Raw genomic sequence first — 288,358 nt, forward strand, 5'->3', positions numbered from 1 at the left:
GTTGTCTTGAGTTTCAGTTGCTGCAACAGGAACGTTCTAAATGAGCTTGCATGTGTAACTAGTCTTTTGCGTCTCTTCTGCGTTGTGTAAATAAATATTCACTCTGATATATCTTTTATCGATTTTATTATTGTGGAAACAGTTAGAACAGAAAAATGAGCGCAGATCTAATCTACCAGCCTCGTGCAATGGCTTCCTCCTTCATACTACAATAAATTTCCTTTCTTTTTAGGTAACAGAGGGGGCGCTCTACATATAAAACAATGAATAAATGTTAACCCCTTCCTTCTCATTAGTATTTTAATGTATGCAAGTGGAGAGATACAATATAACCCTGTTACATTCTCCCCCGCTGAACTCCACTTGCTCATTAAACAATTACAAATTCAAAGCAGCAAAGATCACTTATTACTAACAACAGTCAGATTCAACAACTTTAACAAAAAAAATAAATAATAAAATAAAATAAAATACATAGAAATGTATTCAAATTTATAACAAAATTACTCCAATCATCAAAACAAAACATAAAAACAAAACAAAAAAATAAATGCAAACCATGGAATGTTTATCTCAAAAATAAAATAATGCTGATGAGCATCTCAGTACATATACCATTCTTTTGAAGAATTAGAGAAAAGAAGGGTTAGCTAAGCCCTTTTAAACCCATAGAAAAACATGCCTGTTACATGTTCAATACCCTCAGTCAGCATACCACCATCCCATATTACCATTTCAAGTGGTCTAAATGTATTGTCCAATACATTCACAAATCCTAAATGCAATTAGAAATATACCCAAAATAGGGTAAAAAAAACAACAGCAAAAAAAAAAAATATCATCATATTAAACCCATACAGGCAACTTAACACAGTTATCTACACGTTGCAATTGCATAGTTTCTATAAGCCGCACCACCGGTTTAATGATTCTCCCAGCCTTCGATCTCACAGACGTCAACAACCCTAACCCTGGATCATATAGATCATTAGATTGAACTGAGGCCACAGTAACTACATCACTTAGACTGGCAGAATCTGTTAGCGGCTGAACATACTCAAACAAGTTTGAATTTGTGTCTATGACTCGATCAGTGTCCTCCGAAACCGGCTCTCCTAACCCAACTAATCTCACTGAATCACTGAGAGAGTCATAATTCTCGGTCATGTTTTGACAAGTCATTCTGTCCTCCATTGTGTTGGTTACCTCATCACAACCTTCTGAAGACTCGAGCCCTGAAACCCATACCACAGTTCTCTGATCAACTGCAGGTTGAGGCAAAAGTTCCAATGCTCGAGCTTCCACAGTCCCAACACACTCCTCCACACTTTCTGGTCCCTCTACCAAATCATTTGGAAGAGGCAGGAATTTTACAGGCATGATCAGGTTCCTATGAACAGTTTTCACTTGACCCGTGGAAGAATTCTCAATCTTAAAAGTATTGGTTTCTGAGTTCCTTCCAATCACAATGTATAGACTGCTCTCCCAACGGTCAGACAATTTACGTTTTCCTCGCTCACCTTTATTCGCTAACAGAACCCTGTCCCCAACATCCACCGGAGCACCCTTAAGTTTTCTGTTATACAAATCGGTGTGTCTTTTCAGTTGCTTACCAGCAGTCTCACTCGCAATTGTCACAGCATGTTTGAGGTCACTTAACAAAACCTTAACATACTCGTCATAATCCGTAACAGCACTGTCTCGCAAAACTGATCCAAAAACCACATCCACAGGAAGTCTCGGAGTTCTGCCGAACATCAGTTGAAAAGGTGCATATCCAGTGGTTTCATGTATTGTACAATTATATGCAAATGTCAAAGATTTCAACAAACTAGGCCACCGTCGTTTTGCTGCAATAGGAAGAGCCCGAATCATGTTCCCAAGAGTTCTATTAAATCGCTCCACAACCCCATTACCCATAGGGTGATATGGAGTTGTGTGCGACTTTTCCACTCCCGCAACAGACAATAACTCAGAAATCAACATGCTTTCAAAGTTTGCTCCCTGATCGGAGTGAATTCGTTTGGGGAATCCATATATACAAAAAAAGTTGTTCCATAGCTGTTTTGCAACAGATTTGGCTGACTGATTAGGGCAGGGAAAAGCATGCGCCATCTTCGTAAAATGATCAGTGACCACAAGAATGTCCACTGATTTGTTTTTACTGTCCTCAGCTGACCAAAAATCAACGCACACAAGCTCCAAAGGCTCAGACGTAACAATATTTTCAAGAGGAGCTCTCGCCTCTGGTTCTGGAGATTTGCCATAGACACACCTCTCGCAGCATTTGACATAATCTCTGACATCCCTCTCAAGTTTATGCCAAAAAAAAACGCTGTCTCACCAGATACAAAGTCCTCTGTTGACCTTGATGGCCAGCATCATCGTGCACACCTTTTAAGACTGTCCCCACCAATGATTTTGGAACTACATACTGAAATGACTTTTTCTTACATACAACCTCCCTCGCTACTCTATAAAGCACCCCAGCTCTCATCTCAAACTTTTTCCAGGATCTAAGTAGCCTCCTCACTTCTATAGGTTCCTGTTTACATTCACGGCTAGATGGCTTCTTACCCTTCTCCACAAACGAAATCACTCTGGCCAATACACTGTCAGTCTGCTGCATCTCTGCCAACTCCTCATGGGACAAACTCATCGATCCTGTCTGATTGGTGGGCATAATTTGCTGAATCAACTGAGGCAGCAAAAGGTCACAATGTGGTGTAACTGAGTCAAATCTCTTCGCTTCCATTACAGCAGACACTTCCAATGCTGAACATTCACCTGCCAACCTACTCACTGATGATTGAGAGTTCACAACCAGCATGCCAGGAGTTGACCCAATACCAAGCTCAGTACCAGGAACAAAAGGATGCGCAGACCATCTGAAAACATCCTGCACCCGTTCTCCCTGAACTGCCGATGCTTCTTTCAAAAGGGAGTCATAAGGCACTCTGGTAAGGCGATGCAAAGCACTCTGCTTCACAAACGGCTCCCTACTAAGAGCATCAGCTACGACATTCCTCGAACCAGGTATATACCTAATACTGAACTGATACGGAGCCAACCTAGCCACCCACCGGTGCTCACAAGCATCCAATTTCGGTTTTGTTAGTATATATGTAAGCGGGTTATTATCGGTCCAGACCGTAAAGGGCCGACCTCTCAACCAGTGACTAAATTTGTCACATATAGCCCACTTTAATGCAAAAAATTCCAGCCGATGTGCTGGGTATTTTGACTGAGCAAAGGAAAGTGACTTACTGGCGAAACAAACTGGCCTTGTGACTCCCCCATTTTCCGGAACCTGCGAAAGCACAGCTCCCAGGCCACCACTGGAAGCATCAACTGATACCAGAAATGGCCTGTTAAAATCTGGGTGAGCCAACAAAACACAATCAATCAAGGCCTGCTTGAGCTGACCAAATGCCCGTCTACAATCATCAGTCCAATCATCTGCAGTAAGCGTTCTCTTCCAAGCAATCTTCCCCTTACTCTTTTTGCTTTTATGACCCTTCGGACCAGCAGTCAACTGAAACAGAGGCCTCGCAATCACTGAACACTGCTCTATAAACTGCTGATAATACACTACCATCCCAAGAAAAGAACGTATCTTTTGTTGAGATGGTGCCCCAGTCCTATCATCCATGAGATCCGACTCAGTCATTTCCGTAATCACTTTTATTTTATCTGGATCTGAAGCTACACCTGCCTCACTAACTAGATGACCAAGGAACTTTACAGATCTTCGCATAAAGTGACATTTCTTTGGTGCCAATTTCAAGTTATGTGTTTTCAGACGCTCAAAAACCAACTCTAATCTCTTTAAGCCCAACTCTTCGTTCGGAGCAAAAACAAGCACATCATCCAAATAACAGAGAAGGCTTAAGAAATTTTGATCACCAAAAATTCTGAGCATCATTCGCATAAACGTCGCTGGGCTATTACAAAGTCCCTGAGGAAGACGGTTATACTCATAAAACCCAAAGGGAGATGTGAAAGCAGTGTACTTCCTGTCTTCCTCATGCACTTCAACATTGTAATACCCAGATGTCAAGTCCATAGTGGAGAAAAAAACATTCCCACCCAGTGCAGCTAAAGCATCAGCCTGATGTGGCAACGGATGTGCATCTTTAATCGTCCGAGCATTGAGGCACCTAAAATCGGTACAGAGTCTTAAATCTCCGTTTCTCTTCCAAACAATAACAAGCGGGGAGGCATACTCACTACACGACTTCCTAATAATCTCCCTGTCTTCCATCTCATTCAAAGCTTGCCTAAGCTTGTCGTACTGATTAGGCGGAAGCCTTCTACATGGTAGTCTAAATGGTCTCTCATCACTCAGTCTTATTCGATGCACATAACCCTCTGCTTTACCGCAATCGAGTCTGTGCTTCGAAAAGATACACTCATACCGTGCAATCAGATCAACGAGTTTTGCCTTCCAATCAGTAGACAACTGACAGGAGCCTAGATCAATATCTGCAAGACCCAATGCAGTTAACTTTTCTCCAAACTCACAGTCTTCCTCTGTCACATTGGTATCTGACAAACTGTTGACACTTGAATTGTCATGCCGCTTTGCATAGTTAACATTTTGTCCCACTGAGTATGACACTTCCTTATCAACCGTCAAATCATCCTCAAAATCCTCCAATGCCAAACAAGGATAAATGTCAGCCAACTTTGCATTACGTCTCAAAGTAATAGGAACAGTAGAGGGATTTATTACCTTAACAGGTACCCATCCATCTGCCCACAATGTTGCCACTGTGCGGCCAATCAGAACATTTCTAGGTCTTGAGCGGGCCCTGCAAGGCTCCGCTATAATCGCACTACCCGCTGACAGGTTTTTCAATTCAGTAAGTTTAGCCCACACTAAATGCTCCCGCAAAGGCTCAAGTGTTACTGACCTCTTCAGTCTGACTGTCCCAACCTTGTCCGGAACACTCGATCCCTTCCATCTCTCGACGTTTGAAAGCAACTGAATTAGTTTGTTATGGTCTGAATTGTTGCTCGCATCAAATGACAACTCTTCAACCATATTTCCTGTTTGTTTCAACTCACTGATCAGATATTTTATCACATTACTGCCCACAATGAGATCATCAATTTGGCCGTCTACAACTAAAGTCGGAACCAGAACCGTACATCCACAAACAGTCATTTTTATATCGACCATACTACTTGGTTGCGTTCTCAATCCACCACAGCCAACTAGTACTACATCTGACGGTTTGGTCACCCCACCTGACATCATTAAAACTATCCCAGCTTCCTGTAATTTAGACAAAGCGACGGGACTCAAAGTGCAGGCCATTGAGCCACAATCAATCATACCCCGAACAGTCAGTGTGTTTTCCAAGACGACATCTGTATAGAACAAGTCCTCATGCATTGATAGTTTGTGTGTATTTTGAAGTATTACAGTCACGTTTTGATCAGTATCCTCCCGGACAGCAGAATATAAGGATTCCAGATCCACATTGTCAATTGACTGGGGAATTTTATCAGGCCCTGCATCCCTCCCCACTGTATGCGGGCCACCTAGTTTCCCTGCTGACCAGAAGGATATGCTGTCGACTGTGATTTGACACGCCCCTTATCAACAGCAGTCGGGCACTCAAAACGTGTGTGATTTGGGGCATAGCATATAAAACAGAGTCCATCTGCTCGACAATGGTGGGAGGTTGTGTGATTAACGTCCCTACATACTTTACACTCCCCCCTCCCATCTGCTCTAGTTTTGACCCTCGTACGCACAGGTATCTCTGCAGATTTTGCCCCTTCACCAGGAACCTTTTCCAATACTCGTTCTAGACGTGAGATCAGGCGTTCTAAGGATTCAACCGAATTGTGAACAGAAGACTGCTGAACTTGTGGAATGCTGGCTTTAACGATTGACGATTCGAGACTACTTGCTTCATTATGATCATAATGCAAAGGTGGTCTGACAGCTTCCTGTTTCTGAGCCAAAAATAACAATTGATTTTGAGTATATTTGGCTTCTCTCTGAAATTCATCCAACCTTTCTTGAATTTCAGCAGCTGTCCAATGTTGTTGAGGTTTGCATTTGAACACAAGCTGTAATTGAGGGTCCGGGCAGTATCTAACAAACATTACTGATACCTCTTGAGACGAATTATCAAGTTTTTTTCCTTGAGCTTTCAAACAGTCTTCTGCAACATCCATTGCCCTATTTAGCCTGATCCAATAATCAAACGGGCTTTCTCCCTTTTGAGGCAATGTGGCGTAAAAATCAGCTAATGGCATAGCAGAGTATGCCGCTTCACTGAAATGCTGCTTCAAGATGTCATAAATAGGTCCTGGACCAGTACTCAAATCAGTTTTCAGGTAGTTGCGGAGAGCAATTTTAACAACATCACGTGCTCTCCCCATTAACCTACCCAAAACTTCCTCAGCCTGACATTCCTGACTATACTCACGCTTGCGCAAATATACAGACATTAATTCCACCCATTCATGTATAGTGCATTTATCTGAGCCGTCCCCACGATAGTATTCTGGCTCTTTTACATCAGATTGCAACATCAGTTTCAAATTTTGAGCATCAAATGACGCTCCAGTGCCAGTGTGTCCCACTCTTGATCCGTCCCCACAACCTGTTGTCCTCAATTCCAGACAAGAAACTATATTCTCACTTATAGATTTACCTATTTCTTTTACCACTGTAGTTAACAAATCAACAGGAATACTTCTCTCAACAGCTGGGGACCTCCATTCATTTTCATCAGGTCCATTAAGTGAATTTGCTTCACAAGAACTAGAGCGTACCCGCGGCGTGGAAGTTAAAGGGTGTGTAGGAAAACCCCTACCCATGGAAAACGTTGAATTTGTTTGAAACACCCCTCTCCCTCGCCCCAAACCAGTAGTATTAAATTTTTCCATCCCCTGTAAAAGTCAGTTGTTAAAGTAATGAAACCAAACCATGAAATATGAAAAAAATAATGTCAAAATCACCTTAAATGATATAGTAAATCAGTCTACACTCATTTAATCACATAACTCAGTTCAGTGTTCGTAATGTTAGCCTATAAAAATGCGTGCAAAATGTAAACAACCACCTTTCTCTTCTAAGCTTAGCGGCGAGTCTGCAGGGACCAAAACTCAAGTGTCCATGTCACTCCGAGCACCGCCACTCAAATGTCCGCGTCCCGCAGGGCCTCCGAAATCCGCCGAGCACCGCCACTCGATTGTCCGCGTCCCGCTGGGCCTCCGAAATCCGCCGAGCACCGCCACTCGATTGTCCGCGTCCCGCTGGGCCTCCGAAATCCGCCGAGCACCGCCACTCGATTGTCCGCGTCCCGCTGGGCCTCCGAAGTCCGCCGAGCACCGCCACTTGAATGTCCGCGTCCCGCTGGGCCTCCGAAATCCGCCGAGCACCGCCACTCGATTGTCCGCGTCCCGCTGGGCCTCCGAAATCCGCCGAGCACCGCCACTCGATTGTCCGCGTCCCGCTGGGCCTCCGAAATCCGCCGAGCACCGCCACTCGATTGTCCGCATCCCGCGGGGCCTCCGAAGTCCGCCGAGCACCGCCGCTCGAATGTCCGCGTCCCGCCGGGCCTCCGAAGCCGCCGAGCACCGCCACTCAATTGTCCGCGTCCCGCTGGGCCTCCGAAGTCCGCCGAGCACCGCCACTCAATTGTCCGCGTCCCGCTGGGCCTCCGAAGTCCGCCGAGCACCGCCACTCAATTGTCCGCATCCCGCTGGGCCACCGAAATCGCTTAGAAGACCGATCACGGCACCAATGTAACTAGTCTTTTGCGTCTCTTCTGCGTTGTGTAAATAAATATTCACTCTGATATATCTTTTATCGATTTTATTATTGTGGAAACAGTTAGAACAGAAAAATGAGCGCAGATCTAATCTACCAGCCTCGTGCAATGGCTTCCTCCTTCATACTACAATAAATTTCCTTTCTTTTTAGGTAACAGAGGGGGCGCTCTACATATAAAACAATGAATAAATGTTAACCCCTTCCTTCTCATTAGTATTTTAATGTATGCAAGTGGAGAGATACAATATAACCCTGTTACACATGCACTTACGAATTTTCTAAATACCACTATCGTTGCACTCCCCGCACTAATACAGCAGTAAATGCTTCTGCGGGAGCACAAGTTGCCTCCATACTGGCCCACTACACCAATGCAGCCGCAGAAATGCTCCGCAGAGTTGCACCCCCAAAGCACCACTGCTACCGCAGTGACCCTCTAGCATATGCCTTATTCACCTTCATCTTTACATATCACTAAAGGCAGTATTTAACGTCCCTGCAGGAGCACTCAAAACTTACTAATATCGACTGTTTAGGTGCTCCACTTAACTACACACCCCATTAACATCACTGCAACTGCAGTGACGCTCTAGCTGAGCCCCTTTTCACTTTCATCTCTAAATATCACTACTAATAGTACTTAGTATTTCCGTGTGAGGCTCTAATACTGAGTACCACTGCACCTCTGCTACTGCAGAGACGCTTTGCCGAGCCTTATTCTCCCTCTGCACCACTGCTGCAACAGTTAAGCTTTGCCTGAGCTGCAACTGCAGAGACGGCTGTTTAGCCTTAATTCTCTGCACCACTGATTTTATTGCACTTCTGTAACTGCAGAGAAGCTCTGCTGAGATAATTTTTTCCCCTGCACCAATGCTGCAGCAGTGACGCCCTGCCTGAACAGTCTTCCAACAACAGATATAAACTCTGTCATTGGTCCTCTAACACCTTTAAATCCTCAATTTGCCTCAGCCAATATTTCCTCAGAGAAGCCCAGCTGATTCTCGGTTGCAGACTTCAACCTAGTTTCCAAGCAGCACGACTCTGTCTGTTCTTCCTACTTTCTGTCTTAGTTGCATAGGACTCATTTTTACTAAACTTTCCTTTTTATTTTATTAAACTTCCCTTCTCTTCCTCTTCATAATTTTTCAATTTCACTTGCACTCATTCTCCGCAGCTCGGACTCCCACAGGGGTAGCCCCAAGCTCCCACTGCCACAGCAGTGAAGCTCTTTAAGAGCTCACATGTACACTTTTCAAAAAATTTAACCATTATCACACTCTGCCGCAATAATACAGCCGTAAAGGCGTAGCGGGAACTCGTATTGCTTCCATACTGACTACAATCACACCTCTACAGCAGCTCCACTTAATTACATTGCATTGTAGCATCAATTTATTCTCCATCACCACACTCCCCGCAACAATACAGCCATAAAGGCTTAGCGGGAACTCGTATTGCTTACATACTGACCACCATCACACCTTTACAGCAGCTCCACTTAATTACATTGCATTGTAGTATCAAATTATTTTCCATCACCACACTCCCCGCTATAATACAGCTGTAAAGGCTAAGCGGGAACATGTATTGCTTTCACACATATAATGCACCAGACTCTGAATACCTATGCACCCCTGCAGCCACAGAGTCACTCTACTGTGCCTGATTCCTATCTGCTACACAGCTGTTAATCAGCTCTCCAAAGCGCACTTCCCTTTAGATACTGACTTCCACCGCACCTCTGCAGCCGCAGAGACGCTCAGCCGAGCATCACTCCCCTCTACATCACTGCCGCAGCAGTAACGCTTAGCGAGCGCATATACACTTCCACTTAGCAATCCACTACTTATACACTCTCCAGCACTGCCAAAGCAGTTAAACGTCTCTGCGGAGGCGTATTTACCTTCCAGATACTGACTTCCATTGCACCTCTGCAGCAGCAGAGACGCTCAGCCGAGCATCATTTACATCCCCTGCACCACTGCTGCAGCAGTGACGCTCTGCTGGAGCTCATGCACACTTCCATTACACTTATACCACTTCTGTCACTCCCAGCACTGCTAAAGCAGTTAAAACGCTGCTGCAGAAGCGTATTCTTCCCCTTAGTACTGACTACCACCGCACCTCTGCAGTCGCAGAGACGCTCAGCCGAGCATCACTCGCCTCCACATCACTGCCGCAGCAGTGACGCTCAGCGAGCGCATATACACTTTCATTTAGTAACCCAATACTGATACACTCTCCAGCACTGCTAAAGCAGTTAAACGTCCCTGTGGAGGCGTATTTACCTTACAAATACTGACTTCCATTGCACCTCTGCAGCAGCAGAGACGCTCAGCCGAGCATCATTTACGTCCCCTGCACCACTGCTGCAGCAGTGACGCTCTGCTGGAGCTCATGCACACTTCCATTACACTTATACCACTTCTGTCACTCCCAGCACTGCTAAAGCAGTTAAAACGCTGCTGCAGAAGCGTATTCTTCCCCTTAGTACTGACTACCACCGCACCTCTGCAGTCGCAGAGACGCTCAGCCAAGCTTCATCCCCCCTGCACCACTGCTGCAGCAGTGTCGCTCCACCGGAGCTCACGCACACTACCATTTATCCATACCACTACTGACACACCCCCATTGGACTGCCAAAGCGGTTAATCAGTTAACCGCTTCTCATCTGCAGCTACAGCTCCGCAGAACCTTACAGCTTCATTTTCCATCACTACTATACTAAACCTTTACGAAACTCACCACATATGTTTTAAACCTTTACACTTACCCCACTCACTCTCCTGCTGGTCCTTACAATTAACAGGACCCGGGAGCACACATAGTCATACATAAGCACTTTCAGTTAATTTTTACACCCACACCAGTCTCTGTTGCTCCTCTAAGCTATTTCTGTATCACTTTTCAGCAGCCGGATATGGCATTAATCTCCTGTGCCTTTTGGGGGGTTCTTCAAATACGCGGCTGCTGTCCCGAGTGGAGCATTTTGGGGAGTTGTCGAGATCTACCTGAGCTCGAGGCTCCCCTCTCTTCCTCCAAACGGGAGGGAGCCCAGGGCTCAAGAACCTTCGAGCTCAGGGCTCTCTCCCGGGACAGCATGCCAAACTTGCTTATAATCAATCATCAGCTAAGTGTGAACTCTTGAAGTGAAGTTTATTCATAAACTAATTTCGAGAGGAGCACGTGATTATGATTGAACACGGCTGGTTTTGCATTAGCATGCTTGATCCACCAATCAGGCCATTCCTAACCACTATAAAGAGCCAGGGTTTTCTCACTACAGTCATCTTCGATTTGAAGAATCCCCCCTTCCACCCCTACCTTTTCACCTTTCCCTCCATAGGGCAGCACGGTGGCTCAGTGACTAGCACTGTTGCCTCACAGCAAGAACGTCACCGGTTCTAGTTCCTTAACAGGCCGGTGGTCGTTTCTGTGTGTAGTTTGCATGTTCTTCCCGTGCTTGCGTGGGTTTTCCCCGGGTTCTCCAGTTTCCTCCCACATTCCAAAAACATGTACAACAAGTTAATCGTTAAATCTAAATTTCAATACAGGTAATCTAATAATGCAGCATATCTTTTAATAGCCTTCAATCTTAATCTTTAGCTATTATAAAAGGGGAGTTGTCGAGATCTACCTGAGCCCGAGGCTCCCCTCTCTTCCTCCAAACGGGAGGGAGCCCAGGGCTCAAGAACCTTCGAGCTCAGGGCTCTCTCCCGGGACAGCATGCCAAACTTGCTTATAATCAATCATCAGCTAAGTGTGAACTCTTGAATGTGTCCGTATGTAATATATCATGTGTGTATATGTATAGAGTGAATTGTGTATTTTTTTCTGCCTTGCCTAACTCTGTCTCTTATTGCCTTTCGTTGTGTGAACCCATCAACTTCCATTGTGTGTGCATATGTATGTATCGTGTGTATATGTATGAAATATATCATGTACAGAATAGTATGGATATGTATAGAATGTATCATGTATGCATATGTAAGGAGTGTACATGTATAGTGTGCCTATTTAAAGAATGTTTCATGTGCATATGTATGGAGTATATAGAATGTATCATGTGTGCATATGTACATCATGTCCATATGTATGGAATATAAAATGTGTGTATATGTATATAATGTATCGTGTGTATATGTATAGAATGTGTGCATATATATAGAAAATGTATCGTGTGTATATATATATGAAATATTTCATGTACGGAGTATATAGTGTGGGCATGTATAGAATGTATCATGTATGCATATGTAATGAGTGTACATGTATAGTGTGCATATTTAAAGAATGTTTCATTTGCATATGTATAGATTGTGCGCATGAATATAGAATGTATCATATGTGTGTATATGTATAGAATGTGTCCATATGTATGGAATATATCATGTGTGTATGTGTATGGAGTGTATTATGTGTGTATATGTATAGAGTTTATTGTATGTAAAGAGTGAATAGTGTATTTTTTTCCGCCTTGCCTAACCCTGTGACCAATTGCCTTTCGTTGTGTGAACCCATAATCTTCCAGTGGCTCAGTTGTAAGTGACTCGTCTTCCAAGCCAGAGACCCAGGTTCTATCCCAGACAATGACAGGAGTGTATAGTGAGTGTTTGTAGAGAATGTATCATGTGTGTATATGTATGAAATGCATATGTATAGAGTGTGAATCCTATATGTTTATAAAGTATCATGTGTGCATATGTATGGAGTGTATTGTGTGCCAATATAAGAGGTGTATCATGTGTGTGCATATGTATGAAGTGTATAGAATGTATCATGTGTGCATATGTACAATGTGTCCGTATGTATGGAATATGAATTTGCCTAACTTTGTCTCTTATTGCCTTTCGTTGAGAGAACTCATCACCTTCCAGTGGCTAAGTTGTAAGTGACTCGCCTTCCAAGCCAGAGACCCGGGTTCTATCCCAGACACTGATAGGAGTGTATAGTGAGTATTTGTGGGGAATGTGTCATGTGTGTATATGTACATCCTGTACATATGTATGGAATATAAAATGTGTGTATATGTATAAATTTTATCATGTGTGCATATATAGATATAGAGTATAGATTGTGTGCATGAGTATAGAACATATCATATGTGTGTATATGTATAGAATGTGTCCATATGCATGGAATATATCATGTGTGTACACATTTTATTTGTATGGAGTGTATCATGTGTGTATATATATAGAGTGTATTGTATGTATAGAGTGAATTGTGTATTTTATTGCTTATTGCTTTTCGTTTTTATTTTCTATTTTTACCAATGAACTTACTTTGGTTTTAAGGCATGCAAAGGCAGTTGATACATCATCTACCAGCAGCATCGATTGAAAATGATCTACTGATTTAGATGAGGAGTTACAATTAGTGGTAAAGTGGATAAAGAATAATAAGATGGTTTTAAATTTGACAAAAACCAAAAGTATATTGTAATTGGATCAAACTTTCAATTTAAATTAGTTAGATTTGTCTGTAATGAGTGTGCCTATTGCACAGGTAGGAAATTAGGCTTCTTGAAGTTCTTCTTGACAGTAGGTTAAAGTAGTCAAAACAGATCAATAAAATGGTAATAGTTATAGGAAGAGGTTTATCAATTGAGAGATGTGTAAGTTTATTTATCACAGTTCTGTATCTCTCAAATTGTTTGGTGTTGCTGCTGAGAGTGAGGACCCTTTAGGGGAGGGAGGATGGAGTGTTGCGGATAAAAGAGGACCGAGAGGGTTGACTTCTGTCTGCTCTCACTAATCTGCTGCCTCCATGGACGCACTAGCACTGAGTGTATCATGTGTAAATGTATGGAGTGTATCGTGTGTGTTCATTCATTCATTCATTTTCTTTTCGGCTTAGTCCCTTTATTAGCCACAGCAGAATGAACCGCCAACATACCCAGCACGTTTTTACGCAGCGAATGCCCTTCCATTAGCAACCCATCACTGGGAAATGTATTGTGTGTGTGTATAGGCTATGTACAGAATGTATCTTGTGTGCATATGTATGGAGTGTATATGTTTAGAGTTTATGATGTGTTTATGTATAGAGTGTATCGTGAATTGTTTTTTGCCTTGCCTAACTTTGTCTCTTATTAAAGTGCAAATATATATTGTACCTCTCATTGAAATAAACTATTTAATCTATTTTCATCCATCAGGGTTTGATTGACAAAAACAGCATAACGAAAAAACGCCACTATTGAGTGGCATAGCTTGTAAAGCGCATGGCAACATATTTTAACGCGATCGATCATTAACCCGGAAATCCAGCGTCTGATGAACTCATTCTTCTTTCCCCCCCATTACATATCCGATTGGAAATACATTTATTTAAATAGGAAGGAAATATTTTTGTTTAAAAATGAAAATAATAAAAAAAGTCACAAGTGCCCTGTGGGTATTTAGTAAGGTTTAGCCTATTTCATATGTGTATAAACAGCATTTATTTATTAAAAGCAGTTATTTTAAATATTCTATAAACAGTTATCATTCACCTGTTGTTATATGTTAGCGACATCTTAATATAACTAATTTGTATTTACAATGTTAGTCACCCTTCTTCACCCATATTCTCGGACCTCATGGTTCCGTTCTAGAACATTTAATAAATGGCACATGCCTTAAAAAAGGTGCCTCCCTGTCTGTAAAAAAACACATATTGCTTAGACAACTCTAATTTCCTCTAACCAAATAGTCGCCACCTAATATTAGTATTATTATTATCATTATATTTAAATAGTCAGAAAAATGACAATCATTCAAAAGCACACAGATTAACAAACACAAAGTGAGCCTTTAATGTCCCAGTGAGCTTCCCATAAATACCCCTTTGTGTCCCTCAATGTATTTTTGAAAATGCTTTGCTAATGTTCTCATAACTTGGTCCAACTTACTTTGCAATAAAACTTCTGAAGGAGTCATTTAAAGCAACTCCTGTTTTGTCCACAAGGGGGGGCAATGCATCAACACTGGTGGTGAAAGCATACCGTTCTCTTTGTCTATAGATATTTTCTTTCTCTGTAGATTAGTTTTTTATTAGCATTATTATTGTAGATAAACTGCATGTTAAAAATAAAGTGTGACCTTTGTCTTCTTAATGCAAAATGAAATAGATTAATTTAGGGCCGGAGTGGGACTCCTTTTCAGCCCTGGAGTTTCAAGCCTCAGACCGGCCCACCTCAAATAAGGTCATTTCCAATTCAGTTTCTAATTACACTATTACGTCCTTTTTTGAGAAAACAGCTGCTTTAGAACTTCAAATGTTCCACAACCCTAACAGTATTATATGTCTTAACAATAAAAATGAAAAAAAAAAAAATTACTCAGACGAGGATCAAACCCGGATCAGTGGCGTCATAACTGAACGTGCTAACCACTGGAGCACAAGAGCTGAACATTCAGAGATGACTCATCTATCTCATCATCTAAGTCATATTATCGATAACCTGCAGGCTATATCATGCCCACGGGGCTGCGAGAAAATAGATAAAAAGAGCTGAGCTGGTAAAATAATGAATAAGAAGATGGTGGTCAAGTAAATAAATAAATTTATTTAAAAAGTGTGACTGCTGAGAGCAACAGATTCTGGAGCTAGGGACACCCTAGCAAAAACGGACCGGCCCACCGGCAATTCTCCTGGTCCTCCCGATTAGCCAATCCGGGCCTGAATTATTTTGTAACCATCGTCACTGAACATACTGGATCAGTTACTAAAGATTTGACAGCGAAAACACACAGCACTGTAATTTTTCACACTGTCACATGATCGGCTAATGTTTTCACCATTTTTCATAAAAATTGATAAATTGCTGTTTGTAAATCTGGAGTGGCCACTGTTCACTGGGAAATTTTCTTTTATTTGAACAGGCCAACAAGTTCAGAAACATTCCACTATTCATGGGGGAACCCTGTTTTGAAAATAAGTAATTATGTTAAAACCTTAATGGTATACACAGATTTTACAATATATGATTGAAAATTTATAAGAGCTAGGCTTCTTGACATTGGTCAAGGCCCCCTAATTCCCATAATCACATAAGGAAGAAGCAGCGCTGTTATCATAGTAAATACAGTTTAGGCTTTTGCTGTAATGCTGCATTGCACAGTCTAATAAATACAACATATAAAATCATCTTTGATTTCCCCCCGTTTTCTATAAAGCCAAACAGGAAATCATGGGTGTTTAGCATTGTTAGTTAAAATAGCTTTCTGCTTTGGACTTGAACATTCTTCGAAACATTTAGAATATTTGCCCCCTCCCCCATCATATTTAGCCGAACACAAGATTTCTTTAGAAACAAACTCTCATATACAGTCAGCGTGGATTCCCCTTGCATTCAGCAACAGCTGTTTAAAGATCTGACCTATATTTTAATAAGCTGTTACTAATAGTTTATTTAACTGTTTGATCTCTTAAACTGAAATTTTGCCTTAAAGTAATAAAATAATAACAGTAAAAGTTATTATTTATATTTATTATTTATTTATAATAGTTTTTATAATAATTACTTTACTACAGTAAATAGTTTTTACTGTATTAAAATCAAATAAAAAAAGCTTTTGTGACCCTGAAACTTCTTTCCTAAACGTACTGCCAAGGAAACTCTCAAATGCTTTCAGAGAAAGAAAATTAAGCTATAGAATGGCCCAGCCATTCACCTGACTCGAATGCAATAGAAAATACAAATTAAAGATCAGATCTCATAGATGAGACCCACAGATCCATCAAGATTTTTACACTCTGTTGAAGTCTGTTAAAAAAAAACTCACATCTGAGAAATGCATGTGACTTCATTATCCAGATGAGACTACTTTAAGCTGCCATTTTTAAAAACTCTTTATTTAAAGTATTAAATACATTTCAATAGTTCATTACTTTCTCATTGTGTCATTTCATTGTCATTACACATAACTCAGTTTTCAGATTTAGTTTTTGTTATATTTTTATGTTTGTATTGTTTTAGTTTTTACCAAAATCTGGTTCAATTTTATCTCAAGAGCTCCTTTAGAAATATTATTCCCAGGATAAAACATGATGTGTTCAATACTTATTTTTCCCACTGTATATTTGACACTTTTTCCAGGTCTCACAGAAATAGATGAAACATGATCAACCTTTTCAACACAAATGAACCAGGTAGCCATGCAAAAACACAAAGCAAACAATTGCAAAATTAAAAAAAAAAACGTCTTTTTGTTTTTAATCAATACTGGAACAAATACATAGAAATACTGATTTAATTATATTAAATAATTGCAAAGCACAAATGAGTTTAAGTGGTATTTGGACATCTACTCTATAGCATGCATTAGCTTTACAGCTTTACATTCGTTTTCACTTTTGCGCAACAATGAAATAGAAAATTACATTTAAGATGACTTTTTGATGATTAGGAACTTGACAGGAATTCCCTAAAAACTGAATAGGCAGAATTCTGTAAAAAAAAACCTGCTTGGTGTTCAGTACTTAGGGGGTGGAGTTTGACAATGGTCTGTTGATAGAGTTGAGCTCACACCCATCTTCAATAATGCATCACATTGTTGTAGTGGTGAGTAACTTTTTGCCTATTTGCTTGTTATTATTTACTTATTTACATCCAATGTGTTTAAAAGTTTGTGTTTTCACTTTTCAGCCTTCGTTTCAGTTTGATTGTTGTTCTCCACGTTTTGTTCTCCACGTGCAATTTGGTTTTGTGGGCTGATGGTGAGACAGAGAGGACATTATTGCAATGAAGTGTTTAGTTAATGATCTAATCTGGGTTTTATGACTCAGAAACCTTATCTAATAGTTGTTCATATGTGATCGATAAGTCATTAGTCATTGTGATTTGGATGAGACTGTGTTGTGTGATATGAAACGAGAGCATGTGAAAATGCTTTGCTTATCAAGAACAGGTTTGCTTTTGTTCTCAAAACTCCTTGTGTCAGAAAGTTATAGAATCTAAAATATTGTGTGAAAATATTTGTAAAAAAACAAAGATAGAAAGATAATTTGGATGATGGTTTCTTTGTTCTGTGGAACACAAAAGAGGAAGTCATAATTTTTCTGTTGTTGGAGTGCTGTATTATTTCGAGTGCAAAAAAAAACATTATCTATTGATTAGAAGATTAGCTAAGACTAGAAACACACACACGCACACACAGACATGACAAAGACCACAATTAATTCTACAATATTTATACCACGATCTGTGAGATGAACTGTGTTTAAAAATCCTTGTGTGACTGACATGCCCTGACATGCCCACCACGAAGTCTATAATGATGCTAATATAACTGTGTTGCAAAAATATCATAAACTAAACAGAAAAATAGGCATACCTTATTTTCTTAAACTTAAAATGCTTCACCTTCACTTGACCTTTGAAGATCAACTGTGTAGTCTCATGATTCATTTTATTTTTTACCCAAATTTCCATCCCTAATTTTACTCCAACTCTTGTCCCAGGCATAAACATTTCATTTTAATTTAATTTTATATTAATTTAAGTTTACATGTTTGAAAATATAATCAGTATATTATCATTGACTAAATGACCAACAATCTGATCAGATTTAGCAGATTATTTATGACAATAATCACAAATAATCAACAATTACATATTTACACCAGGGGTGCTCAACAATGTTCATGGTCTTCCTGCAGAGTTAAACAGCAAACTTGATCAAACACACTTCTCTTTAATTACCAAGTGCTCCTTCAGATCTTTAGATCAGTTGTTTTATTTGTGTTTTATCAAGGTTGTAGACACACTGCAGGAAGGTAGATTCACTCCAGGAACAGGGTTGAGCACCACTGTATTACACAATACTGTCCACCATTTTAGGTGAGAATCCATTTTGAATGGAAAAAACATGTTCAGCTAGAAGGGCGCTTCAAAAAGTATTTGGAATAAAAGAGAATCGAGAAGCAGAGATGTACCCATCAGCCATTGGACATCAAATAAGTTTTGTGTATGTGCATATAAAGTTTAAGTAGGCAGATGTATACAACTGTTTGCGGATATGAGAGTGTATGGGCTTTTTAAAATTAAAATAGCATGTTCATGCTTAAAAAATAAAAGATTTTTGTTTTTAAATACTTTTCATATAACCCCATTGCATATTTATAGCTATAAAACACCACAACATACATTTTTTGCTCAGTTTACGATGTTTGAACAGAATTTTATAAAAAATTAACGCATGTTAAAGCATGGTAAAGTCTCTGAGATGTACAGTATACACGGTTTAGAAGCTGGACTGAAGCTGTACTAAAGGCCTGTGAAAGTAAAGAAAAATAACCTCACAAATAAAATCATCTAAACTGCACAAAGTGAAGATGTTGAGCTCATCGCTATGTCAGAAGCATTGCATTTAGTCCTATCGAAAGTGCTGCAAAGCAGAAGCAGAAAGTGGGAAACTAACTCAAGCTCCAAGAACATTTTTTACATGCTCTTTCAAAAATGTAAAAGTTTATTAAAAAAAAAATACTTTTGTTAAATTGAGGGTGAAAATAAGTTTGTTTACTTTCATTAGATCTCATGCATAGCTTATTTGATGGTATTATAATTTACAAAATTATGATGTATAGATATGGCTACACAATGCCTTAACCAGATTTTTGGTGGCCATGATGGTCAAGATTGTTTGAATCTAAATTAAAGGTAGTACTTTATGTTTTTTCTGTGTTTGTTTTTCATTTTAAATGTTCTGGTACTCCTAATATTGCAAAGTACAAACTTTTAAGGACGTAAATCCAAGCTCTACACTTTTTGAGGTATTGGGGAACATATGTGTGTGTTTATAAACATGCTGTGTATGTAATCGTGTTTTCTTTTGCAGATTTTTATAATTCCTTGTTTCAATTGGTGCCTGCCAACTCCAGTTCCAAATGGTAACTATACATGTTTATTTCCATTTAACTGCTTCATGATATGAATTATATTTTCATTATAACACTACAGTAGCATCATGTACGCAAACTATTATTTAAAGGGTTAAAATCCTTTAAATAAGTAAATCTTTGTAATTGCCATGAGTATTGATGCTTGTAAAGATATGTCAGTGAAAACAGAAAAAGCTGACTTTTTTCAGACATTTGTACCATTTATGGATCTATACAGTATGTGTGTTTTAATTTATACACAAAGATTACTACTGTGTTGAGAGAAAAGTACAGTTGGATACGACGTATAAACATTATAACTGTAGTCTACGTGCACAAAAACAGATTCAGTGTCCTTCAGTACCTTTAAAAAGGATTAGAAACTTGTGAAATGCACATCGGGGATATTCAAATATGCATCCTTTTCTTCATGCATTACAGTAAGCTGCACTTCAATTATATACATAAGTGAATTTACATTTGGTTTAGCCTAAGGTGCATTCATGTAACATTTTACTTTTGTTTTAAAACAGCTTAACATGTTTCGAAAGTATACATTTCCAAGTTAAAACAAAACAAACAACAGTAAGATTGTCAGATATTATAATTTTAGTATCTTACAAGACTAATATACTACTTTTAAAATAAATTTTTTATTTTTTAAAAACTTTCTCCAAACTGCACTTAACATCTGCAAAACATTTTTGTGTTGGCCATAAACATTATTTAGGTGATTATTGAACTGATAATATTTGTAACTAATAAAAGTACAATTGCCAGTCAAATAATGAAACAGGTATGTGTTTAGATGTTTTTTAGAACTTAGTTGATAAGACTTCTTTCTGATGTTGCTTTTTTTGTTCATTTCTGTTCTTGGTCGATGTCTGTTGGAATTTTGTTTTTGTATTTGTAGAAAACTGCCGTTATCGAGTGGCATTGACTCCTGGTAAAGAAAATATTGATTGCTTTGGAAATAAGATGGAAAAATACCCAATCTGCAGCTCTGGCAACTCTACGCCATCATGCCAGATCAAAGAGGGAATTGGAGAGACTTGTATTCAGTGGAGAGCGGACATCAAACTAAGATGTGTAAAACACTCTACCCATGATTTTATTGACCTTAAGGGTAATACATGTCACAAACTTTCAACACTGGATGTTCTGGAATTATCAATGTCAAGTTCTAATGTTCATAAAAATAAATAAAACATCTCGTTCTCTATCACAGAATCAAAGTGTGCCCTTGACCAACAACGTAAGTAAAAAACAAAAATAAATAAAGAATTATAACAATAAATAATAATTATAATAATAAATATGTTTTTTTAGCTAACAGCTGCAATGGAGAGTACAGATCTGGTAAATTTATTTATTTAATCAAAGCATTTAAAATTCAAACAAAAGTTAAATGTTTTATATGAAAACATATTCTTCACCCTGATGTCAAAAGATTTTGTTTCCTCAGGACCTGTGGATTCAAATTCTGCATCAACCCTGTCAATTGGTAAGACTATAAAACTAAAAGGTAAATAGATGTTTGCATTCATCAAAAGAATATTTTCAGACATTTCATTCACACATTTCTGTTTTTTCAGGCCTTCCAATATGCCTTGGGACTGCTATATGGGTTACACTATTGGAACTAATTATTTAATTCATGTAACTTTAAGCTATTTTCCTTTTCTTCTTTTAACGTAATTAAACACTATAAGTGACCATTGCCAAGACAAGCCTATATTTTTTTTTAATAAATTGTATGGGCCAAATTAATCTATCTATCTATCTATCTATCTATCTATCTATCTATCTATCTATCTATCTATCTATCTATCTATCTATCTATCTATCTATCTATCTATCTATCTATCTATCTATCTATCTATCTATCTATCTATCCATCCATCCATCCATCCATCCATCCATCCATCCATCCATCCATCCACCCACCCATCCATCCACCATCCATCCATCCATCCATCCATCCATCCATCCATCCATCCATCCATCCATCCATCCATCCATCACTGGTTTTGTGGTCTGTAGTGTTATAAAATAAAAAAAGAGGTTCAGAGTTCTGAGGTTTGTATTTTGAATTTACACATACAAAATATACAGTAATGCATAACAGAATCAAAGAGCAAACAGACTAAACAATTTACATTTCAGACTACGAATGTCTGTATTCTAAATCCCCCTATTTACATCATTAGTTTTCATGAACACACTTATTTTATTTTGAAATAAGTAAAAAGTTTTTTGAATTAATTAACTGTTCATTCTGGCCTTCTTTTTAATCATACACTTAAGCCCTATTTGCAGGGATTATTATTAGTCTTTTGGTACTTGATGACATCTAATCGTTTGTAACTAATGCGGAGACGATCTTTGAACTTAATCTTGTGCAATAGGCCAGTAGTAACTGCAAGGATAAAATGCAACATTGCTCACTTTTCTCCACAAGGGGGCAATAAAGATAAGTTATTTTGTTGTTAAAAAATGACTGAACTGGAAAAACAGCGCTAATATTACCTATGCCCTTTAAATGTCTAGAATGGGCCCTGTATAGCAATATTAAACATGAACATTAGAAGGTATGTTGAATATACAGTACCACTTCATAAAATGTATCACATCTGAAATAATCATCAAATCAGTGGCATAGTGAAATCACATAACCCATACACTCACCAGCACTTTATTACGTATGCCTTACTATGGTAGGTTGGACCCCCTTTTTGCCATCTGAACTACCTTAATGCTTTATAGCATATATTCAACAAGGTACTGGAAATAATCCTGAGATATTGGTCCATATTGACATGATAGCATCACGCTGTTGCTGCAGATTTTTCAGCTGCACATCCATGATGTGAATCTCCCGTTTTACCACATTCCAAAGGTACTCTATTGGATTGAGATCTGGTGAATATGGAGGCCATTTGAGTACAGTGAACTCATCGTCATGTTCAAGAAACCACGCTGAAATGATTTGCGCTTTATGACATGATGCATTACCCTGCCAGAAGTAGCCATCAGAATATGGGTACAATGTGGTTATAAAGGGATAGACATGGTCAGTAACAATATTCAAGTAGGCTGTGGCATTGACTAAATGCTCAATGTGTGTGCCAAGAAAATATCCCCCACAAAAAACTTTGCCTTGTCTGATGAGACTCGATTTCTGCTGCAATATTCAGATGGTAGGGTCAGAATTTGGCATCAACAACATGAAAGCATGGATCCATCCTGCCCTGTATCAATGGTTCACGATGCTGGTGGTGGAGGTTTAATGGGGTGGGGGATATTTTCTTAGCACACTTTGGGCCCATTAGTACCAATTGAGCATTGTGTCAAAGACACAGCCTACCTGAATAGACTCCTCAGACCAGGCAACGTTTTTCCAATCTTCTATTGTCCAAGTTTGGTTAGCCTGTGCGAATTGTAGCCTCAGTTACTTGTTCTTCTTAGACAGGAGGGGCACCCGGTGTAGACTTCTGCTGCTGTAGCTCACCTGCCTCAAGGTTCGATGTGTTGTTTGTTCAGAGATGCTCTTCTGCAAACCTCTGTTGTAACGAGCGGTTATTTGAGTTACTGTTGCCTTTCTAATAGCTTGAACCAGCCTGGCCATTCTCCTCTGACCTCTGCCATCAACAGAGCATTTGCGCTCAAAGAACTGCCATTCACTGGATGTTTTCTTTTCAAACCATTCTCTGTAAACCCTAGAGATGGTTGTGTGTGAAAAAATCAGTAGATCAGAAGTTTCTAAAATACTCAGACCAGCCCATCTGGCACCAGCAGCCATGCCAAAATTCACTGAGTTGCAGCCATGTGATTGGCTGATTGGAAATTTGGGTTGATGAGCAGACGGACAAGTGTACCTTATAAAGCTGGTGTTTGTATGCTTACATTAGGAAAGCCATTCAACATTCAAAAGTAAGAAAAAACTATGAAGAGAAGTGCCTTTTGCTGAGGATATGCACTTTAATACAAATTATACACATATTCTGACTGTCCTGTATCCATTCAAAGAAATCTGGTCAACTTAGCTTTTCAGCAAATTTAACTAATTTATAATTAGTTAATAATAATAATAATTAATGATGATGATGATGATCTCTAATGCCCTGTTCCTGTCTGAATTTTAAAAATGTATGTTTTATATTTCAGTCTGAAGTCAAGTGGAATGTTTTTGACCATGTTTTGGGTCACATTGATTGTCACTTGATCGATGCTGTCTATGGAGGATCTCATCCTCATCGCTTTCAGATTTCAACCAAAATATTTAAATTTAGGGTGAGTAATTAATAATATAATTAACATTTTTGAGTGACATATCACTTTAAGTGCACTAATTTATAATAATCCCTGCACCATTCCTTAAAAAATAAAACTTAAACATTTTGATTTAGCGTTTACTGTTAAGCCAAATGGCTAGTTTGGCAACAGCAAGTGCTAGTCAGTAATGACTCAAGCACATGGGCAATTAACTAAACACCCTGCTTGTTTGGCCATTAAAACGGTGTTAAATTTCCATCACTAGTGCTATTGAAAACAGGCATAAGTTCAGTACCAAAGCAACAACTGCCTTACTTGCTTGCAGGCTATAGTGATTGTGACTGACAGCAGCTCCTGGGGTTTATAGTGGAGGTGATGGGAGGAGGGCCTCACGGGGCCAGCTCCACAGCGCTCATTCCAAACCTTTGGTCCCCCATGGTCTGTTTTCCCAGAATGCCCTGTAGAAACTCCAACCTCTCAGGCTCCGAGTGTGTGTTTATTCTGAGTTAATGAATGAGCTAGTGTTGGAGCGAAAGTGGGTGAGTAAATGCTAATCACATCCCTTTCCCTCCAAATAAAACCTCCATTTCGCCCCTTTCCTGTTTTCTTTTATTCCCCCTTTCTTAAATCATCAGCAATCATGCCTCAAAAAGACAAATCAAAGGTCAAGAAAGAAATGTTCTACTAGAAAAACACAAGAAAGGCGGGGATTTAGTGCATGAGGAATGTAAAGCCAAAGTTGAGGTGTCATTTGTGATGTCAACTCTCACTTCTCCAACAATGCCAATTGAGTAAACATGCACAAATGGTAGTGGAGAGAGAGATATAGAGAGAGAAAGGAGGGGCCGTCCTTACTTGCTCTTTTAAGTGGGAGTGAGAGGAGGTCCAGAGGGAGGAGGCAAACGGGGAGAGCAGGATCAAGAAGGAGAGAGAGTGAGGAAAAGAAGTGGCGCTCTGTTTTTGCAGAGCAGTCTGGGACCATGCTGTCAGGCAGCTCTCTCATCTGGATTGGGGCGCTGCTTCTGGGGCTCGAGGCTTCGCTGACCGGGGCATCTGACTTCCAGCACCATGGCTATGAGGAGATGGTGAGGGCTCTTTTTGCCGTCCAGAGCGAATGCCCCTACATCACTCGCATTTACAGCATCGGTCGCAGCACAGAGGGACGGCACCTATATGTCCTGGAGTTCAGTGATAATCCTGGCATCCATGAAACATGTGAGTCTTGTGTTTACTCTTTTACCAAGGTATTAAATTCCTCACCCATATAACTTGAGTTGAGTCTGCAGGGCAGCCAGAGGTAATCATTTAGGTCTGATTGCATAATTTGGGCTGTTTTCGGAGAACTGCACTTAACAGAAATAAAGCTTCGGCTGGCCAATTTTAAGCGGCAACTTGATTTATATTGTTGCCTCTCAAACAGTCTGTAAATTGTATTTAGAAATGGACAGTAATGAGTGTAAGGGGGGAGTGTGTGCCTGGAGATGTTGGTGGTGAGTGTTGCAAACATCAGTCTTATCACTGATCTAAATCAAGAACATTCCCAGAGGAAAGAAAATGTGTTTCTTTAATAGCGAAGTTGTTACTCTTGGAAACAAAGAACAAATGAATGTTTCTGATCGCACTGAAAACAAGACCTCATTAATCTTGCACGTGAGAAAAGAAAGGAGAATAATCTGTCAAATTGAGCCCAGACTGGGCAAAACATCAATGTTTGCAATCAAAAGTCTTGAAGAAACCAACTAATCTGTTCTATGCCACTCATACTGTCTAGCTATCCAAGGCATTTTAGAAAAACATCTGATGTCAATACAGTGTAACTAAGGGCTCTATTTGACATTACGAAATGTGACAGAACAACTGCTGAGCAGTAAAATTTCCTTGTTTATTTCAGTCTGCAGACCTTGTTTCTTTGTTCCCTCAAATTCAAAACACATTCAGCTCTCAGCTACTGGAAGCAACTAAGATATATCATCAAAAAAGTTAATTAATCAGCTTATGAAAGCAAATAATCTTTGTCATCAGATAAAGAAGATCTGCTTCTCTTGGCAATATGTGTACAAAGGTAAAGCCTCAGAGAGAATTGCAGGATGTATACATGTTCCACACAGAGTACAAAAACAGGAAAAGGTACAGCAGAGTGGGCAAAGTCAGTGTGACCTGACCCTTTAGATTGCAAACAATGTTTGTACTTCATGCATTAATGTCGAGGACACTCTTTGGTGACTCTTTGAGCAGTGCCATAGCACTGTTAATTTAATTACATGGTGATTAATGGGAAGACTATGATAAGTCTGCCTGCACACAGTGGCTAATTAGATTTGCGATCTCGCTGTCACTCACTTCTGCACCAAAAAAGAACAAACGGAAATCTGCTGGTACTTGTTAGAAGAGATAATTGTGAATAATGAGCTGACAACTGGCTGTGAGACAGGAATTTCGATGAGAGTGGCCTGCTGCGCTGCTAAACAGTCAAAAAGCCTTTGTATGGGATGAAAATGAAAAATATTAATTCAAATATTTGGACAGTTCACGTAAATTCTGTCATCAAATCTTTTTTTTTTTTTACAAATATATTGTAAGGCATCAGAATAATTGTAATGTAATGTATTGGTTTACTTTTTACTGCTTTTTGGAGGCTATTTATCAAAGCATTTCTTTTGCTTTGTAATAATTTCAACTTTACAAAATATATCACAAATATACATCAAAGTTAGGGAAATACAAACTCCGAATTACAAGAAATGAACTTACATTGTCTTAGAATTTTCAGTTTAAATCTTGTTTTTTTTCCTCACATTTGGAAATTAGAAATAGTTTATAGTGTAGGCCTTCTCACACTTTCTCTTCACAATCGGCACTTTATTTCTTGTAATCTGAAAGATTTCCATATATTCTGCATTTCAGAACTTTAAAAAATAGAAAATTGTAAGATATAAGCATGCAAATTCTGCAAAGGGAAGTCAGAACTGTGAGATTTTATATATGTATATATGAAGAGTTTAGATGCAAAAACCTCTAAATGCCATCTGAAATTTTGCTATAAAATAAGTATTTTTATCAGGTTTCTGTGTATGTTTAGTAATATAATTTGTATCGCAAAGAATAAGTCCTTTTCCTGGTTTTGAAATAACTCAACATAAACAATGCAGGCCGAGAAAAATTATTAAAACCTTTTTTAAATTTCGATGGAAATTTCAGACGGTGTTTGCATCTGAACTTTTCATATATATTTTCATTCCATAGCAGATATATGTTTCCATATCTCCATTCACACTCATTGCCTTTAAAAAATACCTTTCTCTTGTTGTCTTCCACAAAACAAAAGTCATGAAGATTTGGATCGCCATAAAGTTTAGTAAAGGATGAAAGAATCTCTTGACAAATTTTCAAACTTCATAATCGGTCAGAATTAGAGCAGTGGCTTTTTCTGAATTGTTTCATCTTCATGCATAGTGCTTGTTGCATGCTATTCACGGATGTGACCCTATGACCTCACAACTTCCTGACTGATGGTCACCTGACCTGTGTTTTTCAGTGGAGCCGGAGTTCAAGTACGTCGGGAACATGCATGGAAATGAGGTGCTCGGAAGGGAGCTGCTCATCTATTTATCCCAGTTCCTGTGTGAGGAATACCGGGCAGGAAACGAGCGAATCACGAGGCTCATCCACGACACACGAATCCACATTCTTCCTTCCATGAACCCTGATGGATATGAGGTGGCAGCCAGGCAGGTATACATCCTTTAGTAACTAATCTACAGTTTCAAATAAATATTCTACTACCCAAGTACTGTTTATAGAATATATCAAAAATATATAAACTCAGAATCACAAGAAATTTTACCTAAAATTCCATGTTTAAATCTTGTACTTCTACCGCTTTTCCTCAAAACCAGGCCCTGATTGGCTAATCGGGAGGACCGGGAGAAGTCCCGGTGGGCCGGTTCGTTTTTTGGCCGGTATCCCTAAGTCCAGAATCTGTTGCTATCAGCAGTCACACTTTTTAAATTAATTTATTTATTTAGTTGACCACAGCCTTTTTATTCAGTATTTTACCGCAGCTCTACTCTTTTTTTAGATGTCACTATTCAATGAACAGCTGTTGTGGTTCAGTGGATAGCACGTTAGTTTACGACGTCGCAGACTCGGGTTCGATCCTCGTCTGAGTAATTTATTTTTTTCAGTTTTATTGTTAAGACATATAATACTGTTAGGGTTGTTGAACATTTAAGTTCTAAAGCAGCTGTTTTCTCAACAAAAAAAAGACGTGATAGTGTCATTAGAAACTGAATTGGAAATTTTATTAATTTAATATAGTAATAGTGAACTGAGGTGGGCTGTTCTGAGGCTTGAAACTCCAGGGCTGAAAAGGAGTCCCACTCCGGCCCTGCTTAAAACTGACACTATTTCTAGCAATTCAGAGTTTGTATTTAGCATATCTGACCTAAATCTTTACTTTGTCAATTTTGTATTTTACAAATTGTTCCAACTTTTTTTTTTTTTTTACTTTTTGAGAGTTGAAAAGTTAGAATTATAAAATTGTGAGAGATTTTTTACTCTATTGTGAGTTTGTATCTTAACAAAGTAAACATTTTCAGAGTAAAAGTTTGTAAATATAAAGAAATTTTGATGGCAGCAATTACCGATAATGATAACCTTGGATAAAAATATCACGGTTTCACTATATTGTGATTACTGCTCTAAAATATATATTTTTTAAATATCTGGGTAAAAAACAAGAACTTTTTTCCACTCCAACACAATGGCTGCATCCGAAATTGCATACTTTAATACTATATAGTACGCTAAAAAAGTATGCGAGCTGAGTAGTATGACCAAATTCAACGTATTTGAAAAACAGTAGGTGAGAAGTACCTGGATGAACTATTACGCACGGCAAGATTCTGAAGTGTGCATCCGGTGGACGCTACGCTTTCCTATGATGCACCACAAGAGTATTCATGAATGGTAGTGAAGTGGGTGTGTCATGTGGTCATGGTAATTTGGAGGATGTAGTATGTCCGAGCTTTATTCATACTGATTAAATTCCTTTCGGATTTCGGAGACAGCCAATATATTTTATTTTGAGATATACATGTCAGGCTAAATAATTGAAATAAATCATTAGGTAGGTTTCTATCCAAAAATGCAAATTAAATGTATGCACAAAACTGGAATATTGAATAAAAGATGCGCAAATAAAGCAGCGTTTCTATCCAACGAGTGCAAAAAAAAAACAAAGTCATCAATAGTAAAAACGGAAATTGCTGCGGCAGGAGACGCTACGCTAGTCTTTTCTTCATTTAATGTTGACTTTTATCTCAGAAGACAATGGCGAAAAGCAAAAAACGCGTGGTGGCGTTTGAAGGCATGAGATGTGGAGCGCTGATGCTCTTGACAGTTCTGGAGGTCATTATTAAAATAATAACACTAATACTGAAATGGTTAAGGGTTTAAGAATGGCCAAATAACATTTCAGATGTTTTACAATGTGCTAAGCTGCTTATTTGTCTATTTACACACATTTTTTATTAACACATCATCTCTTATAATAAAATCACACAACCTTTTTTAATGCAAATACAAAATTTGTTCAGTAAAAAAAGTGTAGTTTATGCCCATCTTTTTTTATTGAATAAAATGCTTATCTTACTCAGTTATGTGCATACGTTTTTATGCGCATTTTCAAAATGTGCATAAAAATAGGTGGATGGAAACAGACCCCCCTTTCCCCTTAATGATTGTGAAGCACTTTGAGTTTATGGCCATACACGATAAATGCGCTATATAAATACACATTACATTACAAGAACCCCCCCTGAAAACAGTTATCGTCCCATGCCTAGCAGCAGCATGTCCAAAATGTCCAAATTAAGCAGTTTTTAAACAGTTTACTATAAAAAAGTAAACTAATATATGAGGATTTCATATTTGGCTATAAAAGGAACATCTCAGAATTCGCAAGCAAGCTAGATTTAAATTAAGATCTTTAACAAATAATATTGTGAGAAGATTCAGGGAACCCAGAGAAATCTCAGTCTATGTTAAGACAGGAAACCTCAACTAAAGTGCTCGACCTCTGAGCCTTTACACACGCACACACGCGCACACACACACACACACACACGCGCACACACACACACACACACACACACACACACACAACATGTAACCAACAGACCATGTTACGAACACGACCATGCATATGTAAACACTTTTTTTATTCTGTGTGGCAGCTTTGGTGTGGGAGTGTTGAAAATCTCTAGTGGGCACCAGTTTGTTATGTAGGAATCAGCCGTATCCCATAATGCATTGCTGGCTTTCTTCTGAGACTAATTACACATCTATATATAAAACAATGCACACAGAAATAGCATTTTGGGCAACGCATCCACACACCTACAACATTCACACATCTAAAATACAAAATTACAGTAATGCAGACTCTTTCTTGATCTTTCAGACTAATTATATGTCCAGCAGTAAATGGTGGTTGAAAGTGGCCGCGCAAACCCAGTTATCAAGCGTCTCGCTGGACCAGACAAGAAGTAGCAGAGGAAACCACCTCAGCATCAGACAGGGTTTATTTAACATGCTCGAACTCGCTTACACAACTCACACAAGCACAACCGACCGCTTGAGGTGTAAGTTTCACACCTGACATACTGAGAATGTTAAAAGGTAATAGCTCTCCTTAAGGGTTACTTAAGGGATAGGACGTTATGGGCTCTTCATCTGATTTTACAGGGTCCAGAGTTCAACGGCTACTTAGTCGGACGTGGAAACTCAAAGGAAGTGGACCTGAACCGCAACTTCCCAGACCTAAATGCTCTGATGTACTACTATGAAAAGCACAACGGACAAAACCACCATCTGCCACTGCCGGATAACTGGGAACTACAGGTGGGCATCAGTCAATGTTACTACTACTGGTAAGATACAGTGTCTGTTTAAAATGAGAGACTAGTCATTAGGTTTGTTATGGAGTTTGTGAAAGAGCTGAAAATCTAATAACCATCTAAAAATAGACCAAAACAAGACTAGTTATCAAATAGACAGATTAGATAGACTTTATTGTGTAGTCATTCATTTCTGTTTATTTGATGACTAGTTTTGGCCTATTCTTAGACGTCTATTAGATTTTTAACTAACAGCCCAAGTTTAGCTTTGTTTTAGACAAGACGGCTATGTTTAGACATCTATTAAACATTCATTAGACATCTTTTAAAAACGAAAAATGCTTGCTGTGTACCTTTTTAACAATTACATTACATTATTTTATATTGAAATCCTCTAATTTCCCCCCAAAATGTCGGACTTAATATGCTAAAATAATCATTGATAGGGCAGTTAAGGAAATTGAATAATTAAGAGGGACTGGCGCTGGTGTTATTATACAGTAATTTATTTAAGATTCCCATCCCCACCTATTATTATATGCATCCCCAGGTAATCAAGCCTTTGATCAGACTGATTTTAAAGGGAAAAAAGTGTAATAACAACTCTCAAAGATACACATTAATAATTATACAAACATGCCATAGTGAGGGATCTGTAGACGGGTTGTGTGTACGTTTCCATTGTACAATGTTTTAATGTACTATTAATCTCATATACAGTACATAATTCCTGTTGCAGTCTTAAGTGAAATTCAGGATAGTGCCAGTTTCCTGCATTGCGAAGAAAAACGTTTTTGTTTTTACAGTTGGACAGCACACTTAAGCTCTCCATTAGTCTGTCGGTAACCCACCCAACTCTCAAACTGCCGCTCTGCTCTCTATCAACCACCAACAGGCCCACCTTTCACAAGACAGGCTTGGTCTGTGTAAATGAACTTTTTTTTTAGCCAGTACTGCTGTTAGTCATCATTGCGTGCTCAGGATATTTTTTTAGTTAGTCTTTCAAAACTTGCTGAGTAATATAAAGTCAGTCTTATCTGCAAGGATCCATGCAATCCATCATTTCGATTTGCTACAAAGAACATCTTGTGCTTCTATGGAATCAAAAACACCTGACTTTTTATCCAAAGTATACCTTGCATGCTCACAAATATGCTTATCTGAAACTGATCCAGAAATAGTACAGAATAGGGCACATTTCTTCTTTATTTAACATAATAAATGAAAGAATTCCAGATTTTTGGACTCATCTCATTCTGGCAGCTCTTTCCAGGAACAACTCTCTATTTTTCTCAGTCTAAAATGAGATCTCCAGCTTTAGAGAAGTACATCCACTGGCTGCCAGACGTCCCTCGGGATAACAACAAAGAAAGAAGAGCAGCCGGAGGAGTAAGACATGTTCCAGTAACGTCTATGTGAGTCAGGAGTTGTCATTCTCATATCAAACTGTGCGCGTGACCCCCTGACCCGTAGTACTACACAAGCCTAAGCAGAGCGAAAACATCTGTGTGCGTTCACAGCACGAAACCTGACTCTTCAATGACAGCCGGGGCCAAAGGGACGCTTGGCTGTTTATATATACAGATCCATGCATAATAAATACAGAGTCTCCTCAAAACAGGGCATGGATGTGATCAATAGCCCAGCAGCCATCTCAAAGGAGCCAGACAGACTGATTTTAGGGTCAGGTGGAGGTTTATTATCCCTTCACCTCTGGTGGGATGCATTACCACATGTCAGATCTCTCAGATAGCACTGCTGAAGGAATATTCCAGAAAAGCTGCTTTTGGGAGTATCATGGCACATAAACTTAAACAACGGATGAAATAACGTACACTGTGTGCGTTTTTTAATCAGATTTTTTTGTTTGCTCTTGGTTCATACAGGTGGAGCCGGAGACCTTAGCTGTGATCAAATGGATGCAGAACTATAACTTTGTTCTGTCTGCTAATCTTCACGGTGGAGCTGTAGTTGCTAACTACCCCTTCGATAAGTCACGGGAGCCCCGGATAAGAGGCAAAACTACATATTCAGCCACTACTGATGATAAAATATTCAGAAAGGTAAGTTGTTGGCGTAATTTTCTACTTATACTTTACCTTGTTGTCCAGAAAATAAGCCACTAGTAAGTGTATTTCTCAAATCTGTGGCACTAACAAACCAATTCATAGGCATCACAGATTAAAATAAATAGTGTGAATTTGAGGGTATGGTTATTTGTTAGCTTGACCAATGGCGGACCGGTCGAGGGTTCAGGAAACCTGTTTGAAATCAGTCATTATTTCTGCAATACTGAATGGTGATGGTAAAAAAGCAACGGTTACTCTACTGAAAAAATAATAAAATCCTGTCTAGCCAACAGTTCAAAATCCTTCTGAAATCAACCAAATATTGGACAACTAAGATCAGCCTAGTATGGCAAACCAACTGGTTAAGTAAAGACATTTCTGCTTTAGAAAAAGTTACACTTTTAGAAACAATTGTAAGAAAGCCTTAAATATTGTAAACATTGTGAGTCTGTGGCATTATCAAGTCATTATATGGGTAACACTGATTCACCCCCCTAAAAAAAAAAATTGCCATCCTTGTGGTTTTAAAACTATTTGAGTTTCTTTCTTCTGTTGAACACAAAAGAAGATATTTTGAATAATGCTGTTAGCTGGCACCCATTGACTTCTATAGGTTTTTTTCCTTCTATGGAAGTCGATGGGCACCAGCAAAAAGCATTTTTCAAAATACTTCTTTTGCTTTCAACAGAATAAAAAAACTCAAAAAGGTTTAAAATCCACATAAAAAATGATGAGATAATTTTAATGTGTGAGTGAACTATCCCTTTAAGACTATGGTTTTGTGCTTTAAAAAATATACATGTTCAGAAACAATTGTAAGCAAGCCACTAATACGTTTATTTCCCCATATAATGTAAATACCATGAATCTGGTGGCTCAGTGGTTAGCACTGGTCCCTCACAGTAAGAAGATCGCTGGTTTGAGCCCCAACTGTGTCAGTTGGCGTTTTTGTGTGGAGTTCACCACACGTTCATGGTCTCCTTGTGTTCATGTGGCTTTCCTCCGGGTGCTCCGGTTTCCCCCACAGACCAAAGATATGCACTATAGGTGAATTGAATAAGCTAAATTGGCCGTAGTGTATGTTTGAGTAAATGCAAGAGTGTATGGGTGTTTCCCAGTACTGGGTTGCGGCTGGAAGGGCATCCGCTGCGTAAAACATATGCTGGATAAGTTGGTGGTTCACTCCGATGTGGTGACCCCTGATAAATCAAGGGACTAAACCGAATGAAAATGAATGAATAAATATAATCTGATGTACGTTTTTTCTCCCTGCAAAATCGTTTCACAGAAATCACAAGAATCAACTAATAAAGAGAGTTGGCGGTTGCTATTTCCCTAAATTTCCTTGTGATTATTTACAGATTTATGTGTTGTGTGTTGTATGTGTGTGTTTGTAGCTGGCAAAGACATACTCTTATGCCCACAGTTGGATGCACAAGGGCTGGAACTGTGGCGATTACTTTGATGAAGGAATCACAAACGGAGCCAGCTGGTACTCTCTGTCTAAGGGTGGGTTGTATTTTACATACCACAGCTCTCATTCAATTACTTCAACAAGGCTTGCGGTTTTGTCTCATCTAAAAGCCTTGTAATTTAGCTGAGATTTGGAAATTACGAGCACTTTTATCTTTAAAGAAATGAGATTGTGTGATAGTTTAGGGGTTTTCACTTATAAGCGTGCCACCGCCTACAGTATGTCAGAAATTAACTTATTTAACAGCAGTTCATTCAAGTGTATTGCATTTTTTTTAATGAGTCACGTTTTTTTTTGTTAAAGTCTAACTAGGGCTTAAATAAAAAAGTTACACTTGGGTACTTCAAAAACAAGTAACATTCAAAAACATTTTAAAAGTATAATATAATACCAAAGAATTCCTTACCAGTGTAACTTCTGATGAAAACTACAAAAAACTCACACATTTTAAGGATTTAACACTTTAAACTACACTTAGCTTGTATAAATAATATTGCTTTTTTTTGTCTATGAAAAATAATAAAAATTAGTTTTTTTCTACATAAATGTGAACCAGATTTTTTGTTATTAGTCTTAGATAAATTTTACATCATTTTAATTTATTTGGCAATGCCCTTCTGACAAAAACCACAGGATAAACTTAAAAAAAAGGTATGAAACCATTACAAAACAATTCATATTTTCAAAAAATAATTTAACCTTTTCAAAGTTGTCTCCAACAAAATTTGAACCAATAAACACAGTGTTAGATCATACTCTCCACGCCAGATAAATCAGTTCTAGCCCCAGATGCCAGATCCTATCAGGAAATGTCAGTTTCCCCAGGTATCTAGACAACAAGTCAGAAGAGTTTCCAATACCCAAACTAGTTAACACATAATCAAAAGAATTAAGAATCTCCTCCTAAAAAAAGTTTACTAAGAAAGCCAAAGAGGAGCAGAAGCAGGAGACGAAGTCATGATGATAAAGAAAGAGCAGAGTTTATTGAATCTTAGTTGCATATGATTCAATTCTCAGTCTTTGTCTGACCAGGATAGTGTTATTATACCACAAGCAACAGCAATGGAAAATTACTGCTTTACAACATTATCTAGTAACAATAAAGACCTTGGAATGGAGACATTCTCTTATGTCTTACTCATGAAAACAAGTGTCGCTTGAATCCACACAGTCATAAGATTATAACAATATGGAAAAATAAAATAATAATAAAGCAATAATTATAGGAAAATAGTAATAATAAAATATAAAACTATGACAAATAGTGATCAAATCATAATCATTAACTAATGATAATGATAATTAATGACTAATGATACCAAAAAAATGATATAATGCTAATGATATAAATGACTAATAATAATAATACGATCAAATAAAATAAATAAATGAAGAATAAATGAATATGACTAATGAAAATAAAACATAACATGTGTGTGTTGTTTCAAGAAAACAACCATTCATTTAAGTTTGCTACAACGATTCCCAGATTCTTAGTTAGATTATTCAATAGGAATACATTTTTGGCTAAATTTATGCTGTTTGCATTAACAAAGCCACAGTTATCAAAAACACAAATGAAAGTGATTAAAAAATCCAAAAAGACACTAAAACAAATCATTAATTTAACACTGTACACGCCAAGCAACTACAACAGACTTTATGACCGATAAATGTTATCATTATCTGCATCTGTTAACGTTGTTATTTTCTGGACATTTTTCCACATACACATAACTTAAGAGCTCCATATATATTTCTTCTAACAAAACATCATATACTATAACTGATCTCTTAAAGATTTAAATATGCAGGGAATATTTTTCCTTTTTTGTGCATTTTTCACTCTAACCCTATAGTTCTTTTCTGACCCTGGCCAATATTGTGCTCAACATTTACCAATTTAATGTGTGATTAAGAAGAATTATTGCTTACTGTCTCTGAAGGGATGCAGGATTTTAACTACCTCCACACGAACTGCTTTGAGATCACTCTGGAGCTCAGCTGTGATAAATTTCCTCCAGCGACGGCTCTCGCCAATGAATGGCTGGCCAACAGAGAGGCTCTAGTATCCTACATGGAGCAGGTGAGACGACATTTTAAGGCCAATTCATAGACGGCAACCAAAATGCACATTATATTACATACTCCAAAAAATAATGAGAAATAAATAAATTATTCAAGAAGATACAGACTAGAAACAAGTCAGTGCAATAACATAACTTACTTACCTAGGCTTTAGTACAAAAAAATAAGTCTTAAAATAAGTATTAACACGTATTCCAAGCAGTTTATTTAGTTTAATTATCTTAAAACTAGGTATGCTTTTCTTATTTTGTGTGCAATGGTCTTAAAACAAGAGACAACGTTTTGTCTTTAACTTTAACAAGATTATAGTATGAATTAAATCAATGTCGCACACATGCACATTATCCACAAATCTTTATTTAAATTAAGACTTGACAGTATCTAAAATGCAAATATATGACTTTTCTATACTGAAGCTTATTGCAGCAAAACATAACTTAATTATAATTGCATTTTTTCATTAAAGAACAAGCATAAGTGTGACTGAGCATATTTGGTGGCCTTAAAAGTACTTAAAACAAGTTATTTCATCTAAAACAAAGTCTTTAAAATACAAGGCCGATCTTTTATTATGTCTCTGATTGTAATTAAGCACAATTTGCAGGTAAATACCTAACTTTATGCTTTACTACCAAAGAAAACAGATAAATAATCTTAAATTAATTATAATAATCTTACACAATCTGATCTTGCATAGTATTTTATTCTTTAAAAAAGATCAATAAGATTTGTTTGGCTGGAAATAATTATATATATATGATAGAAATAAAAATAATGTCTTTTTTTTTAAGAAAATCCATAATCAACATATGGCGATTTGAATTTGTTCAATTGTACAGTTGGCTGAAAACAAGCAAGTCAACACGGTAGTCACAAAATGGAATAATTAATCCTGAAAACTTAACCAACTGTTGGTCGGCTGAAATGTGAAATGGCTTTTACTGCTACAGTTTCAGCTCTCTTAACTCGTAAAGAAACAAGTAGAAGTTCAAACTCTTCCATAAGTACATTTAGCAAACGGAGAGGGCCAGTATTATAGTGAACACAAGTAAGAAGGACAAATTGGTTCTCCATAACACCGGCCGGTAATGAACCTGTCCCCAGGTACTTATAATGTGAAACTGATATGAACCTTCAGGGGTCTCGTTGTGAGTTTAAGTAACTCTAGACTGTTCGCTAGCACATTTAAAGTAATGGATGGAATCGGTTTACCACTTTGAGTGCAGTGCCTGACCGTAACGAAAGCTTAATTGACATATCATGGCCCTATCCTGTATTCCAGGTGCACCATGGGATCAAAGGAATGGTTTATGATGAGAACAACAACGCAATTAGCAATGCAGTGATCTCTGTGGCAGGCATAAGCCATGATATCACCAGCGGTAAGTGTTGTTCTATGTCAAAAGCTGAGTTTGTCTGATGTCCATACTTGAACTCATTATTTTATGTGTCTGATGTGCTCTCAGGGACGCTTGGAGACTATTTCCGCCTACTTTTGCCGGGTACCTACACGGTGACGGCTTCTGCACCAGGTTACCAGCCCTCAACCAGCACGGTGACAGTGGGACCAGCTGAAGCGATACAGGTGATAAATAATATCACAAAAACACTATTTACTTCTTTTTACAAAGATTACCTTTCTCGGATATGCAGCTGCTTATAATTCTGTTATTTACTCACCCTTTCAATCCCTTGAGACCTTTGTTTATCTATGCAATATTGTAAATGAAATTTGAGAGCTCTCTCATCCTTCATAGACAGCAATGGTTCCAAGATGTTCAAAAAGAAAAAAAGGACCCAAAAACAGATTAGTCAGATTAGTGATTTGTCAGATTAGTTGTTCAACTGTAATCATATGAAGCTTCAAGAACACTTTTGTGCACCAACAAACTGTAAAAATGACTTTGTTCGCCAATGTGTTATTCATCAGATCAGGGTGTGTGTTTACAGTACGTGGAATATGGTGTTTGCATGTTGCGCTGCAGACTCTAAAGGCAACACAGTGTACTTCAAGAAGTAAACACCCTGATGACCTGATGAGCAAGAGAAAACATTGGTGAACAAAGTAGCAAGTGTTCTTGGAGCTTCATATTATTACAGTTTACCCACTGAAGTCACACAGAAAGGACTTTGAACATCTCAGGACTGTTGCTGTCTATGGAGGATAATAAACAAAATTTTCATTTTGGGTTAATTTTTGGTGAAATCACCTTTTAATTACTATGTTTTAAAGGAAAGAAATAGGTACCATTTGAACGAAATGGGTACAGTGTCAAAACAAATTATTTTTAAAGTGTCCTTTGATTGGCATAAGATCTATTTACAGTTTTGTATCAAGACACATACTGTACAAGGTGTTGGATAGTTCATACTAGTCTGACTAATGGAAATTTGCTGAATGGTGAAAAAGCATTAAAATGTCAGTACTGCCTCTCTAACATATGTAAAACTTTATTTAAAACTTTTATCAAAAACTTTTATTTTTTGGACTGCCTGACTTTTTTTTTTTTTAATTATGAGACGAACAATGAAGGATGCATTTTTGGACCCAAAAAACCTTTACGATTTTATTCTGAAAGTTAAAAAATATATATTTTATATCTTGTATTTATTTGGTTCTATTTCTTTTGCTTTCATGTTGTTAAATATGTATTGTTAATATCCTATGCAATAGTCAATTAAATATTTTTTTCTAACCTTTTTATTTTATTTTTTCTCATTCCAGTTGCATTTCACTTTAAGAGCTCAGCCAAAAGGAACGAACTTGAACGTGAAGCCCTATCTCAACAAGAAGGGCCTATCGACGGCTAAAATTCCTCCCACCAACCTTGGCCCAAGATAAAGAGCAAAAACTCTTCTCTCGATACAGACAAAACAAGTCTTTACAGTTTAAACTGAAGAACAACAAAGAGAAACATGGACTCTCACTGTGACAAACCTCATCTTCCTTGTTTGTATAGATGCATAAAAGCGGGTTTTTCATTAAGAAATCCATGTTTTGCTCATGTTCTTGTGGAGCTTAAATATATGTATGTCATATAATGGGAACAGGAAAAGTAGAAAATATAAGAAAAAAGATATTTCTCGTATGAGAAATCAGTCTTAGATTAATGGAGACATTGAGATGGACTGTTACTGGAAATTATGTCTGAATATGACAAGGTGTTGATCAGTTTGTCTCCCATTTGGATAATGATAATAAAATAAACATTTTATCATTTAAAATGAACTGAGATTGGTGTTTTATCCATTATTTGTGCAATTACTGTTTTAATTAAAATATGAAATTAAGTATTTAAAAAATTGAAGTATTTAAAATAGTCTCTTATTAGACTCATATTGGTGCATGTGATTTATTGTAAAAATGTAAAGAAATTTTCATGAAGGCACAATACACCCTTCAACTATTAATGTACATACATTTTGTTAATTTAATCTTTAAATTTACGTTTTCTTTTTGTATACAAAGTACAAATGCAAGGTATTTGCTGAAATAATTTGTGTATAAAATTATATATATATGATTAGTATAAAGTGAATTTCATAAAGCGGTTCAGCTGAAGATATTTGCTCATTATTTATTCTCCCCTCATGTTGCTTTAAACCTTTAGGAGTTTCTTTGTTCTGTTGACCAAAATAAAAGATATTTTGAAGAATGTTGGTTGCATCAACTTCTATAGGAAAAAAATACAATTGAAGTCAACTAGTTACCAGCTACAGTACTAGCATTTTTCAAAATATCTTCTTTTGTTTTTAAGGCGAGGCAGTGGCGCAGTAAGTAGTGCTGTCGCCTCACAGCAAGAAGGTCACTGGTTCGAATCTAAGCTCAGTTGGCGTTTCTGTGTGGAGTTTGCATGTCTCCCTGCCTTTGTGTGGGTTTCCTCCGGGTGCTCCCGTTTCCCCCACAGTCCAAAGACATGCAGTACAGGTGAATTGGGTAGGCTAAATTGTCCGTAGTGTGTGAATGTGTGTGTGGATGTTTCCCAGAGATGGGTTGCGGCTGGAAGGGCATCCGCTGCATAAAAACTTGCTGGATAAGTTGGTGGTTCATTCCGCTGTGGCAACCCCGGAAAAGGGACTAAACCGACAAGAAAATGAACTCAAATAGAAATTTTAAACAAGTGAAGGTTGATGATAAAATGATGGCATGTTAATTTTTGAGCAAACTATCTCTTTCAGATATGTTAACCAAGTACATGTAAAAATCAAGTAAAAAAGTAAAAAGCAAAGACTTGTTTTCTGCAAAATTGTTGATGTGGCAAAATGATTCATAAGCTCAGCAATTATTGTATGAATAATGCGCATTTGTATATATTTTATGATTTATTTTGCAGACTCCTTTCGTTCAGTGGAATATTAAAGAAAAAAAATTGTTTAAACCATGGTAGTGATTCATCAAACATTCAAAAAAGTCAAAGACTACCATTAATCTGATAGTGAAATAAGAACTAATGCAAGCAAGTTAACACTGTGCCTCCTGATGATACATTGAGGTCTTATGAAATTAAAGATCAGTCTGTGCAAAACACATAATTCACACAGCCTTCTTTTGCCAACTTATTTTTGGGTGAACTATCCAATAATGTTGAATTCCTTATTGCAAACCTGACTGAATTGCTGATGATATCATCTTCTTATGCACAAACATATGATTATGTCAAAAAAAACTATTCTACAAGCCTCAACTTCTCTCGATTATGCAAGTTTTCATACAGTAGCTTATACAGTGTTTTGAACTGTGTTTTCGAAGGTTTTTATTCTTAATAAATTCTCCTCTCAACTACGAAAGCTTAGATAAAATCATTTTTACCTAACTCTAAACAACACTAGGGGTCAGTGGTGTAGCGGTACATTCAAATCATTGCTATTACTAAGTGAAAAAAGCTTTGAATGTAGAAGAAGAGAATCCTAAAGACTGCAGAAAATGTAAAAGCAAATAACTTAAGAGCATTACAACATGACATACAACAAGTGTGACTAAAATTCTCTTTGAAACTAAATACATTAACAAAAAACTGTCATTAAAAAAGCAATAAAAAAGTACATTCACCCCAAAATGAACTGTTTTAGCATTATATTTGAATTCAAGAACATTCAAAGACAGACATGACTAAATATGTATAATAATCAAAGCTTTATGTTGCAAAAAAAATGTATGCAATCAGGGGCGCCTGCAGGATTTTATTCGAAGGTATGCACAAATCCAGCACCGCCCCGCCCCCTTCATATCAAGAAACACTGATGCTTACTGTCAAAGGCAACATAAGGATATTCGTTATGACATTCAACTATTTGTTTCCTTTTTAAAATTAATATATTTTCTTTGAGGGGTGAAGCAGTGGCACAGTAGGTAGTGCTGTCACCTCACAGCAAGAAGGTCGCTGGTTCGATCTTCGGCTCAGTTGGCGTTTCTGTGTGGAGTTTGCATGTTCTCTCTGCAATTGTGTGGGTTTCCTCCGGGTGCTACTGTTTCCCCCACAGTCCAAAGACATGCGGTACAGGTGAATCAGTTAGGGTAAATTGTCCGTAGTGTATAAGTGTGTTTGTGAATGTGGGTGTGGATGTTTCCCAGGGATGGGTTGCGCTGGAAGGGCATCCGCTGCGTAAAAATGTGCTGGATAAGTTGGCGGTTCATTTTGCTGTGGCCCCTGATTAATAAAGGAACTAAGCCGACAAGAAAATGAATCCATGAATAAATATTTTCTTTAAAATCTAAATGTAATAAAAGCACATCAGCACAAAGAAAAAATCCGATGCTCAAGACATAAACTTTAAAATTATGACATACTAAAAAAATACTAATAATATGATAATATGACAGAAGATTGTGATACAATCATATATAATAATATGACAGAAGATTGTGATACAATACAATTAGTGAAGCATTAATTAAATCCTTACTTTCAACAGACCGAAAATCATCCACCTTTACTGTTGAGTAGTGGACAGGCTCAAACGAAACTATATTTTTCTTAGAAAATATGTTTTTAAAACGAATTTTGTATATAGTTTGTCTCTTTGTTGTAATATTTTTCTTGGTCAGTTATCTTCTACATACAATAGAAGAACGAATAACATTTGAGGTGAACGTGCTTCAAAACAAAGTCGCTAACAATACCGAATCAATCAGGAACTGGATTGACAAATAAAACAATAATCTAGCCTAAATAAAATGAAAGTTAAACATTCTGTTTCAGAGAGGTCTGTATTTAATCGTTTTCCATGTTGTGCCGGTCAATTACAATTTAATTCATTCAATCAAGTGATTTGAATGAGCAGGACAGGTGTTTACAAAGTATTTGCGACAGCACTGAATATGTTCCCACATTACCTCGGTGGAACAAACTCGGTTAGAATTAAGGGTGAGAAAACTCAAACTCATTGTAAGAATGGAGATGTCTGCTTATTTATGCCAGTCTGTCAGATAAAAATAGTTTAAAACACCTTGAATGGTAGCTGTTCCATGCAAGGAGGCTACACAGCTAGATCTCATCTATATGATAAAAGATACAGTTCCCCCCCCGGCTTAGGTGCTAATGAGACAGCAGTCTCCACCTTGTGCTGGAGATCAGTATTTGTATCATCAGTTTTAGGCCTTTTGGCAAATGTCTACATTAGGTTTATCTGTTTTAAAGAGTGTTTACTCCTTTAACCTTGTTTTAAACAATAGCTATCTGAATTGTAATTTTTAGGTGGGGAAAACCGCCAGCAAAACTAAAGCCAAAGATTTCTTAACCCATCTCCCACCATGCAAGTACATGATACACACTTTAAAACACTCAAACACACACCTTTATTTATTATCATTCTTTCTTGCTTTGTCAATATATCATATTGTATACTGTTTAATAAGCAATTTAAATTATGTAATAAATAAATAAAAAGCTGCATTAAGTCCAGCCCTCTCATGGTACGTACGGCTGCAGACGCCACTGTATGCAATAATCATTTCGCCGGTGAGTGGGCTTGAAAAACCACCTGTAGAACACAGTCTCTTATCTCTGTGTGCACCAGACCCTTTCTTATCAACACGCATAAAATATATAGTAATAATAGCATTTAGACTTGTATATATAGTAACTTAAAGTTATTGTAACATTTACATACTGCAACTACCTGGTGATTTTTTTTATGCTTAATTTATCTTCACTTGTATGTCACATTGGATAAAAGCGCCTGCAAAAGGAGTAAATGTATCTACTTTAGATGCAAAGATTAAACTACAGTGCTAAAATGTCCTGTGTTCTTCCTGGGTATAACACAATACCCTTTGAATAACAGGAAAAAGGAAAATGTCATCCAGGAATGTCGTGCTTGAGGATTAAAAGCTCTGCCGCTGGAAAATCCGAGCACTACTTAATCTCTCAAAACCAAGAATTATGTTGTTTGGAGAGCCGTTCCATCAATAAAACAAAATTGAAAAAAAAAAATCCGCCAAGAAAAAAAGATTATTCATTCCAACTATTAGTGGTCTGTTTCCAATCAACAAGAAAAGATCAACAATCTGGCTTTTACAGTCTATATTAAAGTGTCTAAAAGAAAATGACAGGGCTTGCGTTGTATGAAAATGACACAAAGTTCATGAATAGAACAACAAGAATGAATAGCAACAAAGAGCATCAAGCTCACATCGGCTTTCTCAATGAAAATGTCACAGTGGGAACAGACAACAGAAGCTTTTCATGCTTCCAGGATATGACAGATCTGGCATTTTCCCATAGATGCTGTGGGCATGTTGTGTCAGAGCGGCTTACAACACAGAGCTCAATGTCACAATGAAACCCACGCGGCAGCTGTTATTATCTGCCCTCGCTCAATAGTGGATGCGCACACTTGGCTTGGGCTTTCAGAATCAAACAAAACTCCAAGTCAAGTAAATATTCTAAGTCAGATGACAGTTGTTGGAAATGAGTGGATTGTGCACAGAATGATGTGTCTGTGATGACGAAGACGTGATAAGTCTTGCTCTACATTACAAACAAGGGCCTCACATGCAGCTTCCTGACATTGTTTTTGAATATAAGGAAGTTTTAGGTAATGCAGACACAGCAGAAATATTCTAACCTCTGACAGTGGTTGAAACTGTGTCCTAAAACATTGTTCTCTTTCCTAGTGTAATTAATATTGAACTGATTCATTTTCATAAACCGATAAAATGCTTTATAACTTTATAGATGTTGTTGCCGATATTGTTGTTATTTTTTAAGCTTTGCAGTATTATTACCAAATGAAGGGTATTTGTATTCTCAATCTCTGAGAGTAAAATAATTTAATCAATCAATAAATCGTTAAATAAATAAGTTGCTATATAAGAATAATAAAGATTTCATCAGTTTTAAGTACTGTCTGTTGCAAAAACTTTATTAAATATTTTTTTAAGTAAATGATGCTGATATTTTTAGATGCATTTTGTCATAAAATGTTTAAAATTAAAGTAACAAAAATCTTAATATTAATCTTAATATTAATTATTTCATAAAAATAAAATTTCTTTGAAAATGCAATTTATATTGCAATAATTTGTTGCAATAATTATTTTGTGAAATTGATTTTTTAAAATATCATTTCCTTATTCCAATGCAAAATTTTGCAATGAAAGGTTTTTTTTCTACTATTTGTTTTAACACAGCAACTTTTGTGAAACCATTGAAAAAGTATAGCTGAACACAAGTATATTTAATAATTGATTATTCATTCATTCGTTTTCTTTTCAGCTTAGTACCTTTATTAATCTGGGGTCACCACAGCAGAATGAACCGCAAACTTATTCAGCAAATGTTTTACGCAGCGGATTCCCTTCCAGCTGCAGCCCATCACTGAGAAACACCCATACACTCTCATTCACACAGCTGCAGCCCATCACTGGGAAACACCCATACACTCTCATTCACACACATACACTACGGACAATTTAGCTTATCCAATTCACCTATACCGCATGTCTTTGGACTTTGGGGAAACCGGAGACCGGACAACATGCAAACACCACACAAAAATGGCAACTAAGCAATTCGAGGCTCGAACCAGCGACCTTCATGCTGTGAGACGACAGTGCTACCCACTGTGCCACTGCAGCGCCCTAATAATTGATTACATATTCCAAAATAACAATTCACAATTAAATTTGATTAAAAACTGTATAAATTATTCATTCATTCATTTTCTTGTCAGCTTAGTCCCTTTATTAATCCGGGGTCACCACAGTGGAATGAACCACCAACTTATCCAGCAAGTTTTTACGCAGCGGATGCCCTTCCAGCCACAACCCATCTCTGGGAAACATCCACACACACATTCACACACACACTCATACACTACGGACAATTTAGCCAACCCAATTCACCTGTACCGCATGTCTTTGGACTGTGGGGGAAACTGGAGCACCCGGAGGAAACCCACGCGAAAGCAGGGAGAACATGCAAACTCCACATAGAAACACCAACTGAGCCGAGGTTCGAACCAGCAACCTTCTTCCTGTGAGGCGACAGCACTACCTACTGCGCCACTGTGTGTGTGTGTGTGTGTGTGTGTGTGTGTGTGTGTGTGTGTGTGTGTGTGTATAACATATATATATATATATATATATATATATATATATATATATATATATATATATATATATATATATATATATATATATATATATATATACACACACACACACACACTGTACATAAAACATAATTTGTTAAAATGATTGTTTAATTCTAGTGTGAACATTTTATTATTTTAATGTATTTACTTTCAAACACAAAAATCAACAGCATTGTTATTAAAATAGACAAATACACAAAATTTGTACATTTTGGTAACTACTAACCTGCAAGACTTGAACTTAAAATGCACATATATCTATAAAATAAAAGTGAGATATATAACAACTGCAATGGAGTGAAATAAAGCACCAATCCAATAGTTTCACATAAGAAGAGTGATTTAAATGCCTACTTTGTTTAAACTCTATTAAAAACGGACACGTAATACCTCGTGTTAAAGCTCCTGCAGGATTTTTCTTCAGGCATGTGGAAGGCAGCCCTGCGCTTGCTGTCAGCAGAGGGTGGTGTGTGTGTGTTGATGTTGATGTCAGCATGGAGGCAGTTCAGGATCAGCCTGCTCATGCTGGCGCTTCCATTGGGATGACAGCTGATCCCGCCGTGGCATAGATGAGCATCGGGATCATCTGATCAACTGCAGAGAGCGAGCCTAGTCAATGACAGGCGGCTGAAACGCACGTTCGTCTCATCCGAGGTTTATATTTCACTCAACGATACAAACTTAATGGCAGAAGAGAAAACCCGAACGAGCATCAACTGGAAAGGAAAGTTCCCTTGCTGTCGATTTTTATAGTTTCCTGCAGCGCTGTCTGACCACACTCAGGACATTTGTGATCACACAGGTGAGTGAAATGTTTTATTTTACCAAGTTTAAGCGTATAAGTTAGTGTTTAGTGTTTTTAATGGTAACGTCGATTACGTCCAAACGAACCGCGAGTTCAGTTGAGCTATAACATTCTCTCTCTTGTTTAAATCTGTTTCACTGGTATTGTTTTGTATAAATAACAGTCTTGTGAGAGTTCCGTCAGTTATACTTGTGTTCAGCATCGGCCAACATGCAAATATGTACATTTGCTTGCCGTTTTCTTTAGAAAACACGATAAACCGTTAGCGGAGGGGGTTTGATTCTTTTTAGTGATTCGAATCTTTAGAATCGATTCTCGTTGCTTTTTCAACAGGTTGCGCTTTACACCGGCGAGTCTCATTGAGTCACTGATTGAATCTTCATTCTGCTGAGTCCGAAGAGCTTCCAAAACAAGTCTGAACGTGATAGTCAAAATATCGACTAATCACATGGGCGTACTTGTTTTGGAGAAATGCTTTATCAAACCAAATATGTGGAAAAACAGTCTTAAATAAGCCTAAGCTGGTTGCATGGTTTTAAATTAGCGTGTTCACAATCTAACCAGGCTGAATTTTAACTGGTTTTGTGGGTCCAGCTGGTTTAGAGCTTAGTTTCCCGAGTCCCGAATAACTTTAGTTTAAAATTGCTCAAATAAGAGAATACTCCTCCAACGTGACCAGACTGGTAAACCAGTAGACCAGCTTAGACAAGACTCTGGCGTTTTAAATATGTTGAATTTGCTGGAGAATATGAATCATTCATTCAAATCTGATGACTGTTGTAAATCATGAATATCCAGTCAAGCTGAACATACACAGTTTACATCTCATTAAACAACAACAAGTCTATTGAAACAGAATCTAAAGTTACGTTTGATTCCTGTCACCTGTTAGAAATGGCAACTGTTGTCAGTTGTCTCTCTTGCTGAGAAAGCAACAGCATGTCAGGCTTTAGGACACCATTCATTCACATAAAAACAAATTGTGCGCTATTCAATTGTGGTGAATAAACTTCTAAAGGTGTTGGCTTTTGTAACGGCGATTCATTCATCTGAAGATTAACGGAACTCTTATTTGTCTGTTCTGCAATCCAATATTCACAAACATTGTTGTGTTTGTCATTCAGTCCTCAGAGATGTAGTCAGTTCCTGTGCAACAGGTTTAGGCTGCTTTTCTGTGGAGATCTTAAGTATTAGATGGTTAAAACATGCTCTGATTTTTTTAGAACTGGAAAAAAATAGGCAACTTAGTGTTGACCAAATAACCATGTTTGCATATCACACAGGTTTTTATTTTACTTGGTGTTTCATGATTATGTTAGCTGTTGTACACATTATTTTTCAATACATGCAATTATGGAAAATGTGACAGACCACATGAATATTTTCTGTTTATGGTTGCATTTGAGTCTATTTTTAGTTTGCTAAATATTCTAAAGTGACAAAGTAAAAAACAAAAACAAATGACATGCCATGTCTTTAGACATTTACTGAGGACAACACCTATACTTAATACATAAATACACTTCATTTAACATTTACACGTAAACATCACCTATATGCTTTAAAAGTGCAGGGTTACTATGTCTTTAAATACTCACTTATATTTGATTGTAACTTTAAAGGTGCAGTAGGTGATCTGCTTAAATGCTAAACGGTTAGCATAATATCTTTCAAATACAGTCCTTCCCCTGTCATCCAAAGCCACTCGTCGTGGCTATCATAAACGCACATCTTAAAGATGACGAAGACCCACTAGCTCATGTCATTCGCCAGTTAGAAAACTTTATAGTACTTTATAATACCACAATTCCCAATGAAAAACTGTATTATATCTAGCACATTTTTAGTTGTGCAGTTAACAAGCAAAACTTGTCATCACTCTCTCATCAGTCTCACTCATCAGTCTCACTCTCTCACATGCTTTGTCCTAAAGCAACTACTGTATGCTTAGTCTTATGCCTTATGTAGAGTTCAGACTACTTTCTAAGTTGTCATGTCACAGTTGTTTTCACCCTGCATGACTATCAGGGGTGGCCTTTCGTCGCTGCTTTGTTTACTCTGCTAGATGGATTGGCGACAGAGGGTTTCACGCCGCATGACTTTACAATAGGAGAGTCACCGACAACTTTGTCCAAACTGTGTCTCTCAACCAAACATACGCGAGAAGTTACATTAGAACAACGCAACGTCACATAGTTTATCTTTTGTTATTAACTACATAATGAGAAAAGAAGCCTTTAGTGGGGTAGAAAATGATTTTGCTCACCTGGCCTTTAAAGGGAATTAGAAATTTCTCCTCAACTTTTTAGTTTCGACCCGGTTGTGAATTTGCTTAAGTGACACGTCAAACTGCTGCTGCCAAAATAGTTTTTTGACTATTTCTTGGGTCCAAATAGACTGAAAATAAACATTTTTAACTTTTCCTCCAACCTCCAGCTGGCCTGCAAGTACCCACACTGGTGGATGCTGCACTCTCATTGGCTGTAGGTAATCACCAATGTTATTTTCAGTCAGAACATATTTCACATGGCCTGATTTGAATCGCTGATAACTCCAGATATTTAGCATGCCAAATATCTCACGGGCGTCGGTGACTCATCGCCGATTCTCTTAGATTTTTTGTAGTTCACACTGTGTGATTGTCACTCATGTGAACGAGCACCGATTGGCTTGTGATTTCAGGTGTTTGCCTGCGATTTCTCAAAACATGTCGGCGAGTCAAAATCAGGGCTAAAATCATGCAATCTAAACTCTACATTACCCAGAACATAAAATACATATAAATACATTTAGATCATTTACTTTTATCATTACTATTGTAATGCGAAGAGACTTTCAACCAGCACAACAAAAAAAGTTTCTGAAAACAATCACCTACTGCACCTTTAAATTATTTTATTGTAATGCAATAATATGCACCTTTTGGAAAGCTGCTTTGAAACAAGAATTGTTGTAAAAGCACTATACAAATAAAATTGAAATTATATATGGATGTTTAGACTAAACAATATCAATGATCTAACTTATGACCAGTTTATAAGAAATAGGTGGATTAATCTGATTTTTATAAAAATATTTGTCAAGAAAATGCTCTAAATTAAAATGTTATATTTACATTTTTCTCAAAAATTCTTAGTAAATTAAATACAACCAGAAAAGCTGAGAATTAAACATAGAAAACTGTAGAAAGCCAACTCAAAGCAATGTTCCTGGTTCCACATGAAGCGTTTGAATTATTAATATAGCAGGGAGTAGAAGCATTACCTGTCCAAGTTTGTCATCCAAGCCTTGTTGTGTTGATATTATGAGACATGTCTGATATTTGAAACATGACTGCTAATTCAGTGATGTTTGATCATTACACCAGTTCTGCTAAATGACACCTGCTTCTCAAAATGATATCTGTCATTTTACACGTGCTGCTTTTACCCGTTCTCCATCAACAGATGTCATTTTGATTTGATTCACTGGAGAGTGCGGGTTGTGTTTATAACGTATAGAGACTTAGCTTCACAACACTTGTAGCCAAGAGAAAAAGTTGTGAACATTCCTGGCATTCTTTTCCAGCCACAACTGATGTTCACATAGCTTTGGAAAAAATGACTTCTTAAATCACTAGGGAATAGTGTTTTGGCATTGTCTGTGAGAGAGCAGTATTGTCCCCTGACACTCTCTGACTCGACAGTAAGCTTATAGTACATCTCTCAGCAAGTGTACACTATCACTGATATCAGATATCTGTTTGTTTTGTTTCATAATGTGCACCATTCAGATTTAACCACTACAACTGATGGCTGCCATTTGTTTACAGCACCAGCTGTGAGGCCTTGTGTTGCACATGATCTTTACTCATTTACTCTAAGAAGGACTGAACTCGTCAGATTAGGGTACAAAATGGAGGTCATGTGGAACCAGGTCATGTGACTACAAACTTGCAAAGGTGATACAAGCCAAGTGTCATGAAATGAGTCAGAGATTGATGACCGTTTCTGTCCACTGGATAATCTAAAAGAACTCCTATCCTTTTTGGTTTTCAAGATGACAATGAGTTTTTGGTCTATGGTGGATGATTTTGTGTGTTTGGAAGAGCTAGTTTTTTTGTTTTAGAAATTCTTTTATCTTTAGCCAGCTTCACGTGGGTCTAAATCACACCTCTTTTAGTGAATCAGGAAAAAAATGACTTTGTGTTGCCAAAATGACAAAGATAGAGCTATGTATGCTATATTCTAATGAACTGTAATGTTGCACATATTGAGCAGCTTTATTGTCAATGTTAAATCATGGCTTTTAAAATGATGCATTTCTATAGAACAGAAATTGTCTTAAGATGCTAAAATTTAATTGCAATTATGATTCAGTAAGGTAGCATTGCATATTTAAAATGTATATAAGCAAAATATTATTTAACACTAGAACTACTAAGTAGGGTTGGGTCGATAGATGATGCCATCGTCCATCGCGATGGGCGATAGCCATCACTATGCTCAGCCGGCATTGCTTCACAGCAGCAACCCACTCGTGAAAAATATACACCCCGTTTACGCTAATATGTCGTGGTTTTAAAATGGCATTTTAGAACAAAAACGATCTCCGTCCACATTATCTTTTCACCCAGCATTTCTGAAAAGCCCTCCTTCCACACTATACCGCTGAAAATGCACATTTGACCACACACATGCACACACATAAACACTCTGCATGCGCTGCAGCGTCTGAGCAGTCACCCAAAGAGCAGTGCACGTTGGACTGTTCAAGGATATTAAGGATGTACCGCTGGATTGTGTCTCACTAATTGTTAAATGTGACATTTAATTAATCTTGTCTCTATCTAACAGCTCTTCTGTCTTTTAAATCTTTAAGGTAACATGTCACAGCATCAGTACACTGCTTCAATTTTACGCTTTCCAGTGTTCCAGTGTTAAATCCCCAAATCAGTGGAGAGATCAATTTAATTCTGAATTGAATCGGATCATTATTCATTTGCAGAAGCATATTTGAATCAAATCTAAAACCTATGCATAATGAATTTAATTCATTTTCATGTCAGGCTTTTGCATCTGAACTCTTTATATATGAATCGTCTGAATTCCTAAAATTATATTTAAGTTCACTGTTTACACAAAGATTCACTCCTCTTAGAGCCACTAAAATTATTTATTAGCATAAATGTATTTTTATTCTATTAACCATTGATTTTAATCAGCTAGTAAGTAATAAAAATAACTTGTTTCACATCCTTATTTCACCAGTACAGAGACTTAAACAGTAACATATCATAAGCATTTCCTGTCTAGAGGGGTCTTGATGTGTTTTACTCCTTTCACATTCTCTGAAAGACAGGATGATGATTGTTTGATGTTTTTTTTTCTTGAACACCCTGTGTAAAAAAAAACAACAAAAAAAAAAACTTTATGTAAACCATTGTAAGTACTTTAAGCCTCAGCGGTGGGCTGTAGTCCAGTAGCCTTATTAGATGCTCTGTAGGAGAGTGTTGTCTGCGTAGACTGTAAATAAAGAACAGACTCTCAAGTTTGTGTTTGTGGGGGGAGGTGTTTGGAGAGAATGTGACATTTCAGAAAGGTCTGCAAACCTCTTGGTGTCCATAGCAACTGTGTCCATCTGGTTTGTGCTCCTGAAGACGCAATGTTTGTGCAGGGAAAGTTCCCCATGCATGGTCTCCTGCATTTTCCTCATAAAACTCCACTTGGACCTGCCAAAGATACACCTCCCATCCTCATATTTTTATGAGGTCAGCCTAGAAACATGGCATGTGGTGGAATGAGGAAGTTTGGGCGATCTGAAAAGTGAAGTAAGAGCCTTACACGAATGTTCAGAGAGAGAAAAAAGCTTTAACTCTGCTGTCTTAAATTACTGAGAGAAGCAAAGAAGCATTGAGCAACACAGAGAACGTATTGAACATCTGTGAATACTGATTTAAAGGCAGGTTTGTTCTAAAATCAAATCACTTAGGTCATTATTTGTTCACCCATGTCCTATCTGTATGTGATTAAACATTCTGTGGTGAAATAAAATGGCAAGCATTACTTCTTGTATGTCAAGTTTTTAGTCTCTAGCAACTTAAATTTCAGTCCATTTCTTACAAAAAAACAGTAACTTATGGAGTATGACTTCAAAATTGTTGGAATACATACAGAGTCTTAAAAGCTGAAGCAGTTTTATCAATCAATCAACCAATCAATCAACCAATCAATCAATCAATCAATCAATTAGTCAATCAAACTTATGGCACGATTCCACTGAATGCTACGGGTCACCTGTATCAGACTTGCGTTTCCATTGCCAAAAGGGTACCAATGGTGGGCATAGTGTATAAAGTTTCAGTTAACGTCATTCTCATTCAAAAAAAAAAAAAAAAAAAAAAAAAGATCATTTACATGCTAAATGAGAAGCACTTCTAACAACAGATGCTTTATACACATGAATATTTGTGTATGAATGTTCATTACTAACTTTTCTGTGAACACCATTTTATTATAACTGCAGATCAATGCGAAATAGTCTACTGTAATGTCTGCAATTATAAAAAATAAGTAAATAAATGCAATATATATAAACACATACAGACTATTACAGTCTCTGACCAGTTACAGAAAAACTACACACAGCATACATAGTCCTTACACAGCATATTAGTCCTTATTTGGGTTCAAAAACAACGTGCAACATCAGTCCAAACCTCTCATCTGTACCTTTAATCTTCACCAGCATGTAACCTCTTGTTGGACAGTATTTTCGCCATTCCGAGTTCATAATAGTCCAAAAGGTGATGATAATAATTATTTATGGCAGTTTGTTTATCTTTTAGGTGGCTGAAAGAATCTCTCTTTTTTTTTTTTTTAGACTTTTTATTTGCTTCTTTATGTGTCAGTCTCCTGTTTTTATCCATTTCTGAAAGGATCGGGTGTCAGAAGCACTTTAATAATCACGCGCACGTTATTATTATCAGCTCAAAAAGTTTGTTATTTTAAATATAGATGCTGAGCGAGCGCAAGCTAGAAAGTGAAACTGCTCAGACTTTAGATGGCCTTGTAAACAACTACAGGGTACGGGGTAAAAAAGGGTTCCAAAAGGGTACCTTAAAAGTGGTATGATACGATTTGCTTTTCGGTACCTTTTGACAGTGGAAACGGCTATAAAAGCGTAGCGAACCATACTGTACTGTACTGTACTCAGTGGAAACAGGCCATTAAAACACCCAAAGTGAACCAACGTGCTGTACAGAAAACTAAAACTCAACAGGATATTAAAGACATAAAATAAAATAAATAATCAAAATGTCAACAAGTGTCAAAGGTCATTGAGAAGAAGTGGATTTTAAAATATGATTTAGGTGTAAGATACTACTATTTCATATTACTACTGAGCATCAAATGAATAGTCCTTTTTTATGCATATGGGATTGGAATGCGAAAGAACTGTTAGTTGCTTAAAGCGGTTTCCGGTCAATGGCTGAAGCAACATCGAGGTGTCACTGTAGTGTCCTTTATTGCTCTAGCTCTAGTGGGTATATGTCATTCTACGCGATCAGTCTCTGACTTTAAACATCCTCAGAGGGAGGCACATATGTTTACAGCTGGCAATATGAGGCACCATGTAGGATTTAAATTAAACTTCACTTATCAACACACAAATAAAACATGTGCATATACCCCTATAAATTACTTGCATATACACCTAGACTATTGGATGTTCAAAACAACATATATGAAACTTGCGTATATACATACAGGCACACTCGCATATACATATAAACTTGATCTTTGCATTTACACCTACACAAACATGCGCACATACAAATAAACTCTCTGCATGCAAACACACTGGCATATAATGCCTATTACCCTTATTTTTATTAAGTGAAACACACTTTCCAGAGCCATGACGTGCTGAAACTCAACTGCATTTTCTCCTGTGCTGAGACAGAAGTGAGCCACATGCTTTTGAGCTCATCTAGAATGATCCTCATGCTAGGACTGTGTTAAAATGAATGCATTTAAACGGAGGCAACATTCACGTGCCCTACTGTGGGCACAAACAAAGCCAGGGCTGTAAACAACCAACAGTAATATAAAAAGCAGCAGAACAGTGTCACAAATGGAAGCTTCCAGTCCTGAATGTTTTGCAATAGTAAAGAGGGGCAGTGAGCGACCCACCTCCCCGCATATCCCCCCATTGTTGGCATGAAATCGGACCTGTTCAATAAATAAAAAGCAGACAGTCAGCAGATCGGGTTCCAGAGAGGCAATACTACGAGACAATCGGAAAAAAAGGAGTGTAATGGTTATAGTTTTGAGGGGAGAGTCTTGGATCGGAAAAAGGATGAGGAAGACTGCTGACGTGTAGCCAAGGGAAGGATGTTGTCACTTAAACTCAGCTTATGGGTTGGATCACAACTACTCATGACGGCGAAAGAGAAAAACAGAGAGTCAACAATATGTTATATCTGAGTTCGGAATAAACACTTATGATGTTTATTCTTGTATGTCACGGCAAAGCTAGATGTGTGGGTGGGTTTTGTCCTGCACTTAAAAATTATTCTTTTGATTTGCTAATTTTTTTTTAGGTAAGTGGTTGCAAACAATTGTTTTGGGCTTAATTCATTGTGACCTGAAATCATGCACCATGTTACCAGTTGTTGAATCAAAAATGCTTCCTCCACAACTTGACTTTTCAGCTTTAGTTTTAATCAGAAGTTCCTCTTTTCAATACATAAACTCTAAACTAAATCTTTTGAACTAAAGGGTCAGTTCATCCAATAAAGAAAATTCTGTTATTATTTACTCACCCTTATGTCGTTGCAATCTCCTGAGACCTTTGTTCATCTTTAGAACACAAATTTAGATATATTAGATGAAACTTTGTGTTTTTTAAATAAGGTTCATATTTACCAGGACTGGCGTTGCACAATATATCACAAATTACCTTTATTGTGATAATAGTATATGCTATATACGTATCATAGATGTGTGATAAATTACATTTATTTTATGCATTGGTTGTTTATCTAAATTTGACCAATCGGATGGGGTCTTATTTTCCTCTTGCCGCCTCCCCAATAGTTGCTTTTCTACTGTTAGCTAGAGCAGCTCAAAGGTAAACACAGAACTGATAATGAATATAGCTGGAGTCAAGACAAGAGAAAAAAATAACAACAGCCAATCAGAGTCAGAATATCTACTGAGGTTTATCATCCATAGTAGAGGTCTGCACGGGACTAATTTATAAGCTCTTGCCCTCTTTCACAAGGTTTTATTCCACGCCCGACCGCTCCCTCCATATATTTAGCTTTTGTTCACCCGCTGCCCGACCCACCCCCTTTTCTAACCTACTCGATCATTCCTGCTAAATTTATAACTGGTTTTTAAAATCTTACGTTTAAATTGAACTACCAAAAGAGACAGATAACAAATATGTTGTGCAAGGATTGTAGGTTAAATGACAGGTTTTGTTTGCCCCTTTGTGATGAAACCTGAGTGAGACCACCTTAAACCTGAGTTTCCAGTCTTGTGACTGCAAGAGGGTAAAACTTTGAAGTTTTAATAAGTTGCACAAAGGGTAATTTTTTTTTTATTTGTGTCAGTGACGCATGAAAAAGACTGACGAATATGAAAAAGAATGATGTGGGTTTCCTAACAGTAAACTGACCATTTTCTAATGCAAGCTGAAGGACAGTGCAACTTCACTTTGCTCTTCCATGTTGGTAAACCCAAAGGATCGTTATTCAGATGATGAGAAACAAATTAAAAAAAATCACGTGCAGAAAGCACTGGTCTATGCATTCTTCTTGAGCACTGGCTGTGCCAATGTTCAATAAAAATTAGGAAATCACAACTGTTTTGAAATAATGTCGGGACTTGGGAGCGCTATATTGTTAGACCACCTGCTCCCGTTCAAATTACACTAGAGTTACTGAGCGCTACCGCATTCTATTCAGAAATTTATTGTCACACCACAAGAAATCTGGTTGGATCCCACGTAGGGTTGGGACGATAAACGATGCCATCGTCCATCGCCGATCCAGCATCGCAATCCATCGCCTCGCCCCTGTCGCAAAGCTGCTCGCGAAAAATACACACTCAGGCCCTGTTTACACTAAGACGTCTTAGTGTTAAAATGGCATTTTAGAACGAAAATTATCCACATCCACATCCACATCGTTTTACCTAGCATTACCTCCGTCTGCTGAAAACGCACATCACGTGCCACACACACACACACACACACACACCGCCACATGCTGTCATGCACTCCTCTGAGCTCGAGGCAGGGTGCAGTGCATGTCGGAGAGTTATGAAGGATGTGCCACTGGATCGCGTCTCACTACAGTTGTTAAATGTGATATTTAGACATCCCAAGTCTCCCAGAAGATCCCTCCTCGCTCTTCAGGTACAGCCACAGGAATGCAGACCTCTTACCCATAGTGTATTAAAGACTAAATGTTTACATTTTGACAGTTGTTTTTCTAAATTAGAATTAATTAGATCTGAAAATATTTTTTACCTGTTTATTTTAATTGTATTACATAAATAATTTATAATAAAAATAGCATTTTTTTTCTAGGAAAATGTTATATATTAAGAAATATTTTTATTGCAGTACTCAACAGTATGGCATAGCTCTTATTGTCAAATTATCATGCACCCCTAATATTTTCCACAGATAATATTTAATGACAACATTGTAAAACACACACTCTTCTTGGAGCTTTGCAAAATCAGATCCTGACTTATATTTTTAATACAGTTGCATTGACTGAACAATTCGACAACTTTTATTCAATGTGAGGATTTTTACATAAGTAATTTGTAAAATGAATCACTGCATAATGATAATTTTCTCTCATTATGCCAGTGTCTGAAATACTCTAAAATTTAAGTATGGTTTGTTGTTTTTTACTCAGACATTTAAAAAGAATATATTTAGAGCAGTAATCATACCGTAAAACTGTGATATTTTTTTCCAAGGTTATCATACCTTCAGAAATTTATACCGGCCCATAGTCACAGCTGGTTAGACCAAAACCGTATCTTAAAAAAAAGAGGTTTTCTGCAACTGATATGTATTAACAGCAGTTCATTTGGTGATAAGCAGCATGGATAAATCTTTTGCAATGTAGTAGATGTGAAGGCAGCCTCTCTGTTACAAATACACATGACACAAACAAACATGGATATGCAACAGTGAAGATACGTCACATTAATCTTCAATGCTAAATTCATCATTTGATGCACAGTTGCTTCTTTGTCTTAATGCCAGCTGTTTGCGTATGTGTGTGAGAAAGTGTGTGACCTCTTTGTACGACTGTAGAGTGAGTGTTTACTAAGCTGTCTGTCGTTCTACCAGCACTGTCACTCCATTGCCAAGTGTCTCACTCACACACAAATGCAGACAGAAAGACTTTTCTAGGTTGCTTTGTTCATTCATCCATATTTATTAACTTGAGATTTGCTCATCCATTTTAGTTGTTCTCAGTCATGACTCACGCTGTCATTGACATCAAAACAATTTCAGCGTTGATTCAGCAGTATGATATAATATTACTACTTATGCTTTTAGAATTTGAATGAACTTTTATTGGTCGAATTGACTTGATGAATGGATTGATGAATAAATTGTATCATAAAATTGTGTTACATTTTCAAATTCATATTATTTACATTATATTTATGCTATAGTAAATTATTTATGGTTATCAGTTTTATGCTCTTTAATATAAGTCTTATTGAATATTGCCCATTACTGTTGTATACATGCTAACTTGTACATTTTTCCCCTATTATGAAAAAAAAGTGACATTCAATTGATATTAAAAAGCATAAATAAAACCTACTTTAGTAAAATTGCTAATAATAATCTTTAACAAATCTCAAAATGAGTATGAAGTTAATGTACATAATCTGGTGGATCCTAAAGGCTGATTTATACTTCTGCGTTAAGTTCATGCGTATGGTCCCATACCCCTGATGCGCACCTCTCAAAAAATGTAACTACACATCCCAATGACGCATAGTGCAAGATCTGTGATTGATCGACTTGGTAGCGGTGACAATTGCTGAGAGCCATGAGCCCGATGGAGTGAGTGTGAGTCCCGTGAAGGTGCTCCTTATGCAAAACTTTTGTTTTGTTTTAATCTTATGATTAAAGTTGCCGCATGTCTGCTGATTCACGCCTGCAGTATGTAATGTAGCATTTAAAATACCTGCGAAGAAACTCAAACATAAAAGCTTCACTGCAAGCTAACGTTTCAGACGTGTTATTGCAAAGCAACACATTCAGCATGCAAAAGTTTAGATGCATGACTACGCGCAAGCATGGATGTGCAGTATTTACGATACATGAATTTCAAATACATATTTTAAATATAAAATAATATTTAGTAATTTGTATGTGATAGGGTTTATAAAAATGAGGTAATATTTGTATTGAAATATTTCAGGGTCTTGTATTTTTGTATTTTTAAAATACTTGAAATACTTTGTGAGAAGTCTTCATGATGACATCATAAAAATGCTGCCTCAGATTGATGCTTTCTCAGTTATTTGCCTAGCCTTTAGATCAGAACAGAAAATTAATTAAGAAGGGGGTCAATGCTTGAAGTATGGATGGAAATTATGCAACACACATAAAGTAAATAACAGACAAATAGCAACAAAGGTCAACAATCATTGAAAATAGTATACTGCACAGTGCTAAGACCAGTAAAATGTAATGGCAGTCTAGTGTAATATTTGGCATCAGCATCTTTGCTTAAGAAATGAGGTGGAATAAAAAAATAGGTCTTTAAGAACAGCCTACAGCACATAATCATTCTCAGTCTCAGTACTGCCGGTGCAAATGCAGAAGAACTTTAGAAGTATCAAACAGCTAAAGATGGTATACAGGTGTTCACTAAGGGGCCAAACTGAAACTCTTCCAGTTAAAGAAGAACTTTAAAAAATCTTGGGAGAATGAGTAAACTGCACAAATAATAGTAGTTTAGGATGAATGCTGATGGGATGCCAAGAAAATAAGACAAACTATATACAAATAACTCATACAGTGGTGATTCCTACAATACTTCATTGCCAGTAGATGATCTTCAGATGCAGTGTACAGTCAATGAGGAGCTATAGTAATATATTCTAACTCATTATCTGCATTACATGTTTTTACAGTGATTAAATCTGTATGAAATTTGTACAAAATGTATGCTAAAATGAAAGAGAAATTCAGTTTAATGGTGAAGAGATTGATCGAATATGCCTTTTGTTTGAAGGTTTGTGAAGAAATGTCTTGCTCCCTTGTAAAAGTATTTTGTAGTATTTTCAAAATACAAAATACAGTATTTTATTTAGATACATTTGTGGCTGCTGTATTTTGTCACATAAAACTGAGAAGTTTTGTATTTTATTTTAAAATACATTTCAATGTATTTTTGCCCATCTCTGCGCGCAAGGCATGCACTATAGGTAACGGCGATCACTGTGCAGGAGTATAAATCAGCCTGAAATTAATTATTAAAATTGTATTATTTTTTTTAAAACGAATGTTTGTTTTATTAGACAAACAGGTATAGAATTGTAATAATGTTGGCCATTTATTAGAGCTGATAAAGGCCAGATCGATTTTTAGTATCAAGGCAGAGAAAAAAAAAAGTTTGTGACAAATTTTAGTTGTATTTTATAAAATAATGCCAAGATGAACATGCAACAATTGAATACCCATTTATGGAACCTGCTGATTTCTACTGAACATTTTTTTTATTTGGAGTTTTTGGACAATAGAAGAAAATAATTACGTAATTTTGGAGCTTTAGTTATGAACAGACGTGTTTCTCGCGTGATCAAGTGTAAGCATTTCTGTTGTATTGCGCCTGTCTTTGAAGTGTGTTTCACTAGAAACTCTTATTGTTGCTCCTGTCTGGTCAACGAGTGTTCTTTACTGGAGCAGTAATCTGGCTTAGTGACCTCCTCACCTCCCAGCAGGACCATATGTCTGCTTGTTTCTTTCCTGCTGAATTCTCTGTGTGACAAGGAAGGAGACTGTCCTTCAATCTTGGCTTCTGTTCTCAGGAAAATGGAATCCATGCATTGTTTAAAACACAAGTACTGTAAGAACAAAAGGTTTTTGTCCTGGGCAGAAGTAACTGAAGATTAAAGTGTCCCTATTATTGATTTTTGAAAATGACCTTCCATGCAGTGTTTATTACTACTCTTAGTGGAAATAAAAACATCCTGCAAATGATTTAAATCTCAAAGTGGATTATAGATAAAGTTATTTTCTCTCAAAAGAAAGAGTTCTAAAAACAAGTAATTTTCAAAACTGATCCAAAGCAGTTTAGTTCCTCAACGGACTCAGGCTTGAATTGATAAGGTAAAATTGATGCACAATTTGAAATCCTCAGCACTTAATGAGCAGTAATCTTGTAATTGTGATGGTTGTTCCCTTTCCAACTTGCGCTAACTGCAGTAGACCAATCAGAGTCTTGGTCATTGGGCCAATCATCAAAGAGTAACATTACAAAATGAGACCAGTTTGAAAGTCGTTGAGCAATTAAGGTAAAAAAAAATATATAAACGCATATTATAAGACAATAAAAGTGTTTTATGACCATGTAGACATGTCAACCTGATCTTGGGGTCTCCCACAACCAAAATTCGGGATTCAAATATGACATGATCCATAAAAGAGCACTTTTAAAATTAAATTTGACCATAACATTAAACATAATATAGCATTTTATATAATTTTAGTTTACGTAAAATTTAATTCAAGTTAAAAATTAAATCAAATGTTAACACATGGTAAATATGTTCCCTTGTTCATTGTAAATATAATGGCATTGTTTTTCTTTGAATGGTATTTTTAGTTTCATATAAATTGAATCATGGCTTTGAATTTTGGGCTTCATTTCTGCACTAGTTCTTGAAGATGATTGGGGTATTCTAACTTAATATGAAAGTGTTAAAAATATTTATATGAAAGATAAAAATATTAATGTCTGTGATGCAGCAAGTCCAGTGGTTCTTGTGTACACCATGATTTTATATAAAATCCACTTTAATGTGTGATATGACTAAAAAGTGGTCAAAAACAAATATTTTCTCAGTTCAAATAAGTAGCGACTTAGACCCGGAAACAGTATTTCATATAACTTAAGCGGATTGCTACATAAAATGCAGAAGGGCCATTTCCCCTTATCATCTGAGTTTTTTTTTTTTTTTTTTTTTTTTTTTTTTGAGTATTCTGGATTCCCTGTTAATGACGACAGTGTTGGGCAAGAAAAAAAGCTTGTTGTATTTACAGTTTGCTGAATGAATTGCACAAATGCTGGTCGCTGCTTTTATTAGACCATGACCACTTACGTTATCTGTACTACAGACATCATCCTTCTTTCCAGCTAAACTGAGTAAGCTGAAAAATTCAAAAAGATTTGATATTTTATACAAAATTTTTGAGAATGTGTTTCTGTTCTTTGACATGTAAACTGAACAATCTTTAAGATGATAAAACAAAGCTCCAAAGGAGCTATTCTTTACCTTGAAGTCATTTGTCATGCAAAAAAAGTGAATTAATGCAAACTATAGTCATAGCCAGACCTGTACTAGTTTGTGACATCAGTTATACTATATGAATGTCTGGAATTCGATACCAATCAGTACTGAAATTTTAAAAAACATCCATTTCTTGCAAAAATTTAAGCGATATAAAGCACATTCTTAAACAGATGCTTTCTGGCAGTTTGTTAATATTAGGCTTGGGCGGTATCCAAATTTTGATACCGTCAAACCTTCTCCCTATCTTACCCCAGCATCCGGTATTACCGTGCATAATAAAAAAAGAAAATTACATAAGGCTCAGATAGTATCCACCAAACTGTTGGCATAACATGGCATCGACTTCACATCTTACCTCACCTTTCTCTCTCTTCTCCACACTGTCCTGTGAAGACAATCATGCATACGCATTTGTAAGCATTATATAAATAATATTTATTATTTAATGCTTGTCTCCTATTTAAGTGCATTGTTTTTTATGACAAGATAACAGTATTGAAACCGACACTGTTGCTATTTTTAGATCCTGCGGTATACCATATTACCGTATTACCGCCCAAGCCTATATTACATTGTTGTAAATGTTTTTTTCTAAGGCAAATATGGAAATGAAACTACAAGGCATGTTCTTAGATGCTTATTTTCACTCTATCTGATATGGCCGTTCCATATAAAATCACACTATAATATTTTATAGTAACTGCAGGTAGTTAACTGTAAGTACTTGCAGGTTTTCTGCGTGACGTTCAGACATGGGGACTTGCATGAGCTGACATCACTTGTTAGCTAGAAAAAAATTCAACACTCATACAGATATTTCTCTGGAATCTCCCATTTCTCGTAACCTCAGAAAAAAAGCAAAGAAACATGCATGATACACACACATAACTAAACCGTTTCTGCAGCTTTACCCTTGCGTCTTACCATGTTTGTATGGGTTTTTTTAATGCAATGCGGATGCAATGCAATGCGGATGCAATGCTACGATGACTGGAATCCATTTCTGAGTCATCAAGTCTGTAATTTTCCATTGTTTCAGAGGATTTCCCCGTGTGCTGTTCAGAACAAAATGACTGGAATCGTTTAACCCTATTAATCTTCTAGTTTCACTTATTTTCCAATGTGAAGACAACAAATCATCAACAGTACAGCCATGTTTGTGTAACCCAAGAGTTCTCAGTTGGAAATAATGGTCATTTAAACACCTTTACTTTTGTCAAAGGTTATTTTAAGTTTTACTCCCACTTATGAGGCATACAGCTTTGATACTTCGTCTTATTCTTGAGTTGCGTCAGTGCATTCTTTCTGTAACTGACACACATCGGCTGTGTCCCAAATCAAAAGCAGCTGCCTCTGCATTTTAGTGTGAAGACTGCTTTTAATTTTTCAGATTATCATCCAGAGCACCATTACATAACATTTGATTATCATATTCAGTGAGCTTTAGAGAACCATGCATCTGATAAGTAGCCTAATTAATTCATCACTTTCATCTTATGATTGAAAACAAAATTAGGCATGCACTGATTCTTTTTTTCCATAAGAGTAACAATTATTTCATTTTAGTACCCACCAATACGGTTTAGTGCTGTTTATTTTATTCATATTAATATTATTGTTTTAATTATTTTGAATATCCAAAAATAATGTGAATTATGTTAGTTTATTAATGAAACAAATAAATGTTTTCTTGGATAGAAATTTAAAAGATGTTAAGTTTATTTAAAGCAAGTTTTTTTTTTTTTTTTTTTTTTTTTTGCTTCCTTGCAGATTTCTTGCAGATGTAGTGGATTTGTACCCACTTCACAGTCAGAAAATCTTGATTTCTCTGCCACAGGGGAAGAGCAGGGGTGAGGGTTAACACTAGCCCTTTGTATAGGATTTAGAGTTTCTGCAAAACCCTTCTACCTCCTTAGTCACACCACCTTCTCTCAAACCAGTCATCTAAGTGCAGTGTTGCTCCTCTTTTGGCCTGGTTTAAAGGGTTTCTTTATTCTGCTGAACACAAAAGAAGATGTTTTTAGAAGGCTAAAAACCTGTTTCGATTGACCTCTATAGTATTTGTTTTTCCTTTTATAAATGCCAGTGGTTACTGGTTTTGAACTTTCTTCCAAAATATATTCTTTATTGTTCAACGGGATAAAGAATTGTATAAAGGTTTGGAAATACTTAAGAGTGAGTAAACAGTGAGCAATTTTTCATTTTTGGGTGAACTCTACCTTTAACATATTTTCAGTCATCTGAGCACAAGTGATCAGTTGAGTTAGCTTTCATCTTTTCATCTGGGATTAACATCTGCTCAAATTCATCACTTGGTCGATTACAACACATCTCACTTTAAGAACCACTATAATTGGGGTTTTGTTTGAACACATTTAACCACACAAGCATTTACAATATCAAAACACAATCTGTTGTGTTTGTTTTCTATAGTACCTGGAAGTGGTCTAAAGCTTACAAGCTCAAAACACTTTAGACTAGGGCTACACAATATATTGTTTCAGCATCGATATTGCAATGTGTGCATCTGCAATAGTCACATCAGAGGATTTGCAAGTTTTACAGTTGACCGGGAGCCACATTTTAGATTTGTTGAGCCACTGTAGTGTTTCATCAAAATAGAGTGAAAGTTTACCATTTGTATGTATCTTTAAAGGGCACCTATGGTGAAGATCATCTTTTGTAAGCTGTTTGGACAAAACTGTGTATAGGTATAATGTCCACTATCATATTGAAGTGATATAAACACAATAATTCTTGTTTTTTAGATTTCCTCATATTAAAATAGGATCCAAATCCTTGCAATTCTGAGATCCACCTCAACGTGACATTGGAGTGCGTTTTCCCCACCAAGTGAATTGATTGACAGATGCATATTAACTTGTATCCGTAGTAACACATACTGTGTAAACATAACCACAAGACAGGACTTGCTCAAAGCACATGGGATTAACAGATCTGTTCAGCTCTCTGTGATCATCTGCATCACAAGAATTTTCTCATTCCAGAAAGGTGTTTATTAACTCCACAACAAATACATCAAATAACCATAAATTTTTTTGTCTATATCTTTGCTTGTAATTTGCTTATTAAATTTTATGCATATTTTAGTCCCCAACAAAATGATCCTAATCAAATCTAAATGAGTACATTCTTTACACATAGAGCTATTCAAGTTATTTAATGAAATTGTATTCGTATTGCAGAATAACTGTTTATCGCAATGTGCAAATTTTTTATTTTATTTTTTTCAATATAATGCAGGTCTATTTCAGACCCTGTTTACACCTTTAATTAGCATTGTCTATTTGTGATTGTATCGACAAAAATGCATTTTAATATCCATTGTAAAAGTAGCTAAAATGTCACCTGGCATCCACACAAGTCCTGCTGTGACCCTTGTCACCTCCCCATTGGGTCACCTGTTACCCCTCACCCTGACACTTGAGAAGTCCCGAGAGACACAGTCGCGCAGCAGACAGAGAGCTCTTTGAGTTTCTGAAACATGTGCATTTCAGCTCTCCTTTCCTCTCTTTATCATTCTGTCTGTCTCCTGTATTCACATTCACACATTGGTACTTAAACCTCTATTGAGTTAGGATTGGCTTCATTAGTGGGCTAGATCAATCTGCATTTATTTGTCATGGAGGACTGTGATGCTCCAACTTTTAATTCTGGCAGAAGCATGCTCTTCTATAAATATTTCTTTATGTGCTCGCCACTGCTCGGACAAATTCACATTGTTTCACAAACAATTATTTAGTTCTTGCACACAGAACTTTATGACTCATCATTGGCCCCAAGTATCCCTCTAAAGGCCTCCACCCCATTATTGCTCTCATGTGAATGGCTCAATGTGTTTTAGAGGGTGGATATAAACATTTGAGCAAAAATTGTTGTCCAGAGAGAAATTAAGTCGGTGTCCCCATTTCATCACGGTCTAAATTATAGGCTGCTCATTTACAGTATTAGCCAGTTTCATCAGTGGAAAAAAAACTGTTGCAAGTCTAACCCAACTATTAGTAGGATTAGTTTCAGCTCAGCAAGTAAGTCAGATGCTCATTTAGTTGTTTGCCGCTCTGAATCATTCATTGAAGTCAATCAGGGGTTCATCAGATCGGTACATATTGTTAATCCCGAGTTTGAATCTTTTTAAGTGATAATTTTTAAGACTTGTTTGTTCATGAATTGGATTACACTTATTAGTGTAATTACTAGTATATTGACGGGTGTTTTCGTACCATTATGCTATAGAGTGTTAGTTTGTCATTTTAAATTCTTAAAAGATCAAACTCCTATTTAACACTCAAGCAAAATGTGGTTTGTTTTGCTACGTCACTGAAGATTTATCAGTAGTGGTACTGGAAACCCTGGGACTCTTAAAGTCAATGACATTTCCAGATATTTCTCATTCTTTTCTAAGTTAAACAAAATATTTAATAAATTAAACTCTGTCTAACTAATTATTAACTCAGTTATTACAACAAATCTCTGTAGCACTTAAATATCACTTTCCTTCACTTTCGTCAAATGGTGAAGTTTGTTCCTTGCCACTGTCGCCACTGGCTTGCTTGGTTTGTGACTTGTAGAGCTGCGCATCGATGGTTTTACTCTTCAGTGTTTGGACTTTCAGCAGTGAAAATCAAACCACACTGGACTAAACTAAACTGAACTTCAACTCTGAAAACTGAACTGACACAGTTTCAATTTACTAGAACTTCTATGTTAAGCTGCTTTGACACAATCTACATTGTAAAAGCACTACAGAAATAAAGATGAATTGAATTGAATTAAATATGGTGACCAACTGTCTATTTTCTTATAAGTTAACATATTAGCCGTTTATATTAGTGATGGGAAGTTCAGATTATTTTACTGACTTGGACCTTTGAGTCTCGTTCATAGAAATTAACAAATCTTTTTTCGAGTCATTTCGTTTAATTTGCTAAAATAACATTTAAATGTTACAAGATGCTTCCAAACACATCTATAACTAGCCCAAACGTTGATCACACTACAAACAAGTCATAACTAGAATGCTACTGTACTAAAAAAGAAAAAATAATCCTTTATTGTTTACCTGGTGTTTTGTCTATAATTAGCTCCGCTCACCTCTTCTGACATGTCTTCCAAGTCATTGCTTCACCTGACACTGACAGTTACATATAAGCTTAACCAATGCACACAGTCTGAGCTGAAAGGAGGCATGATTAGTTCACCTTTTGAGTCTTCAGGTTTTGAGTCGTTCTTTTATCAAGTGACTGCATGGAAAGAGAGGACTCAAAACTGAAGACTTAAGAAATGAACAGATCAAATCTTTTTCCGGCTCTAAATGCAAATGATTGGCTTTTGTCTTTGACGTCCTAAACGAATGACTCCAACCGAGAACTCGAGAGATGAATGGATCAAATCTTTTACTGGCTCTAAATGCAAATGATTGGCTTTTGTCTTTCATGTGATGAAGTAACGACTCAAACGAGAACTTGAGAGATTAGACATTAGACCAGAGAATTTTGTTTCTTATGGTCAGAGAGTCCTTCAGATGCCTTTTGGCAAATTCCAGGTGGGGTTATTGATCACCTCCCTGACTCTTCTCCTCTGATCACTCAGCTTAGGTTGCCGGCCAGCTCTAGGAAGAACCCTGGTGGTTCCAAACATCTTCCACTTACGGAGGCCACTGTGCTTATTGGAACTTTCAGAGCAGCAGAAATTTTTCTGTAACCTTCCCCAGCCTTGTGCCTCAAGACAATCCTGTATTGGAGGTCTACAGGCAATTCCTTTTTCTTCATGCTTGGTTTGTGCTTTGATTTGCACTGTCAACCCTGGGCCCTTATATAGACAGGTGTATGCCTTTTCAAATCATGTCCAATCAACTGATTTTACCACAGGTGAACTCCAATTAAGCTGCTGAAACATCTCAAGAATGATCAGTGGAAACAGAATGTACCTGAGCTCAATAGAGCTTCACGGCAAAGGCTGTGAATACTGATGTACATGAGATTTTTTTTTTTTTTTCTGTTTTTTTTTTCTCACATTTTCATTGACCATTGACATTGGTCTTGTTTGTAGAATTTTGAAGAAATAAATAAATGTAATCCCTTTTGGAGTAAGACTAACATAAAAAAATTTGGAAAAAGTAAAGCGCTATGAATACTTTCCAGATGCACTATAGTGTATATACACCATGACCATATTTTACATTAACATTCCTGTAGCTAAACTAAACAGTCACAACAACTGCCTTACTAACTAGTAATAACCATCAAAGTAAGAGGTATTCAAGGGAAAAAGTCAAATTAGTTATAAGGAAACCAGCTGGAGCAATAGAAAAGGGCCTTATTTCAAAGTATGCATTTTAGGAAGCAGATACTACAAAACCAAACCGTATATGGTTTTCCCTAGATACTCATAATGGATGATGCTTCATTTCCAAACACTGCTCTGACGTCATCATGTTTAAAGCGAATCTACTCAGATTGTGAAAGGACGGTGTGTTCAGCCTTCTAGCTGACAAACACATTGAGAAACTGACAACATGTTTGCAGTCCACTTGTTAATGTCTCTCTGTTTTTCTTGCGATCTTCAGGTAATGAGTGAACATGGAGGCTGGCTCGGTGGTGCGTGCAGTGTTTGAGTTCCTCCCGAGCGTCTCTGAAGAGCTTCCTCTGTTCACCGGAGATGTCATTGAAGTGCTCAGTGTTGTTGATGAATTCTGGCTTCTTGGAAACAAAGATGGAGTCACAGGTAAACTCATGAGTGGGTACAAACTGCATTTAATTTGCTTTTCATATTGGTGTTGATTTTTTTTTCCCCTGTCCTTTCTTCCCCCAGGCCAGTTTCCTACCACTTTTGTGGAGTCTGTTACAATCCCAGGCACCAAGGCAGGAGAAAATCTGTATGTGTGCATTAATGACTTCAACTCTGCGGAGGCTGGAAACCTACCACTAAAGAGAGGTATATATAGTGTTTTATTCGTATTAAACATGCCTAATTTCCATTTTTTAAACGGATGTCACTTAGAGAAGTCGTAATCATACATTACTGATTGCTTATCATTTTAAAAGAAGGAAGCTGATTAAGTTAAAAGCATTTCTGTTGCGATTTTCTCTTCTCTTCAGCATAAGTCCTGCTTGCTCCGAGAGGTGTAATGTCGTATATGAGAGGTACAGCTTGATTGTATAGTAGACTGTAGAGCTCTAGATTGTACATCTTATTCTGTATGCACATACATAAGCTTACTGTTAAGGGGGTTTATAAGGTTTTTTTCTTTGTTTTCTGTATTTGCTAGTAGAAATATGGATCAAAAATGGAAACTCTGAATTGTAAATAATTTTTATTTCTTCTTTATCTAATATATGGTAAATTTTCGAGTGATATCAGAATTTCCAGATTTTGAGCCGTTAAAAAAAAAAGCCTTATCCCAGTTCACCACTAGATGTCAGTAGTTGTATGTTTATGTTGTGCAGAGTAAAATAGAATCCACAATCCCTACAGGTAGTGAAATAAATCATGATAATGTTTTACCTGTGTTTTATTTCTGTAATGTTTTCTACTTCTTTCTTTTCATTGATTTTTATTCGTTTTTAGACATTAGTTTGTATTTGGTGTTTGCATAATACACGTCTGTTTATGTTGTATTACTTTAGATGTTTGCTGTATTCATTTTTGATCTAATGTGGAAACTGTGATTTGTCCAGCACACACTTCCTTTATTTTGTGTGAAAAACACAACTGGATGGATTTTTGTTTCCCCTATCATGTCAGTGGGGATCATGTATGCTGCTCTGGTTTATGAGTTGAACACAATGGGAGGCGGAGCACACGTCTGTGTGGAATGTGGCCCCTGTGACCCCAAGGGACATTCTGGCTCCTGTTGGTGTGTGTGTGTGTGTGTGTGTGTGTGTGTGTGTGTGTGTGTGTGTGTGTGTGTGTGTGTGTGTGTGTGTTTTCTCTATGTGTTTTCTGTGACACTGACCACACCAGTGACTTTACTGCCATGCAAACTGACTTGAGGTCAGAGCTAAACACACAGCTCTAATCCTGTTCAGTTGAACAGCGTAAATTGCCCTGGCTGTGAATTTATGTGCTGACACAGTTGAGTACCCGCTAAATATATTTGTATTCACAATTTGGCTCTAAAGCAGCTTTTAAAAGAATGACTTGTCAAAAATACTTCAGCATGGATGCAAATATGTCAGTAATAAAAAGAAGAATTAACTCACACAAACATCACTAATACAAAACATTATCCAGCTAACACCATATGGAACTGAGTCTTCAGAAGGGAACAGTTCGCTTGTTGGTCTCTGTGCATATGCATATGGACATTTCACTTCTTGCTCTTTTTTTTGTAGAATTAGATGTCATCAGCGTTAAATTTAAATAAAATACTTAAAAAGGCAACTTTAAAAGAAAATGGCTTAATGTATTGTCTACCTCTATACAAAATCTTGTGACATGTCAAGACCTGTGTGTTATAAATACTAAAGAATATGTCCTGTCACTTTTGAAGTGCTTATATTGCTTATTTTAGAACAAATTTTACAGAGCTGTCTTGCCATAATAGTCAGATTCTAACATTGCATGAATGTAAAGTCTATTAAGCTAAGTCATGGTTTCCGCAACATTCATTCTTTCATGGCAGGGCGCCACACCAAAATTCATCCTGCCATAAATACATTGTAGCATCTCATTCAAAACATTCAGTCTTTTTTTCTTTTTTTTTTTTTTATAGCGGGTCATAATCGCACCAAAACTTATTAAAAGATAAGTGAATTATAACAGCGCAAACTTGTCTATAACTGTAGTAGTGCTGTGCGTTCTTCATTTAACACTTTAAGGTTACGTGCTGACTGAATGACTGACATGTGCATGATGCGTGAGGCCAGCAAACACGACGTAGCTTTAGATGATTCATTTGATGAACAGTTTCCATAAGTATACTTTACAAATAAAAGTACTGGTACTGCATGTAAATGACTTTATCTTGCTGAAGTTTATTGCCATTTCACTTTACTTCAGGATGCACAAATGCCACTCTGTAGGTCCTATTGGAGCATTTATAAATATTCCTAGCCAATCTAATAAAAGTTGGTCACATACTCGTTACATAAAAGCACTAAATCACACTTCAGCAGCCTTTATTAGAGATTGCACAAGGAAATTTGCACTCGAGCAGTGTATATTTGAGGGCATGCAAGAAGTTTTGTGTACGAACAGAGAAAATCGACGCACAAGCAGAGGTTCACATGCTCGTATTACATTAATGCGATCTCGACTTGTAATACTGCGCTCACAACATTTGTCATTGAAACAATGCCATAGGTAGTTGGTAGATCTGTGTAAAAAAGGCCTGCCGCCACAGCTGGAAAAAATCCTAAAGGAAACACTGTAAGTAAACTTTGTCATGCCCAAAAAAAACTAATGAAAAACCTAGTCCCTCAACAGGTTTTGCAGTACATCACTAAATAAATGTCAGGGATGCTACTATATTCTAAATAAGCTCCAGAAACTTCATTACATATACTGGGAAGTCAGCCAGGACAGTTTTTCAGTAATACTTACTGAACGATGCAAGATATTGTCACCAGAATGTTTTTATGTAAATTGTTCCAAGTATTTTTATTCAGGTTATCACTTTGTGATAGTTCAACCTTTTTTGTCAAGATGCTTATCTTCTCTCTCTCCCTCTCTCTCTCTCTCTCTCTCTCTCTCTCTCTCCTGTTGTAGGTGATGTAGTTGCTGCTGAAAGTAGTATGGATTCTGTATGGATGAGAGGGCATAATGCATGGGGCTCGCGTGGACTCTTCCCTGTCTCCTGCATTAAAGAGCTAGAGCTTTCTGGACGATCCAGGCAACTATCCGAGCGCAGTGCAGCTGTCCAGGCCTCTGAGCTCCCACCACATGCACTGGGCCAGGCTCGTGCCCTCATGAACCTTCATGCCCAGTTGGACGAGGAGCTGGACTTTCGAGAGGGTGATGTCATCACCATAATAGGCCTGCCAGAACCTGGCTGGTTCCAGGGAGAGCTGGACAACAGGACAGGACTTTTCCCAGAAGGTTTTGTGGAGTTGCTTGGACCTCTGCGCTCACCTCTGGAAGAGCCTGAACCTCAGACCTTGGAACAGTATCCAGATTACAGCAATGAGGATGAAGAGAGGAGAGCGGAAGAAGAGAAGGATGAGGAACCTCCAGAAATGGAGATTCAACAATGTCAAGAGGATGAAGAGGAGGAGGAGGGAGCCATTTACGGTATTGCACTTTATGAATTTCGAGCCCTTGAACCTGGTGAGCTGGACTTTGATGTCGGTGATAGGATCCGCATTCTTGCCTCTATGGATGACGGGTGGTTAGAGGGGCAAATACACAGCAGGAGAGGAGTTTTCCCACATCGATTTGTCAAGATTGAAGGGCAGCTGCAGACTGTCCCACAAACTGAGACTTTAATCAATGAAATTAGTGTACCTAAAAGAGAAGAAGAGTGTTACACCCCAGACTATACCTCAGCTGAGGAAGATCACACAGTTCCAGAATATGGACAGGAGTTGTCTATCCAGCAAGACCACACAGTGTGGGACCTGGATTACTTTGAGCGCCGGGAAGAGGAGCAAAAGGAAAACAATGGTCACAACGTGCACTCTGATCAGAGCTCTCAAGAGAGAAGAATGACTCAAAATCAATCACAGGTTCAGCCCCAAGAACGAAGGCGAGATAGACCCCCACCTCCTCAGACACAACCCAACAGAGGAAGCAGCTCAGCCCACAGAAGTGTTCAAATTAACAGAAGAAGCAGCCCCAATATGGGTCGACCTCAGCTGCCCCCTAGACCAAGTCTACATGCTCTTAGCAACCGAAAATATAGCACTGGTTCTCACGCTAGCTTACGACAACCCCCTCCAGCACCCATCACAATGAACCAGAGTCTCAATCCACCTAACAAAACATCTCCGAATTCCACGTGGACAAGGAACAATGGTAAATATGCCTCTTACAACAGCAGAAACCCCTTAAGCAGTAAAAGTTCTGGTGAGAAGAACAGGCAGAAGAAGCTAACTCGACATGCAAGCGTTAATGATGCAGACATAATATCTGGTGGAAGCAGCGAACAACAGGCATGGCCTCAAGTACAGGGTTCGAATGGGTTTCCGACATCTCAAACTATGGGGACTTTGGCTTTGTCAGCTAAGGATCTTGAAGCCAAGCTTTCTCAGCAGCTGATAGAGTTCGAAAAGAGCTTGCCCAGTCATAGCAATGAAGCAACAGAGCAGAGCCGATGGGAGGAAGTTAGTGGCAGATTAGGCAATAAAGTTTCCCGCCACTTCTCTATTATGGACTACAGTGATGAGAATGACATAATCCGTGGCTCCTCTCACTCCTCGATAGAACGTTTATTACCTTCCACTTCCTCGCCTTCTGGCTCTGCCTCCTCCTCTTTGGAGAGACGAAAAAATCTGCGTCCACCTCCTCCTCGACCTCGAGTCCTTAGGCCTCCGGCACCTACAAATACGCATTGGTCTCAGACCAATGGTCGTATTACTCCTCAGCCTTACCGACCTGCACGTCCAGCACCACGTCCACCTCCTCCATGTCCACACACCAATGCAGTGACACCTCCAACCACATCCAACCCATTTTATAATTCTCCAGATGAAGAGGAGATTGTTGAAGAGATGGAAGAACCAGAGGATGTTCTGGAAGCCGAAAAAGAGATGGAAAGGGAACAGGAGCAATACAGGCTACTCCTGAGGCTGGAGGAGGTGGAAAGAGAAATTGATATGTACTCTAATACAGCCCAGGAACTGCAAGCCATGCTGGATGAGGAGCAGGATGAGACTTCAAGGCAACAAGCTCTGGAGAATCTGGAATTTTGCTCTTACACCATGGAGACACTGACCTTGGAACAGCAGCAACTACAAGGTAGTCTTTATTCCCTTTCTATACTCCTAGTTTGGAACAGATGCTCTTTTTTACGACCTTCATAGATATTGTTGTATTATGCCAGTCATTCATTTGTTCATTCTGAATTAGGAAATGCTCAGCAATTTTATGACAGATAACATGTTGTCATCATTTAATCTCCACTATCTGAGATTCTTTTTATCCAGATGAACATAGCCGTTGACTTTGATTTTATTTGTTTTGCATACTATTTATTTCAGTGACTAATGCTTTCCAACATTCTTTAAAATATCTTATTTTGTGGTTAACAGAAAAATTTACTTTTTCAAAGTTGGAAACAAAATTTACATTTATTCATTTAGCACCGAGATGCCCAAAGTAGGGCCCGCAGGCCAAAGTTGGCTCATGGTAACCTTTGATTTGGCCTACCATCCCGATTGAAAGAGAGGAAGAACATTGGGAAGGTGGTTGGGGCGGATGCTTTTGACAGAGATTGTTATATTTCAATGTTACTGTCTGTTTCTTTTATTGCTGAGCTACAAAAAAAGCCAACTGAAATTAAATGATTCAATTAAATTTTAGAAATGAATTCGATTTTTAAAATGTAAAAACTGTCACAAAAAGCAATGCACAAGACATCGTCAAGCAAATCAGGGCAAGGGCAGGAGCAAGTTTTTACTGTAACAAGTTCATAATAAAATGTAAAAAACATATACTGCATTCGTTAATATGATTTAAAGCAACATTTTTCAAGTTATTTTTAAATATTTGCAAATAAATTAGGAAATTACCCATGGCAAATTTGGTGTGATATATTCGGCTTTGAATATATTTGGTACACATCTCTCAGTCAAGTTTGGTTTTTGACCCTTTAAGAGAAAAGGTTTGGACACCGCTGATTAAGCGAATGCTTTTATCCAAAGTGACTTACAAGTGAGAATAAAAGAAGCACTTCAAATCATCAAAGAGTATCTATATAAATGCTATTACAAGCCTTAAGTTATTATGTCTACAAGGCTCATTTTAGTCTCATTCTATCTGTTTGTTATTGTTGAAATTTGTTATGAAAACAATGACTTTTTTATTATTATCAGCATCTCATTTTTGTTTTGTAAAAATAAAATAGAACAAGTAGAAGGAAATTGTCAAGAAATAAGACTTCACTAAGGGTTATTTGACAGACATGATGAAATGATTATTTCCACATGAGCAATTTATATTTGTTTTATGCTGTTCTTTCTGATGAACATGAACTGTAGAAAAAAACGTATCATGAGTTACATTTAAATATGTGAATTTGCAGAACAGCATTTTGCTTGTGCCAGTAATCTGAACTACACTTCAAATACCAATATTTACAATAATCCATCATGATCCTCTGTTAAGTTCAAATTTACTTTTAGCATGCATGCTATATGTGTGTTTCAGAAGAATGCTTTTGATAACTGCCATCTGAGACAAAGTTCACTGTACTGGGTGTGTCGTACACACAACTTTTATTTATGTTGAAATTCTCTACACCATGTGTGTCAACATCACTTCTTTTCTGCTAAGCCATGTATATCAATATGTTCTGAATGATTTGCCTCATTTTCTCATAATTGTCAACTATATAACAGTCTGAAAGAGGAATTTATAAACCTCTTCAATCATTATGTGATATGCAGCACTTTCTTATAGATGGTCATTGCTTGACCTTCACACCTAACCAGGGAATAGAACACACCTAGACATAGGGAATAATAACACATAGGAAAGAAACCACTTTGTGTCTTTGAGTGGAATACTTCAGTAGACAGTGGCAATGGGAGTATCATCTCTTTTACAGCAGTTATTCAAGTCTGATGTGAGCTGTTGTGGCCATGATTCACTGTAAAGTTGTAAAATTATTTGGAAAAAACCCCCCAGACATTTTGTGATGGATGTTTTAGTATGTATGATTGAACAATTAGACAGTTTAATGTATGCATAGATATTATTTTAAAATCTATCATCTAGCTTTAAGAGTTTATCAAGTATTCTTGTTACAATTAATTGCTGAAGCTTTTATCACAGTGTATGGTATTATCACAATATTGAATTAATTTGACTTAAAATAGTCTTTTAAGAGGTATAATAACCAAAGAAATACTTCATTTACTGTTTTATTGTATATGCATGTCCAAAGTAAAAGAATTGAATTGTAAAAGAATTACAAAATTCAAAAGATAAAGTTTTTATGAAGCATCATTACTAAATGTCACTTAATAGATTCAAATCAACAGTAAGAAAAAGACAGATTTACTAGTTACTGTGTTAATAGTAAAACACTATTTTATTATTTACTCCATTTGATAAATTATTATGACTTTTTTATAATGGCATTAAGAAATTGACTACGTAAAATAATAGATGCTTTATTTTACATTGCATTGACTTTAGTTACATTAACTGATGTTAAATAGAACCTTGCTGTTCAGAGTTAATGAACAAAAGAACTTTAAAAAGTCACTGAATTTTCTGTGTTGAAGGACAGCTTAACATATGAAAATGTTAATGATTGAAAATAAACTGCCTATAAAGTCTCTTAGCATTTGGTGCTGTGATGATCACCTCTCCCAATGCAACAATATATATATTTTTAAAGAGCCCTTTAAAAGTTTAAAGAATAAAACAATGATCCACTGTATTTTAAAGTGCCTATAATATTAATGCCATTCATTTTCATTATCAGGATATATTGAATTTTGGCATATGATTAGTGTCATCTTATAATTGCTTTAACGTGGGTATTTTGTAGATATATGTGTGGAATCTTAGTCCTGTTGGCTGTACTTTTCCCACATACATATGAAGTACATTCTTAAGCTATAGTATGAGAGCGGTGGCCTCTTTGTGCCCCTGTTTTTTCCTCTGTTTTTCTTGCTCTCTATTTCTACAATTCTCTCTGCATGTCTCTTTACTCCCAAAATCCCTGTGATTTTTGGTAAAGTCCTGTCTCTTTGGAGATCATGAGCAGCAGTAGTTTTAGAGCCAGAATCTGGAGCTCTATAGTGCAACCTGTGATGCATTTCACAGCACTTCTTAGCCATGCTTTTAGAACCAGAACTACACAAGTTTCAGGTAAGACTTGATCTGACATGATTTCTTGATCATTTCTCGGTTTGTTGTATTATAGTTTTAAAAGCAATCTATTTCTGTTTAATGCTATTACTTTGTGCATGTGACATTATGTGTCACTGTTTGCACACAGCTGTGTACACACCATGGTTTGATAAGTATAACCTGCTTTGTATAGGCACATCCATGTATTTTCAAAAGTAATGGTCAAGGAATTAAATTCAAAACTTGGAAGGTGTTTTGGTTTAAGAAGTTTTTTCAGGGGCTGTTCAGAAGTGATTAATGGACACAGTGATGCATGTCTTTGGTTTGGAGCACTGCCCAAGTCTTGGTGAATACCACTTGTTTTCTGTAATGCCTTCATGTCTTTGACTAACCACAGTGGATATGAGCAGAAGTGTTTTGTATGTAGTTGAATCTACTTAAGTTTTAAAACCATACTTTTAGATTTTTTTCACTTTGCTATTATAAAATGTTTTGTACAAAACAATTTATTGCCTAAAAAAATCTAAATAATATATATTTTTTAATTTTGTTATAATTGTTTATACGTATGTGTATTATTGGTGATAAATAAAGTTAATTATTTAAATAAATGGTGGTGATGGTGGTGTAACAGATCACAAATCTCATAGTTCTGATCACATACGGTTTTTAAGTCACGGATCGGACCATTTTTCAGATGAGCAAAAAGGAGAGGAGACAAATGTCAATTGCTTTTCATTTATACAAAACTATTACTACAAAAACCAGTGATTTTAACAAACATAACTTAGAACCTGTTTTTTTAACAAAAATAAAATTCAAGAAAGAACCAGCTGAAAAAAAGAAACATATTCAATATGAAAAATGATCTTTGCTACTGTTGCTGATAATGCTAAATATAAAAATCTAACATCGTCTACAACTTATTTCGAACATAATTCACACATTGAACCGTGTTTCATTATAGGTGGATCAATTTGGAATACCTATTCAGTGACATAATTTTGATGGTTGTTTGTCACCACACATTGGTTACACAATGCAATTGCTATAACATTTAACAGCATCATAGTGATTTTAATCTTTACCACATCAGCGTTTATATCTAAAGTAGTTATTCCAGTACTTCTGTGTTATTTAATTGTTTGTAACCAAGTTAAAAAGTGTAAATATTGAATCTCTCTCGATCATATAACCAGCACTTCGAAAGGATTAATAAACCTATGCAAATCATTATCATTTATCATTCATGCAAATAATTAACATTTATCATTAATGTTGTGCAGGTTTAAATTGAGATCACAATCTTTTAATGTTTAATTGTGCAGCTTTACACTGCATGCATTAATGCAGACTAAAAAACAGTGACAGAAAACACCTTTAATTAATAACGTAAGAAAGCATTTAGGTAGGTCCCACCACAACTTTTACTGTCATCTTATATTTTACAGGGAAGCAAAAATGCTTTCATACACGTGATTTGAATAACGCGGGAGGCGATCTCTCTGCAATTGTAATAATGTTGGATTAACCTACAAGTTCAAAACAGTTATTAATCCGTGGGTCATCATGTGCATTCCGAATTGTGTGTTGTGATCCGTGCGCCCAAATTGCTGGTGTTTTTAACTTTCTATTTATCAAAGATTCTTAAAAACTAAAGTATATTACTGTTTCTGCTAATATATGAAGCAGTACAACTGTTTTAAACATTGATAAAAATAATTCCAATATGATAATGACTGAGCACCAATACAAATTTGTCATAATATAGCACTAAATAAGCAATATATGTTTGTTTGTGAAAGACTGTGTTACACTGGACTATATTTATATAAAAAACACAGTCATGTTTTTGTTTTATTTTAAACAAATAAATGCAGCCTTGATGAGCAGAAGAGACTTTCAAAAACATAAAAACTTCTGACTTTTTCTTTTTCCGCGCGCGCGCGTGTGTTAATGCACTATAATTTGATAATCCAGGCGTAATTAACTGGTTTTTATTTCATATGACTACAGCAATGCATGTCAAATTCAGTCATTGTGTGTCATAATGGTAGCTCAATTTCCTCGTAAGTTTCTCTTTATGCATTTAGGTATGTCTGTCTGTCTGAGTGTTTCCACATTTATCATAACAGGGTGTGTTTCTCAGTAGGGAGGGTGGAAACAATGGTTATTTATTGTTATAGTGCAGGGAGTTGAGAGCCTATCAGCTATTGAGCCAGGCTTGCTGAACAGCAATTTTCTTAAGGAGGGGGAGACAAGTTTCTTATTTCCTTATCTTTTCTGGAATGAAAAAAAATAATAAAGTGTATTATGGATTGATTAAAGCTTATGAATAGGTTAGATAAAATTTAAGGCATATTAAGAGAAATAAAGAATTAAAGAAAAAGAAAGAAAGAGAAGGTTTTGGGTCATTTTGAAGACCTACAGGCTCTTATGTTTCGCAAGTATCATTCTCTTTCAGGGAACAGTCTTTTCCATAGTCATGCTGTTGGATGGAAGACAGTTAATATTTTGTTTCTGACAGGCTTATTAATGCTTATGAGTGTCCAATTTTAGCCTTCTTTTGTCTCATATAAAATACTTGTTCTAATTGGGATGTGTTTTGGTGCTCATAAAAAGCATCAGGAGCTAATTTGTGTTCTGGTTCTAATCTCCAGCTCCCAGCTTTTCTGTGCCTGTCTCATGCACAAAGCCTATTCAGGTTAACAGAAGGCTCTTTAAGGAGCTGCATGATCCCATCGCCTGCTGGAAAGGCTGTGAGAGATTGGATGAAGGGCTGTTCTAATAACATAGATGAGAAGAGTGGCTTGCTAGACCTGTGTTTCCTCTATCACAAGCATGCTTTTAAATGCTTCGTTGCTGTAATTACTTTTTGGAGTCCTTTTGTGTACTTTGATAGATCTGGGCTGATCAAAATGTGTGAAATGGGCACTCATTGAGGCACAGTGATCGCAAATGCTTTTGATCATCAGGCTTGCATTTGTCCTTAATGAGATACCCGGGATGTGAAAGGCATAGTTCACCTAAAATAAAATTTCTCACCATTTACTCACCCTCAACTGGTTCCAAATATTTATGAAAAAGCTGAAAACCTGTAACCATTTACTTACATAGTTAAAAAGACTAAAAGTCAATGATTTCCAGCTTTCTTCAGAATATCATATTTTGTTTTCAACTGAGGAATGAAAGTCAAGATTATTTAGAACAGCAAAATAGTGTATACATAATAACAAACATTTCTTTTTTGGGTAAACAGTTTTTTTTAAAGAACTTACTACAATGTCCAAATTCCTAAAGACTTACTTTTGTCTTTCACACTTTGCATTTTCTTTTTGCATTTGTTTGTATTTTTTTCTTTTTAAACTCGAGCAAAAATGTTAATAACAGTTATGTTATTGTGCAGATTTAGGAAATGCATTGATTGTTTTAACTCAGTACAACACATTTGAAAGAAAGGTCTGTGCAGTTGCAATGGGTTTTATACTTGTGTAAACAAAGTAAAACAAGTCCATTACACAAGAGGAATGTTGCTCCTGATGTCCCTGATCTGAAAAACAACATGCAGTTTCGGTCTGCCCCATGTAAAGAACTGTGAGATCTTAGCCACTGATTATCATAATACCCAGGTTTATAAAGAAGAGAGAACATGCAATCGGGCCCACAGAATTCCTTATTCTCGATTTCTTTTAGACCCTAGATTGTACAATAGTATTAACTTTAATCCATTAAGTGGCTGTAGCAAAATACCTTTTCTTGTTTTCTGTTTACTGTTTTCACATTACTAAGATTTGTATTTAGTGGCACATTCTCAGCACTGTGTGCACATAGAAAATCATAGTACTGTGTACTGTTTTGTCTTTGTTGAGTGGAGTGATATACTATACTGAAGCTCATGAATAGCATGCTTTTTTTTTCTTCCTGCATGAAAAGATGCCCTAGTCTGTGAAACGAGGGCCAGCCTTTAACAATGGCTCATTGTAGAGTATGCAGGCACTCTTCAGTGCACGGTGCTCTCTGAAATAATCACAGTGTCAAATTTTCACATGTCATCTTGTTGAAACATGAAAGATTATGAAATTCATGGGAAACTTGCTACTCTAAAACAGGTATGGTTGAGCAAGTTGGAACAGATAATGCCATGATCCCGTTTTGATGGAACTTTGTTAGTTTTTTTTCTGTAAGCATAAACACCTGCTTAAGTTGTTAAACCACTAGCAAACTGTGAAATAGTGCTTCAGGATCTTTATTTAAGTTGGACACTACTCTAAAAAGAGTCCTCAAGAGGGAGATACAGCTTTGCTTGTGAGCAACAGAGACTTTAAAAACACCTCAAAGAAGTTTGTGGAATGAAGGAGGATAATACTCCCTCCTCTTTTGTGAAGTTCAGCCTGTGTTTTCTTGCAAACAGAGACTCCAGCCAATCACAGCCTCCTTGTAATCCATTCATGTGACTACGTTCAATGATTAACCCTAAATGCCTCCCCTTTTCCTCCTCTCTGTTGTTGCTTCTTCCCTCCCCCACCTCCTTCCCTCTCTTCCTCCTATTGGCTGGGTAGGCGGAGAAACAGGCAGAGAGAGAGAGGTTGAGTTTCTCAGGTCTGAACCAGACAGTCCTGTTTAGTCAGCCATCGGATACAGAGAGTTTGAGCGAGATCAAGAGTTTGAGCATGACTGACAGGTGGATTCCTCTACATATGGACCTGGAATGTGAAATCTGGGTAAGCTAACACAGCTTGCCCTGTTTGTGGACTTTGTAACCATAATGAAGGGACAGGTGATCTTGGGACACCCTATGCCATTTGCCCCAGTGCCCTGGGACTTCAATAGGCTTCCTCCCAAGAGAGGTAAGAGTGTGGAGGAGTTGGTGAGTGAAAGCTGGGAGAAGGAGCGATGCATGCAAATACTGCATTTTCAGCAGCAGCAGATTCAGCCACAGCCAGTTATATGCCCACAGGACTTCAGACCCTCACCTGGACACTGGGAGCACCAGGCCTACCTCGGACAAGCCAATGGCTACCGTCAACAATGCTGGGAATATGAGGACTGGGACAAGAATCCTTACCGCGATGTCCCTCCCCAACAATTCTTCTATCAGTCTCCTGAAGCAGTCTACCAGGAGCCAAGGAAGCCACAGGAATGGACAGGCAATAACTGTTTTTATCAACATCAAGAAGAACTGGATTACTCTGACCACAGAGATTTTGCACAGAGTCCAAGGAGTAAAGAACGTCCCGACCTTGTGTCCCAGAACCCTTCTTGGGAATCAGATGAGTACTATGAAGGCAGAGAACCTTACAGCCGCAGAGATCGGTATACATGCAGCTTTGACCGTGAAAACCGGGACAGCTATGATAAGGAGCTAGATAATTACAGAAATAGTGATCGTAGGGGTCGGGAATACTATGATCATAAAGAACTGGACAAGTATGATCGTTATGACCGCAGAGACAAGCACTATGATAGTAAATATCAAGAAAATTATGATGACAGGAAAAGGGACAGGTACAGATATAGAGAAACAGACCACTATGACTCCAGAGACAGTTACCATTATGACCATTGTGATCGTAGAAATAAAAACCAGAGTGATGACAGAGACCGCTATGATCGTAGTTACTGTGAGGAACGTCGTAAGAGAGGTGACTGCTATCAGTATAATGAAAGAGACTCACTTGATCGAAGGGACTATGATCGGCTTGCACAAAGGAAAGGAGAATACTATGATTACAAAGAAAAAGAGAAGATTAAGAGTGACTTTAGGAAGGATGACTACTGTGACCATAGAGAAAGGACAGGAGAAAAGGAATACTATAAAGTTGATGACAAGGAATGGTACGAGCGTAAGAAAGGCAACCACTATGACCTCAAACCAAGAGATCGGTATGATTACAGAGAAAAAAATCAGTCTGATCAAAGGTATTGCAAAGAAAATGAGGATAGAAACTACTGGAAAGATGAACGTTATGATAGTGGTGTTAAAGACTGCTATGATGACAAGGGTTGTGAGAGTGATCATTATGACCATAAAAGCAGAGAGCGTTACAAAGATGTAAGGTCCAATTCACTAGAATATAAACAAGACGGCTACAGCACTGACCGGAGTGAAAGAAGCTACAAGGAATGGGAAAAGGATGTTTATCGCTATAAGAAGACACCGAAGGAGAGGCAGCCATATGAAGATTCTGGTGAACTTGACTGTTATGACTACAAGGACCAGTACAGGGATCGCAGAGGTTCAGACAAACTGGATGTGGAAGGTCAGAGACGAAAACCTTTTTACGTGGGTTCACTGGACAGGAACAGCATCTATAGGAAGACTGCACCCAGCTCTCTCAGGAAGTCAGAGTTTGCTACCAACAGGAAAAAGAAACAAGGTAAAGCACATGAGTACCACCCGCACCTCAAGTACCATGAAAATAAATATGTGATGCTAGAAGGCAATATGCACACTGGAGTGGTGAGTGGAGTAGTGTTTGGTTGATGTAAACAAATGAGTCATCTAACAACTGTAGTAATGTCCATGTGGATATCAAGTGTTTGTAGCTAGCCTTTGACCTTGCATAGAGCTCTGCTATTGGATATCTCCAAATCAATTCAGGAAATGCCAAAGGTGCTGATTATGCTGTCACTGCGTTAATGCATAGGTATGCATGTCTTTGAGACTGCCCATTGAAGCTGCTAGTGTTGTGCTGAGTTTCACATGTTTTTTTTTTCTCTTAATGTGAACATGGAAACTTGCAGGGAGTGAGAAACTGGTCCAACAAGTTGAATTACTTTTCTGAATTTTGTTGTCGACCCACCATCTCTTTAGCACTCACTCTCCCTCCCTTTCCAGGCCTCCTTAGTTTTTTGACAACCACTAGTGTTTGACACTGTTACTCCAGACAAAGGATAAGAACAACAGTGCAAATAAATAGTTCAAGCAAAGCCAAGAATTTAATGTTTTGCATCAGATTTTACATGGGCCTCAAAAATAATATTTGGATGTTTAAGGTTGCTTCATTTTATAACAATTTCATATTTGGATATTATTTTTTCCCTTTGTACCTAACATGTCAAGTTTATGTCATAAACTGGTTATTTTTATCTATTAAAGTTATATTCCACTACTGCTACTAATAAACACTTAAATTGCTGAAAAATTGCCTAAAAGTTAGCAGTTGACTAGATTGTTTGCAAAAGTCAGTTGGTTTGTGGTTTTTATTTTTTAATGCAATGATAGAGATGTATCTTTAACATGACTGTTGGCCATTGCATATCAGTACTGTTCACTTTTGACATTGAAGAATGGTTTTAAAAGCCTTTTCAGTGTAATTAGTTTTTAGCATAAGGTGTCTTTGTTTGTTATTACTGTCAGCAGTCGGTGATGAGTCCCTGCAGTGGGTGTCTCAGTGGGAGATTCGTCTGGCTTGTGTCATATCTAACACAGAGCAGGTGGTCAGTTCAGCCCCGGGTAATCCTCTGTAGCCTAGTGCTCCAGTCAGCACCTCAGTGTGGAGGAGGAGGAGGAAAAGAGACTCCAAGGGAAATCTCTGGGACTAGGATGTGCTTGGTACCAGTACCCTCCCCAATCCATATAGCCTTCGAAGACCTCTTATTGTTGAGTTTAGGGAACTATGAAGAGGAGCCAGCCTGACTCATAGTCTGGGGTTATCTTATTTAGACTTTTAGACTCCCACTCTATTTTGGCTAACCTTTCCTTAATTTGTAAATGTTGTTGGACAATACAGTTGTACATGTTTATTCAGAGAGTTTAGGAAGTTGCTTAGAAATGTGAAGTCTACACTACACCTGAAGATGGTCTTTGAAAATATTATAAAAAATAATTATGTTAAAAACTTTAGTTGTCCTTTTGTATATATAAGTATCAACATAATGATACTTCTCTGCAGAATATGGAATTACAATATTGAAGTGTGTTGATGTGCCTTTTATATATTAAGTCGCCTGTTGCTAGTCTTTGTAATCCTTGTGCAGATGCTCATGCCAATGGTCTGGAAGGGGATTAGGTGAAAACCTTCAGCCAACCCTCACACAACGTTTGTACAACATTAAGTCAAGGGCCAGCTTGGCAGACAAAAGCCTCAAGTCATGGGCTGAGGATGGAATTAGCTAGTTAATGTAGGTCAGGAGCTCTCATGCAAACTCTCAAAACAAATGCTATATTAATGCCTGGTCCTAAACATCATTGCTTTGCCGTTGACTTGATGAATTTTTAACTTGTGCTTTGAATATTTACCCCCCCATGATCAGTGTTTTTTTTTTTTTTTTTGCCAAGTTACTGAAAGTACTGTTCTCTTAGGGCACCATTTAAACATGGTATTAACTTTTTTGTCAGTCCAATTACAAGGACTGTAAAACGTTTTGAGCTTTTTCACTTTTGGCCATTTCCAGAGGTAGTCAAAAATGCAATTGATTGTATATTTTAATAGATCCATTGATACAGCTATGGAAAGAAAGTGCACTAAAACAATACATATTTGGCTTTTATATATACTAAAATGCATAATATATTTCTATGATAGTGTTTTCATGCTCATTTATAAGCCATGTTAAATGGCATAGTTTATTCAGTAGTACTTCGAGTGGTCATGTAAATGAGATCTTTACAAAATATCAACAAAATCCAAACCTAAATAGTAATTTCATGTGGAAAAGTCAATGGGCCTCAGAATCAGATGACTACTTCAGAAACAAGGCCTTAGTTTATCAGCACTCAAGCGCATTTCTGGACCCCCTCATGTCCCTTCATGTCTGGAACAGCACAAATGTGTCAGTGAACAGTGGGCATCAGGATCTATGATAGTAATAAATCTCTTCTTTGTGTAACTGTAGAGGGAGGGCTGTTACTGTAGCCATATATCACATCTTTCATTTTGTGCACTAGCATTGTGCTTCGTCCTAGTGGGCCTTTTAATAAAAGGATATAAGTGTTAGGATGGATGCAATTAGAGCATATCTTTATAATACTAATCTCTGCCTGTTGGGGGGATTAAGTATGACTACATGACTTGGACTATGCCAGTATGCACATTGAGTCATAAGCGTGATCTTATCAGATTTGGTGAATCAGGACTTCTGTGGGAAAACAGTGGTTTTGTGAAGCTGAAATGCAAGCATAATGCTAAAATTAGTCAAGATACAGTTTAGATTTTGATGATATTATATGTGTTGACTGCACATTGGTTGTACAGTGTTTATGCAGGTGTGTTTGATTAAACTGTGAGATGGTAGGCTTGCTCATGGTGGTGTATTTGTTAAAGGGGTCATGACATGAAAAACTCTTGAGTTTTGACATGTAATGACTCTTTTGTACAATTAATGTGTGCTTTAAATGCTCATGCCTTAAATCTCCCTCCTTGTTACAAGCTAAGCATTTAATTAAGGTCAAAAATGGTTTGTTTTGATCTGAAGTGGCTTGTGAAGTGGCAGAGGTTTAAAAGCATTTTAAGAGCATTTTACTGCACATTGCTTTGTTAAACAAGGCACTTTGTAATGGGTAATTGGTGGATTACATTTTTTTAAAAATGCTTTGTTTGGAAATTATTTGGTTTGGTTTTATATTGAATAATGCAGAGAAACACTTATTCGTATTAGTGAGGGGAAATTAGCAGTGTTAAATCTAATTTCCTATGTGATGATATTATCATATCCAAATGTTGGCCATTTTTCGAACAAGCCTTAAAGGATTTTAACAGATAAAACTGCAGGACTGTATGTGCAGAGGCATGTAATGTTTCTTTACAAAGTAACATTTCCAAGTTTTAAACTGGTCTGGGATAAATAATAATACACAATTTGTATTCATTTTCATGGGTTTGTGTTAACATGTACCAATTTAAGAGGTTTAACATCTATAAGTGACATTTATACGTTTTTTTCAGGGTGTTGGCAGGGTTTTAAAAAGTCTTGAAATGTCTTAAATTTCAAAAATGTAATTCAATTTACTTAAATCGTGTCTTGTTGGACTTAAATCGTAGGTCTCAAACTTGATGGAGGGCTGCTGCTCTGCAAAGTTTTGCTCCAACTCTAATCAAACACAGCTGATCCAAATAACCAAGGTGTTCAAGACTATAGAGACTATTAAGCAGGTATGAGTTCGAGGAGGTTGGAGCTAAACTATGCAGAGCTTACGGCCCTCCAGGAATTAAGTTTGAGACCACAGTCTTAATTGGAAACATGTCTTAATCTTCTTATTTTCATGTAAACCTCTATTTACTATTGCAATTACTATTTTCCCTGTTGCTAAACTCTATATGGTTTATTAATCATCCTTACAAAAATATTTGTTTAAAACTTCTGTATTTATAGTCCATATTTGATCACTCACCTGGACAGACTGTTGTGCATACATTTAGTTCACTATAGTTTTTAAAGGTTTTTTATTTAATAATAATAATAATTCCTTACGTTTATATAGCGCTTTTCTGGACACTCAAAGTGCTTTACACAACTTTTTGGGGGGAATCTCTTTAACCACCACCAATGTACAGCATCCTCCTGGAAGATGCGACAGCAGCCATATTGCACCAGACGGCACACCAGCTGATTGGTGGAGAGGAGAGTGTTGAAGCCATTTATGATATGGGCATGATAAGGAGGCCATGCTGGACAGAGGCCAGTGAGCAAATTTGGCCAGGATGACCGAAGGACAGAGAGTCAGAACCTCGGTTTAATGTCTTATCTGAAAGACGGCGCTCACTGAGCAGTATAGAGTCCCCATCAATATACTGGGGCGTTAGGACCCACACAGACCGCAGGTTGAGCACTCCCTACTGACCCCATTAACACTTCTTCTGGCAGCAACCTAGCTTTCCCATGTAGTCTCCCAATCAGGTACTGACTGTGATTGAACAAAGCTGTGATTGTCAAGCACATTGTGAAGTGAGTTTGGAGTAAAACTTTGTTATTATATGTGTACTGTGTAACTTCACTTGCATCATTTACTACACAGAGCCGTAGTTCAAAGAGAAGCAAGTCAAACAGCTATCTTTATCACAGAACGATTATCTCAATGTCATTATCGACTGATTAAATAAAATTTGATTTAAAAGAGATTTTTTTTGTAGTTTGTCAAGATAATATAGCTCTTTTGCTTCATGCTGGAGCTTAAGTAGATCCGGCTTTACTGACAAAATGCACATGAGAATCACTTTTGATTCATCTCTCAGGCCTTCATCTGACATTCCAGCTCATTGGTTTTTAGATGCTAGGAAAATGTGTACGGAAAATTTATTTGTTTTCACATTTATTAGCAAACAACTTTAGTCTTTATTTAAATTTCCAAGTAAGGTGTTTTGAAATAAGCATGAGTAAGACAGGATGTGGACTGGTTAATGGAAAGCTTGCTCACGTTTTTTTACGGGTGTGTCATATCCCACACAGAAAGCTGGAATGTGAACCAGCAGCCTTTTCTACAACAACACAAAATGGTTTCATTGACGCAGATTTCTGTACCAGAGTGAGACTGAGAGTGCGTTTGCGACTCTTTTGCAATGAGTTTTGGCCTTGTTTTTGTTTATACGTAATATGTTTGAAATCAAATTACTGTTTAATTTTTACATATGCAGGATTTCAGCAGTAAGCCTTATAAGATTTGAGTGCAACATTCTGTCATTTTCCAAGCCATGTAAACCTATTCAGCTTTACTTAGTTTTTAATTCTGACTGGTGCTGTAAATCTGTCAAAAAGCCTGGATATTTGTGGCTTGCAAAAACATGCAGAATGTTTTCACTCACATACTACGTGTGTCTCGCTCTCACATTTACTCTCAAGCTGTGAAAGGTATCCATGGTAAATGGGCGGTCTCATGTGAACTTTGTGTTTATAATTCATGTGACCTTAGAAAGGGACAAAAACAGCTCAGCACAGTCATAAAACACCCCTTAGTTTCACATGAATAACAGCGTTATCGTTTCATTTTCAGAGTGATAAAATGGATTAGCTTACTCTGTAGCGCATTTGTCCTTGCAAAATGACTTGTTTGACTTTGCTGATAGTTTTTTGAAAGAGTAGTATTTCAGAGAGTCCACCATCAGTGTGTTATATTTTTAGTATTTAAAATTTTTACAAATTGATAAAAACATAAAATAGTTAACATATTAATAATTCTATTAATTTCACTTATGTATTTAATAATTTGTCATTGGTGTGATTATTGTTATTATTATTTATTATTATACACTACCTGACAAAAGTCTAATTGTAAACGACAATTAATGACTTCTATATTTCATCTGCTCAACTGCATGCCAATGATCACAAACACTACAGAAGAGCTTTTGGAACCTGCATGGACCCGAGATTCTTACAGAAATCAGTCAAGTTTGGTGAAGAAAAAATCATGGTTCGGGGTTTCATTCAGAATGGGGGCGTGCGAGAGATCTGCAGAGTGGAGACAACATCAACAGCCTGAGGTATCAAGACATTTGTGCTGCCCATTACATTACAAACCACAGAAAAGGGCAAATTCTTCAGCAGGATACGCTCCTTTTCATACTTCAGCCTCCACATCAAAGTTCCTGAAAGCAAAGAAGTTCAAGATGCTCCAGGATTGGCCAGCCCAGTCATCAGACATGAACATTATTGAGCATGTCTTGGTTAAGATGATGGAGGAGGCATCGAAGATAAATCCAAAGAATCTTGATGAACTTTGGGAGTCCTACAAGAGCGCTTTCTTTTCTATTCCAGATGACTTTATTAATGAGTTATTTGAGTCATTGTAGAGATGTATGGATGCAGTCCTCTGAGCTCATGGGAGTCATACACAATAATAATTCTTTTTCCACAGCACCATGACTTTATATTCTATACTCTACATTATTTCTGTTAAGTGACTAAACTGTTGTCTAAGCAATGTCAGCCCTTACTGTCCTGATTAAATAATAAAAAATCAAGGCAGGGTCATGTTTTATTTTGGTAAAATAAGCTTAATCTAGAAGCCTTTGTTTTTCATTATGTCATTATTATTATTTTTATTATTGTTTATTTTTACAATATGCTTTAACTATTATAGTTAGCTATAATAATCATTAATTGATGCACATTTGAATTAATGCCCACTATTGAAATGGATGCCCACCTGCTCGCCTGGTACACCTTAACAAAGACTCCCACTTTAAACCGAAAGAGATTAAGAGTGATGAAAGGCGAAGAGGTCTTGGCATTGAGAGATCCTCAAGATCATGATGGAATTCAGCCTCAGTGAGGAGGAGCCGGGCCCCGAACAGCCGGTTACTCCAAAAACACGGAGTAGACTTTTCTAAATCAGACAGCCATTCTAGTGTGTTTAACACCATCAAAGCTCCAGCTCCAGGCTTTGGCATGTGAGTGACTGTCTCTGTGCTCAGTCAGTTGTGTGTAAATGGTTCAGGTTCCCATGCATTCAGATGGTAATGTGAGGACAGAATGGAGTTGTATTCCAGTGATTCTGCTTGGCTTTAGAGAAGCACACCGCCTTTGACCTCTGCTGTGTATTTGTGTGTGGCAGTGAAGATGTGAAGAGTTTGGGGGGTAACAGGTGGGTGATGTCTTAGAGGCCCTGTCTTTTCTTTCTATCTGCTTACACTGGAACTCTTGAAGAAAGAGAGCATTTGCTGTATATAAGCAGGAATGATTATTATGATTTGCACATCAGTGTCAGGTTTGTGGAGTAAAGGTGTTTGTGAGAGAAGGCATTGTGTATGCTGGTTTATGCTTCTTTGATTTGTGTGTGAGAACCATGTATAGTTGGGTTGGTCTGTTTAGATTTAACAGTACTTGTTTTATGGAGCGTGAACAGTGAAATGTTGGCTATTATTTATTGACTTTCATGGTCCTATGTTTTATTTTGTAGCTTTTTATAGAGTCAGGGCCAAAGGTATAAGATCTCTGAAAACAAGTGTTACATGTTAAGTTTTAAGTATTTTGTGATAGTTCTTGCTATTAGTAAACCATTAAAATAGTAAAGTAGTAGTTAGGTTTAGGCATTGGGTAAGATTAGAGATGTAAAGTAAGTTCATACTTTGTAAATTGTAGTAAACAGCCAATATCTTATTTATAAGCCTGTATTTAACAGTTGGAATTAACACTTATAGGGCTGCACAGTATAAAAAAACGTACATTACGATATTTTTATTTTCTGCACTTTATATTGTGATATTTCACCAAATAACTTAAATAGCTCTATTTCAAAATTATTAATTTATATTGAATGGGAAGATTTTGTTGAGGAGTTAATCTGCCGATATAAATATAATAGACTAGTTGCCAGCATAGATAAATACAGTAATAATAATCAAACAAACAATAAAGTTGTATCGTCTTGATTATATACATTTATTAAATAAAAATAACTGTTGTTAAAGCTACCAAATGCAATAATTCCTTGTGCCCAAATGCTTTAAGCTCATTTAAAATGCGTACACAGTCACTGGCCTTAAAACACACACAATTAATGAACTTTCTCATTTTTATGGTTGAACTGAAATGACTTTACATTTGTACCTGCTCAACACTATAATATAACACTATAACAATATTCAAAGATGATTACTTGGTTTTACAATTTTTTTTAAGTTAAGTGGTTGTAAACAGTTTATTTGGGCTGAATTTAAATAAATAAATGAAGTTATGAACATTACAAAATTTTATTTGTTTGTTTAAATTCAACACTTTTAAATTGTTTGTAACAATTTTGCAGACATAATTTTTTTCAGTGAACTATAATCCTGACTCCACATTACAGATGCTGCGATGATTATTGCACATTCACACATTGCGTTATCAATGGTAAATGATATATAGTGCAGCCCTAGTACTTAGTGTTACCGAAATCTTATTTCCATTTATCATAATTTTCTGTCAGGACATTATTAGTTTCTCTGCAGCTTTTTTATTTACAATGTTAAATTTTTGAACCATATCTTTTATAAAACCCCTAAATTTAACTTTCACAAAAATATCAGTATTTAAAATGTATGGCAAATAAGGTCTTAAATAGAAGCAAGAAATCATAGTCAAAAATGAATTTCAAAGTCACTGCATTAGTTTAGGGCCCTGTGGTTTCTGTGACGTGGATAGAATTGTGGAATCCATAAATATTGATTTACTTTTGAACACTGTATGCCATGAAACTCAGCTAATATAAGAAAAATAAACACATCAGTCAGAACATTTAATTGGTATTGTCATATAGAAAAGTTTTATGAATATTAAAAGGCAGAATAATATTTAAATATGAATCCTGCATGTTCTTCTTGAATGAACCCCTTAGACACGTGGTTTTGTCTTCTACACACATGCTGAAGCACAAGTAATGTTTGTGGTGTTTTCAGTGTTGGTCATCACACAAATATGAGGACATTATCTTTGCACATTAAGTTCACCAGCATTTTCAGTTTCACTTGCCTTTAACAGTTTAATTTGTGAGAAGCTATTGTTATACAATGTATGCAAACTTAAAGCAGTCATGAACTGAGAAATCAAGTCCTTTGACATAAAGGATGTTATTGTAGAATAAAAAGATCATGACATTTCAGAACTCAAAGTTTGTTAGTTCAGAAACTTTTTGTGGAAATTAGGCTTCCAAAACAGCTTGTTTTGAATTAATACACAATAATATGGCGAAAGGCTGTGAACTGCTAAGATGGTAAACTCCCTTCTACATCATTGTCTATTAAAAAGCACTTTGTTTTGAAGTTTAATCAAGTTACTGTATCTTAGTAACTGTACTACTCTCATTTTTTTTTTATTACATTGTACGAGGCAATACTGTTTACTGTATATTAAAAAGCAGTAGTTCGATACAATCTCAATCAAACTATCTGAAAATAGTGAAAGACAAAGAGTAACAATTGTAGTGAGAGTGCATAAGCCAATCTGTCCTAAACATTAGTCAAGTTTTATGTTAAGGGCTTTAAAATAAATCATATTATAGTTAGGAAGTATTGTTTAAAGCGTCAGATGCTCTGAAAGGCTTTTGCATTGTTTTAATATGATGGAGATGTGGTGCATAACTTAAATTTCCCAGGTATATTTGCCATCTGTACATATAAGAAAGTCATGATAATGCCATAAAACCTTCAAAAACTTGATTAAACTTTATAACTAACATTAATTCATTCATTTATTTTATTTTCAACGTAGTCCCTTGATTAATCTGATGTCGCCACAGCGGAATGAACCGCCAACTTATCCAGCACATGTTTTACGCATCGGATGCCCCTCCAGCTGTAACCCATCACTGGGAAACACACACACATTCACACACATACACAATGGACAATTTAGCTTTATTATTAACATGTAACTATAAAGTTGCTGTCGTAGTGGGGAATCAAAACAGTTTTATTTTTTTTAGATTATTAATATCAAGTGATTTAACATTTTTTGTATATAATGTATAGCCATTGTGACTTTCACTATATTTGTTTTAAACCCTTAGAAATAAACTTCATCAACTTTCATTGGACGACACTAAAAGGATGTAAAAATGTAAAACAAATATAGTAATTTTTTTTTAGTAAAATAGAAAATACCAAGATGTACTGTATATACTGTATCACAATTTAGCCCAAAAATACAGAGATGTGATTATTATTTATTTTTATTTACTTTATTTTAAGTTTGTTTTGTTTTATTTTATTTTATTAAATTTTTTTTGCAATGAATTTTGTTTCCATATTCAGTTTTTTTGGAAAATGAATATTCAAACCCTAAACCCTAAAATGTCACGAAGGGTGTTTCTTATACAACTTATTGTGTACTGTAAATTTTAGACAGAATAGACCCATTGGGTTCCCTTCAGTTTATTCCCTAAATTTTTTTTAATGGGTATTAAAAATGTCTTAACAATACCTTAATGAAACCTGCAGAAGTTATGAAAATATAAATTTTTGAGCATTTTCTTAAAAGAAATTTGCATAGAGAGTTGAGTATTTTTTTGAATTTAGTGTTTTCAACAAACCTCCCCTTTTGGCCATCCTGTGGTCTCCTTTTGTGGGAACTATCTGAGCAACACATGGAGCAACACTGGAGCTAGAGCACGACCCTGAAAGCAGACCAAACATAATGTCACAATCAATTACATCCACAGAGACAAATAGAGAACCATTGTGTATGAGTGTGTGCTTGGTCGAGATTACCCTTTCTGCCATTCACCAGACTATGACACACACACACATAAATCTATGAGATGGATATGTGCTGAACTTACTGTAGCGTTTTTGGTACTGTAAAATATTTTTCAAAACTACATGTCCTAGTTTTTCTTTTATGAAGTTATAACCATCATAAATCACCAATATTATTAGTTAACAGTCACTGCGTTCATGTTTGATTAAGTCTTTGATCCAAATGTTCATTTTAGACTGTCTGAGCACACATAAATAATCATCATGCATAAGCCGAAACTCAGAGGCTATTGTGAGAATTTGCTCTTTGAAGATTATTTTGTTCAGAACAATGAACACTGTAAGCCTGTTAACTAGATGTGGGTCAGAACAGGTTGCATTGTAGTGGTAATAAGTGTGTATGTATGTGAAGTAGAACGATTAGTTCATGGATGAACGATACTGTAAAGACCTTTTCCATTTATTATTAGCATAGGCCTCACACTTTGCCTCATGCTGTCAATGGGCTTTGTAGAGAAATGGAAAATAACTGTAAATTAAAGGGTAGCTTAGCTTTATTTGAGCTCATCTGTTGTTTATTTGGGTCTGCTAAGGTGTTGTGGAAAATGAGAATGGTGCATATTTGAGGTTTAAACATGTTAAGCTGTGTCCTGGACAATATAACATTTTTACAATTTTACTTTTTTATTAAATCTGTTATTATTTTTTACTTTTTAATTTAATTCATTCATTCATTAACTTTCCTTCTGCTTAGTCCCTTTTTATTTATTTATTTATTTATTTTCATTAATTTTACTCTGCTTAGTCTCTTTATTTATTTATTTATTTATTTATTTATTTATTTATTTATTTATTTATTTATTTATTTATAAAATGTTGCTAATCAATGCCATCATAGCCTCTTAACCAATAAATCTGAATTTGCATATCCAAGTATTGTTGGAAATTCTAGAAGTTAGTTGCGTTTTAAGTATGTCATTTTTGTTTTTAATATTTCAAATCAATCATTGAAAATGCACGTTATGTCTTCTGCTCAGTCGAATAGTGGTGCGAAGAAAAACTCTGAAGGCTTCATTTCTGAACAGTTTCTATTGTGCTGTAAAATTTCAGAGGTCAAATGTTCAAAAGAGATACAAGCAATTTGAATTCAAATCTCTTATCAGTCTTTACCCAATCAGCAACATTAAGATTTATTGTTTTGTGATGTCAGCGTAACTTAATGCATCAGATGGCTAAGAAGTCTTAAGCTCTTTATTCTAATTTTGACCGTAAAATTAAACAGAAACTCACCAAGCGTGTACAGTTGAAGTCATAGCCCTCCAAGTTGAATATTAGCCTATTTAGCCTAAATTAGCCCCTCCCCCAATTTCTAAAAAACTGTTGTTGTTTTTTTGCTTTTTTGCCATGATGACAGTAAATAATATTTTAATAGATATTTTTCAAGATGCTAGTATTCAGCTTAAAGTGCAAGTTTAGTGCTTTTAAAGGCAAATTAGAGTAATTAGGCAAGTCATTGTATAATGGTTTGTTCTGTAGACTATCAAAACAAAAATACTGCTCAAGCGGGCTAATAATATTGACCTTAAAATGTTTTTTAAAAAAGGAAAAACTTTATTCTAGCAAAAAAACAAACAAAAAAAAAAAAAAAAAAAAAAAGATTAAGACTTTGTCCAGAAGAAAAAAAAATTGGAAATATCCCCTACTCTGTTGAACATCATTTTGGAAATATTGGGGGAAAAAATCATAGGTGGGCTAATAATTGTGACTTTAACTGTGTATCATCACTCATACATACCTAAATGCTTTAATTTGCAACTTGTTGAAGCCTTCAGTTGTAATTGTCACAGTCAAAGTCCCAGGTTCCAGCTCAGATGGTTCCCCCTTTCTCCTGAGAGGGTCCATGTCTCACTGCGTGCTTTGACAGTCCTTTGTACGTCCATAAAGCCGGCTTTCAGGCAGCTTTGTAAAGAAGCACCCATGCATGAGAGCAGATCTGCCTCCCACACTCTCCTGACCTGGACTCATCTTAGTGCCAGATCGAACCACAGAGATCAAAGAGCAGTCAAACTTCACTCCAAGCCATGACATCCTCTGGACGGCCAGTGGCAACATGCAGGGCAAACTGCCTTCTCTGTCCTATTCATCCTAGCAGCTTCATTCAGTTCTCTCGTGTTCTGTCTTCATGTTTTATAAATGAGTGTAAACCATTCAGAGTAGTGTGAAATCTTTTTGTGAATCCACTACTGGCGAAACCAAAGTCAAATTATGGTTTGTCTATCTAATCGTTCTGCCATTCCATCTATTTATCATTCATTTATTGTTCAATTTATTCCTTCATTTTGTCATATCTATCTAATCTATCCTATCTATCCTATCTATCTATCCTATCTATCTATCCTATCTATCTATCCTATCTATCTATCTATCTATCTATCTATCTATCTATCTATCTATCTATCTATCTATCTATCTATCTATCTATCTATCTATCTATCTATCAATCTATCAATCTATCAATCTATCTATCTATCTATCTATATTCGTACTTTCATTCTATCCATCGTTCTCACTATCTATGCATGATTCGTACTATCATTACATATCATTTTATGATTCATACAATTGTTTATGCATCTATGCATGGTTCGTACTATCGTTCTATGTATCATTCTATACATAATTCGCACTATTGTTCTATGTATCAACCGTATGATTGTTCTAGCTATCATTCTATGTATCATTCAAACTATCGTTCATACTATCATCGTTTATTCTATCTATCTTTCTATCTATCTTTTTTTATTCTTATCTATCTCTATCTATTGTTCTTACTATCTATTTATCGTTCTTTCTTTACCATATATCCTTTGTCCATTCTATTTATCTATTGTTCATTTATCCATCCATACATCCATCCATATCGTTCTGTTGTTATATTATCTATCTATTGTTCATTATTGCTTTCTTGCATTCTATCATGTTGGGAATTTCTGAAGAATGTCTGTTAGAATCTAAGAAAAGGCACTGCAACAGATATCCTTAATAAGCCAACAGTTATTCCGGTTCATAGATCCAAAGAAATGAATAAAAACCGCAGAGGGAAAAAAGTTTGTCCTAAAGTTTTGACCACACATTTTTAAAACTGTCATATTTTTAAAAATAATTTTAGTTCAACTTTTGAATCTGGTTTGCGCAATCAGTTTACCGCAGTATATCTTTGTTGTTGTTGCCTTATATATTCTACTTCAATCACTTCTTCCTGTTTCTTATAAAAACAATTCTCTAATATATATAGTATATACAGAAAAATATAATAATCGCTGACCAGAAAGTTAATGACAAATACGGTAGTTACTTGAGTTTGACAAAGGCGTTCTCTCTTTCTCTATCTGTCAACAGAGATGACTCTTCTTGCCTCTCAGCCGAAATCTCTAGAATCATCACCAGCGTCGGCGGCCAACTCTGAAGACCCCGAACTAAGGATGCTGGAGAAAAGGACGAAGGTCATCGAGGAGCTTCTGCAAACTGAACATGACTACATCAAAGACCTTCAGATGTGTGTGAAGGAGATCATTCAGCCTCTGCAGAAGAAACAGGTCTGTAAATCCCAGCTAATACTCACATTTACATACTATGAGCCATTCAGATCTTTATTTTAAATGTCCACTTGTCTTGTAGGTCCAGGGTATTGACTTTGATGGCCTTTTTGGAAACATCAGCTCTGTTATTGACCTTTCCCGTAGGCTCAACAAGACCCTCCAGGACACTGACTCTATAGGTTAGAGCAAAAACATCACTGAACTCACATTATAGTTTGAGTTCGGTTTCCATATTGATATTTTACCATAATAATTATTTCATCCAGGTCAAGTGTTCCTAAGCTACAAAGATCAGTTGGAGGATGTGTACAAGATCTACTGCCAAAATCACGACGACGCCATCTCTTTACTGGAGACCTATGAAAAGGATGAGAACATTCAGAAACATGTGTTGGAGTGTCTAGAGAAGCTCAGGTAATCATCAAGACAGCCACTGTTTTTAAAAAATGGTAATTTGATTGCATGGTGTGGATACCACTACCAACGCATGTACAGATCTGTTTGAGCATGTTAATGACAGCCATGGTAGTTGTTAACTACTTTTAACTCTTTGAAAAGAAGTTGTGCAGAACACTAATTGTAACATTACACATGATAAGTCAGGTTTAATGCTATATAGGATTGTCTTGTCAAGTGATGTAGATAGAATTGTATCGTAATGCATCATCAACAGAGACAATACCACAGGGTGTGCTGGCTCACTCATGTCATCATTGAGAAATGCCTCATCGTCTTAATATCTCGAGGAACCAGTCCTTTTTTATTCACCTCTACATTAAATGGACTCATATGATTGGACAGGATGACTAAAGGCATCTGTGGAATTCTGAAATGGGAAGCATTTTTGCCCTTCATGTCTTATGGTTTTATATTCAAAGAAGCTAAATAGTTTATATGCAAGTACACTTTTATTCAAAGGTTTAGAGTCAGTATAGTGTTACACAAGGAGGCATTCAAATCAATTACAACTAAATTTTATATTAATAAACATTTGATATAAATGGTTTTCTTATAAGCAGTGCAACTGTTTCTAACACTGATATAAATTTGGGTAACACTTTAATTTAAGTGCCAATTCTCACTATTAAACTAGTAGCTTATTACTAGGGCCAGACAGAATCTGCTGACATTTTTTTGCTATTTCTGCAAATAAGGAGTTTATTGAGCTATATATTATTGCTAATAATTAATGAATGAACCCTTTTTACCTTTACGGGTTTCTCAGTAACGGAAGTCATCATAGTTGGGTGAACTTTGAGCGAAGTGAATGGGAAAGTACAACTAATATTTTTTTTACAATCCTATTTGCTGAAATAATAAAAGAAAAACTCCACAATGGTGTTATCAAGAACTTAAAAAAAGGACAAAAACGTCAAATTTACTATCCTATCGGAAGACGCTACATCAGAAACACCTAGCAAATGCGGTCATTAATTTTTTTTGTAATTTGACGCAAAGATGATTGTCCAGTTTTAATTAGGTTACCTGCTGTACCTTAATAAAATCCCCACTGGAAGGTTTTCAGGGCAAGCGTGATGGATACAACTCGCGCCTCTTATGAACCTTTGTTGCATACACAGACACACACACACACACTATTCAACCACTAACTAGGCAGCCTGAATACTAACGCTACACTAGTCTATCAACACTCCAACGTTCTTTATTGTTCAATTAAATGGTTGGTAGGTTATAAACCGGCAATCGTACCAGCCCCAAAAAATAACAGACTGAGAGAGTAAATAAATACTCTTGCGTCTTGATGCATACATGGACACAATCTATTGGCTAGGAACAGTAATACACAAATTCGTAATCTAGTAGAATTATGACGTATATTAAATACAACATAAATTTGCATACATTTAAAAAACCATTGTAAATATACACACTTGCTTTTAATTTCAAATACCCTGGAACATGATAACATCCATCACTTATAATATACATATGCAAACAATAATACTGATAGACAGACAGACAGACAGATGGAACAAACAAACGATGAAAGAATAATAGACAAATGATAAGAAAAACAAAACGGAGGAATAAGTGGAACAATATATGTATGAAAAATGGATAGAAGGAAAGAATGACAGAACGTTTGAATAGACAAATCATGATGGACACAAACTGGAAAGTCCTACAGTGATGTAATTCATACATAAAAACATATCAATATACATATGTTTTCTTGTTAAAACATAAAAAGAAAAAAAAAGTTCAGAGGATTCAAGATGATGATGAACATTAAACGCCTCATATCAGTCTTATGAAAATGGACCAAATTAGTGTATTATTTCTGAATGATCATATTATACAGGAGACTGGAGTCTTTGTCCAGCTTTGTCATCACAGGAATAAATTACATATTAAAATGTATTATACTAGAAAACAGTTACTTTAAATCACAGAATTATGGTAAAAAAAATGAATGGTCTAAACATTGATAAGCCCTACTGACCACAAGCTTTTGAATGGTGCTCTATTTGCATAACAGAAAAATCTTGTTGACCCTTAGTTTTTAGATCTTTGTTATTGAGGTTTAGCAATTGATAGCGAGAGAGGAATGTGCCTCACCTAGTTTCGCCACTTTGTTGGTTTCACTGTACTTCAGTGGTTGCTTCCGGCCTGTTCCTCTAGCTCTAATGCTTTATTTGAACAGTTTGGCTGTGGCAGCCGCTTTCCTTGACTAGCTTCTAATTGTAAACATTTGCACTGCCATCTACGTTTTTTTAAGCTCGACCACTTCCCGTTAATAAAGAGTTTAGTTTATTCTTGGTATTTGCTATAGCCTTTTACCAGATCAAACAGAGAATACAAGGAAATATCCATCAGATTAAGTCCCAGAAATGTCTCTCTCTCTCTCTCTCTCTCGTACTGCAAAAAATGAAACTGGCAACGTGGAGTTGTTTGTCCCAAGTATTGAGGCATTTGCAAAATGAGTGTGCAGTTTGGCAAATCTACAGCTTAGCTTTATCCCAAATAACTCTGAATCCAGTCAAGAAATCGCTAGCATGTCGACTCTCTGGCAGGATGTTACTTTAATGAAGCTAGCCATAAAAAGAGATATAAATCCTCTCCAAAAAGCTCCTTAAGAATAACGTCTGGTTTCTTTTATTACTTTTGAACTTCCACACTTGAGCGCACTAGACTCTGACTGACGTTTCATTTTGGCTCTCAGTGGGAGATCTTAAAGGAGGCCCTGCAAAGGCTTACTTCTCTCCTGAAGCGGGTCACCCATGGCACGGGTTGCCATGCCAACGGGCAGCTTATTAATCAAGTGCACAAGTAGTTTTAGTTTTGTGTTGTCGTCTTGCCCTTTTGCCCGCTGCATTCATGTTGATTGCAGCATAAAGGCAAGATATGACTTTTGACTGTTTGAAACAAGGCCATTATGTATGTGATAAGCGCTTTAAAAGATAGAGGTGGTTTAACCCAACACTGTATGTTTTGTTCCCTTTTCTCCTCTTTTCCTCTCCCCTGACAGAGGGATATATCGCGAGTGGTAAGTTTTTCGCTACTGCATGTGAAGCGCCTGACAGCATGCTGAATATTCATTAACCTGCGTAACCCTTTTCTCCTTGTTTTGCGTGTGACCCGGGGGCTTTGTTTGCTCGGTTTGTGTGTGCTTTGTGTTTTGTGATCAATTCCTTGTGAATTCGGAGTCATATTCTGACTTACATTTGCATAAATCTTTAGGGTTGAGTTTTGAATGCATATCATTTAAATTATTTTTATATTTTTTATGTTATAATAACAATTTTCCTAACCGCTAGTTGCTGGCTTAAATTTTTAAGTTTTTTTTTTAAGTAAATCAAACAAACTTTACAAATCATTTCATTGCATTAAAGTTATAGTTCACCCAATAAATTCCCTCACCGTTTACTTAAACTCAAGTTGTTTTAAACGTTTATGAACACAAAGCAAAATAAAAAAAAGCCATTTACATTCTTAGTAGGAACAAAAAAATGCTAAGAAAGTCAATTGCAACATTCCTCAGTATGTCTTCCTTTGTGTTCAACAGAAAACTAGTTTGGAACAAGTATATGATGCGTAATTAATGACAGAATCATCATTTTTGGGTGACCTATCCCTTTAAAACTTCTGAATAAATCTTGTACCACTTAAATGTAATTAAAAAACAAACTTTTTTGTTGGAAATAGTGTTTCAAGCATAAATTCAATATTAATATTGCAGTTGTGTAGTTTTCTATTAAGAATGTGTCCTGTTTTTAAATGATTGTAGAAAAAAATATATACTTTTTATATTGCACATTTTTATATGTCATTTACATACCACACAGACACACCACTTGGTTTTACACATATTTTAATTTCTAATCACTTAATATGTAATTCAATCAAATTTTTTACAATCAAATTTTCTGTGATGTTTTAAAATGTGCAGCTTGTATGGTTCATTATTTGAGTTGGTATACTTTTTTCCAGCCCCTCAAATTAGATGCAATTTGTGAGTCAGAATATGACCCCAGTGGGAAAATGGTTTAATATGCTTTAATAATGGCATGTGAAAGCATTATTAACAATCTCTGAGCTCAGGGTCTGGTACTTAAAAAGCAATTAAACCAACAAAACAGTGGTTCTATTTGTCACAGAGCAAATCTATGTAATTTAAACATGCTATTCATGATGTTTAATACTGTTTAAAATATATATACATATATATACATATGTGTGTGTGTTTCCGTAACATCCAAATCACTCTTTAGCTGCATTTGGATCTCACGTGTTTTCATCCCATCATTTAGAAAGTGTGCTCTTTTTGTTAGAATGTTCTAGTTGCCTTTTGTGTATACTGTAACCCTTTTTAAAGAGCCTGACAGTGTATCAATGATGGATGAAAACAACGTGTGCCTTTCAGTCAGAGCAGGATGAAGATTATTTTACATCTTGTTTTGACTTTATCTACTCATTTTGTCGTATCACAGGGGAAAGACGAACTACATTAATCTGGGTTCGTTCTTGATAAAGCCGGTGCAGAGAGTGATGCGTTATCCTCTCCTTCTGATGGAGCTGCTGAACACCACTCCTGAATCACACCACGACAGACAGCAGCTCTCTGAGGCAGTCATGTCTATTAAAGAGATCAACGTCAACATCAATGAATACAAGCGGAGGAAGGATCTGGGTATAGCGTTTTATATGTTTATGTATCTATCTTTGTATCCGTCTGCCATTCTTCAACCACTCTGCAGTTCTTTCTGTCTATGGCCTTATTTAAACCTGGTATTAAAGGAATGGTTCACCAAAACAAATTCACATTTACTCACTATTTACTCACACTCAAGTGGTTCCAACCCTTTATGAGTTTCTTTCTTTTGTTGAACATAAAAGAAGATACTTTAAAGAAGGCTGAAAACCTTTAATTATTGGCTTCCATAGTAGGAAAAACAAATAGTGTGGTAGTCAGTGGTTGCAGCTTTCCAACATTCTTCAAAGTATATTATTTTGTGTGAAGAATGCAACTCATAAAGGTTTAAGGTAAATGGTGAGTAAATGAATTTTCACTTTTGGGTGAACTATGCCTTTAAGATGCATTTTGGTTAATTGGATCACAAGTAGACAAGGTAGACACATTGCCGTTTACACGTGATGTTTAAATCCCATTGTTTTATCCATTTCTATCCTAAAGGAGCCTCTTTGGGCTGGTCTGTATAGATATTTCATAAAATGGTTAGTTAGGAAATGCAATAGAGAATTCAATAGACAATTCAAGAATGCAGTGTTTTAAAAACATAATTTTTTTGTAGTCAAATATTTATTTGTAATTTTTAACAAAATTGTTTTGCATTTTTTGCAAGCATATTATTTATTCTGTCATTTATAAAGCCACTTCATTATATCTCCATCAAACATTAATGGAGACCATCGGAAAACTTCTTTTTCTATACATTTATCGCTCTGTTCATTCATTTATTTTCCTTTGGCTTAGTCCCTTTATCAGACGTTGCCACAACGGAATGAACCGCCAACTTATCCAGCATATGTTTTACACAGCACATGCCCTTCCAGCTGCAACCCAGTAGTGGAAAACATCCATACACACTCATTCACACATGTACACTACGGCCAATTTAGTTTATTCAATTCACCTATAGCATATGTCTTTGGACTGTAGGGGAAACCAGAACACCTGGAGGAAACCAACACGGGGAGAACATGCAAACTCCACACAGAAATGCCAACTCACCCAGCCAGGACTTGAACCAGCGACCTTCTTGCTGCAAGGCTGTCAGTGCTAACCACTGAGCCCTTGCCCTCGTTCTAATGTTTTGGTTCTATTTATCACAGTCAATCAATCGTTTATGTATAAAGCACCTAAAAATATGAAGGCACACCAAAGTGCTGTACAAGAAAGTTACAATCACAAATAGCATTAAATTAAAGTATATAAACCATAATATCCATAAAAACTATACATCAAATGCCTGTGTGCACAAATGCATCTTAAGATGTGATTTAAACATCAGCAAAAAAGTCAAAGAACACAGAAAGTACGACAATCTATGGGTCATAACTGAGAATACTGGATCACCTCTAAATTTGTTGGAACCTATAGCATGATGATCTGCCAAGGATCTTGAGGAGGACTGACTAACTAAAGGATCTTTGCCAGTGTAAAGACACTAGAACCGGTTCCATCCATCCATCTAGCTATATGCCTGTCGTTCTGTCTATCATTCTGTTGTTTTGGAATATGATATCTGTTTTCATTGGCTGTGTGATAACAGCTCCCTCTGTTGTTTACAGTGGTGAAGTACCGCAAGGGCGATGAAGACAGGCTAATCGACAAGATCTCAAAGCTTAGCATGCACTCCATCATCAAGAAGTCAAACAGAGTGAGCAGCCATTTGAAGCACCTGACTGGGATCTCGCCTCAGGTACAATGTTATTAAAACCCCATCCTTAATGCACTGAGACATTCAATTGAGACTTGTTGTCAACCAAACTTCATTCCTTCTCAGATCAAAGATGAAGCTTTTGATGATGCTGAGAAAAGATTCAGACTCCAGGAGAGACTTATTAAATCGTTTATCAGGAACATTTCCCTCTATCTGCAGCATATAAGGGTATTCTAATGATTCAATGCACATGTTATTTGCGAAATCTTTCTTTCTTTTTTGTGATGAAATATTACCTTGTGATTCATTAAATGAAGTAATTTGGCCTGACCTTTTATGTCTAATAGGAGTCAGCCTCAGTAAAGGTCTTGGCCGCCATTAGTTTCTGTGACATCTACACAGAACGGCAACAGCAAATGGACCCAGAGCGATTCCAGAGAGCACATCGATGCATCAGCGACAAACAGTTCACAGAGTTTGTAAGTAAAATAATCACTTAACATTACTTTTAGGGCAAATAAACTGTTCATATTTAATGCACTCTCAATTTAGAATTTTGTGGCTTTTGGGCTTTTCATAAAGTGTTGTTTTCAGTTTATAGATTTTAGATAGTATACATGTTTTCTCAAATTTATTTATTTTCTCTTCTCCTCACTGAGCCATAAAACTCCACTTTAGCCACACTTACATAGACCAAAAGTTACACTTTTATTCATAATCTATGGCTTTACTCACACTAAGCATGCTTGCATTAAACTGTGCCAGGGTGCGGCTGTCCCCCCTCTCTTCTTTCCCTACGGCCTGCACTTAACTTTACCTTCTACGCCTGAGCATGTTTACGTCATTGATGATGTGACTGTTTAGTAAGAAAGAGAAGCACTCTTACTCAGTAGAGTGGAGATTGCTTTAGTTTTTTTGTTTTGTATTATTTTAAGTCACTTGGGATACAGTCATATTTTTTGCTGAACATATTCACCAATTTTAAAGCTTATAAACTTTCATAAAGTCATTGTGCTGCATGTATTCGAAGTTTCTGAAGGTGCAGCTGACGTGCAGCAAAGGGTTTGCATCTTTAATAAACTATGACAGTTCACGTTCATTGAAAAGTAAGAATAATTAATAAATCCATATGCAACAGTGCCTTAAAAGTAACTTTGCATCTTTAATTTTTGAAACTCAGGCGCACTTTGCACTCATTACAAGCCGTTAAATGGTGGTCAAATGCGCGTGGGCACGGTTCAGATAGTCTAGTGTGACTACAGCCTATATTATGAATGTTTTAACAGAGACATATGTTCATACATAATATACATAATATGAATATATACAAATTTATTTATTCATTTATTTTTTCCTGACTGATTGCAGCAATTTTGGGGTGATATGGAGTTATAAAAATAAATCCCCTCTTCAAAATCCAGCTTCATCCAATATTCATTTTCTCTGCTAAAAATATATACATATTTAATTAAATAGTGCCTCATTTGCATATTCAAACATAACATTTAAGAAAACGTGTAAAACAGTAAATGTTTGCAGTTCTGTATGTAATCAGCCAACTAGGATAGTAAGGTAAAAACTGGTTGATATACCCTGCAGTGCCTTTCCTTAATTATGAAAAACTGACAACACTTAACCAGTGATTCTTAGTAAATTAGTTAGTCATTATTAACATGACTAGTACTTAACAGAAAAATGTTTATTTTTTTTTTTTTTTCAAACAACAAACTGGTTGAAATACAATGAAGGGCCGTATATATACTATTCATATACTGTAGATATAAAGTGCATATTAGGGATGGGAAGATTTACCGATATGTATCGATACGCGGTCATGCGCGTGCACGATGCGAGTGCATCGGTAGAGCAGCAGAGGATGAATGAAATTTTGGAAGCAAATTGAGATGCATCGGTTTTTGCGAGATGCATCGGTTTTTCCAACATACAACTTATATTTTTAATCTAGAATGTATTTTTTTATTTATTAACAAGTGTTGTCAACCTGTTTTTGGCGCATAATTTAATCGACCTACATAAAGTATGCATTAGCAACGGACTTGCGGATGTGTACACTTACACTACAACTCAGCGTATCAGGTGTGCGGATGAAGCTAGTGGAGCGCCCTCAGAAAGCGCGAGAAGCAAAACAAACATTTTATTCCCCACTGAGTTTTAAATCTAAAGTATGGCAACATTATGGATTTAAGGATGGACGACTTGACAGGACAGATGCAATTTGCAAAATGTGCGGGGCATCTGTAAAATACACGGGCAGTACGACTAATCTGAAATCTCACTTGAAGCGGCGCCTCGGTGTTGTTTTGGAAGCATCTTCCAGTGTTTCTGCATCCCCGGCTTTCGCACTGCTTCAACCAGCTCCAAAAGTGGTGAGAAAAGCATTGCAAGTTTTTTTCCATGCGCAACAGTTCTGCTTGCTCTACGCCAATAACGGACGTTATTGCATTGTTCATCTGCAAAGATATTCAGCCTAGTGTCACGGAGAACGAAGGTTTTAAACACCTCCTGTTAATTTGTAGTTAATTATATTTTTATTAGCCTGTTGTTTACAGTGATAGTGATGTTTCAAAGCAACATAACACTGCTAGTTCACGACCTTAAGTTTTGAATATTCAGTGGCAAAATATCTTTGTAAAACTTGTTTTCATAGTGGAAAAGTTAAATCACAATTCTTGTTGTGCAATGGTAATCCTTTGTTGAAAGAGTGCAAATATATACATTTATAATATATATTACACTTATATATTCTGTTTATCTTGAAAATACTTAAATAATATGTGCTATATGTTCTAAAATGGCCCTCTACTGTAAACTTACACTCTGGCTCTGAGAGAAAAGTTTGTAAAAAAAGTCTTGGTTTTGCTTGGTTAATAAATAATCAAACTCATTCAATGGCACAGCATCCTTTCTTACATCATCTCATAAACTTGATCTAATAAGTTAGTGCTGAATTATCGCATTGTATCGTGATATGGGTGTAAATCGTATTGTGTCGCATCGCAATATGTCACAAATGTATCGCTAATATATCGGATCGTATTCTTTGTATCGAGATGCATATCGGATTGGCATTATAGCTTAGATGCCCAACCCTAGTGCATATAATATATGTACTGTGTATATACTGTATGTAAGCAGAAATTATTCATACCCCTGGCAAATTCTGACTTAAAGTTATTGTTCAAATGTGAATAAAAGCTGAAAATATATATTTTTTTCACAGTGATGCTTCTTGTACTTCATCTTATTATCTTTTGATAAGATAAGATCTTCAAAGAAGCCTGTGTCATATCCGGTCCAAAAAAAAACTTGCCAGTCATTTCAGGCTTGACAGTGTGTATATATGTATATACACACATACCAAGTATACTTGGGGCTTTAGTTGTTGTTTTTTGGAGCTTTCTGATTTAATTGAAACATGTTTTATATCATGTTATAAGCATGAACTTTCTCAACTCTTCTAAATGAGATGCATGTATGTCTGTCTATCTCGGAACAGAAGGAGAGGACAGAAGCCCTAGTCATCACTCCCTTAACCCAGCTGCTCAACATGTTCACCGGTCCCCACAAACTGATCCAGAAACGTAGAGACAAGCTTCTGGACTACGACAACTGTAAGGAGCGTGCCGAAAGGCTAAAGGACAAGCGTGTGCAGGAGGAGCTGCAGACGGCCAGGAATAACTATGAAGCTCTGAACGCCCAGCTGCTGGACGAGCTGCCCAAGTTCCACCGCGCGGCTGAAGATCTGTTCACCAGCTGCGTCAGGGGTTTCGTCCAAGCCCAGCGAGATTTCATTTCACTCACACTGGGAGAGCTCACACCGCTGCTGCAGGTAAAAACACCAATTCATAAGTCTGATGTCACCTGGGACAGTTTTTGGGTCCAAACTTGCATATCCCAAAAGTCAACAACAAATTATGCTAATATAATGTGTCAGAGTGTGCTGGATTACTGTATTGTAATGATTATATGCATGCTTGATCTCAGGCAGTCAGACAGTGAATCAGTTTTGTCAGATTCACCAATGTTGCCAGATTTGAATTAAGATCAGAATTGTAATACCCTGCTTTTCACCAACATGTGATGCCAAAATAAAAAGTGGAGTTACATTGACCAAAACAAAGATAGACATTCCAAAAACAGAATGCACATTTTTAAAAGAAGAAAAATTGACTTTAGCATATATGTTCTTTAGCAAGTATGTTCACTCAGCATGTTTCTTAAATATTTGCAAACAGTGTATTTTTATGATTCAGAAAAGTCAAAAACTTGCATACAGTTAATGTGTGATATAATTAAGCAGTGCTCATAAATATCTAATGGCAGTGGTTTCTCAATCCAAATGAATAGATTCAGTTTCTCATACATCATCTTCTCAAGCGAATGATTACACTGTAATGTTTACTTTGTTCCTAAGTCAATGTTTTGTGTTTATGTCTCTATAGCTGTCTGGCTTGGGAGGTACTGAAGGAAATCTGGTGTCCTTGTTCCAAGAGGAGCACACGCGAGTGCTGGATTTACTTCAGAGCTTTAGTTTCTTCCCTGAAAACCTTCCTACTACTGTACGCAAGACTTTCGAGAAGAAGACTCTGGAGAAACAGTACACCAAGAAGCCCCAAGCACCTGTGAGTTTCCCTAAATTACCCTGATCCAAATCAGACTGTTATTCTCAGCAGTGTTATTGTTAACCTAAACCAGTTCAAATGGTTTTATTCTTCAAAATGATGCTTAAAAAAAATACAATATAAATAGAATAAATGTTACCTTTGCATTTAAATGAAGCAAATCAAGTTAATGTTTTTAAATTAATAAGGCTAAAATAAAAATTAAGTTAACTAATTTTAGGCTAAACTAATGCCTAACTCTAAAATGTAAAGTACATGTTTTTGATTACCAATGCTTTATGGTAAAAACACTCTATGGCATACTGTTTGTAATACCTAACACCGTATCAAAGACTTGATATAAAATGTAACCAATTAATTAAAGTAAGTTAATTTGAAATAGAATGGTTTATAAATAATGCTCAGGTATCACTGCTTCTTACCAATAAAGTTTATTAGTTTTAAATCTCTTTCTTTAATCTTAAATGTTCAAGATTAAAGCTAGATTATCCGATCATGGTTGTCTGGTTTGCCAGCTTTGGTAGTGTTTTTTTTACACAATGCAGATTGTTAGACTGCTATAGTCCTGATAATCCATTTAGTATCTATTATACGATTCACATTCTGTGTTTGTATTGATTTAAGGGATTTTATGCTATAAAATAACTTTAAAATTAATATTTTTCAACAAACACTAATTAGTATCTGACCAGGAGTTTCTCATTTATTAATGAATGTTAAAATGTTAATGTTTTAAATGTAACCAAATGTAAATGTTTTTATCTTGTATTTCTGTGTTAAAACATGTAGTTATTCTTTGAAAATTTAATTACCCATGAAGCACACCAAAACTGCTTAAAATTGAAGAAACTTTAAATAGGACTAAGCAGTGATATCGAATTTTTTGAAAATGTACATAGCACTATAGGGTTTAAACTAATTTTGTTCAGCAAAACAGTCAACCAATATAAAGCAAGACATTACTTGAGGCAGAATTCTGTCAATTATTCACTTCCTTTCTTCTGACTTTGCAGCCAAACTATGTGCTCCAGACAGATGAGCACCGAGCAGGGCTTCTGGTGAGATATGGCCCAGAGAATCTCTACCAGGCCGAAAGAAATTTTAACGCAGCACAGGACCTAGATGTATCAGTTCTGGAAGGTGACATTGTGGGTGTCATCAAGCAGCAAGACCCCATGGGCAGTCAAAACCGGTGGTTAATAGACAACGGAGGTTTGTATTGCTATTATTATCCTATGTTTGGCTTATTTGTATGCTTTTCCTTGTTTTTAGACATGTTTAAATACATTTTTAGACAATGCTATACCCATATTTTAACATTTAAACAGTTAATTTAACAGTACATTTTTAACAAATGGTGATTGGTATGAATGTTTACATAAATAATACTAAGTGAATTTACTAATAAATCTTTTGTGAGACTGTTATTACTTTGACAACAGATGACCAATTGCATAATACTTTTATTATTGAACAATTTCTGGAAGGAAAAACAATTTTTAAAAGTTTATGATAAACTTGAGTGGTAAATGCCCTCTTTTAAATGATGATGTTTTTATTCAAAAAAATATATTAAAGGGGGTGGCACTGTGGGTAGCGCTATCACTTTAAAGCAATAAGGTCACTGGTTCGAGCCTCAGCTTGGTCAGTTGGGTATTTCTGTGTGGAGTGGGTTTCCTCCGGGTGCTTTAGATTGCCCCTCAAGTCCAAAGACATGCACTATATAGGAGAATTTGGTAAGCTAAATTGTCTGTAGTGAAAGTCTGTAGTGTTTCCCAGTGTTTGTTTCAGCTGGAAGGGCATCCGCTGTGTAAAACATATGCTGGATAAGTTCAATCCATTGTGGTGACCCCAGATTAATAATGACACCAAGCCAAAAAGAAAATGAATGAATGAAATATATCAATGGACATTTCTGGAAAGGTTTCTCTTGAAGTAATATTAAAATGTTTAATATTGTAAGAAAAAATGATGATGACGAAGAAAATCTCAATGAAGATGTTTATTCAGCATAGCAGTCTCAAAATACATGGCAGTACCTTGGGTTCACCGGAGTCAGAATGAACCCTGAACATTCTTAAACTCAAACCTTTATACTGTTTTTGATGTTGCCTTTAGATGTTAATGAAGTTGCTCCTTGGCTGTTGACCCAGCTGTTCTCCCTATCTCTCCATGTTAATGCAGTTTCAACACCATTGATGAGATGGTTCTTTGTGCACCACACCCATCCCCATTCTACAATTTTTACCATTTGGTTGAGATGTAGTCACCTCAAACAATGCAGAGACAAGACCTTGTTGACTTCTCTTTTCTCTCATAAGTCAGCCCTTTTGGGAAATGAGCATCAATTCACCATTTAGAGTGGAAGTTGGGTCGAGGCAGACTCATTTCTTACAATATGTATATTAAATGTGCTCACTATTTTTAAGACACAAATTGTGAATAGCAAATGTCACTTTTTTTATTGAGTGTAAAATACATAAAAACAATACTTGAAATGACAAAGTAAGAGACTTTTTGTTTTTAATATGTAGCAACAATGAGAACAAAAGAAGATAAATAATATAGTAATGTTAAATAAATTAACTAAGAAAAAATATTAGTAAAAATTTAAAACAAAATAAAAAACTAAGGTTGGTGGAGATAATAGGTCAAATATTCAAATAAAATAAAATAAAAAATCAATCAACAGGCAAATTGAGTGAAAATAGAAAGTTAATTGAGTGAAACATTTTTGCCATGAATATAAATACTGTTGCTGATAAGTTGTTAAATCTTAAGGAAAGCGTTATATAATCTGTGTATTTATATTTGTTTTTCTTTCTTTTAGTTACGAAGGGATTTGTCTACAGCTCTTTCTTAAAGCCCTACAATCCCCGAAGGAGTCAGTCAGACGTCTCCATTGAGAGCCAGTCATCAAATGAATCCGGCTACGGCGGCTCCTCACCCATGTTTTCACGGCAGAACAGTAACAGCACACTGACTTTCAACCAGGAGACGTCTACTGTCAGCTTCACAACAGCCACGACACAAAACCAATCAAACACTCGGCCAAATAATGAGAGCACTCCGAGGAAAATCAGAGAGACTTCGTCCAATCAGAGGGATTCCCTTGAACCCGGCTTCAGAAACTCACCCAATCACAAAGAAGTGTCAGAAACTGCCATTCGAAACAGCAGGGAATATTCAGAGCCCTCACATCGAAGTTCCACCAATCATAGAGACTCTGTAGACTCTGATCAAAACACTCCAACCAATTCGAGAGATCGGTTAGATTTATCGGAGACAGATTCTTCTTCTTCAAGGAACTCAAGATATGAACCATCATCTAGATATCAGGATTCAAAGGCTTCCTACGGCTCACATCAGCGACAGAATGGAGACTATTCAGGTCAGCAGAGAAGGCCACAATACACTCCTGAGGAGTACATCGAGCCGGAGCCAGAGCCGGAGATTGATGGACACCAGGTATGTTTTACAACACTTGATACACCACTTTTTAAATTGAAATAAATAAGACTTCTGTAACCTGACATAATCCACAGGAAAGTAATAGTGTAAATAAATGAAAATATTATGTTGGCAAGCTATTTTAAACACAAAGTAGATAAATGTTTTGAAACAATGAATAGTTATTTTTAATAATGAATTATTTATAGTTTTATACTTATATAATTATTTTATACAGTGCTTATTTTTTTTAATATTTTTATTTAACAATTTCTCGAACACATATATTTGCGTGTATTTATTTTTGGACCTTTATCGTAAGATATTTTGTTAGATAAGTTACAGATTCAGCTCTGTACTGACTAATTTAGTGCGTATGCACAGATATAATATTGTTTAGCATCCTACAGAAAATATCAAATTTAAAATATATATTTGTAAGGGGTGTACTTATATGCTGAGGTATATGTATTATTTAAAAAGAAGCCATTTGTTATATTATAATTTAATTTGTAATAGAGTATTTCAAATATATTACTTAATAGCTCTGCTTTTTCAGTTGTGTTTGTGAAATGTATAATTGTAATTAATATTTTAAATGAAAGTCATTTTAAATAGTTTAAAAAATTTAATTCTCAGTTTCTAGAAATATGTGGTAAAAAATAATCCGTTTAAAATAATTCAATATAATTAGAAAAACGTGTAATTATTCATTCAAATAATGAAACCGCATTAGCAGCATTACTACCAGGGCTTAATTTTTGCCGGAAAATGCCGAATCCAGATCCAGCACCTCATTTTACCGATCCCCCTCCTCAATTGCCCTCCTTCCCATCCGCTGTTCGCTTTCACTTTTTTCACGACTCCCCAAGCCTCTTCACTTTTGTCCGCAACACCCCACCGTCATCCAATGCTTTGCCACAAACCCCCAACGGAGGGGGTTCCGGGACCTCACAATTTATAAATCAAGTACTGATTACTACTAATTGTCTCTATTATATTAACCTTATATTAACCTTCTGAGGTTTCTCAGATTTGACGTTCATTAAATAGGTGGTCTAGAGCGTATTTTTGAGGCTTGGTTGTGTTTATAAGATGACAAGCAATGTGTGCTCATGCTTCATATGTTGAAAATCACGTTATTTTTTCATATATCTTACTTTGATTATATATTGCTACTAGGCCAACATGAAAACGGCTGTCATATTTCCAAGTTCCTCCAAAAGGCCTGCCCTTAGGAGGCTCTGATTGGTCAGTTAGCATAATGTGCTGTGATTTGTGGATCGGCTCCACGTCACCAGAAAGCATCACAGCCAGTCACTAGCATGTACAGTGCCTCTGCTGTGTAAATACTGTCAGTCAGTGTAGTCATGTCAGCGTGAGCCTGAATTAAACATAAAGTGAAGAGGACACAGCTGAACCTCACGCCTGCATTCTAAAATATAATCTGACAAGTGTCTTTCATATATATTCGGGATATAAGCATGTGTAGGTCATGAAACGTTCAGATATTTTTGCGAATTTGTTATTTGAGATACAGGAAAAGCAGCCGCATAGTAAGACACGGCAGTGCTGCTGAAAATTGTGGGTGTTTACAGCGATTTGAAAGATAATTATGAATTTGTAGCTAAATTGTTGATGGTGCCAAACAACATTTCCTGTTGTTTACATCCTTGTTTACGTCCTCGCTACAACATACTGTTAATGCTAGACCCTATGCATGTAATAGATCGATTTTTAACTAATTAAATCACATACAAGTTGTGGCTCACAATCCACAGCTTCTTCTATTATTGTTGGAGCTGCTCCTTTGAGGAGTTATACTCTAATCCAGCACTGAACTAAAAGAGATTATGGAAGTTCTTCTTTGTCAAATGTTAACTATATAATTTTTTTAAAATAATTCAATTCATAATTAATTAAATTGTAAGCACTTCTCTCTTTGTGTTGTGTCCTTTGGAAGTTTAAATACAGAAACAGCATGAGCTCTGTGAAAAGCGACATTTTAGCTTTCTCAACTATAACATTACAGCGCCTCTGGCCACGCCCCTTCACAGCGCAGTGTGTATGTGCATGGTAGATGTGCGTAACCTGAAGCGTTTGTGATCTCACTAATGCCGAGTTCAGACTGCATGATTTTCAAACTAGTCGTGTCACAGATGTTTTCACACTGCATGACTATCTGGGCTAGCGTTTCGTCGCTGCTTTGTTTACACTGCAAGATGGTTTGGCGACATGGACATTCACATTGCATGACTTTACTATAGGGAGAAAGGTTGCTCGTGAGTCCTGTCAAACCTCCCCTAGTTTTCCTCCATTTCGTGGGTCCAAATAAACCAAATAAGAGCGCTTTTAACTTCTCCCCCAGCCTCCCGCTGGCCTGCAGCAGGTATACACACACGCACACACAAGTGAAAGCTGCTCTCTCATTGGCTGTAGGCGATGGCTGATGTTATTTTCAGTTAAAACTCAATTCACACGGCATGATTTGAATCGCCGACAGCTCCAGATATTTAGCACGCCAAATATCTCACAGGCATCGGCGACTCATCGGCGATTCTCTCAGATCGCGTCTCTGATCGTTCATACTGTGTGATTGTCACTCACGTGCACGAGCAGCGATTTGCCTGTGATTTCAGGCATTTGTCGGCGATTTCTCAAAACCTGTCGGCGAGCCAAAATCGGGGCTAAAATCACGCAGTCTGAACTAGGCATAACCCGGATGTATTTTTTTGTAGTCCACAAACTTCATTCGGTGTAGGCTTTGCCAAGCTAACTCTGTAAAAGCCAATGTCTCTCTTTGCATTGAACTTTAAGTGTATTACATTCAGAGATGTTGTTTATGTTCACACAGCTTCATTACAGCTCTACTAAAGTTTAAAATATGATATCGTAGTGGACCACCAATTTAACAATAAATAAACATTTCAAAATTATTATTCAATTAATCAAATACTAAGCAATTATTTTTAAATAATCCACAAAGCATTTATAAAAGCATTCAAAGTGTAAAAAAAACAACTGAACACGTTTTACTAACATCTAAATTGATTCATTTCAAGAATTTAACTTTTAATTTTAATTTTTCTACTCCATTTTCCCCCAGATATACTACGCTCTTTACTCCTTCAGCGCACGCTGTGCAAATGAGCTCAGCATTTCAGCCAATCAGCGGGTGCGAATCCTTGAGTTCCAGGACATGAATGGCAACCAGGAGTGGTGGCTGGGTGAAGCAGGAGGACGGAGGGGGTACGTCCCGTCAAACTACATCCGCAAATCTGAGTACACATGAGCCACTGTCTCCCACAAAACTACCCCAAACCCTACAGGCCAACTCCAAACACACTACAAAAGGACATTCTTGTGCCTTAACTATAGCAGAGAGATGCACTGATGTGGTGAAATGCTAAAAAAAATACCCTCCATGTTGACATGTTCACTCAATGAATGTAACTCCACAGCGCTTCCTAGTGGATACAGAGGATGGTGCATGTTGAAAATGAAGTAATAGAGTGAAAAAATAGATCGTTTGGATTGAGAGGCAATGAGGTGTTGGATTCGATGGTCTCCATTTATAGTCCATTTATAGTGTTAGCGCTTAATGCTCTGTGTAGAGCATAGATGTGTAGGAGTGGAGGACTTCACGCTGGATGGTGGATGATGGGATTGATAATCCAGTACAACTGAGTGAATGAGTGTTTGTGTGCCAGTGAGAATTGTTTGAGAGTGTTTGTTGTGCTTTTGAGATGTTTCCTCCCTTCATTTGACAATCTTAGTTGCACCGAGAGTGAAAAACAAGTCTGTTGGGTATTATTGAATGCGAACAAAACCCTTTATTTAAAGTGTTTGCATTTACGCCATTTTGAGGCTTCCTGATGTTGAAGGGATAATTCAGCTAAAAATGAAAGTTTTCATGTCATGTCATGCTTGTTCCAAACCTTTTTTCTTCCACAAGTTTTTTTTTTTTTTTTTCTGTTGGACTCTTAATAGAAGATATTTTGAAGAATGTTGTAGCCATTGACTTATTACTTTTATAAAATTAATTACTTTTAAGCCTTTTATTTCCATAATCTGACATATTCCAGAGGTCAACAGTACAGTAAAGGAAAGCATAACATTGGGAAAATTATTTTGTACACAAATTAGGTTATTCTAAATAATTAATTTACATTTTTTTCTGTTGAACTCAAATGAAAGATATTTTGAGGAATGTTGGAAAATGGTAGCCATTCACTTATTATTTGTATGAAATGAATTACTTTTAAGGCATTTATTTTCATAATCTGACCTATTCCAGAGGGACTGAAAGAGTACAGTAAATGAAAACATAACATTGGGAAAATAATTTTGTGTACACATCAAATTATTTAAATCAGTAATTAATTCTAAATGAATCTTACAATTTAATTACAACAATTCTGCTAAAATGAAATTTGATCATCTTCTACTTGTTTCAACCTTTTTTTTATTTATAAAAGTTTATTTTTCTGTTGAACTCTAATAGAAGAATTTAGAAAAATGTTGGAAAATGGTAGCCATTGACTTGTTACTCTTATAAAAGTACAAAAGCAAATGAAAACGTAACATTAGGAAAATAATTTTGTATACGCGTTAATTTATTTAAAATAATTTATTCTAAATGAATCATACAATTTAAGAACAAACTTCTGCTAAAATGAAATTTGATCATCTTATGCTTGATCCAAACCCTTTTTTTCTTTCAAAATTTACTTTTCTGTTGAACTCTTAAAAGAAGATATTTAGAAGAAGGTTGGAAAATAGTAGCTGTTGACTTGTTACTTTCATGAATTTACTATTCTGAATTTTATTTTTTCATCTGACATATTCCAGAGGTAAACAGCACAGTAAATGAAAACATAAAATTGAGAAAATAATTGTGTACACTCATTAAATTATTTATTCTTCCAATTTTTTCTTGCTCTTGCTGTTGAACTCTTTTTAGAAGATATTTTGAAGAATGCTGGAAACTGGTAGCCATTGACTCATTACTTTTTATGAAATCAATTGTACTTAATTGTACTTCTGTAGTCTGGCACTATTCAATCTGGCATGTTCCGTGTTTAACTCTAATAGAAGATATTTTGAAGAATGTTGGAAACCGGTAGCTACTGACTTCTATAGTCATTTGTTTTAACACAAAGAAAGATATTTTGAAGTAGCCATTTTCTTATTATGGAAGTCAAAGGCTATACAAATTTCTAAAATATATTCTTTTGTGTTCAACAGAAAAAAGGAAACTCGTAAAAGTTTTGGAACCATTTGAGGTTAAATACATGGTGAGATGTTTACATTTTTGGCTGAATTATCCCTCGAACAATATAACCACTGATGAGCATATCATATTCCTGAAAATATGAATGAAATGCAAGAGACACTTTTGTTTTTTTAAGGTACAGTGTTTGTTTTTTTTTACTTTTTTAATAGCATTATGTTTGCCACTTGCACTTGAATACATTTACAGTTTAATACCAAGATGTTGTGAGCAGCTGTGCGTGAGTTCAGAATACCAGCAGATGATCTCTGAATATTTATCTCTTGTGCTGTATATACTGAGAATGAACATCTGCACTCCACTGTCAACTGATCCATTGCTTCTCTTTGAAATAAAATCAGTTGAAAACACTTGTTTGTGTGTTTTTGTGCATTTTAATAATTCAACAGAAAACACAATGACTGGTTTGGAAAAGTTTGAGTCATAGGAGGATTTTAACATAGTGGCTGCGTTCGAAAACTTGGCAGTGGTCTTAATCATGTACAACAAAACAGAAAGAGCTTTGGTGATAACTAAGTGAAAGTTTGCTTACTAAAATATTGACTTCTCAATAGACATGTCATCAACATTGTTCAAAAACATATATTTACACACAAAAATATATCCAAACGGTACTTTCAGATGCCGTCTTTAATTTTTAGCTGAACTGTCACGCTTGTTCAGTGACTTTGCATTACTGTTACATTAAGAACAGCAGGTTGTTAGTGGCAAAATGAACATTGAGATGATGTAAATAGTAATATTGTCATTACATTCACATTATTAAAGTTTAAAATGTTCTACGTTTCCATTATCATTTATTCATTAATTTTCTACTCATCTTAGTCCCTTTATTAACACAGTGCAATGAGCCACCAACCTATCCAGCATATGTTGCCTTTCCTGCTGCAACCCATCACTAGGAAACACCCATACACTCTCATTCACACACATACATTATGGACAAATTAGCTTACCCAATTCACCTAGCCCGTGTCTTTGGACTTGTGAGGGAAACCAGGGCACCCAGAGGAAACCCATGCGAACATGGGGAGAACATGCACACTGCACACAGAAGTGCCAACTGGCCCAGCCGGGACTCGAACCAGCAACCTTCTTGCTGTGAGGCAACATCGCTAACCACTATGCCGCCGCGCTGCCCACATTTTCAGTATCGAAAAACATAATAATATACATTTAGGGTAGCAAATGTGTCAACAAAATAGTAATGTCATCATATTGGCACAATTAAAGTGTCCGACATTATGGTTATTTACTGTCACCAGAAAAATGAAATGTATTAAATTATTTAGCCCTAAAAAGCTACTAAATGCATCAAAAACAGTCATGAAATGCATAACTAATATTGTGGCTGAAGCCAAAATAATGTCAACAGAAGCATAGACATTATTATAGAAAGCTTTCTGTTATAATGCCTACACTGTAAAAAATGATATGATTAATTAGTCCTGACAGCACATGTTTTTAGGTCATTGTAACTTATTAAACTAAGTTAATCGTGCTCTAACTTAATTCAAGCTATTTTAAGTCAGTTTAACGAAACATAAGTTTAATGGACTCATGAAGTTAATTTGAATCAGCTTAAAAATTTTTGGCAACCAGGATTTTATTACAGTTTTTGAACAGGCCACCACTTCAAATACGGAAACACATGGTATTTGATTAGAGATTACAAAACAAACATTTTTTCAATGGATAACTTGCACGGAGTAATGGGCTTTACCAGGGATCACCAAACTTGTTCCTGGAGGGCCGGTGTCCTGCAGATTTTAGCTCCAACCCTAATCAAACACACCTGAGCAAGCTAATCAAGGTCTTACTAGGTGTACTTGAAACATTCAGGCAGGTGTGTTGAGACAAGTTGGAGCTAAACCCTGCAGGGACACCAACCCTCCTGGCCCGAGATGGGCTATATGCACAGCACATGTTTTTTAGGCGGTGAATGGTTCATGTGACTATTTCTAGTTTCACAGTGTTTCTTTTTCCAGCATCGCTAATTTAATTTAATCCAAATATAATCAGTTAAATAGAGGTAAGCATTCATTTAGTTGTTGAAGAGTAAAGTGAGATGAAAGGCTGTTTAAATGCAAGCGGCGTCAACAGCATCAGGCAAACACTAAAATTCCATCGAAAATACCGTGATAAAATATTTGTCAATGTTTTAAAGACATGGAATTTAATGCAGCGCTTCCTGTCTGGTCTAAGACCCATATGTCATATCTCAGTCAGGCAGTGAAAATCAGTGATTTTTAAAGAAACTTATAACATTTTTATAATGGCATGACAGTTCACAGAAAGCCCTTCTGTTGGCTTACCTAAAATTAAAAGTTCCTGTGCAATAATTAAAACTTGCATACACGTAAACATTGCACTTCAAAAACAGACCATTTAAAATGCATATCTGTACAAATCTGCACAAAATAGCGTTGCAGAATGTTTTTAGATAATAATAATAATAATAATTCCTTACATTTATATAGCGCTTTTCTGGGCACTAAAATCGCTTTACACAGTGGGGGGAATCTCTTCATCCACCACCAGTGTGCAGCATCCACCTGGATGACGCGACGGCAGCCATTTTGCGCCAGACCGCACACCACACACCAGCTGATTGGTGGAGAGGAGACAGTGATGCAGCCAATTGAATATGGGGATGGTTAGGAGGCCATGATGGACAAAGGCCAGTGGGCAGATTTGGCCAGGATGCCGGGGTTAAACCCCTACTCTTTTCGAAGGACATCCTGGGATTTTTAACGACCACAGAGAGTCGGGACCTCGGTTTAACGTCTCATCCGAAAGACGGCAAAGAATCAAATCATATAGGCATGAGTAAGAATGAAACATTAAATCATCAATGATATTGGGTATTTTATTAGGGAGAATTCAGGTCAATGAATGTCAATGTTGCCTCAGTCATCTCAATTGCAAAAAGTGTCCCAGTTGACTTAAATTTATCCCAATAAGAATTTTTGGCAATTTGAAGTTCAGCTTATTTTATTTCTGCAGTGCATTTTGTCAATGGAAAAAAGTGTCCCAGTTGACCCGAATTCACCACATTAAAAATAATTGTCATTGTGAGTTATTTTATTTCTTATTTCAGTGCATTGTCCACATTTAAATCTGTTCCACTTTATCCCACAAATGTCCGGGTAACATTCGTTTTAAACATTAAATTGAGAGTTATACAAACCTGTAATGCGTCTCGCCGTCCAGAACACAGCAAATCAATGTGGTTGGGTAATGATTGCTGTCAAATAATCAAACAAATGGGAGTCCAGAGATCATCCACCTACAGGTCAGCTTATTTACTACCCACACAAAACACAAGTGTCTTTTATGGTTGTGGATTGGGCATCTTTTTCTCCAGGAATAATGTTTCCAGTCATTTTGCTTATTTTAGGTCTGTCTGGCCTCACTTCACATGTTAAAGCAGCGCCGGTATGTATCGAATGTAATGTAAAAATGCTTGGAAATGTCATGTTTATATTGCATTTCTGTCTGACTGAAAGTGTGGCGACTGTTTCAGGGTCTTTTGGAAGACTTCATTGGCATTGTCGATGGTAAGAAGTCTGAATGTTTATATTTTCATGGTTGTTACTGTATGCACTTTGGTAAACCAGTTAATTAATAGCTACATTATAGTTATAATAGATATCAAAAACATAATAATTACTAATGTAAAAAAATATGCTCCTGTCAAAACTACAATACATACTAATCCAAACTAAATAGTTATGTCAGTGAGATCGCCATAGAAGTCAATGGAAAAAATAAATATTTTGCTACTGGTAACTACTGATGTGCATCCAATATCTTATAACTAACAACTATATAAATACGCACTACTAGTCGATAATGAACAAGTACCAGTACTGAATGGATAAGATACTAGTGCCTGCAAAACTTGTGCTAGTTCATCTTGGAGAATAAATGTTGGAACGGCTTGCCATATAGCGTGCTCACAATATTTTTTCTCTGACAGAAATATATGACTATGTTGTTAGTGACACGGAGGAAATATCTTCAGCTGAAATTAACGAGACGATTGACTGGCTTTTTTCCTTCTTTGATGAAGGCAAGAACTTACACAAACACTGTGAAATTCTGTGAATGTACTGAAGTTGTGTTTGCTGCTTGCAAGCATACGATGATCGTGTTTGTGTTCTGTAGAGACGTGTGATCCAAACCCTTGCCAGAACAATGGAGTTTGTAAGGAGAAAGAAAGCGGCGGCTTCAAATGCATCTGTCCACCGCCCTATATTGGCAAAAAGTGTCAAAATGGTAAGACCTTCATATACAGTACTTTAACAAAGTCATATTACTGTATATATAGACTATTAAATGTTGACCATTTTCATCCTTTACTCATTTAATTGCTTTGAATAAATAAAAAAAATATTAAAGGGGGCACCTATGATGCAAAATCAACTTTTGTAAGCCGTTTGGACAGAACTGATTGTAGGTATCGTGTGTCCTCTGTCATATTTAAGTGACAAGAAGTGTCTTTATTAAAATTTCCAATGTTAAAATAGGATCCAAATCCCACTGAGGCCCATTGCAATGTGACGTAGGAGTATGGTTTTACCCTGCCTACCGGGTTGATTGGTTGGCACGTATAAACATGTCTACAGAACAGGATTTGCAAAGAAACTAGGATTAAAAGATCTGTTCCACCTCTCTGTGATCAGCTGCAGCTCAAGAATCAGTTCATGGGTGCACTCACACTATGCTATCCGACCTATGCCCAGGCACGTTTCCTGGTTTGTTTGGCAAGTGTGAGTGCTCCAAATGGTGCCAACTAAACTGGTCCTTGGCACCATTTGAAGCACTCACACCTGCCAAATAAATCAGGAAACGTCTTTTATGTCTCCATAATTGTATCATCTGGATTTATTAATCATTCTAACTTTTAAATAAATGTGAACTGTCGTAGCTTATTAAAGACGCAAACCCCTTGCTGCACAACAGATGCACCTTCAGTACACCTCGTAATACGTGCAGCACGATGACTTTTATGATCATTTATGCGTGTCAATAGTTGAGGGTCTGTTTGGGAAAATGTTTGACTGCATCCCAACTGACTAAAACTATATAACTATAGCAATGTCCATCGATGACATAAACAAAATGCAGTGTTAGTGCAGGCCGTTGTGGGAGAGAGGACAATTGTGCTTCGGGATAGTTCAGGATAGAGATCTGCGCAGGACTGAATTATTAGTCCCGCTCTCATTAGGTTTTATTCCGCACCCGACTGCTCCCGCTGTATATTTTACCTTTGTTCACCCGCTGCCCGCTTAGAATGATTTTTTACGACTTTCCCGACTGTTCCTGTTAAATTTAGATCTGGTTTCCAAAATCTCGTCTTTAAATTGGGTGCTACCAAAATATAACACATAAAACTGTATGTTGTGCAAGGATTTTAGGCTAAATGTCAGGTTTGTTTGCCCCTTTGTAATGAGACATGAGTGCTGCCTTAAACAGCGGCATGTGTTGAAGTATGTGGCTGGTAAGGCACTGACTCTTTTAAAATCAGACTTATAAACGTCCACTTAACATATACAACTACCCATTGTGTTTATCATATCAGCATTATTTCTATACACATAGCATGTACATATTGGGCCATGAAAAAATGTAAAGCGATTAAATTTGCCTACCAAAAAACACCCAGCTGGACGCAGTCCAGACAGCCTATAACAATCTATATACGCTCACTCTCTCATTCACACACACAGCACCACAGCGGATGCACATGCTCTCTCTCTCTCTCTCTCTGTGGAATGCTATTTTGTTAGACCGCCCACCAAATTATACCAGATTTACTGACTGCTACCACATTTTATTCAGAAATGTATTGCAGGCCTCTAGTTCAAGGCAACTGTACCTAGTTTGACTACACCCTAAAAGCATTTTTAAAACAGTGCATGTTTGCAACAAAGACAGTAAAATCGCTATCATTCGCAGTCATAACCGCTGGAATCACAATAGCTGCATAGTGTCAGTACAACTGTATACGAGGAGCAACAATAAACAAGTGCAAAAACATTGCAAAGTTAAATGTGTGTGTTGCAAACTTTGTAACTGCAGACACTGGAACTTCAGTGGGAGGGGAGAAACAGCTCATTTGCATTTAAAAACACTGGCTTTAAAAAACAGCAACACTTTGTTCTGAGCCCAAAATGGGTACATTCTGCATTGTATAATCATTAATGTGATGGGTATTTTAACTGAAACTTTACAGACACATTCTGGAAACACTGGAGACTTATCTTACATCTTGTAACAGGGGTAAAATGGGAGCCATTTATTAATAAACACATGTTAACAAACAAGCATTCTTAGCTCAATTTGAATCTTTTTGTTTTGTCTTTTCAGAGAAGAACGTGTGTAAAAAAGTGAAGTGTGGTAATGGTGATTGTGTCAGAATAAAAAAAGACCCATTTTATGAGTGCAAGTGCTGGCCTCCGTATCGGGGTTCTAAGTGCAAGAATGGTGAGTGTTTTCCAATTTTCTGATGCAAAGTTCATTTAGCAGTTTTTTGTTCTGTGCTTGGTTTTTATAATTATTCACTAAACTCAGGTTTAATAAATTCCTCCTTTCTTCATTCTTTCTTAAAAACTTGTCTTTTTATTTAAATGTTATGCTTGTATTTGCACTATTAGCCTATGCATGTAATCCAAGTCCATGCCAGAATGGGGGAACGTGTGTTAAAGGCCGTACGAGAGCAAGTTTCACATGCACTTGTCCTGAAGATTATAGTGGGAGGTTCTGCCAAGTTGGTAAAGGCGTCTTTATATTTTATACATTTCTATTTTATATTTTATAGCTGTTACTTTAAATAACCCAATACAATGTTATATCATTTTATTTAGGTTCAAACGATTGCTATGAAGGGAATGGGGAATCATACAGAGGCAATGTCAGTGAAACAATAGAAGAAATTGAGTGTTTACCCTGGAACCACAATCTTATTCCTTACAAAGAGTTTGAAGGGAATGAGAGCATTGGAGAACACAATTACTGCAGGTAAAATCCACCGTAAACCAGCATGAACTCAGTGTTGGTCCAGGCTGGTCGGAGCTGGTTTAGTGCTAATCTACACAGTCAAAAATACAAGGTATGATAGCTGTCACTGGGGTGGTATAAAAGGTTTATATTTTTAACTAAATAGTCCTAATTATTACCTCAAGGGTACATACTACTACCTAAAAAAGTATGCGTACCTCTTGAAATTTGTAGGTACTAATAAGAGAAACTAATATTGAGCTACCAATATGGACCCTTTAAGTACAACATTTGTGGTACACATTTGACAGCACAGTGACAGAACTCGTACCTTTATTCATACCCTGTGCAGCCAAACAGGTCTGGAGTGCATCTTGCATTGACCAGAGACTGACTGACTGAGATATAAAGCAACCAATGAGTTTTTGTATTACATGTCATATTAAACATTGTCGTCTTATCACTATCGTTATTGTTTAAGGAATCCAGATGGAGACCGAGAACCTTGGTGCTTTGTAAAGGAAAAGGGAAAGCTTCAGTGGAACTACTGCAATGTCAAGCCATGCTCTGAAACAGGCATAGATTTTTAATTGTACTTTTAAATTAAACAAAGAAACACCCATTGCTCTTCTTGCTCGAACAACATGTTAATTACACATTTTTTATTGTATACCAAACTGACAGAACCAGAAAAACCCTTAACTACCCCTACAAAACTGGAGTTTTCAGACTGTGGAAAGGCCGCATTTAGCATGATAGCGCCAAGAATATTTGGTGGGAGGAAGTCCCTACCCGAGGCCCATCCCTGGCAGGCCTCATTTCAGGTGCGTCCCAAGGGCTCGAATGCAACCTTTGAGCATAACTGTGGAGGAACCCTGATTGACTCCTGCTGGATCCTGACGGCAGCCCACTGCATGTAGGTTGGATTTATTTGTTGTTTCGTTAAGTCTATGAAGTGTTAAGTCTCAATTTTTTTTATATGCATAACCATGCTAGCGATGAGAATGATGAGGTGAGGGTGGAGTTGGGTGGTGTGAACCTGGAGAAAGATGACCCTGATAAACAGTTTGTGGAGGTGGAGAAAATCATTGTTCATGAGAACTACACAGAGACTTTTGACGCCCTCTATAATGATATAGGTCAGTGATTCACTATTTATGTGAACTATCTGTCTATAGTTTATCCATCTTCCTGCGCTCACATGATTTTGCTGCTTGTACAGACTAATTATTAAAAATGAGCTGAAACAACACTTGATGAAACACTGAAACACACAATTCATTTTAAGTTCAATCGTAGTCAACACAAAAATGTGGCACAAAAGTGGTTTTTAAAATTCAAATTGTACTAAGACACAAATAGATGCTGTTCAATAATTTTAGAAAAAAATTTAAGGTTTTGATCCACTTCAAATGTTGATCGATCCATCCATTCATCCATCCGTCCATCCATCTGTCTGTCTGTCTGTCTGTCAGTCTATCTATCTATCCGTCTTTCTATATTTCTATCTATCTATCTATCTATCTATCTATCTATCTATCTATCTATCTATCTATCTATCTATCTATCTATCTATCTATCTATCTATCTATCTATCTTTCCACCCACCCATCTATCCGTCTATCTGTCTGTTCATCTGTCGATCATCTATCTATCCATCCATCTCTCAGTATAATCATCAAAATTTTAAAGATACACTATTGCTGTATAGCCTACCATCCATTTTGCAAACAAGCCTTGTGATCAATGAAAAGTGTTTCTGAAGTACATAGAATTGATTTTATGTTGTGAAATGAAATATTCCTTTAAAAAATGATATACACAACACATTGTGTTTCCAATGGTTTCAAACAGGATAATCCATATTAAGTGAAATGTGAAAATAAAAACTATAGTTTACTTATTTTTAACCAGTTATGCTCACATCACAGTGCTTTTGTTTCTCATCTATGAAAGCCCTCCTGAAACTGAAGGGACGGAATGGACGGTGTGCCAATGAGTCCAGGTCTGTCAGGGCAGCTTGCCTTCCCACCGATTTATTCCCTGAAGGAACACGGTGCACAATATCAGGCTATGGAGCTACTGAGAAACGTATACCTACTCCTTTCTGTTTTCGCTATACACATTCACTTGTTTCTTACTATTACTTACTGTACTTTTATTTATAGATCATGGCGTTAGTACTCAGCTGCTGGATGCCAAAGTTCTCCTGATCTCTCAGAGCCGCTGCATGTCTCGTAACGTTTATGGAAACAGAATGGACGATTCCATGATGTGCGCTGGATATATGCAGGGAAAGATCGACTCTTGTCAGGTGCTTACCTATTGCAAGTTTTTGTAACATTATTTCATTTGAATTGAATAGTGTATCATTTTGTATGCACATCACATGACAATTTTTACTTGGTTTAACATTTGTAGGGTGATTCCGGTGGACCCCTGGTTTGTAAGAAGGACAATATTCATTACATCTATGGTGTGGTGAGTTGGGGCGACAGCTGTGGCAAGAAGAACAAGCCAGGTGTCTATGCCCGTGTCACAAAGTTCATAGACTGGATCAATGAAAAGATGCGCACAGCATAGGAGGGATACTCTAAAGTGAAAATGAACCAATAGCTCAAATTTTCAATTATTAGAAAAATCATTTTGGTCCAAATTTGCAGTTGTGTAAACAAAAGTATGACATCAGTAGAGGGTTAAATGTCTGTCTTTTAGAACAGGTCATATTCAGACCTTTATGCAAAAAAAAAAAAAAAAAAACGGGTGATCTTGGGACTTTTTTATGTGCCAGTCAAAAACTAATTCTTGTGATTCCTGTACATGTTAAGATTAAGATAAGTTAACTAATACATATTTGCATTACAATGCCTCCTTGAAATGTAGTTTCTTGTTTACATGTTAGTGTTTGCTTAGTTTAAATGGGTGTTTATGTAATAGAATGAATTAAGTTCAAACTGTACTGTATAGCTACTCAAAAGGTTTGAGAAAACCAATTATGGCATCTTAAGCCCTTTACCACAATTGGTTTCCTCAAACTAAGAGTAGCTATACAGCGGTTTGAACTTAATTTGTTCAAGTTAACAGAAATCATTCATTTGAAATAAAATATTTAGTTAATTTGATTCAAAATAGGTTTACAGTACTCAAAGTTTCAAGATTTAACAAGGTTTGATGCAGTTGGTTTCCTTAAATGGTTTGAGTTAAAGTATTAGGTTTTAGTCTAGCTACAATTTTCATCTTTTTTGATCCACTTCAAATGTTGACTGTGTATGTGTGTAGACATATACATCCATCTTTCCTTATATATATATACATTTATAAAATCTCAAGGGAAAGAGAGCCAACAAACGGGAGTGTGCTATGTAATCTTCTCATAGTCACGTTAAGCGAAAGAAAGCTGGTTACTGTCAGTTAACATATTAAATAGCCTGAAAAAATTGTATGTGTATAATTGAGCCTGTAAATCAGACACCCGACAGCTTAAAAAAAAGCTGAGCACGCACCCCGTTATTTCCATCCTGCTTTTGCCTATGCCATGATAAACATGAGTTTGTGACAAGGATGATAGATATATATATATATATATAGATATAGATATATATAGATGTGTACACACACATATCTATTTATAAAGTGTATGTGTGTGAATATATACATTTAAAATTTGAAACTTAACTGAATGCAGTTTACTTTTGAAGCATGAATAAGCTCACAGGAGTCCCAATAATTTGTATCAACATACAATTTATTTCCAGTTATGGAGGCTTTTAATTTGCGCGTTTACATCAAACATCATAAGAGACACTGACAGACCAGTAAAGAATTAGGTATACACAAAGGAAACCTTTATTACCACTCACATGGAAATTACTACAAATTGAGCATGTTGAATGATGGAACTATTGTGGATATGAGTTAAGCTCAGACATCTGCATTATGAATATTCATAAAAAGACTTGCACAAGATGTTTCTGCAAATAAAAACGCAGCAGCCAAATTTAAACAAATCGGGGCGTTACACAGGAGCAATCAGGAGAATACTGGAAACAGCCAAGCACTCTGCACCGCAACACGCCACCTTAACAGCTAACCAGCAAAACTCAACTGCTACGCAACTGCGCCTAGTGCATAGAAAATACACAAGAGAGAACATTAGAGACATGTGGCTGTGAAGTTTGCCCATTTAAACCATAACACAAGACCTGCTCTGTTGGCAATAATGATGTCATGGTTTTACATTGTAAGATTCTTAAAGAGGCCAATTTACAGTCTTTACCCAGTCCTTTTAAGTCAAAATAAGGAGAAAAAGCACAACATCCAAAACTGTCCATTAATAATTGTTTATTAAGAACAAAAAAACTAATTAAAATGAACTTACGTTAAAGTCTGTGAGGTTCAATAACATGAAGTAGGGAAGGGGAAAACAAATAAGCAAACTACCAAAATGAAGAGAAATGATTTCACCTAATATCCCCAATTAGGCATAAAGATCATTTAATATCACATGAAATGTGTTTGATACAAAAATGTGGGCAAAAGAGGAGAAACAAAATCATTTAAAAAGATGTAGACCAAATTACAATAACCTTTCGGTCTGATATATGGATAATTTGGGTATCCTCAGACGGACATCTGTTCACTGCGATCCTTGAAGATTCAACCAGTCATCATCTAGAAGAAAAGAAGAAACAAGTTAGTTTCCAAAATCAATAAAGCAGAGGAGCTTCTGCAATAATAGGCACATCGCCATAGAATGAGGCATTGGCTTATTACGCAATGCTCAACTTTGGTCATTTATACAGAACAAACAGGCACTCTTTCCACTTCTTAAAGGAGAAGCTAGCCATTTTTACATTAAATCTATGGACCGGATTTATTCTGCAGGAAACCTCATTGTGTACCTGATGTTTGTTCTGCAAGAAACCTCAAGGGAAAGAGAGCCAACAAACCTGAGGGTGCAATGTCATCTTCTCATAGCCACTTTAAGCGTCAGAAAGCTGAAGTTACTGCCAGTTAAAATATTAAATAGCTTGAAAAAAATTATGTGTATAACTGGGCCTAAAAATCAGATACTCTTCAGGCTTAAAATCAGACAGCTTAAAATAGCTCTGAGAACGCACCCCGTTATTTCCATCCTGCTTTTGCCTATGCCATGATAGACATGAGTTTGTGACAAGGATGATGAAAAGGTCTCAGTCCATTGTCCTGCAGACGTACCTCAACACCACCTCAACACTCAAATGAGACCGACCTGCTCCATAGCAACCGCCAATCAGCAGCAGGCAGCCAATGGTCGGATCACACACTAACTGCTCTCAAACTGCCCCAAACTCCTCTTTTGCAAACAGGAATCAGCAGCTTGGAGGAAAGAATTCCACATTTAGATAAAATCAATTGATTTTGGCTGGTACACGTTTCAAAACAAACAAATACTTACGATATCATACCCACGTCAGCTCCCAATCAAATATCCAGTTTGAGGTTTAGGATGTGCATTAAAAATAAACCTTTAAAAATGTCATGCAATGTCAGAGATACTAGACGGGTGCTGTGAAAAACAGCTCCGACAGACTAATCTTAGATAAAACCTGACACCTCCATTAGGAGAATATATGTACCGATCGATCACTTCTGCAGATGACTGGAAGAACTTGATTCAAGAGGGAAGCAGAGGGGGCAAACAGTAAAAGCAACTATTATAAAGTTACTAAATTGCATGCATGCATGCCTTCATTTCATTTCTGGCATGAGTTACAAGAGGGTCAATAAGCAGATCTGCTCAAATCATGGTAATACAATATTTAACAGCACTTTTTTTCTTGGATAACTGTGTATATCACCCACCCACCCACTTGCAATAAATAGGATTTAAACTTTCATTTAAAGCACTAGGTTTGCTTACATTTCACGATTCAACAGCAGCGTCATCAGTAGCCTCTGGAGACTTGGGTCTGCTTCTTGATCTGGACCTGGATTTGGATCCTTTGTTCGATCTGGGGGTGCGGCTCCTGGAGTGAGATTTGGACTTGGACCTTGAGCGGGACCTGGAAGGTGATTTTGACTTGCTTCTGCGAGGGGTGCGGGTTTTGGAGCGGGATCGGGACCGAGACCGGGAACGAGAGTAAGACCGGGATCTGGATCGGCTGTAGCGGGACCTGCTTCGGGAACGAGACCGGCTCCTGCTTCTGGATCTGGACCTGCTGTGCTTCCTGCGCCGAGGACTACGGCTAAAAGCAAAAAATCACAATGAGCAATTTTAGTACACACAAAGAACTGCCAATATTATGTTAAAATATGATACTCTGAATTATTTAACTGCTTATACAAAATAATTTGCATAGTATGCATGTAATCAAAACTACCATGTTTTCCAGCAAAATTAGTGATTTAACTATTCAAAAATCACAACTATGTAAAGTTTGAATCATTTTAAATGAGTCGGGTGTTCTGAACCGTTAGCTCCCGGTTTAATTTTATTATTATAAATAAAACATTTCTTTAATTACTACACGGTGACAGTGGAATTTTCCACATTTTTAACAATTGCTGTGAATTAATTTTAAAAAGAGAAGTTTAATACGCCAGGAGAGTTTTGAACAGCTGCAGTTGATTCACTGAAAAGATCCGACTCCAAAGAACCATTCGTTCAAGAATTACAACGGTTCACAAAGTTGAGCAATCGTTTGAATCTACGTAGTAATTACGACGCGAAACTTGCATGTTAAATACAGATCAAGCAAATAAAAATGGCAAAATAAACTTAATTAGTATTGAGCCCAACAATGATTATAGCACGTGCTGTTTATATTAGCACTAGGCCGCGTTAGAGTCCTTATTTTAGCGGTAAAATAATAGAAACTCGTTAATGGAGTGATAAAAATACACATACCGTAATAAAATGACATGTAATTTATTTACAAACGTTTAGGCCTTACCTTCGACTTCTCCGTCCATATCCCCCGTATCTCCTCGGCGGGGCTCCGCGGCGGCTGTAGTGCGCGTCTGGCGGGCGCCCATATCGCGCCATCTGCACGCGCAGCTCGCGCCCGTCCAGCAATGCGCCGTCCATGGCATCCATCGCGTCCTCCGCGTCCCGCTTATCATGGAAACGGACAAAGGCGAATCCGCGGCTCTCTTTTGTGTACCGGTCTCTTGGGATGTAGACGTCTCCGACTCGGCCGTATTTCTCGAAAACCCGCCGCAGCGTTTCAGGAGACGTGCGGTATGTCAGATTGTCGACTTTTAAAGATGTCATGCCCTCGACGTCGGGCGGTGGTCTGCCGTAGCTCATCTTGAATCACTAACTCTACAGCAGTCTGTTATGGAAGAAATAAAACGGTTACCAGCGAGATTTACAAAGAAATTAGCGAACCATTCGAGAGAGTGGAGACAAACACGCCGAGTAGATAACACTCTAAAATGGCGGTAACCGGATTTCCGTGGTTGGTGGAGCTTGGCTTTTATTTCCTTTGAATGGCGTGAAAACACCGCCACCTCTGGCGTTTGACTGCCACTACACGTTACCTGCTCCTAAACTCCTCCCTGTCTTCTGAAGAGAGCAAATGTAGCAGAGAACAAAAGAGGGAACAAGATTATCATCATCATCACCATATATATAACAGGGGTGTCCAAACTTTTTCTTATGAAGGGCCAAAAACCAAACTTGATTGAGGCTAGTGGGCTGAAGGTAAACCATCTGTAATTTCCCAATTTATTTAATAATATTTAAAAATAACCAGAACACATTGCTTTATATTAACTAATACAGCATAATTCTTTTACACTTCATAATAAATGTATTACAGTAGTTAAAAAAACAATCTAATTTATATCAGAATGGAGTTACACTACACTACACCCAACAGTCAACTTTATCAAATGAAATGAGTGTGGTTAACTCAAAATTTACTGAAAGTTAATTGTACTGATTTGAAGAGTTTTGAACTCGGTGTTGAAGGTAATGAGTTGATTAAATACCTCATTGCTTAAATGAAGTTCACACTACTCATATAGATTAGTTTTTTTAACTCAAATAGTTTATAGCAATTAGTTTCGTCAAACAATTTGAGTTGACTTAACTTATTGGGTTTTACAGTACTTATTTGGTTTGAGTTCTCTTCATTTATTGGGTTTTACTGTGCTCAAATTGCTTCTTTTGCGCAAATGGATTAAGTTCACAGTACTTATTAGGATTAGTCTTTTTTTTACCTAAATGGTTTGTTACAATCGGTTTCCTCAAATGGTTTCAGTTACCTTAACTTTTTAGGTTTTACAGTGAACTTTTTGCCTTGATTTGCTCACTAATGTCTTCCCCAATCCTCTATCTTTCGAGTGACATTGTTTAAGTTTTTTAAAATCTAATTCAGTTACAACATTTTTTAAACATTTCATTTCAGTTTGTAGTTAGAAATTAGTTTGTATAGATCTCTGTTAAAGGCATTCGCCTCAACCGTCTCCATCCATCTCAATCTCTTCTCAGATGGGATGGTGGGTCAAATCAAGGTTACCATGGGCCAACTTTGGCCCGCGGGCCCTACTTTGGGCATCCCTGGCCTATGCAAGTAAAATTGAATGTATTTACATAACTGAATTCATATTTCTAAATTGAGAAATCTTCTAGCAAATTTTTCTGTTAATTCATGAAATTTTCAGATGCGGTTAAAGAAACTAAGCTTGATTGCTTGATTGTATTTAGAGGAAACCCAACATCAGTTGATGAGATTCTTCCAAATATGTAAAGCATTTGAGAGCTCAGAAAAGCACTATAATGGAATATCAATAATAATAATAATAATAATAATAATAATAATAATAATAATAATAATAATAATAATAATCATTATTGTTATTATTGTTGCTGAAATAAGTATTATAACTTAAAGTAATAAATTTGCAAATATGTTTATTCATAATTAGTTTGATCATATTGATCATTTATTGATAAAAATTGTACAAATTGTAAATGCATAAATAAATAATTAAACCGTTCTGTACTAAAAATGTATTTGACACAGCATTTACAATATTGAAAAAATAAATTAACAAATAAAACAATGCACAGCTGCTAAAAATTTCTACTGTTTTAATGTCATTTGAGCTGATTGTAGTGTACTTTGTAATGAGTTCTGAATAAAAAATTATTTAAAACTAAGAAATTGAAATGTAAAATCAACTTTAAAATTGTACTTTGGTTACATATGGCTTAAATGGTCTTTACATAAAAAGTTACACAGTCAATATTATAAATACTAAATATATTGTTTGTATTTGACATTTTGCTGGATCGTAACACTTTTATCTAGCCAATTATAATTATTTCCCTTGGTGCATATCTTCCTTTCTGCAACTTGTATGCGAAATGCATTTCACAGCGTGACATTCAACCTACTAAATAATATAAAAATAATACATTTAAAATCGAACAGAGCTCACTGACATATGTAGACTATTCATTTAACACCAGTCATCCTATATCACCTTTACTGCACTGCAGTGAATCACTTCCAAAATTCGGCGAAGGTCACGTTTGTCGAGGCAGGATGTGTTTGTACTGCGCAAAACCTCAAGTCTGGATTTAAGCCTGACGTCAGGGGTGGCCAATAGCGCTTCTGAGGACAGATATTACACAGCACTCATCATTGAGCAGCAGGACGTGCTTTTCTAGTCAGACAAAATGATCACGTCCAGCAGGCGGCGCTTGGAGGATCAGAACATTTACCTAAATATTTCATTTTACTATATTCATAACAGGACATTTTTGTTTTATTGGAGACAAGTTTGTATACTTAAACATAGAGTCTTTTAAATGTATTCATTACAAAGACTAGCTATCTCTACACTTAAAACCTCAAAAAATAAGGTATGCTTACTCAAACCGTTCAAGAAAACCGATTGAAACAAACCCTTTAAGTTCAAAAACTAATCTATATGAGTACTGTGAACTTTCTCCATTTAAGCTGAAGTAATGAGGTGTTTAATTAACTCATTACCTCCAACACTGAGTTCAAAATGCTTTTCAAATGAGTAATAAACTTTCAGTCAATTTTTAGTTAACTACACTCATTTCATTTGATAAAGTTGACTATTGGGTTTTATAGTGTAGAAGACTAATGCTATAGCAACAACAACAGTTGTGGGTTCGATTCTCAAGGAATATCTAAATTTATAAAACTGTACATTTTTAATTAAATGCATTGTGAAAATACCAAAAGTGTAAAATGTAAGACCGTGTCCAGCCTAAAAGGTTTAGCAAAACATTATTCATAAATTTTATAACCGTCTGTTGTGCACAGTTTAGTTCTTTTTTAATTATGTTAAAAAATGTGTATCTAACAACTACGTCAGCTTGTTTTAATATATTGTATAAAATATGTTGCTAAGAAATTACTAATTATTATATTTTTTTGATGGGGAAAGTATTTTTTTTTCTCCTGTGCCATTAAAGAAAATGCTTTTAGCCGCCCCTATATAAGTCTGAAATTTTCTTCTTCATGGTCGTAAAAAGGTCTTTAAAAATCTTGACTTGGTGAAACCTGCAGAAATCCTGGAAATATGTTCAAAAATGTGCATTTCTGTAATGAACTGTTCTTGCTTTTTTGTGTAATGCAACAATACTGTTTATGAATTTGGTGTAATATTTTTCAAATGTAAAAGTAAAGCTCTATATATGTATGATGAAAAAACCCTATATCATGATATAGACCCTATATCATATTGTGTCCTGTTATGCATTTAAGTAGGTAATTATAATCATAGAACTAAAACTGTTTGTTATTCTTTATTAAACTATAATGTTGATTAAATAAAATAAACGTCAACCAGTATCAAGCCAAATTCACAAAGGAAATAATGTATCAAATAATAATGTGTTTTAACTAGTTGCCAATCAAATATTCGTCATTTGCATTTCAATTACACTGGATTATTTTAGTAAATAAATATATTTGTAAATGTAAACAATTTAAAACAAATAAAAGCATAAAATTATTAAAATTTGGACTATAAGTTAATCGTTGCTATAATCAGAGATATTTCAGAATCAGCAAGAGCTTTATTGCCAGCCAGGTATGTTTACACATACGGGATTTGTTTCCATGTCAGAAGCTTCTACAGTGCAGCAGAATGACAGAGAGAGCACAAAAAAAAAAAAAAAAAAAAAAAAAAAACAAGATGAATATAAATAAATATATAAATTAATAAGTATAGTGAATGCAAATATACAAATTGACATATAATTTAATATACAAATTTCGTTTACTATAAAACCTGCAAAAACAACACATAAATAAATAAATACACAAATATATAAATAAATAGTAAATAAATTATTGCATAAATAAAACAATAAATAAGCAAATGAATAAATTCCTGCAGAAAATATATATTACCAGTGCAGGCAGGTAAATAATTAAACAAATTACAAAAATGTTGGGGGAATACGAAAATGCTAAACTGAAAGTTAATTTTCTCCCCTTTTTTAAACATTTATTATTCGTCAAAGTAGTTGCATATTTACTTAACCTCAGCACAACATGCTAATAAGTGTCTGTCAGAGAAGGCGGTCTTTATGCCATCATTGGTTGATCGTTAAAAGCATTTAGCATTAGATTTTTTGACTAGCTTCTGATTGATAGACACCCTCTCATTAGCACGTTGGCCTGATGTTTGGTAAATACGCTATTAAGTTCAAGAATAAAAAAAAAAAGTATGAAAAGGGGAAAAGATTAACTTTCAGTTTAGCATTTTCTTATTCACCCAACATGTATGTTATTTATTTTATTATTTACCTGCCCGCACTATAACTTATTTATTAATGCAAGAATTTGTGGATTTTTATGTACATTTATTTATTTATTTACATGTTTATTTATTTATTGTTTTATTTATGCAGAAATTCGTGGATATATTTTCTCCTTTATTTATTTATTTGCGTATTTATTTATTGTTTTTGCAGATCTTCCTTCAAAGTATACTAGCCAACATAACATTATGCAATTTCCGTCATGTAAAATGTACATTTGTATGGTGTGAAATAACATTTCTCTAGATGAAAACAAAATTAAATATAATCCTTGTACCCGCCCATCTAGGATATCTGGTTCACGCGCACCGCCGTTCTACCCTCTGCTTCAGTTTCTACATCACCGACACGCATCTGCATCCCATCGCTCAAGCGCTCGGAGAACAGAGGATACAGGGATGAGGATGATAAACATGCCGAGAAACTGTGTCATATAGAGAGCATCTTACTCCCAATTTTTTTTTACCTGGCCCAGAATGCCAAGCACGGAGACAGAGACAGCCTTAAAACAGGGCTATGCAGTCTGATGGACGCAAAAATCAGCTTGAGGCTGCAGACAAAACAACGAGGGACTCAGTGCGGAGCTTACAGGGCATTAAGAGCACCAACTAATCCTGTGCATGGCCAAAAATACAAAAGCGAAGAGCAAAAAACGGCCTTTCGCCTGAAGAAGGAGATGTTCGGACTAAAAAAGAAGCAACAGCTGTAGGATCGCAATCGTTTATTGTTATTTTAATTTGTGTCTTTCTGAAATGGGAGCTTTGACAAGCCGTCAGAATGCAGGAGTGGAGGAGGTCGATATACCGTCTAATTCTGTTTACAGATACCCACCCAAATCTGGTGAGAATATATATTGTTATATATTTTATATTCTGTCATTATATTATATATAGGCCTAGTATTATATTATTCTATTGAAAGTCATTATTACTGTTTTTTCTGACTTTATATTACTAAACAGCATTGTAATATTAATCTTCTATTAAAATATATATATTTATTGTATTAGCCTATATTATTTTAGACCCAGCTTTTATATTAACAATAGTAGGCCTACAAATTGATGTGCAGTCTACATTAAATTCACTTCAGAATTTAGATGATGTTTTTAAATTTCAATATATTTTATTATTATATTATAAATTATAACAGCAATATATATGTGTATAAAATAACTGTCAAGTGTACTAAAGAAACACAAGCCTGTTCAGATTTTACACTGTTTTTGATTGGCAGTTGCAATAAATTGCATCTAGAATTTAAATTAACACACAATAGCTTTTTCTACTATATATTATATTATATTATATTATATTATATTATATTATATTATATTATATTCTTTTATTTTATTTTATATTATATTATATTATATTATATTATATTATATTATATTATATTATATTATATTATATTATATTATATCATTCATTAATTTTCCTTTAGCTTAGTCCCTTTATTCATCAGGGGTTGCCACAGCGGAAGAACCGCCAAAGTATCCAGCATATGTTTTACACAGCGGTTGCCCCTTCCAGCTGTAACCAAGTACTGGGAAACATCCATACACACTCATCCACACACATACACTATGGCTAATTTAGTTTATTTAATTTGCATGTCTTTGGACTGTGGGGGAAACCGGAGCACCTGGAGCAAACCCACGCCAACACAGGGTCAGGGAGAACATGCAAACTCCACACAGAAATGCCTACTGACCCAGCCACTTGAAACTTGAAACATCAACCTTCTTGCTGTGAGGCGATTGTGCTACCCTCTGCACCACCGTGCTACCCCTACTGGCTGGGTCAGTTGGCTTTTCAGTGTGGAGTTTGCATGTTCTCCCCCGTGTTTGCGTGGGTTTCCATACAAAGTTTCCTCCATGTCCAAAGACGTGGTATGGGTGATTTGAAAAAACTAAATTAGCCATATAGTATGTGTGTGAATGAAAGTGTATGAATGTTTCCTAGTGCAGGGTTGCAGCTGGAAGGGCATCCGCTGCGTAAAACATGCTGGATTAGTTGGTTGTTCATTCCACTGTGGTGACCCCTAAATAATAAAGGGACTAAGCCGAAAATAAAATAAATGAATTTTATATTATACACAGGGCGTCACGGTGGCACAATGGGTAGCACGATCACAAGAAGGTAACTGGTTCGAGCCCCGGCTGGGTCAGATGGCATTTCTATGTGGAGTTTGCTTGTTCTCCTGTGTTCGTGTGGGTTTCCTCTGGGGGCTCCGTTTCCCTCACCGTCTAAAGACCTATAATTGCATCAGCTAAATTGGTCGTAGTGTATGAAGTGTGAATGGGTGTTTCATAGTGTTGGGTTGTGTCTGGAAGGGCATCCGCTGTGTAAAACATATGATGGATAAGTTGGTGGTTCATTCCGCTGTGGCGATCCCAGAGTAATAAAGGAACTAAGTTGAACATAAATATGTAATACGTAAAATGTAATTCGATTAGAGCTATAATCAGAGCTAAACAAAACTGTTAGGCCCAATAGGGAAGGCCAAATTTGAAAAATGTTATATAATTGGCAGCTAGGGTAAATTTAACTTTAGGATTTAAATAAGGAACTTTACTTATTTACTGCAATAGTATGTCTCTTATGTCTTAAAATATCATTTTTCTTACTTCTTCTAATATTGCATAATTATAATATATCAGTCTCAGCAGAGAAAACCCAAACTTTTTCAGATTCTTTAAATATTGAGAAAATGGTATAAAAATGACCAGTCATGATAAAACTGGCTTCAGAATTGAGATGAATATTTTTCTCACTACTTGCATGTGAAATCCCCAGGGGTGCCTCTGTTCATTTGAACACCAGAGCCTCCACCCACTGTTTCTTGGTCAGCAAGTCTGTGAGTAGCTCAGCAAGCCCACAGATGCTGTCTTTATATTGATACAAGTCTCAGCATTCCCAGCGGTGCTGTGTCCACTGAAATACACCACAAAATTACAGCACGCGGGACGTCTTGCATGAATTTGTGCTCAGCATAAACTGAATCTGAAATGAGAGTGTACAGTAGGTAAAATCTGTTTCTTCTTTCTGGTTAACACAAATAGAAAAAGTGTTTTCCTTACTCTGGCAGTCAGTGGCTAATAATTTCTAATATTTAAAAAAAAAAATCTTGGTTTGTGTTCAACCAAAAACAAAAAGTAACTCAGAAATGCTTAAAGGGCCCATAAAGTGCTTTGAAATGGGCATTTTTTATTCAATCTTTGACATAATAAGCTTAACTGAAACATGACGAAAGGGTGGGACATAGAGTTGCACCTCCCCTTTAAAAAATAGCCAATAGCATTTTGTTTTATCACAGCTCTGCTAGTAAGAGTGGTTGAGCTCAACACATCAAATGAAAAGCAAATGAGATGCGTCTTGTAGGGGGCATGGCATGTCAGAGAGCATTTGATTGGTCAAGATTGAGAAACTGAAGTATGAGGTGATGTGAGGAAAATGGCTTTTCACCTTTAATGAACAGTAGAAAACATTGAGAGGAAGGTGTGGGGAGCAAAGAGAGGGGAAGGACTGGCATAGAACCTCGAGGCAGGAATCAAACTGGAAGAAAGAGTGTATGTGTCGACACACTAACCACTACACCATTGGCGCTGACATGCAAAAACACACTGTTAAGGGCACGCCAAACCAACAGACGGAGATGATGACATTTTTATGCTGGGTTCACACCAAACGAGGAATTAAGCATTTTCGCTGGTAAATTGCATACAAGTCAATACAAACAAGAAAAGAGAAGCGGATTACTGTCCCACGGTGAGAACAACACAGAATTCACAATGCGTTTGACGCAAACATGGAATTTGCCTCATTCGCATCTCTCCTATTTGTTGTAAACGCAGTCCTATTGGCCAATCAGAAAGGACAAAACAGCGTGCATACTGACATCATGAGGCAAAAACTCTGTATTAATAATAATAATAATAATAATAATTCCTTACATTTATATAGCGCTTTTCTGGGCACTCAAAGCGCTTTACACACAATGGGGGGGAATCTTCTCATCCACCACCAGTGTGCAGCATCCACCTGGATGACGCAACGGCAGCCATTTTGGGCCAGACCGCACACCACACATCAGCTAATTGGTGGAGAGGAGACAGAGTGATGAAGCCAATTATGATATGGGGAGGGTTAGGAGGCCATGATGGAAAGAGGCCAGTGGGCAGATTTGGCCAGGATTGCCAGGATTTTTTTAGCTGTGGCGGCAGGCCTTTTACACAGATCTACCAACTACCTATGGTGTAATTTCAATGACAAATGTCATGAGAGCAGTATTACAAGTCAAGATCTCAATTATGTAATACCATGCGAATCTCTTCGCCTGTGAGCCGATTTCTGTTTGTGCCCCAAACTTCATACGCCTCCTCAAATATACGCAACTCAAGTGTGATTTAGTGCGTTTATGTAACGAGTATGTCTCCCACATTGGTTAAATTTGCTAGGAATATTTATGAATGTCTCCACTACAATTGACATACAGAGTGGCATTAATGCGGCCTGAAGTAAAGTGAAATGGCTATAAACTCCAGCAAGATAAAGTCATTGTATGCAGAGGCATAGATTTTTATCCATAAAGTATAATTATGTAAACTGTGCTCATCTTAACTGAAAGCTACGTCGTAATAGCTAACCTCACGCATCACGCACCTGTCAGTCAGTCAGTCAGCACGTCACTTTAAAGGGTTAAACAAATAACACACAGCACTACTACGATAACAGAAAAAGTTTGCGCTGTTATAATTCATTTACTTCTCAATACGTTTTGGTGCGATTATTAACTGCTATTTAAAAAACAATGAATGAATGTTTTGAATGAGAAGCTGTAATGTAGCCATGGTGGAATGAATTTTGGTGTGGCACCCGACCATGGAAGAATGAATATAGCGAAAACAATGCAATACCCAGAGATTTGGAAATTCGTTACCCTAGCCGGAGTTTCAAAAGGTTCTGTTTTTAGTCACCTGATACTCTGTTTTTCTGTAAACAAACATAAAACTGTATAGAAAAAAGTGCAGTTTTGAAAATATCTGTTCGCGTGGACAGGACCTTAGGTGGAAGTGACAAGTGACATCTTCTAAACGCAAATTTGTCACTGTTTTGGAACACACTAGCTTATAGATATCCTTAAACCTAACATATTGATACTAGCATCTAAAAAACTTCATTTTAATTTCACTGGACCTTTAAAACACTCACGAGTGAGTAAATAGTAGGTAACATTTCCTTTTTCTTTAGTATACTATTTTCAGGTAGCATTAACTTGTTTGTTTATAAAATGCGGCACTCACAAAGCTGGTTTTACAATGACAGACAGATGAGAAGATGAATTAACCACAAGTAACCAGACACTCTATATGTGCAGCTTGGGACTTGTGCCTGATTCGTGCTGCCTCCTGCTCCAGTTTCAGACTTGTTCATCTATCCTTGCCTATATCCTCTGTCTGCCCTTGAGCTTGTCTTTCTTGAATCCATTGGTTTTTATGTCTACGATATCCATCTTTCTTTCTGAGACTTTCAGTCGTCTTGGGTACAAACATCACTCTTAAAGAATAGTTAACCCTAAGTTGAGAATTTACTTACTGTATCATTTAGGACCAATCTCAATTCAATTTTTCCTACCGCCTTGGTTTCGAGTGTGGTCCTGAAAAATCTTTGTTTGAAGGGGTGTATACCCCTTGGCCTTAGCCCTACGTCTCTAAGCTAAAGAGAATTCTCACACCGCTACCCCTTCACAGGCATGCGCAAAACGAGGGGTAAGGGGAAGGGGAAGAGCTAAGGGATAGAATTGGGATTGGGCCTTACTCAACCTCCAGTGGTTCTAGATCTTTATGTTTTTTTTTTTCTATTGAACACAAGAGAATATAGTTTAAAGAGTGTTAGTTACCTTGTATTGAATTCTATAGCAGTAAAAAAAATAGGAAAAATTACTGTGGGAGTCAACCCAGCAGCCACACAATGTCATAAGATGTTAATATTAGGTTAGATTTAGGTTGTGACATTAGGTGATCCAAATTCAATGTGCCAGTATCTAAGCATAACGTTATTTTGAAGTAATGACATCAAATGAACGTTGATATTTGGTTGATTTTAGGTTGTGTTGGAAAGTGACCAAAATCCACAAAAACGGCACCAAAGTCAACATCAATATGACATTTTCATCAATGTAGTCAAATACCTGAAATGACCTACCTGACATTTATTTGTCAGGTAAGGCAACCAAAATTCAACTTCTGATAGATGTCATAGTAGGAATGTCCATAAAATGTCAAGCTGTAACATCATTAGAAATCGATATTTGACATTTCATTTCCACTGAGATTTTCATTCCCAAACAAAATGAAGCGTCCCGCGATATTGTGGTACAACATCAATCTGACATCATGTTGACGTCCTATGCCTGCTGGGAATGGACACTGGTTTCCAACATTCCTCTAACTATCTCAATTTGTGTTCAACAGATAAAAGAAGTATGAATACCTTAATAAAGACTAAATACAGTCTGATTTCATTAGGAAAAGGATATGCAGACAATTACTAAACATTTTATTTTTTGAATGTGCAGTTTTTCATTCATTCATTCATTTTCCTTTGGCTTAGTCCCTTTATTCATCAGGGGATACCATAGCAGCATGAACCATAACTATTCCAGCATATGTTTTATGCAGCTAATGCCATTCCAGCCGCAACCCAGTGCTGGGAAACACCCATACACACATACAACCAATTTAGTTTTTAATTCAATTCAAAATGTTAAAACTCCACACAGAATTGCAAACTGGTCCAGCCAGGACACAAACCTGTAACCTTCTTGCTTTGAGGAAAAAGTTCTAACTACTAAGCCACCATGCCTGCATTCTTTTCTACAGCAATTTGCAATTTAATTAATTACAGCCCAATCAAGAAAATGCACAAAATAAATTTTTTAGAAACTCAAATTCTGGGTGACAAATCTACATTGATTTCTTGATTATCACTAACATTTGATCGCGTTTTGCTTTTCAGGAAGTTATTTCGCTAGCCATTTTATAATGGGAGGAGAGAAGTTTGATTCGACTCATCCTGAAGGCTACCTCTTTGGTGAAAACACAGACCTCAACTTCCTAGGCAACAGACCAGTAGTGGTAAGATTGCAGTTCAATTCCTGTTATTAGATCCAGACATACATGCTCTTAATTATTGTGAAATCTTTGTTTTTATTGTTTATGTTGGTCTCACTTTGTGTGAGAAAACACTTGATCTAACATTTACTACATGTCTCTTACTGTAAACTGTGTCCGAAATGACTCATGCCACATAATTTCTCACATTACATATAATCCACAGATATTTAGAAAAAATATATATAAAATTTTAATTCCCGTTCACAAATATGCTGTTTACAATAACGAATTTACAAAAAATATGTAATTTATTTTTAAATAATACTAAATATTATAATAAAAAGTATATACATTTTTAATATAAATTCATGCATTTGATATAAAAATTAGATTTAAGACATAACAGAAAAACATTCATTCATTTATTCATTTTCCTTCGGCTTAGTCACTTTAATTATCAGGGGTCACTACAGAGGAATGAACCGCCAACTTATCCAACATATCTTTTACACAGCGGATGCCCTTCCAGCTGCAACACAGTACTGGGAAACATCCATACACACTCATTCACACACATACACTATGGGCAATTTAGCTTACCCAATTCACCATGTTTTTGGAATTTGTGGGGAAAACCAGAACATTTTTCACCCTGTATAAATAAAGAAATTTGTCAACATAATTTTCATTCTTTGAGTTGATATAATGCTTGCTTTAACAGGGTTTTCATTTAATTTTTAAAATGTAATTATGTTCATCTTTTATTTATGATCAGTTATTGTTCTCAACATTTTAAATAATATGATATGAATGTAAATTGTTTAAGTTATATTAAACAAGTGAATATTGATTAATGTAATTACATGCATAGACATTTTAAAACACAAATGGATATTTTCCTCATATCTTTAAACCCTGTGATATTTGTGTTAACTGAATACACTGTAAAACCCAATGAATTAAGGCAACTCAAACCAGTTAAGGAAATCGATTGCTACAAACAATTTGAGTTAAAAAATTAATCTTCTGTGAACTTAATCCATTTAGGTTGAAGTGGTGATGTATTTAATTAACTCATTGCCTTTAACACTGAGTTTCAGTAAATTTTGAGTTAACTACACTCATTTCATTTGATACAGTTCACTATTGGGTTTTACAGTGTATAAATTCCTATTGATGGAAAAAAATAGTTTCAACTAGCTGGCTTATTGTTTCCAAGTGTGATTCTGACCCAGTTGCACAGGTAATTGTACAGCTGTCCTTCTGCATATTGCTTTGTGTCCCCCAGAGCTTCTTCCTGATATTTGTGTGCTTTTATGAAGGCTCCTTTATTTACTCTGTGTGCATTAGCTGCTCAACTCGTCCGTAAGAAGACAGGCTAGTGATGCTGTGGATTTAAGCGACGGCTTACCACAAGTAATACAGAGAGCCACATTCAGCCTGAAGGGGGGAAGGGGAGGCATCAGGCTCACCCAGTGTTGACCCACACACGCTTGATGCCTCTCGCTGGCACGTGGGCATTGCATTTGTCCAGAGAAAACACACACATATACACATGAGGCATCGGCCTAACAGCTTGTTTGGAGATCAGTGTGCATCACCTTGGCCTTGTTTCCAGATTATATTTGTATCAGTTATTTAAGCTGACAACACAGGACAAAGTGCTTTTCCCTACATAATAAGAATCAATCATTTAAATGCATATTTCAACTAAGTTTGTCATTTTTATTTCACTTATGCCGGGACCACATATAAACATAATAGCTATTTAAATAATGGTTATTTTTATACTTCTTTTAATAATCACTTAAAATTTATGGATGTTTTAGTTGTCAAATACATCTTGGGGATTTTTATTTTCGCTTGGGCTCACCTAGCAGGCATTACACAGACGTAATATTGACGTTGAAGTCCAACATCAGACTAACTTTGAATTTTGGTTGTTTATAAAATCGAGATGACATCAAGATGAATTTTAGTTAGTTCATGACACAACATAAAATCAACCAAAGATCAACGGCTAAAGACTTTGACATTGTATGGATGTCATGGCATGATGTTAAAATTATGTTGGGTTTTAGTTAGTTAATGCCACAACCCAAAACCAACCAAATATCAACACCAGGTGGCATCAGCATTAGATGTCAGCTGACGTCAGTATTGAACAGCAAATTGACATCAAATTTTGGTCACCTGACATTGCAATCAAAATAGAACTAAAGGTCAACATCATATGACATTGTGTGCCTGCTGGATAATTTACAAATTTAAATTACATTGGGTCAGATTTTTCTATTTTCATATATTCAAATGTTTTTATACACCTTATAACCTCTTAAAATATACAATATTTATTTTATTATTTTAAATTATCATTTAAGAATTAAAAAATGATCCCATGAAGTCCGATTATGATTTTTTAGATGTTTTTACTTATCTGTCACTTGTAAACCAACATATATACCTAACCTGAACTTTTACTAATTTTGATTGGAATGCAATAATGTGCACCTTTTGTAAAGCTGCCTTAAAACAATAATTATTGTGAAAAGTGCTATACAAATAAACTTGAATTCAAAACAGTAAAATTATAATAATCATAATATTCGTAGCTTACAAAAAAGTTTACGGAGAATGCATTTATCAATTAAGTTTGACGATTTTTAGTTAGACGGGCAAAATGACATTGTCTTTCACTTTTTTTATCAGATGTGGGGTTATAAAACAGGAAAAGGTGCTTTTCCTGCTTTATTATTATTATTATCATCAATGAGTTAACCCTTGATTGTTTTTTTGTATTGTGATTTGTAGTTTCCATACAATGCTCCTCCTCCTCATGAGCCAGTCAAGACTCTCCGCAGTCTCATCAACATACGGAAAGACACTCTGCGGCTTGTCCGGTGAGTTTTATATTGCAAATATCTTTTCTACATCCGACATAGCTCTTAAAAACTGTGTGATTCTCTGTACTGACGCAACAGCAAAAATAGGTTTCTTGAGATTTTCAGATGTTTTTATACTCCTTTTAATAGTAATTCAAAACAATGTATGTTCTAGCTGTTAAATATGTAATGTTGATTTTTTTATATCCAATATTTAATTTAGTTTTTTTTTTTTTAGATATTTACATATTTTAGATATATTAACATTTTTTGGATATTTAAATGTTTTTATAGTTGGATGGGACATGTTAAAAGGATTGCCTCTTTTTTAAATATCGAACAGGTTTTAAGGTTGCATTTTTGTATGCATGGATGAGAATGTTTTAAAAATTATATCCGCTTACATTAGTGACAATGATGCTTAAATTATGTTTAAGAGATTGGATTGTAAGTGAATTTGTATGCAGTGAATTGAGCAGTCAAAAGCAAAGTTTTGATTGTCTGATATTCGCACATGCTTAAAGACCCTGTAATCCACATGCGCATGATGTCACCGTTTTCACATCCTCATGTTTTTGTAGTTTACACAGAGGTGATAATGGTATTGTTTTCAAAAACTTTTTCACTCTGAAACCCGTTTTCAAAGATTTGCATTTTCAAGCCTCCAAAGGCTGTTGACATGTAAATGAATGACCAAAACACATAAAAGGTTTTCTGTTTCTAGTTGAAAATGGTGTCATGTAAACGCCCCTATTAATTATGTTAACAGCAGTGTTTTGGAACATGCTTATCTGTTTCTACTTGTATTTAGTGTAAATTGCTTAATTATTTTAGACAGTATATGGTTAGATTAAAAGCTGTGTTATACAGGATAAGTTTTTCAGACACTTATTTTTATATGTATATTTCAACTACATTTTCAATTGTTGTTTCGACAAATTTAGGTTCCTTGTGGTCAGATATTTAGATTTTCAGATATCTGAGAGTTTTATACTCCTTTGATAGTCACTTGTTGTTGATTCTAACAAAAGAAAAAGGTTTGAAAATGGAAAGGATTATTTAAACTGAGTTCATTGATTTTTTTGCCAACAAACTAATTTCTACTTTTAGATATTGAGATATTGAGCTGTTTTTATGCTCCTTTTACCCTAAACAAAACACAAATATTAGGTGTTAAATATAAAATGTGTCCTCGTTGATGTGTTAATTTACTTTTTTGATAAAAATAGACAGAATTAAAAGAAGTTTTTTTGCAACTTGTTTCTCGGTTTTTACTTGTATTTACTGTATTATTATTTATTATATTTATTATTGTATATTATTTATCTTATTTCAGATTAATTAGATTAAACGCTGTATTATGCAGGATGAGTTTTATCCGACAGTATTTGTTTTCATATGTATATTTCAACTAAATTTTCAGTTGTTATTTTGAGAAATTCTTATAAATCTTATACATTTTTATAAGATCAGATATTTACATTTTTAGATATGTGAGGGTTTTTATACTCCTTTGATAGTCACTTGTTGTTGATGTAGTCTTCATATTTATAGCATATTTATAGTTTCCTCGGGGTGCTCTGGTTTCCCCCACAATCCAAAGACATGCAGTATAGGTGAATTGAATAAACTAAATTGGCCGTAGTGTATGAGTGTGCATGAGTGTGTATTGATTTTCCCAGTGCTGGGTTGCAGCTGGAAGGATATCCGCTGTGTGAAACATTTGCTGGATAAGTTGGCGGTTCATTTCGCTGTGGCGACCCCTGATGCATAAAGGGACTAAGCCAAAGGAGAATGAATGAATGAATGACATTGAGGTTTTCCTTTTATTGTGACTTTTTAAAATAAAACTTACATATTAGGTTTTAAATATAAAATATGTCTCCATTGTCATGTGTTCATTCTGCCCATTTTTACTCAAATCTTTCAGCAACAGACAATCAGTAAAGTTATTTTTTGTCTACAGATGTAGTGAAGACATGAAGTTGCCTGGACAGGAAGTTGGGAAAAGCCACAGCTGCTACAACATTGAGTTTACCTTTGATGCCGACACACAAGTTGCCATCACTATATACTACCAAGCCATTGAAGAGTTTCACAATGGTGTGCCAATGTAAGCATTAGACACACTCTGACTGTTGCTTTTTGATTATTTATTAATTATTAAACACTTCAGCCTTTACCAGTTGATCTGAGAGGAGATCTAGTCGGAAAATGACATCAAAGCTTGTGTGTTTTTATATGGCTCTGTTCATTGTGTGTTGTTGACAGATATTTGCCGCAGGACAGCTCTCTGCAGTCAGAGACGGTGCATTTCAAACGCGGCGTCTGCCAACAGTTCTGTCTGCCCTCTCATTATGTCAACTTATCAGAGTGGGCAGAGGACGAGGTAACATCTGCTAGCTCTGTCCTGAGTGTTTGTGCATTTTGCTGGAGAGAGCTTAAAAAAATGTCAGATTAAATCAGTCTAATTTGTGTCATTAGAGAAATCATAGAGCTGTTCATAATTTGTGTCCTTGGTTAAACCTGGTGTTGTGGCTTATTATTACACAGCTACTTTTTGACATGGATAAGGACATCTATCCGATGGTTGTACAAGCAGTAGTGGATGAGGGAGATGGTGAGTTGGATGTAATACAATATATATATAAATGTATATTATGGAAATATCTGAAAACATTTTGGATCATGTTTTTGTGCAGAACACTTGGGACACTCACATGTTCTTCTTGCAACCTTTGAGAAGGTATGTTTTTTTGTTTAATAATTTATACACACTGTTAAAATGTTAAGCCAGTATACAACAACAAAAAAACATAATGCTTGTTTTCTTTAGCTTTTTCTTGTTTACTCAACTTTTGAAAACATCAGTTGCACTGACCTAAAATGTCTAAAGTTTAGTGAACAAAAAAACTCTTTTGGGAATTGGTACTAAAAAAATACAACATTATCAGAACAAACAAACCTAGTTCAATTAAAAAAAACAAATAAATAAAACAGAGACAAATGTAACAAAACATTTATTAGGCACAGAATTAGAAACAGGACAGGAGGCAAACAACAATAACGGTAAACAAGAAAAGGATAAAAACATGGCAGGACAAACAGGGAAAATGCTTCGTAATGCTTCACAGTGAAAAACAAGACTCAACAAAGAGTCTGTGTGAATGAGGTGTCTTTTTAGTCCTAATAATCAGTCCATCATGATCTTCCGGCTGTGTGTGTCAGGAGAATTGGTTACTCCATTTGAATAATGCTGCAGTCACACTAGAGTTTGCGCATGTGAAATTCTGTTGTACGGCGCTGCGAAAAGGGCCATGATTAAACAAGACGATGAAACATTAAAAAAAGCGAGCGATTGCTTTATGTTTTAAATTTCTGTCCAGAGAGGTCATGTTTTGATCTTCGATTGGTCTCAGGCAGTCATGTGATGCAATTTCGCAGGTCAAAGTTCACCAAGCTTAAACTTACCAAAGCAGCAAACTGCGAAACTTGTCGCACGAGCTTGTGTTTCCGGTCTACCGCATTCGCATGTGTATTTGCATCTATGGGACGAAAAGTGCAGTGTGACCACAGCTTTATAGTGTGAGCATTTGAGTTGTCATTTAATTATTACAGGATTTTGCTGAGTTGATCATGCAAATTAAAAATCAAAAACATTTGCTTTCTCATTTGAGAATGCAATTTGATTTATTTTCAGATCATTTGAGCACTTGATTTGTCATTTGGGTAGTTGTTTTGAAAGTACAATTTATTTTTGATCTTTGTAGGCATTTAAATTGTCATTTAAATTTTTGAAGGAAAAAAACGTTCTATATTTAAATAACAGTTAAATTAAAGTTAACAGTCCACATGTGCTAAACGTTTCTTTTTGTACAGCGAACTAGGTAAATGTGAGATGAAAATTCATATTAAAAGTATTTCTGCAGCTTTGCCCCCCATCCCAAAAAAACAAAATAAATTACAAATGAATAACAACTTTAAATTACGTTAGCATTATTGCAGTAGTATTTTGTTGATGTTGTTGTTGTTGTTAATAATAATTACATTAATTTTATTATTGGTGTTACTATTATTTTTGACATTGTTGTTAGGGTTGAAATACTGCAATCTTTATTTTTTAAAGTAAGGAGGTCTGAGTTTAACTCAACTTAAAATAACAAGTTGCCTCTAATCTTTTTAACTCAGTGAAGAAAAGTTTGATTTAGGTTAAGTTAAGGTGTTAATGTACTTGTACAAACGTTTTTCCTGATTTTTGCTAAACTAACCCCCAAAAAAAAATTATTTTAACTTTTGAATTTTTTACAGTGCATTTGAAATCACAATTAATCGCCCTCTTGTGATTTTTTTTTAACTTTAAAAAAAAAAAAAAATTCCCAAATGATGTTTAAAAGAGCAAGGAATTTTCCACATTATTTCCTATAATTTTTTTCTTCTGAAGAAAGTTTGATTTGCTTAATTTTGGCTAGAATAAAAGTCTTTTTAATAATAAAATGATATACAGCCATATCGCACTGCTACTCGTGTGATATTGCTCATATATATAAAAATACATTCCTACTGTTCAACGATTTGGGGTTTGGTACTGTCATGATGGTGAAAAATTGCAATGTTTCAGTAATTTGGCTGAATTAAATAATATTTCTGGTGTTTTTTAAAACCAGCACTTAAAAAAACTAAATGTACTGTTTCAACTGATGGTTTAAAGAGCTGCTGTGTTTTTCTTCCAGCATATGGATGGAAGTTACTGCGTGAAACCTCTAAAGCAGAAACAAGTGGTAAGTGCTTACTATTTATATAACACTTTTTATACCCCATTAGCAGCAAGGGTAATTATAATGGTAAAGATGTAGTTCTAAGTATCAGCACACCACAACTATAATGTTAACTGCATGGAAAAAATAATCATTACAATCACTTTCAGAATTTAATTTCTGCTGATAATCAATAAAATAGCCTTTAAAATGAATCCTGCTCTAATAAGCACTAACATTTAAAGTAGCACCCCCCAAAAAATCCAGGATGTCATTGTGTGTAAGTGCCTTTGTAGTTATCTATTTTAGTTTGAATGAGCCTTTATATATAAAAAGTAACCATTAAAACAAAAGGTCAGCCAATATCAGGTGGCTTTTGCAATATAAATGTCTCATTTGGCTCTGCTAAGTGGCAAATGTTCAATAAACCTCTTAAGCTCAGTGTGCTTTTCTCTTAGGTGGATGGAGTCAGTTACCTGCTGCAAGAGATCTACGGCATAGAGAATAAATACAACAGTCAAGAATCAAAGGCAAGTCATCATCCACCTTCACAAAAAGACATCAGTGCAAATAGTGGAATCATTTGTATAACAAAAAAGCATCAGTATAGTAACTGCATACAGTGTTTGGTTGTTGTGACTACTCATAAATCGCTCCATATTAATTTAAAAAAGGACGACATCTGTCAGTCTTAAGCTTTCATTCATTAATTGGTATGAAAATGACTCACTGGTGTTTACAGGTTGCTGAAGATGAGATTAGTGACAACAGCGCTGAATGTGTGGTGTGTTTGTCGGACGTGCGGGACACACTGATCCTGCCCTGCAGACACCTGTGCCTGTGCAACGCCTGTGCAGACACGCTGCGCTACCAGGCCAACTGTTGCCCCATCTGTCGACTGCGTAAGAACCAACCCCTGTACCACTCTCATTGTGCAGGACTCTCTTTGATTGAGATTATTATCAAAATATAACACACCTCAGATGATATTTGTGTTTGTGGTGTTTCATTCTTGAATGCGGTAGTGGATTACATTGAATAAAATACTGAACTTATAAGGGTATTTCAGCTAAACATGAAAATTCGATGTTTATTTACTCTATACAGCTTTTTATTCAGTTGAACATTAACAGAATTTTCGCATATAGCAATCTAATATAGATATGAATAATAAAGAGATATAAATATAGGATAATTACATATATGATATACAAGTTCATATTTGGATTTCAGATATATAAAATATATGTCATATATGAAACATTTATTTCAAAATATTGCAAAAATAACTATTTACATGTATATTTTTTTCAACCATAAGAATTACAAAAAAAAAAAATTGTCATAGAACATCTTTAGAAATGGAAAGATAATACAATTAAATTCATGCAAAAAATTGCCAAAAAAAAGAACATACAAACTACAACATTTCAACAAAATTTATTTATTTTGTGTTTCTCTTAATTTTTGCTATTTTTTAAAATTCTTTAATATTTTTCCCCATCATATCAATTTAGGCTACACATTTGGCTTGAGTACTGACTAAACTAATGTATATGCACAAATATGATATTGTAAAGCATCCTATAGAAAATATTAATTTAAATATAGGTTTTGTGGGGGGTGTACTCATATATGCTGAGCACTGTATGTATGTATGTATGTATATATACTGTATGTATATCATATATCAGACCTCTATATGGCTTAGCTGAAATTGGGACTTTAACTGTGGTGATTTATAAAATTTATTTCAACAGCAACTGACACTTTAAAAGTCTAACACCTCTAAGTGTTACATGAGAATTGTGTCCTTAATCAGGAGGAAAGAATTCTGAATGGTCCAACTCATTTTTTGTTTCTACATTATGGATTGTTTCCCTCTGGTAGGAGATATAGAGTTCCTAAATAAAAGTTAAACTGAGGAAATCCATTTTACCTGTTTCAGTTTAAGAGTTTAACTTAATTAGCATTATAATTATTGTCACTATTGTGTTTTGTATTGTTTTTATTATTTGTTTTTATGGTATGTCTGCAGCAATATGGTGATGCCCACAACAAATTTCCTGTCAAGATCAATAACGTTTACTACTATTACTACTACTACTACTACTACTACTACCACTACTACTACTAAAACAATATACAGACAATTTACTTGTTTAATGTTTCTGTAACTTGCAACTTATATAAAAATGTTATAAACAAATCTGTTAGTTAGTGTCTGCATATTTGTTGTTGCTTGACCAGAAGCTTTAAGATTAAAGGTAATATTATTACAAACAGTGCTCATTTTATTGCACTTACCAACAGATTTGCTTAATAAGTCCTCAATGTATCATATTATTTAGCTTTGCCTGAATACTTTTCTTTGAATTTTAAAGTGCCAGTAGCCAATTACTTGCATTTTATGATTCACAAGAACTATAGTTTCGGCTAAAAATCTTCTTTATTGTAATCAACAGCAAATTAACAACAAATATTTATTTTTGGGTGAACTATCCCTTTAAAGTCCGTTCACAACAATATTGATCATTAAAAATAGCTAGAGCATTAACTGCGAATCCACAATAGTGTATAATAATATTCTGTCTATTTGAAACATGTGCGTGGGGTGGCACGATGGCTCAGTGGTTAGCACTGTCACCTCAGAGCAAGAGGGTCGCTGGTTCGAGTCCCTGGGCCAGTTGATATTTCTGTGTGGAGTTTGCATGTTCTCCCTGTGTTTGCGCAAGATTCTTTTCAAGTATTCAGTTTTCCCCCAGATTCCAAAGACATGCGATATAGGTGAATAAACAAAATCAGTCGTAGTGTATGAGTTTGTGTGTGAATGAGAGAGCTTATGGGTGTTTCCCAGTACTGGGTTGTGGCTGGAGGGGCATGCACTATGTAAAACATATGCAAGAATAGTTAATGGTTCATTCCGCTGTGGTGACCCTTGATACATAAGGGACTACACAGAATGAAAGAATGAAGCTTTTGAAAGGGATTCCAATAGTATTGTTAATTTCTAGCATTACAATTGCAGTGGGACTCATTTATTCTTTTAAACGTTGAATGATTTTCTGATTACTTTTTATGTCATCATCTTTGGTGGTAGCGGCCCTTTATTTACAATATTTTGTTTGTTGAAAAATTTGTATTGTTTATGTTGAAATATTTTGTTCATTTAAAATGTCTTCATTTTTCTCCATAGCATTTCGTGCCCTTCTTCAAATCCGAGCGATGAGGAAAAAACTGAGCCCACTTACACCTACTGGATTTAACCCTGTCATCACCTCACAGACGTCAGATTCAGAGGAGCACTCGGTAATTCACAGAGATCATACAATGTTCTACTCATAGCAAACGTATTATAGCCAAATAAAATACATATTATCCCATTAATTATGTCAAACAACCAAAGGTGCTGGAGCAGTTGATTTTTGCGTGCACATAAAAGTTTGTTAGGACTGTACACTTTAATAATTTAAAGCAACAATTCACCTTAAGATTTTTATTTGCAGTTATTTTACTCACCCTTATGCCACCAGAGTGGTAGATGCTTTTTATTTTTTAATGTTTACTTTAACTCTCAAAGTGCAAGTATCCATTAAATGTAAATCATATAGGAGTCACTCACGACCACGATTTCATCTGAAAATATATATTTTTACTCATGTTCTATTCCAGATCAATAGTGAAGTGTGCACTGTGCTGTTGCATTATTTTGATGTGGTGCTCAAAAGGTCATGATTCACACTCCTTGTTTAATTTCTTTATTTTACATTCTTAGTTATAAAACTCAATTGTTTCAGCTCAACGCCTTCCTCAGAGTGTGAACTTAACCCTGCAGGCACAGGACGTCAACATGATGGATGTTGGATGTTGTTTGGATATAAAAATTGGGTTGACATCAGAACCCAACGTCAGGCCAGTGTCAAAGTCCAACCTAAAATCAACCTAAAATCAACCAAATTTCAAAGTCTAATCATATTACACCTTAACAATATGTGGACGTTACCACTATGACATCTATCAGACATTGGATTTTGGTCACTTTCCAATGCAATCTAAAATCAACAAAATATTAACGTAAATTTGATGTCGTTATTGGGCGTCAAAATAATGTTGTCCTTAGATGCTGGCTAGACATTGAATTTTGGTCACCTGACGTCATGATCTAAATCAGGGGTCAACAGTCCTGGAGGTCCGGTGCCCTGCAGCGTTTAGCTCCAACTTGCCTCAACACACCTGCCTGGGTGTTTCAAGTATACCTAGTAAAACCTTGATTAGCTTGTTCAGGTGTGTTTGATTAGGATTGGAGCTAAAATCTGAAGGACACACGCCCTCCAAGAACAAGTTTGGTGATCCCTGATCTAAATAATAATATTATTGTCTCATGATGTTGTGTGTCTTCTGGGAAGGAACTGAGGAAGGCATTGAGCCAAAAAAATTGTGTTTTATATCTCCGAAGAATGTAAAGTAATGGTATTATTCAATGAGTGTGGATCATGACCTTTTGAGTACCAATGTTCTCCTGAAAAAAGCCACCTACATCTTGTATGACCTTATAAAAATGCAGCAAATTTACATTTTTGGGTGAACTATAGTATTCGAACATTGCCTGATATAAATTAAGCACAGTTTAATGCAGAAACACACAAACCATCTGTCTGCACCATACTAAAAGTACAAATATTGTTATGCTTTCAGTTCTGAATAGCCACATGTGTGTTTACTGCAGGCGTCAGAGCACATCCCACCAGGCTACGAAGCTGTGTCCCTGTTGGAGGCCTTGAATGGGCCCCTGAACCCGTCGCCATCTGCTCCTCCACTTCAGGGCCTCACCAGGGGCCATGTTTCTGGATCCGTGCCCACATTTGGCAGTGAGAGCCACCACACGCCCGTGCGCTCCCTCTCTCCACTAGATCATTCTGTCAACCCCAACCAGACTGTGAAACACAAGAAAAGTGGCTCAAAGTGAGTTGAAGGGTGCTGTAGAACGAAACAATTAAAATAGATCAAATAAAAGAAGCTAATATCACTCAAATATTAGAAAAGAACATTGCACCTAATCAAAGCAAAATATAAAATATAAAATGACTACTTTATAATGAATACTTTGCACATTTCTCTTTAATTTTGTCCTATGTAGGGATTTACTGTTATGTTAGGATTTTTTTTTAGCGTAGAAATTTTTCATTTTATTTTAGGTGCAGAGTGGAGGCTGTGTTTAGGCAGAGGATTGCATATATTGCCATATCAGATATCTGGGGATCCACTCCTAAAATCAAATTATGGGCTCTATTTTAACAATCTAGATGCAAAGTCTATGGGCCCCATCACACACCTTACGCAACAAGGCGCAAGACGTGTTTGCCAAGACTTGTTGCTATTTTCAGACCAGTGCAACCCTAATTTTCCTGTTTTCCGCCACGTTGTTTAAATAGCAAATCCATTTGCACCACTTTGTGGACTAGACACTTTTGTTTCAGTCAAGAAAGGAGGTGTGTTAAGGCACATTGTTGGCTTGTTGCTATTTTGAGGAACTAAAAAAGACCGGCTAAAAGCAGGTCTAAAGTTCAGCGCAAAATGCATTAGTTGTGCACCTTGCTCACACATTACTTAATACACACAGGATGTACAGCAATACACACATATCTTTACAAATGAAAAAGAATCAAAGTAAAATATTACAAAAATAATTACTTTCTACAAAAATTTAAAAATCACTGCCTCCATGGCTTTTTTTAGTTTATTCACGTCAATTTGCTTTTGTATAATGTTATTATTTTTAGTAGTAGTTTTTATTATATGCATATTTAAATTTGTTTTATTAAATACAAGCTTAGATTTGTCCACCTGTAAGGTTTTGGACCAAATGGGGCACAGCATGTGTATTTGGATATAACTCTTGGTTTTTTTGACCACACACATCATTGTTAATGTATTCCTTTGCTGGAAATTAGAACTGAATTTAGAAATAGTTTTGGAACAAATCTTTGCACTTAACAAACGAAATGAATTATGTAGGTTAATGGATGTCTTCAGTGGAGTGTACAGCACTGTTTCCTTATCCACGAAAGAGAGAAAGAGAAAGTGAAAGAACAGGCCGATTAGAGGAGGAAAAATTAAGGTTGTGCTGGTCTGAAAACAGCAACACGTCGGGGCAAACAGTTGCAAACACGCCTTATTGCACCTTATTGCGCCAGATGTATGATAGGGCCCATAGTCTATTTGATAGTTGCATTAACACGTTTGCTAAAACACTATTGCCAGCACCTCACAATAAAGATGTCTCAGAGGGTGTTTATGTGATATTTAAGCAAACAAACAAAACTTTTTGTTTATTAACAATTTGAATTAAATTGTAATTAACTGTGATGAATAGGGTGTTAGTTAGAGACACACCTGTATTATACCCCACATCAAAAGCATAGTAGAGCAAAATTAAATTAAGTTCTTCTAACTCAGTGGTCACCAAACTTGTTCCTGGAGTGCCGGTGTCCTGCAGATTTTAGCTCCAGCCCTCATCAAACACACCTGAACAAGCTAATCATGATCTTACTTGGTATACTTGAAGTTGGAGCTAAACCCTGCAGGCACACTGGCCCTCCAGGACCGAGATTGGTGACCCTTGTTCTAACTTAAAAAAATAAGAGTTTAAAATTAAATATTTTAAAGCAATACAATTCCACATTTTTTTTGGACCAATCTGACTCTTTATCGTGTGTTTCAGTGTTACTCTACAAAGCTTTTAAATAAAGTCTCCAGAACATTTGCTGGATGTTATTAGAACTGTCACTTTACAGATTTTCTTGAAGGTTCAATTATAAGCTGAGGAGTCAGACAGATGAGCGAGTCGGTGCTAATCATGTATTCTATAACCTCCCTAGATCACTCTCCCAGAATTCATCAGTTCTGCCTGAGGAGGAGGATGAGAAGTCATGCAGCGAATCTGAAGCGCAAACATGCAGGAGAAAACTACATGTAGAACAACAAGAGGTACAGGTATCTCGAGTAGCCTGATAGTGTTTATGCATTTATCTTGAGCTTTTTCTGTTTTATTGTCATATTTGTTTTTAAGGCATGAAAGAAGTCTCTTATGCTGACCATGATTGGAATTATTATTACATTTACAAAATGTGCTTTTAATGCATCAAGACAAAAAAAAAAAAGTGATATACTGTTTTTTTTTTTGTAAATAAGGAAGTGCCCAGTATATTTTTCTGAGTAAAAAGTAATGACTATTATACATTTCTATTATGTGCTATTGAACACACCCAGTAAAATAATTTAATGTAACAATATTTTACACACAAATACATATTTAAAACAAAAATTATTTTATCACATATTAAAAGAGACTATTTAAGGATCACAGAGCAACCATAAAATATAAATTCTTTGTCGTTTTATACTTTTATATCTTTTAACTATGTCTTAAACCAGTGTTTCTCAACCATGTTCCTGGAGGACCACCAACACTGCATGTTTTGGATGTTTCCATTGTCTGTCACACCCATTACAGTGCTGCGTCCCAATTTGCATACTTATACGGTGTCCTAAAAGTATGTACTTTTTTGTGAAGACTTTTGAGTATGTAACAAGAGGATGTAAATTTTGGGACATACAAATTCACATCCAATGTGCAATGTTTTGTGGGCAATATTAGCGGTTAGACCAGGGGTTTCAAACTGGCGGCCCGCGGGCCATTTGCGGCCCTCAGTGCAATATTTTGTGGCCCGCGCCGACCGCTGTACACTGACAGAATCAGCGGAGCGGGGAGAGAGAGCGCTCCCCGCTCTGCTGATTCTATCCGTACATAGCGGTCACTGGCATTCCCCGCCCGCCGTGTTGTCGCGCGCGTTCTCATCAGCTGTGTTGTCGCGCGCGTACTCAAGAGCGGTGTTATCGCGCGCCTACTGAAGGGCGGGACCGAGGGTGTGTCGCGTCGCGGGGGCACTTTTGATCATTTTGGAAGGGCACTTTCTATGCAAGACTAAAAAGGGCATGTGCTCTGTACAGGTTGAGCCCTATGTGTGCACGTGCCTGCCCTGCATCTTATATATATCATAGGTAGAAACAGACTGGTACAGACAGATGTGACTGGAGTGGGGTGAGGGTGTTTTATTTATACATATATACGCCTTTTTTTAGGTGAGGGAATGAAAGTTTTGAGTGAGTTCCCTCACTTTTTTCCCAGGACTTCAATAAGTCAAAGTACAGGTCTAGACTTAATGATGATCATCTTCAAGCCATACTGAGGGTCTCAACTGCTTCCGCTCTAAAGCCAAATGTGGTTCAGATTTGTGAGAAGAAGCGCTGTCAAGTCTCTGGCAGCAAGAAGTAGGCAAAAGATGCCATGTTCAGAAGAACTGTTCATAATCTTCACTCAATGTTCTATTAATGTTCAGGACACTTCATGTTCAGAAGAAATAACTAAAACTTTTAATAATGACATTTGAGGACTTTTTTTTTGTGTGAAATCCCTTATGCGGCCCAGCCTCACCAAGACTTTGCCTCCTGCGGCCCCCCGGTAAATTGAGTTTGAGACCCCTGGGTTAGACTAACGACAGTTCTACTCTTCGAATTTCTACCGGAAATAGTAGACTATGTGGGAAACTTTGGAATCCTCTTTTCAACATACTACAGTTCGGGGCATACAAATTCTATTTTTGAATACTATTTAGGATGGATAGTATCCAAATTGCGACACAGCAAGATCTTTCAGTCTCTGCTAATGATCTGAATCAGATGTGTTTGGGTTGGTGCAGTATGCAAGTTTGACATCCAGTAGTTGAACTGGGTTTTGGGTTCCTGGATCAAAGCACATGCAAACACAGATTGAGGACCAACAGAAGCAAGTGACCATTGAGCCTAAAGGCTGATTTAAGTCGTGTTCTATGTAAAAGCAACGACACATGATAGAAGGAATATTTTCCAAATTAAAAGGAGTTTTTGTTCTATCCAACACCTCAAATTTATACTTTAGAAACGGCTTCATATTCTTGCAGCTGAACAACAGGATACACTGACAATGATCACCTCAGGTACACCTCATGTGCTTTTACAGTGTTAAATGATAACAATGTGAGTTTGAATGCCATTTTACATGACATTTATAGCCATACTAGTGAAAGCAGCAGATAGTTTACCTTAGACCTTGAAAATAAAATAAACCTTTGAAATTGAACTTTAACTGTGAAATAATGCAAATCAACACATATCAATGATTAAGCATGTACATTTAATAATGTTGAAGAGGTTTCTTATGTATTAATTAGATTAGAAACCTTACCATTTTGTGCATATTCTGTGCCTCTGAATGGCTGTATTTAACTTTCTGTCGTGTTTTGTCTGGTGCCCACAGCCAAATTGCTTATCACTGCAAATCTCATTAAGTAGCGTGTTGTTAGGACACAGGGTTAAAATGTAACCTGTCAACTAATGTTTATGTTCTTAATATTTTTATTATTTGCTAATTAATAACCTCATGTGAAATTCTGAATGTGCCTCTTATTTCAGAGTCTGCTAATGTGCACCGGAGGTTTCGTTTCAGTCATGGGTGCATGCTTTCTGAATGAATGAATGAATGAATGAATGAAGGAAATAAGTTGTTTTCCAAAAAGGCAACCCTTATGCTGAATGATAATTGGCTAAAGTGGCAGTGGGCGGGTTAAAAGAACCAAAACAAAGACAACCGTTCACGTAACAGACATCTTCAAAGCAGAATTACTGACTTGAGCATTGTTTTTCAGATAAACAAGAATGTTCACTTAGCTTGTTTCTTAATTATCTGTAAACATATTATGGTATTTTTATGCTTTAGAAGAGTCAAAAACTTACATACAGCACCATTAAGGAGACATGGAAAATGTGCAGAGTTGGTGGTCCTTCTGGAACATGGTTGAGTATCTTAAACCACTATGTATCACACATTTCTTAGCAGCTTTCTATTCTATTCTATTCTATTCTATTCTATTCTATTCTATTCTATTCTATTCTATTCTATTCTATAATTTATTTTAATAAGTACAGATCAGAATGAGTATGTTTGTAAAATTTTTTTACCTAAATATATTTGTTATATTGGAACCAAGTTGTCAACTGTCATGGAAAATTGCATAAACATATAGCATGTTTTAAATAGCCGAATACCATTATTCACTAGTGATAGTGAACATCATTCTGCTCATCATCGCATCTAAATTCTCGTGCAGTCTGGAGTGACTCCTGAAAGCGACAACCTCACCTTGTCATCCTCGGGGGCCATCGATCAGTCCTGTAACGGGACGCCTCTCTCCTCCACGATCACCTCCCCAGAGGGTACAGCGTTTCAGTCCACTAAACCTTGCTCACTAAAATGCACACCAGAACTCGATCGTTTACATCTGCTTGTTCTGTTCAGATCCAGTCAGCAGCAGCCTGGCTCAGTCAGTGATGTCCATGGCGTCGTCTCATAGTCAGCACTCTCAGATCAGCACAGACACTCTGTCCTCAATGTCTGGATCCTACATGGCTGGAGCCGAGGGGGAGGAGGCTGCTGAGACCCCAGCCGAGAGCAGAGCACCTTCACAACATGAGGGTGAGGTAAGAGAGTTAAAAGGCCTGGAAGCAGCACGTCATCGACTTCCGATGCTGTTGCTGAAGTTGATGGTTTTTTCAACATGATAATCCATCAGTCCGCTAGAAATCTAAATTTACAATGTTTATTCTTCTAACTCACGTTGTTTTTCATGAAGTCATCATGAAATAGAAGTTAAAATTGTCCTTTTTTTCTTCTATTGTGAAGTACATCCACTTGAAATGGTCCTGAAATTACAAATAAATGTAGGCCTGTCAATGATTTGGATTTAGATGCATGAAAGAATGGACTGTTGGAAGATGGGTGTTGATGGGCTAACAAAATTACATTTAAAAAGACTGACGAATGGATAAAAGCCATGCCAAAGTGAGACATGCCCTGATAACTCTTTCTGAAAGGCATTTCATGTGATCAGAAATGAAGAAAAGTCATTTTAAGAGGGCAGGGAAGGTTATGATATGTGATTAAAGATTCTCAGGGGAAATTATTTTGGTAAGACGATTTGATGGTCCGTATTGCACATTTTGTTAACTAAAAGTTGCACTGCAACTACATGCCAATTACTTCTCATTTGAGTATTAGTAGTCTGTCTGTATAATATCTGATGAGACTGCTCTTCAACATTTAACTGACTATAAGAAACTTTGAAATAACATGTCAACTTCCTACATGTCAACCTAACAGTCTACTTATAATCTAATGAGAATTAGTTGGCATGTAGATGGAATGTAACTTAAATTACATTGAAAGAGACTGAAATTACACCTTTATTTTTTAATTTTTAATTTGAAACATGCTAGTTAATCCACTCTAAAAATGTTTGTTTTGGTTATTTTTAATGAAAGTCTGACCATTTTCTTCCGCCATTAAAGTGGCGGCTTTTGGTTGACGTAAGCTTGAGGGTTTTCATAGCAACTGTATATCAATATCCTTAACAATGCCCTTCTTACCGTTAGTTTGCCATGAAAGAATAATACGCAAAATAAATCCCCATCCCCTATTCAATATTCTGTTTCAGTTGGAAGTACATCAACATACTGAAATAAAAGTCTAAGCAACATCTATGCCTGGTTGTTGTTTTAGAGGATTAAACCCAAAAATATGCACTTATTAACTATTTATTCAACCTTAAAGTGGTTACAAACCTTTTTGCATTTTTTTCTTCTGTTGAGTACAAAAGGAGATATTTTGAAGAAATTTGAAAACTGGTAACCATTGACTTCTATAGTAGGAAAAAATGCTGTGGAAGTAATTTGTTTGTACCAGTTTGCCAAATTTTGCTAAATATTTTTGTTTTGATAACAAGTTAATACAGTTATTATTTAGACGTTTATATTTCACTCACAAATAAAAAAAAATTATGGTACTGTTATTAAAAAAAGATTATGTAAGACTGTGTATAAACTGGAATTTACACCAGGAATGAAACAAACCAAATCAAGCTTTAGCAAATGTATTTCAAGTGAACTAAAAAGAAGGAGCATGTGATATACTATACTGATTTGGCGCTTTGTGCATGTTTTGCTTGCTTGATATTAATTTGCAGTGAAAAGTTGAAAGCATAAATGTTGCAGTGGGATTTAGATAAAATAAACTGATGTATTTAAAAAAAACAGTAAATTAAAGTTGTTTCGTATTGAACCGTTTCTTCTATTTAATTTTTTTTTTTAAATAAAAGTTACATTTGTTTGTAGAGTTCTTATTTAATTATTTTTCATATTTTTCCTTTAAATACTAGAAAAGGGTTAGGATTTAACTTTTTTATTGAACTACATCTGCAGTCATTTGAGCATCAGTTCTGGCTTAAAATTATAATTAAAAAATACATCCTTAAGTAAAGACAAAATTGTTGTGCTCACTAAATTAAATTAGATTTATATGCATATTTTAAGATTAATTTTATGTTTTAAATTTACAATACTTCATAAAATGTCCTTAAATAGAGGTGTCTTATGTTAAATAATAAATTCTTAACCTAAAAAATAAACTGAACTTGCTCGCTTTGCTTAGAAATTTTGTACTGTTTAAAAAAATTAAAAGGTAATAAATCATGGTAAATAATTGGCCAAAAATCAGTGTATTGCTACCAAAAACTTGCTAGAGCTATATTTATCACCATTGCAAAAACATTGAATAATTTAGAAGCTGTTTGTGCAAGTCATTGTATGTCTTACAGAGACCATATTTACATGTCTGCAGGATATCCCTAATGATGGAAAAGCGCATAACTTTGTGGCTGCCATTCTTGAAGAACAGGATTCAGAGGTGAAACATTGAAACAGTCGAAAATCTTAAACCAATAGATTTGTTTGAGATTGATCATTTATTTAGCTCTGTATTTCCATCCTTAGGGAAATGATGTGACTGAGGAAGATTGCGCATCTCCCACCAAAGAACATGGTAATTGTAACTTTAGCTATTGCCTGTAGTTTATTTATGGAAGCCAATTTTCACCACTGAATAAAAAAATAAAAAGGGAAATGTAACTATTCATCTCACAATTCTGAATATTTTAGAGGTTCATATGAACATGCATTTGCTAGTAATTAAGAAATATGTGTAATTATAAGAATTAAAGTCAGAATTGCTAGGAAAATGGTCATAATTGGCAATTACACACTCGCAATTGAGAAGATTCTTCTGACAATTCTGATGTTTTTCTCAGAATTGTGACATTGCAAATGTGAGTTATAAAGTCCTATTTGGAGAAAAGGTATTTTCTTATGTTTATACACAATTCCGACTTTATAATTTGCAATTGCATGTTAAAAATTTAAAACCGTGAGATCAAATACCTTTTTTATTTTTATTTAGTGGAGGAAAGAAACATTCAATATAACATTAGCCTAAGGAATAGAAAAACCCTCTGCGATGTAGGTGGCACTTCATTCAACCTGCCTACACTCCTGCTTGATGAATAACTTGTGTTTGCAGGTGGGCCAAAGAGGCTGTTCACTACAAATATATTTATCACATGACTCATTTGAGGCGAATGTAGTTCAGTTTTCATGTTTTGTTTAATCAGCCCACATACAAGCACATTTGGCTTCTGAATTTTAGCAGATGCAGTTTTGTAAAGTGGAGATCAAAATTAGAGGTCACAGCTTATTTTGAGATATTTGAAAGAAACAGAAATTTAACAAAAAATTTTGACTTAGTGGTAATTCCCTTAATTAACTGGCAGCCTAAATTTCCAGATTTCACTAGATTCCATCCAAAGATGTGAATTATACTTATGTGCACAACTGGAACATTGAAAAAACAACATCTGAGAATAAATTACTATTTCCATTCCATCCAAAACAGAATTTGCAGCAGTATAATAAGCCACTGTGGGCCTTTTTTATAAAATTTTGCACCTCAGAAGATGAAATTCAATGAATGCACAGTAGCTTTCGGAAGAACAAGACAGCTCTTTGGGAGCGCAGCCGCACAAAACAGTTCTGGAAGGTAATATACCAAACCACTGTGAGGATGAACTTTGGCTAAGAGATTTTAGAGTGACAGGCGTCACAGTGGCGCAGTGGGTAGCACAATCGCCTCACAGCAAGAAGGTCACTGGTTCGAGCCTCGGCTGGATAAGTTGGCATTTCTGTGTGAAGTTTGCATGTTCTCCTTGTGCTCGCCTGGGTTTCCTCTGGGTGCTCCGGTTTTCCCCACAGCCAATTTAGCTTATTCAGTTCACCTTTACCACATGTATTTGGACTAGGAGGGAAATCGGAGAACCCAGAGGAAACTCACGCAAACACAGGGAGAACATTATAGAAACTTGTAGATTCCATACAAAATATGCAGCAGGTCTGACAGTTCTTGTCAGGTGACTTGCGGTGCGCTCGTGGAAATCTGAAGACGTCTTTAATTGGGTTTGCCTGGAAGGTGCAAGCTCGTTGCATTGCTTACGGGCATCACTCAATATGTGGTCACAAGCTATGCACCACCATTAGAAATAACAAACTTGTGCGCAGAACAGACGCAATATGTGAACGGCTGCCATCATTTGCAATCTCCAGCAGTTTATTTTCTTCTTACACAGACACAGATGTGCTGGATCACCTGATTTGTTGACAAATGCATTGCAGATCTAATCTTTGGCAGTTCATAGGTCCTTCACTGGGCCTTTTCCCCTTCACAAAGAAATTTTCCAAAGACGTAAATTTGGGTGACCAAGATGTAACCAAGAGGATACAGTTCTTTTTTTTTTTAAATAAAAGATTTTTCATGCAGCACATTGGCGCAGTAGGTAGCACGATCGCCTCACAACAAGAAGGTCGCTGGTTCGAGCCTCGGCTGGGTCAGTTGGCATTTCTGTATGGAGTTTGCATGTTCTCCCTGTGTTCACGTGGGTTTCCTCTGGGTGGTCCAGTTTCCCTCACAAGTCCAAAGACATGCGGTACTAATGAATTGGGTAAACAAAATAGTCCATAGTGTATGTGTATGAATGTGTGTGTATGGATGTTTCCCAGTGATGGGTTGCAGCTGGATGGGCATTCGCTGCTTGAAACGTATGATGGATAAATTGGTGGTTCATTCCGCTGTGGCAACCTCTGATTAATAAAGGGACTAAGCTGTAAAAAAATGAATAAATGAAGATTTTTCAAAATAAAAGATTGTTCAGATTCAGATAATAAATAAAACCGAAATAATTAATGATTCCTTGTGTGGGCCGATACCAATTGATCCACAGAATGGCGGTCCACAGCCTGGGGGTTGAAGACCACAGATCCAGATGAAGCTTTCAGCCATAGCAAAAAATGCTGACCATTTTAAATCTGTGATTTCTAGAATATTTTATCTTTACAATGTCACTAATTCCGTCAAGTTGCCCAAAAATTTACAAAGACAATAAAGAAAAAACAAAAAACCCTTCCCTGCTCTCAACATCCAATCATCCAGCAATTATCATGCAGAGCAATGATCATTTTGATCTCCACAGTACAAATATTCCATTATTGATTTTAGTTTTATAACAATTATTTTGAGCAATTAAGTAGTTTAATACAAGCAGTTGAGGTTTTGCTTTTTATTATAACCAGTCCCCTTTTGCATATGCAGTTTTTGTTTTTATTTAATGCATTGTATGCTATTACCAATGTGAAAAAATGAATGTTCTTGTGCACGTGCCGATCGCATCCGCTCTGCTTTCACATTAAGTACTTGTGCATTCATCAACCACAGCCATTCCAAATGGCTAGCGAGCAGCATCCTGCGCCCCATCGTTCCCACCCCCCACCCCTCACTCGCTGCTCTGCCCTGCCCTGCCTCGGCTGCTCTTGTTTGACCTCTGACCTCGCTTGCAGGTGGGCGCAGGAGGAGCGAGGCGCCTTGTCCAGAGTTTGACAATAACAATCAGGGGCAGTCTGACACCCACTGTATGACAGGCCTGGACAATGAGCAGCCTCCTGACGGCCGATTCGCTGGTGAGTGGCAACCTCTCGAACATGGACTTTTTGATTTCCAAAACAGCAACTCTATTGGCTTTCTCTGCTTCATGCACGTCCTTACTTTGACCCCCCTATGTGTAACATCAATTGGTAGAACGGCAATCCCCTTTATCCTCTTCCACCTCCTCTTCTTTTGTGTGTGTTTATGTGTATGTGTGAGTTTATATCGTGTATGACTTGTTTCTATCTCTCTGGGTCATACTAAAGGCTAAGTTCATGTTCAGTGTCTGCCAGCTCAAAGTAGCTTCGCGTCTTCTCCTTTCGTTTTTACGTTCATCCCTTCATTTTTATGCTCACCCTCCCCCCTTTTTTGCCAGCATTTTCTGTTAATCCTCAAGGTTTGGATCATGTCATTCAGAGAAAGCATTCTCTCTGGGAGAACTAAATGAAGCTTTTCATATGAGATGTGTGATATTAAAATATGCGTCTTACGCTACTAATCTTCTTCATATTTCTATTCATCTTGAGTTCTATGTAGTTGAAAAGATACAGTTGCACCATAAGAATTTGGGGACATAAGCCTCACTTAAATGTGTTTGAAGTTCTTTATATTGGATGAGTTTGTTTTTATACTATCAATTTTAATATTTATTATATTATATTAATTTAGTTTAAATTATTTAATTATATAAAATGTGTCTATTTAACATGATTTATTATTACTATACATTTGCTGTTGTTATTCGTTTTAAATGTTGTTTAAAGAGCCCCTATTATGCTCTAAGTAAAGTGAAATATATAGCTAAGGCTTAAATTTGAAAGTGGACTGTGTTTAAAACTATTGATTCATCTATAAAAGAGTGGACTCATAATATTTAGAATGAATCACCGCTGTAACGATTCTTTAGCCGTGTCGATGTGACATTGATACGAAACTCAAGCCTCGCCCAATTGTTGTGCAAGCATATCCGGGGAAAATTGAAACCCCCGGCCCCGCCCACAAACACTGTAGATATAAAAAAAGGAAGACAAACACTGTAGCAGACGCCGGTTGAATCATGTTGTGAAGACAAGTGTGAGGGAAAGTTAGTGTTTTTTTACCTACCCAAAAATGAGGTTTAGAAGAGTGTTTGAAGTTAATTTTTGCAAAAATACCTCAGCATTATAGCCCCAGCCTTGTGCTGTGTTTGTGTCATTATTCTTGATGAGTGCTTCAGCAATCTACCTGCATACAATGTGGGACTCGTCTGCCGTTTGTTAAAGGATCAGAAAAGACTATTGATGTATGGGACTTTGTCAGAGCTTGACAGGAACTTTACAATGCGCAGTTCATGGATCAGTTTCTTCCTCCATTTCACAAGTGTACAAGTTTTCAAGGTCAAGTTTTTAAAATAGTTTAGCTTTTGCCACTGTGGATTAATACTGAATGTGTGTCCCTGTTTTTACTTATGGCTAAAAAAAGAGCAATATACTAGTGTTTAACTCCATTGCTTTAAACTCCTGCATTGGGCTCATATACTCTGCACTCTGGCTACTTGTTGATAAGCCATGCTGGGGATTTCTCTCTGTCTCACGTTAAACGCAGTCTACCAATCACAACAGACTAGTTCATCGGACCAATCAGCACAGATTAGCATCGTGAGTCATTATGATAATTTAGTAAAAACAAATGCATATTATAAAACAATGAAAGTGCTTTTTAACCTTGAATGCATATCAGACTGTTGTTGGACACCCCCAAAGCCAAAATATTACCTTTTTAAATGCATAATAGTGGCTCTTTATAAAAGATTTTCCTATTAAACTGATTCTGTTTTTAAAATAGAATAATGTAATTGTGATCAATATTCCAATTCCAAGTTTATAATATAATATAATATAATATAATATAATATAATATAATATAATATAATATAATATAATATAATATAATATAATATAATATAATATAATATAATATAATATAATATAATGATACTCATAGTTATTAACTTTGCATGCATGTCCATATAGTGTTTGTGGTCACTTTAATTCATGTGTCCATTCAAGTCTTGTACTTACAGGGAGAAAACCCCTTACTTGAATGGCCACTTGAAATTTGAACACCCTCCTGATTAAAGATAAGGGTTTCCAGTAAGAAAGCAGTTGTTGTTGTTTTTTTCAAAAGGACTCTGACTACCACCATCCTCTCTCATTATTCTCTCATAAGCACCGAGCTTCTCCTCTCTCTCAATCCGACTCTCATTTTCTGTGGATGCCTGTTTAATTCTGTTGATGTGTTGTAAATGTGCTGTTCTCTCTCTTTCCTGTCTCTGTTTTTCCTTCCATCATTTCCCATCTTCTCTCTCTCTCTCTCTCTCTCTCTCTCTCTCCCTCTCTCTCTCTCTCTCTCCCTCTCTCTCTCTCTGTATCTTCCTGGATTTCTGTGGAATGGACAGATGAGGACTCGTGTCCTGTTCACATTGAGGAATAGGTATGGAGTAAGTTAAAAGGCAATGCGGTCATGGATTCACAAAGAAGTTTCTGCCTTTATGCCATTCACTATTATCATCAGTGGGATTCTTTACAGATTTGCCTTTTGACCTCTTTGGGTTAAAAGAGCCTTTCAACCATTTACTTCTAAGTTGCATGATGAATATCCAATGCAGGACATTTTAGCTGATGAAACTCTTGGAGAACAATGGATAAAAATAGCTTGGTTTGCATGACTGACATATTAGCCAACCAACATACTCTTTAAGAAATGCATATTAACTCTTTCCTTGCCAGCATTTTTAAAAAGTTGCCAGACATCACCAGCATTTTAATCATTTTTACTCTCTAAATATTTTCCGCTAAGAATATATAACCATATTGTACATTAAAATAAAGAACCAAACCTCTGCTTTCAAAACAACGACAACATTGTATCTTAATGTGTGGATGTTTTATCATCTATTTAATGCAATGAAACATTTTCGACAAAAAAGAAAAAAAAAGAAAAGAAAAAACAAGCAGACAGAAAAAGAAGTGCCCTCTTCAACATATGTATTGTACACACATGTACACTCACTGGTCACTTTAATAGGTACACCTTACTAGTACCGGGTTGGACCCTCTTTTGACTTCAGAACTGCCTTAATCCTTTATGCCATAGATTCAACAAGGTACTGGAAATATTCCTCACAGATTTTGGTCCATATTGACATGATAGCATCACGCAGTTGCTGCAGATTTATCTGCTGCACATATATGAAACAAATTTCCCGCTCCACCACAACCCAAAGGTGCTTATTGGATTGAGACCTGGTGATTGTGGAGGCCATTTGAGTACAGTGAACTCATTGTCATGTTCAAGTAACCAGTCTGAGATGATTCGCACTTTATGACATGGTGCGTTATCCTGCTGGAAGTAGCCATCAGACGATTTGGTTATAAAGGCATGGACATGGTCAGAAACAATACTCAAGTAGGCTGTGGCATTGACACGATTCTCAATAAGTACTAATGGGCTCAAAGTGTGCCAAGAAAACATCCCCCACACCACCACCACCAGCCTGAACTGTTGATACAAGGCAGGATGGATTCATGCTTTCATGTTGTTGATGCCATCAACTAGGCATTTGTGCCCTCAGAACTGCCGCTCACTGGATATTTTCTATTTTTTGGACCATTCTCTGTAAACCCTAGAGATGGTTGTGCATAAAAAATCCCATGGATCAGCAGTTTCTAAAATACTCAGACAAGCCCGTCTCGCGCAAACAACTATGCTAAGTTCAAAGTCACTCAAATCACCTTACTTCCCCATTCTGATGCTCAGTTTGAACTGCAGCAGATCGTCTTGACCATGTCTACATGCCTAAATGCATTGGGTTGCTGCCATGTGATTGGCTAATTAGCAATTTTTATTAATAAGCAGTTGGACAGGTGTACCTAATAAAGTGGCCGGTGAGTGTATGTTTGTGTATGTGTGCATGCATGTGTGTATACATTTGCCAAATGCAAGTTGCATAACTCTTTATTTTAAGTAATCTGATCTACACTTACTCTCATAAATTTATATTTCGCTCTCAGGAGACCCAGATGTCCAGTAACTCATTTAAGACATGCTTCAGAGCAGGAACATCAAACTCAATTCCTGAAGGGCTGCAGCCCTGCACAGTTTAGTTCCAACCCTGCTTCAACACAATTAAGCTGCGTTCACACTAGAGTTTGTGTGTGTGAAAGGGGCGGGATTAAACAAGATTAATAGCCATTAAAAAAAGTGAGCCATTGCTCCATGTTTTAAATTTCTGTCCAGAGCGTTCATGTTTTGATCCTCGATTGGTCTCACACAGTCAAGTGATGCGATTTTGCAGGTCAGAGTTCACCAAGCTTGAACTCTTGAAACTTGACGCATGACCCTGCGTTTCCAGTCTGACGCATTCGCGTGCGAATGAATGGAAGTCTATGGGAGGAAAACCCCAGTGTGACCGCAGCTTAACCTGTAGGTTTCAAACAAGCCTAAAGGACTCAATTAACTTGATCAGGTGTGTTTAATTAGGGTTGGAACTAAACTGTGCAGGGCTGCGGCCCTCCAGGAATTGAGTTTGACTTCCCTGCTCTAGAGCTTCCCTTATAATAATGTACCTAAACATGTATTGGCATAAAAAACTTGTCAATGATGGTTAAGTGTTTTCTCTTAGACAAGATATCTCATCAATGGCAGGGAAAGAGTTAAAACTGATCTCCAAGAAATGCTCTATATTTGGTGGAAGATAGCGTGTGTTTAAATTTCTTATATATAATATCATTTTAAACCACATTTCCACAACCCCATCATTTTACCCTTGACACCTACCTTCACGCCCTATGTATTTCTCTTTATGTCCTTTATATTTTCTCACGTGGACTCCTTCTGTCCTCTCTGTTAGGTCTGTTATACCTCGATGTCTATCGGCATGGACGGGATCCTTTGACTCACCACGCGTCCACGAGCAACATCAATCTGGAGGAGCAAGGGGTCACCAATGAGGCAGCAAACCCCAAAAATAAATCTAATCGTGGACCCTTAGTTGTGTGAAATCTTCAGACCTTCCCCAATCATATGAAGAGTTTCTCTTTCTTCAAACCCAAAATCGTGCCCACACCAATTTACTCATGGATCGCATCCTAAAAGCAAAACAGAGAGGATTGATTGCGTGGTTTCCTTTCTCCATTGTGTTAGATGTCATGTTTTAGTGCTCTTTTGGTGTTCACGCCAACGCTCCACCCCCTCATGTGTGCAAATGAAGGGATGACTCAAACAAGCTCTCCTGATGAAAGCCTGCAAAATGAGGACACGTTAAAACTTCAGCATTTGATCCAAACATTGCTTCTCTCAAGGAGAGCATTTCATTTCAAGCCTGTGCAAAATGCGTTCTGACAGTTCGGCAAGCACTTTTAACTCCTTTAAATTTATCCTCAAATCCTGCTGATCTGATTCAACATCCCTTGGTATTTTTCTCAGAAACGTCACTGAGCATTTGTATGACTATTTCAACTTGTACTCCTCGATTTATACCCACAGTACCTAAGACAGGTGTTTCAAAAGAATACAGAGGGAGGAATTTTCAGAATTGTCGGTTATAAACACAAGAGCAATACCGCATATTTGCTCACAGTTCTGCCCTTGTCAGTTTGCTGCAGCTCATTTGGAGCTTCACGTACAGCCCTGCATGTTACAAAGACACAAAGCTACTGAGCTGCCTAACCACGTCTGGCCACGGAGACGCTACTGAACTGCTTACTACCGAGCATTTATAGAAAATTGAGATTTCTGGGAAAATTCGCATTAGTGGTTGTGCCTCAGATCGCTACTGTTGATGGTATGTGCTACTGTTAAGCTTTTCGTGCGTTGTTCAAAAGATATGTCTATGGTACAATCTTGCATATGCCTATATCTGATAGTTAGTCGGTTCGTACCCAAGGCTTGAAGTAAAGCTGAAGCAGCTCTTCAGAAGTGCGTTGTTGGACTCGTATATGGCAGGTCTGATTTTCTGTTATGTATTCCTTTTTAAAAATTGTTGCACTTTTCTATGAGGTCCAGAAAGTGTTTATTAGCAGTCGTTATACGGAGAAAATGATGGAAAGATTTTTGAAACATGTGCCACAAACTTGAAAAAACAAAACAATCAAACTGTCAGTTTCTCATCAGTTCTGCCAAACCGAATCATAGTGTCTAAACTTGCTCTTTGTTGCACCAATGGTACAATATTGGATATTTTATTTAAAGAAAATCTATTTCTGATCTTTGGGTTTTCTTTGAAACTACTTAAAAGGATAGTTCACCACAAAAATAAATAAAATTAATAATCTCATTAGAGATGTCCTGATCAGGTTTTTTGCCCTCAAGTCCGGGACATTTGATTTTGAGTATCTACTTATACCTAAACTTGATCCGATACTTCTATAATACATAAATAAGAATAGAGCGAACAACCAGATCCAGGATGTTCCTAATTTTTCATTTAATTCACCTTATTTTAACATTCAATCACTCTGTTAACAAACAGAGCACTTTTGTGAGGTAGCTTGAACAGTAATAAATAACATCAATTCTTCACTTTTGCAATTTAGTGCAACAGTAAATATAAATAAAATCTAATATAAAAACAAACAGCACCTCATCTTAAAATACCCAACAGGCAATCCCAAGTTTTACATGTCTCACAGTTTGCTGTGGCAATGTTGTCATTGAAAAAAAGCAGACGTACTTGAACTTTTTGCTTCAAGTTGCTTGCGTGTTCTATTTTACCGTCATTTAATTAATAGGGTATCTGCAACAAAGTGATGTCAATGCGCACGTGTTGCTGTGTCTGTGTGAAGTCAAGAAAGAGGTCTAACTCTTTGCCACCGCATAACTATAGATGTGAGAAAAAACTATGAGAATTTGTATATATATATTCGAGTCCTGATCAGGAGGTAACATCTGATTCCGATCGAGTCTGCTTTCTGATCACGTGATCGGATCTGGACATCCCTAAATCTCCTTATTATTCTAAAATGACTTTGGACTCCATTAGGGTCATAAGTGAACATTTACATTTACGGGCAATATTTGCCCCCTATGTGCCCCACTTAACGTGTCACTTTGAATTTGTGGAGCATTTAGTTTATTTTGGAAACATTTTTGCCCCCAAAATTTTGTTTCCCATTATCCTAATTTGTGCATAATTTGTTCACTTTTTTGGCACTTTTGCCTCCGAATGTGAGAAATTGAGTTAATTTTGGATGCATTATTACCTCAAGCGTTTACTTTTTTCACTGTAACGCAAATATATTAGGCATTTATTACATTATTGTGACATTTTTGTCTCTATTTCTTGAATTTGTGGGGAATTTAATCTATTATGGTGGCATATTTTGCCACAAGCACCTATTACTTTTTTTGCCCCAATCTTGAATTTGTGGGACATGTAGTTCATTTTGCACAAGCCCCTGTAAATTTCCATCCAACCAGAGGTGGACTGGGACAGTATTTTTGCCAGTATCTTTGTTACTGAACTATTCCTGGGGGGATGGTGGTTTGAGTGATCAGTAAATAAAGAGTGAGGGGAAGCGATCAGTAAGTGTTTTTTTTGAGGGGGTTTAGTGGGTGGGGGTGTCAGGCCAGATTCTCTGTGGCAGGACAGACCATCAGGCCACTGGAAAGTGTCCCGGTGCTCCCTATGGCCAGTCCGCCTCTGTATCCAACTGACTATAAAGATTATTCTCAAATGATTTTTTGGTCTTCCTCAGAAGAAAAAAGTCAAATGTTTGGAACGACTTGATGGTAAATGAATGAAAAGAATGTAAAATATTTTGGGTGAACTATCCAATGCTCCCATCTGAGCACGTTTTCATGACTCATTAGCATTTGTCTGGATGATCTGAAAAGAAAAAAGGATTCACAGTACAATCAAATAGTGATTTTCTCTCTTTTAAAAATGTCTATTGTACTTTGAGAACCAACAAAGCTTTTCCTTTGTGTGGAAAATGTTTATTTTGTATTTTTTTATGTTAGCTTAGCTCTTGTTAGCGTTGTAATAGTCTGTTCGACGTGTTGTTTACTGTAGTATATGAACGGTGTGACATTTCTCCAAATGAGATTGTATACATTACACATGCACTAGTAGATTTTCCCTCGACAGCAGATATGCGGTGCATGTGGTAAGCGCATGGTAGATGCAGTCAGAAAATAGAAGTCCTCCACTTTTACATTTGCACTATATGTCAAGCCCTTCCACACTGAACTTATACAGCCTGTAAGCAACAGGTACCAAATCACAAGACAAGCAATACAGCACGTTGTTGTCTGGAGGCAATACAGATGGCCATGCACTGAATGTTTTACAGCAGAATGTCATTTTACCTGCAGAGAGAGACAGCTGTGGTGTAACATACACAGAGCATGGATCAATTCAAGGGTTTTCTCCAGTTTTGTTATCTGTATTGCTTTTGTGATTCTTCCTCTGTCTGCAGCAGGAGTGACTCGAAACTACACCTACTTGAGGAATGGGTTGCATCAATTCACTTTTGTAGAATGAAGATTACAAAATGTCAAAACCACAATAAACTTTTTTCTTAAAAATAAGATTTGTTTGGAGAATTGTAATAGAAGATGTCTCTTTTTATTTCTGTTCATTCATTCATTCATTCATTCAGTCATTTTCCTTCGGCTTAGTCTCTTTATTTATCAGGGGTTGCCACAGCAGAATAAACCGCCAACTATTCGGAAAATGTTTTACACAGTGGATGCCCTCACACTCTCACACGCATACACTAAGGACAATTTAGTTAATCCAATTCACTTATTCCGCATGTCTTTGCACTGTGGGGGAAACCGGACTACCTGAAGGAAACCCACGCCAACACAGGGAGAACATGCGAACTCCATATGTGGATACAGTGCATTGTTGCAATATCCCGGCCAATTCCATGCGTGTTCAATAAAAAAGGTCAGGAGAGAGTTTTCTTTAATGTCAAAAATAGTAGTAAATAATTAAATACAAATGAAAAATTCAAGGACAGAGCGCTGGGTTACGTTACCCCAATGCAATGCAAGAATTACATTCAGGAGGTTCGCTAACTAACTTACATTTCCCTGACTCCAGCAAATATACACAACTGATATTAACAGGTGGAGTTTTGGTGTAAAATCACTTATCAGTCATTCTGCAGTTCTTTGGCTGTTGTACCCGAACATACTTCCTCTTTCTGCAACCCATCTCTGCATACCAGAACTGAACAGTTACGTGCATTTTCAATATATTTTACAACTTCTACAAGCATCCAGCTTCTTGTGACATGTCTAGACTTCTTATTAGACAGACGTCTGCTTGGTTAATATATGGTATCATACAAAAGAAAAAGATTGATTCATCTGGTGTTAGTCTAAACATGTTTTTCTAATAGAACATAAAGACACAAAAGTAATACAAATAAATTACTTTTCCCCACAGCATCTAGAAAGTATTCACAGTTCTTCCCTATTTCCACATTTTTATATGTTACAGCTTTATTCCATAGTTGATTAAATAGAATATCTTCTTAAGAATTCTACAAACGATACCCTATAATGACAATGTGAAAGAAGATTGTCTAACATCACAGCAGATTCATAAGTATTCCTGCTTAACAGCCTTTGGCATGCCATGCAAAATTGAGCTCAGGTGCCTTCTGTTTCCACAGATCATCCTTAAGATGTTTCTACTATTTGATTTGACTGCGATAAGTCATCCTGTGGAGTTCACCAGTAGATTAAACATGTTTGTAAAGACAAACATGATGCATTAAAAATGGTATATTTTGCCCTTCGAAGGCCACTTATCATCGAAAACAATTATCGTCATCATATTGAAGTGCCATTCCAGACCAAAGTTCTCAAAATTGGCCATTTCAAAGGGTCCTTCAGCAGGATGAATTTCAAGGGATTCAACAAAACACTTTGGGCCCCCATGATCTTTTGGGCAGGGCAAGTTGATTGGTGTCATTCACTGCATTGCATTCAGAAGGCCTCAACTCTACACTGTAAAACCCAAAAAGTTAAGGTAACTCAAACCAATTGAGGAAACCGATAGCAACAACCCATTTAATAAAAAAAAAAAAAAGAAAATCCTAACAAGTACTGTGAACTTAAGTCATTTGAATAAACGAAGCAATTTGACCACAACAACACCCAATAAATGAAGAGAACTCAAACCCAAACCGTTAAAGTTAAGTTAAAAAACAAATCTATATGAGTACTGTGAACTTATTCAATTTAAGATGATCCTCCATGATCCTTGGTGTATTGCAAGCTGTTTGGTGTTGCATTACATTCAGAAGGTCTTATCCCTATGTCCAAATGCCTTTAAAGCTTACACTCTGGAGAGTAAACCCTTATGAGAGATTAGGGAATAGAAATGAGCTCTTACCAATGGTATGCATTGGTAGTCACACACCTGTCTAGTCCTACAGTTATAGTGCATGTCAACAGTGCATGCAAGCAATGAGGCCCAGTAGCTGCATTTCCACTGTCGGGCCAGTGCGAGCCAGGGATTTAATTGGGCTGGGCCGGGCAAATCGCCCGGGACGTTGAGCAGTGAGGCTGAAATCATGTCTCGTTTTCACTGTCGGGCTATTAGCTTGCAGCGCGTCACGCAAACCCCGCCCCCAGAACGTCCCCCGAATCACAACATCGGGCAGACAAAGGGCACCATCGCGAAACCATTCAAATAAAGACAACCGAATCAAACAAATGACACGTTACTGTACAGCAGTACATGATAGCCTATGTCTATACACATAGGCCTGTGTGTTCTCATTCATCATATTCATTTACTCGCCAACCGACTGTGTAACGGTGGCAATTTACAAAGGCATTGTAGATCGAGTGGTCTCGCCACTAACGGAGGGACCGAGCGCAGTAAGCACACCAATCCATAATATAAAACCTCAGAAATTCTCTGTTAATAAAGACAGAAAAATAAAAAGAAAAAAGAAAATGTAATTTATAACATCCTCGTTTAGATAGACGCGTCAAACATTCAGCCCAAATGCTCCGCAGAGAAATGAAACCAGAATTTTTCCCTATAGGCTATATGACACTTAATATGTGATTCCCCTTTATTTAAAGATGTTGCTTATTATAAGTTAATGAAAGTGTTCAGTATTTCAGCACATAAGAGCAAGTCATAAAATATAGCATATATTTCGTTGGGCTCAGCAGCTATCCACTAATAAAGCTCTTCATGTATTTAAGAAAAAAGATAGCCTACAGGAAAAAAGGTTTCTGCTTTTCACCCCCCCCAAAAAAAATATTTCAAACCTTCTTCTGTGTTTGATGTTTTTAGAAAATATCTAAAACCTTTTTTTCAGATTGGCCTTTGTAAAATGAAAGCTTAATATGGCTTTAAAACGGTTTGATTTTTGTAGGCTATTGTATGTGCCTAAATTGGTTTAGCTTTTGTTAGTTTTATATTGGTTTATTTATTTTATGAGATTTTATTATATCCAATATTTGTAAATACTTAAATTATTTCAATATAGCTTAGGCTATTGTTTTAAGCCCACAAAAGTGGACACAAAATTTGTAAAGTTTCATGTCTTTCTGTTGTATTCATATAGTGTATTATCTCCAAAATAAATAACAAAATGAAAAAAGCCGGGCAGCATCAACACAGCTGTGAAGGAAGCGCACTTTTCCCCGGTCTCACACACACACACACACACACACATACAGGCATCTAAACGCACACAAATACGCCTTTTAAACTTGACAAAAACTCTCTAAAACCTTTACTGTCTGCTGTGTCTTTAATATGGTGTAAAGATTATTATGCGTTTTTAAAACATCAAAGAGGACGCAGCAAAGAAAAGTCACTTATAAATTAAAACTTTATTATTTAATGCAACAGCCTTACATTTAAAAGGGAAACATGAGGGCGATTATAAGCAAAAAGACCCCAGCCTATAAGGCTAGATGTTTTCTTCCCCTTATTTATTTATTTGTTTTGCGCATACTCGTGTGCGATCGAAAAACTGTGTCCGCCTCTACTTTCACTCTGCCCAGAAGCCCCAGTTGGCCTTCTTTGAAAAAGGCCGGCCGCTGGCCCCAAGAAAGCCCCGATTTGGCCCGATTAGGCTCCGGAAGTGACAGTGGAAACGCGACTGGCCTTGGCTCGCCCTGGCTCACTCGCTTTAGGCACGATAGTTGAAACGCGGCTAATGAGTTACCTGTAGTCTTCAGATGGAGGACTGTATCAAGGCAAGGTACTGAAAAAAAATCTCTCAATGAGCACCGTGGCCTCCGGCATCTGGAAATGGTGGAATTTATCATTCTATAGAGCAGTCCACCTGACCAAAGTGAATACAAACCAGATGGTCACTCTGAAGGAGTTTTTAACATTTCTCTATAGATGTTCTACTGGAAAGAGGAGAACCTTCCAGAAGAACAACCATCTCTGCTGCACTCAACCAATCAGGCAAGTATGCAGAATGGCATATCTCCGTTATGGTTTGCCTGGAGTTTGCCAAAGGCACCAGAAGGCTCTCAGATTAGGAGAAACAAAATTCACTAATCTGATAAAACAAAGATTAATCTCTTTGGAAACCTAGCACCTCTTATCTCAAGGCCAATACCAGCATGTCTATAGTGAAGCACAGTGAAGCAGTATATCATGCTGTGGGGATGTTTTTTAGCCACAGGAACTTTCTCTTCATATACTCAGATTTGTGCAATGTACGATCTTCCAACGGGATCTTACAATGACTCTAAGCATACAGTCAAGATAAAAAAGAAGCGTCAAGACAACTCCGTGAATGTCCTTGTGTGTCCCAGCCAGAGCCCAGAGCTAAACCCAATTGAACATCTCTGGAAAGATTTGACAATTGCTGTGAACTAATGGTCCCCATCCAACCTTTTAGAGCTTTAGAGGCACTACAAAGAATAATTGGAGAAACTTTCTAAAAATAAAACAAAAACTCTTGCTTCAACAAAAGAATTATCAAAGTACTCTGAGCAAAATGCAGACTTTTTTATTTATAGTTTTATTAGGGGTTTTTCACCTTTAATTGAGATAGGACAGTTGAGGTTACAGACAGTAAGGCATTGTTAGCAGAGAGGGGGATAGGGTCAGCAAAGGCCCCTGAGCCGGGAATCGAACTCAAGTTGCCAGGAGCACCATGGCTCTATATGTCCACATACTTAACCACTAGGCTAATGGCGACGACAAAATGCCATTTTTAAATAATGAATTTGCAAAGATTTCAAACAAACTTTTTTTACATTGTCATTATAGGATATAGTTTGTAAGATTCTAAAGAAAATATTGAATCCATTTTGGAATAATGTTGTAAAAGTGAAGCTCAGTGAATGCTTTCTCTACACACTGTTTTGTATACAGTATATGGCAGTATATCTTGCCATCATCCACTCAGCACAATCAAACATTTTCTCCACCAGCACAAATGTCTCAATTATGAGGAAATACGACCTTCATTAGCCCATGAAGAAGTTTTACACTGCTCAGGGGACTGCAATTTTCTCTATCCCATTTATTTCCTTCCTGCACTGTTACATAAAAGCCAGTTATCAGTCGTCTACTGACCATTGCTGATCGCACACTAAACATGAGTCTTGTTTCTGCCTCTGTTTTCTGTCTGCTTTTATTAATAGGTGAGTGAAGCTTTCATTCTTTATTTAGTGCAAAATGGCAACTTTGTCGTTTGCAGGGCTAATTTTAATCATTAAAGTTATCATATGGTTGTTTTACACCTTTTTCTATCTTGTAGATGGAGTGTTGTCTAAACAAGTATGCAGTAAGCAGGATGTTCTGGATTATTTGAATCTTACCAGAGGCAATGAGAAGTTCACAACTTGTCGTCCTCCACTGGACTGGACTAAGCCCACCATTGTGTATTTTGACATTCACCTCTTCTGCATCCTCTCTGTGGTATATATGACTGCAAACAAATAATCAGATCTTTATTTCTTGATTTTTTTTGAGTAATAATTTGCTGTTTTGCAGATTGAAAAATCTCAAATCTTTGTCCCTTTTTTATGGATGACTGCGGTAAGTGTTTAACATAAATTAGTCAAAATTTAAACCTTATTATTTCTCTAACTTCCTCTGTTTATTTATCAATGTTTATAGTTATGTTTACGTAAAAGGTTTGTTTAATTCTGTAAACTACTATATATTGATGTCATCTAAATCTAAAATAATGCTGTCATCTTGAGGATTTTGCTATTGATAAAATATTATACATAATATATAATAATATATGTATAAAATTGATTAAAAAAAGAGGTGACACTTTAGAAGAATATTTGGTGGAATAATCCTGTTTTTTAACAAATGAAGACATTTTAAAATCTGGCCCATTTTCTGTAATTATCATTTTCAACAACAACAACAACAACAAAAAAAAAATAATAATAAATATATGAAAATGACCATATGTTTATTTGAAATTTAAAAGAAGAATTTTTTCAGACCTTTATAAAATACAATAAAATGTACATTTTATTTAAAATTATACCCAATAAAATTAGTAAATTAAGAGAAATCTTACATTTTTCTCCTTTTTTTTATATAGCTGTATATTTTTGTTACAAAAATGTACACATCATGGATCATGTGCTCTAGCTTTAAATGTGTATATTTATTTTTGCATGCTCAGCGCTGGAACAATGACCTAATCCTTTGGGATCCTAAGGACTTTTGTGGCATTACAAATGTGGTTTTACCAAAAGAGATGCTTTGGGTACCAGACCTCTTCATTTTAGAGGCGTAAGTATAAAGAAATGAGAATTCTTGAGAAAACAATACCTTGTTTATTAACAGAATTACAAACACAATTTACATATTAGAAATATATGATGAGTATGGATAGATTTTTTTTGATATTCAACACATTTTACCTGCCAAAGAAAATGTTTATCATATAATTTTTACACAGCATAGAGAAGGAAGAAGGACTACCGAACCCGTATTTGACTATTACTTATGATGGGAATGTGACAATGGAGGATGACCATAAAATCATCAGCACATGTGCATTGAATGTGCATAAATTTCCTTTTGATACTCAAACCTGCCACATCACAGTGTTTTCAGTGAATCACTCCGGTAAGTGGAAACTTTAAAGGTAAATATTTCTTAAGGTTTCCTTTGTGTGATCTACGATCTGTTTGATCCATAGTCTTTCTGAAGGTGTTGTTTTATTCACCGTACAGTATTTATTTGATCTCGTTTTAAACAAAATAAAAAGCTTCTGTGTCTTATAAAAAAAATCACATCATTGAATTTATTACAAGTATTAACATCAAAATTCTGGTATTGATATTAATATTGATATTTCAGCCTCTCGTAGAGCACCAAATAATAGTGATCATTTCTTTGCTTTGACTCGAATATTAAAATAAACAGCATACTGATATTAATATTGAGATTTTGGTCCCTTCACTCTTTAGGTGTGTGTAAATAACAGATATATACACACACACACACACACACACACACACACACACACACACACACACACACACACACACACACAAACATATGGGTCATTATCACTATAAAGTGCCTTTGAGACGTCAGAATAAAATAAAAAAGTTTTTTTTTTATTAAACACACAGCTGTTGCAATAATTAGACTTTAGGCTGTAGGAAATTAATGTTGGTCGAGCTCCGGCCCTTTTTATAAATAAACTGCAAGCAGACAAAAAGTAAACAAACCTCAAATTGTGTCAACCCTGTCATGGACAAAATCAAAGTAGTATAAGTATGTTTTCATTGCAGTGTGAGAGTAAATTGTATCTTTTCAGAAAGGCAATGTGTCCCTTTACCAGCCCTTATGGAAAATGTCTATTTACAATAATGAAATAATGGATGAAACATTTATTTCCCTATAAAATATGCAATCGCTGCACATTCTTTGCTAAATAAAACCCAAGATCTAAAATACTTTGTCAAACTTTCAAAAAATATTAACTGGCCTGTACTGGCTAATTAAAAATCACACAATATGTTTTGCTGAGGTTATAAATAATTTGTTTATTTTCGTAAAAACTGAACATGACGGTGGAAAACAAGATGACAGGGTGGACAAAGGCTTTATTTAGTTTACTAAGTATGCAGGAACATCTGAAAAACAACAGGTACAACAAGACATATTAAAGGGTTAATATGAAAGGGTTGTAAAAGGTTTCAAGACTTCAACTTCTGTTTTCACTGCTTACTCCACCTTGTCGTTTATATTTATATTAATAGAATATATTATATAAATGAAAAAATAGTTAAAACTGAGTATATATTGTTTACATCATTTAAATTCTGTATATACTGCTCTTTAAAAATAAATGGAACACTTAAACAACACAATTTAACCCTAAGGGATCCCTTTATGTATATATTTTTGTATAAAACATTTTTGATATGTTTTATTGTGCATATTCTTAAAATTTTAAAGCATTTTCTTTGACTGAACAGTATTCATATGCTTATAAATATAACTTAAATGTATTATTCGCTCCAGAAATGTCAATTTGTTGCTAATTTTATTTATTTTCCTAGCAGAACATTCCACTAGATTTTATCTGAAACTATTATTTTTGCTGATCTATAAAACATAAGTCAATGTCTTTTATTTTAAACCAACAACATACAGGAAAAACAAAATAAATATGCTCTTATGTATCCCACTATGCTATTTTGTCTTTAAAAGACATGTAATTAACATTCAAACATCTTGGCTAAAACAAGGCTAAATTTGGCATCAAAAATGTAAAAATATTAAAAAACAATATAAAGTCTGTCTAATCTGTTTATTTATTGCCTAGTTTGTTTTTGTACTATTGTTACACTTTTAAAAATGAATTGATCAGTTAGTCCTGACAACATATGTTTTTAGGTCATTGTAACTTATTAAAGATTATTAAAAGTTAATCATGTTCCAACTTAATTTTTTAAGTTATGCAAGCTGTTTTAACACTCATAAAGTTAATTTAATTCAGCTTTAAAAATTAAGACAACAACGTCTTTTTTACAGTGTAGACTTTTGTTCATTAATTCATTCATTTTTCTTCAGGTTAGTCCTTTATTTATCAGGGGTCACCACAGCGGAATGAACCGGCAACTTATCCGGCACTTATGTTAAGCAGTGGATGCCCTTCCAGTCACAACCCAATACTGGGAAACACCCATACACCCTCACATAAACAGTCACACGTACATATGCACGCGCTCACACACTCAGTGGTGGAAAGAGTACTGAAAAATCTTACTCAAGTAAAAAGTATCCCTTTTAAAAGTACTCAAGAGTAGTGAGTATTATGCTGTGAATAGTTGATGCGTTCACTTGATGCGGGTGTAAACATTCTGTAGTGTATTTATTTAGTGATCTTCCTATGTTTGTTCCTTCCTTTCTTCCTTATTTCCTTGCTTCCTTCCTTCTGTTGTATGTTCGTTCTGTCCTTCATTCATTCGTTAGTTTCTTCCTTCAATCATTCATTTGTTAGTTCCTTCCTTCATTCATTCATTCCTTTGTTCTTTCCTTTGTTCCTCCCTTTAATGGTTTCGTTTATTATTTTGTTTCGTCCTTCATTTGGTCCTTTGTTCATTTATTTATTCATTTATTTGTTCCTTCCTTCCTTATTTTGTTCAGTCTTTCCTTGAATCCTTCATTCATTTGGTCCTTCCTTTATTAGTTTGGTCCTTTCTTCCATTCCTTGTTTGGTCCTTCCTTCATTTGGTCCTTCCTTCATTTGGGCCTTCCTTCCATTCTTCATTTGTTCCTTTTTTGTGATCGTTTAAGGCTGTTTGACAATTTCAGTCATCATCCTTCCTTTTCTCATCAGTGATATGCAGTCTATAAAAAGTCTCTGGGTCTTTGCGTGTAAAGAGTTTTGGACATCTTGGACACTTTTAATGCTTCCAAAAGGTTTTCTGCATAAAGCGCCCATGTCCTCAGGTAGTTCAGTTTATTCATTTATGTCGGCTTAGTCCCTTCATTAATCCGGGGTCGCCACAGCGGAACGAACCGCCAACCCATCCAGCAAGCTTCTACGCAGCGGATTGCCTTCCAGCCGCAACCCATCTCTGGGAAACATTCACACACACATTCACACACACACTACGGCCAATTTTGTTTACCTAATTCACCTGTACCACATGTCTTTGGACTGTGGAGAAAACCGGAGCACCCAGAGGAAACCCACGTGAACACAAGGAGAACATGCAAACTCCACACAGAAATGCCAATTGGCCCAGCCGGGACTTGAACCAGAGACATTCTTGCTGTGAGGCGACAGTGCTAACCACCGGGCCACGTGCCGCCCTCTATTGTTAGAATTATCTATTAGATTTTCAATGACAACAAACTTTTATCCTTGTTTTAGTCAAGACATCTATGTTTGGATGTCTAATAGATTTACAGTAGTTTTTTTTTGTTTTAAAGGTTGCTGCATGGTAAAAGAGGAAAAAGAAACAACAATAAACGGTCACACTTTACAATAAGGTTCATTAGTTAATGTTAATTAATGCATTTACTAACATGAACAAACATTGAACAATACATCTACTACTGTATTTGTTCATGTTAGTTAACGTTAGTTAATGAAAATACAGTTGTTCATTGTTATATCATGTTAACTCATGGTGCATTAACTAATGTTAACAAGCATGGACTTGGATGTTAATAATGCATTAGTAAATGTTCAATTATGATTAATAAATGCTGTACAAGTGTTGTTCACGATTAGTTCATGTTAGTAAATGCATTAACTAATGAACCTTATTGTAAAGTGTTACCCAATAAACAAATCTGTTCACTGTCACTCTTAATTCGCTTTTCTTTTGTTCAACAGATAAAGAAATTAAGCTGGTTCCTGCCTCCAATTCAACTAAAGCAACACAAATGGCTCGAGACCTATTATTAACACAAGGAGAATGGGAGCTCCTCAACATATCCGTGTCCAACCAAAACATGCTTTATGAGGGCCAGTCATTTCAAACATTAAAGTACACGGTAAAGACTCACCTCAGGGTTCATTTTGGTTCACACCACAACTATAATAGCACTATAATGGCACAGAGAAATGATGTAATCGCAATCATTTATTAAATGATAAGTGCTATTAACATTTGACCACCAATCAGAATCCATCCTGTTTTAAAGAGCTTCCCCACAAAATGAAAATGTACTCTATTTAACCACCTTTTTAAAACCTATTACATTTTTGAGAGAATGTTAAAAGTCATTAACTTCCATTGTTTTTTCAGTGATTGTCGATATTCTTAAAACTATTGGAATCAGTTAAGGGTGAGCAAATTATCATTTCTATTTAAGGATTTGAAGCAACAGAAGTCAAAACATGCTTATAAAACATAGAACCTTGTTCACATTGGTGTTAATGCTAATATAGCCATCACTTCTCTTATTTTAACAATCATTCTTAGTACAAATGGACCTTTAAATAGCTCATCATGAAAATTCAGTATTTGTTTGTCATATTTCTTATAAGTGGTACAGCCTTATGTTTCACTTAATGTATTTGTCTGTCCTTTTAAGATTTCAATCAGACGGATGCCTCTCATGCACTTCATCAATTTCCAGCTGCCCGTATTGATTTTCCTCATTTTGGACCTGGCTTCATTTTTCATACCAGATAGACCGGAAAAGCTGTCCTTCAAAGTGACCGTGCTGTTAGCGATGTCTGTACTTTTGCTCGTTCTTAATGACATCCTGCCCTCCAAATCCCACTAATGCCCTCTGATAGGTAAGAACTCAGGGTCTTGGTTGATAAGTTGTCTTTATATGTTCAAGTAAACTTATCTTTTTTTTGCTCTGTGCAGCTGCGTATGTCATTTCCATCTTCTGCTTCATGTTGTTGAGTCTTCTTGAGACAATTTTGGAGGTATATTTATTACATTTGATCTCTGAACAAGACACTAAGGCGGTTCAGAGTCCTGAAGATCACAACTCTGAAACAGGTAAGCACATTTGTCAGAGCATTAGCTGTTTTAGCTGTTAGCAACTCGCTAGCAGGACACTTTTTTTTCTTATTACGTATGTTAGTAATCATGCTAAATTAGATATTATTTGAATTCTAAATTCATCCTGAGAAAACTGTTTTGAAATTGGACATTGTGGTACCATGGAAACAGTATTTTAAAATATTAAACAATATCCTCCCCCTATAGGGCAGTGTCAAGTTTCATATTACAAAATAAACTATAATATTTTGTTATCAAATATATATTTTTTAAGACTGACAAATGACAAATTGTCAAGTGAAATGACACTGATTTGAGTGTCACTTGATGGCTAAACAAAAATTCATACAAACCTCAATTTTTGTGATAACAATTTCAAATTGGGTACATATCTTCGTTAGAGAGGTGCCTTTGGTCATATTAGTTATAACCTAGTTTGGTTATATTATATTATTATTTTATTATATTTTTATTTGTTTTTATTATATCTTGGAATTCAAAACTTTTTTTACTATCTTTACAGTCATACAATATATATATATACATATATATATATATATATACATATATATATATATATATATATATATATATATATATATATATATATATATATATATATATATATATATATATATATATATATATATATATATATATATATATATATATATAAATCTTTTTTTTTTAGCTATATGCAAAGGAGACATCAACGATGGCATCTTTTGCAGTAAAGTGGAGTCTCAGGAAATGCTTAAAGAAAAGGTGAATGAGTTGCACCTATTGCAGCGGATCTTGGAAGAGCTTCAGACTATCAAACATTCTCTTGTCCCCCATTCTTTAGAGGGCAAAACTGAACAGAATCACTGGTTAAGACTGGTCACATGGTTTAACAGGGGTTTCTTTGTGGTTTATCTCATCTCTGTTTCTGTGTTTCTCTATATCATCATTCAAGAGTGGGAATTTGAGTGATGTAATATCCCATATGTTACATTAGCTACATAACAATATTACAGGCATTTTGTGTTCATGTTGAAAGCACTGTTATACTAGAAAGAGCTGCAGCATAAACTGTATTTCAGATTCTCTCAGATTTAAGGTAATTTCATCATATGCTTGTTTTTATGAACATGTTTGGATGTGGTTACAACCCTGAGCATCAAGGAAGCAACATAAAAGGCACAGCAGAGCAAATATAAGTGTTTTTGTGAAGCTGTTTATTAATATATTAGTTTGTTAATCTCTCTTTTTCAAAAAATAATAAAACGAACCCTATACCTCTGAGAGGACCCACAGAAAATAATAAACAAAATGTCTCCTAACTGAACCACAAATGAAATTAAATAATGTTACCAAAAGAATAAAAATAAAAATACAATTTTACCTGCCTCAATAGCTAAATCGAAAACAAGAAAATATTTAAAAAAAGGAAAGTGTGGCAACCAATCCCTACTGCTTCTCACCATGTGTATTTACAATGTTATGTACAGTATTATTTACTGTAATATTTAATGTATTTAGCATATACTGTACAGACAAATATATAAAAATCTGAAATTTCATAAAGGTTGAATAAATGAGCTTTAAAACAAACCTTTCTTTGCCTATGAATGTTCATTATGTGACATATGACTTTAGAAAGCGAAGGAAGAAACACTAACATGTCCTGTATTTATGTAGTCGTATCAAGGAGGTTTAGATTTACTTTTTTCACCTTCTGTAATGTTCATCAAACAAACTCTAAAAAGTTCTAAACTCAAGCTGTCGCACCGTACAAATAATGCACACTCTTAGTGGTTTAAAAAAAATGTGTACTATGGTGTGCATTAATTGGATAATTATTTGGATTCATTGTCTCATTTGGTTAAGTGTCTTTATACCATGTGTGCTTTTTTTGGAAAGACAGCTACATTTATATTGCAGAGAATATGCTTAAGTTTTTTTTTTATGCACACCCCTGGCATTGTTCTGTATATGTCATTCATGCACTTATTAAAAAAATAATAAATGCAAAATTTTGACTTTCATAAATCATAAATGGCAACGTGGTGGCGCAGTGGGTAGCACCTTTGCCTCACAGCAGGAAGGTTGCTGGTTCGAGCCTCGGCTGGGTCAGTTGGCATTTCTATGTAGAGTTTGTATGTTCTCCCCGTGTTCGTGTGAGTTTCCCCCACAGTCCAAAGACGTGGCACAGGTGAATTGGGTAAGCTGAATTGTCTGTAGTGCATGTGTATGAATGTAAAAGTATGGATGTTTGCCAGTGATGGGTTGCGGCTGGAAGGGCATCGGCTGCGTAAAACATGTACTGGATAAGTTGTCAGTTAATTCTGCTGTGGCGACCCCAGATTAAGGGACTAAGTCGAAAAGAAAATGAATGAATAAATCATAAATGCTAAATTTTGTCTTTAAAAAAAGGAATTCGCCTCCTATACAGAGACTTTAAAAATAATTAACTGTGAGAAGGCTAAAAAACTGTATGATTTGTTTAATGAATAGGGTTTTATTTAACCCTTTTATAAAGTTATAAAGTTAAGCTTCGCACTGTATGTTGATTATTTTTGTTAAGTTAATTTATGCATTATGATTTTTTTATTTTATTTTATGGCTTAGTATTTGATTCGTTGTATATCCAATTTTATCCTTCTTACACTGGCTGCCTTTTAGTTTTGTATTGATTTTAAAAGATGACTTTTACAATCCAACCCGCCACAATTCTACCCGCTCTTTAAGATCTCAAAACTCAGGGCTTTTGGTAGTACCTAATAGCAAAGTCGAGTAAAGGAGGTTGAGCCTTCTCATCCTAAACTCTGGAATAGCCTTCCTGATAAGGTCAGAGACTCGAATACACTCTCCCAATTCAAAACAAGATTAAATACTTTTTTAGTAAAGCATACACTCAGTTCATCACTGAGCAATATGTTACATAAATGTGCTCCACGCATGTTTCTGCATCTCATTTAAATACACTATGAACAGCAACTACGCTAATTATTCTCTATAATCTCCATTTCCACCTGGGGATACTCATCCCAAGGCCCCCAAAGACTATGCAGTGCCACTGATGCGATCCAAGACCTGTGAAGAGATGATCCCAAGGCTTCTGCAATCCTGGACCAGGCTGTATCCTGAGCAGCTGCTGTGGTGATCATGGAGGAGAGGCATGCGTCTGATTCCTGTTAGACTCCAGGGACAGCAGAGTCTTCGCTGAGGTCCAGCGTTCCCCTGCCTCCGGCACCCAGACTGCAGCTCTGCACAAGGTGTTTGGCCATAGGAGAAATGGTTGTGCCTAACTGAGCCTGGTTTCTCTTCACTTTAGCCAATTGGTGCATTTTTTTCCGTGCCGCTGTCGCCTCTGGCTTGCATGATTTGGGACTTTTAGAGCTGCGAAGCCTATCGATGGATTTGCTCTCCAGTGTTTAGACTCTCAGTATTGAATATTAAACCACACTGAACTGAACTAATCTGAACTGAACTTAAACTGTGAGAACTGGACTGACACTGTTTCATTTCACTGTAATCTTCTATGTAAAGCTGCTTTGACACAAACTACATTGTAAAAGCCAGTCACTGGTAAAAGCGCTATAGAAATAAAGATGAATTGAATTGAAGTGATTATTGGACATTTCTCAGACAGTCTGTGAAAAATTACACTGGAACTGAGTTTGGCTTAAATCTTTAGGATTTTGAAAGGCAAGTAAATAATAAAAAAATGTTCAGCGCAGACCTCCGACCGGCAGATGGCGCAAAGAGCGGCGCTCGCATAGAGTGACACGCTGTCAGCTGCGTCTCTGAGCACACGCGCAAGCAATGACGTGGATTTTCATCCATTGCGATGCGAAATCTGTGAACTCACTGTATTCAGTTACACGTACAGCTCTGCAGTGGGTCTCAACTGTTTCATACCATCTGTAACAAGGTAACAAACTTTTATTCTTAGCAGCTAGTCAGATAAACGCTTTGTGTTGTGGTTTTGAGTCAACTTTATCAACGAATATTCACATACTTTATTCAAGCAGTAACGTTAGAGCTGCAAACTTGCTTTCATCATGATGTGTTAAATTTGTTTACTGATAATGCGCTTTTCTTTAACTTCATGTTCAGTGAGGAACAGCTTATCAACATGAATAAAGGCAAAATTGAAAACATTAAAGACAAAATTGATGGCAACGAGCTGGATTTGAGTCTCAGCAATTTAACAGAAGTGCCAGTCAAGGAGTTGGTGAGTGTTTGTTTGTGTGTGTGTCCACAGTTTTTGTTCACTTTATCGTTATCAGGATTGTTTTTTTTATTTTGCTTACACATGTTTAAAGAAAGTTCTTAGTTTTCTCAATGAGGCAAGACTCGCAGTTATCACCATAATGGTCCAGTTGACTGATTACATTAGGAATAGCAAAAAACTGATGTATTACAAATTTGATAACATGTTATATTCAAATATGTGAACATTTGATGAGTTTTTTTATTACTTATTATTTTGATACACATTGGAGTCTGTTGAATTTTTACTCAGAGAACTTGTGAATCTGATTGAGGTAAAGTTGGTTTTATATTCACACATTCGGACGTTCTCCTTAATAATATAATTTCAGAAAAGTATACTTTGCAAATTCTAAATAATGAAATCATATGAGCAGCCAATGACTATCAGAGTACAACAATGTTCACAGTCATATAAATTGTACTGATGTTGTTTTGAAGTCATACTTGCATGTTTTTTTCAGACTGAATATTTAAAGTACCATGGGAAACAATATTGGGATCATGTCACAAGTTATCACTGAACAAATTTATATATATATAATTTTTTTTTAACAGAATAAAATGTGTATATGTATATACGCGGGCATACTATGTTTAAGCATTCTTTAGTAAAAATCTAAGGAATATGAATAAAAAGGTGAAGTTTGATGCATTTACAGTAAGTGTTGTTGAAGTGGAGATTTGTGTATTAGTGCAGGCATTTAAAATATATATTGCAATTAAAATCTACACACAAATAGATAAAGTGGGTGAAAAGGAAGACTTAAAAGTGTATTTTGGGTGATTAAAAAAATAAATAAAATTAGACACAGGAAAAAAAAGATTACATTTCAAAACTGACTAGTGTTTAGAAAAACTGACTAGTGTTTAGACAAGTGTTTAGTGTCTTATCCAGGGGTGTCCAAACTCAGTCCTGGAGGGCCGCTGTCCTGGAGAGTTTAGCTCCAACCCTAATTAAACACACCTGAACCTGCTATATACTAGAAACTTCCTGGCAGGTGAGTAGAAACAAGTTGGAGATAAATTTTCCAGGACACTGGCTGCTGTGCAGATGTACAAATCGACATTTATTGACTGACAGTTTGAGCTACTTACTTATCAGAGTTATGGGAATTGTCGGCCCAACAAATTTTTAGTTATTGAACATTTTTTAGTCTTATGCCTTATCCAGAGTATAAAAATACATATACTATTGGAATGTGAAGAGACTTTCAACAAGCACAACAAAAATGTTTCTTAAGACAATCACCTACTGCACCTGTAACAGTACTACTGTATATTTATTCATATGCTAAGTATGTCAAAAGAGAACATGAAACTTACAATGTCAATTTCTGTGCAGGCCGCCTTTCCGAAGGCAACCTTTTTGGATCTGTCCTGTAATAATTTAATTACATTGACTGTAAGTAACTACAAATAAAAAAGCAAAACCTAGTTTGGTTTACTATTAGCTGTATTTAATGATTTTGTACTGTTTTTCTTACTTCACCAGCCTGAATTCTGTAGCTTGACTCACCTTATCAAAATTGACCTGAACAAGAACCAGCTCGTCTGCTTACCAGAAGAAATCGGACAACTTGTTAATCTCCAGCATCTTGATTTGTACAACAACAAACTAAAAATGCTTCCTATCGGCTTCTCACAGCTCAAGGTAGGATCAGGATTCTCATGTCTGTAAACACGCTCTGAAAGAATTTGCTGATTGCTGTTGTATTGATGGTAATTGAAGACTTTGTTGTAGAGTCTGAAATGGCTGGATCTGAAGGATAACCCCTTGGAGCCAACACTGGCCAAGGCAGCAGGCGATTGCTTGGATGAGAAGCAGTGCAGACAGTGTGCATCCAGGGTGAATGCTGTTACAGTACAGTTAAACTAAGCTAGTTTACTATGAAATCAAAGTTATGCAACAGTCACAAATGAACAAGTTTTTTGTCTATGTTCAGGTTCTCCAGCACATGAAGGTACTGCAGGAAGAAGCAGAAAAGGAACTAGAACGTCGATTACTGAAAGAGAGAGGTATGGAGTGCAAAAACTTAGTTTTGAAAATTTTTTTTAGTTTTCCCCTCTTTATTAGGGCCCAAATGCAATTTTATTAAATCTTTTAGAAACCCTCACGAATTCCATTATATTTATGCTACAGTCAAAATAAAGTATTATTTGTAATTGTTTCTTAAAACAGTGTTTAGAGAAGCGTGTGTGTTTTTTGGTACAATAGTATTACATTTTTGTCTGTTTCTTCATGACAAAACAAACCTTTAGACGCTTGGATTTTTGTGTGCATCATAAGACAATAGTCGTATAAAAAATGCTAACTCTAAAGATGAAGAAAAATGCTAACTGTGGAGACGAAGTGTTCATGTCCTCAAACATTCTCATTCAAAATGACAAATGCTTCACATGTGCTTCAGTATTTATGTATTAAACAAATCTGCAACATTCCAACAGACTAACAGACCTGTAAACATAAATCTTTTTCAGTTTAATATTCAACCTTTTGAAATTTACACACTTAAGCATTTTTATAGTTCACATAGCAACTAGATCAGGTGTATATCACCACTTTTAATTTATTTATCCAATATTTGTCATGCTATGATATTCTGCATTGTACAGCTAATTCTGTTTGCATACATCATTTTGCATTTAGAACAAATTGTGAGGATTTCTTGGTATTTTATTTTGCATAGTAAAATATGTTTCGGGTTTTACAATGGTTACCGTTTAATTCTCTTAAAGAACAAGAAAAGAAAAAAGAAGCCAAGCAGAGAGAAAAGGAGGCCAGAGAAAAGGAAGCACAGAAGAAGAAAAAAGCAGAAGAAAAAGAGAGGAAGAGAAAGGAGTATCAAGCCCAGGTCGCTGCAGTTGCTGCTCAAGAACAACAGAAAAAGAAGAAAGAAGAGAAGAAAAAGAAAGCGGCACAAAATCAAGGTACATAAGCATTTGAGCTTGAATGTGAATTTAGTTTAATACAAGTTCAACAAACAAGAAGTTAATATTTAGTTTGCATTCGTTTTTATCTGTTTGCCAATGAAAATAGTTCATTAATGTATATCTGAACGATTTACAAGTTTAAAAGAAGTACAACACTGTTTATACACTGTTTGTGGTTGATTCCTAATTGAATGTTAAAATAAGAACATTCAATTGGGATAAACAATATTGTCATTTTAGGATCATTTTTTTGCCACTCATTACATAATGTCAGAATGACAATATAATATTATCACAATGCAAGTACACTCTTCCAAAGAACACATCATATTTTATTCTTAACAAAATTAAATTTATAGTAATTTTGACAACTGAATAGTTTGGCGTTAGAATCATAATGTAAAAAACGCACATCCTAAATAAATAATCATGTTAATAAAAAAAGTGCAAAGTAAAAAAGTAACTGATGCTGCGATATCTGCTACCAGATCTATTCATGTTTTTAACCATAGTGACACTGACACCTCCAAGAGAAATGTTGCAAAATCAGCTTAAATGTTGCTAGAATTGGTTAAATTAATAGGTGATGTGTCGTCATATTGATTATTGTGGCAGGCCTATGAGTGCAGATCATATTCATAAATTTCTTTACTGTCACTTTATTTTTACTTAATTATAGAGTCCTTGTTGAATATTTTTAAAAACCTGAAAGACCCCTTTTAAATGGTAGCATATGTCAGATTGTCATGTTAATATAAATTTTGTTTCATAGTTAATGTTTTGAGTAAAAGTTTTTCACTTCCTTCACTACAGGTAAAAAGGCAGCTCCAGAATCTGTGCCCAAAGCCAAGCGCTCCATCTGCTCCCTGTTCTTCTCTCTTCTCCTCAAACTCGTCCTCCTGGTTGTCATTGGAGTATCAAGCGTTGTAGCAGTTTGTCAGTTAACAGAACTGAGGAAGGAAGCGTTCTGTATCCCGCTCAACGTTCACTTTGAGGAGACGGTGAGGTGGGCTCAGGGTTTGGATGTTGTGCAGCAAGTCATTCAGAAAATGTCTGATCTCAGAACATAAGACTGTCTAAAAAAATTATCCATCCTGCCACCGTTCTGAGCCTCTCAGGTGACGCTTTGGGACCAAGTCACAGACCTGTATGCAGAAATTCCTATGGAATTGTGTTTTCCGTTGCTGCATCTTTTTTAAATATGATAATGATCCATTTGATAACTATGGACCAGTCTGTGAAAAGTCCTGCTTGCGTGTCTAAAACAGAAAAGGAAAATGGACTTTAAGGAACAGTTGATAATGTTTGCAACCTTTGGAGTCTTATGTAATGCTGTTTCACAACATCTTATAATAAAACAGTTGATCGATTTTTGTTTTTGTTTAATGTGCTACATGTGTTAAATAGATTTTTAAAGGATTATACATTTCTGCAATAACTGACTAGGCAAGTTTACAATGGTACAATCTGCTTAAAAACATTAAGATTATAAAAGTAATATACAGTTGAAGTCAGATTTATTAGCTGACTCTTATTTCAAGAGTTTAAACTTAGCTGATAATTAATTATAGAGCGTGTTTGGCATACTGTCCTGGGATAGAGCCCTGAGCTCATAAGATCCTCGAACCCAGGGCTCCCTACTGTTTGCAGGGCAAGAGGGGGGTTAGAGCTCAGGTAGGTCTTGAACTCCCCTGCTTATTTATGGCTAATGACAAATTAGGGATTGGTATGGAGAGATATACTGATGATTAAGAGCTCATCTATGGTGCCAAATTGGTTTGTTCAATTCACCTATGTCGCATGTCTTTGGAGTGTGGGAGGAAATCAGGAAAAACCCGCTTGAGCATGGGGAGAAAATGTAATCTTCCCAAAGAAACGTTGACTGGCATGGTAAGGACTTGAACAAGTGAAGTTCTTGCTGTGAGACAACAGTGCTAACCACAGGCTGCTTTGCTGAAACTGCAAAAATAGAGAGGAGGAATAGGTGTGGAAGGGTGGATTCTTCAGGATGGAAATAACTGAGGTAAAAACTCTGGTCATTTATAGTGAGTTAGGAATCATCCGATTGGTGAATCATGCGTTAGCTAATGCGGGACCAGCCATGATCAATCATAAGCACGTGATCCTCTCGAAATTAGTTTATAAATGAACTTAACAGAGAGAAGAATATTTTTCAACACATTTCTAAACAGAATAATTTTAATAACTGATTTCTTTTATCTTGACAGTGCATTATATTTTACTGGATATTTTCAAGATACTAGTATTCAGCCTTAAGTGCCTAAAAGGCTTAACTAGGTAATTAGCATAACTTGGCAAGTCATTGCATACTGCTGTGGTCACACTTCAGTTTGCGCGTGCAAAATTCTGCTGTACAGTGCTGCGAAATGGTGTGGAATTGAACAAGATGATTAGACATTTAATAAGGCAAGTGACTGGTCCATGATTTAAATTTCAGCCCAGAGGTCATGTTTTGATCTTCGATTGGTCTCAAGCAATCATGTGATGCAATTTCGCAGGTCAGAGTTCAACAAGCTTGAACTTGCACAAGCTTGCGTTTACGGTCCGACGCATTCTATAAAGAAAAAAGTGCAGCGTGACCACAGCTCAATGATGGTTTGTTCTGTAGAGAAAATATATATTTTGCTTTATTCTAGCCAAAATAAAACAAGACATTCACCAGAAGATTTTTTTAATAGGAAATAATGCAGAAAATTAATAAATATTTTGCATTTTTAAAATAATTCGCCAGAGGGAGAATAATTTTCACCTCAAACATATTAAATGTAATATTTGTATTAATGGCCCAAAAATTTACTTTCAATACTATTTTTTTTGTTTCTTGTTGAATGACAAATGCCAAAAATAACTGACAAAACACACATTGTTGAATTAGTATCTTGTCTATATTCACAAGGAACTACAATTATACTATACACAACGAAATATGACAAATATAATTTACTTCTTTTTTTAAAACAACATGCAGTAACATATAAACAGTTTGTTTTTGTTTACAGTACGGTTTCTTGATTTCCATGCCTTAAGAGGTTAAAATCACAATACGACAACAATAATACTACAGTATTTCATGTATGGATTTGCTGAAATCACATATTAAGTCTGAATTAGAAAGATTCAGAAATATTTTCCACACATATAAGAATGTGCTTTTAATTAAAAGATGTGACCTGCTAGAGGTCTTTCAGCCTTTTTTGACACAGTGTGTGAATAATATAATATTGAGATGCACCATAAGGCTTTTTTTTTCTTCTTGTCACAGTCTTCCACAAACCTGTAACCATTTCTATTTTGAGGCTGTTTCTTCACAGGGATAATGGTGTGAATGTGGCCTGTCTGCTGTCGCGGGTCTTCCCATACTCCCTCTGCAGCATGAAGTCCATGTTTCCAAACACGTGCTTGTGCAAAGCCTCGTTCACAGTGACACCAAGCGTGACCTCCTGAAACACTTCACTGATGGAGAGCTGAAGAGAAATCATATTATATAGAATACATATTTAAAGGTAAAAGTGTGAATGTTTTTATTTATGACTTTTACAAAAGTACTGATTATTTTCCCCCACCCTAAAAAAAATTGTCAGATATTTCTGAAATATAATTTTTTTCTATTTGTGTACATTTTAAAATGTCATTCATTCCTGTGATTTAAAGCTGTATTATAATCACCTGTACTTTAGTCAAGGGTTGTAGTTTAGTGGAAGAGTTGTAACTGATCACAGTTGATCCATGATTCATACGGATCACAACTGGCTGTTCGGAACACACTTAACCCGCAAATTAATACATTTATTTTTTACTTGTAGATTAATCTTAAATTTCTAACGATCATAGAGAGATCGCCTCCCGCGTCATTCAAATCACATGTATAAAAGCATGTAGGCTTTTCTGTAAAATATAATGATGATGGAAGAAGTTGGGGTAGGTTATTCGAGATGTGGTGGGTTTCTTGGGTTATTAAAGGTGTTTTCTGTGATTACTTGTTTAGCCTGCATTTATGCATTCATTGTAAGCCACACGATTAATCATTAAAAGTTGGGGATCTCAACATCCACACAACATAAATTATAAATGTTGATTTGCATAATTTTATTAATCCTTCCAATCTGTGTTTGAAAAATGCAAAAAAAAAAAAAAAAAAACAGTCAAATAACACAGAAATACTGGCACAAAAGAAAATGTTTGTATTTATTGTTATTAATTGTACAAAATTATTGTACACATTTTGTTAGATTTCTACATTTAGTGTCATCAGCAACAGTAGTAACAGTGAATTTTTCACAGCACTGAATATTTTACAATTTATTTTTATTCAGCTGATTATTTCGACATTATATTTTTTATTATTACAGGTTGTAAGTTCTGTTTGTTTAAACCAAGGGTTTCTTGCAGTGCTGTTTTTGTAATAAATGGAAAGCAAATTACATGTCTCTTCTTTTTGGCTGATCGGAAAAATGGTCTAAATTGTGACCAAAAAAAAAAACCCATAATGTTATCTGAACCGTGAGATTTGTGATCCATTACACCACTTGAATTTGGTGGAAAATTGTCCTTCACAAATCATTTTAATACAGAGATTACATTCTTAAAAACATTTTATTTTCATTCAATTTCTTTTCAGCTTAGTCCCTTTGTTAATCCGGGGTCGCCACAGCGGAATGAACCGGCAACTTATCCAGCATGTTTTTACACAGCAGATGCCCTTCCAGCTGCAACCCATCTCTGGGAAACATGTATATACTACACCATTTTACGCTATAAATAATATTGCACTTATTTATAATATCAGAAATGGCATTTATAATGCAACTTATAATGAAAAATGCATGACTAAGTCAAAAATGTTTTAATGTCTGCTGTATATTCATCTTTGCCATCATAGCAAAAAAAAAAACATTTAAATAATCTAATAATATAAAATAAAAATAAAATTTAATAAAATAATAAATTGTACATTACACTATGCAATATTACTATATAAAATATTAGCAAAAGCTTTTTTAACAATGGTTTAATGCCTGCTATAAATTCATCTTAGAAAAACCATCATAGCAAAAAAATAAAATAAAATATATATATATATATATATATATATATATATATATATATATATATATATATAATAAAATAAAATCTAAATTATACTAAAAAAGAAAAGTACATTATAATATTTTGCAATATTACTATTTTAACCATTTTAAATGCTCCTTAAATGAGCTTAAAATACTTTAAAAAATATTATCATTTATCTATCTATGTAAAAAAAATTTCAGTGCTTGAAAATTCTCTGAAATGTTTAATGCATGTACTTTTACAAGCTTGTTTTTATCAAAGGAAAGTTTTACAATGCAATCGATTCATTCTCACCTCTTTGAAGTGGAATTTCTTAAACATGGCGATGCTGATTTTGTTATCCAAACCAATCTTAACTTCAAATTTCCGAATTCCAAGTTTATGGATGCCTGTTAAGGAAAATCACAAAATACACTGTACATCTACGCAGTATAACAATAATAATAATAACAAAAGAGAAAATGAAGAAATCTTTAATAATTAGCCTCATCCTACCATAGCACATCATCATGCGTGTTACTTCTTTGCCAATTCCCTTTCCTCTGTAGCAGGGCACTAAAGCAATTAATAACCGTTACTGACAGACTCCAGTTAATATACATGAACTAAAATCCAAAGCAAACTCTATAACCTGCAATCATAATCTCCAGTTCAGCCAGGGAAGGATCGCTGGGGTCCGTCAGGAAAATGTTAACATCTCCCACCATGCACTCCTGCTCCGGGACACTCGCATCTGCCCATTTCTGTTTATCCAAGATGATGAAAGTGCACTCTGTGGGAGAAAAACAATCAAATATTAATACACTAAAAACAGATTAGTGTAAATACTGTTCGAATGCCAAAAACAGAAGGTAAAGTGAGCTGTTGTTCTAATACAGTCCTGTAATGTACACCAAAAACAAAATACAAATTTAAATGATTTTTTTTTTTATATCTAAGCAATCACAAAAATAAACCGTATTCTTTTCAAGTCATTTAGCATAGATAAATGCATTTTAAAAATTGTTTGTTAAATTTGATACGTTTGTTTATTATAATATGACCGGGTTAGCTTGATTGGATGATAACTTGTTAGATATTAGAGCACAACCCATATAGAAATCTGCCACTTAGAAATATATGCAATTTACATATATGACGTACAAGTTCATATTTGGATTTCACATATATAAAATGTTACATCTTCAAAATATATTTAAAAATATTGCAAAGATGTCCGTTAACATTTTTATTATGAATTAAACTTATATTTTTGAAAATTATATATATATATAGATATCAATATTTCAATTTCTCTGTGAACATAGACAAGAATTTTTGGTGCATTTAAACAAAACAGTTTTATTAAATGGTTACATCTATTAAAATAGGAGTTTGGTCACCTAACATCTTGAGGAATAAAAGATAACTTTTTGGACTGGGATCTTAAATTTTCTTGTAAGATTTGTTCCAGTTTTGGTGTTGGTACTGACAAATCTAATGTACACTCACTGCCCACTTTATTAGCTATACCTTACTAGTACCCGGTTGGACCTGTTTGCCTTTAGAACTGCCTTAATCTTTTGTGGCCAAGATTCAACAAGGTACTGGAAATATTCTCCAGAGATTTTGGGCCATTTTGACATGCTAGCATCATGCAGTCGCTGGAGATTTGTCGGCTGCACATCCATTATGCAAATCTCCCGTTCCACCACATCCCAAAGGTGCTCTCTCTATTGAATTGAGTTCGGGTGACTGTGGAGGCCATTTGAGTACAGTAAACTAATTGTCATGTTCAAGAAACTAGTCTGAGATTATTCACGCTTTATGCCATAATGTGTTATTCAGCTGGAAGTAGGCATCAGAAATGGTTATAAAGGGATGGACATGGTCAGCAACAATACTCAGGTAGGCTGTGGCATTGACACGATGCTCAATTGTTATTAAATATACCCCACTATAACACCACCAGCCTGAACTGTTGATACAAGGCAGGATCGATCCATGCTGTTGATGCCAAATTCTGACCCTACCATCCGAATGTCTGTTTTTCCAATTGTCTATTGTCCAATTTTGGTGAGCCTGTGCGAATTGTAGCCTCAGTTTCCTAATTTTAGCTGACAGGAGTGGCACCTAGTTAGGTCTTCTGCTGCTGTAGCCCATCTGCCGCAAGGTTCGACATGTTGTGTGTTCAGAGATGCTCTTCTGCATACCTCGATTGTATCATGTGGTTATTTGAGTTTCAGTTGACTTTCTATCAGCTGGAACCAGTCTGGCCATTTTCCTTTGACGTCAACAAGCCATTTGTGCCCACAGAACTGCCACTCATTAGATATCATCTCTTCTTTTAGGACCATTCTCTGTAAACCCTATAGATGGTTGTGCATGAAAATCCCAGTAGATCAGCAGTTTCTGAAATACTCAGACCAGGCCACGTTCAAAGTGTCTTAAACCACCTTTCTTCCCCATTCTGATGCTCGGTTTGAACTTCAGCAGATCGTCTTGACCATGTCTACACTGAGTTGCTGCCACGTGATTGCCTGATTAGAAATGTGTGTTAAGGAGTTTTACAGATGTACCTAATAAAGTGGCTAGTGAGTATACACACAAATATATTGTTGTAATATATTATCTTATAGAAAATATTTATTTTAAAATTAGATCTGTGAGGTTGAGGTAATCATTTGTGCTGAGCACTGTATATGTGCATATCTGTAATTCCAATGGTTGGAATAAATATATATGTAAACGGCCATTTTCACAACATTTCGGATCCTAATAAACTTGTATGTCACATATGTAAATAGCATATTTTAACCATATGTCTGATTTATGTGAGGAAATGTACTCTCACAACGTATACAGAGGTATGGTGTAAAATGCTCACTGTCATCATCTTCTCTCCAGCTCGTCTGCATGTCATACTCCTGCTCCAGAGTCAGCGGCTCTGATGCGGTCAGCTTCTGCAGGTCAGGAGAGCACATCCACTGATGATACCTGAAAAGAGGAGTCAAATGAGGCTAAAATGCACTGAGACCCCAACATAATAATAATGAAACACTTAACAATACCTGGGAACATGTTCTGCGTTGTAAGGAACCAAAACAACCTTCTCCCCCTCCAGTAGCGTATCTTCATTTATCCTCATTATAAGCAGCCTGTAAAATAAAGTGTGTAAACAAGCACAACTAGGTATTCAAATTAGCAGTTTAGCATTTTGGTCACCGTCATACCTTGAATTCAGAATTGAATATAGAACGGTCGCTCAAATAATGTCCATTTGTTTAATTTAAGTGCATGTTCGGTGTTTCACACTACATAGATTTTATTGCGATCTTGCGAGTTTCAATACAACTCGCATAAACTGCGGCGCGTGTGAAAGACGTCATCAGCATGCGTGGAAAATGTTGCGAGTTTTTATTCTGGAACACAAGAGGGCGGAAGACCACAGCTTTTTCACGGGAAGAGTTTAAAATGACTTCAGTCGAATTTGCTGTTTGTAGTCAATTGAATTATGAAATTCATTATCATTTTTCTGTGTTGGACAATCATTTATGCTGACTATAGCTATACTGTAAAACGTACACCACAGTATATGAGAATATGGCAAATTATGTTCATATTCGCTTAAATAATATCTAATCATTAATTTTCTGTCATTTTTAATGAACAAAATACAGCTCCTTGTGCCATCATCGTCCAGGAAGTGACAGCATTTTGGAGGAATAACAGCAGCAGAAGTGAGTATTAGCAACGTTCCTTTGGTATTAGCAATGGTTAATTAATTTGCATGCTATTTTTATATTTGTTGCCTTTGCCACTTAATTTGTACTTCAAAAATGTTAGGGAAACATTCCCATTTAAAAATTTGCTTCGTTTTTATCTCTCCTAAACACAAACCAATCAACCAACGTGAACAACATTGCTTAACTTACATCAAATATTTCTCAATAAAGTTTTAAAGACGCATACATTTAACATTTATAGTAATTTAGTTGCATTTTTGTGCAGTCCTGTCATAATTTTTCTCCCTCATGTTGTTCTTATGTTATTTCTTCTTCCACAAAACACAGAAGTAGTTACTGTTTTGCAGCCATCTTAATTAAATTATGAAATTCAATATTTTTTTATGTTGGACAATCAGTTATGCTAACTATACCTATTCTGTAAAACGCACACCACAGTATATGGGAATATGGCAAAATATGTTCATAGTCACTTAGAAATATTTGCCAATCATTTATTTTCTGTCATTGTATATCTTTAATGAACAAAATACAGCTTATAAAGCCATCATCGTCTTGGAAGTGACAGAAATTTGGAGGAAAAACAGCAGCAGTAGTGAATATTAACAAGATTTCTTTGGTATTAGCAATGAATAATTGATTTGTGAACTTTTTTTTTATAGCTATTTGTTGCCTTTGTTACTTGCTAGTTTGTATTTTAAAAATGTGATGGAAACATTCCCATTTGAAAACATGCTTAAATAAACATCTTTCCTAAACACAAACCAATCAACCAACAGTTCAAATGGATGATTTATTTTTAAACGTGAACTAATTTGGTCAGTAATTTACATTAAATATTTAATGAAGTTCGCATACATTTATTTAGTTACATTTTTGTGCAGTCCTGTCATATTTTCTCTCCCTCGTGTTGCTCTCGTGTTTTTTTTTTCACAAACACAGAAGTAGTCTTATATGAGATTTCAGAAATGAGAAAAGTGATTAAAAAGTTTTCATAAAAGTTTCACATTCTCTGAAGTTATTGTTTTCAAATCTCGCATATTCAGTCATATTTGGCTGAACTGATTTGGAACAATTAAGCCTGCGCTTTCTTCTCCTCCTCTGGTGTGGTGCAAACAGAACCTCATGAATTTATGTAACCTGGCTTTTTTTTTTGTTGTTGCAATATTATTGATATCAACATCACTGGTTATTGAATGTATCATAGATGGACTAGACTAATATATATTGCATGCAGTATTTTATAGGCATATGATTAGACCAAAAATGTTTTCAGATGTTTTTTTTTATTTATTTGTTTAATTTCTTATAAAAAAACATAAGAGAGAACTCAAAAATCTTAAAATAGTTGTTTAGGGATATTTGAATTTAGTGTTAAATATTTTTAATGTGTTAAAGTTGTTAAATGCTAGCTTCTTTCATTTGAAAGATTTAAAACAATAATAGTCATTGTTTATTAATAATAATCATTTATTTATTCATTCATTTATTTACTTTTCAGCTTAGTTCCTTTATTAATCAGGGGTCACCACAGCGGAATGAACCACCAACTTAGCATATGTTTTACGCAGCGGATGAAACCCATCACTGGGAAACACCCATACACTCTCATACACAAAAATAATCTATGGACAATTTAGCCTACCCAATTCACATATGACTTTGGACTTGTGGGGGAAACCAGAGCACCCAGAGGATACCCATGCCAACATGGGGAGAACATGCAAACTCCAGACAGAAGTGGCAACTGACACAGCTGAGGCACGAATCAGCGATTGTGCTACCCACTGCGCCACTGTGATGCCCTATTAATAATCAGTAATAATTAATAAAAATAAAAGTATTCCCTGTTGGTCTTCACGGTGGCTCAGTAGTTAGCACTGTTGCCTCACAGCAAGAAGGTCGCTGGTTCGAGTCTTGGCTGGACTAGTTGGTATTTCTGTGTGGAGTTTACAAGTTCTCTCCTTGTTTGTTTATGTTTCCTTATGTGAGGGTGCTCTGGCTTCCCTCCGAGTTCAAAGTCATGTGCTATACAGTGGGTGAATTGAGTAAACAAAATCGGCCATATAGTGTATGAGTGCATGTGTGTAAATGTGAGAGTGTATGTGAGTTTCCCAGTACTGGGTTGCTGCTGTATCCACTGCGTAAACATATGCTGGAATAGTTGGCGGTTCATTTTGTTTTGGTGACTCCTGACAAATAAGAGACTAAGCCGAAGGAAAATGAATGAATGAAAAGTATTTCTTTAAAAGTTTTTGTATACCGTTTTAAATACCTTCTTCAAAGCTCTCATTAATTAGGATAGTTTTGGTAACTTTGGTAACTAATTCTGATCATTTTGATAACTTATTAAGTTTAAAACTGCTTTATGTTATTTATTTTTTACTATTGTTAACATAACCACATATACTGCATATACAGTGCTCAGCATTATTAGGTGCAGCCCATTTTGAAAATTTATATTTTTTATCAATTTCTCTGTAAATATGGGTAATATATACATGGTGCATTTAATCAAAATAGATTTATTAAACGGATATATTTATTAAAATAGTATTTTAGTGGCCAAAAATATTTAGAAATTGAAAGATAAAACAATCAAATTAAGCAAATTATTGCAAAAATAAAAAATAATTACAACCAACAAAATTTCAACCAAAATGTTCAATATTTTTACTTCTCTTGATTTTTCCTCTTTTCCAATTTAGATTTAGTATTTTTCTTGAATGTTTTGGACTGTAATCATAAGTGATTTTGTTAGATAAGCTCCAGATTTGTCTTCAGTACTTACTAATCTAATAAATATGCACAAATATAACATTGTATAGCTTCCTACTGAAAATATGAATTTAAAAGATACATTTCTGAGGGCACACAAATTATTACAATTGTATTTACCAGTTTAAAAATTGAAAAGATCAAAATAATATTAATATATATTATTACTAACAATTAACTTTAAAAAATGTTGAATTGAATACTATTTATACTGATATTTTTATAATTTGAATAGTTACTTTATAGTTAATATATAAAATAATGAATAAATTAATAAAAACACAAGTATACAATATGAAATGTTTTAAACAAGATCATTAGGACTAGTATCTCTCCTGTTCATTAGATTTTGGCTAATCAAACTACCTACTAACTAACAACTTTACAAATCTTCCCAGTTTTTTATTCTACACTAGTTCTTCTACATGGCACTATTTAAACCCATGATCACTTTTCCTTTGGGATCTTTCTGTGGTATAATAAGGCAGCAGGGCAGGCAGTGTTGGTGTCTGGCTTCATTTTGAAAAGGCCAGTTTGTCATGTACCTGAGCGAACAGTGCAGGTCTCTTCTTAAAGTGACCGGTTCATCCGATGTATTTCCCTTTACTCCGTCTGAAGTGACGAGTGGCGTGTTTGGCCCTCATGTTTCTGTCATCGGCCTCATGCCAGTCATCAGTGATGAGCCATCACTCAGTGCTAATGAAAGGGATTCATTCAGCTCACACGCCATCTTTCCTCTTCTCTAAAATTAGTCTAATGGAGTCCCCATCGGCCTGCCTTCCTCTGCGGTAATGAATTAAGTGACAGTGAAGAGGCCATAAGTACGAGGTCCTGCGGGAGCCGCCTGTGAAATAGACGCTCAAGTGGACAACACCATCCATCTCTCTCTCATCGCTCTCAGCGTGCCTGGAGATACAAATAAACACAGAGAAAAGATGGCTGACAGGTCAACTGTTGAGTTTAAAAGGAGCCAGGGGAAAGACTGAAATTTGCGATAGGTACCATTTAAATATCCAAAAACCACTAAGACATTGTTATATGCATTGTCTGACAAAAGTCTTGTTGCCTATCCAAATTTTAGGAACAACAAATAATAACTTCTAGTTGATCATTTGGTATCAGAAGTGGCTTATATGAAAGGAAAAGGCCTCTACGCTACTCTTATTTAACAAAAAAAATAAAGTATCTAACTAATAAACTAAAAACAGCACTATCCTGCTGAAGAATTTGTTTTTATCCTGCTGAAGAACATTGTTGAAAAATGTTCATGTCTGGTGACTGGGCTGGCCAATCCTAGAGCACCCTGACTCACTTTGCTTTCAAGAACTTTGATGTGGAGGCTGAACTGTGAGGAGCAGCACTATCCTGCTGAAGAATTTACTCTTTCCTGTGGTTTGTAATTTAATAGCCTGCACAAATGTCTTGATACCTCAGGCTGTTGATGTTGTCATCCACTCTGCAGGTCTCTTTTACACCCCCATACGGAATGTAACCCCAAATCGTGTTTTTTTTAACCCTCCTGTTACCCTAAAATCTGCTAACATCTTTTGTCCTCTGGGGTCAATTTGACCCCAGCAATTTAAAACCTCCAGAATATGTTTTTTAGTGCCAGGTAATTCATGTCTTTGTTGACTACTTAACAACTCTCTGAAATACACCTACCACTCCCCACTTCCCACTCCCAACCCCCCACTACCTGGTCCTTATACATACAGATTACCTATTGCATTACTAGATAAATTTACTAATCAGCATGAAAACTCACTTTTTTTCACCTAAAAAGTATATATATTTGTTGTTTTATAAGTTTTGTACATTTATTGGTATATATTTTTGTTATTTATAAGATATGAGGACTGGAACATAATTATGTATGTTGTCAATTTGACATCAAGAAAAACAAACATGGTTTGCTGGGCATGTATTGTCTAAAAGAACAGCAACTACGAAAATGAAATCACACATTCATCCACAGTAATGTGGGGGCCAGGATTGTAAAGAAAGGGCAATCGCTGAAACCTCTTGTCCCATTCAACACTGGAAATATCAAAGTTCTCACAAAAATTTGGTTTTCCCCTCCACCACAGCATGGGAAATATCAAAGTTTTCATAAGAATTAAGATTCCCCCTACCCTCATGTCATGTGAACTGTCAGTGGTTCTCGCAGTACTACAGGTATAGTTGTGTTAGTTTTTTTATTTTTATTATACTTAACATATACAATTTTAGTGCATACTATAAAATCATAGCATGTTATAGTGACCTCAATATCACCCAAAACAAATATGTGTATTTTTTTTTTTAGATTTCTTATGTTTTATACAGCTTTTATACAACGTTTGCACAACGTTTCCAAGAAGCATGTTTTTCGACTCGTAAAATGTAGCAAAACACTGGATTGAGCTTGAATGTACCCTTGATTTACCTTCAGGCCGGTGATGGTCTAGCCAATACCATTATAACCATACTTGGGAGGTGGCACATAAAATAAATTACATTCATTACACCTCTTAAGGATATCGATAATGCATATTATTATCACGATAAAGATGTTTTTATTGTGCAGGCCTAATTTTTGCACGCAAAAAACTAACATTATGGGATAATTTCTGTAATGTTTCCTAATGAACCTTCATTATGCAATTTCAGATTTACTGTAATTTTTAAATTCCAACAAGTAAAGATTTTTGTTTAACATTTAATTACAGCTTGTAAACTGGGAATTTTCAGGAAACTGACTTGTTTGTATGACCGATGCAGATTAATTCTGCATGGATTTTGAAATTTAGGTAGCTAACACAACATTTCTAAATAGAAATTTATGTCATCAACTAAATTTGTTTGATCAGTTTTGCATTTCGTGGTATATTATCTGTAAATAATTTTAAATTGTGAAATTTAATATTATTGTTATGTGAAAAAAAAATTGAATTGCATAAAAATAATTACTTTTGAATATTTCATGAAATATTAAATGCTTGCTTAACACCAAAGATAACTGTGATGATAAAGTTCTCAAAACTCTCTTAATATAAAAAAGCAGAGATCAAATACCATAATGATAAAGAGTAAAATGCCAATGATTAATTCATTAGAATCACCTTTTTCCAGGTGATATTTGATAAATACATTGTCAATTAGAATTCATCATGTTTTAAAAATGTGAGCATTTAAAGCAGAAAATGACCAAATTACAGCATGCACTTATAATAAACAAAACAAGGTTCTCTGGTGTGGGTGCTAATATAGCTTTTGTTAAAATTCTTCTTCTTAGGGTGAGCATTTTCCTTTACTGTGCAGGAAATGCCCAGGAGAAATCAGCCAACTCTTTGAATGATTGATGACTGTCCTCTCTTGTAATTTCAGAAATCTGCTGACGGCGTGTCATTTATTGTGACGGCTTTATAAGCAATAATACACGGAGCATCTGTGATACAGGCATTCTTGTGTCTAACAGCAGGTAAGAGATGATTTTTATTCAATTTTAACATGTCAGTTTTCCCACAGACTCCATCATTACCCTGCTAAGTAGGGTGTCACGGCAGGATAGCAACACATCCGTTTTTTTTTGTATGCATGAATGTGTTTTTTTTTTTTATGTGAAACAAAACATTGTGTGAAACACGTGTACTGCTTATGTGATAGATTAAATTTCTGTCAACTAAAAGCCTGTTTTCACACAGGAAGGACAATTACATGTTAATAGCTCGGCAAAGATTAATCACATCAAAAATAAAAGTTTGTTTTGAAATAATATATTTGTGTGCTTTATTTATATTCGCAATGTATATGTCATTAACACACATAGATTTAAAAATAAATAGTGTAATTTACATATATACTACCTGACAAAGGTCTTGTTGCCTATCCAAGTTTTAGGAACAATAAATAATAACTTGACTTCTAGTTAATCATTTGCTATCAGAAGTAAAAGGCAAAGGCCTAAAAATTATGCTTATTTTACCATAATGAATTATGATCATGCCTTAATTTTTAGTTTAGTATAGAAGTATAGAATATAAAGTCATGCTGCAGTGGAATAAGAATGAATATTGTGTATGACTCCCATGAGCCTGAAGGACTACATCCATACATCACTACAATGACTCAAATGACTAAATAAAGTCATCTGGAATGACAAAGAAAGCGCTCTTGCAGAACTCCCTGAGATCATCAAGATACTTTGGATTCATCTTCAATGCCTTTTCCTTCATCTTACCCTAGACATGCTCAAGAATGTTCATGTCTGGTGACTGGGCTGGCCAATCCTGGAGCACCCTGACTTACTTTGCTTTCAAGAACTTTGATGTGGAGGCTGAAGTGTGAGAAGGAGCGCTATCCTGCTGAAGAATTTGCCCTCTCCCATGGTTTGAAATGTAATGGGCAGCACAAATGTCTTGATTTCACAGGCTGTTGATGTTACCATACACTCTGCAGATCTCTCGCAGGCACCCCTTCTTGAATGTAACCCTAAATCATGATTTTTCCTTCACCAAGCCTGACTGATTTCTATGAGAATCTTGGGTCCATGCAGGTTTCAATAGGTCTTCTGCAGTATTTGTGATGATTGAGAGGATGCTTGGAAAACCTACCTTCTGCCAGTTTTCCATATGATCAAGAAGTTATTATTTTTTTGCTCTTACAACTGGAATTGACTACTAGTCTTTTGTCAGGTAGTGTGTATTTTGGATCTAAATATAAATATTACGTTTTCTCAAATGTTTGCATTCATGTTTGTATATATATATACTTAATAAATTTACACACACAGCACACACATGTTATGTCAAAACAAACTTTTGTTTTTGTCAGATTAATTATGATTCATTTTTGTCCGGCACTAAAAATATTTTATATCAGATTATTAGTATTGCAATATCTATTTTCACCATAAGGTTATCATATTATTATGATCATGCTTTCATGTTTTAAGTATACGTTCAAGGTATACTGATTAGTGATTAGTTGATTTTTAAGTTAGTTTGCCTTAAAAGTAAGTAAATAAACTATCTGCATAATTATACAATTTCAGTCAACGTAACGTATCAGGTTTACTCAATATTTTTAAGCAAATTGAGCTTTTAATGCAACATGTTTACTCACTTTATTGAAGTAAAGCAACTAATCGCTTTTTTCAGTGTAGGTGTTTTGTATCATGGTGAAGTTTTTGAGGGATACTAAATATATTGTCCAGACTTGTTTCAAACTTGCACCTTTCAGAAAACTTGCTTTTGTGACAACATCACTCCGTATTGTGGCCCACTTTTTCAGGGGTGTTAGCTGTTAAAATGCTCTTTTTTTTTTTTTTGTAGTCAATATTTTAAATTTACATCCCCATTCAGAAATTCAATTTCAACAATCAACTTACTGACAAATAAAATGTATGACAACAAGCCACAGAGTACTTTAAGACTATTTCCTTTCCTATTTAAGTAAATGCACTCAATAATAAGATTTATCACATCTCTTCTTCATAAACGTTGCCAGCACGCTGCCATATAATAACTTGAAATATCCCCTCAATTTATTCCATCAGGAGATGAATGCAAATGTTACACACTCAGACTCTGATGTGAATTGTAATTTTCTCATTTCTTGTTGTTCCTATTTTGCATCATGCAAAAACAACGGGCTTCTCATTCTTTGCCCTGAAACCATATGAAGGAATAAATGTAAGGTAAATTGGTATGAAATGTGCTCTACTAACTTCTGGAAGTTATTATGTTTATGAAAAGTTGCTGTTATAATTTTGGGATTTATTTTTCTGCAATTCTGATGTGAAAATTCAACATATATTGCTATAACATGGTGGATTTTCAGACGTGCACCGCTGTTCTGTCGCCTGCTTTGAACTTTGTATTTCTAAATTGTGTTGAAAGGTAGGAGCAATACCTTTAGAGAGGCTAGAGATGGTTCAGTGCTTTTGTGACACCTGTCGGTTACACAAAGCCTGCCAATTGAATTCAGTGTGGAAAATATAAGAGTCACAATCCTGTGTGCTGGAGCGTATTTAGCAAAACTAACACAACAAACCTGGCAAGACGTTAGGGCATAGCTCACACAAAAAATATAATGTAATCACTATATAATCATACTCAAGTGGTTCTAAACTGAATTAAACAAACAAAAATACATTTTGAACAATGTTGAAAGCCATTAGCCATTGACATTGATCAATTTTTTCCCCAACATTCTTCAAAATATCTTCTTTTGTGTTCAACAGAAGAATGAAGCTCAAGTTCAGTGTCATTATTCACACATTGATTCAGCTTCTTTTAAATAAGTAGTTTGGGGTCAAACTGTCCCTTTAACAGAGAAATACACTCACTGGCCACTTTATTCATTTCTAATCAGTCAGTCACATTGGAGCAACTTATTGCATTTAGGCATGTAGACATGTTCAAGACCATCTGCTAAAGTAAGAAACCAAGCATCAGAATGGGGAAGAAAGGTTATTTATGTGACTTTAAACGTGGCATGATTGTTGGTGCCAGACAGGGTGGTCTGAGTATTCCAGAAACTGCTGATCTACTGGGATTTTCACGCTCAACCATCTCTAGGGTTTACAGAGAATGGTCAGAAAAAGAGAAAATATCCAGTGTGGCTTTGGGAGCAAATGCCTTGTTGATGTCAGAGGAGAATGGCCAGACTGGTTGGAGCTGATAGAAAGGCAACAGTAACTCAAAAAACCACTCGCTACAACTGAGGTTTGCGGAAGAGCCTCTCTGAATGGACAACAGATTGAACCTTGAGGCAGATGGGCTACAGCAGCAGAAGACCACACCGGATGCCACTCCTGTCAGCTAAGAACAGGAAACTGAGGCTACAATTCGCACAGGCTCACCAAAATTTGATAATTGAAGGTTGGAAAAATGTTGCCATGGTCTGATCAGTCTCGATTTCTGTTGCAACATTCAGATGGTAGGGTCAAAATTTGACGTTAACGACATGAAAGCATGGATCCATCCTGCCTCGTATCAACAGTTCAGGCTGGTGTTGGTGGTGTAATGGGGAGGGGGATGTTTTCTTGGCACACTTTGGGCCCCATTAATACCAATTGAGCATTGTGTCAACACCATAGCCTACCTGAGCATTGTTGCTGTCCATCCCTTTTTGACTACAGTGTACTCATCTTCTGACGGCTACTTCCAGTAGGATAAAACACCATGTCATTAAGTGTGAATCATCTCACATTGGTTTCTTGAACATGACAATGAGTTCACTGTACTTGAATGGCCTCCACAGTCACCAGAGCTCAATCTAATAAAGTACCTTTGGAATGTGGTGGAATGAGAGATTTGCATCATAGATGTGCAACTGACAAATCTGCAACTACTGCATGAGGCTATCATGTCAATATGGACCAAAATCTCTGAGGAATATTTCCAGTACCTTGTTGAATCTATGCCATGAAAGATTAAGGCAGTTCAAAGTACTGGTAAGGTATAGCTAATAAAGTGGCTTGTGATTTTATATTGGTTCTGAGATTAATTGATTTCTGTCCTGATATGTTGCCTTATTAAGTTTTATTTTAAGCTGAAAAATGTTATGTTATTCCACGACATTCATTTAAAAGCCAAATGAAACATTGTGAAATATTTAATTATTTTTGCCACTGTTGACAAAGATGCAAATGAATCCATTAAAGTTTAATAGCCTAAAACTATTGCAAACCTTCTCAGAGAACAACTGAACATAATTACACTTGTGTTTTATTATTGCTTGACGCAATCATTTCCATAACTCCAACAGGATGAGTTTTTCTTCCCCACATGAAATGAAGCTTAATGTATTAGAATACAAAAGGTGATGTACATGTTATATGTTGTCTAGGCTACAAATGTTCTACAATATATATTAGTTTTTAAATTATTCTCCATGTTCAGTTTTTTAGCATCATTATTAAAATAACAAACAAAGTCCATTAATATTAGAAAACTAGAATAAATCAAATTGGAACATTATGTCAGACTTTATTAGCAATGTTAAGCACCTTAATATACAGTATGTTATTATGAACTCAATTAAATTCCTACGCATGGTAGGTTTAACAAATATAGATGACATTTGCAGGTAAATTAAGACTAATATAATCTAACAATCTTAATATATTAAACATGTCTATTGAAACTGCTATTAAGGATAACAGTTGGCAATGTGGCTTAGACTTTTTTAATTTTATTTTATTAACTTTAAAGAGGCCATATGATGCTTTGTAATTAGCTTTAGTTTATAATGTGTGTCCTTGTACATGGGTAAGAACTACACAGTTACAAAGCTCAGTCTCCCACAAAAGAGATTTATTCTGTCTAACAGAGAACACTGCTGGAGACTTGCATAAAACGCATCAATCCGAGTCTCGTTACAACTTCTACTAAAGCCGGATGCCGTTTGAAATATTAACATAATACCATCTATATACAAAGATGGCACTTCGGTCAACTGTAGTGTTTCCAAATTTGTCATTATTAACTGTTTGTTTTCAATTGCTTTAAAGGCCTTGGAAACAAAACTCTGATCATTATCAGAACAATCGGAGAACTCTGGGCTTTTGGGATGGAAAAACCTAATTATATCAGGGCATTTAGTAATGTACAGTATGTAAAATTACAGTATTGAGCATTGAAGAATGTTATTCTACACTCGTAATTAGGCCTATTTATTGGTACACAAGTTCAACTGCTAGTTTATATGAATATCCCACCATAACATGCCAGCAACTCAATGCATTTAGGTATGAGGATGTGGTCATGGCTGGTCTGAGTATAACAGTAACACCACTATCTAGTGTGATTTTTTTTACCCCCACAAACAACCATCTCCCTTGTTTGCAGCACTAAGAGAAAATAGTCAGTTAGTGTCACTTCTCTTGGCGAAAATGCTTTATTGATGCCAGCCGTTAAAGAAGAATGGCCAGACTGGTTAGCTGATTAATAGGCAATGACCCCTCTTTACCAGTGAAATCAATGAAAGAGCAGAATAGTATTTTTAAGTGAATAATGTGTTGAACCTTGAAACAGATTTGCTACAGCAGCAGACGACCAAACCTATGCCATTTCTGTCCACTGAGAACAAGAACAAGGCTACAATTTGCACAGATCAAATTTGAGAAATGGACATCCTAAAAAACAAAACAAAAAAAGGCATTAAATGTTTTATTTGGGTAAAATATCTTAATATATTTTATTGATTTAAAACCTTTTTTTAATTAAACTATTTGATAAATTTATGTTGAACCAACTCATAGCCTAGCAGCATTTATTATTTTTTTTAGTTGATGCTTAACATGATTTGGATGGACAAAACTTTTAGTTAACATTAAGAGTTACCAATTAGTTGTCCAAATAGTTTTTTTAAGTGCCTGAAAGTATAGAATTATCTTGATTTCTATAGTCTAGGTTGATGGTGAGTACAATTTAAAGAAATGCTGCTTGTTACAACCCTTTGCTGGGTCAAATATGGACCAACCCAACATTTAATGTAAAGAAATGCAATTTAAATTTGTAACACTTTATTTTGATGGTCCATTTAAGTATTAGTAGACTGTCTGCTTAATATCTGTTGATATTGCTTCTTCAACAGACATTTAACTGACTATAAGAAACTTTGCAAGTACATGCCAACTTACACTTACACTATCCCCAACCTAACAGTCTACTTATAATCCAGTGAGAATTAGTTGGAATGCAGATGCAATGTAACTTAAATTTTATGTAAAAATTTTTACCCAACATGGGTTGGTCCATATTTGACTCAAATTTGGATGCTTACAACCTAGCACTTTTAAAGTGTAATTTAATGGTGTGTGGAACATTTTTGCCACAATTTGAACTCCTTAGTACCAAATGATCATCGTTTAAATACTGCAGTCTTCCTGACTCCTGTTGCTGACCATGTCCATCCTTTTATGAACCCTGTGAACCCATCTTCTAGCAGGAAAACACTCCATGTCAGCAAGCTCAAATCAGCTCAAACTGGTTTTCTGAACATGATAGGGAATTCACTAAACTCAAATAGCCTCAGCAGTCACTCGATCGCAATCATAAGAGAAAAAGAGATTTACATCTTGAATGTGCAACACGTTTCCAGCGCCATGTTGAATCTATGCCATGGAGAATCAAGGCAGTACCTAATGTTGTGGTACAATAAATACATAAACTAATGACCTTTAAAATTTAATCATATTGCTGTAAAGTACAGAAATATTTGATCCCCTTAATGTAGTCATATAAGTTTTGAACTTAGTGTGAAATTACACCAAAATATGTAATGCTGTCTTAAATACAAAATGTTAAAATTGCACAGAATGCACACGCGGGGCTTGATAAGGTTATTAGTTCAGACAGCCAGTATTCACTTTTGCTTTGCATTTGTCCTTGAGATTTGAAGGTACAAGTTTAAATATTAATTACCGAACATGAAATTTAACTGCATATATTTTAATGGAAGATTCTGGGTGTCAGTTTTATAACTGTAATCCTCAATGAGAGTATGTGTCATTCTATGAACCGATCCACCTCCATGAGTTTATGTTCTAATATTTTTTATGTTGTCATTAATGTAATCTCCAATGGGATACCTGTTTTACCATGCTGGTGTACTGCATTTAGGAGGCCTTTTTTGTGTGTGAAGTATTGAGGCACTGTGATGGCGTAGTGGGAATGCAGCAGGATGACGTGGCAGATGGTTTATTAGAGCTGATCTCAGCTGGAAGGCCTGAATTACTGAGGGGACAGTGACACTCTCACAGCCTGTTGCAAGACACACACACGCACACACACATCTTACGGACACAACTTGGCCACTCGTTGATCCCATAGTGTGTTTCCAGATCACACAGTGATCTCAATGACCACATATGTTAGACAGATATTCATCACGTATAAACATGATAACCACTGTCCATTCACGAAAAAGGTCTGGAAGGATTCTTGCGAAGGAGAATCAAAATTTTCTCATTTTTACTACGACAAAAAAATACAAATATGAACAAACACGTTACGCAGAAATGAGTAGAAAAAGAATGTGAAGGATGTGGGTGTAAGATTATTTTGATGATAGTCTGTGTGTTTGATTTAATAGTACAAAGTATAAAAACTTTTATTTTGTGTACCTTCTCATGACATGTAACAGATTAAGAGACCCATCCTCTTATGTATTTAGCAGTTGTTAATTTACAATACTAAAAAAGCATTGTAAAAAGAAAAGTAATTTACATTTTTTACTTGTTGTCTTAAATTTTGTTGTTAAATCAAATTATCTTTTTGAGTCATCTCAACTTACATTCAATAAAATTAATTTCACTTTTATTTTTATAGCGCTTTTACAATGTAGATTGTGTCAAAGCAGCTTAACGGAAGATGTAGTAAATTGAAATTGAAACAGTGTCAGCTGTGTTAGTCCAGTTTTCAGAGTTAAAGCTCAATTTAGTTAAAGTTAAGTTTCAATTTATTAATCAGACCTAAAATATGAAGTTAAAGTTTTTATAACTTAAAAAATTTAGTTGAAACCTGATTAACTTATTAAAATAGGTTAAATCAACATACAAATATTTTTTGTCTTGGTTTTTGTCATGATATTTTTTGCAGTGTGCAGGCAAAACCTTTTGAAACAACCATAAAATAACAGTAGTCATGTCTTTATATTAATCTTGTTCTAAAACACCCAAAATAATACTTAATTGTAACATTTATGCCTAGGGTGCATCTCAATCAGCTCCCTTGTTCAGTAGTCAGAGCACTGATCAGGGAGTGAGCCATTTTAAGGACTGTTTCAGTTGCAAAATACTTGAAAAATAGTTACCTGAAACGTCCAGAATGCACTTTGTAAATCAGGCAGCATTGATGCTCAAAAAAATGTCCTTATCAGACGTTTTGAAGTAGGCATAAGATGATAACCGGTTTAGGACAAGGTTTATTGCAGTTAAAAAAACTCAAGGTTTTTTTCTTTTATACTGTTCCTATGGTATATTATTATTATTATTATTATTATTATTATTATTATTATTATTATTAATATTATTATCATTATTATTATTAATTATTATTATTTTATTCATTTTATGACTATTTTCTTTAGTTTATTTGGGCAGCAGTATCTTCTGCAGTAAAGGACTCTCCCTATCAAAAGCTACTTGTCAGCCCACGATTCAGCAAACATTTGAAAAAGAAATCACTTATGCTCCTATGTACAATCATGCTATGAACCTGAACAGTGTAGTGGGTTACTTGTATCCAAAGAAAAGAAAGATATCCAAAGATGCCTTTTCAAGTTGATAGAAATCTGTTTTTGAAACTAATAAATTAGCTAAGGGCGAGGCAGTGGCGCAGTAGGTAGTGCTGTCGCCTCACAGCAAAATGGTCGCTGGGTCACTTGTTCGAACCTCGGCTCAGTTGGCGTTTCTGTGCGGAGTTTGTGTGTTCTCCCTGCCTTCGCGTGGGTTTCCTCCGGGTGCTCCGGTTTCCCCTACAGTCCAAAGACTGAATTGGGTAGGCTAAATTGTCCGTAGTGTATGAGTGTGTGTGTGTGTGTGAATGTGTGTGTGTGGATGTTTCCCAGAGATGGGTTGCGGCTGGAAGGGCATCTGCTGCGTAAAAACTTGCTGGATGAGTTGGCGGTTCATTCCGCTGTGGCGACCCCGGATTAATAGAGGGGCTAAGCCGACAAGAAAATGAATGAATGAATGAAATTAGCAGAAGTCAATTATTTATTTGAATTATTTAGCCAGACATGCTTACTGCTCCGAAATATATTTAAAATGAGCAAATATAGAGCACTAAATACCATGATACTGTGAAACGGTGATATTTTATCCAAGGCTATCATAGCATCAGAATCTTATACTGGCCCATGCCTATTATAAAGCATAAATGACCAAATCGCCGAACATAATAACAAACAAGTTTTTTTTTTTAAGAAACCATATTTAACCAAGAATGAACATGGTTAGACATGTATAGAACAATCTAGCAAGCATTTAACTAATAAGTGGTTGAAATGCAGCTTGTTTATGAAACAATCTAAATTTTTATCTACAATGTTCTAATTTTAAAATCTTTATAAAATTCATATGTAAAAATGTCAGTTATATTGTTATTCATGAATTTCTACAAAGAGTACGTTCTCATGTCGCACTCAGTAGCCCAATGTCAAGTTTATCTCTGCCTTTACCAGTGCCTGAATAAACGTACATAATCTATTGCTCGAGAGCTGTCCGCTTGTTAAGTCATGACGTATGGAATACTGTTTCCAGGGTCCAAGCCGCTACTCATTTGAACTGAGAAAATGTTGGTCAACTTTATGACCACGTTTTAGTCATATCACACATTTAAAATCATGGTGTACACAACTGTTTCTGGACTTGTTGCCTCACAGAAACCAATATTTTAACAGTTTATTAAAAATGAATCCCTTTCCGGCCATCGGATATAAGGCATGGATGGAAATATTTCAAAAGTATTACAGTGCTTTGTAATTGTTTATTTTTTTAACCATTTTTTGAGTCTCCCCATACAGTTTGATCAATCGATTGGACCCGGAAGCTGCTTCACGTGACATCACACTTAACAAGCACATAGACACAGCCCTAGATTCAAAACCAGAGCATGCTGGAAACTAGGAACTAGCTTGACAAAATGGTTCCCATACAAATAATATATCCTAACATGGTTAAACAACCAGGGTTACTGAATAGAAAATAGCACACAGTATGTAAATTGTACAGATAACTACATTTTCACTGTTAAATTGAACCAATTGTTGTACATTAGTAATTGTTTTCTTCTTAGGTGATGATAGACTATCGAATATACATTATTTCACTGTATGAACAAAAGCAATTCCTATCTAGATATCCCTTTAGGTTAAGCAGTCATTTCACTTTGGTGTATACCTCAAGAAAAGTCTATTTATGCTGATTTTAATGGAGTAAATAATAAGATTCTGTCCTACTTCCTTACTCTTTACTTCAAATCTATTGTAACCAGTAACCATTAATGACTTCCATAGTGTTTTTATCTACTGTGGAGCCAGTTTTATTATATATAAAAAACTTATTTTATGTTTAACAGAAAAAAGAAACATTTGAACCACTTGGGATCAAGTATGTGTCATTTTTTGGGTAAATTATGCCTTAAAGTATAAAATCAGTTGTAATTCATGCATTTTCTTTGGTGATGCTCTTGGCACAGAAATTAGCCACTTCAGCTTTAAGTCTATACCCAAAAGGATTAGCCACTGATTGCGTTATACACTGGTGTCCAGTGCCAACCACTTACAGTGACTGTGATTGGGTGACCTCTGAGAGAAAGGACAGATGGTCTTAGTGATCACACTGTTCACCCACGATCACCATATCAATGGTGGGCCGTAGCCTCTTTCAGGATGACATGCCAGGCGTAGTTTGTCTTTGGGTTGTCTTGCGTGTCTTTTGGAGGACACACTCTACCATACACCACTAATTAGAGGCAATAAAGACTCACATATCAGGGAGAAAAACACACTTGTGAAAATGGCTTCATGCTGGGTACAATATTGCAGGGCAATGTGAAAAAAGCAAGATCTGTCACGTAAGGGCAAGGCGGAAAAGTGGACAGACAATCCAACTGTACGGCTGTAGCTGTATATGTAGCTTAACGCCAGTTAAAATTAGTTACATGTTACTTATTGCACAACCCCATAGCGCTGTAAAAATATTTGTAAATTAAGAGTTTTCTGGGGGGTTTTGTATGTATGTATGTATTTGAATTGCATTATGGGACTTTGGTCTTTCTTCCAACAGTGTTTGATGTTAAAGTATGAAAAAGTGACATTCATGTTAACATTTTTACTAGTTCGAAGTGATAAAATGTCTATTGTACATAACAGAAACCTGGTTATAAATTGTCAGTACTTCTCTGTTTTTTAGAAACCTCATTTTCTATATTTTAATGATTATACAATATTTTTTTTTCAAGCCACAAAAATCTGATAAAATGTGACTGTTGAACTGCACAGTTAAATTTTCAACTGATCACAGATTAATGTCTAAATATGGAACATACAGAACCTGTGAAAATAACAGATTTTTTGTTGTTTACATTTTTAATAAATTATAAATTGTCTGTATTGTTTTTTTTTTCTGTTATTTTAGAGACTTCATTATATTAATTATTATGCAATATGTTTTCACTAAAATGTCTAGAAATGTCACTTTGTTAAGCGGTACGGTTAAATGCAACATTTAAATCAAACAGTTAAACTCAATAGATCAGAGATCAACATCCCCTAATGCAACTCACAAATAAATTTATGAAAAAAAATGTGAAAAAAGGCTGACATATGGAAATTGAGAATGCATTCACACCAGATGCGTAACACGCAGATAAATTTCGAGTTCGAGTAAACATTTGAGTTCACTCGCTCCATTCGTGCATCAAAATCCGCTTCATTTGCGCGCCAAAATCCGCTTCATTCGCACGTCAAATTTACTTCAGAACAGACATGGATTCACGCGATTGGCAAAGCTTCTGTCTGCCCGGTGACTTTAGCTTTGTTGCTAAATGGCTAACATGGATTTTATTGAGAAAATAACTCTGTTTATGTGCTTTATAAAGGCTGAAAAAAAACAGCATCAATACATTTGGGGCTGTGTCTGAGTCCACTACATCCTTTCAGAGGTGCACCCAGCTCTGTGAGCTTATAAACTCCTCCAGAAACTTAACCTGGATGATGGAAGCATACAGCGGTGCTTCTGAATGAGCCGAACCCAGTTTGATGAACTGTTGTCATTGTGTGCAGGAGAATTTTCCCCCGGGTTACCAACAACTGGAGCTACATCATAATCACGCCCCCACAATATCCGCTGAAGTTCAGATTTTTGAACTTGAGCGATTTGCGCCATTTGCGCATTTCGCGCAGTAGGATGTCACACTCGCGCTTGACGCTTCTTCTGCGTCTGGTATGAACACAACATGATATTTACAGATATTTTGTTTACAGTGTATAACATTCCTTTAAAGTAAAGTTTTTTACTGAAAATGTGACAATTTAACCAAAGTGTCATGGTCACCAAGTAAAATGCCCACCAGACACTCTTCACATCACATCTACCCTTGAACAAGAGTACACATCTCATAATCCTCAACACCTCACACCTGCTGCAGTTCAATTACACTGATAACACACACTGGATAAGCACCACTTTCACGCACAATCTTTGCTCAGTCTTGTATATCTGTGTATAACCAAGCATTTTCTTTGTCTTGCCTACCTGTGTTTTGACCATTTGTTTGTTTATTGTTTATGTTTGTTCTCGACCTACCTCGACCTTTCCGCCTGTTACACTGACTACTCTTTTTTTAATATCTGTATGCTATCTATCCCTGAACCTTGCCTGCCTGACCACTTTAAATAATTGGAACTTTATCTTTGTGCACACACGGTCATTACACTAAGACAACATTGTCTTATTGGAGTGCAAGCTGACTTATTTAGATTTCCTTAGTAAATTCAGCTGCCTTATAATTTATGAAATCAAATTAATATATCCAGTAATTTAACTTAAACTCAATAGATACTCTGATAACTTAAGTACACAAATTATTTAAATTAACTGTATCATAGACAGATTTTTTACGCTTTGTCTGTGCTATTGTACTGATGATATTGATGGAGAAAAGAAAAAAAACTTTTCAGTTTTGTGAACTGAATGAATATGTGAATTATTCATGCATGGTTCATCATAAGGGATTGTCAATAGAGGACTAATCTCTAACTGAGACTTGGTTCTGGGGAAAATGAGGTCCATTTAATGAGATATGTAAAAGATAATTATGATTATGACCCCGAGATGCAAAATTCTCTGCATAATTGAAGATAAAATTGCAGAAGGAGACATTGTAGCCCAGAGGCGAGACAACAAAGGACCAATGAGGAGAAAAGCTTATTAGATGGGTGGTTACAGAACAGTGACTTTGCATTTTTTCTGGGGTTAAACTCCATAAAGTTCAGTTTTAGTCACAGTTAATGGTGTTGAATTATTTATCTACTACAATAATGATGGAGGATCATGGGAAAATTCTTGATCTGGACATAGATGCGATGTTTAATAATCTGGATAATCTAAAAAGAGTGACATATTGATAAGTAATGTTATGATAGCTGTTTTAACATTAAGATATGATTGAATTGCCTCTTGTTACACTTATAAAATAGTTTGATTACAAAGAGGAAATGTTCATGGGCCAATGACATGACCGCATTGAAGTGGTCTATAATGGCTGTGGCTGTAAATGTAGCTTAATGCCAGTTGAAATTAGTTAAATGTTACCTACTGCACAAAGCACTGTAAAAAATCTATAAATTAACAGTTTTGCCTTATTGGGATTCATGGTTTTAGTATTTATTTATGTATTTGAGTTGGATTGTGACCATGAACTTTTTTTTAACGTTTTTAAAAGTTTTAATGTTGAAAAGTTTTAAAACATTACTTTTATTGATATTTTAATAGTTTGAAGTAACAAATTGTCTGTGTTTATGGAACAAAAACCTGGTAATAAACTATCAGTACTTTTTTGTTATTTTAGAGACCTCATTGTCTATTTATTATTATACAATATTTTGTTTTTTAAACTTTAAAAATGTCAAACATCACTTTGTTTAACTGCAGAGTAACATTTTCAACAGCAAAAGATTTATGTTCCATAATGCAATTCATAACTAATTAAAAGAGAAAAAAAACTAAATCATGATATAGAGAAACTACTAATTAACAGATTCAGAACTTCAGATAACAAAACCAACAAAATGCGGGACATGACCTGCATACCAAATACCTAGGCTGATTTCATATTTAGAAAAACTACGTATGTTGTTTTGTTTTTTAGTTCGAGAGATAGTTCAAAGTGGAGCATTAGTGGTCTTTGCATACATTAGAAGATTATTAAAATTCATATCAGATACAAGAGTCTGATATATGCCGGGTTGGTATTTTGCATGTCTCCCTACCCCTTAATGTCCCTTTCGGAGTGTCCAGAGTCTGGCTAAATCACATTTATTGTCAGGGGAAGGAGAATTGAAATTATTCATGATGTAAGGCTGACAGATGTCAACACGTATAATTTTAAAGTCTTGAAATAGCAGATTATAACATAATAAAGCTGTATGTAACCACCTTAGACAATAGATATACAGGGCCAGGTTTAGTGAACATGAAAATCTGTGTGAAAATGCAATCCTGTCCAGCAACTGATGAAAGTGGAAAGTTTTGCAAATGATCTACTGACAATGTAGGAATTAAAAAACTCATAAGCAGCATTCACAAAAACCTGTGTAATTTATGTTGCAAAAAGCAAAGCCAATGACAAAAAGGTGTGTGTAATCTTTAAGCAAAACTGGAATAAAATGTGTCAAGACATTTGTAAATGGACTGTGATTTTAAATCATTATGTTTGTTCTTAAAAATTAATTTGAATCTGTCTTTAAGTTTGAGAATCAAGTTACTAACAATGAGTATGTTTATATAGACACTAATAATCCAGTTTTAATATGATTAACACAATACTCTGATTAAAGCCGCCTTTCCACTGCACGCAACAAACAACAAGCGACAGATCGGAAGTCATTCATTTTCAATAGAAAGTAGTCCGGGAGCTCTGTGGATTTCCGATCATCTCCGTATGCGGAAAATTCGGATCCGATTTGAGCTGCGAATACATTAAAATATGAACTCCTGCAACTCGACGCTATGCGACCGGTCAACTGGATATTATATATTCCACTGTTGTTCAAGCAGGTCCATGCGCACGGGATGAGAAATACTTTTTTTTTTTTGTTATTTTAGGTTAAAAATACAATTCTATTCATAAATGAGTAATAAAATATATATTTTTAATGCTGTTTCCACATTTTCGTTATTTCAGATACTGCGAGAACAGCTACTCTCCCATGGTGCACGATAAATCTGAAAAGTCTGTGCGACTGCCACAAGGGGACGTATTCCGACAGTCCTGTCTGAATGCCATGTCCAGTAGAAAGGCGGCTTAAAAGTCTACTATGTAAACAGTGAGTTTTGATTATCTTAATCAGACTAAAGTCACAATTGAACTAAACACAAATCGAATTAAGACATGTGGAGTATGACAATTTTGGTCGCATTATTGAACTGCAGTATAGACATGTAAACACTACAATCCAACTGTTACAGTCATGTAGGACTTTTCACCTAGTTTTACGACAGGATATTGCATACACACACGACTGTTTGACACTTACTTCACTGTCCTTACTTCATGCTTGCATCCAATACCTCAGTTTATCATGGGGGCATGAATGGAATTGAAACTGCTGAATTGCAGTTAAAGTAAAAAAACTAAAAGTGAAACTCCAGAGGAAATGTGGATAGTGTGGTGACGCAATGTTGTTAATCGATCTATGTGCTATAACATGTAAAACAGGATCATGAGAGGAACATTCAAAAAGCAACTCATGTAAACACCTTAATCATATTATTGTCTTATTGTCAGATTAAGGCAAAAAGTTTGATTACTGGTGTCCATGTAAACATAGTCACTGTTTCATCAATGTGCCATTCAAACCACTATTCAGTCAGAATTACCTTTTCATGAATCTCATTTGTTTAAAGATTAATTCACCCCTAAAAAAAAGTAAAAAGAAAACCACTGTTTATTTACTAACCCTAATGTCTATTTTTCTTTAGCAGAATATTAAAGATGATTTTTAGCTTGAAGTCAATGACTACTGAAATTTTGTGAGCCAGACAAAAAACATGCTGGGAAAAGAAAATGTTAATCTGTCTGTCTGTTATTAACAATTCTTAGTCTTATGAGTCTTATGAAACAAAATGAACTGAAAAAAGTTCTGAGGTTGAGTAAATTAACAACAAATGTCTATTTATGGATGAACTAATCTTTTAAGTTTAGCCAAATCTCAATGAAGTTGAATTCATATAAAGTAGATGAATGATTAATTTGATCTGTATTTGATTTACTGTCTCACAAAGCTTTTTGTTTCAGAAATACAATCATTATCAAACTATCTAACATTAACAGCAAGAAATTTACATTTTCTGTGAACTTTCTCTGTAATCAATTCAGCTTTTTCTATTTAAGTTGAAAGGAAGCCAAGAATGAGTCTCTTGTAAGTCTTTTTCCTGTTTCCTGCAGGAAGCTGAACCATTCTGACAGACCTGACAGTCCATGTCTAGGACAACAATTACAACCTGATATGGACCAGCTTCTGGATATGAGGTGCAACCTTTTCTCCTGATGACTGCCATCTGATGGACATCAAAGGGGAGGATGAGGACAGTGCATGCAGGCCATTTACGGTCACAGGAAGTAAGGCTGATGCTCTCTGACAGTGCCAATCCCTTTTGTTACTTTTGATGGACTGACTGAATAATTTATTATATATAGGTGTGAGTGTTTTCTTGGTTCCAAAAGCAATGAGCTGCCTATCAAGAATACATATTAAAGAGGTCATGAACTGAGGTTAAAATTAAATTACCCATTGCACTGTATGTGTGTGCTATATGTTTTTTAATCCTTATTAACCAAAAACCACACATTAACCACACAAAAAATCAACCATTATTACATTTTTGTGGTTTTTAGTGACTCATAATGTATGTATATGTTTGTATAGTTGAATTTTTTTTCTTTTTTATATTTCCCAAATGATGTTTAACAGATTCAGGAAATTTCCACAGTATGTCTGATAATGTTTTCTTCTGGAGAAAGTCTTTTTTGTTTAATTTAGGCTAGAATAAAAGCAGTTTTACCATTTTCAATATTATTAGCCCCTTTAAGCAATTTTTGACGACTGTCTACAGAACAAACCATCATTATACAATAACTTGCCTAATTACCCTAACCTGCCTAGTTAACCTGATTAACCTAGTTAAGCCTATAAATGTCACTTTAAGCTGTAAAGAAGTGTCTTAAAAAATATCTAGAAAAAAATATTTACTCTCACCATATCAAAGATAAAAGAAATCAGTTATTATTAAAATTATTATGTTTAGATATATATATATATGATGATGCATGATGATATTTTATGACTTTTATTTTATGATATTTCTCTTGATATTTTAAAATATGGAAGGGTTTGTTTTAGGAATCTGCTTCATTCTCATTCTTATTTTCTTTCTGAAAAGTTCTGATAATATTTAATATTTAAAATTCTTAAATGCAAATAGTAATAAAAAAGATTGCAGTTCGAAATAAATGCGCTTCTGCCATAGTTTATATTTACCATCAACTCACATATGCTGCACAGGTAACCGATAAGGACTGTTAATGGTTGATAGGAATCTGCAAAATTAGAAAAATACTCATCAATTATGCCACAAAATCAAGTTTTAGGAGCTTTCCAAGTGAGAAAATAGCTATTTTAAAGTCAAAAATGTTTAATAAAAATAAAAATGTTTAAAAATGTTGGAAGCTCCAGGCGGTCAACAGCAGCTTCGCGAACGTTCAGTTTAGTTCAGGTTCAGTTATACAGAATAATGACATATAATAGGTTATATGCATTACCTTTAATGTGAAATAACTGAACATAAACATACAGTAGGAGGCTGAGAAAAATACTCATTTTGGAAGAAAATTTCAGATGGCACTTGATGAACTCTGTCATCATAGCAAACAGAAAAAAAATCAGTTATTAGAAATTAGTTATTAAAAATATTATGTTTGGAAATATGTTAAAAGAAAAAACTTTCCGTTAAACAGAAATTGAGTTTATTTCAATCAGAAATATTTTAGTAACTCAATTCTTAGCATCTTTTTTGTTAGCTGGGGTCACAGTCTACTAAAAACTCCATGTGGGCATTTGAGGGGATGAAATCATTGCAAACTGGACCCTTATGTGGTTTCGATTCAGTTAGCATGCTGTCTAAAATGGTTGATAAGATTTCATTTTTCTAAGATGGTTGAGCTCACCAAGTTTTCTAACCTTTTGTGTGGCCCCTTAAAAAAGCACTCAGGCATCAGAGTGTGAAAACGTCTACCTGACTCATGATTTAATATTTCAGTAAAGTGCTCTGTATATCCTTACTTGACTGGATGGGATTATAGTCTCAGCCATATCTGCCACTCCGCCGAGCGTTCAAGCACCATGACGGCCTCATAAACATGTTCATTAAAACCAGGTCAGAGGCAAATATAGTCATGAAGTTTAACGACTCTCATTTCTTCATTAATGGTGGCATGGTTTTAAAAGGGGGGTCTCTGGAAGCGGAAAAGCAATATTTTGCATTCGTGCATCCATTTCTGCTTTAATTAATTTAGCTTCTTAATTATGCCTGTTTGATTGTAATGTATTCAGTTGATTAATGATGCTAAAGGAAGGTTTGACTCTCATCTGGAGAGCAATTATCAGTGCACCCGGGCCCTAGTGCACCTGTCAAGCTCTGAACCCAACTCACTTATAGTCTTCATCTGTCAGATTGCTTCTGGAAGGGACTTGATAGTTCTGGCACAAATGCACAAATAGTATTTTTAGCACTTACTAATGATGATCTATTATTTGTGGCATGATGCAGTACAAGTGGACTTCATTTCAACCAATTTTTTATTGTTGTAGGCCGTAAATAATCTTTAATAATGATGCTTCTTATCCATTCATCTAACTGCACTCAATGCTATCCTCTCCAAGTCTTTAATGTATGCTTTCATGGTCAATATGACACCCGGAAGCAAAAAGTAACCTGTAAAAAACATAGTAATCATTCTGCTATTAACAAATATCTTATTATCTATTTATAGATGGTGGCTGAATATGTGCCTATGTGCTGAAAAGAAGGTGCTTGTTTGCCTGGGCCGGTTTACAGAAATAGCTACTAAATGTGGATGGGATGAAAGCAGGAGCAAGATGAAAGACTTGTCACCACTTTCTTTTTGCCTTTTTAAATTATTTTTCTATTGTGCTATGACACATTCAGTCTTCAAATACCAAACCTTTGAAAGCAAACACCCTTCAGTCCACTGAACTACAAAAAAGAGACAGCAACTAAAGACAGACAAACTCTGTTGGAATATTTAATTATGTGACAGATTCTTTCATGTTGTTTGACGCATGTACACAAACAATCTTCACATAGATTTTATTCCCGCACAACAATATGTTCATAGAGGACCCTAGAAGGTCAAGGCTCCTAAAGTAGTACGAAATACGAAACACGGGATCTTTATTGACCTTAATAGTTCCTTGAAGAACTCTTGACGTATTTGTTTTTTTTAGATTCTTAAAATGTTATTCAATCCAAGAAAAAAAAAATTTAAATATTAATTCAGCTTTAATATCTACTAATTTCAATCTGAAAAAGACAAAGAAATACAATTTACCAAATCTAGTAAGTAGAAAAATATACAATGTATTAATCAAAAGCGATAATAGGATTTATTCAAAAAAGTAATCCTAAAAATATGTATGACACTAAAATATTTATTGTTTTGCTGCTGCACAGTTATTTACAATGCATGAAATAGACAAGTTATTTCAAGTGTTGTTAAATAATTTTTATTGTATTTTTGGATGGAAAAAAAAGACTGCAGCTGAGTGTATTCCACACAGGCGAGTGGGCTTGACAAACAAGCTGTATGACACACTCACTGTATGGTCAAAAGGGAGAAGCAAAGACTAGAATACACAAGACATGTCACTCGTATAGTTTTGAATGGGGAAAAGTGTCATTATGGCCAATAAAGTTCTGCCTTTTAGTACAGGAGCCAATCATCAATCGCTATAGACTGACGTTTCTCTGGGGGAGAAGCTCGGAGACGTGTGTTTTTATGACAGTATGGTGGTCAACAAATGCACTAGAATCTCAGCAAGTACTTGCTTCACGGCCATAAGAAATCTGTACTTTTTAAGGAACCAACTATAGTTGAATACTATGTAGCCAGATCAGCCTCAAAATTTACAAAATAAAATTAAGTCCAATTTGTGAATTCAAAACACGGTTCAAAAATATGCAAACCCAATTTGTGAATTCAAATATTTATGATTTTTACTTTACAAATTGTGTTTAAAAAAATGAACTATTTTTAAGACTGATCTTGCTCCATAAAAACAAAAGTTTTTTGCTTTTGTAATCTGTATGAAACGAACGCGATGTACAGTCTTTCCTGTCAAACACACATCACATGACAGCAACTACTCAAGCAGCTCACAAAATTGTAAACAAAGAGTTGCTGTCATTTCTGAAAGAGATTCATCATCAAGTTTCTGAAGACCAGCGAAATTTGACGAATCATTATCCAGAATGATGATGTGTAAACACTGCCATAAATGAAGTTGGTGTCATGATCTAGTTTCTCTCAAGTGCGCATGCGCATTAGCTTTGGTAAACCTGAAAAAATGCAGATTTTGATTGATTTGAATGTTTCTAAACAAAAATTATGACACAGTTGTTTTTTAATTTTATTGGAGATTTCAAATATTTAATGTAATAATAAGCTTGGCAAACAGTTTTGGAGAATTTGATGTTTCCACATTCAGACAGAATGCCCATGCATACTGCCCAAGTGGCGTTTTAAAGATGGCCACAGTGTGAAATGACTTGTCTTAAAGGGACTTTGGGAGAAGGCAGCGCAAAAAAAAAAAATAAAAAAATAATAATAATAACTTAGAAAAAATATAACTAACACTTGTCTGGCATGTATATACTGCCTGCAATTCTCTGATGATCTGAAGTGCTTCTTTTATTCTCATTGGTAAGTTGCCTTGGATGAATAATGAGTAAATGTAAAATTCTGGAGTTGTATGACAGCTTTGTGTCATTTACTTGACACTACTGTTTATTTCCACACCAAATCCGGCATTTGTGCCACTGAAATCATGATGGTTTTTCACATGACACTTAAGAACCAGTGATTTTTGATGTTTATAATGTTTAACCTCACCCCAAGATCACACTTTTGACTTGAAAGCTACAGTGAATGGGAATATTTCAGTAAGCAAAGCTATCAGTTTGTACCTCTCTTACAATATTTTACAATCATATAGGTGACCAGAACCATTTACATTTATTTTTTAAAATAACAGATGAGGGGGCGGCACGGTGGCTCAGTGGTTAGCACTGTTGCCTAAAAGCAAGAAGGTTGCTGGTTTGAGTCCTGACTGTGCCAGTTGGCATTTCTGTGTGGATTTTGCATGTTCTCCCCGTGCTGGCATGGGTTTCCTCTGGGTGCTCCAGTTCCCCCCACAGTCGAAAGACAAGCAGTATATATAGGTGAATTTAATTACCTAAATTGGCGGTAGTGTATGAGTGTGTTTGTGAATAGTGGCTGGAAGGGAATCCAATGCGTAAAAACATATAATGGAATAGTTGGTGGTTCATTCCGCTGTGGCGACCTCTGAAATAGAGACTAAGCCGAAGGAAAATGAATGAATGAATAACAGATGAGTTTGGATTGATAGGATGTTGATTCATGACAGCTTTTCATTCTTGAATTTTTAATGTCGCTCTGAAAAGCGAATGTCGCATCAGTGGGCTTTGGGAAACTTTTCTGTGCGCTCATCCATGATGGGCAGTGTGTAACTCTGCAGGCTCTCTCCTTCCGTGTGGCGTGCAGATGTAATCAGGGCGTCTCTCCGCAGGGGCGTGATGAGCTCATTAAGATGGATCAATCTGAGGAAGCGGCGCCTGCTGAACTGATAACGCCACATCCATGTCTGATACCTGTTCCTGCCATCCTGACTCCCCATCGACCAGACATCAGGGCATACTGACATCCAGAGCTTTTCAGCTTTACTGCTCCCCCGGAGGGATCGCGCCAGTCTTTCATCTGTGCTCCAACGACGGCGGAGCAGCCCTTTGATCAGTGTTATTATTTCCACGATTCGTCATTTTACCGTGTTCCTCTCACACATGTTGGCAGGTTTTGCCAGTGAGAGTAAATAGTCCCTTGAAGAAAAGCGCTAAGTCTGATCACAATATCCGAGATCAATGGCAACCATTCGATTTTTTTATTTTATGTGTCAGCTCCATGGTTTAGTTTTAGATTGTAAGTGACATGAACAATAGCGGATGTCGGATGCATGCGAAAATATGAAGTCGGTTTAAGAAATAACATGTTAGCGGATGTATTAATTCCTACAGAGCTATTTTTAGGCCGGAGCTAAATGTTTCATCTTACACATTGTGACAGATCGATGGGGAAATAAATAAATAAATAAATGGGATAGACATAGCCAACGAAACCTATCTGTGGGTATTGGTGTCTGTTGTGAGTTAATAGGATGTCAGTGAAGATTGATGGCCGTGCCGTTGGGGGAAAAGAAGGCTCGGAGCTGTGTGCATTTATGAAAATGGGCCGAATGGACGAGAGGTGGGCATTATTCTCAATTGTCAGAGTGCTGGATTCTGATCCAACTTACAGAGTATTTTAATTCACTGTTTAGATATGATCTGACCTGAAGTGATTTGGGTAGAATTAGAGCACCATTTCATCACACTATCATCCGGAGTTTTTCTGTCCTTTAAAATTGGAGATGTAGAATATATTTTAGGAGGATTAATGAAAATTAGCCCAAAATTTATAAGCAGTCAGTATCCAACGGATAACTAACTGATAAGAAAAATGGCTCAAATAGACAAGAAATTGGTAACTTAAAGATTCCATGCTAGAAGAAAGCACAGCAAACTAAATCAACTGCTGTTTTTTTTTTTTTTTTTTTTTTTTTTGGAAGACTCTCATGCACATTATGCCCAAACACATCCATTTCTCATTACGAGAATAAGGCAACCCAGGCTACATTTCTGGGGACAGCGAAATGCGTAACTGGAGGTATGTCTGCTCGCAGTTTTTGTTTCTGCAAATCTACCACAAGGTCACTGTGTAACTCAAATCTCAAAAAATTTCACGTAAATCCACCAAGGGGCACAATATACACTTCAGTCGACAAGGCCAGCTTGCTGTCACCTGACCAACTGACCCACCCACCCCCTTCCCTAAACCCAACCGACAGTGTTTTCAAAAGCAATCTAGATGAAGAAAAGCCGCCATGGCCGTTAGTTTTCACCACATTTTCAGCCTGTTGTTTATATATAAAAAAAAATTTCTTCACCGGGCTCCAACTCTGTCATCGCAGTAAGCTCTGCTCTGCGTCCCAAGTCTGCCGATGTACGCAGTGAGCTACTGGGCAAACTGGTAACACTGAAAATGCTCTCCATACGAAGTTAAATGTTTGGCAGCGAATAAAGGAACAGAAGTCGTCGGCAGTATAATACCACACTGTAGCATTCATTTTAAAGACAAAATGCTGCCAGATGTACTAGATGTATCCTAGCTACATAATTACGTTCTCCAGAAATGTAGACAGGTGTATATATTAGGGCTGCATGATTTTTTTTGCTTAAAATCAAAATTCTGTAGATGTAAAATAAAGGTTAATATGAGTAGTCCATTATTACTGTAATTCTCAAACATATGGTCAAACAACAATAATAATGTTAGGCCTATGTGTAGGTCTACTGTTTGTTAAAATGCTACATTATGTATAGACTTTGAATGGTGGGCTTGAACAGACTTTAAATTTGTCCTGGTTGTTAATGCACAGTAAAGTGATGACATCAGTAAACAATAATTCATAATTCTAAAGTTTAATTTTTATGTTTGAGACATGCTTGCAATCTTTCATTGACTACATTATTATTATTTTTTTCAGTGGTAAAATGAAACATTTGTCTTTATCAGATTCCCTCTTGCATTATTCTTTCATTCATTTTCTTTTCGGCTTAGTCCCTTTATTAATCAGGGGTCGCCACAGTGAAATGAACCGCCAACTTATCCAGCACATGTTTTATGCGGTAAATGCTCTTTCAGCCGCAACACTGGGAATCTCCTGCATTATATTCAACATTATATAGGCTAGAGTAGCTATACTAATACTGTAAAAGCATTTATTTTCATGCACAACTCTGTGTTTGCTATGAAAGAATAAAAAAACATCAAATGCTTCTTATTTCTAAAATGCGGTGATTATTTAAATGATGTATTTGCTGGTTTCACTTTTACTGCCGAGTGAGCTCATGTCATGGCTGCCATCCCTTTGACGAAAAAACATTTATGCAAATCATACTTCACAACTTTATTACCTATTATTTACAGCCTATGCAGATTCTTCATTGGCAGGCATGTGTGTCCTCTCGGTAGTAAACAAACAGTGCATCAGCTCATGTGTGATTTTTGCGGCAGCAAATACATTATTACATTAAGACAGAAATGACATTTTGGTGTGAATTAGACCTTATAAATACAGTATGTGACACTTTTAACACCATTTGTAGGTGTCCATGTTGCTGAGCAACATATACAAAACAATGTGAAGACTTGTGCGACTATCTTTATGCTTCCTTCCTGACCTTGAAAATATAATTGGCTGAATTGTAGGAAAGTTGAATTAAGATTGTTGTTTAAGGGTCGAATCAAGATTGCAATCTTTTTTTGATTAATCGTGCAGCCCTAATATGTTATCACAATGAGCCTGTTTTGAAATAAGGACAACCTGTTTCAGACCATGCGACAGGTGCGCAGACCATTTTCCATGTCCTTAAAATAGCACAAGTGGATTAGAAGACGTCTCAAAAACTGCCGCACCATGTGGTTTGGACTATGAGCATTGATAGTTAAAATCTAACATCTTAAAGTGGTTTAAAATCACAACAGCAACTGTTATATATTGATTTTTTTATGATTCAAACATCTCTTTTTGTGCTCCAAAGTGCTGTTTACCTCAGACTGACTGGGCCGCATAGTGTTGAATGCGACTCTTAGGTGCGTTGAGGTAGGAGTTTTTTTCTGCGTAAACTTGATATGTTTTCTCCTGGGGCTTCCACACCATCTCAGTTTTCTTAGATTAGCCTCTCTCCAAGGATCTGTCAACTATTGAGACCGGACCTAATTTTGCTCACACTGGGAGAGTGGTATGTTTCTCTCTCTCTCTATTTTTTTTCTTTCTCCTCTTCCTCTGCTGCTTTTGCTTAAGAAAAAACCCACGGAGACTTTCTGTCGTTCTGAATCTCGCATCCATCAGTCAGCCACTCGAGCGGAGTGTTGTGGGTATGGATGAGATGAGTACCGTGTGTGTGTGTGTGTGTGTGTGTGTGTTGTTGATACCTCAGACTGCCGTCCCTGGGCAGACTCTCACACACATCAGAAAAGGAGCCATCTGCTCTCTTCTGAGGATTTGCTTCAGGTCAAGCTTAAACTGGATGTGGGAGATGCTTCTGGAAAGCACAATGAACCTGGTTTCATTTCACTATAAAACAAACAGCTCTTGGCGGCATGTGCGATTCGATAGACGACTGCTGGATCAGAGGCTCCAGAGGGGACTGTTATTTATTTATTTTTTTTGCAGATGGGAGGTTGTTAGGCACCCCTCAAGACGCAGATGCTAGTGTTTCATATGTCTAACCTGGCTTTCACTCATTTAGTCAGTCAGTCCATCAGTCACAGATCTTGACGCGAACCACCATCCCAATCTCCCCTCATCCTTCAGCCTGACAGCCATGACAGCCAATCCCATTCTTGATTGGGCTGACACTCAAAAGGAAACAGACGAATGGAGACCATCACCCTCGCTGGCGCTCAGACCTGCTGTCTGTAAATCACGACAGCCGTTCCAGCTTCAAAAGCTGCCGGACAGACCAAGAGAGACACACATTCAAAACAAAAAGTCAAAGCAACATCAGACAAAAGATTTACTGTCTCGCACAACTGCTCCTCTCCAAACCCGTCCCGCTGAAGACTGGGTGCACCTAAACCTTCAGAAATGGGGAGATTTATTCAGGATGTTGACAGGAAAATTTTCTTGTTCATAACGCTTTCTTTTGAGATGCTTTGAAGTTTCTGTATTCTACTTTTCGTTTATAAAATTTACTAGGTCAGCAAAAAAGTATTTCGATTACATCTTTTAGAGAATGATATAAATTGTAAAGATTAATATGCATGCAATTTATTTTGTATAAATTAATGTATATTTGTATTTTTATTTATGAAAATTGGAACTGTAAATTATACTAAAAGAAATCTATTATAAATATGAAGTCAAAATTATTATAAATATTATAAAGGTCAATATTATTAGCCCCTTATTTTTTTCTGATGGTCTACAGAACAAACTGTAACTTGAGGACGCTGGACAACTGAGTTGAGTATACACGTGCAGTTTATTACAATAATGGTCAGGCAGGCAACAGTCAACATGAACAAACAGATGTAAATCTGGAAATCTGTAATACTGGAAATCCAGAATCAAACTCGAGGTCACAGGCAAAGTGAAATAGGCGGCAAATAGAATAAACAGGAGACAATGCAAGGGTCAAAACAAGGAAAATGCGTCATGGTGTTACAGATGAACAAGACTCAGTAAAGTCTGTGTGTTTGTGTGCTGTATATATGGTCCATGTAATCAGTGCTTGAGCAGCTCTCAGCTTTGTGTGTAGTCAAAGAAGAACCTGAACAGGTGTGTGGTGCATGACAGGATTGGTAGTTCCTTTTGGTGGCATATCTGTTGTTCTCCAGCAATCTGTATGGACTAGATCACTGGTGATTGTTAAAAACCATCATTAAACAATGATTTGCCTAATTACCCTGCCTAATTAATCTAATTAACCTAGTTAAGCCTTCAAATTGCACTTTTAACTGAATACTTGACAAAAAAACTCTAGTAAAATATTATTTACTGTTATCATGGCAAAGATTAAAGAAATCAGTTTTTAGAAATGAGTTATTAAAACTATTATCTTTAGAAACATTTACAAAAATGTTTTAAATTTATATTTATTATAAAAATATAAATAATTTTTAAATGATTAAAAATTGTATGCATTTTCATTCATTTGTTACAACCTCTATTTTAAGATGGCCCAACGTAAAATAACAATAACATTCTTACCCAATGACAACAAATAAATGAATATAATATTGCTGTTTTACCATATGTTTGAGAATTACAGTAATAATAGGCTACTCATATTAACCTTTATTTTACATCTACAGAATCGTGAGAAAATATACAAACAAACAAACAAACAAACAAACAAACAAACAAACAAACAAACAAACAAACAAACAAACAAACAAACAAACAAAAGAACAAACAAAAGAACAACAAAACAATGCTGGCTGGTTCATTAAAGCTGTCTCTCTTCTCCTCGTTGGTGTGTTATTAACTTCTTCCTATTAGTCTCCAACGACAAGCAGGTGCGTCCACCTATGGAAAAACTAGAACGAAATCCAAAGAAAAACACAAATCAAACCACCAAGCGTAGCACATTTTTTCATTCAGTCATTTTCTTCCGCTTATCAGTGGTCGGGTATAGTGTACAATTATTGATAGCGCTTCACTTTTTCCACATTTTTTGTAACAGTCTTATTCCAAAATGGATTTAATTCATTTATATCCTCAGAATTCTACACACAACACCCCATAATGACAATGTGAAAAAAAGATTTTTTTTTAATTGTTGCAAATTTCAGAAAAATAAAAAACGTGAAAAATCACACATTCATAAGTTTTCACAGCCTTTGCTGTAAAGCTCTAAATTAAGCTCAGGTACATTCTGTTTCCAATGATGTTTCAGCAGCTTAATTGGAGCTCACTTGTTGTTGGACATTATTTGAAAAGGCTGTCTATATAAGGTCCCAGGTTTGACAGTGCATGTCAAAGCACAAACCAAGCATGAAGACAAAGGAATTGTTTGTAGACCTTCGAGACAGGATTGTCTCGAGACACAAGTCTGGGGAAGGTTACAGAAAAATTTCTGCTGCTCTGAAAGTTCCAATGAGCACAGTGGCCTCCATCATCTATAAGTTGAAGATGTTTGGAACCAACAGGACTCTTCCTAGAGCTAGCTGGCCACCTAAGCTGAGTGATCGGAGAGAAGGGCCTTAGTCAGGGAGGTGATCAATAACTCGATGGTCACTCTGCCTGAGCTCCAGCCTTCTTCTGTGGAGAGAGGAGAACCTCACAGAAGGACAACCATCTGTGCAGCAATCCACCTATCAGGCCTGTCTGGTAGAGTGGCCAGACGGAAACCACTCCCCGCCTGGAATTTGCCAAAAGGCATCTGAAGGACTCTCAGACTATAAGAAACCAAATTCTCTGGTCTGATTAGACTAAAATTTAATTCTTTGGAGGGAATGCCAGGTGTTACGTTTGGAGAAAACCATACACCACTCATCACCAGGCTAATACCGTCCCTACAGTGAAGCATGGTGGTGGCAGCATCATGCTCTGGGGATGTTTTTCAACAGCAGGAACTGGAAGACTAGTCAGGATAGAGGGAAAGATGAATGCAGCAATGTAGAGAGACATCCTGAATGAAAACCTGCTTTAGAGTGCTCTTGACCTCAGACTGGGGCGATGGTTCATCTTCCAGCAGGACAATGACCCAAAGCACATCGCCAAAATATCAATGGAGTGGCTTCAGACCTAAATCCTATTGAACATCTCTGGAGAGATCTAAAAATGGCTGTACACTGTCGTTTCCCAGCCAACCTGATAAAGCTTGAGAGGTACTGCAAAGAGAAATGAGCAAAAATTCCCACAGATAGGTGCGCCAAGCTTGTGGCATCTCATTCAAAAGATTTGAGGCTTTAATGGCTGGCAAAGGTGCTTCATTAAAGTATTGTGCAAAGGCTGTGAATGCCTATGTACATGTGATTTTTCAGGTTTTTTATTTATTTATTTTTATTTTATTTTTCCCCCACATTGTCATTATGTGGTAATGTTTTGAGAAAATAAATTAATTTAATCCCTTTTGGAATAAGGCTGTGACATTAAAAATTTGGAAAAAGTGAAGCGCTATCCATATATTCCGGATGCACTGTATATGTGTATATGTGAATTTATTCATAAATTTATTTCAAATATCATGTTAACCATAAAAAAGTGAATCTGTTAATCAAACTTTTATAACCCTCTATACTGACCCAGAGAGCAAACCCTTGCATACTAGAAATAAAAAGTTCAGAAACTGTCAGATGTTCTGCATTTGGGATTTTGACGAATGTGATTCTGGGCTGAAAATAGAAAACTGTTCAGTGTTGTGCCCAAAAGCCCCCAAAACTGGTTGGCGTCCAGCGCGGTCAACATGGCTGCATACAAAGATACCAGATGTCACCTTGCTGCCTCTGCAGTTCGCTATAGATTCTGCAGATAGCGCAACGCAAAGTCAACTCATTCTGTAAATTTGTTTAATGGCACGACAGTGGCTTTGGCTGCTCGAATGAAAGGTTTAAAAAAATAAAAAAAACAGATGAAGGGTAACCGATCTGTATTATTACAAAGAGACCTTTGAACTGAAATGTGCTGCTGGCTTTCCATCTTTCAGCATCAGCTATGCATCTCTTAAATTGCTTTTAAATTGCATTCGAGAGCAATCATTTGTTATTCTTATGATGTTAATGAACAACAGTCCATTTTAGCCAGTAATATGAAATTGATCGCAAGAAGAAAGCGCAAATCAGTTATCAGATCAGCTTCAGAAACAGGCCAGAGCAGTGTCATAACACAGATTGTTAATGATGCACATCATCTGTGGCCCAGTAGTGAGTCAACAGCCGTAATTATGATCCCACTGTGAGCTTTGCTGTTGACTCTAAAAAGTGCGGAGATTTACTGTGATATTCCCTGGATGACGAGAGAAACTCTAATTAAATCCAGCAACTGCGGGGATTAAAGGACCTCGACGGGTTTTACTACCTGTGGCAGAGTGACTGAATATCAACACAATCTCAGTATGAACACTGTGATGGGTTTAGCATTTCATAAAAGACAGTTTGGGCCAATGGTTGCCCAGATGACATCAAGAAAGATGACATCATTTATGTCAAAGATAAAAAAAAAACATTGATGTATGACTGATGGCATGTGCATATGATGTCTATAAATGCATAATAATTGAGTTCTTGACTGCATGTTATCAATGTTTGTGTTTGGGCCTGGGTCGAGAAATTTATTTACTAGAATGATGCTTTGTTTTATCTTACATCTCAACAACAACATTAAAGTAGATACTTTGCTTGCATTTGTATTATGCTTTATTTAAGGGTTGATAATGAATTAATTATCATGCACATAAAAGTCCTTTAATGCATTGCAATTCATTAATTATCCCAATTTTTGGGGGTCATTTCCTTCCTAGTTACATACAAGTTAAAACTAGTTTTGCTCAGTGCTCAGTTTTTCAGAATTTTAATCAGTTATCACCAGGGCTGCATCTGAAACCACCTACTATTCAGTACTGCATTTGAATTTAAACGTACCACTCGGTCATTAGAAAAGTACATTCTTTACAGTATAAATGTAAGAAGTATAAATGGATCTCGGACATACTACATTCAACATTTTGTCATGGTCACATGCCCTATCTGTTTCAGTTGCGTCGCTTCACTCTTATTCATAAATTCTCTCGCAGGGCATCATGGGATAGCGCAGCATGCATGGGATGCGCACTTCAGAATCTCACCAGAAGTAGAAGTCATCTGGGTACTTCTCGCATACTGATTTTCGAATTCTATGAATTTAGACATACTGCTCGGCTCGCATACTGATTTTAGTGTACTGTATTGTATGGAAGTATGTGGTTTCAGACACAGCGTAGGCCCACACAGAATCTGAGCGCGCAGAAATCTGCTGATTTTTAGCTCATCATTGAGTCTATGTATTTACTTAATGTGTGTATTTACCTATGTATTTAAATGTGTGTACATTTATATTTATTCAGTTTTTAAAATTCATTTCACTAATATTATTGTGATATGTGAGTTTGTTCTGTCTTTTAGTAGATATATTATGATTGATTTGCTTTGTTTACCATATGAGTGGATGTAATTGCTTTGTAAACATACAAAAAGCAAATATATTATTTGTTGATGTGTTTGAAGTGTTTAGTTATGATACTAAAATCATTTCGCATAAATAAACTGGCTTATTGAATAGCTCATAGTATGTGTTACCTACGTCATTGCAAACATTTTTGTAACATATTTGTGAGTTGGTTTAAGATTGTTGGGATTTAAATGTTGTATCGTTTGGCAAATATATGAACTAGATGATTTCGGTTATTTTATTGTGATTCTTTAAACAAATTTGTTCTCTTTGATTATGGGGATAATGCTTTTTGACATTCCTTATGATGTTTTTCATTACATACGAAATTATATTGGATTGTTTTAATGATTAAGTATTTAATTAATGACATAATGTGATTGACAATTGAAAAGCAGGGTGGAGGTACACAATTGTTTCACATACGTTGAACCAAAATGTTTGTGTTTATATTTCTAAATATGTGAAATAAAGTAATTTAAAGCTATTAATCACTGACTGGAATTACCTGTCAATTAAACACATTTATTGCACATCTTTCAGCCAACCAGAATAAAGAGTTTCAACTGATCGTGAGGTGAATAAATATTAGGTAACACTTTATTTTAATGGTCCATTTGAGTCTTAGTAGACTGTCTGCTTAATATTTGTTGATACTGCTCCTTCAACAGACAATTAACTGACTCTAAGAAACTTTGCAACATGTCAACTTACACTAACTTTAATCTAACAGTCTACTTATAATATAATGAAAATTAGTTGGCATGTAGATGCAATGAAACTTAAATTCAACAAATGAAACATCAATATAAAGTCTGACTAAATATGATTTTTAATAATATATATATATACATCAGTTGCCCACATTAAAAATTACATTTGGTGCTTCTTCAAACTACTTATTTAATTTGAGCTGAACCAACATTGAATTCTTAAGTTTTTTTGGCATAACATATTTGTTTTATGTTCTATCCACTAATATTGTAAAAACAATTAAGTTAATTAAATCCATTTGTGCCGGGACAACAAGAAGGAATTGTGTGGAGGTCTGCATTTGTTTTACAGTGCAGATAACATAAAATATGACATTTGCCAAAATCAGTGATGGATGTCTAATGGCTCATGCATATGTTGTCCATAAATGCATGATAATTAAGTTTGAGTCTGCATGTAGTCAATGTTTTGTGTTGAAGTCTCTCGAGAAACCAGTTTAAAAGCAGAATGTAACCTTTAACCTCACATGTGTGAGCATGGCAGACCTGGTACAAATGTGAAGACAGATTATCTCTGGATTAATCCCTGATTAAATCATCAGGTCCAGCTGATACCTGTCGCTTGCCAGGTCAGTGGATTTCTAGGATGGGCTGGGATGAAATTTCTCCATGGCAACACTGCCTGAAGCCCAGTGCCGCTTCCAGCAGCATCCAGAACAGATCTCTGAAAGGACATTACTCGCATTACTCAAACTGCTGCTATAGCTCTGGGCTATAAACACAGTGGGGTCCAAATGTCTGAAAACTCTAGTAGAAGTATGTCTGTTTTCTGTTTTTCTGATTGAATTCAGCATGAAACGGTTGTCTTTTAGACTGCTGGAAAGCAAACATCCAATATTTTGCTTCTGTTTATCTATTTATATACAATCTAAAGGACATTTCCTCAATTTTACTTATTTGTTTAAATTAAGTTCAACCCAAAATTTCATTTTCCACCCATTCAGAATTCAATTCAATTCAGAATATTGTTTACCTTTTTGTTCCTATTGAAAAGAGATACACTTTTACTTGGTCTTGACAGGTTTTATTGAGATTTATGAAGTGATGAATACAGGTATCCAAAATTCTCTCTCAATCTAATTAATGTCAGCAAAATGAAACAAAAATTTCAAACAATCAAACAGGAATTTTCTCCTTACAGTGGAGATCAAAACTAAAGAATAATTTATGAGCCCTTCTCAAGTTTTGCCAGAAACACCCGCTTTGAATGTTATTACTCGATTGAATGGGCATTATCAGTGGTTATTAGCTGATAGACATGGGCCAATAGGGGCCTTCTGCGCCTATACTGTTTTCATCCATCAACATGGTTAATCATCTAGAAATACTGTGACAGTTGGGTTTAGACTTGGGATAGAGGTAGACATTAATAAAATACAATTAATGGGAAATTTAATAAATAATATAAATAATTATGTGGTTAATCAGCTATACAAATAGAGAAGATAGATCCAGATCTGTTTTTACATTGCTGTGACGGTTGGGTTTAGGGTTTGAGTAGGGGTAGACGTTGTTAAAATACAATAAATGGGAAATTAAATAAATGATATAAATAATAACTTCCAGCCACAGCCATATGTGGTATATAGCTGATTAATCATGTGGATGGATGATTACAGCTATCTGAGTGTACTAGTAGGCACAGAAAGCCCATACTGGCTCATATTTATCAGCTGATAACCACTATATTGTCCATTTAATTGAGTGATAACATTCGAATCGGCCATCAGAAAAAAATTCAAAATTCATTTAAAATCTGAATGAAATTTGGTTGTATCTATACATGCTGATAGAACAGATGGTTACTGCAGTCAAAATGTGAAGAAAGTGTACAGGTTTTTGCTTTAAATGACTTGAGGACATCACTAGTCTCTCACATTGCTCTGCTGTGATTTAGCTCTTTTCTTCTTCTTGTCTTTTCAACAGACCAGTGGCTGTAGTTGGTTTCCTAAAATGTAACTGTCACCAGAATGTTGCCGTTTTCAATCAGGTTTAGATCAGTACTCTGAGCTGCCATTTCAATTTTAATACGAAGAAAACGCATAGTCTTTAAAAGTGTGTAGCAGTTTGTACTCTCTAAATGTAACCATGCAGCATGTAAACTAAAGACACTGTAGTATGTGTGTCAAATGAACTCACAGAGGTATCGGAGCTTGCTATGAGAAGCTATACTGAAGAATAACTGATGAGAAGCTACTGTATGCTGTAGAATAACTGATTATGTAAAACACTGATTGTATATGTTAAATACCTATTTGAAGCTATATCACTGATAGGATTCTAGGAGAATGATTGATATATTATTAAGTTAATGTACAATCATGATAATGTATGTAAATACATTGGCCAATGCGGGGAGACAAATGTATACAGGCTTTTGCTTGCATTATAGAGTGTGCAGGACCATGAATAACATCTTAAACCACTTAAATAAATATTTGACCTTTCAGTAAAGTAAAAACCTATCCAAAGGTGGTCAGAGTTAAAATGAGAACACACAGAGGGGGGGGGGCAAAAATCTGTATAAAGCAGGGCCGCAGAAAAGAAACTCTTCAGATGGTCTAGGGGAGACTTCAGGTTGTCCTGAAGGGCTGTTTTCAGACATCTCGACTTTATGTTTCAATAAAGTTTATTTTCTAGTATTCAAAACCTCCCTGATCGTGGTTAATGAATGGAAAGGCCAGGTAACTTTGACAATGTGTGACGCTGTGTAAAATTATTAGTCCTCCTGTAAAATTTGAATACTTTTAAAAATATTTTCCAAGCATTGTTCCTAAGTGCTGTCCCCTTAGGAAATACCTTTTCATTAAAACATGTATATGACATGTCTTGTTTTGACTGAACTAAGAAATGAGTCAGATTTGTCAAAGCACATGTCCTGTGTTCTGTATCTTAGCTATATTAGTAAGTTAAGTTTGTCTATGTGTGACAGTAAGAGTTGCTGCCATGACAGGTGATGAGTCTCTGAGTGCTGGCCTGTCATCCTGAGCCATGCGTGATTCAAACAAAAGTACATCCTTAGTGTCTCCTAATCATCAGGGACAAAAGGAAACTCCTTTTGACAAATATGCCTTGTCACATCTTTTCCCCTAACAGAAGTGCAGCCAACATTCAGGAGTTTGACGTAGATGCTGCTAATACAGAGTGCCCTCTGGATGAAAACATATTAGCGATTCTTACAAGGTACCTCACATACAATGCTTTAGGGATACTTTTTCAGATGCATGCCCATGAACTCGTTTAAAAATGAATTTGTGAATTCATTTAAATTGATAATAAGGTTCATTAAGAAATCTGTGAATTCATAGCTGCCAAAAAGGAGCCTTAAGGAAGACTTGAGTGCAATAATAAAAAAGACCCTGGAGGTTGAAATGACAAGTTGAGAAATGACGAGTGCCATACAGCAAAACTTCAGGACTTCCTGTGATGTCATTGATAACAATTTATTATAGGTGTTTGAAATTTAGTAATTTCTTAAATACTTTTAACATTGGCCTTGTCTAAGTACCCCACATGGCTTCATTGCACTTGACCTTGTTTGCTTACATGACATATTTCCTGTATTTGACTCAAGTGTTTAAGTACTTTAGGCTTGAAGAAGACAAAAAAAGAGAAGACAATATTGCATAAATAAATAAATATCTTTAGTAAAACAATGCGTGCTTAAAGTGTGTGTGTGTGTGTGTGTGTGTGTGTGTGTGTGCGTGCGTGCGTGCGTGCGTGCGTGTGTGCGTGCGTGCGTGCGTGTGTGTGTGTGTGTGTGTGTGCGTGCGTGTGTGCGTGCGTGCGTGCGTGCGTGTGTGTGTGTGTGTGTGTGTGTGTGTGTGTGTGTGTGTGTATATATGTATATATATGCACTTTTGCATTTTATATTATAGGATATAATTATTATTTACAGGAAAGTTAGTAGATTGCTACAAATGCAATAATTACTATTATGTTTTGCAGTGCTCATAACTCACTGTCTTAGTCAGGTTGTAATAAAACATTTCCATTGGTTATGCATGTACCTCTGCATCATGGATGAGCAGAAATATTTTGATAGAAGATTCACTCAAGCTGAAATGTTTTATCTGTGTCTTTGGCAGACCACTTCCAAATGTCAAAACTAGAAAAAGCACTACAACTATATTGTCACAGTCATGGGATATATATGTCATAACCCATATTGAACCTTGACCCCAACACTGAGGTACATTCAGTAAAACAAAATAAGCAATAAATGTCCAGTGCTTGCTGTTCTGGAACAGGCAGAAGTGTTTTGTAACAATCATATACAGAACTAAAAAGTATTTTATGATACAAAAAATCTAATAATGAAAAATAAAACTTTAGAATTAGGAAACTGTGCATTAAACTTTAAAATGTTAAACTCAATCCTCTGCTAAAACAACAGAAAAATAAAGTGTTGTGCACAATTTGGACTGATAATATTTGCTGTCAAAGTACATTATTGTTACCATATAAATGCTTTTGTTATATTAAAGAGCCCATATTATGGGTTTTTGAAAATTCCCCTCCATGTAGTGTGTAACACAGCTCTAAGTGAAGTGAAGTATCCAGCTAAGGCTTAAATCTGTAAGAATACAGTGTTTAAAACTGTTGATTCATCTATAAAAGAATCGATTCATTGTGCTTCAAACGAGTCGCCTTGATACCGACTCATTAGGTGTTTCGCCATGACGTACGAACGAAACAAAGTTTTTCACGTGCACGCGCAAACCCGGGAGATTTCAAACCTGAGGCCCCGCCCTCTGACGCAGTAACCCAGACACACACACACACACACACACACACACACACCCACAAACACACGCACACAAACATGCCGGTCGATTGAAGTCACATTGCAGATGGATATATTGAGTCTCTACCCAAAGATGAAACCTCAGCATTATAGCCAAGCAGTTGGAAACTACTGGAAACTTCTGGAAGCTACATGCTACAAAGAATACTTCATCTGCGTTTGTTAAAGGAAGGATCAGTAACTTACTGATGGACATCAGGATGGGTTTCTTCCATTTCTCAAGTGTAAGTACGTGCGGTTAAAGTTGTTACCTCGTTGACTCTAGCTTGCAAATGTATTTAGTTGTGATTTGTTACTTGTAACCGAGTGTACTGTATCAGGTTAACTGGCTATATTCTCTTATCGCGTGCAAAGTCACGTTAAAAACGCGACGCGTGCTGCTTTGTTTATGGAGCTCCGTGGTAACGTTAGAGGTGTGCATACCCGCGGCTGTCCCCGCGCCAGATTTCTGCGGCGCGGGAATAAATTTCCGAATAAATCGCCGGAGCGGTCGGTAACGGGTTTGATTTGGGACGGGAGCGGGCTGCCTGAGAAAGAGAAAGATGTGTCTGCTTGGTGCTTGTGTGTTAGTGCGCACGCGCGCGTATGAGAGAGAGAGAGAGAGCGAGCGAGCGAGCGAGAGCTTTATGCTTGGTGCTGTGTGTGTGTTTATACAGATTTTCGGTTTTGTTCTCCCCCGCTCTTTAGCGGGATCGGGCGCGGCGGGCAGAATACGGGGCGGGTTCTAAGGCTAAAACCTGGCGGGTGCGGGCGGAAGCGGGAGCGTTCTCGTCCGGAGGTGTGTGTGTGTGTTTGTGTGTGTGTGGCAGCTAAAATCCACGCCTACACTATCTAGCGTGTATGAACTGTGATTACTTTTTAAATTGCTGATTAGCTATTGGCCATTTCACTCTCTGACTGAAGGCAGTCGACCAATCGCGACAGACTGTCATCGGTCCAATCAGCGCAGATTAGCTTCGCGCTAAGGAGGGGTTTGGGAACAAATGAATCACTGAACGATTCATACAGGAGTCGCTGGGATAATTAGGTAAAAATAAATGCAGATTATAAGACCATGAAAGTGTTTTTTGACCTTGCATGCATATTAGACTGTTGTTGGAGACCCTTACAACCAAGATATGACCCTATTTCATGTATAATATGGGCTCTTTAAGACCACAATAAAATTACACAGTAATTGCTTGAGATTCTCTAGAATACATCTCCATCTGTATGTACCTTGTGTGTAGACATGCCTAAAACTGCCTAAGACATGCAAATTTCAGCATAATATATTATAAACACTTCCAGATGTCCAAGCTGAAGAAACCACTAAAACTATATTGTCATAGACACTACACTCACTGGCCACTTTATTAGGTACACCTTCTAGTACCTGGTTGGATCTTCTTTTGCCTTCAGAACTTTCCTAATCCTTCATTTCATAGATTCGACAAGGTACTGGAAAGATTCCTCAGAGATTTTGGTCCATATTGACATGATTTGTCGGCTGCACATCCATGATGTGAATCTCCTGTTCCACCACATCCCAAAGGTGCTCTATTTGATTTAGTTCTGGTGACTGTAGAGGCCATTTGAGTAAAATGAACTCATTTTCATGTTCAAGAAACCAGTCTGAGATGATTCACGCTTTATGACATGGCATGTTATCCTGCTGGAAGTAGCCATCAGAAGATGGGTACACTGTGGTTATAAAGGGATGAACATGGTCAGCAACAATACTCAGGTAGGCTGTTTCGTTGACACGATGCTCAATTGGTACTAATATGCCCAAAGTGTGCCAATGGGCCCCCACACCATTAAACGACCATCACCACCAGCCTGAACTCTTAATATAAGGCAGGATGGTTCTATGCTTTCATGTTGTTGATGCCGAATTCTGACCTGAAATCGAGACTCATCAGACCAGGCAAGGCTGGACATGTTGTGTGTTCAGAGATGCTCTTCTGCAGACCTCTGTTGTAACGAGTGGTTATTTGAGTCACTGTTGCCTTTCTATCAGCTCGAACCAGTCTTGCCATTGTTGTCTGACTTCTGGCATCAACAAGGTATTTGTGCATACAGAACTGCTGCTCACTGGATATTTTCTCTTTTCGGACCATTCTCTGTAAACCCTAGAGATTTTTGTGCATGAAAATCCTAGTAGATCATTAGTTTTCTGAAATACTCTGAACAGTCTGGTACCAACAACCATGCCACACTCAAAGTCATTCAAATCATCCTTCTTGCCCATTCTGATGCTCGGTTTGAACTGCAGCAGATCGACTTGATTATGTCTATATGCCTAAATGCATTGAGTTGCTGCCTTGTGATTGGCTGATTACAAATTTGGATTAACAAGCCGTTGGACAGGTGTACCTAATAAAGTGGCTGGTGAGTGTATATATTTATGCCTATATGGATACCGGTATGCCATAACTAGGCCCAGACAGAATCTGTGCACGCAGAACTCCGCAGATTTTCTGAAGATTTTTAGCCCATCATTAATTGTTTATTTACTTGAGTAAAGTTATAAAGGTATATTTTTTATTTCACATATTAAGGTTTTAGTTATGATACTCCCAAAATAATTCCATGTGAAATGTCTGCAGATTCTGCATCTAATAATGAAATGATGATTCTGAGAAGATGTGAATAATGAGAAGATGATTCTGTCTGCATCTAATAATGAAAAAGAAAACTTTAGAACTAGGAAAATTCATTTTCTTGTCAGCTTAGTACCTTTATTAATCCAGGGACAGCCACAACCCATCTCTGGGGAAACACACACACACACACACACACACACACACACACAACGGACAATTTAGCCTACCCAATTCACCTGTACAGCATGTCTTTGGACTGTGGGGGAAACCAGAGCACCCGGAGGAAACCCACGCGATGGCAGGGAGAACATGCAAACTCCACACAGAAACGCCAACTGAGCCGAGGTTCGAACCAGCAACCTTCTTGCTGTGAGGCGATTGTGCTACCTACTGCGCCACTGCCTCGCCTCTAAAACAACAGTTAATTGTGCACAATTTGGACCGACTATACTTGTCATCAGTATGTTTTTGCTATGTTGACATCACAATGAAATTAGACAGTAAAATGAATTCTCTAGAATACATCATCATCTAAATGTGCCTAGTGTGTAGAATAAAACTGCCCCAGACATGCAAATTTCATCATAATATATCATAAATCTGCATATGTTCTGGAGCTGAGGGGGAGTTGAATACACCAGTAATAATGACCTAACTAAATGCACATTCGACAAGATCATCACCATCTTTGAACAATCGAAGCCTGAACCTGTAACACTAAGGTGTGTAAGAATCCTTGAACATTCAATGCCATTTATCTTCATATCATGAGGCCTGAAATGCATCATACAAGCGATCATGAGGCCACGGAGGGGAGAGGTGATGCCTTTTGCTTATAGGAGCGGATGAGCGATGTGTGAAATGGATTTTTGTGCTCTGCTGTGCTCCTTTCACACTCTGGGCTATCATAAGCTCCGCTAATTCAGCTGCATTGCCTCAGCCCACGTTAATTATAGACTCATTGACAACAGCTCTTACTTTCGGTGCAATCTACCCTCCGCGCAGGCTTATTGAGGGTCGACTGAAATGAGATGGAGTTTTATGAAAGCCTCCAGAAACTGCAGCAACGGCCTAAAGCAGTGCTGATGATAATTAGATCCCATAGCAGAGCTGGAAAATGAAGTTAACGCTTTACTTGAACCCTGTGGTCATGAGACATGCCAAGGATTGTCAACTTTCTCTTGTCATAACATCGTAATATAAATGTCTGAGCAGCTTGAGTTGCCGTGTGGAATATTATGGCAGATGACAGGCCTTACAAATGCTGTTGTTTGTCATGAATAAAGCTTAAAAATGTCAACAGTTATATGCTAGAAAGGAATGTATCATCAGCCTGATCTCACGAGGAAATGTAAGTATTTTACGTTTTGCCAATTTAGTGGCTAATTCGTACAAACTCGTATGAGTTCAGTCATACGAAATTGTGCGCATTAAAAAGGAGGCATAGCACCTAACCCCACCCCTAAACCCAACCGTCATTGGGGGATGAGCAAATCGTAGTAAATTGTATGAATTAGATTGTACGAATTCATACGAATTAGCCACTAAATCAAAAAGTTACGAATTGCCGTGAGATTGCGTTGGTATTAACTATTTAGATATCACATACAGACTCTAAGCATGCGCAAATACTGCTGCCACATATGTACAGTGCAACCAGGACAAATGTCATTCAACCGCAGTTAGTCAAATCTAAAGCCGACCTGAAGATGCTGGACTTTAGCGCTGTGTACGGATGTAATAACGAGCAAACAAAGAAAACAAAGCATAACATTGCAAATAAGATTGAGTTTTTTATGTTTTGTATGAACTGTGTGAATTGTGTATTGATAATAGTTTCTTATACTGCACTGGCCATAAGGCAAATTAGCACAAATGCACACTAAATACTAGGCTTATGCTAGTTTTGTTGATTAAAATCAGTCAACAATGTAGATGTAATCTGACAACAAGATGCTGTGGTGCCAGAAACTAGTATTATTGTCAGTTAAGTGAACTAGTCGATTATAACGGGGATTCATTCACAAACGAATTTAACAGGTAGGGAGGATAATACATTTGCATGCACACAAACACACACACTTTGTTGGCAATGCCTGTGCGATCATTTATCCATTGATGGAGAAGAGTGATGTAAAATGATCATTTTCATAATTTAAAAAAAATATTTGCATACTGACTACCGGGAAAACTCTCAGTCAAAGATATATGTATACATGTGTCTATATCTCTGGCTGTGGATGGCCAGTCCTTCTCTGCACCTTGGTTCCACATTAATTTCAATAGAGAGCTACCCTGTAATAAAATGGTCACTTTATTGATGCAATTCTTCCAATAGACAACAATAGCGTTGGCGACATCTAATTTAAATATCTATGGATAATATTAGCTGGTTTGGCAGGCTGTCCCGCGAGAGAACCCTGAGCTTGGAGATAATTAAGCCCAGGGCTCCTGCCTGGTCGATGAGCATGTAAGGGGATAAGAGATCAGGTAGTTCCCTCTGGTAATGGAGGAAAAGGGGGAAATGGGGTGGATGAGGGGATTATTCAAAAAATGAAGATAAGGGAGTAATACTAGATGAGCTATTTATAGTGAGTTTGGATTAATCCTACTGGCTTACTAATGATAAGGATGGCAGACCATTCGCGATAGATCATATCACATGGTTCTCTTGAGATCAGTTTGCGAAACTTCACTTAAAGAACATTTAAATTTACACCACCAAAAACTACACAAACTTTTGAGGTGCGCTCAGTATTTATTTCTTTTTTTTTCTGCTTTCTTTTTTGATATTTTTTTGAACAGAATAGCATGGGTACTGGTATCTCATGACAGCAAGTACAGCAATTTTTGTTAGACATTCAAATGCATACAAATGCTTGAAAGCGAAGACAGAAATAAAATGAATTTATAAAACTAAAGAAAGACACAGTCACTGAGTACCCTAAAGAAAATTCCAGAGTGAGGATCAAATGTGTCAGAATACCTCAGATCTCTAATGTAAATCATAGGTTATTTTTTTGCAGGGGTAAATGTGTAGTCGCCTAACTTCAGCCACCATTAACTGAGGGTTTCTGAGCAAATGACCAAAATGATAATATACCTGTTTATTTTTTATTTTTTATTTTTTTTACACAATTAAATTTTTTATATACAAACATTTTATGCACATTTTTTTTTATTACAATCAAGACACAGTTACACTGTACAATTCAAAAAGTATACCTTTGGGGACAAAGCAAATGTTATTCCAATTTTTTTTTTTATATAATTTTTTTATATTTTTTAATAAAAACTTTTTTTCCAGTACATTTTGATTTTGTCACAGTCTTAAAATACATGTATCAATATCTAACTTACATTTGAAACAACTGTTCGGGAATATTTGCGCTCAGTATTTTGTGTGTTTGAAAATAATTCAACAAAAAATGTTACTTTTCAAAATGATTAGAATGATTTACACTCGTATAAGATCACATAACCTGCTAAATTGCATGTTTTGTCTCAATGGTGCCTGTTATTAGACACTTTTACTTGTACATGGAAATGTAATAATGGCTGACTGTGAAACATAACTGCAATAACTGTATATAAAATTAATGTATGCATTGTTCAAAAGCTAGGATTGGTGAGATTTTTTGCATTGAAAAAACTTCTACACTCGATTAATTGAATAAAGAATACAGTTAATAAACTTTAACTGTAAACGTATAATATAAATATAATATAAACGTTAATATTGTAAAATATTATTATGATGTTTTTCTGTAATTGCAAAACTTCCATTTACCAGAAATGATTCTAAAATGAGTATTTGCTAAAAGTCAGTTACCATTTTTAAGCCCTGAAAAAGGCAGAAACGTGCTTCCACATGAAAATATGCTTTGTTCTAGTAAAAAATAGAAAGCAAAGCGTTTCATTCTCTCACTACAGTCTATCAGTTGTCAGAAAGCAAAACATAAGCTGCATGTTTGTATGTATGTGTGTGAAATCTAATGCTCTGATGCGATATAAAATATCAATCATTTCACGTCAGCCTTCGGGATCAAAGTAAAGGTGTCCAATATTTGAGAGGCAATGTATTACACTTATCTTTTTGGCATATTGATTTTTAGCTGGAAAACCAAACTCATGTTTCCTGAGGTGTGCTTTGCTTCAGTCACATTTGTCTTCATCCATGTCAGAGGCTGAGCAAATGAGAACACAGCAAGCAAACATATCTGCAAGATTTCTCTTCTTGCTAAAGGAATATGCCTTAAAGTGTGAAATTCTTGTCTGAAAATTTAATGTAAGAAAAAAAAATACAGAGGTTGCGTCCGAAACCGCCTACTACTCAGTATGTAGTACTCGGCCGTTAGAAAAGTACGTTCTATACATTATGAATGTGAGCAGTATAAATGGAATTCGGACGGACTATATCCGCAATTTTGTCATAGTCACGTTACGTCACTTTATTCCCATTCATAAATTATCTCGCGGGGCATTATGGGATAGTGCAGCATGTATGGGATCCAGAATCTCGCCGGAAGTAGTAAGTCATCCGGGTACTTCTCGCATACAGATTTTCGAATTCTATGAATTCGGACATCCTACTCGGCTCGAATACTGATTTTAGCGTACTAAATTGTATGAAAGTATGCGGTTTCAGACGCAGCCTGTGTAAAGCAAGCAAAGTTGTTTATCAAGTTAAATGTTTAAATAAACAGACAGTAGAATTAAACAAACTGTAAAGAGAAACGTAGCTCTAACAAATGCACTGTAACTTAGCATATGTGGCTACGCACCGGTGTGCAGGAGAAGCAAAGCCAGAACCCTAACCCAGATCAACAGTTACCTTTCCTTCTTATACTTTGAGCAAAGCATGGTCAAACATAAGTGAAATACCAACCCCCAAAACCAGCTAAACATAAGAACAAAGTTGAGGAGATAAAGTGAGTGAGAAGTATACTAACATACTCTCCTCAGGCCATGACTGAACAAGAGTAAATGTATTGTATATTGAAATGCAATCAATGTCTCTGTTGATTTCATCACTACAACCCTTAAGTCAAAAACTGTCAAATGACACCAAACATCACAAAGTTATATGAAGAAAGATTACAAGCAGGTGAATTGTGTGGTGAAAAGCACATGGTTATTGTAAGCAAATGGCCGAGATGTCTATTTGAGCTGTGGTGAACTCTGCCACACCAGGGGGGACCCATCTGATGCTTGGAATGTCTCATTAGTTCTTCATTAGCATAAAAGGAATAGCATATACTATTTTCTCAGCTTACAGTTGAGATTACGCAAAACACTGATTAAAAATGCACATTTTAAAGCAGTACAGGACCTTTAAGGATCAGTTGGTTCTCTGGAACTGGTGGTTTTCTTTTTAATATATCTCTCCAGAATCACTAGCAAAACATCAAACTGAGCCTCTGGCATCCTGAAGGAAACTTTTTGAATGGCAGCTCCTTGATAAGAAGATACTTCCTCTTTCTTTTTCACTTTTAAAGAAAAGAGAAAATGACAAAACCATTCGAATTGCCTGTTTTTTTTTATTTTTATTTTATTTTATGCAAGTTAATTATCCTACATCAGACTTGGTGTGGAACAAATAAACATGTACAAAAATTTGGACTTTTAGTTTTTCCAAAACAACTCAGAGGACACACTTAAAGTGGAAGCAAAGGAATAAACAGAATCACAGACACATTATGTAGCTGCCATGGTCTTAAAAACAGTTAAAAGGAGATCAAGTTTCATTGTTTATAGTCCTTAAGTTCCTTAATCTTGCTTCGGTGGGCAATAGTGAATGTCCAGTCTGTTTTTCTTCCATCAGCTCTGTGATTAAAGTCCTTGGTGTGTCCGTCATGGTTGATGAGCAGCCTCTGGCTTATGAAGGACCATCCAGTGAGGTCTCTCTTTAATTAACTCAATGACCAAGAGCAGAGGAGCAGAAATCCTCATCAGAATCCTCAATAAAATAACGCAGGACTGACAAAACAGCTGCATAGATAATTATGTTTTCCCTATCTTCCAGCGGAAGGGCTATTGACACAAAAGGGCCTTTCTGTTCTATATTTTTGGTCCAGATTCAAAGATGTTTTGTCTTTGTGAGATGGGAAGACGGCGGTTAAGTGTCCCTTTGTTGTTGTTTCCTAATAGCCTGATGTCTCAGGATGCTTCACTCTCTCCCTGGGTTTAATGTTGATCTTGTCTGACCCAAGACATTCTGTTTTTGTCTGCTGGTGAAATTTAAAGATTTATAACATCAAAACTGAGCTGTTGTATTTATTCTGCCATTTATTTTTACTGTTGTAAAAAACTGCATAAAGGGTGACACGGTGGCACAGTGGTTAGCACTGTTGCCTCACTGCAAGAAGGTCGCTGGTTCGAGCCTCAGCTTGGTCAATTAGCATTTATGTGTGGAGTTTTCATGTTCTCCCTGTGTTCGCGTGTGTTTCCTCCAAAGATATGTGGTACTGTATAGGTGAATTGGGTATGGATGTTTCCCAGTGATGGGTTGCAGCTGGAAGGGCATCTGCTGTGTAAAACATATGCTGGTTAAGTTGGTGGTTCATTCCGCTGTGGCGACCCCTGATTAATAAAGGGACTAAGCCAAAAAGAAAATAAATGAATAAATGAAAACCAGCTGTTTTCCAGCCGCATCCATGCTTCATTCTCAAAATGTAAAGTTTGTCTACAGTGTATACAAGTAATGTATACAAACTATAGTATATTATGACCAGGGATACAATCAGCCAGCACAGTCATCCCTCTATAGTAAAACGCAACATTTTGTGTCTGCCGGGATATTTACTTGGCAAAGTTTCATTGGCATTTTCCTGCACATTAATTTTGACCAATTAAATAGCAGTTTAGGAAATATGTTCAGTTAAATCTGGCCATTTTGTTTCTTTTCAACTGGTTTGGACCAAAGCAATGTGGTGTGAAAAGGATCCATTAACGACAGAAAAATGCTAAATGTATCATTTCTTGCCCTTGGTCCGGACCAAATGAACTGAACCACAGATGTGAAATCATCCTAAAGTTACCTTTTTTTTGTGGGTTTTTTTTTTTTGTTTTGTTTTGTTTCTTACATATTTACCTATTTTTGGTCAAGCAGTGAGAACAATTAGCAACAAATTCAAAGCAGTAGCAAAGTTTCAGAGAAACACAGTGTGGTGATGTTCCAGAATGAATAACACGATTTTTATGAGTTGGTAGAGTGAAACATTCAAAGACTCAATCATAAGGGAATCATTTGACCTACAGTTTTTGACGATTTTGACGATATTTTTGCAATATCACATTGAAAATTTAGGCCAAGATGTGCATATATTTTAAAAATACACATAAAAATGTATACGCACAACTGAGTTTATACAAACTCACTGACCCCTTTATTCGGTACACTTGACCAACTGATCATTAATGCAAATTTCTGATCAGCACATGGCAGCAACTCAATGCATTTAGGCATGTAGACAGGGTCAAGACGATCTGCTGCAGTAAGAACTGAGCATCAGAATGGAGAGAAAGGTGATTTAAGTGACTTTGAACGTGGCATGGTTGTTTGTGCCAGACGGGCTGGTGTGAGTATTTCAGAAACTGCTGATTTACTGGGATTTTCACGCACAACCATCTCTAGAGTTTACAGAGAATGGTCCAAAAAAGAGAAAACATCCAGTGAGCGGCAGTTCTGTGTGCGCAAATCCCTTGTTGATGCCAAAGATCAGAGGAGAATGGTGTGTGGGATATTTTCTTGGCAGACTTTGGGCCCATAAGTACCAATTGATCATTGTGTCAACGCCACCGCCTATCGGTATTGTTGCTGACCATGTCCAACCCGGTACTAGTGAGGTGTACATACTGTACAGTACACACAGGACAATCAAAGTTGTCCTAATTCCATTGAACAACACTATTCTGTTATATTGTATGTAAACTAAACATCACAAAAATGTCAATGCACAAACTAAAATAAAACAAATGTAAATACATACAATTTAATTTAACTACTCATGCATCGGAGTCAGTTGTTTTGTTCTTGAACATCCATTTTGAATTGCATTATGGGAACTTGATCTCTGCTCCAACAACTTATACAGCTTTTAGCAAGTGATTTATATTGACACTTTAAGTGGTTAGAGAACATTGATTCTCATGTTTATTTGCATAAATTGCATAAAATACAAGTAATGAGCTGTTCAGTTGTATGTATAATTGGATTTGTGTCACATTTATGTCCCTCCCTGATAGTGTGTAATATCCTCTTCAGCCAGAACAGTATAGTAATGTCCTTTACATGAGGACCTCAGTGTTGAACCACAGACAGAATCCGAGCTGAAGGAAAGACTCTGCTTATTTCAAATCCCAGGGTCTTACGGTTATCAGCATAAAATGCACTCCATTGTCAGCCGGTGGCTTAGAGTCTAAAGGTGTGATATCGACCAGCGCAGTGTGACTTTGATGCCATGCTTGAACTTTTATCTCCTCAGCTTTTTTTGGATGAGCTTTTCAATAAGGCTCAGTTTCACCTACGTGTAAGAGCAGAAGATGAGACACAGAAAGAAGAGTAGTCTGCTCTTTATCCCTCTCTCATCGCTGAGTATCTGTACTTCACTTAAAACTGCCTTCTTGCTCTAATCCATTCTGGACGTGGACACTCTATCTGTCTGGCTGTTTCCTATGCTAGACGATTGATATATTTTGGCTGTCTGGACCTCTGCCCGTTGAGTCTTTACTTACTAGCTTGTTCATTTTCAATATTTCGATGAGTGTGAGCAATGCGCTGGACTTTTGGTGGCCTAAAAATGAGGTCTGCTAAAATATACGCATCTCAGAATAACATTTCTTTTCATATCAATGCCCTGGTGGTGACCCTGTCTGTGGTTACACAGGAATGTATAACAGTAGGGCTAATCATCTAATGGTCCAGAGGGAAAATCAGGTCTGTTATTGATTTGGAATTAAATGTATTCTAAATGAATTGATTGATGAAATCAATGTCTGAGAACAATAAGTTTAAAATTTGCCTTCAGTTAACATATTGATTTTCAACTGGCTTTGCTTGAAGACCCAGGCAAAGACAGTTGATAATAATATACTGTGAAAGCCAATGTTGTGAAGTCACAATGTTCCAGATATTTTTAGGAAAGCATATTTAGGAGAACAGGTTTCTGCATCTTCATCGTCTTCTTCTATTTTATCATCATCATCTTTGTTAGGATTCAATAAATTGTCTAGGGAGAGAAAGCGTAACATTTAGAATGTTATATTATCACTAAAGAAAATGGGTGGAAATAAACAAGGACACACAATCTTAACACTTAATTCGTTTATTCCTTTATAAGGAAAAATGACAAAGCCAACAAAAGAGAGGCATGTATTAGCTTTGTACAGTGCATATATATACATATAAGCAATTATTGAAATATATACAAACCAAAATTTACAGGGGGGAAAGGAACTAGATTGGTGCTAAAGCAAAAACTAAACAAAGCCAACAACCACATGAACTAGAAAACAAGATCCCCTTTAAACTTACTAATGAAAATACAAATGTGGAAAAGAAACCAAAATCTTCAGCGTTTGTGACAACAGTAATGCAGTTCACACTGCATGATTTTCAAAGTAGTTGTGTCATGGATGTTTTCACACTGCATAACTATCTTGGGTAGCGTTCTGTCGGTGCTGTTTATGTAACCCCGCTGGTCCGACACCAGCCAGTCTGCTCCGAGCTGGAATCAAACTGGCGACCTTCCGCATGAGAGTCAGTTGCTCTAACAAGGAGGCTAAAGACCATGGCCTCTAGCGTCTGTTGCTAGAGCACCTTTAGAGGTCAGAGGAGTGAGGTGTACCAGCACAGCACCTACTAGCTGGGCTCCGTTACATTTACACTAAAGGAGGAATCGGCGACAGGGGGTTTCATACGGCATGACTTTAAAATAGGAAGAATCGCCGACAACTTTGTCTAAACTACATCTCACAACCAATCAAACGCGAGAAGTGACATGGAAATAATGCAAGGTCACGCAATATATCTTTCGTTATGAACTATGTAATGGTAAAAGAGGGCATTAGTTTTAGAATGTGCACTTCTTTTGAATTAGCTATTTCTCCTCAACTTTTTTTTTATTTTTTACTTTTGACGTGGTTGTGGTATTGCTCAGATGAAATTGCTCCCATCAAACAGATGTGCTTCTGCCAAATTTACTCTAGTTTTCTTTTTAATCGGGGCTAAAATCATGCAGTCTGAACTTGGCATAAAGTACACTACCTAAAATAATAAACAAAAATACAAAAAGCGGTGCTCACCCAATTACCTAGAGTTTCTGAACAATTTAAATAAATACATGCAAAATGTATGTCACAGATCTTGTTAACCTATTACTTTTTTCTCAAAAAGGAATGATAAACCTTCAAACTATATTGAATTTACAGGTGTTTTGGATTAGTTCAGAGACATGGAACAAATAATAATACAGAAACAGAAACAGAAACAAACATACACAGCACAAACCCACACACATAGCACTGAACAGTCAAGACGTGCCGATCAAATTTAAAGTCTGTGGAACGAAGCCTGATTGCTCCACTAGAAAACAGCCAAATAAGGAGTGACAGGCTCGGGATCCAACCAGCAGATGCCTGAGAAGGAAAAAAATAGCAGAACAAAAGATGATAGGGTGAGGCAAAGAGGCAATGACAGATGAGAGAGAGAGTGACAGAGAGGCAGAAAGCGACAAAAATCCTACTGACCATAACAAACTTCTTCTTCATTACCTTCATCTTCATCATCTTCTTCTATTTCTAATGCTGCGTCCCAATTCACATACTATTTATCCTAAATTACTTACTCTCAGGGCCGTTTATATCGAAGTTGATATTTAGCTGCACCATGTTGATGTTTCATAACATCTTATTTTTACGAGGTGAGTCGTTTGCCCAACGCTCAACCCCCAACCTGGAGGACCATCCGTCCTAAATAGTATTTGAAAACAGAAAAAGTATGTCTAAAACCATAGTATAGAAAAAAAGAGTATATGCCAAAGGTTCCCTAGATGGTCTATTTCTGGTAAAAATTCAAATTCTTCTAAACTCTAATCGCTAATATTACCCATAATACATTGCACGTTGGGAATGAATTTGATTAAAACTATAAAGTCGGGTAAAAAGTGTAAATAAACTACAAACATGGTGGACACGTGAGACCAGCTATCATGTAGAGAGACTTTGGTAAAGATGTTTTAATGACTATTAATAATATCTAGCCAACTGGAACATATTTAAACTGTGTTTTTTCGTGATCTGCAACAACAATGTGAACTTATATCAAGTTATATTTGGACATAACTTCTAAATGCATAATTACCAAAGATCTAAAGAGATTCCTGAGTCTTTCATGGCAGATTATCCTGCCACAGCTCCTTGAATTGAAAGACGTGTGGATGATGTGTTAAAATCAGGGGGCATCGTGCGACGTAACTAAGCAACATAACAATCCGTTAACGAGGAAGTAGTATGTGCCAAAGGTTGCATACTCTTCTGTTACACACTCAAAAGTATATACTTTTCCTACATAAAAAGTACATTCTTTTAGGGCATAGTATAAGTATGTGAAATGGGACGCAATTCTTCATCTTCATCACAAAAAAGTAAAAAAAAAAAACAGCTATAAAGTCATACTTGTTCATATATTTTTAAGGTTTATTATTATTAAAGATTTTTATTCATTGAATTTATTCATTATCATCATCATCATAATCCTAATATTAAGCATCATTAAAAAAAACAAAAACAGCATTTGCATCATGCAGGCTTCGTCATTTTTTAAAGGTCTATTATTAATATTTATTAATTATTAACATTGTCATCATAATTAACAATGTTACACTTTCAATGCTAAGAGTTTTTTTCTGAAAAATTAATGATTCTCTTTACAAATTTATTTGGATTCTCAATCTGGCCATGAAAGAAAGTATTTGAGGAGCTTTGGCTTCGACTGCATAGCCTCTGTCCAAATGGCACTTTTAGGCCACTTCCAAGTCTGAATTTCCCATATGGACTAATGGGTAATTGTGTATCTCACAATAGCAGGTTTGGTGAATAGGGGCGCTCATGAGCCCTCTTATGAAACCTGAAATGATAAATGAGGCTTTTAGGGCCTTGTGGACTTTACGGATGTGTGCAAATGAAGGCCATGAAACCTCAGGTCCACATCAAGTGCGCCATTTGGGATAGAGCCTGCTTAATCATCCCACTTAAAGCGACAGTTCTCCAACAAATGAGAATTCTTTTATCAGATACTTGCCTTGTGTAGTTCAAAAACTGTTCGCCTGACTATTTTAGGAAACTGCATTTCAGTTTTCTTTCACCTCCATTGCGCTTGCATTTTCTTATCACTTTGAGCACTTTATTTTCACACTGCAGATTCTTATAAGCATTCTTTCCAGTTTGTCTGAAACACTCATTAAATTACTGTTTCTACAAAGCTCATTCTTCTAAAAAGCTTAGATTGGCTATCTTACTGGCTAATTTACTAATTGGCTGATTGTGATTGGCCACAGAGTTCATGTTTCTTTAAGAAATGCAACAACATTACAAATTACTGAAGCCTGAGCTTTTTTTCATTGTGACTTTAAATGTTGGGCAAGTTTGAGGCTGTGTTTTCTGTTAGATGAAATAAATCCATATGCAGACCTTAAACAATAACACAAAAATATCTTACTCATGAAAAATTGCAAATAATCACATCCTTTTTGATTTTTAAAGCAGTTAATGTTCCGTGCTGGTGGAATAATCTCCCTTTTCCCACACAGACTGCTGATTCACTGATTTCATTCAAACGACAACTGAAAACCCATCTATTCCAAGATCACCTAAAGCCCTGTGAACAAAACCAGGACCCTCTCTTCCCTCTCCCTCACCACACAACAACCCAAACTGAATGTGGGCACACTCAGGTGAGCGGGTTTTGTGAACCACCTATAGAAAACGCACTCTGTCATGTTTCATCTCTCTGATGCTTAAACTGACACTGTACCAGTTTGCACATTTGCACCAGACACGTTCTTACAAGTAAAAACAAATCCACTATACATTAATGAAGTGTGCTTCACACAGGTGAATGGGCTTGACATACTAACAAAAAACAAAACTTTGCCCTGGTAAGATCACACAAATATTGATAAAATCTTGACTTTAGGTGGGTAATAAATGTCCCAGACTATATGTTCCTTTACTATCACGTCTACGACGAGTGTAATTTCCCAAAGCAGTCACAAGTGTCGTTATAACAATATTTCTTAACTCAATTTCAATTTTTTAAATCTTATTTCAATTGGAATAAACACTGATGCTTGCTGACAACTAATAACTACATTATTTAAGGGCATTCTTTATGACATGGATAGGATCAAATTAATGATTCCATTTAATATTAAAATTTTTCTTTGAAATATAAATGTATATTTTCCTGCCATGGGTTACTTATTAAACACTCTCTCGCCTGAACTTGCCGCAAGTGAGACAAAGAAAAGGAAAGCACTTAAGCAGCAACAAGGAAATTCAGGTGCTCAAGACATAATCTTTAAAATAATGACATGTTAAAAAATAGCAAATATATAACTGAGGTTTGTGAAACAATAATCACAGAGAAGCATCATTAAATCTTTATTTTCCACAGAGCAAAACAAATCGTCCACTCGTATAGTTAAATAATAGAGGGATACAAAAAAAAATAAAATAATTTGTATATTTTTCCTTGGAAAAAAATACTTTTTAAAAAAAAAATTTCAGTTGCTATAATTTTTATCTCAATTTTAATGTACCTTTTGTTGGTCAGTTACACATAAACAAGAATAATAAATAGGATTTGAGGTGAAGCGCTATATGAACAAGTTCGCTGTATGCACCAAAACACGAACTGCCATGAGATTGTGTTGGTAAAATAATAATCTAGCCTAAATAAAATTAAATTGATATATTCACAGTTTCAGAGAAGCCTATATTAAACTTTTTTTTCACTATTAATTATACATTTAAATAAGCAGGAAATGCTTTTGCAATGTATTCACAGCACTGAACATGTTCCCAGATCACCTCGGAAGAACATATTCTGTTGGAAGGATGAGAGAACTCATTAACTCTTTGTGGGAATGGAGATGTCTGCATATTTGTGCTAATCTGTCTGATAAAATTGCTTAAACCACTTAAAACGTCTTATATCTTATCCATCCATGACCCACCCATAAGTAAATATGCAGGCTTTTTTTTGATTACCTGACCAGCACATTAACGGCAGTACCTGCTGAGATAACTGAGAAATGATGTCCTCCTATTACACAATGTCAGCCACGTGACAGAACTCGTCATGAAAAACGAGAAAAAAATTAAACAAGACTTTCAGCGATGGTTTTGTGAGGCGTCGCAGCCATGATATCGGTTGTCATGAACTATGCCAGATTATACAAAAAGAAATGATTGAATTTTGTCACAACGCCCATTTGGCCTTTACGAATCTCCACGACACCCTACGTCAAGGAAATCATGCCGAAATCATGACAAATTCATGTAATCTGATCAAGGCTTTACTATAGCCTTTACTTCTCGGAGTAATGTAGATGTAAGCAGTTTGATTTTAAAAGCATTTAGAGTCTGCTCTGAGGATCAAAAACTGCATTTTTAGACTGTCCTCAATACTGATAAGATATGTATAAATACAAATATCAACAGACTGTCACATTTTATATGAATACCGTGTAAGCTGAACGACTCTTGCCAAATTTTATGCTGCCTCATTCCTCCATATATTTAGTGTGCATCACCAACCTGTGGAAGTTGCCTCATTACGCTGTAATGTTACTTTAATTGGTCTTTTAATTTGGTTCTGTGGCGTAGCCAGCAGACGTGGCCGGCTTGGGGCAGTGCAGCCCTCTCGCAGTTTCTCAGGTGGCAGTGTTTATTGCGCCCACCTATTTGCTTTCAATCTGTCAGCAGCAGGGCAGAGCGCAAAAGAGAGGAGCGGCATTTGGCAAGCCATCTTTCACATGACACCCAAACAGTGTGTCCCATCTGCCAGACAGGAGTCCGGGCTGGGACCAGCATTTGGCAGAGTCCTGTCTGAGATGCAGTTTTGCCCCTCTCTCCCTTTCTTTTCCATTTGAGGAATGATTTTATTTTCCGTTTTCTTTTTTTTTGGGGGGTGGGGGTGGGGGGGGGGGGGGGGGGACGGGGACAGGGGGGACTTCAGAGAGATGAGGTCGTGTGCTTGTTGCATGGCTGAACGAATCTCGGGGTTTTATCTATTTTCAGCTCCACTGAACTCCCAGGGTTTGCTTTTCTTTCAAGAGAAGGACACTTCTTTCTTTTTAAACAGTGTGAGTGGTTTTAAATGCTGTAGTTCAGTGGTTCGGATCTCTCTTTTCATTTGGGGAAGAAAAGAAAAGAGCAAACACAGAATTAACCCGAAACGACAAGAGGACTTCAGTAAAATAAACTTCAAGGTTTAATCTAACTATGAGGGCTGAAGGGCACTCAATTAGTTATCATTTTCGCCTGCCACAACGCTAAACACAGCCATGCCCAGACCCCTGCAGGCTGGTGGATGGAAACGTCCTAATTGGAGGGTGATTATCAGGTTGTCACCTGTCCTTATTAGAGGTGCGAGAGGCCTGCCTACCAACCACAGCTTTCCTGACTCACCCGCAGTCAGTGGGTCGCGCTCTGCCTGGAGCAGGATTATTTTCAACTGTCTGCACCTCAGGCTGAATTTCACATCTTTCCTTTCAACAATCTCATTTGTGATGTGATGAGTCTGACATGAGTTTTTATGCCTAGCATGCGCTTTTAGCTATATATGCCTAAATAAAGAGAGATTTCAGTGCATTATCATGCGAATTAAGTCTCCAAGCATCAGTATGGCGTGGTGACACACAGGGCTTAAACTTACTTGTATGTCTGTTTGTCAAGCATATCCCTGGATGGCTACACTGTAAAACTGTTTACATTGTTTACGCTGTAAAAACACATTTGTTAATTAACAGGTTCCATGGGGCGGCAAGGTGGTGGAGTGGGTAACTATGTTGCCTCACAGCAAGAAGGTCTCTGGTTCGAGCCAAGGCTGGGTCAGTTGGCATTTCTGTGTGGAGTTTGCATGTTCTTCTTGTTTTCACTGGGTTTCCTGCGGGTGCTCCTGTTTCCCCCACAGTCCAAAGACATGCTGTAAACAGAGTAGGTGAATTTGTGAGCTAAATTGTCCGTAATTTATGTGTGAATGAGAGTGTAAGCATCTTTATGCATCTGCTGCATAAAAAATATGGTGGATAATTGGTGGTTCATTCCGCTGTGGCAATCCCAGATTAATAAAGGGAATAAACTGAAAAGAAAATGAATGAATTTATTTTATATATATATATACACGCACACACACACACACACACACACACACACACACACACACACACACACACACACACACACACACACACACACATACACACACACTCACTCACTGGCCACTTTTTTAGGTACACTAGTACCGGGTTGGCTTCAGAAATTGCCTTTTGGCTTCAGAAATTGCCTTAACCCTTAGTTGCATAGATTCAACAAGGTATTGGAAATATTCCCTTAAAGATTTTGGTCGATATTGACATGAGAGCATCCTGCAGTTGCTGCAGATTTGCTCGCTGCACATCTATGAAGCAATTCTCTCGTTCCACCACATCCAAAAGGTTCTCTATTGGATTGATAGCTAATGACTCTGGAGGTCATTTGAGTACAGTAAACTCATTGACATGTTCAAGAAACCAGTCTGAGATGATTTGTGCTTTATGACATGGCGCATTATCCTGCTGGAAATAGCTATTTGATGATGGGTACACTGTGGTCAATAAGAGATGGACATGGTCAGCAACAATACTCAGGTAGGTTGTGGTGTTGACACGATGCTCAATTGGTACTAATGGGCCAAGAAAATATCCCGCGCACTGTTGCACCAGCAGCCTGAACCGTGGATACAAGGCAGGATGGATCCATGCTTTTGTGGTGTTGATGCCAAATTCTGAATGTTGCAGCAGAAATCGAGACTTATCAGACCAAGTTTTTCCAATCTTCTATTGTCCTATTTTGGTGAGTCTGTGCAGTTTGTAGCCTCAGTTTCCTGTTAACTGACAGGAGTGGCACCCAGTGTGGTCTTCTTCTACTGTAGCCTATCCGCCTCAAGCATACCTCGGTTGTAGCGAGTAGTTATTTGAGTTACTGTTGCCTTTCTATCAGCTCGAACCAGTCTGGCCATTCTCCTCTTGTACCGACAAGGCTTTTGCGCCCACAGAACTGCCACTCACTGGATATTTTCTCTTTTTCAGACCATTCTCTGTAAATGCTAGAGATGGTTGTGCGTGAAAATCCCAGTAGATCAGCAGTTTCTGAAATACTCAGTCTAGCTAGCCCATTTGGCACAAACAACCATGCCACTTCCAAAGTCACTTAAACCACCTTTCTTCCCCATTCTGATGCTCAGTTTGAACTGTAGCAGATCGTCTTGATCATGTCTACATGCCTAAATGCCTTGAGTTGCTGCCATGTGATCGGTTGATTAGAAATTTGCATTAACAAGCAGTTAGACAGGTGTACCTAATAAAGTGGCCTGTGAGTGTATTTTGTTGAGTAATAAAAAAGTAATTTTTGAGCATAAAATATTTTGACACAATGCAAATATATCACAAGGCACTAAGGAGCTAAATTGATATGCATTAAAAGAAAATAACCTTCAACCTGGATTTTCATCAAGATTTGCACCTGTCCATCCATTACACTCTTCTCCCTTTTTCCTGATCTGAGGGATCCAAAGGGACTCTAGGCAAAACAATCCCGAGCTCCTCATAAAATATGGATGTCCGATGTCTGGTACCATGTGACAGCCACTAAATCAAAACATCAGCCTGTCTAATAAATGAAAGAGACATCAGAAATATAGGAAAGACTTTATTCAATATAACATCCTCTCTCACCAGTCCACATTGATAGTAATGTCCCTGATATCACAGACGTGAGCTTTATCATAGATTACATATCTTGACCTTGGAGGTTGTGTGACATTCAATCTATATTCTGCATTTATGCAACTGCCAGAATGATCTTGTTCTATTGCCTATCTGCCCATTTTTCACCTGCGGCTGTTCTGTATGTAGGCCTATCAGAAATTAAAAACAAGGGTTTGGGCTTTTTGCTGTGATCTATTTAACGGTGCACTTTTTCAGAAGCTCTTTAATTCAGTTTGCTATCAGCTTCCCCGTGGACTTCTCATCTGTTTTAATGACACATCATAAAATGTCCAAGGAACAAAGTTGGTTGAATTAGAGGATGTGTTTTTGGACTGTCCCCCCCTTGGGCTCCCATCTGGTGAAGCTCCAGAGTGAGTTGTTCGCTGTGCTGGAGCAGAATTAACTAAAAGTCTTTAGACGGATAGAGGGAATTGCGGGTGGTCGAACGGCTCACGGCGCCACTCGTGTTCTGAATACTGAGCGCCACTTGACTTGATGATGATATTAAATGACAGAGATGGCGGATGAGTGATGGAGACGATACAGTGAGGGAGTATGAATGGGTTTCTTAGGGAAGATTGAGCTTTGTGGGTTGTTGATGAATTTTAATTTCTGATTTAACTCTCACATTTGTGGTGGCTGGCCACTCATATGCTTCATATTACATTGACAATTAAATCAAAGGTAAAATATGTATGTTTTTTTTTTTCATTCAAATTAAATTAAAATCACTAGAATAGTGTACTATATTTATACATTTTTCTTACTTTCCTAAATGTTTAAAAAATGTTAAAATCCAGAGAAATAAGCAACACAGGCTCGTTGGAAATGTGCCCAGGACTACATATTTGAGAACTGCTAAAATATGTACCCTGGGCTATGTGTGGCTGGATGTTGTGTATAAGACAAACTCTACTGAACAGATGCATTTTTTTTCTCTTTCTAACTGCTTACCTCCATATGGACAGCATTTCTGACGTGACCATGATGTTTGCTTGCCACACTACAAAAAAGGCTTTTCTTTTTTAGATTTTCTGTCTTGTTTCTAGTTCGAATATCTAAAAATTCTTGGGTCAAGAATAATTTTCTAGACAAGCAAAGCATTATTTTGTTTTATAAAACAATATGCCAAAATAATGAGTTTTTTCTTAAAACAAGCAAAATAATCTGCTAATGAGGTAAGCAAAATAATCATGTTATTCATTTTGACATGATTATTTTGCTTACCCTATTGGCAAATTATTCTGCTCGTTTATTTAGTTTGTTTTAATGGCGTCAGACTTGGGACGTGAAGCAAAGTAGACAGGGGTTTAAGTCGACTGAATGACGGTTCAAAAAATCAGGTGAAACTAGACAGTGTTTAAGTCTGCTCCTGTGATGTTTTTCTCTTCTTCTTTTCTAACTTGTCCTCCTGTTATCTCTTCATTATCATCATTATTACCATTGTCAGTATTCATGTAGTTTTTGTCGTATAGTAGTAATAGTAGTTTTTGTTGTTGTGGTTATAGTAGTAGTTGTGGTTGTCAATGTAGTTGTGGTCGTTTTGATTTGATTTTATTCATTTATTTTCAAACAGAAATAAAATATCTTTAGCAAAAAATACATTTCAACATGGTTGAAAATGGAGTGGGATGAAGCACAAGCTTATTATTGTTAAAGTAGTAGTAGTTGTTGTAGTAGTAGCAGTTGAAGTTTTAGTAATAGTAGTAGTAGTAGTAGTAGTTGTAGTAGCTGTAGTAGCAGCAGTAATGGTCGTTGTAGTAGTAGCTTTAGTAATTGCTGTAGTAGTGGTTCATATAGTACTTGTAATTATTACTACAGTTGTTGTTGTTGTCGTTATTGTTATTATTACTGTTGTCCTTTTAATTTATTTATTTATCATTATATCTGTCAATACATTACTATAATTTTTGTCACTCCTTACTACTGATTGGTTTCTTCATTTATTAATATGTTACCTATAATATTTTACTACTGTTTTGCATGTTGTATGTGTATACATAATATGTATATATACATATTATGTACTCTGACCTGTCCACCCAGTTACCTTTACACACGTGCGCACACACACCTGCCAGTACCTGACTGTTTTTTTGTTGTTGTTGTTTTGTTTTTCATCTATTCTTTGTTATTTTTATTTTATTTTTTTTGCTTTTTCTTCCATTTGTATGTAATCTCAATTCGTCTTCCTCTAGCTTAATGTTAAAATTTAAAAAAGAACGAAAAAAGAAAACGCAATCTGTTGGGTTTAGGGAAGGAGGTGAGTAGGTCAGTCAATAGCAATCTGATAATCACATGACAAGCTGACCGGCTTTTCTCTCGCAGATGTGTGCAAGATGAACAGTGAGATTGGCAGAAATGTACACAGTGGCTACTGGTGAATTTACCGGAAATAGCACGTATAAGAAAGCGTGCCCCTGTAATGTATTCAACATTGTGAAAAATGTCCATTGTGGTCTCTAGTGGATTTGTGAAAACAAAAGCTAAAAGCAAACGTAGCCCAGGATACATATTTCCTGGTTCTCAAAATATGCAGCGCTAGGAATGTATCTCCAATTTGTTGGAAAAAAAGCTATTTTAACTAGTGACAGGGATCTTACTCAGCCTTACTCTGCTTCATACTACTATACTACTACTATATAAGTTTTGAAAACTTTGCTCATTAGTTAACATAATTGCTGTGGAACTCCCCTAGGATGTAATGAAGAGCACAGCTCCCATGATTCCACACTGAGAGTGTCTTCAGACTACGCCTTTGTTTGTTTTGAATACGTGGCCTCTAGTGGTAAAAATGAAACCCCCACGTCTGCTTCCCGTTTTAAAGGACCTTAATTCATCCTTGTTTCTTTCTCTGCGTAGATAAATACCATTTCATTTGCTTTCATCCATCCAACGCTGCACTGTTGCATCAATTTTTGTTTGAAATAATTTCGCTCTCAGCACCTATTCAGGTGTAACCTGCGCTCACATGAAACAAGTGATTTGCATTGGTTTGAATGATTTTCCAAGATAAAATGCAATGCAAATGAAGTAGGTTATTATATAAGTAAAAAAATCAGCCGAAATGTTATTAAATACATTTGGAAATGGTTAAATAAATGAGCAAATAAGTAAACATAGCACTGCCGCACCACAATTCGATAGTATCGTGTATTGGTGATCTCACAGGGGGACGATATGGCGATCAGAAAAAATTTGGAAAACTTTATTTTCAACAGAAGAAAGAAACTTAGGTTTTGAACAAGTGAAGAGTAAGTAATGACAGAATTGTTATTTTTGGATGAACTGTCCATGTGACAAAGTATATAGTAAATTTAAAATTGTTATAAAAAGACTTAAGTATATAGTTTGGATTTCTTTTTTTCTTTTAGTATATTATTCTAATGTCCATATTCGCATGTCCGTGTGTTTTACAAAACAGTGTGTTCCAGTTGCATATTCTGCTCAGCACATCAAGCACTTTGACACGTGATGCAGTTGAACTTGTCAGCGAATGACAAGGCTGTTCAGAGATTCATTGATTTCTCATGTCCCACATATGACAGGCCTTCTCTTCTCTCATTGGGACACTGGGCACTTGGCTGATGTCACACTCATTGATCTGTGCAGTCTCAATCACATCTCTGACAGAGACAGCAGGTCTATTTTTTGCCTGTGCTTTAGGGACTCATACTGTCTGCATACGCTGGCACGTCATACGTCAAAACTGCCTGGATGATCTCAGCTCAGTGGACAAAACCTTCTGAGATGGCCGGTCTCATGCTCATGCCTTACAATAGATGCTTTTAAATCGATATTTCACCTAAAAATCTAAATTACTGCATTATTTACTCACCCTCGTGTCATTCCAAATGTCAGAAGTTTAGCTGCAAGTCTGAGCTACTATGCATTGAAAATAAAACAGCTTCAAAGTGATATTAAAGTGCCCCATTATGCTTTTTCGGATATTAGATTTTATGCAGTGTGTAATGTAGCTGTTTGTGAATGTGAAAGATCACAAGATCAAAGTGCAAAGTAAATGGAGTTGTTTTTCAGAAATGAACTGCCTAAAATGAGCCCTCAGTAATTCCTGTTATTTTTTTGGGTCAAAGAATTTTCTGTTTTATAACATTCAAACCCCACATCTCTGTAAACAACTGCCCTGAACACAGTAACATCAAGAAAGAAAGAAAGAAAGAAAGAAAGAAAGAAAGAAAGAAAGAAAGAAAGAAAGAAAGAAAGAAAGAAAGAAAGAAAGAAAGAAAGAAAGAAATCAAATACTGATCTATTGCTTTAAACAGATTTGGTATGTTCGTCCTTGAAATTAAAGTAGTACTCACTTATTTAACTTCTATCTACATCCAATAAACTAAGTAATATATATTTACTTTAAAGAAAGTATTCTACTCTACCATGTAAATTATATTTGATTAAGGATGTGCGATTCATCAAAATCAAATCATAATAACGTTTTGAAACGTCGCGGTTTCGCTTTTTGTGTTTTCATATAGCAGTGTGCACAGCAGATCTGATGCTCTGTAAACACTGTAACCACCTTTATGAGGATGCGTGTGGAAATGTCGAGTATAAATGAATTTTAAAAGAGCCTGATTTCCTGCCAGTTGACTAAGAGCTCCGTGTTTCATTTCGTCATGCAAACCATAATAACATGAGAACCTTGCATACTTGAAGTCATATTTTCAAAACTATTATCACATAAGTATGTATGAAGCTATCTTTTTGTGAAATGCACAGACTTACACAGACCTGATGCTTCTAAAATATATTTTGACAACACTATAGGCTAGAGAACATTATATACTGTAAAGAACATTGAGCTGTTTATTCAGTTAAATTGCAAATTGATTCAAAATATCAGTCAGAAAAATCACCATTAGATTTTTAAAACCATTTAACCACAATAAAATAGAGGGTGGCTGTGGAGAAGAGCAATGCAATAATATTCTGCATTTAGCAAGTAACAAGGCAAATGCCACAAAACTACTTTGTTTATGGTTTAATGGTTGAGATTGAGGAGGAACCCCAACAATAGCAATTTAATAGTCATCAACTGTGAGCAAGCATCAGATACAATTTTTAAAAAGTTTGCATGTTCTCTCCGTGTTCGTGTGGGTTTTCTCTGCATTCTTCGGTTTCCGCCACAATCCAAAGACATGTGCTATAGGTGAATTGGGTAAGCTAAATTGGCCATAGTGTATGAGTGTGTGTGTGAATGAGTGTGTTTGGGTTGTGGATGGAAGGGCATCCACTGCGTAAAACATATGCTGGTATAGTTGGCAGTTCATTGCTTCTGAAATAGAGACTAAGCTGAAGGAAAATGAATGAGTTTAACAAATGTACTTTTATTAACATTATTAGTAGTTCAAAACAAAATATTTTCAGGTTTTGTGATACAAATTATGGTACAAAAACAGAACAGAACGATGTCTTACACAATATATTGTTTCAAAATACACAATGTTTTTATAAAAGTCACATTAAACAACATTGGAGCGATCAAGGTCCCTTAATTAAATCTAAATATGTAAAATAACTAACAGGGTTTCCCACGCTTTCATGGACACCCAATTTGAGGACTATTTCAATTACTAAGAATTTTTAAATGAACACCTTTGTATTTCACACCCCCAGCATATATAGTGCCATGAAAGTCCTTACTGTATTACCATTTCACATAATATTTGAATTATTACTGTCGTAGTAATGATTATGTTTTGTATGTTTTATTTTCAAAAATGTGGACCAATTTAAACATGTTAAATTGGACAATTTAAAAATGTTAAACATGTCATGGTCAAAGAGCATTAATATGATTAGTTGAATTCAATACTAGTATTATTCAAATGCAGTTTTTGAAATATTGATAAAATACATCATTTGTCATAATTCTTGTATAGATTTAGATGTATAGATTTTTAAATGAAGAATTTTTCAGGTTTTTCCTTGAGTTTTCAAAAGCAGCACAGTACAGTTGTTGAAATAACACAATCAACATTTAATTCAAGCAATGTTTAAGGACCTATGTTTGTTTTTAAGGACTTTCAAGAAGTGTGGGAATCCTCAGGGCAGCACGGTGGCTCAGTGGTTAGCACTGTCACTTCACAACAAAAAAGTCACTGGTTCGAGTCCTGGCTAGGTCAGTTGGCATTTCTGTGTGGAGTTTGCATGTTCTACCCGTGTAGACGTGGGTTTCCTCCGGGTGTTCCAGTTTACCCCACAGTCCAAAGACAAACACTGTAAGTGAGTTGAATAAACTAAATTGGCCGTTGTGTGTGTGTGTGTGTGATAGAGAGAGAGAGGGAGAGAGAGAGAGAATGGGTGTGCATGGGTGTTTCCCAATACTGCATTGCGGCTGGAAGGGCATCTGTTGCATAAAACAATTGAATGAATAGTTGGCAGTTCATTCCTCTGTGGTGACCTCTGAAATACAAACTAAGCCAAAGGAAAATGAATGAATGAATGGGAACCCTGAACTAAACTGAAAAGACCTGTGAAGCATAAGCAACAGGAAGCTGTTGAGTAGCATATTTTTACAGTGTTTAGTTTTTTTCTGTCAAAATCATAGTTACTTTATACAGTGTATGAAAACGTTGTGAGGAAATCTTTAATGGAAAAAAAAGAAGAAGCTTACAAATAAAAATAGCCCCCTTTGTGTCGCACTGAGGACAGAAAGTCTTATGGGATTTGAAGGACATGCTTGAGTAAATCATGTGTTCCTCTCAGATCAATTGGCCTCAGAGGGACGTTCGTTCAGTGAGTTACATCTGCACTGATGTGACACCCGTTTGCTCTCCTTCAGGTTAGCAGTCTCTCAGTCCATGTCCATCTCTGTCATTCACAGCCGCCGTCTTGTTCTCCGTCCTCTCGTGTCAAATGGTGAAAATTGATTGCCGTCTGATGTTTTCACGTTTAATTAGTTCCTGTGTGACACAAGCATGTCCACCGCTCATTGCCCTCTGATCGTGCAAAGGAGAGAGACGTAGCATATTTTAAATAAACATCATAATATTGTACAATCTGCTGTCTGTCTGTCAGTCATTACAGGCTGTTTAGAGAGTCTGGCGAAGCGGTTCAGAGGTCCGGCACAAACAACAGAGTTCATTTCTACCACCTGAGTAACTGGGTTACAGGCCTGCTCAGGTGCCAAAACACATTCAGCCTCTCTTCCTGAAATGGCAGATGTTTGCGGTGTTCCTCGCCATCCCAAATATTTTGTTGTTGTACTGCGTTTTGGCTGGATGGCGGTGGATGCTTGTTCAAATTAACTAGGGGGTTTTATGCTTTGGGATTTATTTTTACATTTAAAAATGGCTGTAGATGTTTTATTATTTTTTATGCCTTTTTAATTTCTTTTTTTTTTGCTTTCTAAATTGCTTTAATATATAGATGATGTATTTTAGTAATATTGCCACAGACCCAGACTTTCAGTAATCACAATTATAACAATTAAAAGTTAATATTACCCATATATGTATAATATTAACCATTATAAATACATAATTTATATAATAATTAACATTAAATATGTTATGTTATTAAATACTAGTGTAATTTTTTAAGATTTGTTCATGCATAAAAACATGAAATACATATTTTGTGAAATGTTTTGTGACTGTAAATGAACAAAAAAGTAAATAAAAAATAAATAACTAAATAAATGCCTTTTATTTAATATATATTATGTGGTGGACTTCCATATTTATGATGTATATTTTTTTACATATATATATTAATTTTATTTTGTTATTATTTATTTTATTTATTTTAGTTTAATTTTATTTTGTGAGATGTGATGAAAATGGCAGTTTAGAAAAGTAACCGACAATTCCTGTGATGTTTGTTTGACCACTGTTGTAACAATGAAATCAAGTGTTTGAAGGGTATATAATTGTCCATAGCAGAAGAAACACTCACCATTATTTTTCTTAATGGTTGCAGTTTCACTAGAAGCTTTCTGCCCTTTTGACAGTGGAGATCAAATACATTTTTGTTAAACCATTAGCACTTACCATGCGGCTCTCCCTCGGCGGCTGGGAAGAGGCTCAGTATGATTTGTCTCAATGTTCAAAGACTCTGAGTAAAGCAAACTCCTTTTGAAAAGGGAGATGGCAGAGGCCAAAGAGTAAAAAAGAGATCATCTACAGTCCAGCCTTTCTTAGACAAACCCAAACCAAACCAAACTATACTGCAAGTGGTTAAAAAAAACCAATCATCACCATGCTTTAACCGTTATTTAATTACATTTTTGGTTTCTAATAAATGTTTTCTGTTGTTTACATATTTAAATGAGGCATTCTTTCTTGAAATATTCACTAGTTTGTGAGTTTTTTTTTTTTTTACTTTCTAGCAAAAAAGCACTGGATGAAGTGAGGTTTAATTTTCCAAACATTTGTTTCATTTTTTGATATTTTAAATTCAGAGGGTTTTTGTACAGATATTTTTTGTGAATCTAGTTTTTACTTCATAAATCAGACAATACTATGAACAGACTTTCACATTTTTTGTAGAATAAAATGTTGTATATAATCAGGCACGCTCGTTCGAGCCTCGGCTGGGTCAGTTGGCATTTCTCTGTGGAGTTCTGTTCTGTGTGCATGTTCTCCCCGTGTTCGCGTGGGTTTCTTCCGGGCGCTCCACTTTCCCCCACAAGTATAAAAACATGTGGTATAGGTGAATTGAGTAGGCTAAATTGTCCGTCGTGTTTGTGTGTGAGTGACTGTGGTATGGATGTTTCCCAGTGATGCAGCTGGAAGGGCATCCGCTGCGTAAAACATATGCTGGATAAGTTTGCAGTTCATTTCACTGTGGCGTCCCCAGATTAATCATGGGACTAAGGCAAAAAAAAAAAAAAAAAAACCGAATGAATATAATCAGGCAAATTATGATCATATCTAAGTGAATATACACTCACGGGCCACTTTATCAGGTACACCTGTCCAACTGCTTGTTAACGCACATTTCTAATCAGCCAATCACATGACAGCACCTCAATGTAGACATGGTCAGACGATCTGCTGCAGTTCAAATCAGGCATCAGAATGGGGAAGAAAGGTGATTTAAGTAACTTTGAAAGTGGCATGATTGTTAGTGCCAGACAGGCTGGTCTAAGTATTTCAGAAACTGTTGATTCGCTGGGATTTTCATGCACAGCCATCTCTAGGGTTTACAAAGAATGATCCGAACAACAGAAAACATCCAGTGAGTGGCAGTTATGTGGGCGCAAATGCCTTGTTGAGGTCAGAGGAGAATGTCCAGACTGGTTCCGGCTGATAGAAAGGCAACAGTTACTCAAATAACCACTCGTTACAACCGAGGTCTGCAGAAGAGCATCTCTGAACACACAACACATTGAACCTTGTGGCGGATGGGCTACAGCAGCAGAAGACCACACCACTCCTGTCAGCTAAGTACAGGAAACTGAGGCTACAATTCATACAGGCTCACCAAAATTGGACAATAGAAGATTGGAAAAATATTTCTTTATTAATATTTTCTTGGCACACTTTGGGCTCATTAGTACCAAATGAGCATCATGTCAACACCACAGCCTACCTTATTAATGTTGCTGACCATGTCCATCACTGACCACAGTTTACCCATCTTCTGATGGCTACTTCCAGCAGGATAACGTGCCATGTCATAAAGCGTGAATCATCTCAGACTGGTTTCTTGAACATGACAATGAGTTCACTGTACTCAAATGGCCTCCGCAGACCTGTGGACCGGGAGATTTGCATCATGGATGTGGAGCTGACAAAACTGCAGCAACTGCCTGATGCTATCATGTCAGTATGAACCAAACTCTCTGAGGAGTATTTTCAGTACCTTGTTAAATCTATGCAATAAAGGATTAAGGCAGTTCCCCTTCGGTTGGGGAACTTCAGTGCCATGAATGGGAGGATTCGTATCAGAAGCCGCTTATCTGGAGAGTATTGAACGGGCCAATGAATGAAATTAATTGGCAGCGTAAGCTTGCGCAGGTGTGCGACATCTGCAATCATCTCAGCATATAAGCACACCTGAAGCCAGCAGACGCCATCCTTTTCGCTTCAGATCCTTTCTGAGTGAGTCGATGAGGGTTCCTCTTGCTGATCAGCACTTCAGAGCGAACGAGTGTGTCTCCCGGTCCAGAGTGGGTCTTCGCGGTGGCAGACGGTCGAGCTGGGTTACTCCCTTGCCTGCGGTTCTTTGGGTCCGGTCCTCCAGAGCGGTGCGTATAGTTGCAACTTTCCTAAAAGAGCAACACAGTCGTGCAGCACGTCCTTTTCAGGATGGCGCTCCGACTGTGCGTTTCTGGATGCGGGGGTTTCCTGTCTCCGGATGATGGACACGATCACTGCATTGCATGTTTGGGGGTCCAGCATGTTAATGCGGTGCTCGCGGGCGGTTCATGTCGTCATTGCGATGCCATGACCGTTGCACAGCTAAGATCGCGGCTAACTTTCGCAAGAGAGCGAGCCACCCCAGTTGCCTCCTGTTCTAAAAAAGCAGCGGGCGCTCGGGCAGATCTGAGGGTTTCAGCGGGAGCTAATCCGCCGCCCACGGGCTCGCGGACCTCTCGCTCCTCACGGCGCTCCATCCAAGCTTCGGGTGGTGAGAGTGATCCGTCTAACCAGATGGTAGCTCTCACACTCGCTGACACCGGAGATCAGATGTCCTCCGCGGCATCGGAGGGTGGGCTTTCACTGTCCGACGAAGATCCGGACCCGCTCGCCCCCTCCGGGCAGGTGAGCGCTGTCAAATCGGATCCTGAAGCGGACATGTTAGCCGTGCTTTCCCGGGCTGCTTCGGCCGTGGGGTTGGAGATGGTTTATCCCCCAGCTCCGCGGCCGGACCGACTAGATGGGTGCTACGTAGAGGACCAGAAGGCGAAGCCTTCGAAGCCTCTCGTCCCCTTCTTCCCGGAAGTGCACAGTAGGCTCACGCAGTCCTGGAGGGCACCTTTCTCTGCCCGTGCTGCGAGTGCCTCCGCCCTCACCGCCCTTGACGGCGGAGCTGCCAGGGGGTATGAGGCGATCCCGTCAGTGGAGCGCGCTATCGCGGTCAATCTTTGTCCGCGCGGCGCCTCTACGTGGCGGGGTTTGCCCCGCCTCCCGTCCAAAGCCTGTAGGTTGTCTGCCTCCCTCGGAGCCAGAGCTTATAAGGCTGCGGGCCAGGCTGCTTCTGCTTTGCACGCGATGGCCACCTACCAGCGCTACCAAGCGCAGGCGCTGGCCGAGCTGCACGAGGGCGGGTCCAACCCAAGCTTATTACATGAGCTGCGCACCGCGACCGACTATGCTCTTCGGACTACTAAGTCCGCCGCGTGTGCGCTGGGGAGGACGATGTCCACACTTGTGGTTCAGGAACGCCACCTCTGGCTAAACCTGGCCGATATGCGCGACGTTGACAAAGTTCGCTTTCTTGACTCGCCCATATCCCAGGCTGGCCTGTTCGGCGACACCGTCGGTGAATTCACCCAGGAATTCAAGGCGGTGAAAGAGCAGTCGGATGCGATGGGCAATGTCATCTATCGGCGTGGCCGTAAGCCCGCTCCGCCCGCCGAGCCATCCACCTCCGCTGTTCCTCGCCGAGGGCGCCCGCCAACGAGTGCTGCCCCGCCCCCGCCTGCACCTCCGGCCAAGCGGGCGCGGCGTTCACCTCGAAAGCAGGCAGCCCCTCCTGCCCAGGGCGCCGTTAAGTCCGGTAAACGGACCGCGAAGCGTCCCTGAGACAGGCCATCCGGAGAAGAGGAAACTTGCTCTTTCCCCGCTGGAGGGCGGGGCCCCGATAACAACGGTACTTTTCAGTGCCACCAAAACATCAGTAAAAGAGCACTTTTTCCCTTCCCCGGATGTGACTGCACGAGTTCTGCCAGTCCGGGACGCGCTGCCTTCCGGCTCGCAGACTCTACGTGCTTCGCCAGTGGCTCACGAGCGCTGGGGGGACGGTCTCCCTTCCCTCAGCCCTCCAGCCCCCTCTCCGGAGTCAGGGTGCGGAGCCAGAGCGAATCGCTCTCCTCCAGCTTTTCCGCGGGACCCTCGTGCTTCCCGGATCAGCACACCCACTCCGCGCTGCCCCACCGCTGGTACGTCAGCGATTGTAGCGATGACTCCATTAGCGAGGGCTCTGCCTGCCTGGTTAGCGCGGGCCAGCCCCTCGCGGTGGCTCATACGCACAATCAGACTCGGTTACGCGATTCAGTTCGCGAAACGGCCCCCCAAGTTTACGGGCGTGTATTTCTCCAGGGTCAACCCCCTGTCCGCCCCTGTCTTGCGAGAGGAGATTGCTGCCCTCCTGGCGAAGGGTGCAATCGAGCCGGTTCCTCCAGCCGAGATGGAGAGTGGGTTTTACAGCCCATACTTCATCGTACCCAAAAAGAGCGGTGGGTCACGGCCAATCCTAGATCTGCGCGTTTTGAACCGCTGTCTGCACAAGCTGCCGTTCAGAATGCTCACGCAGAGGCGCATTCTCCAATGCGTTCGTCCTCGGGATTGGTTTGCAGCCATAGACCTGAAGGACGCGTATTTCCATGTCTCCATTCTTCCACGCCACCGCCAATTTCTGCGGTTTGCGTTCGAGGGTCGAGCGTGGCAGTACAAGGTCCTCCCCTTCGGGCTCTCTCTGTCTCCGCGGGTCTTCACCAAACTCGCGGAGGGTGCCCTAGCGCCCCTTCGGCTCGCGGGCATTCGCATACTCAGTTATCTCGACGACTGGCTGATTTTAGCCCACTCGCGGGAGCAGTTGATTGTGCACAGGGACGAGGTGCTTCGGCATCTCCGCCTACTGGGGCTTCAGGTCAACCGAGAAAAGAGCAAACTCGCCCCCGTGCAGAGGATTTCTTTTCTCGGGATGGAGCTGGACTCGATCACCATGGTAGCGCACCTCTCCGAGGAACGCGCTCGCCTGTTGCTGAACTGTCTGAGGGAGCTCGACAGCAAACTAGTGGTCCCACTGAAGTTCTTTCAGAGGCTCCTGGGGCATATGGCATCCGCAGCCGCCGTCACGCCGCTCGGGTTGCTCCATATGAGACCACTTCAGCACTGGCTTCACGATCGGGTCCCCAGACGCGCATGGCACGCGGGCACACACCGGGTCTCGGTTACTGCGCTGTGTCGCCGCGCCCTCAGCCCTTGGAACGACCCCTCGTTCCTACAGGCCGGTGTGCCTCTAGGACAGGCGTCCAGCCATGTTGTTGTTTCAACAGACGCTTCCAACACGGGTTGGGGGGCCGTGTGTCGCGGGCATGCGGCTGCGGGCCTCTGGAAGGGTGCCCAGCTGCATTGGCATATTATCGCCTAGAGCTGTTGGCAGTGTTCCTCGCTCTCCACCGCTTTTTACCGGTGCTGGAGCGGCAACACGTGCTGGTCAGGACGGACAGTACGGCGGCGGCGGCGTATATCAACCGCATGGGGGGTATGCGCTCTCGCCGCATGTCTCAGCTCGCCTGCCGTCTGCTCCTCTGGAGTCACCCGCGGCTGAAATCGCTGCGCGCCATTCACGTCTCAGGCATGCTCAATCGTGCAGCCGATGCGCTCTCACGACAGCTGTTACGCCCTGGAGAATGGAGACTCCACCCCGAGTCTGTTCAGCTGATATGGGCGCGATTCGGGGAGGCCCAGATCGATCTGTTTGCTTCCCCCGAGAACGCTCACTGCCAGTTGTTTTTTTTTTCCCTGACCGAGGGCTCTCTCGGCACGGATGCACTGGCCCACAGCTGGCCTCGGGGCATGCGCAAGTATGCGTTTCCCCCAGTGAGCCTGCTCGCGCAGTTTCTGTGCAAGGTCAGGGAGGACGAGGAACAGGTTCTGCTAGTTGCGCCCCTTTGGCCCAACCGGACCTGGATATCAGAGCTCTCACTCCTCGCGACGGCCCTCCCCTGGCGGATCCCTTTGACAGAGGACCTACTCTCTCAGGGACAGGGCACCATCTGGCACCCTCGCCCCGATCTTTGGAACCTCCACGTGTGGTCCCTAGACGCGAGGAAGACTTAGGTAACCTACCGACTGCGGTGGTTAATACCATCACTCAGGCTAGAGCCCCCTCCACGAGGCGCGCCTACGCCCTGAAGTGGAGTCTATTCACTGAATGGTGCGTCTCTCGCAGAGAAGACCCCCGAAATTGCCAGATTAGTGTTGTGCTCTCTTTCCTTCAAGAGAAGTTGGACAGCAGGCTGTCGCCCTCCACTCTCAAGGTTTACGTGGCCGCCATCTCCGCTTATCATAGCGCGGTAGCTGGCGGCACCGTGGGAAAGCATAACCTGGTCATCCAGTTCCTTAGGGGTGCTAGGCGAATTAATCCATCTCGCCCCCCTCTCATGCCCTCTTGGGATCTCGCCCTCGTTCTCACGAGTCTGCGATCCGATCCCTTTGAGCCACTCGAATCAGTATCTCTAAGATTTCTGTCCCTGAAGACAGCTCTGCTGGTTGCGTTGGCCTCCATCAAGAGGGTCGGGGACCTGGAGGCATTTTCGGTCAGTGACTCATGCCTGGAATTCGGGCCGGATTACTCTCACGTTATCCTGAGACCCCGCCCCGGTTATGTGCCCAAGGTTCCTACCACCCCCTTTAGAGATCAGGTAGTGAACCTGCAAGCGCTGCCCCCGGAGGAGGCAGACCCAGCCCTTTCTTTACTTTGTCCAGTTCGCGCTCTGCGCATTTATGTGGACCGTACTCAGAATTTTAGATCATCTGAGCAGCTCTTTGTCTGTTATGGCGGTCGGCAGCAGGGAAGTGCCGTATCGAAACAAAGATTATCCCACTGGATTGTGGATGCCATTTCACTCGCTTATTCGAGTCGAGGTCAGCCGTGTCCCCCGGGAGTACGTGCACACTCCACTCGGAGCGTTGCATCCTCTTGGGCGCGTGCACGCGGCGCCTCTCTAACAGACATCTGTAGAGCTGCGGGCTGGGCGACACCCAACACATTTGCAAGGTTTTACAATCTGCGAGTGGAGCCGGTTTCCTCAAGGGTATTAGGTAACCCTTTGGTGATTGAGGAGACAACTCGGTAGGGTGTTGAAACACGCTTGCTGCGCCATTCTCCCTAACACGGAGGTACGTGCGCCTTTTTTATCTGTCAGTAAAGTTCCCCGTCAGGTGAGCCCTGCAGATTCCTCCGTGGCCCCCAGCACTGACTCAGCGGAGGAGTCACTTGCTGGCCCACTACGTTGTAGGTCTGCCCGCTGGTCAGCCCGCGTTTTGGGTATAGGTGCCTGCTATGCGTGATCCCCACTAGGCGATCCCATATGCTTATTCCGCCACGGTTAAGTCCCCCCCCTGGGCGGACCCGTGTCTTCCCTCTCCGCTAACCATTCTTTGCTATGCGTACTCCCCCTTTTTAGGGCTAGTCCATAGGTAAATTCTGCCATCTATCCCCCCCTTGGGTAACGGATGGCCTCCGCAGCGTCCTCCCTATCGGGATTGCACGCTTCCCAACGTACTGTCGTATTTCCTAGAATTATCTAGATGCTCACGACTTCCCAAAAAATATATCTAAATCCGTAGAACTTCTGTTGAAGTAGGATAAATTAGGGCCAGGGACACGTTGGAGGACCGCGCCCCCCATGATGTGGGTGCGTCACGCTTGCTTGACTATCTCCTCATCGGGGGTGTTGGTAAGGTGCAGTCATTATGGCGCTTTCCATATTCTCCCATTCATGGCACTGAAGTTCCCCAACCGAAGGGGAACGTTCGAGGTTACAGAAGTAACCCTTCGTTCCCCGAGGAGGGGAACGGAAGTGCCATATTCCGTCGCCATAATGACTGTCCCTTAGCTGTTTGAAAGTCTCTTCAGCTTAAAAGGATGGCGTCTGCTGGCTTCAGGTGTGCTTATATGCTGAGATGATTGCAGATGTCGCACACCTGCGCAAGCTTACGCTGCCAATTAATTTCATTCATTGGCCCGTTCAATACTCTCCAGATAAGCGGCTTCTGATACGAATCCTCCCATTCATGGCACTTCCGTTCCCCTCCTCGGGGAACGAAGGGTTACTTCTGTAACCTCGAACGTTCTGTAGATTAAAATGGGTCCAACTTGGTCATACTAAGGTGTACCTAATAAAGTGGCCATTGAGGGTATTAAATAAACTGTCAAATTAAAGTTTGCTGTATGAAAGTGCGAAAAAGGAGAAAAAAACTCATTTTGGAAAAAAAAACACCTTTAAAAATATGTTTTAATAGAAATCTAAATTCACAAATTGCTAAATTTGACAAAAGAAAGACTTTAAAGTGTATTTTGGACATTTTGATTTTACATTTGATGGAGAAAACTTGTTAAGAAAAGCCAAAAGCTTCAAATGTTGACCAGTGAATGGAAAATAAATAATGTTTTAATGCTTAGAACTTGTCATTTCATCCACTATAGCCCATGAAAATAAACATTCATTTATTTTGTTTCCTGTCAGAATAACAACAACCGAGATCTTTACATCAATAAAAAAGCCCTGATACTTTGCATTACACCACATTAATTCAAAGCCTGCACTAATCCTCCGGTCTCAGCTACAAGTTTAAGTAATAAATCTATTCTCTTCTCTTCGTAATGAAATACCTCATTATTTTATTCAAGTTACTGAATAAATGAATATCAAGCGAGACGCTCTTGGTCCTCCAGCACAATTAGGGATAATACTAGTCCATTTAGAAGAGCATGATTGACTTCTCCTTATTTAATTCCTAGTGGCTATTTACTAAACTGCTTCTATCAGTCATGCTACACTGTTTCAGAGTACAAAGAGCAGAAAGCTGTCAGAAAGAATTAATTACATGCAATCGTCATCAACTTAAAGTTATCTCTGCAAATTATGCAGTTCAGAGAGGAGGGTTGAATTTCTGCATGGTGTGTTTCAGGGTAAAAAAAAAAACAATTAGCCATCCTCTAATCTAGTTAATTCTACTGCTGCTTACTTATTATTTAAAGGGATAGTTCACCGTAAATAGACATTCTGTCAGTATGTAATCACCCTTTACTTGTTTTACACCTTTATGTGATTCTTTCTTCTGTTAAACACAAAAGAAGATATTTTATCAAAGTTAAGCAACTTAGGGAGACTGAATTAGGGTTATAGATAGATTTGGAGAGTTGGGAAGAAGGCCTTGAGAATATACATGCATGCTTAATGAACGTGAGACATCATGTAATTCAATTTAAAACCCTGCATAGGGAATACTTATCTAAGGAGAAACTGCATAAGATTTTCCCCCAGGTATCTTCACTCTGTAACAGGTGTAAAACAGCAGGATCCTTAACCCACTTGACATGGCTGTATCCTAAATTACAAGAATTTTGGGAAAATATATTTGAGTGTTTTAAAGCCCTCCAAAAAACAAAAAAAACTTCAACCACATCCACTTATAGCTGTTCTTGGGATATTTAGTGACTTTGAGATGTTATTTGGTATGGTAATTGCCAAAAAGGGATTTTTGAGAATGTGAAAAAATGAATCTGTACCTAAATTTGTTATGTGGGGTAGAAATCTCATAAACATGCTTGCCTTGGAGAGGTTGAGATTTAGCAATAATGATAAACTGGAGATATTTGATAAAACATAGGGACAGATATTAGAACTCCTCAATGCATTGGAAGAAATGCCAGACCCCTGTCAATAACATTGAGTGTAACTGATATTAAATATTCATAATCTATAATGTTTGTAATAATGTGCCCAAACTAATATTTGACAATAAAACTATAGGTAGGATAATGTTTTTTTCTGGAAATATAAGAACAATGTTACTTTAAAATTACTTTTATTTATGCTTTACCTGACCAGCTAAATTTTATTTGCTTTCTCTCTTTGTTCTGTTGTTCGGTTATTTTATATGTATTATTATTGTATTTTTATTTTTCTTCTCTATTTTGTTGTAGTTTTGTTGTAGTTTTATCAATTGTAAAAAGCACATAAATAAATGTGAAAAAATTAGATATTTTAAAATATGTTGAAAACCTGTAACCATACTTCTATGGAAGTGATGGTTACAGGTTTCCATCATTTATATATATATATATATATATATATATATATATATATATATATATATATATATATATATATATATATATATATATAGTGTTTAACAGAATAGAATGCTTATAAAAGTTTAGTAACACTTAAGGGTGAGGAAATAGTGAGCAACTTTTCATTTTGGGGTGACCATAAGAATATATGTTTATTATATTTAGTATTTAAGGTTCTGTTTAAGGACATGATTAAAGCTCTAATTATCATTAATGTTTGTATATGATGAAGCTTATATACTTTTCACCAAAATGTGCAATTAATTGCCATTCAGTACATTCTGGTTATTTTCTAGGTTGAAATATTTTCAAAATTCCCCACATAACTTTTGAAAAATGAATTTTTCACCGCTCCAACATTCCACCACGTTAATAATGTAAAGACCTTGGAGAATCACCAGGAGACATAGAGACATAATTTATTTTGGTGAACTAACCCTTTAAATTCCACTCTAAGAAAAATTTCTATGGTTAAATTATTTTCCTGAGACCATTATTTCTCTGTATTGGGTGTGGGTTTCCTCCGGGTGGTCCGGTTTCCCCCACAGTCCAAAGACATGCGCTATAGGTGAATTGGATTAATAAAATTGGCCGTAGTATGTGAATGTGAGAGTGTGTGGGTGTTTCACAGTGATGGGTTGCAGATGGAAGGGTATCCGCTTTGTAAAACATATGCTGAAATAGTTGGCGGTTCATTCCGCTGTGGAGACTCCTGATAAATAAGCAACTAAGCCGAAGGAAAATGAATGAATGAATGAATAAATAAGACCATTACAAGCATAATTAATTTTTTTTTTACAATAAGCTACATGGAGAAAGGGTCTACAATGCAAGTTAAAGTCTGCATAAACCACAAGTTGCTAAGACTTTTATTTCAGTATGTTGATCTACTTCCAACTGAAACAGAATGTGGAGTAGGGGCAGAGCTTTCTTTTTATGCATCATTACCTCATAGCAAACTAATGGTAAAAGGGGCGTGGTTAAGAATATTGTGACTGAAGCCATCAAACTGATGTCAATAGAGAATGACCACGACTCCAAACGCAGAGGCAAAGATTATTTTCAGTAGATTACCTTGCACAAATGAATGGTTCACCTACAGAATAACAATGTGCGCTAGCAAAACTAAACATTGCACATTTTGATTTCCCCCAGACTTTAAAGGGTTAATGCAATGCCAGTTGATTATATTAAGTCATTGTCATTCTCTTCAGCACAAACACACATGCAAATTAGGTTTATTATAAATACCCCTGAGCGTAAAATAAGTCCAGCATTAATTTTTGACTAAGTGGGCGTGTCCGCACAGCTTCCTCATCAATGTAATTCCTTTAGTGAATCGGGCGAACAATAGACAACACTATCAGCAGGCTTAATTTCTGTCAGCATCCTTAATGCTCTTGATTTCCCTGGGCTTGTTTCTTAGTATCTTTGCTTGAGTCTCAGTTGACCAGCTCGCTCTATTTGGGAACAGTATTGCTGATTGGGCCCCCAGATATACATTACCCCGCTTCTCTTAGGGAATGCCTTCTTGCCACAAATGCAATCTAATATTGTGTTGGGGGTGCTGCAATTTTGGCTGGGATATATATCCGTATGGCAGGAGCGAATGGATCTTAAGCTGCACAGTCTATTATATAGTGTATTAGGCCTGGCAAGGGCTCAGGCCATCAGAGCCTTGTGCACTTTATCACGATAATGAAAAATCTGCTGAGAGGCTTTGCACCGCACCTTGCTTTTTGCACATCTCCTGAATTTGCCAAAATGTGACAGCATGCAGTAGGTTTCGTTCTAGACCAGCCTGCATTCAGGAAAATCTGAAAGGAAGCTTGTTTTAAGTGTGAATGAGACATTGGTATCACTGAGCTTCGATTTGTGACATTTAAAAGGACAGTACACCAAAAAAATTATGAAATTGTTCACTCACCCAAAAATGGCAGCAAATCTATTAGTAATTTAACATGAATCTAATATAAAGACGTATTAAAAAATTTGCAATCAAACTGGTATTTTTTATGTTTCTTTGCTTCTACAGTGTCATTAAACTATTATGTAGACTTAATTATATATACAGTAGTACCAATAATGATTGTAATGTGATCGGACACTGACAACGGAAGTGGGGATCCAAATGCAGGGTTTATTCAAGAATGGTCAGGCTGGCAATGGTTAACCGGGTCAAAGAGATCTATAAAGGCAATCCAGTGTTGGGGTCATTAAACAGGCAAATGGTCAGTACAGGCAGCAAGCAAGTAAACAAACTAAACAAAGCGAGGGTCAAAACACGGCAAAGCAAGGCAAAGGAAACACATCATAATGTCACAGTACAAAAGCTAAAATTCAGAAATGTCACAGTACACAAAGTACTGATTGTGTTAGCAATCAGCAAGAAAACTGGAACAGGTGTGAGTGTGTAGTTCATGAGAGGATTTGTAGTCAATATGTTGACAGATTTGTAGCCTGAGTGAAAGTGAAGGATTCCCAGCAATCTACAAGCCTGGAATGCTGGTGATTGTGACAATAATTATTATTTATTATTAGTAGTATAATATTATAATAGATAATAATATATTAATAATACAGTAATTAAATAATAAATATATGGTTCATTAATAAAATATGAATTAAATAATGTTTAAATATTATGTTATAATTTTTTAATTATGTTATATATGTGTA

The 288,358-nt window shown here is 36.7% G+C and overlaps 8 protein-coding genes and 2 long non-coding RNA genes across 25 annotated transcripts; 8 read left to right on the forward strand and 2 right to left on the reverse strand.

Moving 5' to 3' along the window:
- The first annotated feature begins 24,920 nt into the window (after positions 1-24,920).
- Positions 24,921-39,703, forward strand: cpn1 (carboxypeptidase N, polypeptide 1). Its single transcript, NM_212770.1, is given in 9 exon segments — positions 24,921-25,159; positions 27,480-27,676; positions 30,692-30,847; positions 32,730-32,906; positions 34,310-34,421; positions 36,333-36,472; positions 37,757-37,856; positions 37,941-38,059; positions 39,200-39,703. Coding segments are annotated over 9 exon segments (1,353 nt in total). The 5' UTR covers positions 24,921-24,924; the 3' UTR covers positions 39,317-39,703.
- Positions 39,704-46,544: 6,841 nt separating this feature from the next.
- On the forward strand, positions 46,545-118,730 carry dnmbp (dynamin binding protein). 6 transcript variants are annotated; one of them, XM_073917264.1, is made up of 18 exons: positions 46,554-46,873; positions 69,020-69,177; positions 69,265-69,387; positions 69,552-69,596; positions 72,163-74,349; positions 97,929-98,125; positions 98,208-98,307; positions 98,395-98,542; positions 101,619-101,636; positions 103,081-103,280; positions 104,903-105,033; positions 105,118-105,222; positions 105,342-105,473; positions 108,512-108,844; positions 109,458-109,637; positions 110,651-110,849; positions 112,468-113,105; positions 116,194-118,730. In XM_073917264.1, the coding sequence occupies exons 4-18, from the start codon at positions 69,581-69,583 to the stop codon at positions 116,377-116,379; spliced, it is 4,770 nt and encodes a 1,589-aa protein (XP_073773365.1). In that variant the 5' UTR covers positions 46,554-46,873; positions 69,020-69,177; positions 69,265-69,387; positions 69,552-69,580; the 3' UTR covers positions 116,380-118,730. The 6 variants fall into 6 exon arrangements, with proteins under 6 accessions (NP_001410975.1, XP_073773365.1, XP_073773366.1 ...); NM_001424046.1 differs by lacking the exon at positions 69,552-69,596 and having other exon boundaries at positions 46,545-46,873; XM_073917265.1 differs by lacking the exon at positions 101,619-101,636.
- LOC141376824 (uncharacterized) lies at positions 87,399-90,351 on the forward strand. Its single transcript, XR_012388067.1, has 2 exons — positions 87,399-87,509; positions 87,839-90,351. It is a non-coding gene; the product is annotated as an uncharacterized lncRNA (long non-coding RNA).
- A 2,939-nt stretch (positions 118,731-121,669) lies between the features above and the next one.
- On the forward strand, positions 121,670-128,254 carry habp2 (hyaluronan binding protein 2). Its single transcript, NM_001110373.2, has 13 exons — positions 121,670-121,818; positions 121,907-121,940; positions 122,363-122,455; positions 122,551-122,661; positions 124,756-124,872; positions 125,043-125,159; positions 125,253-125,406; positions 125,867-125,961; positions 126,070-126,301; positions 126,382-126,524; positions 127,342-127,476; positions 127,554-127,699; positions 127,807-128,254. The coding sequence occupies exons 1-13, from the start codon at positions 121,717-121,719 to the stop codon at positions 127,966-127,968; spliced, it is 1,641 nt and encodes a 546-aa protein (NP_001103843.2). The 5' UTR covers positions 121,670-121,716; the 3' UTR covers positions 127,969-128,254.
- An 855-nt stretch (positions 128,255-129,109) lies between these two features.
- Positions 129,110-132,820, reverse strand: srsf2a (serine and arginine rich splicing factor 2a). 4 transcript variants are annotated; one of them, XR_222035.6, is made up of 4 exons: positions 132,321-132,812; positions 131,288-131,612; positions 129,972-130,056; positions 129,110-129,506 (listed from the first exon to the last, which is right to left on the reverse strand). XR_222035.6 is itself a non-coding variant. In XM_073917534.1 (3 exons), the coding sequence occupies exons 1-2, from the start codon at positions 132,674-132,676 to the stop codon at positions 131,291-131,293; spliced, it is 678 nt and encodes a 225-aa protein (XP_073773635.1). In that variant the 5' UTR covers positions 132,677-132,812; the 3' UTR covers positions 129,110-130,743; positions 131,288-131,290.
- A 4,731-nt stretch (positions 132,821-137,551) lies between these two features.
- rnf157 (ring finger protein 157) lies at positions 137,552-176,464 on the forward strand. 6 transcript variants are annotated; one of them, XM_005156348.6, is made up of 20 exons: positions 137,552-138,025; positions 144,208-144,326; positions 147,117-147,205; positions 149,154-149,300; positions 149,459-149,576; positions 149,741-149,807; positions 149,890-149,933; positions 151,918-151,965; positions 152,400-152,471; positions 152,684-152,843; positions 155,138-155,250; positions 156,668-156,903; positions 158,820-158,934; positions 162,147-162,252; positions 162,335-162,516; positions 164,711-164,776; positions 164,863-164,911; positions 167,809-167,928; positions 170,331-170,365; positions 172,785-176,464. In XM_005156348.6, the coding sequence occupies exons 1-19, from the start codon at positions 137,938-137,940 to the stop codon at positions 170,363-170,365; spliced, it is 1,974 nt and encodes a 657-aa protein (XP_005156405.1). In that variant the 5' UTR covers positions 137,552-137,937; the 3' UTR covers positions 172,785-176,464. The 6 variants fall into 6 exon arrangements, with proteins under 6 accessions (XP_005156405.1, XP_073774685.1, XP_005156404.1 ...); XM_073918584.1 differs by having other exon boundaries at positions 158,820-158,928; XM_005156347.5 differs by lacking the exon at positions 170,331-170,365.
- A 5,003-nt stretch (positions 176,465-181,467) lies between these two features.
- Positions 181,468-189,437, forward strand: LOC137490453 (5-hydroxytryptamine receptor 3A). Its single transcript, XM_073918597.1, has 10 exons — positions 181,468-181,528; positions 181,645-181,805; positions 181,881-181,925; positions 182,536-182,645; positions 182,815-182,984; positions 186,724-186,884; positions 187,139-187,178; positions 187,428-187,635; positions 187,712-187,849; positions 188,544-189,437. Exons 1-7 carry the CDS (start codon positions 181,483-181,485, stop codon positions 187,139-187,141), a joined length of 696 nt encoding a protein of 231 aa, XP_073774698.1. The 5' UTR covers positions 181,468-181,482; the 3' UTR covers positions 187,142-187,178; positions 187,428-187,635; positions 187,712-187,849; positions 188,544-189,437.
- A 2,259-nt stretch (positions 189,438-191,696) lies between these two features.
- On the forward strand, positions 191,697-196,413 carry lrrc59 (leucine rich repeat containing 59). The gene is given in 8 exon segments (NM_212932.1): positions 191,697-191,768; positions 191,954-192,071; positions 193,455-193,514; positions 193,605-193,763; positions 193,854-193,958; positions 194,056-194,128; positions 194,849-195,040; positions 195,857-196,413. Coding segments are annotated over 7 exon segments (945 nt in total). The 5' UTR covers positions 191,697-191,768; positions 191,954-191,972; the 3' UTR covers positions 196,114-196,413.
- A 1,307-nt stretch (positions 196,414-197,720) lies between these two features.
- nat9 (N-acetyltransferase 9) lies at positions 197,721-203,516 on the reverse strand. Its single transcript, NM_001328002.1, has 7 exons — positions 203,347-203,516; positions 203,185-203,271; positions 203,001-203,110; positions 200,766-200,906; positions 200,630-200,689; positions 200,429-200,523; positions 197,721-198,528 (listed from the first exon to the last, which is right to left on the reverse strand). The coding sequence occupies exons 2-7, from the start codon at positions 203,259-203,261 to the stop codon at positions 198,370-198,372; spliced, it is 642 nt and encodes a 213-aa protein (NP_001314931.1). The 5' UTR covers positions 203,262-203,271; positions 203,347-203,516; the 3' UTR covers positions 197,721-198,369.
- Positions 203,517-203,526: 10 nt separating this feature from the next.
- Positions 203,527-231,232, forward strand: LOC137490454 (uncharacterized). 3 transcript variants are annotated; one of them, XR_012388081.1, is made up of 5 exons: positions 203,527-203,608; positions 203,794-203,853; positions 210,004-210,097; positions 226,800-226,973; positions 229,404-231,232. It is a non-coding gene; the product is annotated as an uncharacterized lncRNA (long non-coding RNA). The 3 variants fall into 3 exon arrangements; XR_012388082.1 differs by having other exon boundaries at positions 203,561-203,694; XR_012388083.1 differs by having other exon boundaries at positions 203,569-203,687.
- Positions 231,233-288,358: the final 57,126 nt, after the last annotated feature.

This window comes from Danio rerio, chromosome 12 (assembly GCF_049306965.1).
Source record: "Danio rerio strain Tuebingen ecotype United States chromosome 12, GRCz12tu, whole genome shotgun sequence".
NCBI classification, from domain to species: Eukaryota; Metazoa; Chordata; class Actinopteri; order Cypriniformes; family Danionidae; genus Danio; species Danio rerio.

Excerpts from the sequence above, each read along its gene's own strand:
- LOC137490453 (XM_073918597.1), top strand. The coding sequence starts at position 181,483 with ATGAGTCTTGTTTCTGCCTCTGTTTTCTGTCTGCTTTTATTAATAG. Across the intron at positions 181,529-181,644 it reads CTGTCTGCTTTTATTAATAG|ATGGAGTGTTGTCTAAACAA; the intron begins GTGAGTGAAGCT and ends TCTATCTTGTAG. Across the intron at positions 181,926-182,535 it reads CTTTTTTATGGATGACTGCG|CGCTGGAACAATGACCTAAT; the intron begins GTAAGTGTTTAA and ends TTGCATGCTCAG.
- nat9 (NM_001328002.1), bottom strand. The coding sequence starts at position 203,261 with ATGAGGATAAATGAAGATACGCTACTGGAGGGGGAGAAGGTTGTTTTG. Across the intron at positions 200,907-203,000 it reads CTGGAGAGAAGATGATGACA|AGTGCACTTTCATCATCTTG; the intron begins GTGAGCATTTTA and ends TTTCTCCCACAG. Across the intron at positions 200,524-200,629 it reads ACGCATGATGATGTGCTATG|GCATCCATAAACTTGGAATT; the intron begins GTAGGATGAGGC and ends TTTCCTTAACAG.
- rnf157 (XM_005156347.5), top strand. The coding sequence starts at position 137,938 with ATGGGAGCTTTGACAAGCCGTCAGAATGCAGGAGTGGAGGAGGTCGAT. Across the intron at positions 149,577-149,740 it reads CAGAGTGGGCAGAGGACGAG|CTACTTTTTGACATGGATAA; the intron begins GTAACATCTGCT and ends ATTATTACACAG. Across the intron at positions 155,251-156,667 it reads CAGATTCAGAGGAGCACTCG|GCGTCAGAGCACATCCCACC; the intron begins GTAATTCACAGA and ends TGTTTACTGCAG.
- srsf2a (XM_073917534.1), bottom strand. The coding sequence starts at position 132,676 with ATGAGCTACGGCAGACCACCGCCCGACGTCGAGGGCATGACATCTTTA. Across the intron at positions 131,613-132,320 it reads TATGGACGGAGAAGTCGAAG|CCGTAGTCCTCGGCGCAGGA; the intron begins GTAAGGCCTAAA and ends TTTTGCTTTTAG.
- habp2 (NM_001110373.2), top strand. The coding sequence starts at position 121,717 with ATGGTTGTGGATTGGGCATCTTTTTCTCCAGGAATAATGTTTCCAGTC. Across the intron at positions 122,456-122,550 it reads TTTTTCCTTCTTTGATGAAG|AGACGTGTGATCCAAACCCT; the intron begins GCAAGAACTTAC and ends TGTGTTCTGTAG. Across the intron at positions 125,962-126,069 it reads CAAGCCATGCTCTGAAACAG|AACCAGAAAAACCCTTAACT; the intron begins GCATAGATTTTT and ends CCAAACTGACAG.
- dnmbp (NM_001424046.1), top strand. The coding sequence starts at position 69,033 with ATGGAGGCTGGCTCGGTGGTGCGTGCAGTGTTTGAGTTCCTCCCGAGC. Across the intron at positions 98,308-98,394 it reads CCAGGACACTGACTCTATAG|GTCAAGTGTTCCTAAGCTAC; the intron begins GTTAGAGCAAAA and ends TATTTCATCCAG. Across the intron at positions 109,638-110,650 it reads CCAAGAAGCCCCAAGCACCT|CCAAACTATGTGCTCCAGAC; the intron begins GTGAGTTTCCCT and ends CTGACTTTGCAG.